General features: G+C 47.5%; 4 protein-coding genes and 1 long non-coding RNA gene across 7 annotated transcripts; 4 read left to right on the top strand and 1 right to left on the bottom strand.

Moving 5' to 3' along the window:
* The first annotated feature begins 8,357 nt into the window (after nt 1-8,357).
* CAPRIN1 (cell cycle associated protein 1) lies at nt 8,358-43,350 on the top strand. Its single transcript, XM_082627288.1, has 19 exons — nt 8,358-8,547; nt 9,128-9,337; nt 21,072-21,134; nt 21,249-21,335; nt 23,681-23,919; nt 24,012-24,094; nt 27,542-27,679; nt 29,289-29,341; nt 29,419-29,505; nt 30,620-30,775; nt 30,866-30,974; nt 32,952-33,013; nt 33,492-33,602; nt 33,820-33,969; nt 34,914-35,064; nt 39,364-39,558; nt 40,045-40,145; nt 40,536-40,599; nt 42,144-43,350. The coding sequence occupies exons 2-19, from the start codon at nt 9,128-9,130 to the stop codon at nt 42,206-42,208; spliced, it is 2,124 nt and encodes a 707-aa protein (XP_082483414.1). The 5' UTR covers nt 8,358-8,547; the 3' UTR covers nt 42,209-43,350.
* Nucleotides 43,351-48,416: 5,066 nt separating this feature from the next.
* On the top strand, nt 48,417-88,106 carry NAT10 (N-acetyltransferase 10). 2 transcript variants are annotated; one of them, XM_082628446.1, is made up of 29 exons: nt 48,417-48,602; nt 50,537-50,659; nt 51,006-51,097; nt 53,242-53,413; nt 54,649-54,771; nt 56,447-56,508; nt 57,920-58,034; nt 58,135-58,242; nt 61,814-61,947; nt 63,153-63,246; nt 63,390-63,488; nt 66,867-67,003; nt 70,008-70,132; nt 70,582-70,732; nt 71,016-71,112; nt 72,203-72,319; nt 73,194-73,295; nt 73,392-73,466; nt 74,040-74,156; nt 75,237-75,370; nt 75,583-75,631; nt 79,179-79,275; nt 79,360-79,470; nt 80,384-80,556; nt 81,073-81,192; nt 81,555-81,653; nt 82,038-82,111; nt 83,137-83,220; nt 87,370-88,106. In XM_082628446.1, the coding sequence occupies exons 2-29, from the start codon at nt 50,552-50,554 to the stop codon at nt 87,479-87,481; spliced, it is 3,081 nt and encodes a 1,026-aa protein (XP_082484572.1). In that variant the 5' UTR covers nt 48,417-48,602; nt 50,537-50,551; the 3' UTR covers nt 87,482-88,106. The 2 variants fall into 2 exon arrangements, with proteins under 2 accessions (XP_082484572.1, XP_082484573.1); XM_082628447.1 differs by lacking the exon at nt 48,417-48,602 and adding an exon at nt 48,880-48,983.
* A 5,634-nt stretch (nt 88,107-93,740) lies between these two features.
* Nucleotides 93,741-277,406, bottom strand: ABTB2 (ankyrin repeat and BTB domain containing 2). 2 transcript variants are annotated; one of them, XM_082626540.1, is made up of 17 exons: nt 276,096-277,406; nt 143,085-143,231; nt 136,202-136,415; nt 115,447-115,599; nt 113,691-113,856; nt 110,721-110,810; nt 110,040-110,156; nt 107,955-108,051; nt 107,559-107,694; nt 105,521-105,750; nt 103,896-104,074; nt 103,349-103,454; nt 102,499-102,601; nt 101,878-101,968; nt 97,544-97,612; nt 96,739-96,852; nt 93,741-95,368 (listed from the first exon to the last, which is right to left on the bottom strand). In XM_082626540.1, exons 1-17 carry the CDS (start codon nt 276,976-276,978, stop codon nt 95,171-95,173), a joined length of 3,093 nt encoding a protein of 1,030 aa, XP_082482666.1. In that variant the 5' UTR covers nt 276,979-277,406; the 3' UTR covers nt 93,741-95,170. The 2 variants fall into 2 exon arrangements, with proteins under 2 accessions (XP_082482666.1, XP_082482667.1); XM_082626541.1 differs by having other exon boundaries at nt 110,055-110,156.
* On the top strand, nt 253,535-254,411 carry LOC309807204 (ribulose-phosphate 3-epimerase). Its single transcript, XM_082626546.1, has one exon. It carries the CDS (start codon nt 253,548-253,550, stop codon nt 254,232-254,234), a length of 687 nt encoding a protein of 228 aa, XP_082482672.1. The 5' UTR covers nt 253,535-253,547; the 3' UTR covers nt 254,235-254,411.
* A 186-nt stretch (nt 277,407-277,592) lies between the features above and the next one.
* Nucleotides 277,593-279,629, top strand: LOC309808150. Its single transcript, XR_014294704.1, has 3 exons — nt 277,593-277,644; nt 278,859-279,044; nt 279,389-279,629. It is a non-coding gene; the product is annotated as an uncharacterized lncRNA (long non-coding RNA).
* The last annotated feature ends 7,405 nt before the right edge of the window (nt 279,630-287,034 follow it).

The following is a 287,034-nucleotide window of genomic DNA, read 5'->3' as shown; positions in this document are numbered from 1 at the left end:
CTTATGTATCCTTTTTCACTACTGACAGACATTTGAATTGTTTCCATTTTTAGTTACTAAGAACAAAGTTATTTTGAACATTCTTGGCTATGTCTTTCAGTTACCATGTATATGCATTTCTGTGAGGTATTATATGTCCCAAAGTGAAATTTCTCCCTTATAGGGTATGTGAATATTCAGCATTAGGAGACACTGCCAAATACTGTTCTAAAGCGGTTGGGTCACTTTATACTCCCATTAATAGTGTATGAGAGTTCCAGTTGCTCTATATTCTCACCATTACTCATCCATTTCGGTTTCCAAATTTTAGCTACTTTGGTGACAGTGTAGTAGTACCTCCCTGAGGTATATTACACCAAATTTTATTTCTGTCTACCCTTCTCAATACTGCTTTCCTTGAGGCCAGGAGATATGTCTCATTCAGCATCGTGTGTCAACATGGACAGTACCTGGCACACACAGGGTGCTAAGGAAATGTTTTTTCAGTGAACACACTGCTGGAGAAGTAATAAGGGGCTAAGAAGTCTTCCTAATGCCAAAATCAAGCTTTTTAGGTAAGTGACCATCTACATTGCCTAAGTTTAAGTCCTAATCATCAGGCATGTTTGAGTGTCCACCTACTGCCAGTATTATTCTTCTGGTATTTTCTCAAGGACTCACTAGCTAGATACTTCATAGCATTGACCAGGAATGTATACACCAGAGCTGTGACAATTCTAACCACAGAGTTAAAAGAGAGCTTGAAATACAATTGTATACCTCCTGCTTTCTGACAAAATCTAAGCCATCCAAAGCAGGGAAGAAGCTAATCCTTATTTAAAGATACCCAGTGATACAAATCAAACCCACAATGAGATACCATTTCTCACTGAGACACATTTACTAGGATGGCTATAATCAAAAAGATGGATAAAAACAAGTGTTGGTGAGGATGTGGAGAAAATGGAAATTTCATATATTGCTGGTAGGAACATAAAATAGTGTAGCTGCTTTGGAAATCAGTTTGGCAGTTGCTCAAAAAGTTAAAGGTTGAGTTACTGGAGCTTCCCTGGTGGCGCAGTGGTTAAGAATCTGCCTGCCAGCGCAGGGGACACAGGTTCGAGCCCTGGTCCGGGAAGATCCCACATGCCGTGAAGCAACTAGGCCTGTGCGCCACAACTACTGAGCCTGTGCTCTAGAGCCCGCATGCCACAACTACCGAACCCGCATGCCACAACTACTGAAGCCCACGTGACTGGAGCCCGTGCTCTGCAACAAGAGAAGCCACCGCAATGAGAAGCCCATGCACCACAACGAAGAGTAGCCCCGACTTGACACAACTAGAGAAAAGCTCAAGCACAGCAACAAAGATCCAGTGCAGCCAAAGATAAAATTAAAAAAAAATAAGGTAGAGTTACCAAAAGACCCAGAAATTCTACTCTAGGTATATACCTAGAGAATTGAAAATTTGTTCACCTAAAAACTTGTACATGAATGTTCACAGAAGCATTGTTCATGATAACCAAAAAGTAGAAATAAGCCACATGTCCATCAGCTGATGAGTGGATAAACTGTTATATATACATACAATGGAATATTATTCAGCCATAAAAAGGAGTGCTACAACATGGGTGAATCTTGAAAATATTATGCTAAGTGAAATAAGTGAGACAGACACAAAGTGAGACACATTCCATCTGTATAGAATGTCCAGAATAGGCAAATCCATAGAAACAGAAATTAGATTAGTAGTAGCCAGGGGCTGGAAGAAGGGATAAATGGGGAGTGATGGATGATGGGTGCATGTTATCTTTGGGGTGATAAAAATACACTAAAATTAGATAATGGCGATGATTGCATTACTCTGTGACTACTCTAAAAACCACGGAACCGTACACTTTTAAAGTGTGAATTTTATGGTCTGTAAATTATATCTCAGTAAAGCTGTTATACAACACTTTAAAGTGTCAAATTTTACTTTTTTTGCATACTTCTTATTTGAATTATTTGCAGTAAGCATGTATTACTCCTGCAATTTCAAAAAAAACTGAAATTGTTTTTTGGTTTTTTTTAGCCATGTGGCATGTGGGATCTTATTTCCCCTGACCAGGGATTGAACAGGCACCTCCTCCAGCGGAAGAGTGAAGTCTTAACCACTGGACCATCATGGAAGTCCCCCAAAACCAAAGTTTTTACTTTACTTTTATAAATTTATTTATTTATTTTTGACTACGTTGGGTCTTCGTTGCACTGCGCGGGCTTCTCATTGCAGTGGCTTCTCTTGTTGTGGAGCACAGGCTCTAGGCACGCGGGCTTCAGTGCTTGCGGCTCGTGGGCTCTAGAGCGCAGGCTCAGTAGTTGTAGCCCACGGGCTTAGTTGCTCTGCAGCATGTGGGATCTTCCCGGACCAGGGCTCGAACCCGTGTCCCCTGCATTGGCAGGCAGATTTTTAATCACTGCGTCACCAGGGAAGCCCAAAACCAAAGTTTTTAAAACTACGTTTATGATTTGTATTTTTTTTTCTTGTGAAGATGTTGCACAAACATATTTCTTGTCACATTAACACCTCTCCTTTTTCTCTCATCAACCCAGCCTGGTGTCCTAAAGAACTGGTGTCTTTCTTCTTTAGCTCAGCGTTCATGAAGGGAAGTGTAACCAGCTCTAACCAGAAGAATGCCAAGGAATATGATCTTGTAGTAGGACAGGGTTTCTAGGGGCATTTGGTTTATACAAGAAGAGCCTAGAGGAAAGGTGGCTGGTTCCTTCCCTCACTGTCCTCTGGAACAACCTCTTAATGAAGTTTGACTAGCCGGTGCAATATCCTTATGTTTTTTCTCTTCTGGCCTCTTGAAGAGGAAAATACAAAACAACAAATAGCAGCATAAACCATGATATTCTAGTATTACTACTGTCATCATTGATTACTTTTCAACGTTTCTTCTCCCCTTAGTTTTTTTCCTTGCTCCAATCGTTAAAAATAAATCCCTCTAATCCTGTGCTTCTCAAAACGTGGTTTCCAGACCAGCAGCATGAACATCACTTGAGGACTTGCTGGAAATGTAAAATATCGTCCCGTCCCGCATCTGCACGAGGCGTCTGACACTCTGGGGGTGGGGCCCCGCGAGCAGGGCGTTAACAAGCCCTCCAGGTGATTCTGAGGCACAGCCCCCGTTTTAACACCACTAAATAGTGCTTTTTCTTAGCCAGCAGCTTTTCAGTATAATATACAGTAGTAGGCGCTACAGATTTGCTGAGTCACCTTCCTTTCCCTTAACCCTAACCATCCATTCACCACTCTGGATTCTTTCCCCAGCCTGTAGCCTCAACATTTTCTCTCCCATCTTGGAATCCGGTTGCTCCTTTCTGAATAGCAACTCAAGTGTGCGGCTCTTTTCAATGTGTCTGGCGATTGCCAACAATACCCTTGTAAGAGATCCTCACAGCACTTCCTGGGAAGAAAGATAAGAGGAGATCATGAAAGGAGCTATTTTTGTTTAAACATTTATGGCACTTATTTTTGTGAAAATAAATGCCCCACTTCTGTTCACAAACTTGAATGTGCAAAGAGGAATTTGATTTTTAAAACACATATTCCTAGGTCTCAGATTCTGGTTTGTAGATGCAATATCTGGGGTGGAGTCTGGTTTTCCTCATTCTCACAAGCGCCCCAGGTGATTCTGAAAGTGGTGGGCTTGCTTCCTTTGAGAAACACTGCACAAAGCCAGAGAATTAGGGTGGGGCTTGCAGACCTCTCCCCTTTGCAAAGTCGACACTCTCTGGAAAATCTATACAATTAAAAAGAAAAAGTAACACGGGACCTACACCTTTCTGGAACATTTTTCATGTCTTTTAGTGGCTTAGTGCTTAGGAAGTCTTTAAATCAAGTTCTTAGACTCTCAAGATTAAAAAAAAATGTTATTAACACCTGAAGGGTAAACCATTAATGCAGGGGGAGTTGTTCTTTTAGATGTGAAAGTTATTCTTGAACAATACATATCCTAATCGTAGAAACAGTCCTGAATAAAGTACCTTTATAATATACTTATATTCTCCTAGTATGTAACTTTGAGATATATAAAGTTTTATTCCTTCTAAAGTTTGTGAGGCAGTTGTCACTTTGAAGGAAATTCTTTTTCTTCGATTATTGTTTGAAGTGGACTGTACGTATTAGTGGATGAAATGAATATATATACTATATATTGCCTGAAAGAGACCATGACTGTGCATCAGTTGCTAGGATGCAAGATGATTATCTATTCCCAGTTCAGTGTTACGTCCTGTCACACTTTCTAAGGATTGTTTTTCTGCCAGTGTCATCTCAATATTTTTACTTGTGAAGTACTGGAACAAATGACTGTAGTTTTGGTCTCATAAAATAAAACAGAGTTGCCCAACCTCAGCATTATTGGCATTTTGGCCTTAATAATTCTGTGTTGTCCTGTGTATTGCAGGATGTTTAGAAGCATCCTTGGCCTCCACCCACTAGATGTCAGTAGCACCTCCCCCTCAAGTTGTGACAATTTATAAATACCTCCAAACAAGTCAATGTCAACTTGGGAGATTTGTGTTATTCAAATATCAATATATTGGGTATAACTTTAATACCAAGGTTTTTGGAGAAAGTGTTTTCCACTTACATATTCTGCTCTCCCACTGGTTTGCTGGGAAAACCCTTTAATTTTCCTATTTCTTCAAGTGATACAGTGACCCCAAGTACCACATGGCTTTGTAGTGGGAAAAAAAGGCAAAAAGAGAAAGTATTAAAAATTCACATAAACATAGCTTTAGTCGCCTTTTTGTCAGATGGGAAATAGACAAATTTGGTTTGCTGGGACCATGGCACAGGGCTGGGCAGAAGTTAAAGACACTGCTTTGCCTTAAATTTGTTGTCTTCCTGGACCTGTTGACCTGAATAAACTACAATAATGTCAGAAAACCAAGGACGTGGGATTGGGATAACATGTTGTAGGAAGTGAGAGCACAACAGCTATGTATGTCCACCAAGTATTTCTGGTTCACCTGGTTCCCTTCCAGGCATCTGACAGGATAGCATCTCTTGGTTGGATGGGGTCATGTGACTCTTCCTGGCTAATGAGGTGCGAGCACACAAGACACAAGTCTATCTGTCTGGAGTATTTAATTGACTACTTGAGAAACCCTCGAGTTCTCTTTTCTCGTGGCATAGTAATCAGCAACACTTGAGATATGGTTTTTCCATCAGCCTGAATCTGAGTGAGCGCTGTGAGCAGAGCCCTCTGCTGAAACATGATGGATGTGTATCATTTGTTTTAAGCCAAGGATTGGCAAACTTCTTCTGTAAAGGGTGCGATAGTAGTTTAGGTTTTGCCCATCATAATGTCTCTATCACTACTACTCAACTTTGCTGTCCTGTGGCATGAAATCGGCCATGAAAAAATATGTACCTGAATGGATGTAGCTGTATCTCCCCCATCCCCAAACTATTTATAAAAGCAGACAGAGGGCCACTTGGCCCAGGGACTGTATTTTGCAGATCCCTATTTTAAGTCACAGAGGTTTCAGGATTGTTACTGCAGCATAACCTAGCCTATCTTGATATACTGTCAGCTGTGAGATGAACCCCCAAATGAGTCTTCATCATCTGTGTTGTCATCTATCCTGCTCCCTCTCAACAATGCACTTTCTCTTTTCTTCAAGCCTAATTTAACTGGCCAGAATCTTTGTTTCAGTAACTATTTCATAATGTGCTTAAGAAAGGCAGAAAAGGCCTTTCCTTCTTAACACCTAATCACAAGGCCTCTTCAGCTCAAACCTGAATCACCAAAGGTCGGCAAGTCATTGGTTCTCATATTTTAGCAGGCATCAGAATCACCCAGAGGGCACAGATTGCTGGGTTTTACCCTCAGAGTTTTTGATTCTATAGGTTTGGGAAGAATTTGTCTAGTAGTGTAGTTCATGTCTGATCTTAAAGACAGTGATCAAGTTCTAATAAAGCAGTAATTTTTTTCCCCCAAACTTCACCAGGCATACAAATTGGCTGAGGAGCTTGTTAAAATGCAGATATACCTCAGTAGATTTGAGATGGGGCCTGAGATTTTTTAAAAATTAATTAATTAATTAATTAATTAATTATTTTTGGCTACGTTGGGTCTTCATCGCTGTCCTCAGGCTTTTTGTAGTTGCGGCAAGCAGGGGCTACCCTTGGTTGTGATGTGCGAGCTTCTCATTGTGGTGGCTTCTCTTGTTGTGGAGCATGGGCTCTAGGCGCGTGTGGGCTTCAGTAGTTGTGGCACGTAGGCTCAGTAGTTGTGGCACATAGGCTCAGTAGTTGTGGCTTGCGGGCTCTAGAGCGCAGGCTCAATAGTTGTGGCACATGAACCTAGTTGTTCTGCGGCATGTGTGATCTTCCCCGACCAGGGATCGAACCCATGTCCCCTTCATTGGCAGGCGGATTCTTAACCACTGCGCCACCGGGGAAGCCCCGAGGCCTGAGATTTTGATAGTGATTAGTGGTCAGGCTGAGTACACTAATTGCTGCTAGGACCTGAAGGATTCTAATCTCCCTTTTTAGCCCTAGGCTTAGCATAGTGTTTAACTTAGTGCCAAGCACAGTTCATGTGCTTAAGTCTTGAATAACCTCAGGCCCACTTTGACTTCACTCACACCTAACTGGTTAGCAAATCCTTTTGGTTCTACTATCATAACGTATAAGGCATCCAACCACTTGTCACCACCTTTACTGTAACACTCTGACCTTGGCCACCACCATCTCTGGGCTGGATTATTTCACCAGCCTCCTAATTGGGCTCCCAGCTTCTGCGCTTGCTCCACCCTCCCTCTCACTTCTAATACACACTTGCTGTAAATTCTTTATATAGCAGCAAGAGGGTTTAAGACACAGGTTGATCACGTTACCCCTCTGCTTAAGACTATGCACGCAGTGACTCCCCATTTCACTCAGTAAAAGCCAAAGTCCTTACAATGGCCTATCAGCTTTTACCTGACTGGCCCTCTTTTATGTCTTTGACATCATCTCCTACTCTGCTCTAGCCACTGTGGCCTCCTTGCTGTCCCTTGAACCCACCAAGCACACTCCCATCTCAGATCCTGGGCACTTGGTTTTCCCTCTACCTGGAAAATTCTTCCTCCAAGATAAGTGCGTGACCTTCTTCCTCACTTCCTCCAGTGTTAGCTCAAATGTCACTCAGTAAGGCTCTTCCTGACCACCCTATTTTTTTTTCTCTACCTCTTCACTATTTACTTTTCTCCCCACTTACAATGTAAGCTCCAGGAATATAGAAATTTTTGTTTTGTTCCCAGTCCCTAGCATTACAGAGTTCCTAAGTCATAGTTAGGTACTCTATGAATATTTGAATGAATAGATAACAGACTGCAGTTAACTGGAATATCTTGAGTCTGCAGGCTGCTGCTATTTCTCTAGGCTCCCTCAGGATACACTGTGCTAACCAGTATTACTCATTTTATTCCCCAGGGAACAGCGGTTTGGTAGAATCCTTTTCTATCCCCTTTGCAGGAAATTTAAATTATAAATTGGCCATTTACTGTTGTCATACAACATTATGTTGCTGACTTTTCCACTGATTATATTCCTTTTAATACATTTTCTTCCAGCACTTGGCCTCTTTTTTGTTCACCGTCCACAGCCTTATTACAAGGCTGTAATAATTCTCTTGGAGAAAAAAAAAAAAAGATGTCTCGGTTTCATTTAACATTCTCTTAAAAGTTTTAGGTAAATCTAAAAGGAAAAAAGTCTGATTCGTAATACTCAGGCCTGTTAAGGGAGCTGAATATTATTTTTCACATGAGTCCAGAGTTTTAAGACTTTAAAAAAAAAATCCATCTTGCTCATTTCAAATGCGTTCTACAGAGACCTCCTAGGTTACCAGGTGGATTGTTTTGTGGGGGAAGTGGCAACTTGTCTTCAGACCTTTCGGGGTGCGGGAGTTTGCTTGCTCTGCATACAGAAGGAAATCTAGAAGGTGGGACTGCACCATCCACCCCCACGCACCCCTCACTTGCAGAAACCTTTGCCCCCCCGCCCCGACCCCTCCAACCCCCACCCAATAAGGGCTCTTCGCAGGGCAGTCGCCAGCTCCAGATCCAGCGGCTTGACACCTATTGTCCCCGTTTGGACGTCAAGCGACTTCGCCTGAAGGACCCTAGCTTCGATTTCACCCAAAACTGCAGGCACCGCTCTGGCAGCCTCCCGGGGGCCGTGCCGAGCTGCACCGGGCGGCCGCGCCCCAGGCCAGGGGCTTGGGCAGGCCGGGCGGGAGGCCGGGCGGGAGGCCGGGCGGGCCCTTCCCCGCAGGCGTTCGCGCCGGGCAGCTTGAGCGGCCGCGAAGGCCCCCGCCCGTGGCTTCTCCCGCCCCCTCCGCCCCAGAGGGCTGGCTGCCTAAGTCCCTCCCGCTCCCGGCTCTCCGCCTCACTAGCAGCGGCTCTCGGTGCAGCGGGGACCGGGCGCAGCGGCCTGTGCCCAAGGAGCGCACGACACTGCTCGGAACGCACCGCCACTCTTGCCCCCTCAGCCGCCCACTCGGGATCTCCAGCGGCCTCCGCGCGCGCACGGTGAGCGCCACCCCGGACCAAGGCGCTGAAGGGGAAGCGGGCCGCTGCCCGGAGTGTCCTTTACCTCCGGATCGGCTGGATCTTCGCGAGGGGCTCGCTCCTCAAGTCTCCCCCCAACCCCCACCCTGGTCATTTCCAGTGCCCTTCTTCACCCTTCTCCGCCCCTCAGCCCCGATCTCTCTCTTCCCTCCCTTCTTCCGGCCCTCCCCGGTGGGGACCGTTGCTTTGGCCGTTGGCGGCCGGCCCTGCGAGGCCCCGCCCCCGGCGCGAGCCTCGGTGCCCCGGGGCGGGTAGGCCGAGCCGGCAGCCCGCGCGGGGGAGGGGCGGGGGGAGGGGCGGGGGGCGGGGCGAGGCCCGTCCGGGCGCCCTGCTGGCGGGTCGCGCGCGCGTCCGCGGCCCCTTCCTGCCCCGGCAGCGCGCGCCGGCCCCGGTCCCGGCCCCGGCCCCGTCCCCGCCCCCACCCGCTAGCGCAAGCTCCCGCCCGCTGCGCGTTTTGTCCCGCGTCTCGCCCCGTCCGCCGCCTGACTCGCCGCTCTTGTCCTTCCTCCCGTTTTTTCTTCTCTCTCCTTACGGTCTCAAGATGCCCTCGGCCACCAGCCACAGCGGAAGCGGCAGCAAGTCGTCCGGACCGCCACCTCCTTCGGGTTCCACCGGGAGTGAGGCGGGGGCCGGGGCCGCCGCGCCGGCTTCTCAACACCCCACTACCGGTACCGGCGCTGTCCAGACCGAGGCCATGAAGCAGATTCTCGGGGTGATCGACAAGAAACTTCGGAATCTGGAGAAGAAAAAGGTGCCAGGAGTTGACGGGGAAGGGGGGGTTTGATGCTCCGACCCCGACTACCGCAGCCTTCACTCTCCCCGTCACGGACGCTTCCCCTCCACCCGGCCCCCAGCCCCCAAGCCCGTCCTCCCCAGTAAACCGGAGCTTCGTGCGCAGATAGCGGGCTCCGTGGGGAGGTGCTTGTCACCTGACCCTGACCCGGGCGCGGCGCTGGCCCCCAGGTCTCTTTATGACTCTCCTCGTGCTGGGGGCCGGGCCCTTGGCCTTTGGGACTGGGCTGTGTGAGGGTGAGGGCCTGTGCCGTCGCCGGGCGTAACTGTGCGATGGATGCCCCTCTCTCCGTGGCCGAGGCCCCATTTCTTCGAGGGGGTCAGCGGGGGAAAATGAAGAGGTCCCGGGGTGGGGGGCGTTCAGGGTCCACCCGACTGCCTCGTGGAGTTGGGGCGGCCTGCATCCTGTATCCTTGGGGCTTGTCCGCTCCGTTACCAGGTACTTGAGGCCTGCGCCGTGGCCCCTCTTCTCCATTGGGAGGAAAGTGGACGGAGGATGGCCTCTCCATCCGGCCCCTCTAGAGGAGGTCTTCGATTTGCTACTCCCGCCCCCATCTGACGGGCGGCCTTAACGTTGCCTTCTTTGTTTCAATTGTCTGGGTGCCTCCGCGAGCCTCACGCTCCACTCGATCCCGGGAAGATTTTTTGCAGCGGCTTTTTGTCCCTCTGGGACACTATAAAGAGGGATGGGAGGGAGACTACCGATCGGGACTCGGGGGAGGGGGGGTGGGTCCGGGTTAGACGGAGGGGCTCGCTGGGTCTCTGGGCACATGGAGAGCGCGTCTAACATGGCGGCGGCTGCGGGGAGAGGGAAGAGCTTTACAGGAGCTGCATTGTGAACACAAAGCGAAAGCAGAGGGGGAGGGCAGAGACCAGGCAGCCGCCCCAACTGGCCTCCCTCAACCCCCCACCAAAAAGAAAAATCGAGCCACACCCACAGTTTTTTGGATTCAGTCTTCAGCCAGTCTAGGTCACACAGTGAGGTTTGTCTTCAAGTTGGCCTTTTGTTTTATGCTTTCAGCGCAGTACTGTGCCAGCTCAGTTTAGAGGGACGTGTGTGTGTGTGTGTGTGTGTGTGTGTGTGTGTGTGTGTGTGTGTGTGTGTGTGTAGAGAAAGGGTCTTGGCAGAGTGGATAATTCAACCTTCAGTAAGGTTGGAGGTGGAAAAGGAAATCAGTAGTACAAAAATGGGGTAATTATATCTGTGACTATTAGGCAAACTTTTGCATTTTACCTTAAGAAAATAACTTTCATTTAATAGGTTCTGCTTGTCTGCCTCTAGTAAAACATTTATTATAGCATCTTGAATTTTGAAGAAGTCATTTTAAAATGTTTAATTAGCCAGACACCTAATAGTGTTACTTAAGATGTTGAGATAGTAACTACTTGGCTAAAATTTGGGCTCTGGGAAATAACTTGAAGAACACTGGTGATATTTAGTCCTTAATTATTTTAATTGCGTGTTTAATGATTCATTTTACATTTTGGGGGGAGTTTTAAAACATTTTTAGAGTTTTAAAATTCGTCTTTTGTGTGGTTTATTATAAATGAGTTAGATAATAGATTTATCAGTATTAACAAAGCAACAAAAGCATTTTAATTGTTAAGGAACTGCATTGAAATATGTAATAGGAAAAGCACGCCCAAGACCAGTGTCTTCTGAGTCTGCCATCTGATTTAGTTTTTGTAATCTGTATTTGAAATTGAGACTTAGGTACCTTTTAAAAACATCATAATGCAGCAAATAATCCTCTCAATCTGGTTGTTGCTTGAATGGTTTTTGTTTTCAGAATTCCTAAGAAATCTGTTCTTCTAGGATGGGAATCAGAAGATAAATATTAATGATGTAATATTTTAAGTGTGGACATCTTAATATAGACATTTATATTTTAATGGCTGAAAAATGAGTCTTGTAAGATGTTTATAATAAAAATCAAGCACTGATTAGCAGGTACCTTAGTTGTGAGGTGGCTGTTAGATTGTAGTATGCATCTGAAAAAATTAGAAATCTAGTTTCATAAGCCCTGTGAGGCCCTGAACCATGACAGGTCATTCACATGTATAGGTTTGTATTACTGTATATTGCCTACCCCCTCCCCCCCAATTATAGAGGAGAAAGTAATGTAATTATTATTGCAGAGATTATAGACTAGGCTAGTAAATACTGAAAAATTCCCTTGTAGTGATGGAGATTTAACGTACTACACAAAGTAAGAAATGAATTTCATATCTTTTTTTCTCAGTGTTTGGTTGCTAGATAGCGGAAATGTCAATAACTAATAGACTGAGCCACATACTTGTTAACTAGTTGAGTTGGCAGTACTGATGTTGTGGCTTAATTACTATTAAAACTATAGGTTTTACTTTTTGAGAAACTCAAGGCATTTGGGTTTTCCTCTAAGCACATCTAGTTCCTAGTTTAAATGGAATTTTTTCTATAGATGATTTACTGTATGAAAGGATTTAACTGTGCTTCATTTTTTAACAGTGAGCATTTCTAACACACCTAAAGTACGATTTACTTTACAAAGTAGTTTTGAACCTTTTTAGAAACGCTTGTGGAGTAAAGGAAGAGACTATTTATAACTGGATTCCTTTTTACTTCAGTTCCTTAAGCAAGTTATATTTGAGTTGTATTTTAGTTTTGACCTTTTGACCTAGGAGCCTTCTGGACAAAATGCCTTTTTCCAGGGATTCTAAAATCAAGTATTCTGATAAAAATTATTGCTTGATAAGTAACATCACAACGAGACATAGAGAATTGGAATAATTTTACTGTACTTCATTGAAAAAACAAAGTTATTTGTTAAGTTTTTAGTAAGTTGAGCCATTGGGGGAAAGCTAAGCATCTGTCCAGTGAGAATGCATGCTTAACTTTGATGAAATATGATCCTATTATGTAATGCAACTAAATGGCCTGGTGGTTTTTTGAAATTTGGGCTTATAAAGACTTCATGAGTGTTTAGCATAGAGAAGAAATGCAGCTATAAAAAGAGTCAAGTGTAAAACTCCATTCACCAATCTTTCAGCTGATTAAAGGACAAGTAATAATGAATTGAGTGATTGCCTAGTTTTCTTCATCAGTTTCTTGGCATAGAACTGGGCCCTAGGCTATGCAAGATGATATTTTGAAACCAAGTCTTAATTTTAACTCGAGAGAGCTCATTTATATGGTAAGATGTAATCAGTTTTGATGTAGAATAGAGGACGTTTTAATAGATGACATTTAAAATTGTTATACCCTTTGCAAATATATTAAGTTCAGACAGTGGTGACTTTGGTAGGTGAAAGATTAATCAGTGTTGTCTAACGGAATGGCCTGGCAGTTTTGTAACCAATAGGTGACCAGAAGCGATAGCCAAAGTGTACTGTTTTTCATACTTCCTGAAGTCTTTTTGCTCTTTATATCTTTGCAGTTAATTAACATTATTCTGAAAAAGGATGCTCTCCAGTGTTAGAAAGGATAACATTTCTTTCCAGAGCAATGCAGTATGCCTCTATTTAGAATTTTCAGTGCAGCTGTTGTACAGAATTCTTTTAAGTATTTTGAACAAAAAATTTCATAATTGTTTTATAAGCAAAATCTTTTCTTGGGGATAACATCTGAAGTTTTTGTTGACAGTTAAAATCTCTGATGTGTTGGTTTCTCCACTGGTTGCATGAACTATTCCTCTGCAATGCAGAGGGCAAGATTACTTTGTTTTGCATTCACCTTGTCACAGAGAAAAAAAGTATAATGCTTAATTTGTTTCTCTCTGCCTGTCTGGGTGTGCTCTGTGAGTGTGTGACATAGAGAAGTGTTTAAAATTTGAATTTGGAAAGGAAAAGGTGAATTCCGTCATGTGATAACATCACTACCTTTTCCTAGAATGAGAGTAGAATCCTAAGCATGATAATGAGAATGTATTGTCTTAACCTGGCCATATTCTTTTACTCTAGGATCATTCCCATGTGGCAGATATTTCTATCAGAATACATTTTGTGTGACTTAGAGATTAAGCATACAATTTGTCATAATTTTACGTAATTAATTTCTTAGTTTACATTTAGAACTAGATGAGGATTAGCCTAGTACTACTTCACCTTTAAAAAAAATTAATAAATACTTGCAAAAGTTTAAACTTGCAACAATATGGCCTTAATTTTATTATCATACTATTACAGAATCTAAGATATTTTAAGAGCTTAAAGCCATCTGAGAATTTATTCCAATTTATTTTACAGAAGAGGAAATTGAGATGCTCATGTAAAATGACCCAGGTTGAAATGGGTGAATTCCAAGGTCTCTTGTAATGTTTTAGAGGGATAATTAGAATTTGTAATGCTCTGCAATGTAAGTGTAATTTTTCATGTTTAAGCTGATCTTGTAGAACCAAGTAAAGCCTTTTTACTTCAGATAGTTTAGTGTTAAGAGTTCCTCTGTTTAAAAAAGCTGAAAGCAAAAGAAAAAAGCTTTTTATTTTTTCTTTGATAGACCTTTATTAACGTCTCATTGTTAAATTTGTGTTTGTAGGCTGTCTAGGTAATGGGCTCCAGCAACTAGCAGTACAGCTGAAGTCCCATTGTACCAGGTATCACTGGGACATCCCTACTGTAATGAAATGAACTCTTAAAGTTTAAACTCTGAAGTTTCTTTTTATGCTTAGGTAAGCCCCAAATGCACATTTGCCAGTCTACTCAAATTTGGTATGTTATAGACCAGAAGATTTGGGGATAGCATCACCAGTAGAGAAATCAGAGGTGTGTCAACCTTTACATCTTAATTCTTGTCTTCCAAGCTTCTGGATATTTTTTAATAATTGGTTTCTTTTGGGAGAGGAAATGAATAGTATGTATGCAGTAGAGAAGAATGAGAGGAGTAGCAGAAGAGAAGGTCAGCCAAAGTTGGAATTGTAAGGTACTTGACTTCTCATCTTTTTATTTCTCCCACTAGCTAAATACCAGTGCTTTTGTTGGATAGAGCATGAGTGTAAAAACGTAGATGAAAGAGACCTTATTGAGCAGAGTTCAGAATTGGTATTTCCTGGGGAAAGGGGAAGGTACGCTTCTCGACCATGCAGTCTGCTTCCTTTAACTTCTGTGCTACCCATTGTCTGTACACTTCCTTTACATTTTTATATTGCCTTATGTTCTTACCTTATGTATTTTTCTAAATAGGTGGTAAGCTTCTGGAGGGCAGAGACTATTACTAACATCACACCGTGCCTTGCATAGGGCATATGCTAAATCAGTATTTGCTAGTTTGGGTAAATCATTACATAGAAGTATTTGTAGCTTCATCAGTAAAACCCTGTTAAAATGGATTAATCCATGAGGGGGAAAATGCTTTTTGTACAGAGCTGTTTACTTGCACTGTTTTTTATTGAAATGGGATTTTTCCTGAAGGATTTTTTTTTTAAGTGAGTAGAGTTGATGAGTAGCCAAATAGAACACACTTATTTTAGAATGTAGGTAGTGTAAGCAAGGCCTTAGGAAGGAGGACAGATGATTGTTGGTTGGTATTTGAACCATTGTAAATTATTAGAAATTTCATTGCATTCCCCTTAATACTCTTATCCACACATAGAAATAGCTGAAATATACTTTAATCAGTGGGAAAAAATCTTTGGTCTTCATTTTAAATGAATTACAGTTCACATCTTTCTACATTTATATACTCCCAGCAGAGTATATAAACCAGTTGTACCGACTCATCCTAATGCGTAGTTTGATTAAAGCAACTAATAATTCAAAAGACATTGTTAAGATTATCTATGATCGTTTGTTTTTCTTTTCTTTTCTTTTTTGATCATTTGTTCTTCAAATGCACAAGCTTTATTTAGACTTTATAAGAATATAATTCAAAGTAGGTGATGCTGAAACTAAACTTTTTCATTTTCCTGCTAGGGTGCTTCCATTCATTCAGACTTAACTACGTATTTACTGCCATGGACAAGGAATGAAGGTTTTTACAGGATCTTTTTTTTTTTTCTCTTTTCAATTGGACAAAAATCTTGTCAAATTAAACTCCTGGTTAGCTATCTGCCTGAAAAATTATCTTACAGTGGGACCTTAGATAATATCTAGTTTAGCATCCTTTTTCTGTTCTTCAGTGTTCAGGAATCCTGCAGTCCTGACAGGTATTCATTGAACTTCTGCATTAATCATTCTTCTAGGGCCTGGTAGAATGCTCATTTCTCAGTGAAAGTCTATTTCATTTTTGGACAACTCTTTAAGTTCATGATGTTAGAGTTACATCCCTGCCACCACTGTTTAATACTTACTTTGTTTTCTGTAACAACTCAGACTTCTGCATGTGAAGGCTTCCAGCATTTGAAGAGAGCTGTTATGAATCATCAATGGATTGTACTGTATGTTCTCTCTACCTCCCTTTAAAAATTGAAGAAACTTGATTCTTACTACCTTTCCTGTCTTCTATGAATTTTACTAACAACTAAGTCTCAATTGAATTGGTGGAAGGTGAATTGGAGGCAGGGTCAGCTGCCTACCACTGTGTGGGCAAAGTCAGAACTGATGTTTCTAGGTGAAGAACAGGAATGCAGGGATTGGGGACTTGAAATAATGTGTAGAAGGGCCACTGAAGATTATGGAAAGATGAGAGGAAGAGAAATCTTTGTCTTTCTGTGTTTCCATTCGTCATTCTACAGGTTCTTTCAGTACTACAGACGTGATTTATTTGGCCTGGAGACGTAAAATAATTTAAGATATAGCTAGGCGTTCTTACCACTTTTGTTATTTTAGACTTCATTTTTAAGTATTCTGCCTCAGTTTGGAGATCCCCTTAATTGAGAACGAGTTACATAGTTTCCCAGATAGTGGAGCTAAAGATGTTCTCTCTCCTAATCTTTCTTGTTGTGACTGTTTACAGTTGTCTAGTTGAAGAATTTTTGTTTTTTTGGAGTCTATCATCTCTTTTGCCATTTCTTTTTAACTGTTTAATTTAAAAATGTTTTTAAAATTATTCATCTGTGTAATTTGTTGGTTATCACAGGAAGGAAGGAAATCTCTGGAGAACAGCTATTTTGGATATTTATCTTCTGGCACCCTCATGGCACTGCAGTGAATTTTTAAAAAACATTTCAATAAAGTAACTTTGGTGGTGATGAAAAAATCTTTGGGAAGAATGGAAGATCTGGGTGTACTGTGTTCTGGAGAAAGAAAAGGAGGAAAACAGCAGCAGGGGGGCAGAAATGAAATGTAGCGGTGGCTGGAATACAGAGTGGGCAAGTGTTGAGGCACACATAATTTTTCTGGGATATATGACCTTAGGCAAGTTATTTAATTGCCCTTTCTTTCAGTTTCCATTTAGATGAAATATGATTGATAATAGTGCCTCCCTGATACTTTAAATTTGAATGTGGTCTGTCACATAACAAATACTGTCAACTCTTATAGGCAACAGGGAAACAGGAGAGTAGGACTGGACAGCACTTGTTGGGATAATTATTTCTTAGGATTACATGACTATATAGTCTTTTGACATTTACTGGGTAATGTCTGTCCCACTGCTTTCCCATGGTTCTGCTTTAGAGACTCTGAGTAATCTGGAAAATGGCCTGATTTTTCATCTTGCTCATATGTGGTGCTATAAATGAATTTTTAATACATTTAGGCTGCTCAGTAGTTGAAAAAGGAACCCTAAATTGAATTTTCACTATAGATATTTCAAGATAGAATCTAAGAGGGGAGGTTTCAGTTATATCAATATTGTGGTAGGCTTTCTGATTAAGATACCCGATGCTAGAAAAATGACTACATTCTCCTGAAAAAAAAAAAACTTAATATTCATTTTATGTGGATGATATGGGTAGTTAACAAATTTGTCTTTATCACTTTATAAGTTAGGAACCATGTTCTAGCTTAGGGAAGAAAAAAAGCTGTGTTTGTCTGGAGTCCTTTACTCCTGTCTTTGCTTCTCTGTTTTTGTTGGGGTTAATGCTGGATCTGTCAGTTTGACAAGCAAGTCCTTATTTATGTAGTGACTAAGTTCATACTACCAATTTTAACCCCAAATGAACAATTCTTCTACTTGTATTTAATGCATAGATCTTTATTTTGGCTGCACAGAGGTCTTCTTGCATCCCTTTTTGATGACAGTATTCCATGAAGATGTGTACTATGAAGCTGAGTTTCACAAAGTAGCTGCTTTCTCTGTTTATTTACCTCTTAACCTTCCAGTTATTGCTGTGTGACAGATTACTCTAACACTTACCTCATCGCATCATGAGCACAGAAGATGCCTGTCAGGGATCCAGACAGGGCATGCAGTGGGGTTGACCTGTACTATGATGCCTGGGGCCTCAGCTGGGAAGACTCAGCCTTGTTTACTCACATGTCTGATGCCTGGGCTAGGATGACTTAACACTAGGATTGCTGACCAGAATTCTTATATGAGACCTGTCTTCATGGCTTAGCTTCCTCATAGCATGGAAGCCTCGGGGTTATTGAACTTATTATATGATGGCTCAGGGTTCCAAACATGATTGGTTTTAGTGACCAGCAAACAGGGTAGAGATGCAGTGCTGTTAATGACTCAACCCTGGAAGTCATACGGGATTACTTCCACTGTACACTGTTGGTTGGCGTCCACTCAATAAAATGGCAGAGGAATTGGATTAGTTCTTAATGGGGAAGTGCCAAGGTCACATTGTAGAACAGTATGTGGGAGCCATCTTTAGAAAATGTAATCTGCCGTAGATCTCTGGGTTAGATGAATAGTAAATTTCCTATTGTGTGGAAAATTGGAGCTTTTCTGCTATAGGATATCTTGTCTTAGGATAATATAGATTCATACTCAAGGATTATTATAGGTGAAAGTCCTGACAATATCCTGAAATCTAACAATCTTAACATCTTTTATATAGCCCAAGATTTTAATTTTTTATTATATGTCTATTGCAGAATATCTAAGTGTACAAAAAAAGGAAAAAGATTCCACCTATAATTGTACCACTCAGGTACCACTCTTTTTTCAGGTCCCATTCTTAACATTTAAAAAAATCTGTATTTTTCATACATATATGTGTGTGTATATATATATATATATATATATATATATATATATATATATATGAGCATTTTTCAGGAGTTTTAAGTTCTCAAGACATTAAATGACAAAGTTAAAGCTAGGTATAGGGCTTGCCTGGTGGTGCAGTGGTTAAGAATCGGCCTGCCAATGCAGGGGAGGGACATGGGTTTGAGCCCTGGTCCGGAAAGATCCCACATGCCACGGAGTAACTAAGCCTGGGCACCACAACTACTGAGCCTGCGCTCTAGAGCCGGCAAGCCACAGCTACTGAAGCCCGTGCGCCTAGAGCCCATGCTCCGCAACAAGAGAAGCCACCGCAATGAGAAGCCCGCGCACCGCAACGAAAAGTCCGCTCGCCACAGCTAGAGAAAGCCTGCGTGCAGCAATGAAGACCCAATACAGCAATAAATAAATAAATAAATAAATAAATTTATTATTATTTTTTAAAAGCTAGGTATATAAAACTATCCCTTGGGCTTCCCTGGTGGCGCAGTGGTTGAGAGTCCACCTGCCGATGCAGGGGACACGGGTTCGTGCCCTGGTCCGGGAAGATCCCACATGCTGTGGAGCGGCTGGGTCCGTGAGCCATGGCCGCTGAGCCTGCGCTTCTGGAGCCTGTGTTCCGCAACGGGAGAGGCCACAGCAGTGAGAGGCCCGCGTACCGCAAAAACAAACAAACGAACAAAAACAACTATCCCTTGTGGGATATGTAGGACATTCACTGTGTATTAATGTCCTGGTCTAACAACAGTTTCCTTGAAAAATGTATAATACCATAAAAAGGGAAGATAATAAATGCAAGGTATAAGCTAATAGTTTTTCTTTTGCCTAGTTGCTAGAATTTTAACTGTGTACTGACACTAAATTTCAGGCCCCCCTTCTGTTTGAATATCTTCTTTTTTAAATTTTTTTTTATTTTTTATTTATTTTTTATTAGTCTCTGCTTTACAACAAAGTGAATCAGTCATACATATACATCTGTTCCCACATCCCCTCCCTCCTGCGTCTCCCTCCCTCCCACCCTCCCTTGAATATCTTCTATTTGTATATTTCTAAATAGCGGAATGCAGATTATAATGCTGTTATTACATCCTAAATCATAATTAAAAACATCTTATTTTTTATTTCTTAAAGAAAAAGTAGCCAACCCTTTAAAAAAAATGAATGAACTGTCTTTGTTCCATCCTCAGAGTGTTTGAGGCAATTGAGCTTGTCTTTTGCACATGGGGTTAGGCCTGTCATACCAGTGTAAAAATCTTGATTTTCATCTGGTAGACTTGAATTTTATATGTGTTTAGTTGGAAGCTTGTTGATTGTGTAAATAGTTCACCTAAATAAAATTGGATAGTTTCATCATCCTTTAATGTTTTAATGATTGTATTGATTTACTTTCAGTATAACTAAGGAATTTTGATAGGCTGTTTCATTTAGGGTAGAATGGCTATGAAAGTTGACTACTGTCTTTTTCTGCTATAAAGAAAATGGATCATTTGACCTAAAACACCTTTCTGGCATTGCTTTTAAACTTGTTTCTGTGCCTCTGAATTTTATCAGACCATTACTTTGTATTTGGTTTCTTCATTATTTTATTATTGCTAAGGGTAAAGTATTATATATGTTTGTAATTTATTGTGATTGTTTAAAAATTTTTTTAATTTTTTTTTAATTTTTAAATTATATTTTTTAAAATAATATTTATTTATTTGGCTGTGCTGGTTCTTAGTTGTGGCACGTGAGATCTTTGTTGTTGTGTGCAGGATCTAGGTCCCTTGCCAGGGATGGCACCCCGGGCCCCTGCATTGGGATCATGGAGTCTTAACCACTGGACCACCAGGGAATTCCGCCTGCCCCCCTCACCCCCCCAATTTAGATTTCAACTTATTAAAACAATATCTGAATTTTTAACTGTGCTTCAGTACCTGAGTATCTCCGCGGGGGGTGGGCAGGGGGTGCTTATCTAATAGTAGTAGCCTAGGAAACCTCCAAAGTTTTCAGCTTAGGGGTGGGCGGGGAGGGAGATGACCTTGAACCAGAGGCTTAACTTCTTCCCCCCACTCTTGCACATTAATTACATCTGTGAGGAAATAACAAAAGCAAAGCTGTTGACTAGTGTACTGTGCCTGTAGGTGATATGATAGCTTGAAATTATTTCAGTTCAAGGGAAATGAATGAGGCATATCAAAGACAATATGCATGTGTGTTTATTCAGGAAAAATAAACTCTTTTATGTCACTTACATGAATTCTTTGGCAGGGGGAGGGAGGGACAAAAATTTAACACTTAATAAAATGTCTGATATGCTCACTTCGGTGTAACTGGGATTTTCACCAAATTGTGGCCCTCACTCATGTGGATGAGTATTATATGCCTGGGCCATCTGATGCATATCTTTTTTGAGAAACCTGAAAAATAAGCAGCGTTTTTTCATTGGCTTATAATAACAGTATTTGGTATCATTCAGCATGGCTGGGGTATTTAAATTCATGTTTTAACTCACAGTTAAAGCTATTTTATATACTAACTTAAACTGTAGTATATCTAAAAAGTACATTTATGGCAAGATTTGAGACAAACTTAGAGAGTTATGTGGGTTTGTTATTTTAGCATGGTTAAGCTGGTATATACTTTCAGTATGGAATATAATTTTTTTTTTCTTTTAATATAGGGCAAGCTTGATGATTATCAGGAACGAATGAACAAAGGGGAAAGGCTTAATCAAGATCAGCTGGTAAAGATGTTATATTTTTTATTAAGATTTTATGCTCATTAATTTTAATAAGAAAATTAATTTTGTGTTTCTTTGTGTTTCCAGTAAAGTCGGGTTCTTTCTTTGTTATTTTAGGATGCTGTATCTAAGTACCAGGAAGTCACAAATAACTTGGAGTTTGCAAAAGAACTACAGAGGAGTTTCATGGCATTAAGCCAAGATGTAAGTAAAAAATAGCATATATGTTTATGAAATATTAAAAATGAGGAGGGCAGAAAATTTTATTTGTCTCTTCGAGTTAATTGCATTACTGTTGATAAGCTGTCTGCAAGGGGGAGAGGATTGGATCCAATTATATCTAAGATGCTTTTCAATTCTGTAAAGTTTAGTGTAACACCTGAAAGATGCCTTTTAAAAGGACTGAGTTTCATATATGACAGACATGTATCGTTGGTTTAAAAAATTATCTATGCAAATATAACAGCCTTCTGTATATGCGGGATCTTCATCCAAGGTTCGAAATCCTAGGTTGGTTGAATCTGCAGATACAGAGTGCGGACTGTAAGGGACTTGGAACATCCATGGATTTTGGTATCCACGGTGGGTGGGGTGGGGGGTGGTCCTGGAATTGATTCCCCTTGGCTACGGAGAGATAACTGTATAAACGTGATAGACATTTATCTTCCATGTATTCCTTTATGCCTCATGACTATATTACAATCCCATGAACTATCAGAAAATAAAGAGACCTGTTGATATAATGGGTAACTACTTTCTCCATAGAGATCTTAAGGGGTGTGGCCGACTAATATATTGCGCTTGTATCAACTCTTGATCCAACGAAGTGGTGTGTTTTTCGCCAAACATCTTTTGATGTGACAGAAGCCTTTGGGAGCAGGATAAAACTAAATATGAGCAAAGTCAAATAATTTGTTGAAAGTTGAGACCAGAAAATTAATATCCTTCTGAATTAGTGTTAGCTTATTTGGAGAAAGGCTTATAACAACGTTGAAATTTAAAGTTGCCTCTGATTTGGTGAAATGAATAAACAAAACAGTTTATTATGTGATGAGAGACAATGCAGTACAGAGGTGAAGAGTTCTGATTGGAACCAAACTGCCTGATTTGAATCCTGATTCTGCCACTTTTACTTAATAGCTGTATGACTTTGAAAGAGTATACCTGTATCGGTCAGGGTTTTCCAGAGAAACAGAGCCAGTAGGGTAGAAAGGAAAGGATGGGCGAAGAAGAGAGAGGGGAGAGGCAGTAATAGTGCCTCATTATAGGGTTGTGCTTGTAACAGTAAAAATGACGGTAATAGTGCCTACCTCATTATAGGGTCATGCTTATAACAGTATTTGATGCATAACTAATCTATTTCATGCACTTAATATTATTGTTACTTATTAAATTTGATTAAAGGTGGAAAATATTGATACCCCTCAAAACAGAGTAAGGGAAATTTAATTTACACCCAAATAGGGATTTGTTCCACTTAGCTTAGATCAGAGCCTCAGGCTTGATGAACCCTGCCCAATTTCTTGTTTCTGATTTAAAAAAAAAATATGGGTCACAGAAGTAGAATTGCTATGTACAATTTAATATAGAATCTATTTTGAACCTACTGTCACTATGTAAATGAAAATACTTGTATCCTCCTTTGCTTCTTTTTTTAACACTGGTGTTTTCAGGAACTTTTCACTGGGCCTTTAACTTCATGGCAGTCCTTTTATTGAACTCTGATCCTTTGTTGCACTTTCCACAGTTATTAAACACTTTTTTTTGTTTTGCATTCAAGAGCTTCTTTAACCTAGTTCCAGCCTACCTTTTCTAGTCTTCATAGTCTTCCCTACTTGAACTCCTCATTTCATCCGAAGTGGCTTTCTTTATTATCTTACTTCTTTTGCGTTCCTGACTTATTTTCTCATTCCTGCCTTTCTTCCTAGAATGGAAGCGGTGGATTGTTGGGATGAGAAGGTAGTAGTGGGTTTGACATCTTCTTGCGAGTCAATAGTAGGCAATTGAAACTAGTATTTTGAACCATTTTTTCATAGAGATAGACATAGATAAGATTTTTTTTTTTATTGTGGCTGTGGTTCGGTTTTTTTTAATTGTCTCAGAACCTTAATTAAAATTTTTAGTTTTTATACTTTTTATTATGGAAAATTTTAAAACTAAAGAAAAGACTATAATGAACTCACATTTACCTATACCTAGCTTTTACAATTACCATGATTTCATGGGCAGTTATATTTCGTCTATACTCACACCTACTCCCTTGCTCCCTGCCTGCTAGATTATTCTGAAGCAAATCCCCAATATATTGTTTCATTGATACCATTTCCATAGTGTAATACCTTCTAGGAAAAGATGTATTTTGAATTTCTAACAGCTACTTAAAACAGATTATTTATTAAATTGTTTTTAAGTTGGGAGTCATTCTTTTGTATATCAGGGTCACATTTAACTCAATGAATGAAATATGTCTTATTTACATTGGACCTGAAATTGATGTAAAGGAGTTTCGTAAAACTTATTTCTACGTCTATGTTTATATTCTTATGCAGATTCAGAAAACAATAAAGAAGACAGCACGTCGGGAGCAGCTTATGAGAGAAGAAGCTGAACAGAAACGTTTAAAAACTGTGCTTGAGCTGCAGTATGTTTTGGACAAATTGGGAGATGACGAAGTGAGAACTGACCTGAAGCAAGGTTTGAATGGAGTGCCAATATTGTCTGAAGAGGAATTGTCGTTGCTGGATGAGTTCTACAAATTAGCAGACCCTGAACGGGACATGAGCTTGAGGTATAGTGGTATTTGATAATAAAAATTTCTAAATGTTGTGTTGAGTAGACAACCAAAAGGTAATTAACTAGCTGTTTTATTATTATTATAAGGTTGAATGAGCAGTATGAACATGCCTCCATTCACCTGTGGGACTTGCTGGAAGGGAAGGAAAAACCTGTATGTGGAACAACCTGTGAGTATCACTGACAACTTTTGATTTTGTGACTAAGAATCTTTAAAATTTAATGTAAAATAGATAGCTAGTGGGAAGCAGCTGCATAGCACAGGGAGATCAGCTCCATGCTTTGTGACCACCTAGAGGGGTGGGATAAGGGAGGGTGGGAGAGAGAGGCAGGAGGGAGGGGATATGGGGATATATGTATACGTATAGCTGATTCACTTTGTTATAAAGCAGAAACTAACACACCATTGTAAAGCAATTATACTCCAATAAAGATGGTTTTTTTTAAAAAAAAAAAGTCAAATTCATAGAATCAAAGAAGGAAATGGTATTTTCCAGGGGCTGGGGGGAGGGGGAATGGGGACTTACTAATCACTGGGCATAAAGTTTCATTCAAGCAAGATGAATAAATTCTAGAGGTCTGCTGTACAACATTGCACCTGTAGTCAACAATAATATATGGTACACTTAAATTTTGTTGAAAAAAAAATTTGTTAAAAGGTAGATCTCATGCTAAGTGTTCTTTCCACAATAAAATAAAATAAAAATAAATATTAAATTTTAGAACTGTGTAAATAACGTTAATCCACTGTTTACTTTTTGGTTTATTTCCTTTTTGTATCTTTTCATTTGTTTATTTTTTGCAATTTTTTTTGTGTAAGTCAAAACACCAGCATCAACCAATCAAAAATCTATAAAGATGGGAGTCCTAAATTAACATGGTTTTGTTCATAACTTATTCTGCTTGAGGTGGACAGATTAATACCAAATTGACTTTCAGTGTTTTTGGTATTAGATGGGGACTGGTTTTCCCTTACAGATGAAATTTTGTGAAAAACATTTACTGCACCCCATACATTCTACTCATGGTCATTGCCTTAGTCTATCTTTAGTTTTTCTTAAACTTCTGCCAATTTGGGACATTCATTTTTTTCTGTGTTTTTAAAAAAGCTAATATCTAGGCCAGTATTCTATATGTGAACTCCTTAACTGTAAATACGCAGTTGTATGTTGATTTTTTTTTTAAAAAAATATTTTTAAGTTACACTACCTCAGTAAATTAGGAATCTTAGATTTTAACCCCTTAGTAAATCAGGGAATAGATTCTTAGCTATTTTTAATGTCGATTTAGGTAAGTAGAGTTTTGAACCCATTAAGGCAAAAATACCCGTTTATACTCTGTTTTTAGCTATTTGGTTGAAAAGAGCTTATACTTTTTTTGGAAAAACTGTATGATGTAATTTGGAGTGTATTTGCTTTAAGGAGATGGGTAAATCAAATATGAGGAACCAATGCTTTTGTGTCTTTTCATGTAAGAAATCATTTTCTTGGTTTGTTAACTTGTGTTGTCTGTATTTCTTCATTAAAAAAAAAGTTTTTGGCTTCTTGATTTTAGTTCTGCTACAAATATGTACTGAATTCCCCACTTGAAGTTTGATTAGAAAGCAGTTGACATGTGTATAAACTTGTTAGCTTCAAAAAGTAGCTTTAGGTCAAGCCTGATAAAATTTTCATGAGCACTATTGAGGAGTAACAAGGGTTAAAGTGTAAGCCGTAGCTTGTTTTGGTGTATTTTCTACCTGGCCTCATCCCTGCATCTGAGGAATGTAACATCTTTATAGTTAATGGAAAGATATAATTTACTCATATTAGTGTTTTTATGTGCATTCAGTTTTCCTAAGTTTTTAAAAAATAGTTCTGAGGCAGGAGATTCTGAAGCGGGAGAAGGAAAACATGTGAAGTGTTCAGCATTCAAAAGTTAATAGTTATTGGGACTGCCCTGGTGGTCCAGTGGTTAAGAATCTGCCTTCCAATGCAGGGGGCGCAAGTTTGGTCCCTGGTAGGGGAACTAAGATGCCACATGCTGCTGGGCAACAGAGCCCGCGCACCACAACTAGAGAGAAGCCTGCGTGCTACAACTAGAGAAGAGTGAAAGATCCCGCATGCCACAATGAAGATCCTGTGTGCTGCAACTAAGACCCGACACAGCCAAATAAATAAATAAACGTGTGTGTGTGTGTGTGTGTGTCTGTGTGTGTGTGTGTGTGTGTGTGTATAACGTTAATATTTATTTACTTACTTATTTATTTGGCTGTGCCGTGCGGCTTGTGGGGTTTTAGTTCCCTGACCAGGGCTTGAACTGGGCCCTCAGCAGTGAGAGCGCAGTCCTAACTACTGGACTGCCAGGGAATTACCAATAGCTTTACTTGTTTGTTTGTTTTTTTAAATATTTACTTATTTGGTTGCATCGGGTCTTAGTTGCAGCTCTCGGGCTCCTTAGTTGTGGCTCGTGAACTCTTAGTTGCGGCATGCGTGTGGGATCTAGTTCCCGGACAAGGGATCAAATCTGGGCCCCCTGCACTGGGAGCGTGGAGTCTTAAACACTGTGACACTAGGGAAATCCCCCTATAGTTTTACTTTTAATAGTATTAATTTTATAATACTTTGATATAACGTCCCTGAAGTTTCATTTTTCTGTATAGTGGCCTATTAATAGTCTTGCTGTACATCTGCTATACAAGACCAGGAAGTGGAGATTAACTCCTGACACAAACCTTCCCCTACCGCCCTGTCCCCTTTACGTACCAAATTCTGACAATTTTATTTGCCTTTTAAATATCTTTTGAATCTACTTCTCTTTCTCTACTTCTCTGCCTTTCAGTTGTCTAATGCAGCCTCTTAACTGAATTCACCATCCATTCCTCTTTAAAATCTTTTAATGGTTTTATTTTAATCACATTTTATATTCGTTTGCCCTTAGTTTGTAAGACCTTGCATATTCTGTCTCTTACCAGTCTCTCCAGACTCATCTTTCCTTATGCTTTTCCTTACTCCCTATGCTCCAGCCACAACGCAGACTTTAATTTTCTTGTATCTGGCACCCTGTGTTCAGGGATTCGTAAATGCTGTTGCCTCTGCCTTGAAACACTTGTTTCCTCTCTACTGCTCATCTTTCAGATCCCAGCTTTTGCAGCCCTTACACCAGAAAAGCCTCTCATGGTCTCTCCCTGATTAGGTCCAGTCCATTGTACTTCTGTGTAGTACTTTTCACAGATGTAATTTTACTGTTTTTGTGAGTATTTGATAACTCTTCTCTATTGGACTGTTTGCTTAGTGAGGGCAGATACTGTATCTTTTACATACCTCTCTGTAGCCCCAGTGCCTAGTTCATTGCTTAACATACAGTTAGGTGCTAAATAAATGCTTATTGAATGAATAAATGATAATTGTTAGCGTTTTTTTGGACTAACTTATTTAAAATACTTAAAAATTTAATACAAGTAATTGCTTGTTCCCTATCATTCTGTAATAAATTTCTGTTGGAATTTAATGGTTTTATGTTTTTAAGTAACAGTTGATGGGGTTTTTTTTCTTGCCACTATATTTTGTAGAACATTGAATCTTTTAAATCAGGCTTCCTCAGATAGTCCAAGACTATAATTAATATTCTGTTTTTAGATAAAGCTCTAAAGGAAATTGTTGAGCGTGTTTTCCAGTCAAACTACTTTGACAGCACTCACAACCACCAGAATGGGCTGTGTGAGGAAGAAGAGGCAGCCTCAGCACCTGCAGTTGAAGACCAGGTAGCTGAAGCTGGTGAGTACTCAGGTGGATATGAGCTTTAGTTTAGGGTCCTGGTTTTACTTTCCTTTGCCACAAGTTCAAGCTATACATTTATTTAGTTATATTTGTACACTTAGATTTTTAAAGAAACTTTAAGCATGACCAAATATCAAGACAAAGCATGTTAAGCATAATTCCCAGAGGCATTAAATATCAGTTGTTTATCTTGTTTTTTAGTTTTATTTTTAAAATTATTTTATTTTTGGCTGTGTTGGGTCCTTGTTGCTGTGCGCGGGCTCTTCTCTAGTTGCGGCGAGCGGGGGCTACTCTTTGTTGCGGTGCGCAGGCTTCTCATTGTGGTGGCTTCTCTTGTTGCGGAGCACGGGCTCTAGGCGTGTGGGCTTCAGTAGTTCTGGCACATGGGCTCAGTAGTTGTGGCTCGCGGGCTCTAGAGCACAGGCTCAGTAGTTGTGGCACACAGGCTTAGTTGCTCCATGGCATGTGTGATCTTCCCGGACCAGGGCTCGAACCTTTGTCTCCTGCATCAGCAGGTGGATTCTTAACCACTGTGCCACCAGGGAAGCCCCTATCTTATTTATGTTGATGACTGTTACAGACTGGTATTTCTGTTGCTGCAGTATTGCTAGGCTGGAGTATGGATAAGGGAGCAACTGTTGTAAGGTTTTTCAAATAGATTTTTGGCTGATGTACGCAAATTTATTGCTGCTTACAATGCCAGTGTATGAGGTGAATGGTATGAGGTTTTGTTCTGTTTTTTTTATGATGGAGTGATTATAACTCCATGATCTTGAACTATAAATTCCTCAGTCACCAGAGATCTATTCTGGCACCTAGCACATCGCTAATAGGTAGGTAAGCATTTACTGTGAGGACTTTTATGATAACGTAAGATGATGAATAAAATTTTGAGTACTATAGGGAGCATTGTTGGAGCATAAATTTTATAATGGGTAAAAGCATGGATTCCAGAATCAGACTGCCTGGATAAAATCTTGGCTACAACACGTATTAGCTGTGTAACTTTGGGCAACTTACTGAACTTCTCTGTACCTCAGGTTCTTCATTTAGGAAGTAATTTGTAAAGTATGTATACAGTGCCTGGCACATGGTAAGCATTAGGTTGAAACTAGAAGGGAACGTTGCACATCAATGGAATTTATGGTTGCAGATCAATATAAGGCAGTAAGGCAGTTTGGGGCTGTGCTGTGAGGCTTGTGGGATCTTAGTTCCCCAAGTAGGGATCGAACCCAGGCCCAGGCAGTGAAAGTGCCGAGTCCTAATCACTGGACTGCCAGGGAATTCCCAAGACATTTTTTTCCCTGCTTACCACTTTTACCAAGTAGATTAAAATGGAGACTAGGATGCTGCTTTATTGGCATTACACTTGATCCAGAATAATTACTATTGAAACTAAAATAATTGTGGAATAAATGGTAAAGAAAACACTTTTTGAATATATTGTTGTAAGAATAATAAAATACAGAAACGTACTGTTAACTATAACTTTGTAAATAAATTCAGACTATGTGATGGTGAACTGTTTACTTATTTGGATTTAAATGAATTGTTAACTTAAAAAAAGTTTTCTTACACTCTTTTGTATCATTTTTTAACCTCTTAGAACCTGAGCCTGCAGAAGAATACACTGAACAAAGTGAAGTTGAATCAACAGAGGTATGATTTTTATTTAATGCTAGCTTTCCCTTTCTGCCTTTCAAACAGAGGTCTCAAACATTTACTTTGCTTTGCAGTATGTAAATAGACAATTTATGGCAGAAACACAGTTCAGCAGTGGTGAAAAGGAGCAGGTAGATGAGTGGACAGTTGAAACAGTTGAGGTAAGAGTTCTCTGTTACAAGGTTGATGTCTTTTGTCTTAAATTAGTAATTCTTATCTCTCCTAAGAACAATTTTAGATTGTTAAGTCTTTTGCATTCTTAGTACCTTTATTAGAATAACAAACTCATTATGTAAGACTGTTCTGTTTAAAAGGTGATTTGTTTGTCTTTGTGGATATTTAATATAATCACTGCTTTGCTGATCCAATTACAAAAAAATATACAAATATCCATTTATAATTTATGGGGTTAATCTGTCTATTAAAGTACATGATTTGTCTGTTATCAGGTTGCTCTATAAAAATCTGGGCTCCCACATGGATAGCCTTCAGAAAGACTACCTTACAGGGGTACGTTGGAGTGTCATCTTAGACTTCTCCTTCACCCTAGTGCTGTTTGGTTACCAGGCTCTGTTAGCTCAGTATTGCTTACAAAGGAAATAGGTTGTGACTTGCCCAGGCTTAACAGATATGACTTGCCCAGGCTTAAAAGCCAGACAGAGGAATATAAATTTGATGTCATAAAAATTAGTGATATTTCTCAGCAGAGCAGGGAATTACTAAAAACAATAATCAGGAGAAATTATTAGAGCTAGAAAAATGACAGTTAGAATGAGCTTTGGCTTTTGTAGCAGTTTTGATGAGGTGATAGAGCTTGATCCTATGGTATTGCCAGAGAGAATGAAATGATAGGAACTCAAAGCTTGATGATAATAATAGCTAACATTTCTTGAATGCTCATTATATATCAGGTACTGAGATAGATATATATTTGATATAGATATATAGGTTTGCTTAATATAGAAGGCTTAACTAACAGTTTAAGCAAAACACATGATTTTAGGAAGTTATCACAGGTAGTCTTTCTTGAAAGCAGTTTACAAGGTAAATCTGAAATGCTACATGGTGACCCTGTGGAATTGGGAACACTGTAGAAATGATAGCATTGATCAGAATGTTAAATTTGGCATAATTTGGTCAGGTTGAATACATTCCAGTCTGCTATTCTGTTTACAGTGTAGGTGGCGTATGTAATTTGGGGACCAGTCATGATGATAATGAGTGGAGCTCTGTCATTCTACCAACCCAGTCTCCTCTCCTTCTCTCCCATTTTAGGTGGTAAATTCACTCCAGCAGCAACCTCAGGCTGCATCTCCTTCAGTACCAGAGCCCCACTCTTTGACCCCAGTGGCTCAGGCAGATCCCCTCGTGAGAAGACAGCGAGTACAGGACCTTATGGCGCAAATGCAGGGGCCCTATAATTTCATACAGGTAGGTGCAGTTTAGTCAAGCACTATGACAGAAGGGTTAAATGTTTACATTATTTAACTTAATTCCATTACATTCTACCTAAACTTGTAGGATTCAATGCTGGATTTTGAAAACCAGACCCTTGATCCTGCCATTGTATCTGCACAGCCTATGAATCCAGCACAGAACATGGACATACCCCAGCTGGTTTGCCCTCCAGGTTAGTAATGATACATGTTTATGTGAGAAATAAAGTATAGAGCCAGTGCTTTCAGGTTTTGTAAAGTTTATGAAAATTAATTTTTTTCTTTTTTAATGCTTAACTTTTAGTTCTTGTATCTTTTATTTTTGTTTATTTATTTTAAAATATTTATTTGTTTGTTTGTTTGTTTACTTTGGCTGCACCGGGTCTTAGTTGTGGCATGCGGGATCTTTGCTGTGGCATGCGGGATCCTTTTTTTTTTTTTAGTTGTGGCATGCGGGCTTCTTAGTTGCGGCATGCGGACTCCCAGTTGCGGCATGTGTGCGGGATCCAGCTCCCCGACCAGGGACCGAACCTGGGCCCCCTGCATTGGGAGCGTGGAGTCCTACCCACTGGACCACCAGGGAAGTCTCTGTATCTTTTAATTCGATGAGAAATGTTACTGTTTTTTCCTGTAATATGAATAATTTCTGTAGTTCCATCGTTGGTGGTGGTGGATTTTTTTTTTTTTGGTAACTTTATTGGCATACAGATATACAGAAAAGTACATATAAATTTATAGCACAGTGAGTTTTCACAAACTTGAACATGCCAGCACCCAAAAGTGGAACTTTACCAGTACCCCCAGAAGCCTACTTGTGTTCCCTTTTAGTCAGTAGTTACCTCTCTCCTTGCCCCATTAGTAACCACTTCCTGACTTGTAAAACTGTAGACCTGTTTTGCTTGTTTTTGTGTATAAATGAAATTTTGCTTGGCTATTTAAATTTCAAAATTAATCTAAGAATAAATCTAGTATTAACAGGTGTCTTTCTCTGAAGGATGATTGCAGCTTTTTAGGAGAATCTCTGAACATTTTATTACTTAAGTAAAAAATGAGATGGAGTGGGTAAAAAATAGTGGAGTGGGTAAGGGAATGCTCAAGAGGAAAGTGGAAGAGAGAGTAAGTTTCAAACTCTTACTAGTCTTACACCATTATTTGAAACAGCAGCATACTAAATATGGTTGGTGCCTTTGTATCAGCTTAAGTGGAGCATCTCTTTAGGACCATTAGTAATTTTGAGTCTTGTTTTTTTCCTGCAGCATGTCAGCATTAAGGGCATAAAAGTGGAACCATGTAAAGTAACACATTTAATGTTGTTAATCTTAAGTGACATAAAAGGAGTTGCTGGTAATAGCATGTTTAATGAACACAGTTAATATGGTTAAGGTAGTTAGGATTTCTCTAAAGTAAAGGGAGCTCATATCTCTACCAAGAGTTAGAAAACAGATCAGTGTTCATTTTTTGAGCTCTACCAGAGGAAGAAAATGCATAGTTTTCTTAGCTGCGCCAGTCAACACATTCAGCACTGATGTAACCTGTAAAGCTGTTTAGATGTTCAGGTAAGGCTGAGTTCACTAGACTCTCCCGTGAAAACGGATGATTTCCAAATGGCTAACGAAAGATACTGTATTTTTGATTATCTGTCTAACGGTGATTTGGGAGAGTAGTGGAAGGATGGTGAGAGTTGGCAATAATACGCACATTGAATTGAATATAGGCTTTTTAAAGGTATGTTTTTATTTTTTCCAGTGGAAACATTTGAAATTATATTGAAAGTTGATAATGTTAAAATGTTACTGAATATTATCTAAAAGTTTTGAATAAGAGTAATGCTACTTTATGGTTACTGCTTTAAAAGGCTCTTTGTGGGTAACATTAGCATTGATTCTTACCATTCTACTCTATACCTCTTCATTAGTACTGTCTCACTAACACTTTGCAAAACAAAGTGAAGGCCATTGTGACAGTTGACTTACAATGACTATCAATTAATCGAAAATGCTCACTTGAAAGCTAAAATCCTGCCTATACTTCCCCATTTATTTTCATGATTGCTGAAAAGTTTATATAGGATTTGGCTATAGAAAATTGACTTTAAAGAGCAAGTAAAGGTATTTAGACATCTCTGAAGAAATTTGATTTTGTATGACAGTATTTTTTGATCAATTTTGCAGTTCATTCTGAATCTAGACTTGCTCAACCTAATCAAGTTTCTGTACAACCAGAAGCTACACAGGTAAGAGTGATATAAATATTTTTGCAGGTTTTTGTTTTTAATCACTTCTTGGGTCTCTTTCTTAGTTAGCTTATGAAAACCAGGTAGGAATTTGATAAGTGTCCAAGTCTGGCATGGGTAGCTAGGTATCAGCCTTTATTTCCATCTTTACATTTATTTTTCTTTTGATGAACTAAAAAAGTTTTTTTGTTAATTCTTGTGTTTTATAATTATAATGAAGGAAGAAGGTTTTTAATTTTGAACTGAGAATTTGAGAAGACATTTTAGATTTCATAATTTTAAAACTTAGTGTAGATGTTATCTACATTTGTGGGGAGCTTCATAACTGGACTAGGGTTTATTTAACTTTGAGCTTTAATAATATATTTTTGCAGTTGTTAGGTTTTATAGTCTCTTTATCATATCTATTTCTTAGCCCTGTATGTATTAAAGGTGGTTTATAACAGAATGAAGCTTTGATTTCTTTACTTCTTTGTAGGTTCCTTTGGTTTCATCCACAAGTGAGGGATATACAGCATCTCAACCCTTGTACCAGCCTTCTCATGCTACCGAGCAACGACCACAAAAGGAACCAATTGACCAGATTCAGGCAAGTTCTGTTACCAGGGCATGTAAACTTGATGAGGCAATTATACATGAATTGGGTGGAGGTAAATAACTGTTAATATAGTGTCTCTTTGTTTTGGACCCAGTGCACGCACTGTAGTATTTTTGTTTCATAAAATAGTTGAGCTTGTTAACATATGTATGGGTAGTAGACTTGGCTTAGTTTACCACTAAAGTGCGATTATTCACTTTGTGTTTAGGCAACAATCTCTTTAAATACAGACCAGACTACAGCAGCATCATCCCTTCCTGCTGCTTCTCAGCCTCAGGTGTTCCAGGCTGGTACAAGCAAACCTTTACATAGCAGTGGAATCAATGTAAATGCAGCTCCATTCCAATCCATGCAAACGGTAAGCAAATTAATTCAGCTAACATTAAGTGCCTGCTGTGTACTGTCTTCATGCTAGGGCCTCAACAGAAAGTCTTTATTTAACTTTGTGCTTGAGTCTGCATCTACCCTAACTGTAGGGTATATTTAATTGAACACAAACTCTCATTTTTTTCTGGTCCCAGAGATAAATTTGAGTCTTAGGAGTTATGTGCCCATGTCTTCTTGTTTTGTAGTTTCACCGTTTTGATTTGATTAACAAAATTTTAAACATGGAGAAAAGTAGACTAGTATAACATCTATTATATATATATAGATCATTACCTAGATTTAGCAACTGTTTACACTTTGCCATATTGGCTTAATCTTTTATTTTACTGAAGTATATCTCAAAGTAAAGTAATGGACATTATGATACTTCACCCTGGTTCTTCAGGAAGCATCTCTAAATTGCAGAATTTCTAGAAAATAATGCTAATGAAGATACTGTGATTGACGGGATACAGCCAAAACAGTGCTCACAGGAAAATTCAGAGTTAAATGCTTAAGATATAATTTTTGATTAAAATATCAATAAAGATAAAATAATTAAAGTTCTTAGATTTAATTCCTGTAAGTGATATTTTATCAGGGGCTTGCATCTTTTAGAAAGATGTCTCACTTATAATAGCATTTCCAAGGCTTCTGATTATATGTCTTTTTAGATTTTTAGTCCCCATTTATACTCTGCTTTAAGTGCTGTATGGTATATATGTATCTTCGACATTGAAGTGCATGAACTGAGGGGTGTGTGTGTGTGTGTGTGTGTGAGAGAGAGAGAGAGAGAGAGAGATGTCTGAGACTTCTGTAATGGTCTTTGTTATGTTTCAGGTAAAACCAGAATTGAGATCTGCCATGGCCATGTTAAAAGCAGGGAAATGATTAGCATGAAGGGAAGAACTAATCATTTACTTTATTTACTTATAGGTGTTCAATATGAATGCCCCAGTTCCTCCTGTTAATGAACCAGAAACTTTAAAACAGCAAAGTCAGTACCAGACCAGTTATAACCAGAGCTTTTCCAGTCAGCCTCACCAAGTAGAACAAACAGAGCTTCAGCAAGAACAGCTTCAAACAGGTAGGCAAACCAGTGTCACCTCCTTGACTACTTGCTTTGCAGTGCAGTTATTGACAGTGTTAGGAGAGAGTTTGGACTTCTGAGTGGCAGTGTCCAAGAGTTTTTGTTTTGGTAGTAGATCATATGAATTTTTCATTGCTGATCCTGAGTAAAATCAAGCCCATATTTGCTGTATGTGAATTATTGCAGCTTTTGGAGGCTTTATGCCCATTTTCCCTTGGTTAGTGAGTTTTCATAATATCCTATCCTATTTCATTATGTGATTTTAGCAGAATTAAACTTGTTATTCAAATTGTGATCAACTTTGCTCTTAATTGCTAATTATTTGAAGCCTGTTGGCATGATACCTGGCAGGAAGTTGGTTATACAAAATTAAGCAGTAAAGGAGTTGGTGTGGCTGCATTTGGTGGACTAGGTTGAAACAAGGTCCTTGTTGGCAAGTAAGGTCATAATTTGGCCAGTTGTCATACCTATCACAGTTATAATGTGGATATAGATATTTTAGATTTCTTACATTTGTAAGACATAAATAGCTTTTTTAGGTCTTTGGTTATTTAATTCTTAAGATATTTAATTGGAATCCCACAACAAGCTAGCAAACCCTACTAAGAACCATAGGAGTTAATACTTTAACTTTACTGGACTGACTGATGTGAGTAACTGGACTGACTGATGTGAGTAACTATCTCTAATTGTCTAATTTCTTGACAGACCTGGGTCAACATTGATTTTTCTTATATATCACCGTAGTATTCAGCATCACTAATCAGGGAGGTTGAATCAACCACAGTCTGACAGAAATTTGGCAGTTATGCTATCTGTGTTTTTGAATGATAAAACTGGACTTCTTGTTCTCAGGCTCCTTTAATTATTCATTGCCATGTACAGGCGTACCTTGAGGATATTGCAGGTTCGGTTCCAGACCACTGCAATAAAGCAAATATCTCAAAGTGAGTCACGTGAAATTTTTGGTTTCCTAGTGCATATAAAAATTCTGTTCACACTATACTATAGCCTATTAAGTGCGCAATAATAGCATTATGTCTAAAAAAACAGTGTACATGACTTAATTAAAAAATACTTTATTGTCAAAAAATGCTAACCATCCTCTGAGACCTCACTGAGTCATAGTAGTAACATCAAAGATCGCTGATTACAGATCACCATAACAAATATAATAATGAAACAGTTTGAAATATTGCAAGAAATACCAAAATGTGACCCAGAGACATGAAATGAGCAAGTGCTGTTGGAAAAATGGTACTAATAGACTTGCTCCACACAAGGTTGCCACAAACCTTCAATTTGTAAAAACAAAACAAAACAACAAAAAAAAACGCAGTGTCTGTGAAGAGCAATAAAGAGAAACACAATAAAACGAGGCATGCTTGTATTCATAAGTTGGTTGTGGAGTGGATATATTTGGTGCCTTTAGACATTATGCTAACATGCTAGCTGTTTTATCTTTTTTTCAGATGGTGTAATGAAATTAAAAATTACTATATATCATTTGATTTGGTTAGTTTGGCCCTTTGTGCCAGTTGATTTCAAGCTATCTTGTTCTTATATTCTACTTGACATTACTAATTGACTGTGAAGCACTGGACTAGATAACCTTTTGTTACCATTTCAAAATACACATTATTTATGAAACTTAACTTCATAACATTTACAGATATTTTCAGTAAAAAATCAAATCGGCCCGTCTGCTTTGCTCAAACACCTCCACCCTACCACTCTGATCTGGGCAGCCGTCAGCTCTTATCTGGAATATTGCCGTTGTCTCCCTTGACTCTTATTTTAGTCCAGTCTGTTCTCCACACAGTAGCCAGAGTGATTATTTTAAAATGTAAATCAGATGTCTGTCTCCTGTTCAGAACCTCCCAGTGACTGTCAATTACATTTAGAAAAGAAATCCAAAGTCTTTACCTTGGTTTACAAGATCCATGATCTGGCCTCTGCCTTGATTCTGTTGTATATCCTATTTTCTTCCTTATGTGCCCATACCAGCCACAAACACAAATTCTTTCCTTTCTCATGGCCTTTACACTTCCTTTCCTTTCTTCCACTGATGTTTGCATGGCTTGCTTCTTGACTTGTAGGTCTATGCTCAGATATCACCTCACAGAGACCTTCCTTCATGTCTTGTCCAAATGTAATGTGCTCACTTGGTCACTCATTTATCCTACTTGGTGTTTTTCTTCATCACTTATTACCTGATACAGTATAGATGTTTTTACTTGTATGTATATTTTGTTTACTTATTTCCCATTATTAAAACTTCCTTATGGGCAAAGATTATGTGTTGGCAGCTAACTCATCCCTTGTGTCTAGGACCAGGCCTGGCAGGTTGAGGGCATTCTGATATTTGTTGAACAAGGCAGTGTATCCCATCATTCCAGAAATTTTGTTTTAATCTGAATTAGTATCTAGTCAGGAACAACATAAAAAAAGCATCTGGCAAGGATCTTTGGCTATTTTTTATGGACTAGTGTTTATGCTTTACACGCACTCAAATAGGAATTCTGGTATTTTTAAATAAAGATCACCCCTTAATTGTTCTACTTTGAGTATCTTGCAGTGAGATTTGACCAAAAAGCGTAATAGAATTCTTATTGATAAAAAGTGAGTCGAAAATTCAGTTCTTCTACTTTTTACTTGTATATGAATGAATCTTTTTATTTAAAAAAAATTTTATTATGTTTTGGCCATGGCGCATGGCATGTGGGATCTTAGTTCCCCCACCAGGGATTGAATCCATGCCCACTGCAGTGAAAGTATGGAGTCCTAACCACTGGACCACCAGGGAATTCCCTGAATGAATCTTTTTAGATAGAAAATGTTACTGGTACTTGTGATATTTGCTTATAAATTTAAATTTTGGGAATGTAGTAAAAGGTAATTTACGTAGAAAGAGCACACTGTGAATAGTATATCTGGTCCATTACATAGTTCAAAAAGGAGCCATGACCCCTTCTGTTCCTAGGCATTCTCTAGCTTTTTCATTGCAAAATATCATTCGAAGAACTAATAAATGTGGGTTTCTTGAGGTTATAAAATAGCTCAGCTAAATATTTTCAAGACTCACATCACCTTTTCTCTCTGCCCAAACACGGGAGATTTGGGCTGACTAAAGGCTGCTGACTGTTTTTGTTCCTGGGGTGTGGGCCTTCCTTTGGTCTATACCTTCCTCACCTCCCAAAGATACTGTTAGCACTGTTTTTTCTCCCCTGTAAATTATGAACATTGGGGTGATACCTGAAATGTACCTTGGTATTTCATTTTTGAAGGTTTCTAGATTTTAGACTTCTCCCCATTGTGGAAGGAGGAGGGGGTATAAGATAGTGTGGACCTTCTAGAACCTTCCCTTCACTCCAGGGGGTTGAGTGCCAGTGTGAGTACCATTTAACTGTCTTCTAAATTGGCTGTGCTTTAAAAGTACTTGAAATGTACTCAAGTATTAGGGTGGGGTGTAAGTTGAAGGCCTCTCTCTGCTAATTTATCTTTGTAATTGAGTATTCTAGCATATAGCTGCTTAGCTATGGGAGAGTATGTTTTTGTATGTTTTAATAAGTATCAAGGAAAATTTAAAAGAATAAGAAAACTACCAGTAGGAACTTTATAATGAAATAATTAAATGGTACAAAAGTGTTTCAGTACGTAAGATCTTTTGACTGTTGCGGGTCTCTTGTGCTATAAGCAGATGCCTCTCAGAAGATGTTTAATAATATAGCCTTTCGGACTTCCCTCGTGGCGCAGTGGTTGAGAGTCTGCCTGCCGATGCAGGGGACACGGGTTCGTGCCCCGGTCTGGGGAGATCCCACATGCCGCGGAGCGGCTGGGCCCGTGAGCCATGGCCGCTGAGCTTGCGCGTCCAGAGCCTGTGCTCCGCAACGGGAGAGGCCACAACAGTGAGAGGCCCGCATACCGCAAAAAAAAAAAAAAAATAATAATAATAACAATAATAATAATATAGCCTTTCAAGTCATTTGGAAGGATAGAATTGTGTGCTCTCACTCAATGTGTGCTTTCAAAGGTTTGGAATTTGTTGGAGAATTTTATTCCCTTTAGCTTAATACAGGAGAAAGACAGGGACTTCACTGATGTGTAGTTTTCCCTATTGTTAATATGAAAATTTAAAGACAGAATTAAACTTTGAGGAAACTGTGTAAGACATTTCTTAAACCAGAAAGCATGTAGGAAATCAGACAAATTGTAATGAGCTGTGTGTGTGTGTATATATCTGTGTGTGTGTGTGTGTACATATGTATGTATGTTTTTTTTTTTTTTCTTTTATAGTGGTTGGCACTTACCATGGTTCCCAGGACCAGACCCATCAAGTGACTGGTAACCACCAGCAGCCTCCCCAGCAGAACACTGGATTTCCACGTAGCAGTCAGCCCTATTACAACAGTCGTGGTGTGTCTCGTGGAGGCTCCCGTGGTGCTAGAGGCTTGATGAATGGATACAGGGGACCTGCTAATGGATTCAGAGGTAAAAACAAAAACAAAAAAAACCCAGAAAGCAAGTTCATGTTCTTTTCTGACTTGCACAATATATAGAAATACGTCATATGATTTTTAGGAAAAATATGTCTCTCTCTGCATTAGCTTCTTACGTACAACATAAACATTTTTAGTATGTGTTGATACCGTCATTTAAATTGGCAAAATTGGGACTGAGTTTTTTTGTATGTATAAAACCCATGTCTACCACTGTCCTGTAGGGGATATTGCTTTCTATAAATTTTCAAACCTTATGGAGATTTTTTGTTATTTTTTTGTGTGTATGTGCATGGATGGGTGAAAATTTTATCATCTAAGGCAGTTAATGTATAAACAGATTGGATCAGGATAAGAGATTAGTTTGAATAACTAGCATAGTTTACAATTTTTCAGTTTTTCCCTTGGTCAGTAATGAGAAAGTAAAAATTCCCTTTGAAGATAAGAAAGTTGTTTTTTTTCTTGTCCTAAATTTTAGGAGGATATGATGGTTACCGCCCTTCATTCTCTAACACTCCAAACAGTGGATATACACAGTCTCAGTTCAGTGCTCCCCGGGACTACTCTGGCTATCAGCGGGTAGGTAAAATTGTTATAAAATATAAATCTGACTTAAATACCCCAGTGAAAGGGACTAATGTAGTTGCTTGATGCACTTGAGCAACTAAGTAATTTGGGGCTAATTTTGTACCTTGTACAAGGTACTTCCTTATGGAGAATGATGACTTTTGCTTTTCTTAGCACTCAGTATAGGTATTCATTTAATAGAGGCTGGTAAAAACAGTGATTTTTAAGAGCTGAGAAATACAAGTACGATTAAATAATAACTTGTAGTAATGTTATATTTAAATGTCTAAAAGAATAAGAAAGAATTCTGTATTCTACAAGTGTTAGACTGTAAGAATAGAGATAGATGGGTAAGCATTAAAAAATTGCCTTTTCTTCAGTACTAACTAGCTTGTCTTTTAGGATGGATATCAGCAGAATTTCAAGCGAGGCTCTGGGCAGAGTGGACCACGGGGAGCCCCACGAGGTAATATTTTGTGGTGGTGATCCTAGCTCCTAAGTGGAGCTTCTGTTCTGGCCTTGGAAGAGCTGTTCATAGTCTGCATGTAGGTTACATGTTAGGAATACATTTATCATTTCCAGACTTGTTGCTAGGGATTAAATGAAATGCTCTGTTTCTAAAACTTATCTTGAACCCAAATTTAATTTTTTGAATGACTTTCCCTGTTACTATATAAACTGTCTTGAAAACTAGAACATTTCTCCTCCTCAGAAAAAGTGTTTTTCCAACTGCAAATTATTTTTCAGGTCCTAAAACCTGCTAAATGTTTTTAGGAAGTACTTACCAAAACATTTTTGTAAGACATTTTTGGAATGAGATTAAACATTTATATAAATTTATTATTCCTCTTTCATTTTTCAAACATGCATATTATATTTTAGGGCCAGAAACCCTTTAATGGCCGGATAAGCCATAGTTACATTTAGAGAACCATTTAGAAGTAATAGAACTAATTGAAATTTCAATGCCTTTTGGACCATTATTAGTGATATAAATGTCAAATTATTTCTGACTTTGAAACAAAACCTCCAAATTCCTAACTTACAGAACTATACTTAAAAATTATAGGTTTTAAGAGTTTTTGGCTTTTGTCTATTACCATAGGAAAACGACTTACTATTTGGGCAGGAAGTCAATCTATGTAACAATTAGAGGTATCGTTTCATATGGTCTGAAGTTCTAAATGGTTCTCTGATTGGAGGGAAGTAAACTTGAATAGATTTCCTCTAGATATTGGCCATAACATGTATAAATTGTATGTTAAGGAGGAATTACAAAGTACTTTGATTTCAATGCTAGTAGCAACTGGCCAGCAAAAAGGGTGCATTTTTTTTTTAAATTATGGATCACTTGAGAATTACTGACTTGAAGTATCAAAGGATATTTGCATGTGAATGTGGGTTATGTTCTTCTTTCTCACCTTGTAGCATATTCTATGAAAGTTGAGTTGACTGGTAGCTAAAAATCTGTTTTAACAGCATGTAAAAAGTTACTTTATCTGTTACAAGTCATTATACAATTTTGAATGTTATGTAGTTTCTTTTTAACAGTTTAGGTAATAAGGTCTGTTTTTCATTCTGGTGCTTTTATTAATTTTGATAGTATGATGTTACTTACTTCCTGAAATGTAAGCTAGAGTGTACACTAGAATGTAAGCTCCATGAGAGCAGGTACCTTGTCTGTCTTCACTGCTGTATCTATTTCCAACGCCTGATGACAGTGCCTGGCACATAGTAGGCACTCAATAAATACTTGTTGAATGAATGAATGAATGAGTACTGGTGGAATACTCCATTAGCTCTACTCTTCTTTTAGCTAGAGAACGTGAGCAAATTTGCGCATGACAACTTCCAGGACAGGTGAAACTTGAACACTGAAGAATTGACCTCTTAAACCTAATAATGTGGTGACAAGCTGCCCACATGCTTCTTGACTTCAGATGAAAATCTGCTTGAAGGCAAAATAAATAATATTTGAAAGAAAAACCAAATGCCATTTTTGTCTTCTAGGTCGTGGAGGGCCCCCAAGACCCAACAGAGGGATGCCGCAAATGAACACTCAGCAAGTGAATTAATCTGATTCACAGGATTATGTTTAATCGCCAAAAACACACTGGCCAGTGTACCATAATATGTTACCAGAAGAGTTATTATCTATTTGTTCTCCCTTTCAGGAAACTTATTGTAAAGGGACTGTTTTCATCCCATAAAGACAGGACTACAATTGTCAGCTTTATATTACCTGGATATGGAAGGAAACTATTTTTACTCTGCATGTTCTGTCCTAAACGTCATCTTGAGTCTTGCACATGATACTCAGATTCCTCACCCTTGCTTAGGAGTAAAACATCATATACTTTAACGGGGTGGTATCTCCATAGTTATTTTAAGTGGCTTGGAAAAAGCAAGATGGACTTGACTTTGGATAAAATCTACAAATCAGCCCTATTATTCAGTGGTAATTGACAAAACTATTTCCCTTGAAAGGAAGATGGAAGGAGTGGAGTGTGGTTTGGCATAACGACTGCATTTCACAGCATTTCCAGTTAAATTGGAGCACTGAACATTTAGATGCATACCAAATGATGCATGGGTCCTTAATCACATATAAGGCTGGCTACCAGCCTTAGGGTTTGACACAGCACTGTTCATTCTCTGGCCAGACGACTGTGGTTAAAAACACATGTAAATTGCTTTTTAACAGCTGATACTGTATAAGACAAAGCCAAAATGCAAAATTAGGCTTTGATTGGCACTTTTTGAAAAATACGCAACAAATAAGGGATATAATCTGGATGGCCGCTTCTGTACTTACTGTGAAATATTTAGATACCTTTTTGAACACTTAACAGTTTCTTTGACAATGACTTTTGTAAGGATTGGTACTATATATCATTCCTTATGATGTACATTGTCTGTCACTAATCCTTGGATCTTGCTGTATTGTCACCTAAATTGGTACAGGTACTGATGAAAAATCTCTAATGGATAATCATAACAACCTTGGTCACATGTTTTTCCTGCAGCCTGAAAGTTTTTAAAAGAAAAAGAGATGAAATGCCTGCTGCTACCACCCTTTTAAATTGCTATCTTTTGAAAAGCACCAGTATGTGTTTTAGATTGATTTCCCTATTTTAGGGAAATGACAGTCAGTAGTTTCAGTTCTGATGGTATAAGCAAACAAATAAAACGTGTTTATAAAAGTTGTATCTTGAAACACTGGTGTTCAACAGCTAGCAGCTTATGTGGTTCACCCCATGCCATTAGTGTTCCAAATTTTATGGTTATCTCCAGCAGCTATTTCTGTAGTACTTGCACTTATCTTTTGTCTAACCCTAACTGAATTATCCATTTCTCATGGAGGTCTTTATATTCAAAGTGGTGATTCCTTCCCATAGATGTATAGGGAGAGTCCCAAGTTTGATGAAGAGGACAGTTTAGTAATTTATGTACTGTGTTGAAATTTGTACTAGCAGTTGGAGCACTAGTTCTGTGTGCCTATGAACTTAATGCTGCTTGTTGTATCCCACTTGGACTTCGTGGAGAATTAATCCCACCTGTTAAGCAAAGGCTACTAAGTTAATGGTATTTTCTGTGCAGAAATTGAATTTAGTCTTCAGCCTTTAGCTAAGGAATTTTTCCAGTAGGTGCTCAGCTACTTTAAAAAAAGAAAAACAAAAAACCCCACAAAACCATTCTCAAATGTTCATCGTTAGACAACTGGAGTTTTTGCTGGTTCTGTAACCTACTAAAATGGTTAGGCTATTGAACATTCCACATTCAGAAGTTTTGTAGGGTGGTGGGGAAGCGGGGGGGGGAATCTTCAATGTTTATTTTAAAATAAAAAGTTCTTTTCTCATGTGTGGTTGTGGTACATCATATTGGAAGGGTTATCTGTTTACTTTTGCAAATAAGTATTTCTTCTGCTAGCACCTCCCCTTGTGTGCTTTAAATGACATCTGCCTGGGATGTACCACAACCATATGTTTGCTGTATTTTAGGGGGATAGATAAAATATTTGTGATTCACTGGGTAGTCCCTATAGATGATGTATGCTTACAGTCCTTCTATATATAAAACTAAATTTGCTATCTGTGTAGAAAATAATTTCATGAGATTTAAAATCGAAGTAAGCAAGTTATTTATACAGTGATCTCTATGAATCAGTTCAGAGATGGGATGGAGGAGAAATGCTTTTTAGGTTTCAGACTTCTATGCATTAGTGCAGATGCTGTGAATATGTAAAGGTGTTAGTAGTTTGATTATTTCTATGTATGTTTTTAAAAGAATCGTTTGTTCCTTTTGAGATACTATGCTTTTTTTTTTGGCATTCTACCATTGTAGTCTAAATCTAAAGCTTTTATGCCTCAATTTTATGCCTCAATTCAGACTATATTTTTTAAAGCAGTGCCTCATTATGGGGCAGAGAACTTTTTAAAAAGTCCCATTAAGATCTGAGTCTTGGTACTAGGTGTTCTGTATAATATGTGAATACTTGTCCTACCTGCAGAAGGCCTTGTTTGGTCAAATGCATATTCTAGCAGAGTTGAAAGAAAATGATTGTCACACGTGGCACTGTAGCTTCTTGGTATAGCAAGACTCCATATATAAAGTACTTTCAAGTAAATGCACAGTATCAGTCATCTCGTGGACAATGAGACTTTCTGTTTTGAAGCTTTAAGGTAGAGTGTCATTGATTACCTTGGTTAAGGCATTTTTTTTTTCAGATCCTAATATCCCTATAGAATATGAAAGTTTTTCTGATCATCGTATCTTGATATTAAAATGAAATCCGTTAAATATTTTTAATCAGTTAGCTTCTGCAGTTCTTTTGTCTCCTATGTATATGACTCTGTTATGTGGGAGACTTCACTTAAGAGACATGAGAATGTGTGTTTATTCTCAGAAGGCTAATGAACTGAGATGCTCTTGTCGACAAGCAGTTCATAAAATGTAGAAGGTAGTTGAGTAGTCAGCCTCCTAAGTGTCTTAGGAAATTTGTATTGTTCATTATATTTTCAGTAATATATCTTATTAGGGGAAATGGGATACAGGTAAGCACAGAGTTAAAACCCTTCAGTTCATCTTTAAGCTTCTGAATCCCCATCCCACTTGAGTTCTTATTAAGAACTCTGAAGTTTTATTGACTAAGTTATATCAAAAGAATCAGTATTGCCCTTGAGCTTATCCCTTCTAAAGAGTTAATAGGGAGGGAGACCCCTCAGGAATATTAAAGTAATTTGTTAAGCCTCATCTCTATACCCTTTCCCATTTTGAATTCTACAAAACTACTGGTAAAGACTAGTGAATGTTTTAAATTACATTAGATTAAATTATATTAAAACCTGATACCTTATTGTCCTTGAGTGAAGTTTGCTTTAGTAGTTTATACCATCAAGCAAAGCTCTAAGTGAAGAAGTTCTACTTGTGAGAGGAGAGGAATAAATTTAAATCTCTGGTAGCCTTGCCTTAGTTACTTGTTAGACTACTACATTCTTCTCAATTGGGATTTCAGTACCTTACTTTAACAGCTGTTCTGAAGCCTAATCCAGTCCCATGCAGAAGACTGGCTCCTTAAGTTTGTGAGTAGTGAAAGACGACCTGATTTAGTAAAGACAATTTTTAGTGTTGTGTTCTTAACTTGTAATATTGGTTTTCTTTAAGTACGGTGTGTTTATTAGGGAGCCACTGTATTAAGTCAGTAAACTAACGCTTCATTCAGCAAATATGGGTACTCTTTGCCAGGCCACCATTCCAAGCACTAAGCATTCAGTGGTGACAGAATCACTGTGGTTCCTGCTTTCATTGAACAGTCTGATCAAAGATATTGACATGATGACACTGAAGTATAGCAAAAGCCATGATGGAGCAACATGGTTGATGATAGATATTAAGGCCATGATAGGATATGACCCAGTTAAAATGATCAGGAAAGACTTTTTTGAGAGGAGTAATTAAGACTTGAAGGATGAGGAGTAAACTAGTAAAGAAGGGGAGAGAACCGCATGTCCCAAGTCCAGTCTCCAGTGACTGAGAAAGGCTCTCTGGCTCAAGTGAAAAGAGTACAGATTTAGTAGAGCTAGAAAGAGGCTGAAGCAACAGTAAGGGCTACTAAGAATAGCTTTGTAAATTCTATTCCATGTTAAGTTTTGTCTCTAACAGTTGGAAACAAGATTTCTAAGCTCTGTGTATAGGGGGTGGGGTTGGGGGGGAGAGGATGGTGGGTCACCTAATAAAATTGCCATTTAAGAACACTCAGTGCATGGAATTCCACTGCGGTCCAGTGGTTAGGACTCTGTGCTTTCACTGCTGTGGGCCCGGGTTCAGTCCCTGGTTGGGGAACTAAGGTCTTGCAAGCCTCGTGGAGCAGCAAAAACAAAGCAACAACAACAAAACAAAACCCCCAAAACAGTGCAGTGTTGAGAACAAAATAATATGGTGCAAGAGATGGCTATTGGAGTAGCCCATGTAAGAAACGATTACAACATAAAGTGGAGGGTGGTAGTAAATGGGATTCTACATATTTCCTATCTAACTGGCCACTGCTCAGTATCCTTTGCTGAGTTTTCCAGGCCTTGGTTGCAGACTTCATCCCTAGCTAACATTCTTCCCTAGGTGATCTTATCCAATCCCAGGACTTTGACTACAATCAGCATTTTAGTCACTCATAAGTATTTCTAGGTCCCAGACTCCCCCAAACAAACTCCTACTTTAATATCTTGCTTTGAATGTTACGAGTATTCGAAATTGATTTATTGATGAACCTACATCCAGTTGTTCGTATCTTTAATTTCCTTTCATACCTTGTATCTATATAGTCCTTAAGCAAATCTACATGTGGTTCTACCTTGAAAATATATCCTGAGTCTACTAGCACTTGTGACCACCACATCGGAACAGTCAGCTACAGTAGCTTATAACGGTTCTCTGTGTTTCTACTCTTGCTCTCCTGTAGTATAGTTTTTTGCATAGCAGCCAGATTGAGCCTTTTAAGAGGGCAAGTCAGATTTTGTCACTTCCCTGTTACTCAGACCCCAGTGGTTTCCCATCACACGTAGAATTCAAATCTGTGGCCCGTGTGCCCTTCAATTATCTGGTTAGTTTCGTACCATTTTTCCTTTTGCTCACTGTACTCTGGTCACACTGGCTGCTTTGCTGAGACTTTTTCCATCTTGGAGTCTTCATGTGTTACACTTAATGCATGGGAAAGCTTTTCACTCCACTGTTCTTAAGGCTCATTCTTTCTAAATTCAGGTCTTACTCCAAGTCACCACTTCAGAGTCCTTCCAAGTCCACCTCTAAAGCAGTGCCTTATTTTTTACTCACTGGATACTTTTTTCTTACGTAGACTGTAAGTTTCACAGGAGATAGGACTGTTTTGGTCACTATCTCTTGTGTCTAGCATATTGACATTTTGTTGAGGGAATTACAAAAAAATACTATGGGTGGTGCTGCTGATTACATTAGATTTGGAGGTAGAGAGTTAAATTCTGCTTTGAGGAAGGAGTTTAGGGAAGAAAGGCAAATGAATTCAGCTTCAACTTTCTGATTGAGGCATCAAGAAATGTTGAGCAAGCAGTTGGATTTGTTAAATTCAACGATCTGGCCCCCAAAACCATGACTACGTAGGTGGCCCTTCAAGTCAACCGCTTGACCGAGTTCGTCCGAGAATGGGGGGGAGGGGAAGTAACGAAAGCAGAGCCTCAGAGCTGGTTTTCAGAAGAACGCCAGCATTTGACAGCCAGATACAGCCTAAAGGGAGCCTGCCAAAGTACAGGAGCAGCAGTAGTGGGTAGAAAATCTACGGAATGCCAGAGACGTCTACAAGGTCATTACTGAGGATGGGGAGGGTCAAGTGAGACAGGTCTGCTGATCGAGTTTCCCCATCTTATCACATTAAAATAGTTATTTAAAGTAAGAGGACTGTCAAAATTAGACACAGATCCCCGGAGCCAGTCATCTCGCATAACCAGGCTAACACTGAAAACCCCAGACCACTTACCGTGTGCTGCCCCGGGCCTGTCTGGGCACCCGAGCTAGCCCCAGCGCGCTGACAGGCCCTGCGGGAGCGGGTATCTGCTTATTCTGCCCTCCGTACTCACGGTCTCTTAATTTTGATACGAAGAGGCAACTTACAACAGGTACCACAGCTACGGCGGGCAGAGACTAAACCGCGCAGCCGCAGTTGCTGCAGCCCCGCCTCCCGGGCCCATGACGTCATCACACAGGGACAGGGGTGAAAAAGGTCCCCTCTCGCTCGCCGTCGCCGCTCCGTTAGTTCGCCAGCGCACGCACCGCCTACCGGCGACTGAGCTGGACGCGCGTTGCCGAGGGAGGCAAACTGTGAGAGTCGGCGACCAGGCATCCGCTAGGGGCAGCCCGTTGCGCCCGCTTCTCCCGCGGAAGTTCGGTGTCCCCCACGTGCTTCCGCTTCGCTCCTGGCTGGAGTCCGCCCGGCTCGGGGCGCAGGTACTCATCACGGGATGGCTGGGGATGCGTGCCGCGGTCGGTGTCCGTGTCCTTCTTGGGCCCGGAGGAGACTGGCTCCAGGACGAAGGCTCTGCATCCGTGCTGATGCCCGGCCCATGCCGACTGCCGCCCCACCCGGGCGCTCCTAGATTACAGGACCCTCTTCCCCAGTAGGCGGCCACTCTCGGGAGTGCTTCTTGAGAGCTCTGGCGGGTTGCGTGGCTTGATCTCCATCCTCTAGGGGCTCTGGGGGTGGGGTGGGGTGAGTGGGTGGGTGACAACACGTTTGCTTTCTGCGGAGCTTGCCCACAGTTCCTGATTGCAGCACCTGGCACTGAACTGAGGCAGTCTGATTTCATCTAGATCCTCCCACGCTCTTAGGTACTTCACTCTGCTCATTCGTTTATACTCCATATTCAGCAGGCACATTCAGGACTTTGTTTTGTTTGCCAGTGCACCTGGAATGGTGCCTGGCAGATAGGTGCTATGTATACTTGTTAGACTAATAGATGAATGAAATAATCCTCTTTCTCTTCTTTCAAGGCCCTCCTCATCCATTAAGCCTTCCATGGCAACTCCAGCCCACAGTAATCTCAGACTTTAATCAGACCACTGTAGCAATTAGTTTTACATTTAATTTGTCTGTCTTTAGACAGATTATCCCTCATTTCTTTCTCTTAAATATTTTCTTTAAGGAAAATGAAAGCTACTCGAAGTCAAGGCTTTATCTGGTACTACTTCTGGGGCTCCCACAGTAACTAGAACAAAAAGCAATAATTAGTTAATTAGTTGTTGATTGGTTGTGGGGTCTTTGTGTGGCTTGCAACTCAGCTGACAAGCTGGTCAGGTTGGTGAACTGGAAAGGGTTCAGGCTTTGGAATCAGGGGAGGCCTGAATGTGAATCCTGTCTCCCTCACTTTTCTTCCTTGGGGTACTTGAGTATTTATACTTGGTCCTTTCTTTATAAAATAGGAGCCATTGATTATCAAGTAGTGTTTTACAGTAAGATTGAACTGCTAAAATCCATGTTTGGATTGAGAGGTTAGAAAACCAATTAAGGCAGGGTTAAGGTTCAGTTAATGAGCTTTAGGTGTAGAATTAGAATGCAGCAAGCACTGGAGTTTCTAAGTAACATGCCATTTTTACTTTTACATTGTAGAAGCATAATTGATATTTTTGATGTTTCTTTGGTGTATTTATTATAATGATGCAATGCTCTATCATATGTAATCACAATAACTTGAAATCTCTCTGTACAGGCTTCAGTATAGTTTTCCCTCCTTTGAGGAAACAGATGGCCACATTCCATCATAGTAATAGTCAATTGATTTCTTTTCCTGACTTTGTTAGTAATGTATGTGAATTAAAAAAAACAAAACACAAAACTCCAAAAAAACAAAAGAACAAAATAAGAATCATCTGTTATCTCACCATTCATAAATAACTACTTTACATTTTGGTGTTTTCTTCCAATCTTTTTTTTTCTATATATATATTATGTACATGCATATCCTGCCATGTTATCCTCTAATAAGCATCTGTGTCCATATCCTTAGATAATATTTGAAAATGATTTTGAACAAAGTTTTTTGAAAACCACTTTATTTTCCCATAGATATATCATATATTTTAATCATTCTGTTTTTGAACATTGTTTCCGATTTTTGAAAAACTCCTCCATAGGGGGGTGAATTACAGCTTTCCTGTTGACTTCCCATGCCAAGGGAACATTTTCTTCACCTTTCAAGCCTAAGTTTCGTAATTTAAAAAATGAGGCCGATGTCTTCCCTAGGGAGCTGTTTGAGGGTTCAATAAGATGATACTTATAAATGTGCCTAGCTCAGCCTCCCAGCCCCACAGGAGGCAGCCAGCTAATGTTCCTCACCCAGAACCTGGATGTTTATGTCCAGTTGTGTCTTTTCCTTCTGTTTTAGTGATAGTTTTTCACCATGCATCGGAAGAAAGTGGATAACCGAATCCGGATTCTCATTGAGAATGGGGTAGCTGAGCGGCAGAGGTCTCTCTTTGTTGTGGTCGGAGATCGAGGAAAGGATCAGGTAAGACCTGGTAAATGCTTCCTGTCTTACTTTGTATCCTGTCCCAAAGAGTCAGCATGTTACAGACACTCTGGGGTTTCACACATAATAACTGGTTTTCTTTAAGTGAAATGCCTAGTGGGAACATTCCTTTACTTACTGGAAGTGATAAATACTCAATATTTAGAATTATTAACAGACAGGTTAACAGCTTTTGATCTGTGGGGTGGTGGACTGAGTGCAAGGGTAAGTGTATGTGCGCTGGCTTCTAGTCCCCGCCTGGGCACTGCTTGCCTTGTGGTCTCGGTCCTGGCTGTCCTGGAGGTCTCTTTTGGTCCTGAGTTGCTATGGCTTTTTTCTTTGGCAGGTGGTCATACTCCATCACATGTTGTCCAGAGCAACTGTGAAGGCTCGGCCTTCTGTGCTGTGGTGTTATAAGAAAGAGCTGGGGTTTAGCAGGTAAGCCGTGCCCTTTGAGTGTCCCATCCCACTTCCCATCCCTGCTCGTTAGTTAAATGCTAGGAAATGATTCTTTGACATGGTTTTTCAGGGATTCTTAGTGAAGGTGCTATCTCTGAGGACACTTCTAGTAGAGAAAAATAATAGAGCTGATGGCCTTTCTTCATTCCTGACAATAAATTTCAGATCCTTTTCATGCTCTTTTAAGTCCCCAGCCCAATTCCTTGCTTTCTGCACACGAGTTTTCTTCTGAGTTTTCTCAGTTGATCCAGCCCCTCTAATAATGCAGCTTCCTTCAGTTGCTCTTGGAAGTTACCAACGACCTGATGCCTAATGCAACAACTTTTCCCCCTCTTTCTCCTTTTTTTCAGAGCTCTTCTTCTAGTAGTTCACTGCTGTTTTTGACAATTGGCTGTTCTTATCTTTTGAAGTTGTGGACTTAAGACTTCTTATATAGTAAAGAGCAGACCTCCAGCACAAACACACTTAGGCACAAGGGGAATTTATTGAAGTACAGTTGACCCTTGAACAATGTGGATTAGAACTGCAGGGCTCCACTTATACACGGATGTTTTTCAGTAGTAAATACTACAGTACCACGTGGTCCGTGGTTGGTTGAATCCTCTGATGTGGAGGAGCTGTGGTTACCGGGGGGCCGACTCTTAAGTTAGACGCAGGTTAACCCCCAGGTTTCTCAAGGGTCGGCAATATACGGGCTAGCTCCTGAAGCCTACGGGGATGAGATTTCAGCTCTTCCGTGGGCGTGGTGTACAGCCGCAGCGCTGACGCTCTGGTCCCTGCTCAGTCTCTCATCTCTGCGTGTCTGCTCTGTTCTTTTCCCACTTCAGGGCAGCTTTCTGCCTTCTGTGGTGCCCATCGCAGAAACACCACTTGAGTTTTACCTGCTTTGGGTCCAATGACACAGAAATCACTCTTTCTCCCAAGTTCTTTTGGAAAGACATCCACCCCTGGGCCAGAGGAGGTGGGGTGGGTCACCTACTAGGAACCTGGCAGTTCTGCCTACGACTGTGTGTGTGGAGGAGTTTGGGGTGTGGGGGTGCTGTTCCTTGGCAGATAAACCGTTATAAAGTCACCTGGGAAATGCTCTCCTTTCTTTGCTTCTGTGACACTCAGACCACCTTCCTGAGCTCTCTCTCTCCCCGAGCTCGTCTCCTTCCCTAAACCCAACTCACCTGTGGTTCTGTCCTTGGGCCTCTTCTCCCTCCTTTATCCCCCAGTATATGTGTCTCTGGGGCGGACTCTGCTGTGGGGAAACCCCCTGCCAAATTGGGCAGTTTACAATGTTTTGGGCAGGTTTGCCTTTCAAACTTAACCCACCTGCATTCACTTTTAAAAATCTCTTCTGTGCCTCTTATAGCTCTCCTGCCCCTGTTTGAGCATTAGATGAAGGCTGATGCTAAGTCATGGGCTGAGGAAGTGCAGCCCCAGGGGCAAGGCCTTGGCTCTACTATTCAGTTAGAGAACTATGATACAATTTTGGTTTGCTGTAACCCTTGATTCTGGAGTTTTCTCGTTCTCTCTTTTCTCTAAAAGAAACAATTAATTGACAGTTAGGTATTCAGAGTTTTTTAAGACAAAAGAAAAGTTCAGGGATTTCTGGGAGACGTCCAGATTCCGTTCCAACCCTTATATCCTCTATCAGTATTGTCTTAGATTAGAGCTGCTCTTGAGGACTTGATCCCACCATCTGGGAAGGAAGTGGATGAATTCATTTAGGAAAAATGAATAAAGTAACCCGCCATCACAGTGCCTCTCCCAGGTTCTCTGGGAAGCGGTGCTGTGTGGTTGAAGCATTGGCTTGAGACTGAGGTAATGAGGCCACTAAGGTTTGCTTTCAAGCTCTGGCTGAATGTGAGGTTTAGGGACTCCCATTCCCCTTTTTGTAAAGTGAAGTGTCAAAATGGCAGGGTCCTCACACAGACTTCCACTGTCTCCCTCCGAAGCCCATCTGCTCTAATGCCTCTTTCGTTTCCTTCAGCTTTAAAGTGAGGGGATGAGCACTACGATTTCCACGTTCCCTTCTATCTCTGAAGGTCTAAGTGGGTGATCGTTGAGCCTATCCCCTGCTCCCAACTCTAGCCTCTCTGGTTAACTGGCTTTCATGGGATGGGGGGTGATTGCAGTCATCGGAAGAAAAGAATGCGACAGCTGCAGAAAAAAATAAAGAGCGGGACGCTGAACATAAAGCAAGATGACCCCTTTGAACTCTTCGTAGCTGCCACAAACATTCGCTACTGCTACTACAATGAGACCCACAAGATCCTGGGCAATACGTTTGGCATGTGTGTTCTCCAGGTGGGTGACTTGCCCCAGCCCGTGACGAGTTAGAGTGCTAGGGAGTGCCTGGGCTGCCTGGTCACCCACAAGGCCAGGTGTACAGAGAGGAGAGGAGTCACGTGTACTCCCTCCCCCAAAGCTTCATCCGTGGAGGACTTGGCCACTTTCCACAGGAACTGGGTAACTCACCAACATAAAAAGAGCATTTCCTACCAAAAGCAGCACTTGTCTAGAGATACCCAAACTGGCAGTGACGCTCCATCACAACTGGGTCTAACCAGCTTGGTAAAGCACGGAACTATGAGTGACCCTAGGACCCTAGATCCCTATTAGAACTAACTGAAGACTTTCGTGACCAGAGAGCAGTGGGACTTGTTTTAGCTAACTAGGTACGGACCCGAGTACTCGGACGTCCTATCCAGAGTGCTTGACCGAATAACTACCCCTATCACCGCCCTTCTCGTCCTTAAAGTCTCCTAGCTTTCCCCCCTCAGAGAAGTAGCTGGTGAGTTTCTTCACTGGTATATATTTTCTCTTGCCTGGCAAGTTAATAGATTAAGTTTCACATTTTTCTTTGTTTTGAGCTCTGGTGGTCTTTGTTTTGTTCTTTGATTCTTTGGCACCTGTGACTCCGCCCCACCCACCAGAGAAAACATTTAAGCACAAATCCTCACATTTAAGCACAGGTTCCCACAGTTTGATATGTATTTATTATATGCATGCACTACTATGATTGTGTGCATCATAAAACATACCTTTTAAAATATAAATTAAGAAATGAGGTGGGAAATTTTGAATAGGAGTTCTGGTTTTTCCTTTGCACATTCCAGTGGGCTGTCCATACACTGCTGGCTTACATCCCGCCTTGGAGGTTGAAAAGAGCGTTTTGCCAGTTCTCACCCCATCACTGACCGGTAGGGAGCTGCTTCTGCTCACCTGTTACCAGGTGAAGTGATGGTGGCTCCCTTAGGCAGAGGCTCCCCCATGTGGTGCAGTTGAGTTCTGTCAGTTTCCATCTATGAACAGAGCAGAAAATGAGTGTGAGGTATTTCTGAAATTCAAGTGTGAATCAGTGAGAGAGAGAGAGAGAGAGTGTGTGTGTGTGTGTGTGTGTGTGTGTCCTGGTGAGTCAGGTACGGGGTATGGTCTTGAGTTTGTACTCTGAAGCCCTCCTTGTACCTTATCGCCTGGCCCCTGGTTAAGCTTCCCAGCGGGTGTTCTTTGCAGCCAGTTCTAAGGCTTCCTTTTTCCAGGATTTTGAAGCTTTGACTCCAAACTTGCTGGCCAGGACTGTAGAAACAGTGGAAGGTGGTGGGTTGGTGGTTATCCTCCTACGGACCATGAACTCACTGAAGCAGTTGTACACGATGACCATGGTAAGTGTCCATTTTTTTTCTTTAACTTGATTGTGGTGGTTCAAATCAATCTGTGTTTTTGCTGCTTTCTTTTAAGCATGCCTACTGAGCAACTCCAGTGAGCGGTCAGTATAATTTCTAGGCTGGGAGCTCTTTGACTGGAGCTAATGAGGAATTTTCTGCAGAGAAGCCCCAGTGGCCCTGGGTGTGCTTAGGAATCTGTGCATTTTGCCTTTGCTTTCAGGCATTTGCAGATTCTACACCAGTGAGATTCAGACATGGTGCAGCTGTTGTGTAGTTCAATTTCTAAAAGAGTATTCCACAGAGGGCCATGCCAGTGCCTACATTTGTGTACTACAAAAAGGGGACCACGCACAAGCGTCCTCACCTGCCCTCACCCTAATGGGTAGTGGAGGAGCATTGCCATCCCGCTCCCGGACTGGCAGAAACTTTGACTCCAGGGTGAGGTGGGGTATTTTTTTCTGCCCCAGCTGAGGGAGTGGCTGGAAGTGTTTCCCTGGATGCAGAGCTGGTTCTGCCACATGGGTGTGTTGAGCCACAGGTTTGGAGTCATTGTCCATTGCCAGCTGCTCGGGAACTGTTAGGCTTGGCCTCAGGGTTTCATGAGCTGCGTTCGCCCGGTGAAGTGGACTTCCGTCAGATCTCAGTGCCTGCTTCCTGCCGCCTCATCGCCCCCAGCCCCTTCGCCTCACCCCAGCCCCTCCGGCCTCCTCGGAGGTCTTCAGGTGCGCCCTCTCCCCTCAGCAGACTCTCACCTGAGGGCCTTCGCGCCGTCTCCACGGAGTGTCTGCTGGCTCACTTCCTCACTGCGTCCCAGTCCCAGCCAAGATACCACTTCCTCGGTGTGGCCTCTCTCACACCCTGTGTAGAATATGTGGTTGGCCTGTCACTCCTCAACCTGTTTTATTTTGCTTCAAAGCATGGCACAGCCACCTAAAGTTAGACATTTATTTGTTTATTGTCTGGCTTCCTGTGCCAGTCTCCAAACTTTATGGGAGCAGGGACTTCGTTTTCCTCCCTGGTATATTCCCTGATCCTGGAAGGGTGCCTGGCCTTTAGTAAGCCCTCCTGAAATACCTGTGAACGAGCGAATGTCTGTGCCCACGTCACTTTGTTTGTTCTTCCTCCCTCTCTTACTTGGCTGCCTGCTTACCAGCTCAGAGGGCCTTCCCTCTCTACCCTATATAAGTGGTCCCCCTCCCCACCCCGCCATTGGCTGCCACTGCACCCTGTTTCTCATTCATAGCATTTCCCAAAATTTGTATCTATTTACTTGTTTGTCTCCATCCAACCATTTGACTGTAAGCTTCAGGAGAATAGGTTTCATGCTTTACTAAACACCGGTGTGTGCCCAGCTTGTCTGGTGTTGGCATGTGCATTTTATTGAACGAGTGAATATGTCTTGTGCTGCTGGATAAAATGTGGGAACAGTCAAAGGTGAGGTGAGGGGACATTTGTTGTGATAAGAAACATTGCATTTAGTGTCTGGGTCCTGCTGCAGCAGATCGCATCTGGCCAGTTTCGCATGGCAGGTTAGGTAGGAGTAGATTTTGCTTCTAGCAGCATCTCTGGTGCCTCTTTTACCCCAGGGTTGTTTGTTGGAACTTCTTCACACTTGGACGCTGAACCTCAGTGCAATTTGGGTACCTCTGTTAATGGACGTTGTCTCTTTTAGGACGTGCATTCAAGATACAGGACGGAGGCCCATCAGGATGTGGTGGGAAGATTTAATGAGAGGTAGGTCTGGAGCACATTTCTCACTTCCTCAGCTGTGGGGAGCCACAGCGGGGGGAACATTTTCACCTTGGACCCAACTGAAAGCTGTGCTCTATCTCAGGGAAGGTAGTGCAGGAGCCCCAAATGGTCCCCATAGCAGCGGTAGCTGTGCAGCTAACTGGAGGCAATAAGAGTGAGTGGAAGGCTGGGGCCTGGATTCTCTCTTGCTTCTGGCCCTTACCGAGTCTCTCTCCCGCTCTGGCTTTTAGCCTACGCATCTGTCAAAGGGGTGATTTGTCTGGACCACTCTTTTCCCAAATGTGTTTCACGGAACACTGATGTTTAAGAGGGACCTTATGACAAAAGGGTTCTCTGGTCCAATATATCTGGGAAACGCTGATACGGTTTTTCCTTTCTGAGGATTCACGTGAGCCTGTTTTAGCCTCTGAAAAGTCTCACAGCACCAGGGACCCCAATTTATTTGACCACAGACCCCTTTTTAAGGAACGCCAGTTAGCAACACGTGAAACGCCTTAAGAAGAAAGAAGCCATATCCTAGGTCAGTGGTTCTCAGCCGGAGCACTTTTGCCCCTGGGGAGACTTGGCCGTGTCTGGAGATGCTCTGATGGTCGTGACCTGCGGTGAGGGCGGGAGGCTGGTGTCAGTAGAGGCCAAGGGTGCCACTGAACAGCTTAAAAGGCACCGAAGAGCCCTTCCAACAAAGAATTATCTGGTCCAGAATCTCAGTAGTGCTGAGGTTTAGGAATCCTGGCCTGGGTGAACTGTGCAACCTAATTTCAATCGCCTCTGAAGCTGCTCAGTAGGAGTGGGCCTGGAGGTCGCCCAGCGCTACTGGCTGGAAGGGAAGCCTGTGAAAGTAGTGCGGGAGGCCCTTTGCTTGCAGTTGTGGGAGAAGCTTGGATTTTATAGCCAAACACATGTTTTGCTACACGCAAAAATGTTTGTATTATAGTGCTAGAGGGAGCTTTCCCCTCCACCCTTTCCTTTATTTTCTCCTCCTTGTGGCAGAAGGTCAGTCCATTTGTGTATGCGTTTGTTTCCCTGTGTGGCTGGTGAGCACATGTGGGGTGGCTTTGGCGGTCCCCATTCAAGGAGACACGTAGTGCTAAAGGGTGAACCTGGCAGGATGGGGGAAGGGCCGGGGCACCCTGGAGCAGCGGGCTTCTGCACAGTAGGGGCCCTTGTAATCAGTCGCTTAAGGGAGTTCCCCGTTTGCTTGTTTGCTCTATAAAGCATGTTCGGGCCTCGTAAAGGAGGCTGGGAATCATCCGGCACTGCCCTCCAGATGATGGTGTTGGCTTTCTCCAGCTTTCTTAGAGACGTGGGGCTAGATGATTTTCCTGGAGAAAAGCCCTTCCCTTGTTGTGCAGACACTGCCCTCAGCACCTCACGACTGCGGTTTGTTCCTCAGGTTTATTCTTTCTCTGGCCTCGTGTAAGAGGTGTCTCGCCATCGATGACCAGCTCAACATCCTGCCCATCTCCTCCCATGCCGCCAGTGTTGAGGCCCTCCCTCCCCAGACCCCGGTGAGCTGCCAGGGGCCGGGAACGTGGGGCAGGCTGCATTTTTTCTGTGCTGGCCCTCCCGGGGTGGCGGCAAAGCTTCTCCTCCTCCCCTCTCTGGTAGGAGGAGAGTCTTGGGCCTTCTGGTCTGGAGCTGAAGGAGCTGAAGGAGAGCTTGCAGGACACCCAGCCTGTGGGCGTGTTGGTGGAGTGCTGCAAGACCGTAGACCAGGTGAGCGTGCGTTCGGAACGTCCCCAGCCCAGTCTGCACGGCGCTGAGGGGAGAGACAGCGGGCGGAGAGTGACAGATGCCAAGTTAGAACAAGGCTTGCCTCCTCCGAGGGCGAGGGCCCTTTTCTGTTGCTCACACTCAGGCATGCAGCAGCAGCATGTGTTCATGACAGTGGTCCAGGATTAGCTCCCCCTTCTCCACGTTAACAGTTCAGGGAGCTGGGGGTCGGGGGGGAGATGGGTTACATTTATGGAGGAACGCCACAGGCGCAGGGTGATGGACCTGTGTCCTTTCATTTTCATTAAGTTTTTTTTTTTAATTTATTTAATTTATTTATTTTTGGCTGCGTTGGGTCTTCGCTGTTGTGCGTGGGCTTTCTCTAGTTGCGGCGAGCTGGGGCTACTCTTCGTTGTGGTGCGCGGGCTTCTCACTGCGGTGGCTTCTCTTGTGGAGCACAGGCTCTAGGCTCGCGGGCTTCAGTACTTACGGCTTGCGGGCTCTAGAGCGCAGGCTCAGGAGTTGTGGCGCACGGGCTTAGTTGCTCCACGGCATGTGGGATCTTCCCGGACCAGGGCTCGAACCCGTGTCCTCTGCATTGGCAGGTGGATTCTTAACCACTGCGCCACCAGGGAAGCCCCCATTTTCATTAAGTTTTGATGACATAAAGGTTTTCGCTTATGCCTTGTTCGTAAGTGAGGAGAGCTGGAGGCTCCAGTGTGAGGGCTGATGAGGGCCCTGTGGTGAGGGTCCTCTGTGTACCTGATCTCTAGGTACAGACAGCAGGCTGGGTGGGAGCTGCCAGGATGCATTTCTGTGCTCCCTGAAGTGGCCAGGGCTGATAAACTTGGCTTCTCCGGTGGTTCCTGGGCGGTGATGGGAGCTGAATGGATGTGGCCCAGAGGCCTGCAAGCTGTCGGGTGTGTTCAGGGTTCTGGTCCAGCCTGAGCCAACCAAGCAGCACAGGCCTCTCTCAGCACTGGGCTTTTCCCTCATGATGGAAAACAGCTGCAATGATGCCGCCCACTTGGGTCTGAGTCCCAGTAGGGTGGTTTCCCTTTCCATGCTGGAAGTAGAATCACCAAACACGCAGCTCTCTCTCTGCAGCCCAGGCTGCAGGCTCTGGGTTGCTTTCAACCGCTTCCTGGTAGCTTTATCACCAGAGAGAGGGAATGAGAGAGAGGATGGGGAAAGGGCAGAAGAGAGAAAAACTATAGTACAGTAGTATTTGTTATAAGAAAATAAATGACCCACGGCAAAAAAATTTTAAAAATCAGTAAGTAGGAAAGTGTGCATTAAAAATAGAAAGTGATGTTTCTCCTTGGCTGTCCTGCTCCGCAGAGACAGCTACTGTTAACGGTTTATTGTGTGTCCTTTTGGACCTTTTTCTGTGCATATAAATGGGTATTTTTAAAGTGTGCAAAGGGAAGGTGGTCCCCATTAGACATTTGCCGTGATTCCAGCTTTTTTGCTATTATAGGTAATGCTATTAGGACATTCTTACAGATACATATGTGGGCACTGTCTCTAGGATAATTTAACAGGAGAATTGCTGGGGTAGAGTATGTGTGCACTAAAGCGGGTGTCGTGCCAGGTTATGGAACCCGCACCATGTATGAAAAGGCCTTTTTCTCTGCAGTCTTGCCAACACTGGGTACTGTTAAACTTGTATGTCTTTACGAATCTGATATGGGAACATAGGATCGTTGTTTCAATTTGTTGTTACTTTAGTTATGAGAGAAGCAGGCACTGTTTTCATATAATTACTGGTTATTTTGTTTGTTTTTATAAACCACTCTGCTTTTTTGTATTGGTTTTTCATTTTAGAATATTATTTTAGAGTGCATTTTTAGTCCAGATTTCATACCCTTTTATTATGTTTGTAGATTTTGCCACTTATGTTTTATCAGGGTTCTTCACTTTTCTACTCTAAAGCAAACAACAAGAGGATAAAATACAGTGTTCAGCCAAGGCCAAGTTAAGGCGAGTAGGACCTGGATCCCCTCTGAGTGTTTCCACCTGGAGAGACTCTGGCTTCCTGAAGCCCCTCCCTGTCCTTCCCTTCCTTCTGCCTGGGACTGCGTCTTATCAGTATCTTCTGAGTGTCCGTGCCCAGTCATGTAAGGCAGCTTCTTCAGGACCAGACAGGCCAGGCTGGACCATCCGGCCTTCCTCCCAGTCTCAATGGCCTGTTCCCAGGGCAGATTCCCCGTGGGGAGCAGCGTCTGGCCCCTGAGTAGAGCTATGGTCCCTGTTCTCATTAAGCGCCACTGACACTCCTCTAGGCAGGGGCTCAGCAGCAAACAAGAGGGACGCACCTGCTTTATGGGGCTTACATTCTGGTGGGATGAGGAAGACGGGGAATCAAGGAAGTAAGCAAACCACGTATTGTAGTAGAAGGTGCTGTGTAGGTGGGGAAACATGAAGAGCAGCGAGGAGGGATGGGGAGTGCCGGGGGAGGGAGGGGTGCTGCGGGTCTCCGTATCGTGGTCAGAGAGGGCCTGGTGAGCAGCTGCCCTTTGAGTGGGCTTGAAGGAGTTGAGAAAACGAGCCACGTGGCTCTCTGCAGGGAGAGGGCTCCCGGCGGAGGGGTCTCCTGGTACACAGGCCTCAGGTAGTTTCTCCTGGTGTGCTCAAGGACTCACAAGGAGGATGACTGGGCTGAAGCAGAGCGAGTGGGCGAGGGTAGGAGGAAACGACGGAGGTCAGACCGCGCAGGCCATGCAGGCCGCTGGGAGGGCGTGGCACTTACTCTGTGAGCAGTGGGGGCCAGCAGAGAGTTTTACACTTATGGTCTCCGCACAGCTGTCAGAGGGATCCCCAGGCTGGCTTTATTTATTTAATCCCAGTTATCATGTTTTTTCTTTTTAAACAAATACACAAATTATCCAATTGAAGGAATTCTTGTGCTTCTGGAAGCCAGCCTTAATTTTAACAGGATCGCCTTGTGCTGTGTTGAGTCTAGGTTGTAGGGGAACGAAGGTGGGAGCAGGACTGATTAGGAGGCTCCTGTAATAATGGCGGCGGTACAAGGTGGTGGCTTTGACCGGCGTGGTGGAGGAGGAGGATGGTGAGGAATGTAGAATTTTTATGTTTTGAAGGAAGTATGGACAGGATTTGCTGATGAATCAGGTATGGGAGAAAATGGAGAAGACTTTTGGCCTAAACAGTTGGACAGTTAGCTGAGCTGGGGAAGATCGTAGGTGGGGGAGGATTGGAGGGGATGTTAGGTGTTCAGTGTGAGATGTCTATTAGATGTACAGGTGGAGGGCAGGTCAGGGGCAATTGCGTGTATAGAAGAGTCTGGTGTGCGGGGAAGAGGTCTGGATGGAGGTGTGAACTTGGGGGTTATCAGCACCTAGTTGGTGTTTAAAGCCTTGAGACCCAGAGGAGACGATTAAGGGAGTGAGAGTCCAGGTGCTGGGCCTTGCTTTCTGGCCAGTAAGAACTCCCCTGCAGCCCCTCCGCCCCCGAGTTAGCCTAGGCATCAGCCTGAATTCTCCACGGCGATGGTGGTGGATGGCTGGACCTTGGCCTTTCTCAAAGCTCACCTCATATGTTTCTCTTTCCACAGGCCAAAGCTGTCTTGAAATTCATTGAGGGGATCTCGGAAAAGACCCTGAGGAGTACTGTTGTGCTCACAGCTGCCCGAGGAAGGGGAAAATCTGCAGCCCTGGGATTGGCTATTGCTGGGGCAGTGGCTTTTGGGTAAGGGGGTCCCCATCTTTAGGCACTTTGAGCTCTGAGGGAGCAGTGTGCAGGAGTAGGGGGTCAGGGGACAGGGAAGCTGCTCCGGGGTCTGAGCAGGCTCCTGTGTGATTTCTCTAGGTCTTGGGTTCCTGTCTAGAAAGAGCAATGCTGTTTCCCCCAAACCCCCAAAGGTGCACATATATGTGTGCATGCACACATAGACATACACCAGGGCCAACTCACTGTTTAGAGTTGAACAAACACACAAGAGCAAAGAAATGGGGGTAGGAAACTTAAAACCTCTCAGGAGATGAGCATGTATAATGACCAGCTTTGCTGACTTAGAAAAGTACAAGTTTGGCATTTTAATGATTTTGATCAGTAGAAGATCTTGTTTGCTTCTGAGGAGCTGCTTTTGAGTGTGATGCTCCTTTCCATTCTTTTGTCCTGGGCGGAAGACTTTTGCAACTGCCAGGAGATCGTGTCCTTCCAGCTTCACAGACATAAATAAAGGACCTAGAATTCACCATGTCCTGTATGCGTTCTCTTCCTCGGTGCTCCTACCTCACAATGTCAGCGTTTCACAGGTGGATGAACCCAGGCTTAGGGAGTTCCAGTGACACACCCAAGACCCCCCCGAGTCAGTGCTGGTAATGCTGGGGCTGAACTCGGCTCCTGACTCCCAGTCCTTTGTTTCTCTCGCTGCTCCGGCAGGACCACTCAGCCCCGCCACCGTCAGCATCCTTTACACTGAACAACAAGGATCCCTCAGAGGTTAACTGTGGCCTTAGCCTGAGCACAGTTGAGTACTTTGGCTTCACGGTTTGAAACCCTCGCAGCACAGCTAGTGATGAGAGTGAAGCCCTCTCTCGTCCCAGGGCGCAGGACTGGGGAGCCACGTGCCGGCCCTGGCACTGAGGGAGCGGTCCCCACAGTGCCCTCAGCAGGGCGCTTTCACAGATGCTGGTAGCTAATTGCTGGGGTGTGCTACCTTCAAACTGGTAATGCGTTTTCATTAGGTTGGGAGGAAGAATACCCTCAGGTCTGCAGTGGCTTTACTTCTCCTCCCCAAAACGTGTGTCCTGATTTGTTTGTCTGCCACTGTCTCTGGTTATCCCCTGTGTAACAGGGGCAAACAAAAATGTTTTCTTTTTTTAAGTTTTCTAAACATTTCTTAGATTTCCTGATTACTTAAAAAAAAAAATACTCCTTTTGTTCAACAGGTACTCCAATATCTTTGTTACCTCTCCGAGCCCGGATAACCTCCACACTCTGTTTGAATTTGTGTTTAAAGGATTTGATGCTCTGCAGTATCAGGTAGGAAATTAGGATAAGAGCTTATTTTGATTCCATGCTGAGTATAAATCCAGGTGAAGTCTTTAGAATGCAAACTTCCTTAATATTTAGTTTTTATAGCCTGTTTCTGACGTTTGGCACTGGTTTGGCTCTTTCCCTATTAGGAGCATCTGGATTATGAGATCGTTCAGTCTCTAAATCCTGAATTTAACAAAGCCGTGATCAGAGTGAACATATTCCGGGAACACAGGCAGACCATTCAGGTGAGGCTTGTTCTAAAACCCTGCCACGTGGGGCCAGTGTCCTGCTGTATATAAATGCTCTAAGACGTCTCCTTTTATAGTTGTTTTATGTGCTGTGTAGTTGCGTATCTTTTAGACAGCGTTGTTGTTTTACGGTAAACGTGTTCCAGATTTTCAGCCTCTTCTAAAGAAAAGCATTCAAGCAGACTACCAAATGTACGTAGCCAGATGGGAAAGTTGTACTTTTGTCCCTTGAAAATTGAGTGAGTAGCATTGTAAGTATGCTAATGAGCTAAGAGAAAGAAGATCATTTTTTCCGACATCATTTCTAATTTTGCTTAGTTACAGCAGGTTTTGAAATGATGCATCTGTAGCGAGGGCAATAAATAACCTCACCATTTAAAAGAAGAAGAGTTCTTTGTAAAATGTACTCTGAATCTTTGTGGTTTAGCCGGTGGCCTGTTTTCCTTTTCAAACGGTGTTTCCCCGAAAGCTCTGTGAACCTCCAGTCCTCTGTAAGCCTGAATGGTCTGTACTTGTCCAAAGGCTACAACTTTGTTAAATCATGACAGGCTTGCAGAAGGGATGGAGGCCCGTGGGCTCCTAATGGAGCAGGTTATCGATCCCTTTTGGAGTTGGGTTGGGTGGGGGGGAGTGGGCGTCAATTTGGCACTTCACGCCCTTGACCTCTGTGCCTGCGAGGCCTTTGTATATGTCTGTCAGGGAGGTATGCCTTTTATCACGGATCCAGGTTATAAATAAGGTTCAGTGTTTGTGCCTTTTTCCCTCAAGGACCTTAATTTTTTTCTTGCTGGGTCTCTTTCTAGACTCTCTTCTTGCTGTGCGTTTCTTCCTACTTTGGCCTGGTCCTCTCAGCTGAGGGGAAGAGAGTCCAGTGTTGGCGTAGGGCGGGGTGAGGGGCAGGCTGCAGGCCGTGAGAATACAGAGATCTGTTAAAACTCAAGAAAAACACACAGACCAAAGAGGGAGAACCTTTCCGTGAAATGCCTGGCTCAGCCCTCGCTGCTCCTTGGATCTGTCATCAGAGACCTTCTCGTATTACCAGAGTCCTTTTGTCTCCAGACTGGAGTTGAAGTGTAGAAGAGGTGACCTGACTTTATGAGGCTACATTTGTGTCCCTTTGAGACCTTTTCTTTCTTGCTGGAAATTGCGATATAGAAGAATATTAAATTAAAGTCGGCTGTGCCTCTCCAGGGGCCTGCTTTCTGCTGCTTTTATGAGGTGCTTGTTTAGTTTTTCTCTGTAATGATCCAAGATGTGGGGCCCTACTGAGGACATGTATCTGCTGTCGGAAACGAGTGGAGTCTCTGCCCCTTCGACCCATCAGCTTCCAGCAAAGCAGTTAAAAAATCTCACCTGTAATGGAATACTTGAAAACTACAGGAAAGCACAGAGACCAATATAAGATAACACTCAAGTGCCCAGCACTCAGGCTTAAGAAATGCTGATGCTTTGCTGTTTGCTGTGTTTGTTTCACGTTTAAAAAGCCACTCATGGGCTTCCCTGGTGGCGCAGTGGTTGAGAGTCCGCCTGCTGATGCAGGGGACACGGGTTCGTGCCCCAGTACGGGAAGATCCCACATGCCCCGGAGCGGCTGGGCCCGTGAGCCATGGCCACTGGGCCTGCGCGTCTGGAGCCTGTGCTCCGCAGCGGGAGAGGCCACAACAGGGAGAGGCCCGCGCACCGCGCAAAAAAAAAAAAAAAAAGCCACTCATATTTTTGTTTTAAAGATCTGAATCCTCACAGACACGGTTGAAGTCCCTCTTGTACCCTTCCCCATCCATTCCCTTCCGTCACTCCCCATACTGTGCTCTTGAGATTGGTGTGTTTCCTTTCTTTTTCTTCTCTTTTTAAATAAATTTATTTATTTATTTTTGGCTGGGCTGGGTCTTCATCGCTGCATGCAGGCTTTCTCTAGTTGCGGCGAGCGGGCTTCCCATTGCGGTGGCTTCTCTTGTGGCGGAGCACGGACTCTAGGCACGCGAGCTTCAGTAGTTGTGGCTCACAGCCTCTAGGGCGCAGGCTCAGTAGTTGTGGCGCATGGGTTTAGTTGCTCCGCGGCATGTGGGATCTTCCCAGGCGAGGGCTCGAACCCGTGTCCCCTGCATTGGCAGGCGGATTCTTAACCACTGCGCCACCAGGGAAGTCCCTGGTGTGTTTCCTTTCAATTCATTTGTTTATATTTCACTACATAATTATGTAACCATAAATGGTAACATACTATACTTGTCTTTTTTCAGCTTGCCTTTTTTTCACTCAACATTTGTTTTCAAGTTGGTCCAGATTGAAGCTTGTAGATCTGGTTGATTCATTTTTAGGCACTATATGAGCACATTACAGTTTATTTATATGTTTCTAGAATTGGAATTGTTGGGTCTTAGGGTATGCATAGATTTCCATCTTTCTTGGATTTTGCCAAATTCTCCTTTAAAGTGTTTGTACATATTTAGCTTCACCCCAGCACTCTCTTGAGTTTTTGTTTCCCCACGTCCTCAGGAACACTGGGTGTTTTACTGCTATTTAAGTTTTGCCCGTCTGCGTGTGAAGTGGGGTCTCCTTGTTGTCTTCAGCATTGCGCTGATTACTAGTGAGGCTGAGTACCTTTGTTTATGGTAGTTGGCTATTCAGGTTTCCTCTCCTGTAAAAATACCTCTTCATGGACTTTTGCAAACTTTAAAAAGAGCAGGAACCCCTGTAGGAACTGAAAGGGTTGTTTATACGCATAAGGGTGCCAAGCTCATGGCAAGTTTGTGACATTAGATGGCCCAGCTAATAATATAAATAAGGATGTGTGAGCACTAAGAAGGTTATAAGTCTTAGAAGTGTCCCCACCAGTGCAGGGGGACCTGGGCTTTATATTGATGGTGTCAAAGCAGGACACACAGTACCCAGAGTGTAGGAGATGCTTCAGAAACCTGACATCCTCCCCTTTAGCCATTGCTGGGGCCAAGCTTGCCTCTGGCCCACTGGCCAGAGTGAGGCTGGGGAGAAGCCTGAGAAGGGAGAGAGGAGAGAAAGGGAGGCACCACCTATCACTCAGCCAGGTCCCAGGTAGGGCATTTTTACAGATTTACCTATTTTTCTTCTCAGGCAACCATCAGGTATTTCCTCCATTTTCTGGAGAGGAATCTGAGGTGCTGAGATGAAGTGACCTGCCCAGGGCCACACAGTCAGTGGTCGACCTGTTTGGACCCAGGCATCTGACTCTAAGCCCATCCCAGCTTTGCCCTGCCAGGGAAAAGCGAGAAGGAGGAACGAGAGAAGAAGAAATGGGACAGGGGAGAGAGAGTAAAGAGAGGCCTTTATGGTGACTCACCAGTGATCACAGCCATGGTATCAGGTGGCCAAGCTAATAATACAAATTTTTCTTTCTGGCAGTATATACATCCTGCAGATGCTGTGAAACTGGGCCAGGCTGAACTCGTTGTGATCGATGAAGCTGCTGCCATCCCCCTCCCCCTGGTGAAGAGCCTTCTGGGCCCCTACCTTGTGTTCATGGCATCCACCATCAACGGGTGAGGCACCTCGGGCAGGAGCCGTTGCTCCCATTGTAGGTTGTTGCCAGTTAGATAGCATTTAACGAATGTGACCTGGGCCTGGGTGGGTAGGGCTGATTCCTGAAGTCTGAGTCTTTGGGGCTCTGCTGCACTCTCTCCTCGGCCTTCTCCTTGGCAGCTGGCCCCTTCATAGTAAACTATAGCTCACTCTGGTCTGCGCTACGGCCCACCAGAACAGGCAGCACCAGACTGAAAAACTTCATAACCCAGCTGATGAGTGTCTCCTTCTGTCCGTAGGCCTGATGAAGTTCTAAAGGGCACATGGATGGCAATACCAGTGTCTTTTATCTCTGAGGATTATGTGAAAATATAGTATTAAAGTAACTGTATAGTTATCATAAGAAAGCAGGCTCAAGAGCTTTTTTAAAATTTTGGAATATTTCGTTCTTGTTTGCTATAGAAAAGCTAGAAAGGTAAGGTAAGCAAAAAGAAAAATCACCGGTGATCTGACCATATAGAGACAGCTTCTGTTAGAATTTTGGTGTACATTTTCTGTGCATTTATTTAACTTTTTCATTTTGAATAAGAACATAAACATAGTTTTCATAATGTTTTGAATTTGCTTTTTTATGTAAAGAATATACTGGGAATTCCCTGGCGGTCCAGGGGTCAGGACTCCGAGCTTCCACTTCTGGGGGCCTGGGTTTGATCCTTGGTTGGGGAACTAAGATCCCACAAGCCGTGCAGCATGGCCAAAAAAAAAGAAAAAAAAAAGAGTATACTGGGACATCTTTCCTGGTCAGTGTATACATATCTTCAATATTGAAAAGATTTCTATATGGAAGTCACATCTTGAAGAGAGAATTCTATATTATAGATTTATTATTTGATTGCTTTGCTTATACTGAAAACAGTTAAATAAAATGGGTTTTACTCTTTTTTGATAACTGCTTTATTGAGATATATTTACAGTGTATAATTCAGTGATTTTTAGTATATTCATAGAGTTGTGAAACCATCACCACAGTCAATCTTAAAACATTTTCATTACCCCAGAAAGAAACCCCATATCCTTTCATTATCATCCTCCAATTCCTTCCTACCCCCCAGTTCTAGGCAACCACTAATCAACTTTCTGTATCTATGGATTTGCCTATTCTGGACACTTGATGTAAGTGGAATCTTAGAATATGTGGTCTTTTGTGACTGGCTTCTTTCACTGACCATAATGTTTTCAAGGTTCATCCGTGTAGCTTATGTCAGTACTTCATTCCTTCTTATGGCCGAATACTATTCCACTGTATGTTTATGCACATTTTGTTTTTCCATTCATCTTTTTGATGGTCATTTGGGTTGTTTCTCTCTTTTGGCTAGTTACAGTAATGCTGCTGTCAGCATTCATGTACAGGTTTTTGTTCAGACATGTTTTCTGTTCTGTCGGGTGTGTAACCTAGAAGTGGAATTAGTGGGTCCAATGATAACTTTCTGTTTAACTGTTAGCGAACTGCCAGATTGTTTTCCTAAGCAGCTGTACCATTTTACATTCCTATTGCAGTGTCTGAGGGTTCCAGTTTTTCCATATCCTTGCTAGCATTTCTATGTCTTTTTGATTGTAGCCATCCTAATGAGTATGAAATGGTACCTCATGTGGTCTTCATTTGCATTTCCCTGATGGCTGATGATGTGGGGCATCTTATATGCTTATTGGCCATTATTTATCTTCTTTGGAGAAGTATCTATTCAGATCCTCTGCTTATTTTTCTAATTGAGTTGTCTTACTTATTGTTGAGTTGTATGGAAGGGTTCCTTATATGGTCTAGATACAAGTCTCATATACATGATTTACAGAAATTTTCTCCCACTCAAAAACTTTCTCCCACTCAAGAAATTCCACTTTCTTGATAATGTTCTTTGAAACACATTTTTTTTTAGCTTTGTTGCTTGTGCTTACTCTTTTTTTTTTTTTAAATAAGTAAATGGAATTCCTTTGAGAATGCTTTGTTATATGGGGCAGGCAGGAGTAATAAAAGCACTTCAAAATTTAATTTTTTGATCATTCTTTAAAAGTAGTATTTGAGTTAGAGGAAGTATTTATACAGTATCCTCATTTATGATAATGAATGCTATGAAACAGTGTAAAACTGAAAATTAAAAAAACCCACTGAGCAGTCTGCACCCTGTGGTCACGTGTGCTTGTGACCAAAAGACAAGGAGGAAATAACAATTGAAAAGAGCTGGTTCAGTGATCAGATTATAGATGATTTCTTTTCCCCAAATTTTTTGTTACTTCTTTATGTCATCTTTTAAATGAAAGTAGTAATGAGAAAAGTTACTTGGGTGGTGGATTTGTTTAATCTTAATTTTTCCAAACTGGAAATACTCTCTGTTCATTTTTTCAAGCATGGAACTTCTAATAGCAGCTCTTATTAATTGGCCATTTACCTGCGTTCCAGTTCCATTATGCTAAATGCTTTATTCACATCTTCTTCTCAGTCTTTTTTTTTTTTTTTTGCGGTACGCGGGCCTTTCACTGTCGTGGCCTCTCCCGTTGTGGAGCACAGGCTCCGGACGCGCAGGCTCAATGGCCATGGCTCACGGGCCCAGCCGCTCCGCGGCATGTGGGATCTTCCCGGACCAGGGCACGAACCCAGGTCCCCTGCATTGGCAGGCGGACTGTCAACCACTGAGCCACCAGGGAAGCCCTCAGTCCTTATTTTTTAGTTCACAGTACAGTCCTGTGGGATGTGTGGAATAGTCCCCTTTTGAGGAGGAGGCTAAAAGGGGTTGAGTTCTTTGTCCAGAGGTACTAAATGGACATGCCAGGACTTGAGCCCAGGCCCAGATGGCTCCGAGGTGAGCCACCATGCAGCCCTGCCTCCTTTGGGCATGGAAGTTCAGGGGTGACAGGGTTGTCCTCAGCGAACAGAAGTCTGGTGTTTCATCAGGACGAGGAAAGTCGTTCTCTGTCCCCTCCTAGAGAGTTTGGGACCTCATGCCTGATTGCCTTTGCTTTTGCTCCTAGCTACGAGGGCACTGGCCGGTCTCTGTCCCTCAAGCTAATTCAGCAGCTCCGTCAACAGAGTGCCCAGAGCCAGGTCAGCACCACCGCTGAGAACAAGACCACGACGACCGCCAGACTGGCATCAGGTACCCCTGGAGCTCTGAATGCGCCTGCGTGCACAGCAAGTCACTTCACACCCTCCTGCGGGATCCTTCCCCTCATAACCTCATGGGCGGTAACACCGTCTGACCATCAGGCAGAGAGGTTGAGTCCCCAAGAGGTGAAGTTGCTTTTCCCTGAGGAACAGCAAACCAGTGACCAGATGGGAGGCTGACCTGGGCCTTCTGGTGGCTAGATTCCTGTTTGTCACCATCTCAGGGCATTGGTTGCATTGACTTAGAGAGATCCCCTTGGGATTGGTGTCGAGGCAAGTTGAACATCCACCAGAACAATTTAAAACCACTCGCTTTAAATTCTTGAGCCATATTTTGTGAGCGCCATGTGACAGATAAAGTAGAATATTTGCCTTGCTCTTCTGGACAAAAAGTATTTACTAGTTGTTCCTCACTGTGTGTGTGTGTTTTGTGGGGAACAGCGCGAACCCTGCATGAGGTTTCCCTGCACGAGTCGATCCGATACGCCCCTGGGGACGCAGTAGAGAAGTGGCTGAACGACCTGCTGTGCCTGGATTGCCTCAACATCACTCGGATCATCTCTGGCTGCCCCTTGCCTGAAGCCTGTGAGCTGTATCCTCCTGGGTTCCATTTGCCCTGTGAAAGGGAGAGGGGGCAATGGAAGAGTTGAACAAAGGGTTTTGGCCCTTTGCTTCATAGGCTGCTGCTCTAGGGAGAGGGGAGAGTTGAATGTTGTTCATTTCCCTTCTTTTCCTCCCTGATATGTTTCTGCTCGGAACCAGGGGCTCCTCCTCCCAGGTTGAGGGAAACCCACATATCCAGGTGACCCTTGGAAGTAGTGGGTCCTATTTTGGGTTCTCTTTGATTTGCTTTGGTTGCTTAACTCCAGATCCAGCTACTATGTTAATAGAGATACCCTCTTTTGCTACCATAAAGCCTCTGAGGTTTTCCTCCAACGGCTTATGGCCCTCTACGTGGCTTCTCATTACAAGGTAACTGCAGCTAGCCCTCGGGTGAACTTTAGCAGTGAATTCCAGCCCTGGGCAGTGCCTTCTGACTCGGCTTTTTGCATGTTTTGTTACCCAGTGGCTCAGGTGACCATTCCACTGGGACTTGAACGTCCTGATGTTGGCAAGGTCCAGGGATCCTGCTGGAGGGGTTGCATTTCCCATTGTTGTTCAGGCTTGTCGTGGGCTCCAGCTTTGCATACAAAGTGTGAGATTTCTGCATGTAGCTCCATGTGTGGTAGCTGGAGAGGGTGGAAAGTTTTGCCCATCTTAAAAGGGGTACTTAGATTTCTTGCCTGTTGGCTAAATGGATGGGCTGAGATGACATAGCAGTTGTAATCTGGGGGCTGCTGTTTGACCTGAGACCAGCCTTATACCCCTGGGCTGTTTTTAAGGAGCAGTGAATGAGAATTTGGAATATTTGTAAGTCTTAAAAAGGCACACTGGAAAGGACACTTTTTGAGTGTCTAGGTAGCTTTTTTTTTTTTTGCGGTACGCGGGCCTCTCACTGCTGTGGCCTCTCCTGCTGTGGAGCACAGGCTCCGGATGCGCAGGCCCAGTGGCCATGGCTCACGGGCCTAGCCGCTCCGCGGCATGTGAGATCTTCCCGGACCAGGGCACAAACCCGTGTCCCCTGCATCGGCAGGCGGACTCTCAACCACTGCGCCACCAGGGAAACCCTAGGTAGCTTTTTTATGAACACCCTTTAAACAGAAAGCCGAAGGTTGGTGTTAGAAGTGGTGAGAGGTTTTCTTGAAATAGCAGCCTCTCATCAGGAAGAAGTTCGCTTCCCAGCTGTGAAGTATGTAGCACTAACTAAGCAGGTCTCTGCGCCGGCTCTGCAGCCTAAGCGCTCGTGGTGAGGTGACAGCAAACACTGGAGGTTTAAGTCCCACTTAAGCCCTTATGGAGGGTCTCAGGCTGGCTGGCTATGATGCTGGAAAGGCGCTTTGACAGGTTTCAGCACATCACTCGGCTCTGGGGAAGGCAGTTCTCCAGTCATGACTGTGGAGTAGCCTGTCGAGTGAGGACAGGATGAGGAGTGCTTCTCACTGACCATGTTGGTGCCCCACAGAACTCTCCCAGCGATCTCCAGATGCTTTCTGATGCGCCTGCTCACCATCTCTTCTGCCTCCTGCCTCCCGTGCCCCCCACCCAGAATGCCCTTCCTGAAGTGCTTGCTGTCATCCAGGTACAGAAGCTGAGGTGTCCTTGTGGCATTGATTTTGGGACCCACTTAGGCATCAGGGATTAGTGGCTCGGTAACCGCAGCGCAGAAGGGGAAGCTGTTGATTCCTGGTCACAAGCCTAGTGACTGGACGTATCCAGGCAGGCGATTAGGGTGCATCAAAGGAAACTACCCCCCAGACAGAAACCCAAAGCCCCACTGTTCATGGATGGGTGAAAATCAGAACTGGCCACTCATATTTCGACTTGCAGCTCCTAAAACAGAACTTTGTTTTCCTCCTTTATTACTAAAGCAATACATGCTACTTGTAAAATTAGAAGACACAGATTGGGAAGATGTTTTTAATGCCTAGCCTGTATTTATGCATTTCTTTATCATTTTTCCTATTCATAAACATGCGATCATAGTATTTGGTAATCTTTTTTTTTTTCAATGTGTCAGATATTCATAATCTGCATAATTTTTAAGGCTGCATTGTATTTCATGACATGCACGTACGGTACTGTGTTTAACCATCCTCCTGTTAGACCCTGGAGTCACTGACACGGTTGTGATGAGAGCCGTGTGAGCATCCTGAGCCTTAACTGATGAGCTCACATGTACACCACGTGTGGAGACCCTCTTCTAGTGTGGTTTTGCTCTCTGGGCCAGGAGGATGTCAGTATTCTGCCTTCTTAGTGACGGTGTCAGGATGCCCACGGGACACAGTAATGAAACTTCTCTTGGAAACGGATGGGTTGGTTACAGGGTTAAGCGTGCTCTGGAGTGGAAACAGCCGGCCTAGTCAGAGCAAGGGCACAGTGCTGGTGAGGTTCTGGGGCTGGGCTCTGAACCTGGAGCCGGCCTTTCTGTCTGCACTGTCCTGCTTCCCCAACAGGTGTGCCTCGAGGGCGAGATTTCTCGCCAGTCCATCTTGAACAGCCTGTCTCGAGGCAAGAAGGCTTCGGGGGACCTGATTCCATGGACAGTGTCGGAACAGGTGACATGCTTTCCCTGGTGTGTCTGAGTGAGTGAAGCTGGCAGTGCTGGAGGCTGTCTTTTGCTGCTTAGTTACCGGCTTGTGTCTCCCCCACAGTTCCAAGACCCAGACTTTGGCGGCCTTTCGGGTGGAAGAGTGGTTCGCATTGCTGTTCACCCGGATTACCAAGCGGTAACGTGTCCTCGTGTGTGCTGTTATTTAAACCTGGTGTGCTGTAATTAGCTGCAGCCGTGTTGCTGGCCGCTCGTTAGGGCAGGTGTACGTGGTTGTTTAAATAGGAAGCTGGTCAAGGAGTAGCAGATCCAGGTCCCCCTCTGCTGTGGACGGTTTGCCCGGGGCTGGGGGTGGGCAGGCAGGATGATTGTATGTGCTCACTCTTTGTGAGGACAGGGGACTTGTGAACCAGATCTGCTTCCTGTAGTTACCTCCCGTCTTAGAAGTCCTCACCAAGGAGTTAGCTGTAGAGTCATCAGTTCCGAGCTCGCTGATCTGTGGGCCAGAAAGCATGCTCAGCCATCCTCACGTTCTTGAAGGGCTGGACAGTGCGAGAGTGAGGGTCATGCCACGCTAGGTCTTAAGGGTCTCTGCTTTGACCTTGTTGAGGGGTTTCATTGGTTCTCTTTGCGAAGTGCAGTTTGACCTGGAGTGAAGGCTTTCTAGAAGCAATACAGGGGCGTACGAGTGGTGTAGACACTGAGGACATCGCTCTTCCCTTTGCCTGTTTCCCTCCGTGTTTGCTTACAGATGGGCTATGGCAGCCGAGCCCTGCAGCTGCTGCAGATGTACTATGAGGGCAGGTTCCCTTGTCTCGAGGAAAAGGTCCTGGAGCCCTCACAAGAAATTCACACTGTCAGCAGTGAGGTAAGCGTCTTCTGGCCGAGCTCCTGGTTCCGGGGAGGGCCATCCTCTGGGTCTTCAGGAGTATCATCAAGAGCTGTCCTGTGGTCTGGGCTCTCTGAGCAGTAGCAGCAGAGTTCCTCTCTGGTTTTGGAGAAGCTTCTCTTTCTTCAGCTGACACTGAGACTGAGGCCCTCGGATCAGCATCATCTGCCTCACCTGGAGACTTGTTAAGAGTGTCAGCTCTTGACCCCTGCCCCAGACCTCCTGAATCCGAGGCTCTGGGTGGGGCCCGGTAATCTGTCTGAAGCTCCCAGGTGATGCCGATCCACATGCCAGCTTAAAGCCGCCGCTGTGCAGGCTCCTCCTCTTAGTACTGAACCCAGACTTAGGGACGCTCTGTCTTTCTGGGTAAGAATGCTTAACGCTAGGAGCTGGGACAGCTTTTCACACGGGTTCATTTGATTTTTCACAGTGTGCCTGTTCAGGAGCTGGGAAGGGGCTTATACTTAAGGTCGGGCTCAGAGGTTTGTCACTTCCCAAGACACACAGCCATCCGGAGACAGACCTGCATCTTCAGCCCTCATCTTCAGAACCTTACCTCTGTCTCCTTGTAAATGCGTTTGGCATTTCTAAACCATGTGGCTGTTTCCCGAATTCTGGGGGGTTTTTTTGTTTTTTTTTGCGGTACGCGGGCCTCTCACTGTTGTGGCCTCTGCCGTTGCGGAGCACAGGCTCCGGACGTGCAGGCTCAGCGGCCATGGCTCACGGGCCCAGCCGCTCCACAGCATGTGGGATCTTCACGGACCGGGGCACGAACCCACGTCCCCTGCATCGGCAGGTGGACTCTCAACCACTGCACCACCAGGGAAGCCCCGAATTCTGGGTTTTGAGCAGTGTGAGTCCGTGCTTGTCTAGGGGTTTGGTATCCTTAGGAATGATGACTGGACTTAGTGGTGATTTTACATTTTAAAAACCAAGACACCTGTCCCGGTTTTTGCTGTGTTCATCCAGAGCTTGGTGTGGCCAGGGGTGCTTGGGAATGTCACTAACCTTCCTCTCTCTCCGCTGGGTGGACGTGCTCTCCCCTCTGGCATCCTCCAGGCTGTCAGCTTGCTGGAAGAGGTCGTCACTCCCCGGAAGGACCTGCCTCCCTTACTTCTCAAACTGAACGAGAGGCCTGCCGAGCACCTGGACTACCTGGGGGTGTGCTACGGCTTGACCCCCAGGCTCCTCAGGTAAACGTTCGCCTGCCCTTCCTCCCGCAGCATCCCTTTGGCCTTGGTGTCCTGAGAATGAGAGTCCTGTGGGCTGCGTGTCTGCCTTTGCAGTAGTGTCAGCTGTTCTGACGCCCCCACACCGCTGTCCTCACCCCCCGCCCTTCCCAGCTCTGTGTGTGAGCCGCTCCCAGAAGGCACACGTGGTGACCTGCTCTCTGTATCCTTTGCAGGTTCTGGAAACGAGCTGGCTTTGTCCCTGTTTATCTGAGACAGACCCCGGTGAGTGAGGCGTCGGCAGAGGAGGGTGGTAACAGGTGTGTCCTTGCAGAGCCCTGTTGCCTCCCGCTTGCCCTGAGCGGTGTGCCTGTGCTGCCAGGAGGCTGCTCTGAATGCCCCCGGAGCAGCTGCCCTTACTGAGGGCCACACGGTCACTCTCCCCACTGCGTACTCTTGTGGCTTTGTGCTCCACGCTGAGATGGCGGAAGTGCACGTGGGCTTGTTCACCACGTTCTGGAATCCTGTCACTGGGGGCCTCCTCGAATTTGTATTTTTTAAAAACAGGAAGAAAAGTGGTTTTAGGGGAGGAGTGCATACTATAAGCTGGTATCTGAAGGAGGGATGCGCTTGTGTGGACAACAGAGCCATAGAGGATAAAATGGAAGAGGAGAGAGTGGCTGTCAGTTCATTAAAAAAATTTATTTAGTGCGTGCACTGAGTCAAGCAGTGAGCAAGACAAGCTGTGAAGCTTCTTTTTTTTTAAATTTATTTATTTTTGGCTGCGTTGGGTCTTTGTTGCGGTGCGCAGGCTTCTCATTGCGGTGGCTTCTCTTGTTGCGGAGCACGGGCTCTAGGCGTGTGGGTTTCAGTAGTTGTGGCTCGCAGGCTCTAGAGCGCAGGTTCAGTAGTTGTGGCCCACGGGCTTAGTTGCTCTGCGGCATGTGGGATCTTCCGTGACCGGGGCTTCAACCTGTGTCCCCTGCACTGGCAGGTGGATTCTTATCCACTGCATCACCAGGGAAGCCCGCTTATTTTCTAATGAGTAGAAATAGGCAGCGAAAAAGTGAGCAAACGAGAAGTATTCAGATAGTGACAGTGTAATGAGTGGTCAGGCTTCTGAGGGGTGACCTTTCAAACTGCAACCTGAGTGATCAGAATGGACCAGCCACGTGACAGTCCTGCCTGCAGAAAAGTGAGCGTATTCAAGTAGGGGGCACAGCAAATGTGAGGACCTGAGGCAGAAAGGAAGTTGGTGATTTGAAGGAAACAAAAGGCCAGTGTGGCTGGAGGGACCTTGAAAGGAAAGGGTGGTGGGTCTGGGCAGGGACTCTGCACACCCTCCCCGTTCAGATGGAGGGAGGGGTTAGAGGGAAGGTGCTGGGGCTGCTGTGTAGACGATGGACGGTGGCCCATGAGTAGAGGCAGGGAGATGAGCGGCTTGGCTGGGGAGGACATGGTGAGGGGAGAGAAGGGCCAGATGCCAGGGGTGTTTGGGAGGTGAACTGAGAAGAGTTGAAGGACGGGGGTGTGGAAGGTAAGTGAACAGAAGTATCAAGGGTAGTTCTTTGGTTTTTGGCTGGAGAGACTGGCCGAGAAACTGGGTGTTGGAGGTGCTGTTTCCTGAGATAAGACTCAATGGGGGGCTTCCTTGGTGGCGCAGCAGTTAAGAACCCACCTGCCAGTGCAGGGGACACGGGTTCGAGCCCTGGTCCGGGAAGATCCCACATGCCGCGGAGCAGCTAAGCCCGTGCGCCACAGCTGCTGAGCCTGTGCTCTAGAGCCCATGTGCCACAGCTACTGAGCCTGCACTCTAGCGCCCGCGAGCCACAACTACTGGAGCCCGTGCACCTAGAGCCTGTGCTCCGCAGCAAGAGACGCCACCGCAATGAGAAGCCTGCGCACCACAACAAAGAGTGGCCCCCGCTCACCGCAACTAGAGAAAGCCCGCACACAGCAACGAAGACCCAACGCAGCCAAAAAAAAAAAAGGACTGAATGGGGTAGGACCAGATTTGGAGGTGGAAATGGGAATTGTTTTTGGCATAGTAAGTGTGTGATGCCTATTAGACAGCCAAGTGTGGAAGTATGGAATAGGCAGTTGACCACAGGAGTGTGGAGGTCAAGGAAGAGGTCGGGGCTGGAGACAGATTTGAGAGTCATCAGCATACTCTTAAGAGAATATACTCTCGGGGTCAAGGATTTTTTTGGTGTGGGGTTTGCAGGGGGGGGGGGCCTGTTTTCTTCACAGCTGTAACCCCAGCACTTAATAGCATCTGCTATGTATAGTACATGTTCAGTAAATGCTTTTGTTCAGTGAATAAGTATTTAAAGCTGTAGAAAGTAGGGGCTGAGACTAAAGAGGGTGAGTCCTTAGACTCTGCAGCATTTAGAGGAATGAGTCAGGAAACACAGCAAGGGAGGCTGAGGAGTAGCCACGATCTATAGGAGAAGGGCAGGGGCTGTGGTGTCTGAATCCAAGAATAACGAGCGTTTCAGGAAGGGGAGTCATGGCTGTCAGAGAACAAGTAAGGTTATGACAGTTGACCATTGAATTTGTCGGCGCTGGTGATCTGAATAAAGGCGGCTTCAGTGGAGGGGCGGGATCAACCTGACCGGAGAGAATGGGAGGTGAGGAAATAGACTGAATACACGATTCCTACACGAGGCAGAGGGAGCAGAGGAATAAGGTAGCTGGGGGGAGATTGGAGTCAGGGCGGGTTTGTCAGCCGGGAGGTTCCACAACATGTTTGTTTGCTGCAGGGTATGACCCTGTAGAGATCATGCAGATGCAGGTGAGGGGGGCTGATTGCAGGACTACAGGCCTGGAAGAGGCAGGAGGGTAGGACCTGGAGTGCAGGGGGAGAGGTGGCCACCGCATCCCTCACAACAGGAGGGAAGCAAAGAGTGGGCACAGAAGGTATTGGTCAGCTGGTGGAGTTGGTGCTGGGAGGAGGAAGAAGTTCTCCTGATTGCTTCTGTTTTTCCAGAGAGGGGAGGCCAGCAGCTGAGGGAGTGTTGGAGGTTTGGTTTTGGAGAGCTCAAGGTCAATATCCAAGGGTGGCACCCATCTGAGAGTTCAAAGCTGGACTGATGAGGACCACTGGGTGTGTGGCTGCTTCCACGTGGGCAGGAGCAGCTGTAGAGGGGCTGGGTCCTTGTCAATGACCCTGGTCGAGGCTGGAATGTAAGTTTGGTGGTCGACTGCAAGGAACACACAACCAGTGAGTTCAGCGTAGACCACGGTATGTCCCTGTGGTCTTGTACTGTGCACTGCTTGTTTGTGACTTGGTGGTGGCGTTTTGTTACTTGAATGCCCTTCAGTTGAAATCCATTAGCTATTTTTATGGTGTTGGGCTTTGTGGTTGTTGTGTAGTAGAAATTTTAAAACCTGTGGTTACTGCTTTAGTACCTAAAGGAGCCTGCACTTGCAAACCTGTTGCCAGCAGGGGAACTCTTGCCGTGCTTTTTTTTGGCCATGCAGTTTTTGCTGCCAGCACCCAAAACACGTTGATTGGATCATGTGGAGTTTAAGCTATAATGCCTCTCGGTTCAGAATCTGACCTGATGTGAGCAAGGGGCTCACAGCAGAAGACATGCTCCGAAGGTCTGAGCAGCTTTGCGCCATTGCTGGGGCACCTGCTTAGAACTTGCAGGGCAAAGTGGTCTCTGGGAGCTGTCGTGTAGGCGGTGGGCCCTGCGAGAATGAAGGCGAGGCCACCTCTCCTGCTGGGGAGGAAGCAAGGGCCCGTGTAAGCGTGCTCGCCCTTCAGCAGTGGCAGGTCCTTCATAAAAGGGGGTCTTGGTGCCAGTTAGGGATTTGTGTTTCCCAGAACGACCTGACCGGAGAGCACTCGTGCATCATGCTGAAGACGTTGATGGACGAGGATGAGGCCGACCAGGGCGCCTGGCTCTCTGCCTTTTGGAAAGGTGAGTGGGAGTGGAGGTGGAGGGTGGCCAGGCGCAGGCACAGGGGCCTGCAGACCTCTGACACTGTGTGCTTGAACCCCGCAGATTTCCGAAGGCGATTCCTAGCCCTGCTGTCCTACCAGTTCAGCACCTTCTCTCCTTCCCTGGCCCTGAACATCCTTCAGAACAGGAACATCGGGAAACCCGTGCAGCCGGGTGAGCTGGTGGGGCGGCCGGAGGGCTGGTGGGGCTTGGTTGTGTGGAACAGGCGGTGGGCATGTGGCCCAGGAAGAGGGCTGGACTAGGAGTGGAGGGACTGGTTCCAGGCCTGCGTCTCCCCCACCCGCCTCTGCTCAGCAGGCCCTGCTCCGCCTCAGGGCCGCTGTCACACACTGTGCCTTCATGGGGGGTAGGACTTGGCTTTAGAGATGTAAGTAAGGCCTACAGCTGGTCAGTTATGGAACCTGATCTAAATCCTATGAGCTAGGGTAACTAGCTCAATTCTGAGGCTCAGTTTCCTCATTCATGAAATTGTAATAAGAGTATGCTGTCCACCTTCTGTGGCCAACACATAGAAGTGCTTTGGGCATGTAGATTCTGTTTGAATATTTAAAATACAAAAAAAGGTGTAAGGGATCATTAGTGTTAACAGCCGTGGGGTATTTTTTCCCTCTTGCTAGTTACATGTATGTATACCCTTTTTTTGGGCCAATTATATTTTGGTGTAAAAATCTGTCGAGCTGGGTGGAGCATGCCTGTTTTCTGTGAAGCTGCGTCCTGAGGAGAAGTGACGAAGTGAGGAAAGTGTTGCATTCCTCTAACCCCAGGGCACGGGAGCCTTTTTTGGTCTGATGTGTTGGCGTGGAACTCCGAGCAAGGGTCACACACCATCCGTCCCCCTCCCTGCGTGGACCAAGCTGCCTCCCCTTTGCAGGAGGAGGGTCAGGGCGGCCCAGGGTGGGCAGGCACTTTCAGGTGGCTCCTGCCCGGCTCCTGCTGAAGGCCCGGTGGAGGAGCAGCTGTTGGGTGCCACCTGGGGACTGTTGTTGTGAGTGCCTTCTGGGAATCTCGTCAGACCCTGCAAGGGCGTTGGGCTCACCTGACCCGTCTGGCTCTGTCGCATGTCCAGCCCTGTGCCGGGAGGAGCTGGAAGCACTCTTCCTCCCCTATGACCTGAAGAGGCTGGAGATGTATTCACGGAACATGGTTGACTATCACCTCATCATGGACATGATCCCGGCCATCTCCCGGATGTATTTCCTGAACCAGCTGGGGGACCTGGCCCTGTCTGCTGCCCAGTCGGTAGGTTACCTGCTGCTCGTGTGCTGGTTTCGTGGAGCAGTTTATATGCTGGGTGTTGGTCGGATGCTTTGACGTAACTTTGTGCATTTAATTCTTCGTGGTGCTGATGCGGGGGTTAGTGGTCTCCGCTTTTACACGTGGGGACTCCTGGGCTTTCCAGCCGAGCTGTGTGCCCAGCAGCAGTACAGTAAGTAAGTAGAAGTGCTGCAGTCCGGACCCACGTTCTTCCACCCCACCACGTTGCCTTGATTCTTACTCTGCTTCATCAGAGGTCCAGGAGCACCTTGTACTTGTAACGTAGCCGTAAAGCAGCTATTTGCCGGGATAAGAAGTTAGTTTGGAGATTTCAGGAGGAGGGAGTTTTCCTGGTGGTTTCAGTAACAGGATGAATGGGAAGATTCCACAATAGTGTCAGTCAGTGTTTTGGTCAAGAGAGTGTAACTCTGGTTCTTGGTGTCGTTTTAATGGGCAAAAGCCTGTCCTGGCAGCCACTCCAACAGATTCTCCGTCCCCCAGGCTCTTCTCTTGGGGATTGGCCTACAGCACAAGTCTGTGGACCAGCTGGAAAAGGAGATTGAGCTGCCCTCAGGCCAGTTGATGGGACTTTTCAACCGGATCATCCGCAAGGTTGTGAAGGTAACCTCAGCTCGGGGCAGGGCTTTGGCCTGTGTTGAAAATGTGTCAAGCCCACTCCTTGCCCCAGGATGCAGAAATGTTAACATTTGGCTGTGTTTGCTGCAGATCTTCTCACACACACACGCACACGCACACGCACACACACAGGTATGGGGAACTTCAGCTGGATCTGTGACGTTCCGCGTTCTCTCCCAGAGGCACCCCTGACGGGAGTGTGATATCTCTAGTCGGGGATTCCCTGTGGCCCCCGTGAGCGTGTGTTCTCCTAAACCGTGCAGGGCGCGTGTGGAACGACCTGCTACCGAGTGACTGGGCCTCTGCTGCTCCTTCACCTTCTGCTTCTTGGCCTTGGTCTTTTGTAGCTGTTTAATGAGGTGCAGGAGAAGGCCATCGAGGAGCAAATGGTGGCAGTGAAGGCCGTGGTTATGGAGCCCACGATGAAGACGCTGAGTGACGACCTGGTACGAACACCGAACATCCGCCCTCTCCCCTGTAGGAGAGTCCCCGATGCTAGTGTTCTGGGGGTGTGAGGGGCACGCTCCCCGAGTCTCCCTGCCCCTCGCGTGCCCACCCGGCCCTTGACGAGGCCCCCCGCTGAGCGCGTGTGCGAGCTGGCAGTACGGCGGCTGCTGTTGTGAACTACTTGTTTGATCGTTTAGGTTCTCAGAAGGCACGTTTTATGTTAATACACACTGAGTAAGAGCTGCCTCTAACGCTGTGGGAGGGAAACGTGCAGAAGGAGAGGCCTGCTGGTCGTCGTGGTCATGTTCTGCCCCCTGGCCTTTCCCTGCCATTTGTCCCCTGCCTGACTCTGACCTACTCTCTGTATGGGACTTCGACCACAGGACGAAGCAGCAAAGGAGTTCGAGGAGAAACACAAGAAAGAAGTGGGGAAGCTGAAGAACCTGGACCTCGCTCAGTAAGGCCCCTCGTGGGAAGCACGGAACCTCTGCTGGTTGCTTCTGATTCGCTTCCTGTGTGCCCTGGAAGCTGTGTTTCATGGGATTATTTTTAGAAGCACGAGCAGCTAAAAACCTACTAATTGACTAACTGCATAATTTTGAAGGATTTGTTTTCCCTAGATCAGCTCTGCCACTTTGTAAGTCATGACTTGCAGGTCGTGTTCCTGAGATCCCGTGGGTCCCATGTCATGCCCCGGGCCCCTTAGGGCGGGGGGATGCTGACCCATGAGCATCCACTTTCAGTGGCCACTTTTTAATATTTGGCTTTTGATGTGAATTTGTTTGAAGAAAAGATCCTACTGCCAACGAACCAACAAAACCCCTTGTTCTAGAACCCTCCATGCCCTGGAGATTGCAGTCCTCTTTGAGCTGCAGCTATAATGGTGGTACCCGCCTGGTAGATTGATGTGAATAACCGCTCCAGACTTGGTGGCCTCTGAGCCTCTTTGACCTGTAGTCCCGTTGCTGGGTCATTAGTGATGGTGGTTGTTGGATGTGAGATGGAGGTGGCCGGGAGGTCTGTGGGCAAAGTATTGGGCTCTGCCCACCGCTTTGCAGCATCAAAGCCTTGACTTGTCAGGACTGCCAGATCCCAGAGAGGTGGGGCGAGGTGGGGCAGACAGGGCCCAGTCCAAGGGCGTGTGGGCTGTGGAGGTGGCAGTGAGCAAGGAGATGCTGGGGGTGACAGGAGGCTCCTCTGGTGGGCAGTTGCTGAGAGTCAGGTAGGAGAAGCCGGGCAGCTGCCTTCTGTGCGGATCGACCCCTGCTGGCAGGCCTGACCGTGCTTGTTCCGGTGAAGTTCCTGTCCCCTGGAGCTCAGCTGCACGCCTGTCCCCTGCTGTCAGCCGTTCAAAGGCTGGTGCAGCTCGGCCTGGCTTTCGTGGTAGGACGTGTGTGATGAAAACGTTGTCACTCTCTTACTTTCTTTTAAGCGGGCTTCTCTTCTTTTGAGCAGGCTTTGATATTTCCTTTTATTTTTTAGATACATAATCCGTGGGGACGATGAAGAATGGAATGAAGTTTTGAACAAAGCCGGGCAGAATGCCTCAGTTGTCAGCCTGAAAAGGTGAGGGGCTAGCATACATCAGGCAGGGGAGGCATTCTGGCCTCTCTGCTTCGCTGGTAACTTTCTCTGGGAAATAGGAGGTTGGAGCAAAAGCTTTGAGGAAAGTCACTGTTCTTTCCTTTGAGGGATGCTATTTTTGTATCATAGCTCCCACTGATCAGGCAGGGCCATTGCTTAGGCCTGGATCTCTGCATCCCCCGTATTCTCAGACATGCCAGGGAGACAGGCTTGAGAACAACGGCCTTAGAGTTGCCGCTACCTGAGCACTTACTAGGGGCTTTAATGCAGCATCCCCTTCATGCTCAAAACTGAGGTGGGCTTTTTTCGTACATCACTGCTTTATTTATTTATTTTTATTGAAGTATGATTGATTTATAATGTGTTAATTACTGCTGTACAGCAAAGTGACTCAGTTATACATATGTGTACATTCTTTTTCATATTCTTTCCTATTACGGTTTATCACAGGACCTTGTTGTTTATCCATTCTGTATATACCGGTTTGCATCTGCTAATCGCAAACTCCCAATCCGTTCCTCTCCCACCCCCCTCCCCCTTGGCAACCCCCAGTCTATTCTCTATCTCTGAGGTTCTGTTTCTGTTGTTTTGGGTTTTTTTTCAGGCTTATTAAGCTTGATCTCTCTAAACTCACCCTTGCACTATACCCCCTCAAACCTGGTTATTATTTTGCTTTTTTAATAGGGTTTTATGTGTGTTATACACATATATAGTTCAATTTGTGTATGTCGTTTTTGAAACCTTCCTTGATAAAACACACAGCTTCTTCGTTATTTGTGCTTTTTTAAATTGCTGTGACCCTGTCTTTTCCCCAGATTTGCTCTATTGATCTCTATTTTTTCCCCTTAATATTTATTTATTTATTTATTTATTTATTTAGGCTGTGCTGGGTCTTAGTTGCGGCACGCGGGATCTTCCTTGCAGCATGCGGGATCTTTTAGTTGCGGCATGCGGACCTCTTAGTTGTGGCACGCAGGACTCTTAGTGCGGCACGCACGCTGGATCTAGTTCCCTGACCAGGGATCGAACCTGGGCCCCCTACACTGGGGGTGTGGAGCCTTACCCACGGGACCACCGGGGAAGTCCCTGTTTCTGTTTCATAGATAGGTTCAATTTGTGTCATTTTTAGATTCCACACATAAGTGGTCTCATACAGTATTTGTCTTTCTGACTTACTTCACTTAGTATGATAAACTCTAGTTGCATCCATGTTGCTGCAAATGGCATTATTTCGTTCTTTTTTACAGCTGAGTAGTATCCGATTGTATATCTGTACCATATCTTCTTTATCCATTATTCCTCTGTTGATGGACATGTAGGTTGTTTCCATGTCTTGGCTATTGTGGATAGTGCTGCTGTGAACATAGGGGTGCATGTATCTTTTTGAATTATAGTTTTGTCCGGATATATGCCCAGGAGTGGGATTGCTGGATCATATGGTAATTCTATTTTTAGTTTTCTGAGGAACCTCCATACTGTTTTTCACAGTGGGTGAACCAACTTTACATTCCCACTAGCAGTGTAGGAAGGTTCCCTTTTCTCCACACCCTCTCCAGCATTTGTTATTTGTAGACTTTTTAATGATGGCCATTCTGAGCGGCGTGAGATGGTACCTCACTGTAGTTTTGATTTGCATTTCTCTGATAATGAGCAATGATGAGCATCTTTTCATGTGCCTATTGGCCATCTGTATGTCTTTGGAGAAATGTCTCTTCAGGTCTTCTACCCATTTTTCGATTGGGTTGTTTTTTTTGTTTTTAAGTTGTACGAGCTGTTCGTATATTTTGGAAATTAAGCCCTTGTCTGTCGCATCATTTGCGGATATTTTCTCCCATTCTGTAGGTTGTCTTTTCATTTTGTTTATGGTTTCCTTTGCTGTGCAAAAGCTCGTAAGTTTGATTAGGTCCCATTTGTTATTTTTGTTTTTATTTCTTTCTATTGCCTTGGGAGCCTGACCTAAGAAAACATTGGTATGATTTATGTCAGAGAATGTTTTGCCTATGTTCTCTTCTAGGAGTTTTATGGGTATATCACTTCTTTAAAGATGAAGTAACTGAGGCTCTCAGGTGTTAAGTGACTTCCCAAGAAGCATATAGCTAGTAAGACGCAGAGCCAGAATCAGGACCAGGTTTGTCCACTGCAAAGCCCAGAGTTTTACCTGTTATACTCTCCTTCCTCTAAGCCAGTGGTTCTCAAAGTTTTGGATCTCAAGAGTTCCTTTATATCATAAAAATTATTGAGGACCCCAAAGGGCTTTTGTGCATGTGGGTTTTATCTATCACTATTTCCCATTTTTTAGAGGCACAGTTGTAGAGAACAAATGTATGGACACCAAGGGGGGAAAGCGGGGGTGGGGGGGAGGTGGTGGTGGTGGTAGGAGGAACTGGGAGATCGGGACTGACATGTATACACTAATATGTATGAAATACATAACGAATAAGAACCTGCTGTATAAAAAAAATTAAATTAAAAAAATTTCCCATTTTAGAAATGAAAAACAGAAATTAAAAAAAATGTTTATTCATTCAGAATTAACAGTCATGGACTCATTATGGGTTTTTTGTTTTTAAAAATACCTTTCTCATAAAAATTTTAGATGAGTGGCATTGTTTTGCATTTACATTTTTGCGAATCTTTTAACTATCTGGCATACTAGAAAGCAGCTGGATTCTCCTGTCTGCTTCTGCATTCAATCTGTTGTGCTTTCACACATCTTGTAGCCTCTGGAAAACAAAACAATTGGGAGAGAATGAAAGTGGAAGAGGCAAATAATGTATTAGGATTATTACGAAAACAGTTTTGACTTTGGGGCCCACCAGGAGGGGTCTTGGGGGACTCCAGGACTCCCTGGACTACTCTTCGAAAACCTTTGCCCTCAGCTGCTTTTCTGCAGAGCGGTGTGTTTGTAGATGACAGTGGTTCCGTGGGGTGGCACTTTCACTGGAGTTTCCCTTGGGAAGACAGTGAGGCCTCCCCTGCCCTGGGCCTCTGGAGATGAGGCTTCCACAGCTGGTTTGGGGGTTTGTGGGTTTGTGGGAGGGTGAGTTCTTGGCATTGCCATAAACAGGGTCCCCTGAAGAGTTTATTTGGAAAGAGGAAATCTTGTGACTCTAGGAACCGTAGTTCCCAGAAATCAGATATTCTCTTCTCCTGTCTCCATAAATCACTGTGCTACCTGGAAGATTCCAGCATCGGTGCTAGCCTCATTTTCCTGATGGTCTCTGATGTGGCATGAAAGCCCGCTGTCAGTGTGTCCTAATTTCTGGTTTGGACAATATGGCAGATGCGGCCCAGGGCCCGCGATAGCTGCGTATTGAGTGTGGTGGCTTTGAACAAGGCCGGCTCTGGGCCTGGTGTGGAGATGGCCTGGTTCTGTAAAAATACTGATAACTGTCATTCCGAATTCTTTGAGGCCTTCTGTTTTCTGATCAGTCACTTCACTGAGGTGATGTTAGGTCTCAGGACAGAATTGCTCACCCTCCCCTTATAGGGAGGTGTTTGTTTCCAGGGCAAAATGACACTGGAGAGAATCTTTAACCTATAAGGGGAAAGGAAGGTGGCCATTTGCCAAGCTATTCTCACGTTAATCTATCTGTGAGGAACCTACCAGCCAGCTGAAATGTGTACCCGAGTTACTATTCCTTTGGGTTTTCTTCTCATTTAGGAAAAATAAAATAACACATCAAAAAGTATGGTTTTCCTGGGAGTTTCATGCTGTGTATTATGGACTATCTTCATCACTGGGATAATATGTCTGGTTTCCAGGGTAATCCTTAGTGGTAAGTGGTGGGAAGGAATTTTCCTTGTAACGCCTTAGATTTTTCTTAAAGTCTTGGGAGGGGGGAACGTACAGATTTCAGGAGTTAAGGCGTAGATTTGTTCCTCCACAGACTGAGAGCTTGGTCAGGGCAGGAGCTGGGCTGGTGTGGTGTACCCCCAGACCCCAGCACAATGCCCTGTAGGCCTGCGGAGGACATTGCTGTGTGACTGCACGTTCTTACATCACGTTTCAGATGGCGGAAACCCTTTTTCAGACAGAGCAAAGCAAGCTTAAAGCAAAGCAGTCTGAAAGGTTACAGAGCCAGGCATGCTTCATTCTTTCTCTTTCTATTCCTGTTTTTTCTTCTCCAGTGACAAGAAAAGGAAGTTGGAAGCCAAACAAGAACCCAAACAGAACAAAAAGTTCAAGAAAAACAGAGATGTCAAGAACAAAAAAGATGCAAAACTGAAGTGGAAGAAATAGTGGAGAGTAACTTGGGTGTCGGTGGCTGACTCGTAAGGAGATACCCTGACTTTCTGAACTGTCTCTGGCTGGACTGAGTGGCAGCTGACTAGACTATTAAAAGCAGTCACTTCTGAATGGGTCAGCTTAGAACTCGATGGTTGGCAAACCTCTGGCACCGTCTCTCCTCCCCACCGTCCAGGCCTGTCTTTCCCATTCGTTCATATTTTGCTTTGGGCCCAGGTTTTTCGGTTCCTTCTCGCACGTGTAGAAGCCACGCTGGCTGTTGTTCCTTCTCGGGCGTCAAGTACACAGTCTTCTGGGGATGTTCAGGAGGCTGCTGGGGGAGCACCAGGGCCCCTTGTTATGAACTTGTCCAAACTCCCTGGGGCCTGGAGCCGCAGAGGCTCTAGTCCAGCCAGGACTGGTGTCCTGGGACCCACACTGCCGTGTGCCTTTCCTCTCCTGGCCCTGCCAGTGGCCCAGAAAAGCCTGAGTTATTAGGATAGGAAGGATATGACATCTGAGTCCCCAATACCTGTTATTCCATCCATTTGGGAAAAAATGTTGGCAAAGACCCTTTTGCTAGCAGGGGTTGAGGGGGTTAGAGAATCTATTTTTAATAAATTACATCCTAGAAAGATCAGCTGCCTGTGTGCTCATCAACTGAATGTAGGTGGAAGTTGCACTTTGCTCATTTCTTTTGGTGGATCCTGGCTGCCGGTACACTTGGGAGGGTGCTGGCATCAAGGCGGAGGGTGGGCAGCGTGGCCAGGGCTTACTGGCCCAGGAGCCCATGGGAGAAGTGGCCGTGCTGACCGGTGCTCACTGTGGTGGTTCCGAGGGACTTGGGATGGCACCTGGAAGCCAGCAGCTGGGCCTCTTCTGCCAAGCCCCCGTCAGGTCATTTGGTCTCCACAGAGATTATGTGGTGGCTTCGTGTGTGTTTTGGAATGTTTGATGGTGTCTGCTTTCCAGTCCCGAATCTGATACCATTGTTATTGAAACCTTGACCCTGCATCCCCAACCTGGGATCGAACCAGGGCCCCCTGCGGTGGAAGCGTAGAGTCCTAGGCACTGGACGGCCAGGGAATTTCCCCTCTGCTGGTTCTATAGGATTGTTCCTCATCCACTTCACCAGGTGCAAGGAGAGCTCAGAGTGGAAGTCAGTTCTGTCATGCTCTGGTTCTGATCCGCCTTTCTCCCCGCCTCCGCATGTGGGTTAATGGCGATCCTTTGGAGCTCGCTGACCGTGTCGGATTTCAGCTTCTGTATTTTTCCTTATTTTTAAAAAATTCATGTGGTGGCCTTGGTTACTGATCTTCCTTGGTTTTTCATAGACTTTAAAAGGACTGGTCCTCAGTGAGTCCAAATAGATCCTTTCGTCAGCCCTGATAGGTAATCTGGTTCCTAGAAGTCTAGTGTGTGGACAGGGAAGAAAAGGGAGCTTCTGGACCAAAGAGGATTAAACGTGCAACTCCCAGGACAGATGGCCACGGGGAGACAAGCAGATTCTGACTGTGTACCTGGGACCGCCGTGCCTTGTCCCCGTAGGCGTAGGGCCTTTTGTCTCCTGGAGCTGCAGACCCCCTGTTAAGTCTGAAGGAAAGTTTAATGAGATGAAAAAAATTTTTGATCCATTTTTCTCAGGTGAGTGCCTGAGCCTGCCTTTCAAAGAGGATTTTCTTAAGGAGAGTGGCTAAAAAGCAAAGTCACAGCCCCAAATGGTCTGAGCCGAATGGCATCTTAAAGCTCTCTAGCCACATCGTCCCACAGGTGCAGGACCCAGATCGGCCGAGCCCTTGCTCGGCCCCTCTAGCCCCAACGCCCGCCCTCTGATCTGCTCCAGGGAGCCTTCCTGGCCTTGACACTGGCTCTGCCTGGCCCTTGCTGTGACCTGGGGCACACCTCGTAACCCAGGTCCACATCTTTGTAAACCGCAGGTGGTAATGACAGCACCTCCCTCACGGGCCGGCCTGAGGAGCTGAGAACGGTGCCTGGCGTGCAGCAGGCACTCACCAAGCCTCTCTGGGTTCTGTGGCATGTGCCAGTGTAACCCGGGGAGCTGCTCCGTTACCCACGAGCGCTTAGATGGACTGAATGAGGCCTGGCTGGCTTTGTTCTAAACCACAGCCTGTGCTAGAAGAGGCCCACCAGGGCAGCTAGGAGCGTGCGCTTTGTAGTCAGAGCAGTCCAGCTCTGTGTTCTCTGACGAGCCTCTTGACTGACAGCCTTTCCCTTTGTGCATGAAAAGGAAGTGAGCATTTCGCCTACTATGTACAGCCTTGGCCTTTTTATTTGCAAAGCGTGTGTCCCTAAACAGGTCTCTGCACTTGGTGGTGTGATCTTGGGTTCTCCTCCAAACCTGAAAAGGCACGCCTCCCCCAGACCTCACCATCTGGCCTCCAGACAGAGTGACATCTGTAAAGCTCGCTGTCTCGGGAAATCTCACTTGCAAAATGCATTCAGATAGGCGGCCTATGAATGCTGTCACCAGCCTGGGGAAGGGGCTGCAGAAGCGGAACAAAGAAGAGTCCTCAATGGTCTCCACCCCCCCACCCCGCCCGCCGCCCGCCCGCCCGAGCTGGGAGGGGGCCAGTACTGGCCAGCTTCAGCGCTTCCAGTGCTCATCTGTCCCCCACGTCCCGGAGGACTCCGGGGTGACCAGGACACAAAGGGGGCTGCTGAGGCTGGGGGAGGGGAGGAAATCAGTGACCGTCACCTTGGACAAATGTAGACTCATTATCAGAGGCCATTACACTAGCCCCGGGTCCGAAAGCCTGGAGGGGGCGGGGTTGGCATCCCCAGGGCCTGAATAGGCAGTTCAGACTCCAGGTGGCTGCCCTCCACTCTGTAAACAACTGGTGAAAGTTGAAAGGTGGTGTGGATTCTGCAGAAGGGTGGGGCGGCAGGAAAGGGAGGTGCTGAAGCTTTTCTTGCGTTGCTTGCAGTGGTTCTCCTGAGGAGAAAGCTGTGATAATCTGGCATCTGGATGCTATCGGGCAACCAACCAGCAGGAGCAGAAAGGAAAGGGAAGTATGGGGAGGAGGAAAGCAGGGGCCAGACGCTGCTGAGGAGGGCAGGCTCGGGGTCGGCCTTGGTGGCCCGGGCTGGACTCGGGCTCCCTCTGCTCTGGATGGCTTTCCTGTGGAGATGCTGGCTGAGTTAGCCCAGCTTCTCACTGCCTGCAGGGCAGCTAGAGCGGAACCAAGTCCCCCTTGCTTTGCAGGGACTCCTGCTACAGAGAAGTTCACCGTCTTCTTCCTGGCCTGCCTTTGGCTGCCGACAGCCTGGAGCAGGCAGCGGATGAGAGGTGCCCCCATGCTCTGGAGCAGTGTCCCGACGAGGAGGCCCGGCCGCCGGGGCAAGTGAGGTGACCAGACACACCCCCATTTCTGTTCTAGTCCTCCTGGCCCCTTGGAGAATGTCCGATTTTTTTCTAATTATTTAAGTGCTTGCTTTAGAGCGTGTTTCTGCTACACGCAGGCTCAAAAGCGTCCCACCCCTCCCTTATCTCACCTTCCCTTCAACCGTCTGCCCCCCAAAAAGAGAAAATATGGCTGAGCTCCCGTCTGGAGCCAGGTGCTGACTAGATCTTGCGTCTTAGGCTGCGTGCTTGACTGAGGCACGTCCTGCGGGGCTGGGGGACTTGTGGGGAGGGTGGACATGGACCTCCGCGGGGGATCCCCTGCAGGTGGCGAGTGCTGGGGACGGACCACACCCCAAGCTCCCTCAGGGGCCTTCGGACCAGGAGGATGGTGCTGAGGGGCGCGCCTCCTCCCCAAGGCCCCCAGAGGGCGCCATGGTCCGTGCTGAGCCCTCTCCCCACGGAGGCCAGGGCCCCAGGCTGCCCTGCCTGGGCTCCACCAAGCAAAGCCCACAGCAGGCCTTTCCTGGGACTGACCACGTGCGGTCTTCACGTTGTCCCCCAGCTCCGGAGTCCTGGCCTGTCGGTCACCAAACCACAGCCACTCCAGTCAGTGTTCCCAGCGGCCTTAGGAATTTCTCTGCCTGCTTCAGGCAGGAAACATTTTTCAAAGCCTTTATTTCTGCCTGGACTTCGCACCTAAGACAAACTACAGCTGACCCCAGAAAACCCTTGGGCCTGAGTCACCGGCTTCCGGTCCTCCCTGCATTAACAGGTGACACAGCCAGCTTGGGCTCAGCAGGGTCTGAAGGCAGCAGCCACCAAAGGGCGGGGGTCCCTCCTCAGGCCCCCCTCTTCCTGTGCTGAGCCACACAGATTTTGACTGTGTGAGGGAAGGTTTGCAAACAACTATCCCAGCAGCCCCCTGCATCAGGGGTGTGGGGAACCTGGCCTCGGGGCAGATCAGCAAAGCCCCTGGCGGCTGTCTTTCTAAACACTTTTAAGTATAGTTGATTTACAATGTTAATTTCTGCTCTACAGCAAAGTGATTGTTATATATATATATATAATCTCCTTTTTTGTATTTTCCATTATGGTTTATCATAGGATATTGAATCTAGTTCCTGTGCTATACAGTAGGACCTAGTTGTTGATGCCTTCTGTATATAATGCTTTGTGTCTGCTAATCCCAAACTCCCAGTTTACCCCTCCCCCACTGCCCTCCCCCTTGGCAGCCACAGGTCTGTGCTCTGAGTCTGTTTCTGTTTCATAGATATGCTCATTTGTGTCGTATTTTAGATTCCACATATAAGTGATATCATATGGTATTTGTCCTTCTGTGTCTGACTTCACTTAGTACGATAATCTCTAGGTCCATCTGTGTTGCTGAGTTCTTTTTCACGGCTGAGTAATATTCCATTGTATGTATGTTCCACATGTTCTTTATCCATCTGTCCATGGACGTTTAGGTTGTTTCCATGTCTTGGCTATTGTACATAGTGCTGCTGTGAACATAGGGGTGCATGTATCTTTTTGAATTATGGTTTTGTTTGGATATATACCCAGGAATGGGATTGCTGGGTCATATGGCAACTCTATTTTTAATTTTTGAGGAACCTCCATACTGTTCTCCACAGTGACTGTACCAATTTACATTCCCACCAACAGTGTAGGAGGCTTCCCTTTTCTCCACACCCTCTGCAGCATTTATTGTTTGTAGACTTTTTGATGATGGCCATTCTGACGGGGTGAGGTGGTACCTCATTGTAGTTTTGATTTGCATTTCTCTAATTATTAGCATCTTTTCATGTGCCTATTGGCCATTTGTATGTCTTTGGAGAAATGTCTCTTTATGTCTTCTGCCCATTTTTCGATTGGGTTGTTTGTTTGTTTTTTGATATTGAGCTGTATGAGCTGTTTGTATATTTTGGAAATTAAGCCCTTGTTGGTCACATCATTTGTGAATATTTTCTTCCAGTCTGTAGGTTGTTTGTTTCATCGATGGTTTCCTTTGCTTTGCAAAAGCTTATTAAGTTTGATTAGGTCCCATTTGTTTATTTTTGCTTTTATTTCTGTTGCCTTGGGAGACAGACCTAAGAAAACATTGGTATGATTTATGTCAGAGAATGTTTTGCCCATGTTCTCTTTTAGGAGTTGTATGGTGTCATGTCTTATATTTAAGTAAGTTTTTAAGCCATTTTGAGTTTATTTTTGGGTATGGTGTGAGGGTGTGTTCTAACTTCATTGATTTGCATGCAGCTGTCCAGCTTTCCCAACACCACTTGCTGAAGAGATTGTCTTTTTTCCACTGTATATTCTTGCCTCCTTTGTTGAAGATTAATTGACCATAGGTGAGTAGGTTTATTTCTGGGCTGTCTGTTCTGTTCCACTGATCCATATGTCTGTTTCTGTGCCAATACCATGTTGTTTTAATTACTGTAGCTTTGTAGTATTGTCTGAAGTCTGGGAGGGTTAGGCCTCCTGCTTTCTTTTTCCTCAGGATTGCTTTGGCAATTTTGGGTCTTTTGTGGTTCCATATGAATTTTAGGATTATTTGTTCCAGTTCTGTGAAAAATCTGACAGCTGTCCTATTCCTGGCATTGTGTTCCCGTCCTTCCAGTCCAGCTCAGTGGCACGTAAGTGCTTAACGAATGGGAACACACCTACCCCATTTGACAGAACAGGAAAACTAAGGCCCAGCGAGGGCTGGACCCAGGCTCAGGTACTAAGTGGGGTAGGGCAGGGGTTGGCAGGTGGCCACAGCACAGCTTCCAGCAGGGGTTCTTTCGCTCTGAGACATGGGTGCCCCAAGTAACCAGGGAATCAGCTCTGGGTTCTCTTCCTGGTCCTAAATGGGCTCCTCCCCAGCTCAGAACTTTGGGTAACCCTCTAGCAGGAGCCATGAGGCCAAGGTCATTGTTAACAAGTGTTTATTGTTAATAAAACCATAGTACATTTACAATAAGTGACAACATTAATGTATAGTTACAGTATCGTACAATATTACAGCAATAAAATAACGCCTATTCCTTTGTACATCCAGCTCAAGCAGCTAGTTGAAAATATTTTCCAGGGTTGCAAGCCCCCAGGGGTTTTTCAAGGTGACCGAAGTGACACCTCCTAAAGTGCCTGGGGCTTCTGGTGAATAAATAGTTTCTAAGGTACGGCCAGACAGCTGAAGGTGACATCCAGCACAAGCTGTCCAGAAGGTGCCCCCAGTGTCTGGCCCATAAATACGACAAGGGTCTAGGCCCAACGATGTGTGTCCACCCCAGGAGAGCCTGGAGCCTGCAGAATGTCAGGGGCAGGTAGTGGGGAAGAAGTAGAAGGGCCTCCTCTCCCAGTCCTTCCCTTCCACCCATGCCCCGTCCTTTAAATCCCCAAGACCCGCAGTTCCCAATGGGAAGTGTGGGCCCTGCTCTCCAATCCAAATTAAAGGACTTTTTCACTGGAGAAACTGGACCAGGGGGGGCCGTTTAGGGCTCTGCCTCCAGAGCCCACAGAGGCAGCCTAATTCTAGGCTTGGGATTTCAGCATCGACCCTGAAAACAGCAGCAACAAAAGCTGAGGCCACCAGGCTCCTCCATTGTACCCCATGCCACTCTTGGCTCAGACCAAAAGCTTTAAAGGCATTCAGGGGAACTAACTGCCTTCTACCACTCACTGAGCAGGATGGCGATTCCACCCCCGTCCCAAAGGAGGGCCTCTGTGAGGCCAGACACCAAGAGAATGGACTGAAAATGGACTCAAAGTGACCCTCTGTGCACGATCCCCAGCCCCCTGGAGGCCCACATCAAGTCTTTCAAAGGCACAGCCCTGAATAAGTTCAGGGTTTGGGCAGCCTTTCTGACGTGACATTGAGGGAAAATACCAAGTTTTGACTGAAATGGCCTGGGGCCCAAACAGAACATACATTCTGTACATTCATAAGGATGCCCACACCCCTGAAGAGCCCCAGTTAGGACAGTCTGAGCTGCCTGAGGCCCCGGGGGGAGGGCACCATCTGAAGCTGTGTTGAGCAGAGCTGAATCAGGATCACACGAGGGTGAGTGCATGGCGGCCCTCAAGGTGCGAGCGGTAGATGTTGGGGAGGGGTGGGGGGAAGGGCTACCTTTTGGCCACACCTGCCCTTGGCCCATCACTGGTTGAGCCCGTGGTTAGCTCTGGGCCCGCTCAGGTCTGGCTCCAAGAGGGCCAGCCTCCACCCAGCAGGGCGCCAGCGTGTCCACAGGCCCTGGCTACGTGCTGGCCCAGACACCCCGGGAAGCACTTGTTCCCGGCCCTTCTCACCCGCTAGGATGCCTGGTGACAGAGCCCGGCCCAGAGCCAGCCATCCCCCAACCTCACACACGTGAGGTGACGTAGAGAGAGTGCACGCGCTCGGCCAGGGTGCTCTGCAGGTCCTGCAGTGGGTCCAGGCCCTGCACTTTGCTGCTGCGGCCGTAGATGAGCTGCCGGAAGGAGTCCTGCTCGAGCAGGGCCTTCATGTGCTTGAGGAAGAAGCCCTCGCAGAACAGGGCCAGTTCGGGGGCGCTGTGGATCTGTGGGGCAGGGAGAGGGAGGGGGTGAGACCCACTGTGTCAGCACAGCCCTGCCTGAAACCTCCCCCTACCCTCACCTCCAAATAGTACCCATGGGCTAAGGCCCAGCTTCAAGCCTCAACCTGGGGGAGGCATGTCCTATCTCTTGGGGTGACTGGCCCCTTATCTGAATTCCTTCCATAAGCCTCTCCTTGGGGTTAGACTGATCGGGGTTCAAATCCCAGCTGTGCCACCAGGAACATCCCTGAAATCTTGTTCTTGGCCTAGGTCCCGCTGGTGACGGCCTGTTGAATGCCAGTCATCCCTATTGGATTGGCAGCTCCCTCACTAAGGGCAGGGACTGCCCACTGTGGGATGTCCAGCACAAGGCCCAGCACACGAGTGTTCACCTGGTAAACGCCAGTAACTATTTTAGGTCAACAAATATGGAGTGCCTGCTCTGGGCCAGGCGCTGGGCGCAGGCCTCGAGGCCCAGGTCTGCGATGCTGTCTTAGAGCTGATGTTCCAGTTCAGGAAGACAGGGAAGCCAAGGAACCAACCAGGTCAGGAAGCCACAGACTGTGGTCAGTGCTGTGAGGACGTGAGAGTGGGTGAAGGAGCAGAGAGGTGTGTGACTCGGGGGAGGCCTGGGGAAATCAACAGGGCTTGGGAAGAGCTTTACCGGAGGGGAGGGGACAGTGATGGCAGGAGTTCTGCGGTGGGAGTGAGTTGAGAAAGAGAAGTGGGCCGCGTGGCTGGGTGAAGGCAGAGGGGAGGCATCGGAAGGGGAGATGTGGACGGGGTCCTGGGGCCCTCGTAATGGGCGACAGATAAGGGCTGGGTTTTATTTAGTTTGCAGTGGAAAACCTTTGGAGGGTTTAAGTAGGGGAGTGACACGGTCTTTACACTTTTCCAAGGGTCTTGTGGATTGCAGGTTGAAAGCCAGGAAGTGTGGAGGCCAGGGCAGCAATTGTCCAGGAGAGGGGACAATGGAGATGGAGGGAGGGGGAGGGAGTGCTGATGTGTTTCGGGAGTGTGTCTAGATGTGGCAGAGGACCATAGCGTTTGCTGAGAGGAGGAAGACTAGAGAGGGCCATGCCGGGAAGAAAATCAAGTAGTGCCTGGGGAACTGATCTGACTCAGAGAGGCTCAGCTCCTTGGCCCAGGTCTCACAGCCTGGCACGGCGCGGCTGGGATGGGAACTGGGACCCACCCGGCTCACGGCTCAGCTCCCAAGCTGCGATGCTGCCCCACGGGGCGGCAGTGACGCCAGGCTCCAGAGGGACTTAGAGTGCCCTTCAAAGCTGCCTGGCCACCTGCATTTTCTAGCCAGGCCACAGTGGAGCGGAGTGTGTGTTGGGAGGCAGCCGGCAGGCATCAGGGGTCCTCACCTTGGCATACTTGTAGGTGTTCACGGCGCTCTCCACGCTCAGGGTCTGGGAGCACAGGATCTCGCAGTGCCGCTGCAGGGCGTCCAGCTGGAACAAGCTGGCAGCTGACAGCAGCTGGCAGGAGGCAAAGGAGGCCGTGGGTACGCGTGGCCAGGTCTGTGGCCCAGGCATCAGGGACAGACGGCTGCTCTGTGCTGTGTGCCCTGCTTCCTCCCGACCTCCAGGGCCCTTGCCCGCTGCCAGTCAAGTCTGCCGGCCGAGATTTATTTCTACTCTAGGCTCTCTACGTATTGGCTGGGACACCTCGGGAGGCACCGGATGGGTGACAGACGGTGGTTGGGATTTCTGACGTCAGGAGGCCTTCAACTATAAGCTGCCTGCTCATCTACGTGACCTTCTAGCCAGGTGCCCGGCCAGCAGCGGGTCCATTCTCTGAGCAGTGACCTGGTGAGGGGGAGGCCTCGCTGCCTTGTGATCCTCCTGGGCCTTCCATCCTCAGGGGTGGCCCTTTCTAACCCCGAGGTGTGGCCCGGGAGGCCGGGCTCCGTGGGTGCACAATTTCCCACACTCTATTGGAACGGCGCTTCCCGTCGCCAGAAGAGCAAGGACCAGCAGGGAACCAGGAGGTCCTTGCAGTGGCCACCTTCCTTCCCTCCTCATCTCTCCAAGTGCTGTGTTTCTGAGAGCAGGGTTGAGACCTGGAAGATGTTGCAGGCCAGGGACACAGGCATGGCGGGACTGGGGGCCAGGCTCATGGCCTCCCTGCTCCTCCCCCTGGGGCCGGGCAGGCCGGCCAGGTCCTCACCTCCAGGATGTCGCCCGTGGGGATGTCCATGGATTCTGTTCCCCCGTAGTACAGATACTGCATCATCATCTGTAGGGAGGAGAGGCCCCGTGTGAGCGCCAGATGGACCCACAGCACCACAGTCCTCACCCGGCACCCCCGGAGTGCCACTCCAGGCGCTGCCGGCCTCCTGGTGCCCCCTGACCTCTGTGTGCTGACGTCTGCACCTCCCCCAACTCTCGTCAGACATTTTTGTGTTTTCCCTGGAATGCGTGTGGCAAGCTTCCTTCCACAGAGTGGTTTCACTTCAATCCTCATGACAGACCTATGAGCCCAGGAGGGCAGATACTACTCACAGCTGGGGAAACTGAGGCCAGGGAGGGGGGCTGCCCTCCCTCCCCAGAACCCTTCCAGCTCACCACCAGGCACCGTGCCGCTCGTTTCTCCTTTTACCGAAATTCTAAATCAGGCTGGGAGAGGGGGAGGTGGGGCTCTGAGGGGGCGACTCTGACAGGCCACCCTCAGGATCCCAACTCCTGACCTTCCTGTCGGCGCTAGGCCTCCACATGGAGGTGACAGCCAGATCCCGACTCCCTCCTGGAAAGTTAAGTTGCAGAGCTGGGACAGGGATCTGGTCCAGAGGTCACCTTGCTGACCAGCCCAGGACCTTCAGTATTCTTGGGGGCAGAGGGCCCTGGGACACCACATGAGGTGGCCTGTGGGGAGGGAGGCTACATTTAGTTACGCTGAGGTCTGAGTTACAAGCTCTGCCATCACGCTGGAGACTGGGGAGTTTCCCAGTTGGAAAAAGAAAAATGATTCTCCCTGGTTGGCTGAAGAAGCGGCCCCAGCAAGGAGCTGGCAGGTGTGTAAGTAAACATGGCTCCAGCCAGCACAGTCAGGCTCTGTTAGGACTGGCCCCCAGGCTGGAAGCGGCACCAGAGGGAAGAAGCCCAACCTGGGGGAGCGGGGGGAGTGGGGAGGGCCCACCAGCCTCATCCAGGCCCAAGGCCTGTCCAGGAGACATCAGTCTCTCCCCCTCAGAGGAGCGGGGGCCCCCGAAGGCCTTCCGCGGCCCCTGCTGGAGCTCACATGGCGATCCTACAGTCACACATATGTGTCCATGTGTCGCATGGCTCCAGGTGGTACCGGGCCCACGCCTGGCTTCCTCTGCCATCCCCGTGCTGGGAGCTGAGTGGGTGTTGAGCACAGCGCCAGCAGGACATCCCTGAACGCCCAGGGCTGGGAGCGGGGTAGGTCACATCTGCAGGGATGTGACCTGCTAAGGGATGGCCTCAGGGCAGCCCCCAGGTGAGAGGAGGCCCAGGGACAGAGGCTCGGAGCCAGGCGACAGCCTGCAGCTCCCCTTCCTGGCCTGGAAGGCAGCCTCCTGCTGCATTTGGTAGCTGGTTTTGGCCAGGCCCAGCCATCTGTGGCACGTGCATCTCCCTGAGGTCACTTGAATGCATACGCGTCCACAGAAGTCAGAGCAGAACTGCCCTTTTGGAGGCTGGCTGAGGGAGCTGGGCTGCTGGCAGGCAGCCTGCGGGGCTGGACTGGCTGCCCAAAGGGCTGCTGCCTGTGAGCAGCTGTCAGGACTGGCCCCAGGGGCTGCCGGGCTTCCTCCTGCCTAGAGTGGGCCACCAGGAATGCGACCACAGGGAGGCCACTGATGCTGCAGGGACAGGCCTGGGGTCAAGAGCCACGTCACAATGGCAGGGCTCTCCCCCAGAGGCCTGAGTTTAGTCGGCAGTGACCTTGGCAAGTGTCTAGACCTGTGCTGTCTAATGCAGCAGCCACCGGCCATGTGTGGCTTTTGAGCATTTGAAACGTGGCTGCTCTGAATTAACACGTGTTGTGTCGAAACTGGATTTTGAACACTTAGTGTGAAAAAAAGAATGTAAAACATTTCATTAATTTTTTTATATGTTGAAATGATACTATCTTGGCTACATTAAGTTAAATAATATTATTAAAATTCATTTCACCTGTTTCTTTTTGTTTCTGTGGCTACTAAGCGATTTTAAATCACCTATGTGACCTGCATTATCTTTCTATTGGACAATAGTACTGCTTAGATCCCCTTGGGCCTCTGTTTCCTGTTCTAGAAAACAAATAGTGACCGCCATTTCTCTTCGTGCTGTGAGAGCCAATGAGATGTTTGGGGGCTGCTCTGAAACTTTTAGGCTTTCTTAGGGAGGACTGGCCCTGGATTGATGGCTTCGGGCTCCCCCCAGTGATGGCAGAGCTCTGTCCCTAGAGGACCCTGTGGGCGAGGCCAGTGGCTAACATGCCCAGGCTCACGTGTGCCCCGACGTTAGACCTGTTGTCCCCATCTACCCTCATGACAACTCCAAGAAGTCATCAAGGGCTGCCCGGCCTGTCCTGGAACAGGCATCCTCCCCTGCTGCGTGAATGCAGCCTTGATGGCAGTGGTCACCCGAGCCACACGTGTGCCCTTGCCCCCCCCACTCCCGCCCAATCCCTGCTGCCTTTCTCAGACCCACCTCCTGTGTCAGAGCCTGACCCCACCTCATGCTCCAACTCACCTGGACTTTGGGCTTCTTAGCCAAGTAAGTTTCTAGAGCTGCTCCCCTCCCCAGTGAGTTTGGCTCAAGGGACGGGAAAAGGGGGGAGGGGAGACACCCTACGCCAGACCCTGGGTCTCCACCCCGTTGAGTCGCCGAGTTCCATCCACTCTCCCCTCGCCCACTTCCCTCCATCCTGCTGCCACTACCTGGTCACCATCATCACTTAGCTGGATTTCTCAACAGCCTCCTAACTGGTCCCCTGGCTGCAGTCATGGCCCCTCCAGTCCCTTCCTCACCCTCCAGAGTGAGCGAGGTAATGCAGACGACCATTCCACACATCCTAAGATTGAATCCTGGCTCACTCCTCAGCTCTGTGACCTTGGACAAGTTACTAAACTTCTCTGTGCCTGTGACCCCTCATCTACCAAGAGAGGATAACAAACCTGTACCTCCTAGGCCTGTGCTGTGAAGCTTAACTGAAGAACAGGGGCAAGGCACTTGGAACCATGCCTGGCTAAGTGTCTGTGATGATGGTGACCTCCTAGTAGCTTCCATCTGTCCTTGGGTTAAAGCTCAGGCCCTTCATGCTATGGCTCCTGGGGGCAGCTTCAGCCTCATTTCTGGATGTTCTTCTGAATCGCTGCCAGGACTAGGCCAGAGGGCATTTCCTGGACAGGTCGTGGTCTCTGGCTTTCGGACCCTGTGTGCACTTCTTCCTCTACCTGGAGCTCCCGAAACCTGGCTGGCTGCCCTCGTCCTCCAAGAAACGTCCTCCTCCGCAGCTTTGGGTTAGATGCCCCGTCCTGCTCTCCCAGTGCCTTCCCCACCACACCTAGACCATTACTTCATAACCCTGCCTCGTGGAAGGCAGGGTCCCCGTCCCGTGTACTGCCGTCTCCGCAGTACCCGTCAGTGACTAAATGCTAAATAAATGACTATAGGGAACATGAGAGAGGGACCAAACCCTTGTAGATGGTGGCTCCTCATGCTTCTGTGAGGCTGTGAGCTCTCCCGTTAAGTCACAAGCCTGTCCTGTGCAAGGCCAGGTCCTGGACCCACCCACCAGCTGCCTCTTGGCCTCAGTCTCAGCCCCTGAGGGTCATGCCTGCAGTCTGGAGATCACTTTCTAGAAAGGAGCTCCCCACCGGGGCTCAGCGTAGACCCCAGCCAGCCTCCTCCTCCAGACCCCGCCTGCCACCCCTGGTGGCCAGCCTGTGGAGTTTCCATTACGCAGCCTCTGAGGTTCTCCGAAGCTTAGAGCTCGAAAGCCCCGACCTTGATCTTCCACACCCAGGATGGGCTCACCATAGCTTTTCCTGCTTGGCCGGCATGGCTGGGGTCTGATGCTCGGGAGGAGTGATGTGACTTACACCAGCGCACGCGCACGTCACCCTCCACCCACCAGGGTCTTGTTAAAATGTGGGGTGTCTGGGCTGGGGCCTGAGGTTCTGCATTCCCAACAAGCACGCGGGCAACGTCTGTACGCTGGGAGCTCACTCCGGGGAACGAGGACTCACATGCTGCACGCGTGGTGTGCGCCTGTCCTTACACGTCCACCAGTCTGCCCAGACCCCTCACCCAGTGGTTAGAGCTCAGGGCCCACGAGACAGGCTCTGAAGCTACAAAATCACAATGGAACGGCTACCTGTGCCTGGGAAAAACCTAGATGCTCCAACCTGACCAACAGAACACAGAAGGCACTGGGGACGGAGGGGAAGATTATGACCGACTCACGGCTGCTCCTGCCCAGACGGACGAGCCAGGGTGGGGCTCCTGGGGGGAGGGGCCTCCCTTGAGAAGCGTGCAGCGCTGCGGCCCACATACCTGAAAAATGTGGTACTTCACGTCGCTGATCTCAATGGTTTTGCTGCTGTCGCCATCGTGCTCTGACTTATTGGTCATCAGTGTCTTGAACCTGGAGCCAAGGAGATGAGACGGGTCGGGGCTGGAGCGTGACTGTCACTCCATGGCCGCGTGGCAATGGCACCATCCGCCACCTGACTGGCCACCAGGGCACGGGAGCGTTTTAAAAGTTACTGCCGTGCTCTCAAAATGATGCTCAGCGAGGCGAGTGACGTTTTACATGGTCCAGGCGGCTGGGCTGAGCCCCGTCCTGTCCCTACTGCCCCCAGACGAGTGACTGTGACGCCTGCAGCTGGAAAACGGACTTTTGTGCCAGAACATTTATGTTTTCTAATAATCAAAGGCAGCAAGTTGGCCAGAAAGAATACAGCCTCAGAGCTCCTCTTGGAGAACTCTGGGTCCCATCTCGACTGTCCCTCTGTCAACTTGTCCCGTGCCCGCCGTGGGGCGGATGGGGCCTCCGCGCTCCGTGACCTCCCTGTGGGGGGGCAGAGGCTGTTCTCCAGCCTGTCCATCACCTTGTATCCACATGAAGCTGCCCAGCCTCCCGGCAGCTGAGACTTCATTATCCAGGTTGCCTACCTGTTAGAAGCTGTCACCAGCAGGACTTTATGTGCATAAAACAGCTTTCCTTCCACAAGGAAGGTCACGTCCGACATCTCCTTGTTGTTCAAAAAGTGAGGATCTGCCAGTAGGGAAGGAGAGGGGGTGACTGAGGAGCCTGCCTCTGGGGGTTTCTTACATGTGTGTTGGGGGCGGATGGGGTGGGGAATGTGGAGAGTAGAGAAACTGAGGCCAGGCCATGGCACTTGGGAAGGGGAAGAAGGACAAAGAGGAGAGGGAGAGGAAAAGGGGAGGGGAGGAGGGGAGGGGAAGGGAGAGAGGGGAGGGGAGAGAGGGGAGAGGAGGGAGGGGAGAGGAGGGAGGGGAGGGGAGAGGAAAAGGGGAGGGGGGAGAGGAAAAGGGGAGGGGGAGGGGAGGGGAAGGGAGAGAGGGGAGGGGAGGGGAGAAGAGGGAGGGGAGAGGAGGGAGGGGTGAGGAGGGAGGGGAGGGGAGAGGAAAAGGGGAGGGGGGAGAGGAAAAGGGGAGGGGGAGGGGAGAGGAAAAGGGGAGGGAAGGGAAGGGAGAGAGGGGAGGGGAGGGGAGGGGAGAGGGGGAGGGGGAGGGGAGGGGAGGGGGAGGGGAGGGGAGGGGAGGGGGGAGGGGGAGGGGAGAGGAAAAGGGGAGGGAAGGGAAGGGAGAGAAGGGAGGGGAAGGGAGAGAGGGGAGGGGAGAGGAAAAGGGGAGGGGAGGGGAGAGGAAAAGGGGAGGGAAGGGAAGGGAGAGAAGGGAGGAGAAGGGAGAGAGGGGAGGGGAGAGGGGGGAGGGGAGGGGAGAAGAGGGAGGGGAGGGAGGCCTGGCAAGCGCGGGTGGCCAGCGGGGAAGGCCTCACCTAGCCTGGCCGGCAGGGTCTTGCGGAGCTCGGGGATGCTGGGGATAGGACTGCTGCCGTAGCAGTGCATGAAGATGGCAGCCAGCTGCTGGATGACAGAGTCGTTCTGTGGGGGGAGAGTCAGGGAGGGGCCATGAGCTCAACCCCCCATCCTATGGCCGTCTGTTTACAGCTCCTGCTACGTCAGGCCAACTTCAGAAGTCCAGGCCAGGATCAGGGCAGCCGCTGCCTTCTGCTCCTCCTGGAGGAGGCCTGGTGAGGGGGGCCTGTCCCTTCAACACTGAGTCCCCAAATCGCTCTTTTGGCTGGGCTCCAGCCCAGACAAATCCATGGCCTCTGCAGCCAGGAGGTATGCGTTTGCGTGTGGGGTGGGCGTCCACCCGCGTGCGTGAAGGTGCCTGTGTCCATCTGTCCGTGGGAGGGGTTGTCCCTGTGTCTGTCTGCCTATGCGTCAGTCTCCGTGTCCGTCCCATGGTCTGCTGGGGCCGCGGGCTCTGGAGCCTGGGTTCTCTGAGCCTGGGGCAGGGACCTGCCCGGAGACACTCACCTTGCTGGTCTTGAGGATGTCGAACATGAGCTGCAAGCCCTCGGTCACCAGCTCCTCATTGTATTCCTCCTCCTTGATGGAGCCGAAATCCCGCAGGAGGCTCTGCACCACCGAGTACCGAGACTGGGAGAAGGATGTCCTCAGAGACTCGATCCAGACGTGCAGCTTCCAGGGGACGCCTGGGCCCGGGCAGGGGAAAGGCAGCAGTCACCCCTGGGCAGAGCGCTCCCTGCGGGGGCCACCGAGCCCGCCTCCCAACGAACCCCTTCCTGGCAGGCTCTCTTGCGATGCGCCCAGTGTCTGCAGAGCAGGGGGCAGCCCCCAGCCCCCTCGGTGTAGCCAGTAAGCAAAGCTTCCGTTCACCCTGACGGGCCTCCCTGAGACATCAGAGGGCTCCCCAGGTTCGTGTCAGATGAGGTGGAGGAATGCCTCCGGACCAAGTGCAGGGGAGCCCGAGCTCTGAAAATCCACAGCTCAGCCTGGGGACGTTCAAGCGCCATCCCAGCACACACTGGCCCCACTCCTTGTTGGGCCCCGGACTTACTTACTGGGGGAGGCCCCATTATAATTACGAGGGGTAGCCCGGGAGACTCGGATACCCGGAGGATATGCAGGGTGCTTGGGGACCCAGGGGCTCCCTGCCTGTCTAGAAGCCTGAAATCAACCCCGTCCTATCGCAGAGGGCTTTTCCTAGCGCCCAGCTCACTGGTCTGTTTGTGCACATCCAGTGTCACGTAATTACTGGTTACCAGCTCCCTGGAGTGTGTTGGCGGGGCCGCAGAGCAACTTACAACTACTGTGTAAAGATCACGACAAAAACTAGTGATGTTTCTGATAATTAGAGGGGTTGCTTCTTACTCCCCCACCTCACCATGGGTTAAAAAAGGACTGCTGGCATTCCCTGCCCCCCATGATGACGTGCGTAACGTTAGCATCCCTGGTTGACTGACTGTATGTAGGAGCCCATTTCACAGAGAAGATCACTGAGGCTGGCTTGCCACAGAAGGGCCATGTGGCCTCCTGCTGCCTTGGCCCAGCACCGGGCGTTCGTGTGTCACGGCCCCCGGGAGAGTAACGATGCTGTCATCGTGCACTGAGTGCTGATGGTGAGCTGGCACTGGGCTCTGAGCTGCATGTGACGACACCACATTCATAGAGGAGGATCATCAGCACCAGCGAACGTGGCAGGGCCAGGCTCTCACCCAAGTCTGTCTGTCTGACCAGCCTCCTGGGAGGTAAGGAGGAGTCGGCAGGCTTGCAGCTCCAAGGAGGTGGGGAGGTTGGCTGGGGGACTGGAGAGCATCTAGCTGACCAGAAATGTAGACCCCTAATGCTACAGATGCTCCCAGAGCTACACATCCCAGGACTTGAGCAGGGAGGTTGGGGGACCTGAGGGCACAGGGCTGGGGTGAGGCTCTTGAGACACATCCCCACGGAGGACTGTCCGAGGCTCAGGGCAGCTCCTGTCCTGGCTGTCAGTCACCAGGCCCGGGGGAACTGAGCCCCACCGCATGCTCAGCTACCTGGCCCGCTCCTGGCCTGAGGAGCAGCAGAGCGTGTGTGTGTGTGAGTGTGTGTGTGTGTGTGTGTGTGCGTGTGTGTACCTGTACGCTGCAAGGTCTCACCTAGTGCCCGCAGCTCCATGGTGATGTCCACGTAGCCGTGCTCCGCGCTGTAGTACATGGCCTCCTGGAGGGCCTTGGTGCGCGTCCGGCTCAGCCTCACGGGCCCCTCGCTGCCACTGCCCTGGCTCGACGCATCGCTTTCCTCCACGCCCTCAGCCAGGATCTCCTCCAGGGACAGCACGTCTGCCTTGGCCTGCTGCGGCTGTGTCAGGAGCTTCCTCAGGACGTTCCTGTGGGTAAAGGGACAGAGGGTGATGCCTGAGGCTTCCGCCACGGACGGCACCCGCCGAGCTGCCTTCTGGCGCCCCGTGGTCTAGATGGGCAGCTATGGGGCATGTGCGGGCACAAAGGGCTCACGGTCTTCCCCTCCCAGGCAGGCTGGGTCAGGGCTCCCAGCGACCCCCATCCCTGGCCACCTGGCTGAGTAAAGGGGAAGGTGCAGGAGGCCTCTCCCTTCTGCCATCCAGGTAGTGCCGAGAGGTCGTGGGCTTTGAGACCAAGCAGGTTCTGCCATCCTGTGTGATCTCGGATAGGTTGTTCTACCTCTCTGAGCCCTGACGGCTTTGTCATCTGTAGGACAGGGCACCTCCCAGTTAACGTGAGGCCAGTGTGATGACATCAGATGCAGAGCCTGATACCTAGCAGTCGTCCTAATAGCAGTCAACTTTACACATGTAAACGTGTCCGAAACATAGGACATGCTTATACTCATTTCTCCCTTTCCCTCCATTAATAAGAATGAAGTGGAGCTGCATTTTATACTGAATTCATTAACATACACAGATGTGTAGCACACTGGATGCCCGATGGAGCACGTTCCCATGTACCGCTGCATTTAACCTGAGCCATCCCAGGTACCTCGCCATTCGTGGGCGATGACTACACCCTGCTGGCGGTCACTCTGAGCAGGATGAAGACTCAGACCCAGAGCTTCAAGCCCCAGGCTCGTTCTGTCACAGCCTGTGGGTGGGGCTCTGGGCAGGCTGCAGCAGGGCCAGGCCCACAGGTCACCTGGGGCTGAGCCTCCTCCCAGTGGCCCTGCACACCCCTCCCCCACCCCCTTCCCACCCCTCCCCCGCCACCTTCCCCTACTGTGTGATGGAGGCCTGGCGGGGACCCCCTCGAGGGACCTGGGTCATCCCGCTGTAGCTCTGCCAGTTCAGCAATTTAACAGAGCACCCAGTCTGGCGTGAGCTGGCACGGGACAGTGAGCACCCACCGCGCCCACCCAAGGGAGCCCGTGTTCCAGAGAGAGAGTGGGAAGCCGATGAGCAGAGGGGCAACTCCACGCGGGGTGAAGAGGCCACAGCGGGGGGAAAACGCGGGCACTGGGCGGGGTAGAGAGGCCTGGAGGCCGTGCCCTGCGAGGTGGTGCCTGAGGGCAGGGCTGGTGGAGATGGGTGAGAGCGGGGGCCGGGCGCAGAAGGCGGGGAGAAGCCCGCTAGGGAACGGGCCACAGCGAGGGCACAGTCTGGGCTTGAGAACGGGAAGCAGGTGTCCCGCCTGCCCTCTCTGCCTTCTACTCACCTCTTCCCTGTCTCCCTCTGCCCCCTGAGCTGCCTAACGGCTCTGCTCTCAGCCCTGCCCTCTCGCAGCCCCGGCCCCCGCAAAGCAAGGTCCACCATCTGCTCCTGGAGCGAGACGCGATCTCCTGAAGAACCACCAGCGGCGTCTTCGGCCTGCTGTGTGGAAGCCCCTAGCACCCCAGGCCACTGCAGGCACCGGAGAAGCACCCCAGGCACGGGAAGGGATGGGGTCCTGGGTGGCTGCAGGGTGGAGAGCCTTACGGGGCAATGGGAGGGCCTGCTGCAGTCCCACGTCTGCCAGGAACTGGCTGTAGGACCTCTAAGCAACCCAGCGTCTCCGGGCCTCCAACATCTGGGGCCCCCGTGCTGCCTGAAGCCCTGTCTTCTTTCCGGCTGGTGTGCGTGCAGCCATCCCCAGCCCCCACCTCTGGAAGGACCTCCAGGCCTAGTTCTTCTGCTGAGAGCCTGCTTCAGGCCCCACAGCACACAGGGCAGGAACCCCGGGCGGGTACCTGTGGCCATGGGCGGCTGAGTGGCTGAAGCAGTTCATATCCTCGTGGAGGGAGGAGGCCATGCCGTTGGTTTCAAGCATGCTGAGGAGGGGGTCGGCGCCCCGGCTGAGCAGCAAGCTGACCAGCTCGTAGTTCCCTGAAAGACAAGGTGGACCAAGGATGCTTCCACCGCCCGTGTCACTGCCCCTCTGCTGGGCCTGCCTGGGCAGTGAGTGTGGCAGAAACACGGACGATGGGGTGAAGGGGAGCCCCTGGGACCCAGAAGGAGGGGCTTCAAGGCTCGCCACAGGGATCTGCGTGCACAGCTCAGCCAGGCTGGGTGACACCGTGGGGAGGGGCAGGCGGACTCGTGGGGCAGTAGGGGACCCTCACTGGGCAGGGCCGCGGTGTACCTACCGGCTGCAGAAGCCAGTTGCAGGGGTGTCTCCGCGTAGCTGTCCTCGCCACCGGTCACTGCCGAGCCCTCCACGTGGGCACCGGCGTCCAGCAGCAACTTCCAGGGCACAGGGAGGACACTTCAGTGTGGTAGGGAGTGTCTGGGGCATGTTCAGGGGAGGCTTTGGGGAGGGGCCTGTAGTTCCCTCCTGGGGCATGTGACCAAGGACCGGCTCACCCAGGCATCCAGGCAACCAGAATTTTAGAACTCCTGGTTACCTTCAGGGCTCTAAGTGTCTAGAATCTTCACCTCCACTCCTGTGGCCTTGGACCAAGCCCCTAAGCTATAGGGACCTCTGAGCTATTTCTCCCGTTCAAACAGTTTCCTACAAACTGGTTGCAGTGATCTTTGTAAGAACTCACACAGATGAGCAGAAAAGAAGGCACCACCCCCCAATCAACCGGGGGAAACGGGGGCTCTGGAGGCAGCAGAGGTAGTGGGAACGGCAGAGGTGTTAGAGCTGAGTGCCAGTGCTGGCCACACACCAGTGGGTGACCTGGGGCAGGTACCTCAACTCCCCAAACCTCAGTCTTCCTCATCTGGAAAATGCAAAAGAGGCCCGCCTTGCAGCCTTGCTGGGGATGAAGTGAAACGGTGCTCACCTCTCCATAGGGGCTCAATGACTAGTGGCTTTTAGGGTTCTCATCAGAGAGGTTCGGTGAGCTACCCAAGGCTGGGAAGTGCGGGGCTGGGGAGGGGCCTCCCTGTCTGGGACACCAGGTGGCCTCTCCCCATTCTAGCAAGGGCACGTCTTGCAGGGGACAGAGGGAGCAGGGCTAACAGATACCAAGCACTTCCAGCTGAGCCGGCTGGCTTTGCCTTGGGGCAGGGGTGGGTGACTTCAGCTCCATCTCACCTTTCCTGACCGGCTGCTCTGGAGGGAGCCGCCTTCCAACCCTCCCAGGTTTCCGGACACCAAAGCCCCCTCAGAGCCCGTGCTTGGCCGGCTAAGGCAACGCCGCGGCCCCGTCACCTGGAGACCAGGTCCGAGGGGCCCAGGCTGACCTCTCAGCCTCCCCACAGCATGGAGCATGGGGGTGGCTGTTGGTGGGAGGCTCCCGTCAGGCAGAAAGGGCACCTCTACCTGAGCCAGTGCGCCAAGGTAGAAGAGGAAGAGGCCTGCCCGTCAGGGTGAAAATGGGCACCAGTCCAGGTGAGTCCAGGGCACAGCCCTGCAGGCCAGTCTGGGCTAGCGTGGAACTCTGCTCAGGGCCTTAGGAGGACGCGCACCAAAAAGCAGGCAGGATGTGGCAGTCAGCCCACTGACCACCATTTACTGCATCCCTCCTATAGGCCAGGCCTGGGTGCACAGCGATGAATAGGCCAGACATGACCCCTGCCCTCAAAGGCCCGGCAATCTAGCAGACAGCAAGGGTGGAATACGAACTCCCAGGAAGGAGTCTGGAATCCTGTGGGCCTGTGGCCTAAGGAGTGAAGGAGTCTGGGAGCCGAGTGGCAGTGTCACCATGCCCCATCCACAGCTTCCACTTCTAGGCCTGAACCCCCTCCTCACGCCAGCCACAGCTACTGGGACCAAGGTGGGCACAGTGTGGCTTGGCTTGACAGGCGAGCTGTGCCAATCTGAGTCCTCTTTCAGGAACTGGGGAGCTGAGAGACTACGCCTGCTACCGGGGAGGGGCTACCGGGGAGGGGCAGTACCGGAAGGACTGCATGATGTTTAGAACCGGCAGAACTCATGAGGGAGTAAAAACAGCTACGGTTGGAAAGATTACTGGAGGAGAGAAACGGAGCACACCTGCACAGATTCCAGATTCCAGCACGCCCCAGGACCCACCCACAGATGCAGAGACGCCAGGCAGGCCTGGTGCTACTTGGGCCTGCATCTTGCTCCCTAAAATTCTCACATGTATCCTCACACTGAAGCCTGCTCCTGGAGGCAGACCAGGTGGGTGTTTGCTGACCAAGTGAGCTACCGTTAACGAGCGCCTCTGGTGTCTCTGACTCCAGGCTGCTGCTCACACAGGTAAGACTGGGGCTACGCCTGGGACTCAACCCACTCAGCAAGCTGGGGGCATGTTGCATACCTGGCAGGAGCTCACCTGGACCACAGAGATGTGTCCATGCAGCACAGCAAATGTCAGTGAGGTCCAGTGCCGGCTGTCAGGGTGGATGGAGGGGTGCCTGGGAGAGTTGCTTGGAACCTGGAAAAATACCACAAATGATCAGTGTTTCCTAGGTCAGTGACATTCCTGGGCAGGTGACACAGGTGCCTGAGCTAAGGGGAGCCCTGCAGGGATGGTGACTAGGAGTCAACTCAAGAGCTTTCTACGTTCGATTGGCAATGTCTGCCTGGAGTACCCTGTGGGAAAGGCTCAAAAGGATGTTCAATTAGTGATGTCTGCCCTGGGCAGAGAGATGGCAGAGAGGGAACACTATGCCTCAGAGGAAGGTAGAGCTAGAAGTATCTGGGGATGGTGGGGATGGCTGGGGATTAAGTTGATAAAATGGGAAAGGTGCTACAGTAACAGAATTACAGCCATTCTCTCTGCTCGACTCCCCTCTGAGCTCACTTCCTCTCTGACAGAAAGTTCAAATCTTGAGGAAAAACCCTCTTTGCTAACTGTGATCTCTGTGCATCTTGCGTCTTCAGTCCTCTGAGACACGTCTAGTTGTCCAAAACATCACAGCTAGCATGGATGATGAAGACCCTGGGGTGTTCTCTTGCTGGGTTAGGAGCCCGGTGCAGCCCTTGGGGGCTTTCTCACCTGGATGTCCAAGTTTGCTCCAGCATCAATTAACATCTGGACCATCGCTTCATCCCCAGCAGCACAGGCATACATCAGCGGCGTCATACCCTACATGAACCAAAGGCAGATGCTAAACTGTCTGCAAACAGAACATGAGGACACGTGTTCCATAGGTGTCTGACCCAGAAACCAGATCCAGGTCTTCCTGCTTGACCAGCTGCTCATCCTGAACAATCCTGTGTCTTGTGCTGAGCAAGACAACCTGCCCCTCCTAGGCCCACTGGACGTATGACACCTGAAGGATGAGGAGGGGACATTTCCATGAGCACTACAGGTGGCCAGAAGGGCAAAGGGCACAGGCCCTAGGGCCAGACTCCGGTGCAAAGGCTACTTCTGCTGTAAACTTTGTACAAGTTACTTGTACTCCTCTGTGCCTCAGTTTCTTTATCTTTAAAATGGGAATAACAACAGTATCTACCTCATTGGGTTGTTGTAAAGAGTGTGAGTTACTATGTATAAAGTGCTTAGTACAGCTAACTAAGGATGAGCTAACTAATTACAACAACACAACACCTCTATCACTGCTACTGTGTTACACTGCCACATCCAAACCCACCCCAGGCCCCGTGCTGGTGAGTCACCGTGTGAAGTGGCTTACATGCATGTCTCATTTAATGGCCATACCATCCTTTAATAAGGATGGTTCTGTTGTTGTGCCCACTTCACAGGTGAGGAGCAGAGAAGGGGATTAACTTGCCCAACAGTCACACAGTAAGTAAGAGGATGAACTCAGCTGGAACCCGGGCCTGCCTCAGCTGCGAAGCTCTCCCCTGAGGCATCTCACGGAGGGTGGAGAGGTTGACTTTAACATCTCGTGCTGTGAGCAGTTCCGAGCTTTTCTGAAAGCTGAGGCCCAATCCCTCCCTGAGTTTAGGTGGGCGATTAACAGAGCTGCCTCCCTGGCGGGGAATCTCCTCTGTGGCCAGTAATAGCAAAGGCAGTGGTGGAAAGTGTTATTCCACAGCTGGATGCTGGCAAGCGATTGTCTGGAGCCCCGCGATGTTACTTATGAGGTTATCTGTGTGTAGACAAGATCTCCTTACCTCATAAATCCTTGCCTAGTGCCCAGAGATAAAGAAATGGCCCGAGATTAATCATGGGTGAGAGGCCTTTTTACCCACAGATCATTCTGCAGACACTGAGGCTGAGGGAACAAACAGGACCGAACATTTAGAGAAAAGCCCATGGCCACCGAGTGAGAATCTGACTTTGTTTTATTCCCCTTGGCACATGCTTGACTTCTTTTTTCTCCACACATCTGTACATGATTTGGAGTGTAAACCAGGCTACAAGCCTTCTAAGGAGAAACTACTTTTTTTGTGTTGGCCCCTCCCCACTGCAGGTACCTAAAGAGGCTAAATCAAAAGAGGCTGATTAACAGATTTCAGGGATGATCATCATCGTATCAACAACAAAAAACTGAACGAACATTTATTGAGCATTTACTATGTGCCTGATGTGAAAGCCTCACGATAACCCTACGGGCCGGGTACTTTATTCCCACATCTTAGAGGTGAGGGGACAGGCTCAGAGGGGTGCTTGTCCAAGCTGTCACAGCTATGACAGGAGGACTAAACTCCAGGTCCGTCTGAGGCTTCCCCACCGCACTGCTGGAGGAAGATGATGACCCCCAGGATGAAAGCCCCATAGCCTGCATTGACAGAGGCACCTCGGGGAGATCCCAGGACCCAGCCTGTCGCCTCCCTGAGCTCAGCTGCAGCATCCCTGTCTTAGCACGTGCCCGACTGTCCCTCCCCGATGCTCCTGCCCCCAGCATCTCCTTTCCCTGGAATGCCTTCCCCACTCCTCTCCATTGCATCCGACCACCCCTCACTCCAGCTTGGCTCAGATCCCCCAGGAGGAAGCCTTCCCTGGCTGCTCAAGCCCGACCTGTCGAAGTCCACTTTGGCTCGGGTTCGCCGGGTGCCTCATCATGCTCTCTACCATGCTGTCATCTCATCCGAGAGGGCTATGTGACCCTTCAGCTGGCATTTAACTTCCCTCATGCTTCTGTGTGGGTTTCTAAACCCATATAGGAAATCCATCACCTATACATTGCAGAGCTCACAAAACTACATCAAATACACAAACTGCATCTTCCACAGCGGTGAAGAGCCTGGGGCTGGACCACTTGGGTTCTTCTAATCCCAGCTCTGCTCCTTACTAGTTGTGTGACCTCTGTACCTCAGTTTCCTCATCTATAAAATGGGGATGATACCTGCATCATAGGGCTGTGGTCAAGATTAAATGAGTTACTCCGTGCAAAGTGCTTAGAACAATGCCTGGAACACAGTGAGAGCTATATAAATGTTAGCTATTCACAGAAGCAACAAAAAACAAAGCGAGCCAAAAAACTCAAGTTAAATTCTACCTAAAATTGTTAATTGCCTCCAACACTTCCTATCCCCTTTTCTGGCTTCATTTAACGCCTTAGCACTTTTCACTAACATACTCTGTATTTGTATTTGTGTGTGTGTGTGTGTGTATGTGTGTGTGTGTGTGTATGTGTGTGTGTGTGTTTCTTAGTATCTGTCTCCTCTAATGTTAACCCGTGAAGGCAAGGATTTCTACAGGCCTGGAACGTGGCAGGCACACAGGATGCTCCAAATACAAGTCTCAGTGATTATGATCTAGAGCTCGCTATCAAGCTGACTCCTCTGGACTCTTTCCCAGCCCTGCACCCTATGGGGCAGCCTCCAGCCTTCCAGTGAGGGGAAGCAGAATCCCCGTTACAAAGGATTTCCAAGGGGTGTTAGGGAAGTCTCTGAGTTGACATTCTACCTGGATGGCAGCCCATATCTTAGAGCACAGAGCTGAGTGGGCGGGTCTCAGGTTTGGGACAGAAGGGACTGTGCCACCGGCTCCAGTGGTCACGAACCCCTGTGGACTCTGGTCCTGAGCCTGGCTGGCGGAGCGCTCAGAACGCACCTGGTCGTCCATGGTGTTCACCCCGTCAGGACCTAGGGCCTCGATCGCCTGGCTGATGAGGTCCGTCCTCCCACAGTTGAGCATGCGGAAACCCAGGTCCTGGTTGAATTTTTCAGTAGCCGCTCGGGCATCCAGCCTCCGGAAGGAACTGAAACAGCATTCGGGTCTGCGCAGAAGAGACCGGGGTGTGTGAGCACGGCTCTTCCTGCTAGGACATGGCCTCCCTATGACAGGTGACACAACTCTGCTGGGCTGATGTGTGGTGTGAGGATGAGGCTGGCGGGGGAGGACTGGGAATTATTATCTAATCGGCAGTGACTGGCCTTGTCACGCTCGGTGACAGGAAGAGCACGTACGTCGGCTGTTCTACAAACACATTAAAGACGTGCTCTGAGCTCTTGGGACCTGTCAGTTGTCGGAGACAAAGTTCCCATCTAACATAATCTCTCAGGGGACTGTTCTGAGGAGGAAGAAGCTCCAGCTTTCTGGACTTGGGCCACAGCTCTCGGCCGTACAGTTTCTGCACAGAGAAGGCGCACTCTCACTCCTCAGTCGTCGAGGCCGAGCTCCAGTTCTTGCCTCTCCACCCTCTCCCCTCGGCGCTTCCTGGTGAGGCCCCGAAGCACCAAAGAGACGGCAGAGAGTGGCCCAGACTCCCATTGCAGCCAAGCCATCCTACCAAGGAGAGTCACAGATAAAACCTGCGTCTGCAGAGGGCACACCGCAAGCTTCCAATAGGTGGCTTCAGCCTGGAGTCGTGATTAGGCCAAAGAGTAAAAAGTACATGCCACAGAACAAGGTCCTGGCATTTGCAATGGAGACAGAAGAAGACAAAAAAAAAAAAAAAGCAAGCCTCTTCCAGGTCAAGCATGGCCAGAGGAACGCTTCTCTGAAACAACTTCAGGAGGCCAGTCCAATACAAGAGAGGCACATTGGGAAGGTAACTAGGAGCCCAGGCTTGGGGCCATATGGGCCTGGGTTCAAATTCGGGCATGGTCACGTTGCTAGCTGAGTATCTCTGGGCAAGTTACTGTTCCTCCTGACCCTCAGCTTCTCCATCTGAAACATGAGCATTAAAGCCCCTTCTTCTCTGAGGTTGTCACAAGGACTGAGAAAATGCACGTAAAAAGGAAGGGCTCAGGGCTTCCCTGGTGGCGCAGTGGTTGAGAGTCCGCCTGCCGGTGCAGGGGACACGGGTTTGTGCCTGGGTCCGGGAAGATCCCACATGCCGCGGAGTGGCTGGGCCCGTGAGCCATGGCCGCTGAGCCTGCGCGTCCGGAGCCTGTGCTCCGCAACGGGAGAGGCCACAACAATGAGAGGCCCGCGTACGGCAAAAAAAAAAAAAAAAGAAAAAAAAAGAAAAAGAAAAAAGGAAGGGCTCAGAACCGGCCTGCACCTAGGAAGTGCTCCAGAAAACGGTGGCAACCGCAGGAAGGGGGGCCCACTTCTGCTGCATACCCCCAAATGGCCCGAAGAGTCAGACTGCGAAAGCTCTCCCACCCAAATCCGAATGGGAGTCTGCTCTGCGGGCCCGACCCGTGGCTGCCGAGGATGCATCCGAGGGCAGCCAAGGTCCAGAACACATCAGTTCTAACAGGTGGGCTTGTGCAGAGAGCACCTCAGCGCAGCTCGAACGAACCGAACCGGCTGCAGCCCCTGCCTGCTGCCCGCTCCCGACCCAGGAGGAGGAGGGAGCAGCGACCGGGGGCTGGGCATGGAGACGCTCCCCCCACCCCCCGCCTCCCTGGTTCCGTACTTGAGCTGCCGGGGCTCACAGTCCAGGCCGGGCAGCAGCAGCCGGGCCGCCTGCCGGATGTCGCCGCTGTCCACGGTGAGGCCGCGGCGGTGCTCCGCGTAGGTGATGGCCACGCGCATCCACTCCATCAGCGGCGGCAGCAGCATGAAGGGCCTGGGAGGCAGCAGAGGGAGGGGTCAGGCCTGGGCGGGCTGCTCCCCGAAGCACAGAAGGGGACCCCCTTGAGCACCCACTCTCGGGACGGCCGCGGAGGCTGGTCCCCTGTAGCCTTCCGGCTGCGGGCGGTGGAGGGGGCCTGACTCTTCTCCCCACGGAGAGCGCGACCTGCCCCATTCTACAGGAACGCTGTCAGGACCCGGAAGGAATCCCTGTCATGGGCCACGAGCAGAGCCTGAGGGCCTTAGGTGGCCCATCAAGGAAGGGGCTTGCCAGCATGTGGAGCTGGGGACTCCTGTGCCCTCCACAGAATTCAGACGGGGTCTCCCTCCCTGCAGAGGGGAGAGGATGCCTGCCTTCTGGGTGCTGGGGTGCAGAGGGAAGAGTCGAGCAGACCCAGGCTCCAAACCCAGCTGTGCCCCTGCATCACCACAGACAACACCCCGAGGCTGTTTTCTTCTTCACCTGTGAGACGGGGCAGTCCCCACTTCTCAGGATCATCGTGAGGCCACGGGAGACGACACATGGCACACTCCCTGTGTGTGGTGGACAGCCACTCCCTCCTCCACTGACCCCCGGGCTGAGGTGGGCCTATGTCGCTGCCTGTGGCAGGCAGGGTGGCCCCAGGCTGGTGCCCGAGGTCCTCCAGGGAGGACCTGTCCCAGGACCTATGTCACACCCAGAACCCATGGCCACGGTGTGGGGCAGCTAGGAGGAGGCAGGGAGAGACGGTTGGTTCAGCAAGGCCTCTGAGCTACAAACTCAGGGGGCACCAGCGTTCTGGGTGCCAGCAGGAGGCACCATTCACAGGACAGCGACTAGTGCTCCCTGGTGCTGAGCAATACCGTGGTCCTGCCACTCAGGGCCGGTCCCTCCCGGCCCCAGGCCCTGCCGTCCCCACCCCACCAAGCTTGACTCCTGTCCTCCGCCCATTCTGGCCCATCTCCCATGGTGAAGACCTTGGAAGACCACTCCACAGCCCAGCAGACCCCATGCTGTGGAGCGGCCCCGACAGCCGGTCTTGGCTTCATGCCTACCGCCCCCCATGCCCCCTCCACACCCCACTTCACCTGATACCCTGGGATCCTTGTGTGTTAGGCCCTTGCTGTCACCATCTTTCCCCTAGACATACAGAGAGGTACTCTGGCCAGGAAGATGACCTCCATCCTCTCCCCTCAGCTCCTGAGTAAATCAACTGCAGGGAATCACCTAAAGATGCCCTCACATGACTGATCTCAGATCTCAATAGCTTAGGTCATCTTTGAGGTTTGCAAAGTTTCTCTTCTTGAGGGCAAAGGATGCTTTCATTTATTTATTTATTTATTTAAAAAGAGAATCACATGGGATTCTTGAAAGTGGTTCATTTGGAAATTCTTTTGATGTCCCGGTTCTGTCATTTCTGAAAATATTTCTAGGTTTGAGCCATTTCACTGGTGCACTGAGTGTACCGATCGCTATGGTGACAAGGCGGCCACAGGCTGGGAAAGCCTCGTAGCCTTGGCCTTCAAGGATGCCCAGAACCTCACTCAACTTACTTTCCAAGCCTGGCTCACACCTTTCATCAGGACACACCTGACCATCAGGCATTCGTGGTTCTCAAGCCCACCCTTCCCGTTCCCACCTCCTCACAAGAACGAACCAGCTCTCACCTCTGCCCATCCAGATCCTGTTTATCCTTCAAGGCTTAGTTCCAATGCCACATCTTTCTAGAAGCCTTCCCACATCCCTTTTCCAAAGAAAATAATCTCTTCCTTCTCCAAGATCCCTTAGAATTCTATTCCAGAATGAATGCGTCTTATCTTCCTGACTAGATTGTTCCTCTTCAGAACAAGAACGATGCTTTCATCATCTCTGGTTCTCTAAAATATACCCAGCACAGGGCTTCCTGTGGCGCAGTGGTTGAAAGTCCACCTGCCGATGCAGCGGACGCAGGTTCGTGCCCCAGTCCAGGAAGATCCCACATGCCGCCGAGTGGCTGGGCCCGTGAGCCATGGCCGCTGAGCCTGCGCGTCCGGAGCCTGTGCTCCGCAAGCCTGCGCGTTCGGAGCCTGTGCTCCGCAGCGGGAGAGGCCACAACAGTGAGAGGCCCGCGTACCGCACAAAAAAAAAAAAAAAAAAAAAAAAAAAAATATATATATATATATATATATATATATACACACACACACATACCCAGCACAGGTCCTAGACACAACAGATCCTCAATAAACCGAATGACTGCAAGGATGGCTAAGCATCAGGAACGTGGCATAATGCATCCAAGTTATCAGTTCTGGACCAAGTCCTGTTTCTGCCCAGAAAAGAATGGCATATACTTTTCAGAGTCACAACGTGGACTCGTTAGAGTGGGAAGCCAGGACCCTGTTGGGGGGAGCTTGTAGAATCCAGGAAGGAACAACAATCCCTTTGTGAATTACTCCTGTTTCCAAGATCTTCTTTAATTGTGAACGCCCATTTGAATTCCCCCCAAATGTTATTTTGGAATTTTACAATTCTTACACTCCAATGCTACAAGTCAAGCTCAGAGACATACTTCTACATGTCAGTCCTTCTGATCCAAGGGGAAGGTTTTATCTAAACCACCAGCATTGGAGATTGAAGGGTAAACAAAAAGGCAGTTCCTGGATTTGCCAACCATTCTTCCCTATTGTGGCCAACGGCCAAGACAAAGAGCCAAGTGTGGCCACGAACGCTCTAAGCAGCATCTCCCAGCTGCACTACGGGAAATCCAAGAGGGAACTCAGGAAACCATGAAGTCTAATCAGATGGTGTCATGATTCATTCTCCTGCCTTGTGCCTCTTATAACTCGGCACATGAAAAGACGCAGTGTTGATAACAGGTGGGTGGATACTGGGAATTGGTTCATTCAGCCTCCATTTTACCATCCTAGCTGAAGACATGGAAAATTGAAAACTACATTTCCCAGACTTCTTTGCAAATTAGGCTTCACCACTAAGACATAGCTGCATGAGATCTGGTCAGTGGATGTGAGGCAGAGGCCACCTTTGTGTCCCCTTTGCTTGTTTCTGCTAGCAAGCCAACTCGTAAAACATGAGGGATTTTTTTTCCCCCCTACAGAGCATTCCGGTGTCCATTTCCCAACTTCCTGAGTGCTCCAGAGGCAGCCGTACTGCTCTTGAAGGCAAGGGCAGAAACTTCTTGACTCCAGCTTCAATCCTGAATTGCAGTTTCCAGGGTTATCTCAGAGGGAGTAGCCCCCCTGAGAGCAAGTTTTGTATTGTCCTTGGGGTCATTCCTGGAGGTTCAGCCTTGAACCTGCTCCTTGAGTCCTTCCAATGATTCTTTTGGCACCTAATTCCCCGCATTAAATCCCTTCCTGTTTAAAACACCTAAGGTGTTTTCTGTTTCCTGAATTGCACACTGATTAATATTCTCAACATACAAAAATCCTTCAGGGTTAAAATTGTCACTCTGCCTCTGGGGTGGTGGCCGGTGCCCACCTGTCCACAAACAAGGCCATTGCAGCCCCCAAATGACCCCTTCAGGCCTTTCTCCTTGGTCTACCCACCTCCCTGACCTGCGGCCCATAGGAAGGTAAAATGACAAGCAATTCGTGGACTTTCTCAGTAACATCCTTCCCTTGGCCTGTGGGTTCCAGGCTACTATTTCCTTTCTGGTAATTTCACCTAGCCCACTGGGCATGCTGAGAAACTGGCCTGCATTCCTGGACATTCTGGAAAATCCCTATAAAAACTCCCATCTGTACCGGCCATGGCTGCATCCTAACTGTGGAGTGAAAAGGCTCTAGAGGAGCAAAGCTGGGAATGACTGAGTATGCGTCATCCCCAGGGTCTCTCTGCTTGGTTCCCTCCCAGAGAAAAAAGCCTGCTTCCCTCTTCTTGCCTTTTCCCTAGGCTGAGTGTGGCTGCAAGCCACTGACTTTCCCCTTTGCTGGGTCTGGCACCACGGAATAGCGGTTCTCAAGCACTTTGGCCTCAGAATCCCCTTTGTACTCTTACACATTACTGAGGCCCCCAAAGAGCTTTTATTTATGTGTATTGTTCTAGCGCTAATTATTGTATCAGAAATTAAAACAGAGAACTTCAAACATCTCAGAGAACTTCAAACTTCAAACACAAACTCATATCCGGTCAGCCATCAGAGTGATACTATGCTCACATGTCACATAGCTTCTGGAAAACTCCCTGGAAACTTGTGAGAAAATGAGTGAAAAGGCAAATAACACCTTATTATTGTGAGTATAATTTTGACCCTGTGGACTCCTGAGAAGTCTCATTGAGAACCACTGCCTTAGACAAATGTAGTCGATCCCTAAGGCAAGGCCGCTCTCAGGCGTGGGGCTGGGATTCTGTCCCAGTCCAGCCAATTCTAGAATGGTGTGTGCTTTATATGCATGCTCCCGGCCTAAGGATCTGAGGATCCCACACTGGATCCTCACTGGGAGACAGCCCTAGTTTTAGGAAGCAACCAAACTGGCTCTGTAACCTTGGGCAGATCATTACCTTCTTTGGGCCTGTTTTTCTTTTAAAGATGGTGTTAAGTCAGTGGTTTCTAGACAGTTTCCATCATGAGAAACCCTTTTGCTGTTATTTCACAGTCTCCACATGACAACAGCTGTATCTACTATACAGAGGTCAAGAGCATAGGCTCTGGTGGCCGACTGCCCTAGGCTGCAATCCATTGCACTCTCAATGAATTAAATTGTGATCGGGTGCAAGTTATTTTATCTCCCTTAGCCTCAGTTGCCCCATCAGCAAAATGGGTATAAATAACAGGACCACCTCACAAGATGGTCAGAAGTTATGTACATAAAGGGCTTAGCACAGCATTTGGCATATGGTAAGTTCTTGGTAAAGGTTAACTATTACTACCATTTTAGTGTCTGTCGATAGAGAAAATACATAATAGCAGAAAAGGCTATAGGAATCTGGTCCTATTAAATGCCTCAGCTCCAGCCTTCTTCAAGTCCAGCCAATTCCCTCTCCACACACTCCAACCCTCCAGCAAGTATAAACATGTAAAGCTTGCAGAAGCCTGCCAGCGAGCTGCCCACCACCCACTCATAAAACAGAGCAACAAACACAACCACTGTGTGGAGTGTGATCTGGAGACCGTTTCTGGCAGTGCAGGCCCTGGGCCTTGGCTGTCAAGAACCTTGAAGAGGGGAAGGGACAACGACAACACAGACCCAGGGGCCACGGGGTCAGAAACATGCGAGGTGGTGACGGGGTGCGCACGGGATGACTGTGAGGGACCTGCCGCCCCTAAATGCCGCTGGCGGCCTAACCAACCTCAGAAACACCACACACGTGTGCATGCACACACACACACACACACACACACGCATGCAAGCGCATCCGCATCCGGTCAGGCTGCTACCGTGACAAACAAAGCCACTTAAAAGGGTCACCGACTGGGAGCATTTGTCTTTGTGTGCATAAAATAGCAACTAATGTCACGTGGGGGAGGTGTAAAATACACCAAAGAAAACGGGTCTTTAACAGGAAGGGGGGTGAAGAGGAGGAAATAGAGACCCGGGGAGGCCGAGCATCTCACCCAAGGTCACAGAGCCCTTCAGCAGCAACAGGGGGCCCAGCCCCATGTGTCATGACTCAGTTTCTCTTCCTCTCTCTTTAATCATACAGATGAGCCTGAGAATATCAAGCCAATGGGCTCACAAGGCCCTTCAATAGGACCAGGCCTGCAAAAGCCATTTTTCCCCGTTAAAAAAATGAAAGAGAATAAACTTCTTAAGGCCTTGGTTTTAAGAGGTCCCTGCAGCTTGGGGAAAAACAAAAACCTCTGCCCCACTCAGCAAGCATATGATTTATTGGGATTACAGTCCTATAAGCAGTGTCTTAACAACATGAAACAGGAAACGCCTCCAATTTCCAGCTCAAAGCAGGCTCTGTTCTTCCTTGAGGTGGGCAGGGGCCTTGGGGAGAGAGTCAGGTTGGTAGCTGGGGCACAAGCCTGGAACTGGAGGCCCAGGCGTGAGAAGGCCTTGTGCCTCTGTCCCCAGCTGGCAGGCCAAGTCTGGGGCCAGCAGGTATGTCCCCTCTGCGCCCACCCACAAGGACTGGGTTCAAATACTCAGGCAGGCAGATCTGGGAGGTGCCCACTGGCTGGGCAGGGCCTCGAGACCTGGCCTGAGCTCAGCCCTGGGAAACCGGGCTGTGGTTTCTTAACTTCCACCGTTGGCTGGGAGGACACAGGACTCTGGGGCGCGGGCCTGGCTGGGAGGGTCTGGGGAGGCCCATGATGCCTTAGAGCCTACCCTGCCTGTGAGCACCCTTAGTCTAGGAAAGGAATCTCACAGGGACCAGCTACACAGCTGCAGGTGATGGTCAAGGGAGGGGGTAGCCAGAATGTCTCCCACCTTCAGCCCTAAATTCTTGCACCGACTCTGCCCCACCTTCAGTGGGAACCACTGCTGAGCACTGGCGTTGAATGGGGTGACCTTTCCCCCGAATCCATCCTTCTCACGGACCTTGCTGAGAAGCACGCCGCTTCCACGCCCTAACCTGCTGTGCCGCCTGGGCTGGGAGCTGGCAAGTTGGCACCGTCAGGAACCTGAGAAGATGCCAAGCTTTTCCCAATCAAGTGACAGCTCTTCAAGCAGAGACTGCTCTAGGAAGGTCAAGGTCGGCTCTGCGCTGCCAGCTCTGAGGCCCTCACCACAGGTCCCCCAAGATTTCTGGAGGGCCACGGTGGCCGAACACCAAGCCAAGACATCCATGGAGAATGAAGCCAACATCGTCCCAAATGAAGTCAGATTCCACTCCCAGTACACAGGAAGCAATTCTAGTCTGGTTCACATCTTGGACTAATTCCTTTTCTAGAATTGCTTGGTAAACCAGAATGGTTTGGCTCAGCTTGGAGTCAGAGCCCGGCAGGCACCCCTCTTCTGACCCCGGGGCCTATCTCCTCTGGCAGCCCGGCTGCCTCAGACCCTGTAGCTGACCCCTGGCAGAACCTCCACGTGGGGTCAGGTGACTTCTGTTAGAGGCAGGACTTAGGACTTCCTTCTGGGAAATACACTTTTCTTATTAAAACCCATCTGGTACAGATTAGAGGCACTAGAAAAACCCCCAGTTGCTCAGATATGCATATGGATATAAATTTAGATTACAACCAAGTCATGATTAGCTGTGAACGATTTCCCTGCCTCTTCCCATTGGTTGCCCGTCAGGGAACCTAAACATGAGCTGTGGGATGGGAGGCCAATTGGGTAACAATCGGGGCATCCTGGCCTGGCTCCGAGGCATCCAGGAATAACTGGGAAACACAAACAACTAACGTGTACAGAGCATCTGCTAAACACGTGGCACTGTTTTAAGCCCTTTATATCTATTGACTTCTTTCATCCTCATATCTACTTTATGAAACAGGTACTATTATTATCCCCATTGTACGCATGGAGAAACTGAGGGCTGGAGAGGTAAAGTAACTTGCTCCAGGTCACGCACCTAGTAAGTGGCAGAGCTGGGATGTGGTCCCAGGCGGGGTGCACCCCGTGTCCAATCTCTCAAAGAGCATACTCCACTGCCACTTAGCTTAGTAAGTTGGCCCTGGCTTTCCATTTTTCTGGACCTGGACATCTTGGGGATGATGAGCATTAGGCATAGTTAACCATGTAGTCTGTCATCCAAGCTGGATCACTTTTGAGAGGGAAAAGGAGTGCTATTGCCAACAACACTGGGACAGCAGGCATACATGAGAAGTGTCTCAGGCAAACACAAACACCTGGTCACCCTGGCATTAGGCACTGGGGTCAGGCACCTTGCCTGGCTCATGGGTCTCCTCCAGGCAGTGGGAGGTCCTCTCTGCCCACCTGCCCTGAGCCTGGTCCCCATTCTGCCCTCAGCACTGCACCCTCACAGCACTTAGCCCATTTGGTATCATTTTGTTTGTTCTCATTCTTTTTGTCTGCTTTCCCCTCAGGCTATAATTTCTCTGAAGGCAGAGACTGTTCTACTTACTGATGCTGCCCAGCCCCCAGCACAGAAGCCCATGTTAGAAACTCAACCTTTGAATTCAGAAATGCATAGCCCAGGGAATTCCCTGGCGGTCCAGTGGTTAGGGCTCCATGCTCTCACTGCCAAGGGCCTGGGTTCAATCCCTGGTTGGGGAAATAAGATCCTGCAAGCTGCGCGGTATGGCCAAAAAAAAAAAAAAAAAAGAACAGAAAACAGAAATGCATAGAACGTTTCTCACTCCTAGAGGTAAAGCCCTCTGGCTGCTAACATGTTCTCAGGGGTCCGCTCTTACTCCAGAACTCTCTGCAGGTCTCCCGAGCTCTAAGTCAGGTAGATGAGCTCCTGAAATGGGGAAGTGCTTCGTCTTCCATTCTTGGAGGCTTGGGCTGGCTTGGGTATTAACAAGTGGTTCTCTTCAGAAAAAAAGGAAATATTTCCCTGATAAAAAGATAAGCATTCCACAGGAGAATTATCTACCCAGGAACAGCTTCCTGGGGGAGCTTGGCTGACTGGGGCTAAGGTGGTTTCTGGGAGGGCAGCTAGGATGGCACGTGGAGCCGTCTCAGGGAGGGGACGGCAGGTGTGGTTCGGCAGATGTCCATGTGGCCTTGAGCCGTGATGGAGGGGACACGGCCATCTGTCTTTGGTAACTGGGCCTGACTCCAGGGTGGCCTCTTATGTGGGTGGGATGGTACAGATTTCACTGGAGACTGCATGCGGGCACCACCCCTCCACCCTCTCCCCTACAGCAGGGAGGGCTCTGAGTGCTGCAAGGGCCAGGGCATCTATCTGGCCCATTTCTCAGGCCAAGGCTTCCTTGTGTGGGGGCCTGGCCGGCAGGCGGCCTAACTGGCAGGTGGCTGGCAAAACAGGCCAGAGTATCGCTGTTTCCCACACAAGTGGAATGGAGCCGGGTGAGAAAGCAGGCCTCCCTCTCTCCGCTTGGCTGGGGTGTGGCTCCCTTGGCCTCCCGGCTGCACCTTACCTTCGGGGCTCACTGCTGCATGGAGATGCAAGAGACTCAGAATCACCCAGGCTCGGCGTCTGTGATGGCTGACAAGAGACCACAGCTCTTTCACCCTGTGGAAGCCAGACAGTCAAGGGCCTCCAACCTGTTCAAACACACGCCCCTTCTTTTGAACACACGCTTTCAGAATCATGGTGAGGGCACTGCCACCAGCGATTGGCCTCTGCCAGCAAGTCAGCTTGGGAGGACCCTACGGCTTAGCTCTCCTGCTTCACTGACCCAACAGGCAGCTGCTGGGCAGTGGGCCAGGGGTGGGGTCATTTATTTAGAGTCTCTGAATAGGTGTTCCTGTCCGGATTCAGCTGAGTATTCTCACACAGCACCCGCCTTCCCTACCCACCCCACAGTCTAAGGCAGAAAGGTGACCCATTCACACCGTCAGGTAAAGAGTTTCCAGAAACTTCCAGAAGGAGGTAGAGGCACGGGGCTCTTGAGGCCTGGCAGAGATGCACGTGTGCAAGGTGGAGATTCCCGACTGGCAGCTAGTGGCTTTGACCTGAGCTGGAGACGGCGGTGCACTCTAACCCAGCCAGAGGAAAAGGCTCCCAGCACTTGACCCTGCTTTCTGCACCCACGGCCCAACTGCAGCCTCAGGGGAGATGCTGGCACTGGCTTCTGAGCAGCAAAACCACATTGCTAAGATTTGCTGAGAGCCTACTACGTGCCAGGTAAGCAAGAGGCCATTCTGAAAACATTACCCTCTAACACAGCCATCCTGCAACGGTGTTTTACAAATGTGGAAAACAAGGCTTTGAGAGGTTTGGACACACGTCTGAGGTCACATAGCTAGCCAATGGCAATCTGTCTGGCTCTAAAAAGAGAGATTCCGAGGTCCTTCCTGAGACCAAACTGCCATACGCAAAGTGCTCTGAGCCTGCTGGCTGGTGGAGAACTGGAAGGCAGGGCATGAAGGAGAAAAGAGTCGCCCCATTGCGCCCACTGCCCCATTCTGACCAACTCCAGCCTCCGTGCCCACAGCCTCCTCAGTCCTGAAGGCAGCAGGGAACGGGGTGCTGGGCTGGGCCCCAAAGGGACACTCCGGACCCCTTGAGAGCTTTCTTCCCCCAAATCTCAAATATTAAAGCAGCAAAGGAAGCGGCTGTCAGAGGCAGTTGGTCTTGAGGGAGGAGGGAAATCTGGGGAGCCGGCTGGCAGGCAAGTAGGAGCAGGCCAGAAACCAGCCCAGCTGGACTCCAGACATTGCCCGAACGCCTATCCTGGCCCATCCTCGGCGTCTGCAAAGTCCACAGCTCAGCCTAGGAAGCCGCCTTCTGTAAGAAAGCAAACTCCATTCCCTTGACTTGGGACTTCCCAGCACCCCGGCGCCCTCTGGGAGACAAAGGGCATTGTGGCGGCCCGTGACGAAAACACCCCTGGGGCTGGCAGTTCCCAGTCTTCTTCTTCTCTTTGGGGACCGGGAGGGCGCAACAATGGGACAGGAAATCACACGCAACAGGCAGCCCCGGGGGCATTTGTCAACAGCTGGGTCGGGATCCTGTTCTTTCTCCAGCCCCTGTTATCTGGCACTGCCACTTCGTCTGTCCCCCATCCCTGGCTCACTCCTTCTCGGATGCTGGACAGATTCCCACCCTCTCTGGCCACCCAGAGCCAGCGAACTCAAGCCTGTGGGGGAAGAGGCCCTGAGTGGTTGAGAGCGAGCAGCCCAAGTCACACTGGGCAGGAGGTGCTGATGGAGACCGATTCCCAGGGTCTTCCTCTCTCCCCCAGGAGGCGGGGGGGGAGGTCTCACCCCCCTCCGCTGACACTGTGAATTCACTGCCTTCTTATGGTTGGACCTCCCTGCCTGAGCTCAGATTTGTCTGTTCCTAGCTGTGACCTTGGGTGCCCCTCTTACCCTGTCAAGGCCTCAGTCTGCTCTTCTGTAAATGGGAGTGGAAACGGCTTCCTCTGAGAGCTTGTGAAGATGTGCTAGAGAGTTGTGTGTTTAAAGTGCTTTATAAACTGTAAAGATTTGTCCAGATGCTTCTAACCCATGTAAACATAAATCAGGTCATATCACTCCCATGCTTAACACTCAGCGATGGCAGCCTGTCTTGTGCAGGCACTGTGGCCAAACCAGCAAGTGAGGGGCCAGGGGCACGACTGCACTTCAGAGTGCTTGACTTGCTGCTCGGTCTTTGAACCAATGGGTGGATGAAATCCAGTTTTTAGCGTTCTTTGAGATTCTCGGGTGGTGGGTTGCGATAAATCCAAAGTCTGTACATATCTCTGTTCAAAACTGTCTTCACTGAATTAAACCTTTGGACCATCTGGTCTACCTCATCTTCTCTGTCATTTGCCTGGTTCCCTGGCTACAGTCAGGGGTGGGTTAAGAGGGAATTAAGGGCAGCGATTGAAGGAGGTATATATGAGGGGGAAAGAAAACATGCACTCTGAGTAGATGTGATTTTTAAATTCACCATTGTTTTGGGTTATTTATGCATTAAACATGATTTAGTTATTTGAGTCCCTTCACAGGTTTATGAAAACAGTAATTATACTGATAATCGCAGCCATCACATATGAAGAGCTTACTCTGTGCTAAGTCCTTTCAATGGATTACCTCATTTGATCCCTGTAAAAACCTATGTAAGTAGATCAAGCCATTTTCCATTAAAAGCTGGGGAAACTGAGGCCTGAGAAATTAACTTGCCCGTAGTTACACAGCTAGTAAGCGAGAGAGCAGAGACCCCACAGATGGTCTTTCTGACTCCAAAAGTCCAACCTTTAGGCTCTATAGCCTATTTCACTAACCAAACAAAATATTTAACTGCCTACTCTGCACCAGGGAATGTTCTATGTGCTGGAGTCACAGTGGTAACCCCGGACCCACAGTGCCTGCCTTCTAGAGGGGTGAGGAGGAGGCAGAAAGGGAAGTCAACAAATTCACAGACAAGGTAACTTCAGACAGAGGAGGGTGCTCGGAAGGAAATAAAAAGCAGATAAGAGGATGGAGAATGACTGGGGGTGGGGGGGACAGCTCTCTCGGTTTACGGCAGACCACAGACGAGTCACTTCAGAGGTCACTGGATGCACCAGCCTGGGAAACACATGGAAACAAGTACTTAATTCACCCGATAGCTATTTTTATTTCTTTTGCTTCCATTTTGGGTAAGCAGATGGAAATTCAATGCACAAAAGGGGGGAGTGGAAAGAGAGAAAAGAGCTTAACATTGCAAATCTGCTTGAAATGGTATTTAAGGGAACCACAAGTCAGGAGCATAAAGCCACCAGTGCCATCATCTCTATTATTTGATAAGAAAACACTTTCGCAAGCCGAGCAAAAGATTAACGAGCCCACTTCTTCAGACTGAACGCACAGCCTATCCGCGGGCCCCTCCCTTTTATGTAAAGTGCTCATCTGAGGGGAAACATCCGCCTCCTGCATCTGGACTGGAACAAAGAGAGGCCTCTCTCTGCTGTGTACTTCATGTGTGTTGGGGGCCCTGCCCCAGAACTTGGGGGGCCCCCAGGAAGTAGGCACTGCTTAGATTTTCACTCTACACAGGAGGAAACTGTGGCTTGGAAGGTAGGGAGACGTGTTCAGATCACACAGCTGGAGGAGGCGGCGCTGGTTTGACCCTCACGCACGGGCACCTCTAAGGATGCAGGTCTCCACAGGAAAACCACTCAGGCGCCACCTAGGAGCATTTGCCTAGATAAACAACAACCACTGATGATTTAAAAAAAAAAAAACCACAACCTATTCTGTGTTTTAAAAATGTACATGAAATGTAGATTTCATGACATATTTCATATGTCATGAAATATGCACTTTGAAGCAACAAAATCCCTCTGCGACTTCTGTTGCCAATGTCACCCCACCTGTCCCAGTGTCTTGTGGCTGTTCTTTAAGGCCCAGTTAAAACCCCAGTCTGTTCTGACACTACCTCCCCAAAGACTCCAGTCTTCTCCAAGATCCTCTGGGCTATGAGGATGAGGATGAGGATGAAGATGAAGAAGATGATGACTGACACATACTGTGTGCCAGGCACTGTGCTTTGCATATATTAACTCAATCCCCATGACACCCCTACGAGGTTGGCACTGTTAGTCCTGTGTTAAGAAGAAACTGAGGCATACAGGCTAAACGACGGAGGCCACCAGCTTGTACATGGCAGAGCTGGGATTGAATCCCGGCCAGTGTCAGGGCCTGAGGGCTGACCTCATGCAGTATCATACAACCAAGCTTCTTCTTACATTGCCTGGTGCTTTGTGCTCATTTTTTCCCTCTATCTTGTTTTTGCCTCTCGTATTAGTCAGGAGACTCAATCACATAAGGCATTCCATAATTCCCTTATATCCCTTCCCTGCTGATCAACAGAAGTACAGTGAGAAATGTGAGTTAATTAGTGAAGCACTTAAGATGGTATCTGTCACTTAATATGTGCTCTATAATGCTAGCTGTAATTAGCAGGAGTGTTTGTAAGTAGGAATAATATTAGGAGTTGCATTATTAACTATTATTATTGGTAGTGGCACTGGTTATATTGGTAATATCAATAGTAGTAGTGGTAATTGTATTAGCTGTAGTCATATTACTAACCCACATGCTGCTTGAGAACCCAGTCAGAATGGCCATCATCAAAAAATCTAGAAACAATAAATGCGGGAGAGGGTGTGGAGAAAAGGGAACACTCTTGCACTGTTGGTGGGAATGTGAATTGATGCAGCCACTATGGAGAACAGTATGGAGGTTCCTTAAAAAACTAAAAATAGAACTACCATATGACCCAGCAATCCCACTACTGGGCATATACCCTGAGAAAACCATAATTCAGAAAATGTCATGTACCAAAATGTTCACTGTAGCTCTATTTACAATAGCCAGGAGATGGAAACAACCTAAGTGTCCATCATCGGATGAATGGATAAAGAAGATGTGGCACATATATACAATGGAATATTACCATAAAAAGAAACGAAATTGAGCTATTTGTAATGAGGTGGATGGACCTAGAATCTGTCATACAGAGTGAAGTAAGTCAGAAAGAGAAAGACAAATACCGTATGCTAACACATATATATGGAATTTAAGAAAAAAAAAATGTCATGAAGAACCTAGGGGTAAGACAGGAATAAAGACACAGACCTACTAGAGAATGGACTTGAGGATATGGGGAGGGGAAAGGGTAAGCTGTGACAAAGTGAGAGAGAGGCATGGACATATATACACTACCAAACGTAAGGTAGATAGATAGTGGGAAGCAGCCGCATAGCACAGGGAGATCAGCTTGGTGCTTTGTGACCGCCTAGAGGGGTGGGATAGGGAGGGTGGGAGGGAGGGAGACGCAAGAGGGAAGAGATATGGGAACATATGTATATGTATAATTGATTCACTTTGTTATAAGCAGAAACTAACACACCATTGTAAAGCAATTATACTCCAATAAAGATGTGAAAAAAAAAAACCATCATCCTACGTCAATGAAGAAAGACTTCTCGGCGCCAACCGTCACCTAAGCATGTTTATGATCATTTTAGTAACGAGGGGAGCGGGGGGTGGGGCTGGGGGATAACAGCCACCATTTATGAGCACTTTTAGGTGCCAGGCACTGAGCTAAGTGTTTGACCGCATTATCTCATTTAACCCGAGTAGCATCTTATTATCTTCACTGTTTTACCGCTGAGGAAACTGAGGCCTAGAAAGATGGGCTGATGTGTCACACTGCTAGGTGGCAGAGAGGGCACCTCCGGGATGACCCAAGAGGCTGGTGGAACCCTCTGACCCTTGGGCAGTACCTGAGGTCGTGGTATGGACTTCAGGTGGAGTGGGTAAGACCCCTACGGGCTGGCACCTTTGCCAACTCCAGTTTTTCTGAGTTCTGTCCACATGCTTGCAGGAACCCTCTTGGCCAGCATGACACGGATCAGGGCAGCCAAGAGATGGGCTGGACACACAGCACCTTCTTCCGGGATCTCACCTGGAAAAGGGCTTTGATCTCAGAGCAAAAATAGCTCCATGGGAACTGGGGACTGATAGGTATCAAAGCAGCACTCTGGGCCACCTGTCTCTCCTGAACCTGCCCAGGGTGCAGGACCACGTACCAGACAGCTCCAGGGCGGATCCTGGTAGAAGTGCCTCTCCTCGCAGCAGCACGGGAAGGGCTTCCTAGCGCCTTCATTCTCAGAGTGGTCCGGGTGCTGAGAGGGGATGTGTGGGGAAAGGGCAAGTGAAAATCAGCCAGTCACAGAAACCCTGAGCAGGCCAGCAGTCCCCAACCTGTTTGGCATCAGGGACCGGTTTCGTGGAAGACAATTTTTTTCCACGGATGGGGGGGCGGGGCGGGGGATGGTTCAGGTGGTAACGCGAGTGGTGGGAAGAGACGGGGAACAGCAGATGAAGCTTTGCTCGCTTGCCCGCCACTCACCTCCTGCTGTGCGGCCAGGTTCCTAACAGGCAGTGGAGCGGCACCAGTCCGCGGCCTGGGGGTTGGGGACCCCTGTCCTGGGCCGCAAGCTCAGCCCTCCCCTAGTCTTGGCCCTGGAGGTCCCAGCTCCCCCGGGCATCGTTCTGGACCGTTTTTCCTTATTCTCCCATTGCTCCTTGCTCTCTCCCCCAGGTCCCACACTCTCTTGCCACGTGGTCTCAGCAAATGCTATTCCTTCTGCCTGATACTAATCATCATAGTAGCTAATACTGAGCACTTACTGTGTCCAGGTACCATTCTAAAAGTGCTACCTACGTTAACTCATCAGCGCTCGCCTTACGGGTGGCTGTGAAGACTAAATGTCAGTTGTCCACAGAACCTGGGCTCTGGAGAGACTAAGTGACAGGTCCAAGGATCTGAGAGTGATAAGTTTGATCTCAAATGCGTGTCCTTGAATCGCAGTGTTCCCCTCAGATCGTGCTCTGCTGGCTGAGAAACAGAACACCAGATGTTTCTAGGTTCCATCCCAAGTCAGACGTTCTTCCTGGCTTAGTGTCCTGAACACCAGCAGGCCCCCAGCCCTTGGACCGAGCTTCCCTCCATGATGGGGCACTGTGCAGGGCTGGGGAGAGGGAAGCAAGGGGGCCAGGGCTTGAAGCTTAAGCAGATGGGCTGGTCTGTGGACAAGGAGCCCACCTTCGTTTCCAGTATTCCCAGATATTCCTCAGGGATCTGGCTTCTCTGCTACTGCTGGCAGCACCGTTCGGTGAGTCTGAGCACCCCAGCTCCCGAGGTTCTGAGGCAGAAAATCAGATTACCCTCTGTCTATCTCAGCCCCCTCTGCATCTCTAGCTGCATCTGTCTCCTTCCGTGTGCTCTGCTGGATGATGTTCTCCTCCAGCAATTTGCTGGCAAGCCGGCAGACCTCCCTCTGCTCCGGCATGTCTACACAGCCTTCCTCCCCACTTCCCCAAACCCCTCATTCCCAGGAGGACGATGTCCTCTGCCCGGATGCTATTTCAGCTACCCATCCCTCTGCCTCCAGGCATGACGAGCAAGGACCACATTTAGCCAGATGTGGCTGTCCATTCTCCTCCAGACCATGGGGGAAGAGGCTCCCCCCATCTCCCTGGGTAACCCTGGATCTCTGACAGCAAGTTCTTTCACTTTCTGAGCTCAGTCCTGGGTGATGACATGCCCTGCAGGGGGGCAGCTGTGACTAATTCTGTGTTTGAGATCCTGCTGGTGCCTGTGATGCAAAGCTGCCGGCAAGAAAGGGATCCTGGGAGGGTGCAGGGAGGCTCCAGCTGCGGGGCTCTCCCAGGGCAGAGGAGAGGCAGGTGGGGCTGGAATGGCCCCAGAGAAAGTGGCCCCAAGGGCCATCACCCACCCAGATTATCTCAGAGCTTTAGGACTGGGTCTCAGCAGCTGGGTGGGAAAGCTGTAGCCTGGCATGGTGAAGGGCGAGGGCTTTCAGGTCAGAGAGACCTGATTCGAATCCTTGCCCAGATACTCAGCAGCTAGGTCCCCCCTGGCCTCGTGCCCTCGTCTGTAAAATGCAGGTAATGCTAACACGCACCTTGCTGATTCGCTGTGGAGCACAAAAGAAACAGAAGTCGGGAGAGCTGCCCTTTAAAAGGAAAAGCTGGGTCTTTTCACATGTGGCATCTCACTCGCCCTCCCTGATGGGTCATCAGCCCTGTTTAACAGATGAGGAGCCTGAGGCGTGGAGGGGCCTGTGTGGGAGGCTGGATCGGAGCCCAGGCCCCTGCTCGAAGCCTGTGCTCTTTTCCCTGCTGCTGCCCGGCTCACTGCAGAAGCACGTTCGACTGCCTTCTCGTGCCTCGCAAAGCTCCCGCTGCTTCTTCAACTCCCTTCTCCCTCCAAACCCAGAGCAGGAGGCCCTGGGGAGAACGGTCCTCACGGAGAGATACTGAGGCCCCACTGACCAGCGCAGACGCAGCTCACGGCGTAGCGGGATGAGCTTCACACAGAGGGTTGAAGGCATGTCCCGCCTGCCCTTTGTCAGCACACTTGTGGTCACACACAACCCCTGTGGCGGGAAAGAAGGGTACTTTCTTCAAAGCGGAAATCTATAAGCACAGACTGGAGTGGCACCGTCAGTGGTGCCACGGGCCAAACCCAAGCCGCCAAACTGAGCTCCTTAGCCCAGGGAGCCGAGGCCGTGGAAGAGGTCCCTTAATCCCCACGGGCCCAGACCTCCCCAAACCATCGAATCCCCAAGCGGAAAGCCTCCAGGCTACAAACCCACCATCATATCTGCAATCACAGGTTCTGTCCAATTCTGGTTGAGGGACCTGACCCCCATGTCCCAGACATGGGACAGAGGGAGGAACGTCAAGGGAATGAAGCGGGGGAGGGGAGAGAAAGAGACAGACAGACATCCCCAGACTCACCAAAGCAAAGCTTTCTCACCCTGGAGCCCTAGCAAACGCCGGCTCCTTGGTGCACAGGAGAGGTTTTCCCCAGGGCTCTGCTGAGGGTATCGGAGTGGCAGTGCCTCGTGAGGACATGCGTCCCAGCCCGCAATGGAAAGGCCAGCCAGGCTCTCCAAGGCCTGCAGGGCCTGCCCTGTCAGAGTGCATCCAAGCACGGGAGGACCCACTCTGCAGCCAGGAACCAGGCCACCAGAGAGCTGCCGGGCTGTCTGTCCCCCTGGGTATTTTTAAGGTGTCCTCCTTTCAGTCCCTCCTTTTTGGGATTCTTTTTTCCTGATGGTGGTTCCAATTTTCCACATGTCTGACACTCTCTTGAAACGATTCGCGGAAAAATGCTTTTGCAACCGACTTCTTTGTGCCACAGACAGTGTGGTTTGTAAATAAGCAGATATCTAAACACGTACTCGTGTATATGTTGTCACTCAAGCTCAGCCATCGCAATCACACAGAGAAAAGCAGCTCGTGTAGCACAGAAACCCTGATGTCATGTTTTAGAGTGTCAGGGGCTGGGAATCTCCCCAGAAGGAAAGCCAGAGGGTGGCCACAAAGACATCCAAGGGGTTTTGGGCACAGCATCCAGAGAAGAGCACCTCCCCGGCCAGCACCACAGCCCGTAGCCACGGTCACAGCCGGAGGGCCAAGCAGCCCAGCCTGGGGCAGCAGGTCCCAGGAAGGCTCCCTGTCCTCCTCTCCCAGCCACCATTGCTTGGGTGACCCAGCCTCAGGCTCAGTCTAGCACCCTTGGGGACCTCACCACTAACAAGCAAACCTCCCCTCCCCATCCCCACCCCTTCCAGATGTTTTCTTGGCCCTTTCTCCCTCCCAGCCAGCTCTGGCAACCACAACAATTTCTCCGCAAAGCAGAAACAGCTGGGGCGTAGAGCCTGTGCTCTGGCCCCAGCTCGCTGCTGGATGCTTCCTTCAGGAAACCCGGGGCCTCCACCTGCTGCCTTCTTGCTCTGTGTCAGGCCCCACCTGCATTCACTGTCCAGCTCCCCAAGAAATGAGACAACGATGGTCTAATAATGATACCGGTGATAATAAAAGCAGTGGTAGCATGTACGGGGAATCTACCGTGTGTGTGTACTGGGCCACTGTTGCTTCACGTCTCTCGTAATGACAGAGGGCATGGCACAGAGGTTATGAGCAGAGCCTATGTGGCCTTGGCAAGTTACTGAATCTCTCTGTGCCTCCACTTACCCATCTGTAAAATGGGGCTGCGAAGAGTACCTATTTCCTGGAAGTATGGGCCCACATGTAAAGTGCTCAGCACGGTGCCTGTCACATGGCAAAGGCCCTATAAACATCGCTGATCATCATCGAATCCTTAAAACTGCTTCATGACTGCCCCATGTTTATAGCTGAGGAAGCTGAGGCTCAGGGAGATTTGGAACCTTGCACAAAGGTTCATGAATGTCAGAGTTGCTGTGCGTGCCCAGGCCACCTGACTCCTGAGTCTCTGAATCCTCTGCTCCCAGCATTTGCCATATGTCCACAGGATTGCCAGTGTTTTCACGACGGCTATTTTTTAATGAGCTGGTATGGGGATCTACCCTTGCATCTTTATCTTTTGTGACTGTGGAGGCCCTGGAGAAGTGGGCCTGGCTGTGAGGACCACACCACTGAGGAGACCCAATGCCTCCCAAAGACAACGGGTGGTGGGGGTGCTGGGAAAGCAGTGGCACTCTCTGGATCAAGGTCTCAGATCTCCCTCCTCTGTGATGGGGCACAGAGACCCCCGGGCTGCTCTCCCCCTCTCCTGGGCCCTGCTGTGAGGTGGAATGTATGCACCCAGGGCTTCCTAAACTGAAGGCGAGTCTCTCCCACTCCCTGGACCTTCAATTACACAACCCTTGACCCCTGTCCATGAGTCGAGCCCATGGACAGACCCTGCCGTGGGTGGCCATGTGGTGGCCTCCAGGTGAAGCTCCTGTTAGCGTATCTACTGGACAAATTATAGAAAACCATCTTCTCTGGGCAGAAAATTGAAAAAAGGTGGCCCTCTGAGTAGACCAATTAGAATGCGCACCCTGTCCTCAGGCTGACATGGCTCCATGTGTGTCCCCCACTCATGCCCCTCACTGCGTCCCCTTGTGCAGTGTACAACCTGTATATCTGTTCTTAGCAGCCCTTTCCCCAGTTGGGAAAGAGCTGCGACCCCGTGGACAGCACTAGACTGGGGGCCAGCAGGCCTGGACCCTGGGGCTATTTACCCACTAACCTGCTGGAGATCAAATAATCTGCCAGAGCCATGACGTTCCCATCTATAAAATGAGTGAACAGGGCAAAATGTGCCTAAGAATTCCTAACAAGAATGATGATAACGGTGATACCATCATCATCAAAAGAGGTGACAGCCACCATTGATGGAGGGCCAGTCACCACCCAGACATTGTCCTAGGTGCTTTTTCTGAGAGCACAAGTTCACTCGATTCTTACTACCACCTTTCTAGGTAGGTGCAAATACCTCATTTTATAAACGAGGCAACTGAATTCCCAAGAGCCCAGGTAGTAAATGCTAGAGCTGTGAGACAGAGGCCAAAGCCCACCTTCTGAGACTCAACGACCCCACACTACAACAGCCCAGGGTGAACACATCCTGCTGCACCCCAGGGACAGGCCTTCATCCGTCTGAATTCGCAGCTGTCGCCCGTGTCAGGCCGCCTCCTCGCAGGCACACAGGCCGGGGCCAGGGCTCTTTTTCCACCTCATCGGTCACTCGGTCAACACACATTGGGTCGCACGGTCCACCGGGTGTGCAGCCCAAGGCAGATCCCTACCGTTCGTTGTTCAGGGCCATCCTCGGGGGGTCCAGGTTGGGGTTCTCCATGGACTCCATCTGTGGACACCGCAGGAAGTAGTAGAGCGTGTGGAGGGCGTCAGGGGACCAAGTGATGGGCTGGGGTGGCTGGCGGGCCTGGCGGGCGGGGCTGGAGCCAGGACCCAGCGGGCGGCGCCCCTGCATGTGGTGCATGGCGCGGGAGACCAGGTCGCCTGGTGGAGGGCAGGCGAGAGGGAGAGAAAAAGGAAAAGTCTGAGTTCAGAGCCCACATTCTCCCAAGGATCCTGCTAGCTAGAGGAGCAGCTAAGCCGGCATGCCTAATTACTATTTACCCAGAGGCAGCAGGTGGAGGTGGACACTGTCACCCAGACACATGATAGCAATTTACATTCCCTTTCACTTCCAGTCCTGCCTTAACAGTTGAACGAAACACTTGGTAGGGGCCCGGCCCCACCAGAACTTACGCTAATACGGTTTCTTTTCCAACATCCCCACTCCTTCCATCACCCCATGGCCCTTCCCCCAGCTCTGACCACAGGAATCTCCCTAGGCCTCTTTTCCCAACCCCCAATTCCTGTGCTAGGCTGCGTGGTGATTCTCCCCCGTGCTGTCTGGTGCAAAGTCCAGGCACTTCTGCAGAAAAGGGACCTCCCTCTCCACGGCCTCAAGGAGAACTCCCACCACCATCCATTATGCTTATTATGTGCTGAGTGTTCAATTTTCTAGAAATAGAATTTAATTTGATCCTTACAAGGCTGGGACCCGAGTAGGATCCCCATTTTGCAGACGAAGAAACTGAGGCTTATCCAGTAAGCAAACATTTACTGACACCATGCATTTCCCTGGTCACAGGGATGTCGCGGTGCCCAGTAAACGGTAGAGTCTAGATTTGAATCCAGGCCTATGTGACTCCAAAGTCCATGAACTGAACTGGGATCCAGGCTGTGGCCTGCACTAATGAAGTCTGCAGGGTCCTCAGGTCCCCGTATCCTGTGCTGTGTTTCTTCCCCAGTTGAGTCTTTTCAATTTCCCACCAGCCCAGGACAGGAAACGTCCCATCATTGTGTGAGGCCACAATGCTGAGAAAGGATGGGTAAAATGGCCCCAGGCACCTGCGGGCCCCTCTTTCTAGGAAAAGTGGCGCCTTCCATTCTTCTCAGGCCTGAGAACTCAGGGGGGCGTCCCCTGTGGGTCAGCTTGCCCCTTACAGATAACCCCTTGGAGAGAAAGCCTCTGGATGAGGCTGAGCTCAAGGAGGGAGAAACGAGCAGGTTTTTAATATGGCAGGTGAAGTGTTGTTCAACGTTCGACAGGACCAATTCATTCACTTATTCTGTTAACCTCCCCTACAGAGCCCGTGGGTCTGGGACTCTATACCACGTGTCCCCGGAGCCCTGCACAGCTTCTACGGCACAACGGGTGCTCGGCAAACATTTGGAGAATGAAAAAGTAGCCTTACACATTCATTTCACTTAAGATACAACTTCTGGTGGGGCTTGACTTGAGCTCGTTAGCTGCCAAGTTCTCCCATGACAGCCACAGCGGCAACGCTTGTTTCCAAGCAGGGACAATGACAGCCCTGGAATTGGAGATCTCCCCCGGGAAAGAGCCCTCCATGCCACCCCCAGGTCCTCACTCCTCTCTACAAAGTGGACTCTGCTCATCCCGCAGTTGTAGCTCAGCTGCCTGGGTGCCTCCTGCCAGACCCCAGGGCCAAGAGGGCTGAGGGCACTGGGTTCCTGATGCCTGGTTCCCATCCCCCAAACTCTAATTTAATTGGTCCGGGGCAGGACCCAGGCGTCCGTATTTTGTGAAAGTTCCCTCAGTGAATCTAATCTCCAGTCAGGTTTGAGAATCACCAGGTAAGCGGATGAGCGCATAGATTCTGGATTCAGACTTGCCTGGCTTCCAATCAGGGCTCTGCTATTTCTATCCCGTGTGTCTTACGTAGTAAGTTACTTATCAAAGCCTTGGTTTCCTTATCTGTAAAATGGAAATAGTCGTTTCTAACCTAAAAATCCTGAGGATTCAAATAAATAACAAACGTAAAGCACTTAACATCATGCTTGGCACAGAGTAAGTGCTTGGTAAAGTTAAATATATCACCATTATTGTTACTGTCTTTTGTTGTTAATCCTCTATCCTACAGGCCACCTCGTGGTACTCTTCCTTCCAGGACCTCTGCCTGCAGTCAAGCACTGCCCCGCATTTCCCAGGACAGGAGGAGTCCAGCCCTGCCCTCGGGCTCCTGGGTAGTAGAAACTGGCATCAACAAGCCCAGGCCAAGCCGTCTCCCAGAAGCTAGTTGTACAGCTAAGTTGGCTGCAATAAGTTGAAATCTGGCTCCTGTTCCTCCAGGTCTAAATGTCATAACTGTTGGCATGACCACAGGACCACAAGGAGGAGAATTCAAAGAGTCCCCGATAGCGTCGAAGAAATCTTGTTGAAATATCATTTCAAAGACTCGACAAGGTAGAAGTCATTACCATTAATTATGTTTAAGATGGTTTCGTTGTTCCTGGTGTAGAACCCTTGGCAGCACATTTCCAGCCAGGATGCAGGCAAGAAAATCGAGGAAGGAATAGGAATACCTCCTAACAGCTCCCTAAAAGGGAAGCCAGGAGCAGAGAGGCCTTCCGAAGGTTCGGGAAACCATGAAGGCAGCAGAATGGTGACTGGAGATGGAGTCCCCGGACACTTTGCTCCAGGCCCAGCTTTGGGCTTCAGTGTCTCTCAAAGACCAAAGAGACAGATGCCTGCAGACAACTCTGATCAGGCATCTAAAAAACTTAAGCTGTGCTGCAAGTCCAGGTTATGGGCAAAGACAGCCAGTTGTTTTGGATGTTCTCCCAGAGGGGTTTTCCTCCCTGCCACCTTCTATTTTCTAGGCTTCAAGATAGACATGAAAAGATAAGACAAAATCTCTAAAAAAAATCTCTTTACAGCCACCCCATAAGGGAGGCATTTCCATTTTACAGACGAGGACACAGGCTACACAAGTTAAGTGATTTGTCCAGTGGCACAAGCAAGACTTGAACTGGGGTCCCTGTGTCCCAAACGAATGTTCTCGACCATTGCGACACTGCTGCTTGAAGTGTGGTCTGCAAACTGGGACAGGTCTGTGAACTGGGACAGGTGTGCAAACTGGTTACTGGTTCAGAAGTTCATTTCAGAAACTGAGAGTGAGCTTGAAAAAACTTCCAGAGCAATCTGACAGAGTGATTTTATGCCTATTTAATCTAATTAATAAAATAAAATGGCTTGCATCTTACCTGTGCTTTATTTCATATTTCTAAACGTTCCTTTTTATTGTATTTTATAAAAGTTTCAGTTTGCAACAAAGCTGGGGGGATACCATCCCTGACCTGCTACCACAGTGAGTTTCAGAAGCTGTGGCCCAACGGGGCTGTGCTCTTGGTTTGGTACAGCTGGGCACTCAGAGCTGCTTCTGAGACATCCTTGTACTTGAGAATCAATTGACCCTAAGCTTGATGAGACCTCAGTCTGAAGCCCGGAAACACCCACAAGTATGGAGAAACAAGCCCTCCCTGCTTGTTAATCATGAGAGCCCTGAGCAGAGGTGCTCCGGCTTCCCTCTGGTCTGTCCAACCTGCATCAGGAGCCATCGGATAAAAAGAGAGTGGGAGGGCCTGGGATTAAGCACTGTCTCCAAAATGAGGCCCATACCATCTGGCTGCCTTTGAAAAGAAGTGTTTTGTTTATTTCTTATTCCCTTCCATTTACCTTCTCATAGGTAGAGAGGGACAGAGGAAAATACAAGTGCCTGAGCTCCCTATGCAGATGGACCTGATACAAGAATGAGACTTCTTGACCTACCTGGCAGGCTGGTCCTGGCCAGGTGCAGGGAGAGAGTGGGTGCTAAAGCCGGGCTAAACTCTAAGGTACGAGGTGCTCAGCACCAAGTATCACTAGCCTCATTAAGCTCTTTAGTCTTGAAGAGAAAAACTGCAATATCTGCCTCCACCTTCACCTCCTCCTTCCTTCACAATGATTAGCAAAAACCCTGGTTTCAGAGCGAGGGAGCTCGGGCATCTTGGCGCATGACACAGCCTGCTGGGTTGTCAGTGAAAGATGCTCTGGGGATCCTTCTTCCCTTTGGTCTGAGGAGTGGTGAGCCAGGATGGGGACCAATCCTAGGTGGGTTTTAGGAGGCAAAAACTGGACGATAGAGAACTTATTCTTACTTACACACACACACACACACACACACACACACACACACACACACAATACACAGCTCAGGTTCTGTTCTCCTCTCTAGCGATACGTACACCAGGGGATACAACAGAGAAAGTCTCCATTCTCATGAAGCTGAAGTTCTAATCACATGAGAAAGATGATCAACTATTCACAAGTAAATATATAATAAATGCCAAGTATCCATTAGTGCTTTGAATAAACCAAAGCCATAGATGGGAGACAGAGAACGAGGGTGGGACCCTTAATCTCTGCAGGGTGCTCAGGGAAGGCCTGTCTAGTAAGTGTTATTGGGCAGAGACCTTAAGAACGTGCCATATTTGGACAACTGGAGGAAAAGGTCACAGGCAGAGGAACAACTAGTTCGAAGGCCCTGGGGTGGGAGGATCTTAGCCAGGAGGCCAGGGTGGCTGGAGCACAGTCAACAAGAGAAGAATAGAAGACGAGGAAGGCAGATCATATGTTCAATCCCGGACTTCACTGAGTGGGTTGGGAAGCCGTGGGGGTAACTGAGAGGATATTGAGCAGATGAGTGACATAATACAATTTGGGTTTTAAATATCCCTGGTTTGGCCCGAGTTGGTAGCCCTGGAAGTGGTGAGAGGGGCAAACTTATACTTGGGATAGTCTTAGAAGGTAGAACTGATTGGACTTGGTCCCTGGGCTGAATGGTAAGGACAAGCCCTTCCCCTGAGGGAAGTTTCTGAATGCTCGCCTTGTGCCTGACTGTGGATTGTAATGGGCACAGAGACCACTACGACAAAAGGCTCTATGATAAAAGTCAAGATCAGATTCCGATCTTGTTTATGTATGTATGTATGTATGTATGTATGTATGTATGTATGTATGTATGTATGGCTGCAATGGGTCTTTGTTGCTGCACACGGGCTTTCTCTAGCTGCTGCAAGTGGGGGCTACTCTTCGTTGCAGTGCACGGGCTTCTCATTGCGGGGGCTTCTCTTGTCGCGGAGCACGGGCTCTAGGTGCACGGGCTTCAGTAGTTGTGGCACATGGGCTCAACAGTTGTGGCTCGCGGGCTCTAGAGCACAGGCTCAGTAGCTGTGGTGCACGGGCTTAGTTGCTCCGCGGCATGTGGGATCTTCCTGGACCAGGGCTCGAACCTGTGTCCCCTGCATTGGTAGGTGGATTCTTAACCACTGTGCCAGCAGCGAAGTCCCCAGATTCCGATCTTGACCTCAGCTGCCCTGAGATGCTGGTGGCTGGGCTGCTAGTCACGTCTATGAAGCCCACAGCCCTAAGTAATTTAGAGCTTTGCTAAAGTCAGACACAGCAGGAGTCAAGCCCCCTTTCTGATTCTTATTTGCAACCTGACTTGGGGAAAATGACTTTTCTTCTCTAAGCTTCGGTTCCCTCATCAGGACATACTTGCTGAGTTGTTATGCACAGTAAATGAGATCATGTGATGAAGGCACTTCATACAGTGTCTTGCACACAGTAAGTGCTCACTTAATGTTCAAAATGCAAAACAAAATCGAGGTGTTCTCCAGTGGACTGAGGCCTAAGTGTGGCCCTCACTGTCCTCAGGCCAGGAGAGTTTACCAAACAGACTGTGCATAGCCCCAGAGACAGCCCACTGTCCAGGAGATACTCCTCAGGGGTGGGGATCAAGCCATACACCCAAGACCACTTCCTGCAGGGTCCTCAAGAGGCAGGGGACCCAGGTGGCCATGCTGGAATGCCCCTAGGAGACAGAGAGCTCAAAGTCCTGCTTTCTGTCCCAGCCTTATTACCAATCTGCTCTGTGACCTTGAACCAGGCACCTTCACTTCCTGTCCTGGGAAGGGAAGGAAGACGGGGCGGGGTGGGGGGTGGGGGAGGGGACTGTGTCCTAAAGAAACAGAACGGCTTGCCATTCACTATTCAGGGGCCAGAAACCTTAAAGAAATCACAAGCGGAAAAGTCTGGAGCAGAGTGAAACTCCATCTGTTTCCACACTGTGTGCTATACGACCCTTGGCACGTGTCCCCGCCCTCCGCTGGGTGGTCTCATGACCCCGGGAGGAGCATGCAGTTTGATTTCTCAAATAATTGGGATAATGAGAGGGAGAAATCGGGAGACACGGGGATCTCATGCCTCCTAACACGATCTTCTGAAACAGCTGTCAAACAGTAATGACCTAGACCCAGGGGTTTCCCACTGTGTTCCAGAGAGCCCTGAGGTCCTGGGAGATGCCCAGGGCACCACAGGGCTGAGGCCACTCACTGATCAGCTCCTCCTTCAGCCAGAGAAGCTCAGCTTTTTTCTTTCTTTCAAATACTGGTTGTAAATTCAGAGCCCTTGGGGCAGGCAGGTAACATAAATAAATGAGACAGGCCAGCTACGAGAGACCGAGGCACGCGGCAATGTAGGGAATGCTTTCTGTCCCCTTAGCTGCCACTCAGCTGCCCCTGATCGCTGCCATGCAGGAATGGGGCGCAGCAGTGCCAGATCGTCTGATTTCTCGAGAGAAACGAGAGATCCAAATTTGGATGTGATTAAATGCACCTGCCAACTAAAGCACACGTCTGTGGGCCACCAATTTACAACCTCTGGCTTTCAAAGAAGGCAAGAAGCGTGGAGGAGAAGGAGGAAGCCAGGACCCAGAAGGTGGGCTCCTCCCTGCCTCTCCCTTGGAGCCAGCGGACAGTGGGTGCCCCACTTACTCAGCTCCGAGATGCTCCCCACGCAGGTGGCCAGGAGGGACTGCTCCAGGGTCCGGAGTTCCAGCTGCGCGTAGGCATCGGCGCGCTCGTCGTGGCCCAGGGACCCACCGTTGTAGGGACTGAAGTACGCAGGGAGGGAGAGGACACCTGTGGGGAAAGACGGTGGACAGTGTCAACGAAAATAATCAATAAACAATCAATAGTAAGAATAGAAAAGAGTTTTATTTGAGCCAAACTGAGGACTAGCCCAGAAGCCCACTGTCTAGGTTACTCTGAGAAACCTCTCTGGAGAAGCAGGGTTTTCAGCACAGTTTTATATCTTGTCAGAACAAAGAATATTAAACAAGTCTGGGTTACATTTCTTCAAGGTTAGAAAAAAAAAAAAAAAGAACAGACCAGCACGTACATAGCAAGTCGGTATGCCTTAGCACCTGGGAAGGGAGTCTTTTTTTTTTTTTTTTTAAACATCTTTATTGGAGTATAATTGCTTTACAATGGTGTGTTAGTTTCTGCTTTATAACGAAGTGTGGGAAGGGAGTCTTATCATCCAAAGAGGACCAGCATCGACATCCCAGGAAGGGGGGGCATTTAATCTTTATTTTTAACCTAGATGTTATTTACTTCTGGTCCATGTGCCCTTTTCTTTAATAATTAAAGCCGACGTACAATGTATGTTTGATAGGCCACAAACAGGCTATTTTAGTTCGCATAAAATTAAAGTTAACTCATGTATAAGCCAGAATGACTTCCCTATATGTCAATATGTGAAAATGTCTTTTATCAACAAGTCACCTGAGGATGGAAGCAAAGCTCAAAGGCCACAGTTCTGCTCCCTGTCTGGTCGAGTGCGGGTGGTGGGCAAATTGCAAGGCTCCACTTGGGACAGCTGACTTTTCACTGTGGACGGTGCTGCAAGAGCCAGGATGAGGGCGGCCCACCTGTAGACGTGGTTTAAAGCAGGTGGAGACCATCCTTTCTTGGAGCTGCACAAGGAACTGGCCTCCAGAGGCTGGTGGGCCATATACGCATTCATTCCTTCCTTCCTTCCCTGCTTCACTTGCTGAATATCCAGAGTGCCTCACTCGGCCCAGGTATTCTGCTGCCTTTAGGATTCCAGGGTGACAAAGAGACCTGGCTTTGTCTTCACGGAGCTCAGTGGATGGGGCGTCCGAGGTAAACGTTCACCCTGCCCACCCAGAGGGCGGCATCGCCCTTGGAGTCCTCCCACTTCCTCAGGCTGCCCCCCTTTCCTTCTTCAAGCCAAGAATAGGACTAGGAGAAACCACAGAGAAAAGGATGCTGCTTTCCCCACTCCAGGAAGGGGACTCATCCAGCCACTGGCCAAGGCCAATTAGCGTTTTTCATTAGCACTTCGACAATAGAAGAGCACAGCTGTCAGAATCAATCCCAGAGGGTGACAGCCTGTAAATTTCTCCAACTCACTGTGTGGCTTCTTAGAAAGCACCAGAAAAGCAAAATCAGACTGGCTTAAAATTACATGTTGGTTCTTAAGAGCACACGTTGGTCTTAAGTTGGTTCTTAAGGCCACAAAGATTCCCAATTTTTGGTAACTGCTTCTTCTTCTTTTTTTTTTTTTTTTAAAAAGAATTTTATTTTATTTATGTTTTATTTATTTTTATTTTTAAAATTAATTAATTTATTTTTGACTGCATTGGGTCTTCGTTGTTGTGTGCAGGCTTTTCTCTAGTTGTGGCAAGCGGGGGCTACGCTTCTCACTGTGGTGGCTTCTCTTGTTGCGGAGCATGGGCTCTAGGTGTGCGGGCTTCAGTAGTTGTGGCACACAGGCTCAGTAGTTGTGGCACACAGGCTCAGAACTGCTTCTTCTTTGATCAAGACATCTTTGTCCAACCCCCTTGAACTTTTTTTTTTTGAAAGCAAAATACCCACAGGAATTTATTTTAGTCACTTTTGGGAAAATCTCTTAAAATTCCTTGAGATAACAGAAGAGCCCCTGGGATGTGGCCAAATCCAGGCTAGACCTCCCTATCCTGTACCCAGAAACGTCACAAGGATGACAACAGCCATAGGTCCTGCAGCAGAGAAGTTAAGACAGGGCCTTGGAGCTGGAACATTAGCTCTGTCACTTAAACCAGTGGCGTGACCTTGGGCAAGTTACTTCACTTCTCTGTGCCTCAGATTCCTCACGTGTTAACTAGAGGAAACAGAAGTTACCTAGCTCATGGTGTGGCCGTGAGTTGGCAGATGTCCACGTGGGGACTGGTGCGTGGCTCAGAGTCAGTGCTCTTTGCATGCTCTTGCTATTGTTTTCCCTATGTGCGGGGAACGCAGGCTTCAGGTTCACTATCTCATTTATTCTTTCAACAAGGTGGGCACTGCTGTCTCCATTTTAGATAACGTGCAGAGAGTCTGAATAACTTGCTCTACCAATTGGCAGAGCTAGGATTCAAATCCAGGTCTGACTGGCTCTAGAATGTATACGCTTCACCCCTCTGTAAGCCCAGATTCAATGAACACACCATCAAGCTCACCTACGGCTGTCCCGATTCAGTGTTATTCCTGCTTGGTTCACCCACAGAAGCCCCAGTGCTGGGCCTCGTGTGCTCTTTTGTGGGGCAAACGCACATGGCAGCCTTCCTCCTGCCCAGATCCTGGCAGTGTTCTTTGGCCACGCTCTAGGTTCGGCGGCCGGTCAGTCCTGCCCTCCTAGCCTCTCCCTCCCCTGACCCAGCCTCCCTGCCCTCCCCAGCACTGCCTCACTGCCCTGCTATGTGGCTGGGACCTGCCGCTCTGAATCTCCCTCCGACCCCTCCAGGATGGCAGCGGCAACGGACTCCCTATCTGGGCGCTGGTTCGGCAAAGCAGGGCATCAAAGCACTTCCTCAAAGCTCTGTTTCCAGTGGAAGGAGGAGGGCATGACTAGGTTCCCCCTGCCCCCAGCCCTGTCCCCAAAGCAGAACCTCTCCCTGACAGCTGAGGACCCAAACGCATTAGGAAGACCTGGCTCTGAGCATTAAAACAAGTAGTGAAACAAAAGACAACCCTCCCATCCCCACCCCGAACTAAAAGCTCAAACCCACGGGCAGCCCAACTATTTGGGAGGGCTTCTACGCATCTACGGGTCTAACTCAGGCCCTGCTCTTCCTCCTCTCTTCATTATTAATCCACAGAAACAACGCTGGGGATGTGTGGATCAAATTTACAGCGCTTAGGGCAAGGGAACAGGAAATTCAGCTGATTTGTCAAAGGATTCCCAGAGAGAAATATTATGTCAATGGATCTAGTAACAAGAGCTTGCAGCTCCATTAATAATAGTTCCCATTTTCCCAGTCATCGCCCACCCAAAGGGGTTTTCATTTAATACTGTGGCAAAAGTAATTATGAGCCTATTATTAATAATAGTAATTGATAGCATCACAGCTTTTGCATAGTACCTTTTACTTTTAAGGGACTTCAAACACCGAGAAGTACATAATTTATTCTTCCAGCAAGGGAGGTAGGGAGGTCATTATCAGTAATAGACACTGCTGACTTTTAAAGAGTGCTCACTACGTGCCAGGACTGTGATAACTTTATATGCATGATCACATGCAATTCCCAAGGCTTCACGAAGTACTGTTTGCACCCATCTTATAGATGAGAAAACCAAGGGTCCTGCCCCCAAAGTTAAGTGACTCGCCCAAGGTTACTGAGGGTCTGAAACTGAACTGGGGCTAGAATCTCAACCTCTTGATTCTCAAGCTGTTGAAATGAAATGACGTCCTAACTTTGGCCCCCTTGTCCTTTAGTTAAAGAGCACAAGGATATTTGAGAGAAAAGGGGTTCTGTTCTGTTTGCGCCTGGGGTCTGATAGGAGGAAATATAAAGAAAGACCCAGAAATACAACTTTCTTTTAATGCGTCTCTAGGCACCGCCTGCCAAGGAACCCTGGAGGCCTCACGTAAAGCTCTACAGACTGAGGGCCATCTCTCTTATTCCCTCTGATCTTTCCAGAATGCAGTTCCACAGCTTGCCTTCTGAATCTGCCCCTTAAGAAGCCTTTCTTGGACTTCCCTGGTGGCGCAGTGGTTAAAAATCCACCTGCCAATGCAGGGGACACGGGTTTGAGCCCTGGCCCGGGAAGATCCCACAGGTTGCAAAGCAACTAAGCCCGTGTGCCACAACTACTGAGCCTGCACTCTAGAGCCTGCAAGCCACAACTACTGAGCCCGTGTGCCACAACTACTGAAGCCCACGCGCCTAGAGCCCGTGCTCCAGAACAAGAGAAGCCACTGCAATGAGAAGCCCGCGCACCGCAACGAAGACCCAACGCAGCTAAAAATAAATAAATTTATTTTTAAAAAAAGAAAGCCTTTTTAAAATGTCAGTGTGAAATTCTTCTCTCTCCCACATAAGCCTGTTCCTAAGCCATTCTCACTGGAGACGGAAAACACTTGCTTTACGTTCTCTCAACAGTTCAGTGCCTTCTTTGCCCCACAGAAATTCCCAGCTTCCAGGGCAAGGTCATTCTGCAAAAAGGGACTTCCAAAAAAAACAAACAAAAGAAAAGCAACCCCCCCTCCCGCCCTCTGTTTACTAAAATCTTTAGAAAAAAATCTGTTTATTTCAGTCGTGATGGAAAAAAAAGCATGCTGGAATGAAACCTGTATCCCTTTATTAATTAATAAGGACACCCCAAATCAATCCCTGCTGAACTCTGTAAAAGTTACACAGAAAACCCACATGCGTCACTCAGATCGTTGCTGTGAAATGAACTCCCGAGTGTGAGGCAGGGAAGCAGTAGGCATGACCCAGGCACCCTGTCTCCCTTGTCTACAAAATCAGCATTTCTGTGGAAACAAGGTTCCACCCCAGTGTCCTCTGACTGTATGGGAAGCCTCTACATTTCTCAATCTGCACACAGAACCACAATCTTCGGTCACTCAATTTTTCTCAAGCAGGTTGCCCAACCCTTGAATCTCGGAACTCATTACCTCATACCCCAAAGCTTCCAGTCTCTTCTCTGAGCACAGCACCACATCCACCCAGTTGCCCAAGAACAGATCCGGTGAGTCATCCTTATCAACTCTCTTCCTCCTCCCCCCACACATCCAATCCACCACCAAACCTTGCTGCTCTCATCACCTTCGTATCTCAAAAATCCAGTCACTGCCGGTTCAGGGTACCATCTTCCCTCACTGGATACTGCAATAGCCCCTCCCCGTCTCCTCCCTCCGTCTCACCCCATCCCTGACAATCCCTTACTCTGGTCACACACTCTTATTTACTCTGGCTTTAAACTCTTCAATGACTGCCCACTGCCCTCACAAAGAGGTTCAAACACCTTTCCACAGATAAGAATAGATAATATTCTTCTTTCTTTCTATGATACTTAGAGATGAAAATAATTCTGCCAGTAAATAGGGAAATTCCCAGCACCTCTCAAGAAATCAGCAGAGTTAAGAAGTCTACGCACTGAAGAAAAGGGAACACTCCTGCACTGTTGGTGGGAATGTAAATTGATACAGCCACTATGGAGAACAGTATGGAGGTTCCTTAAAAACTGAAAATAGAACTACCATACGACCCAGCAATCCCACTACTGGGCATATACCCTGAGAAAACCATATTTCAAAAACAGTCATGTACCACAATGTTCATTGCAGCTCTATTTACAATAGCCAGGACATGGAAGCAACCTAAGTGTCCAGCAACAGATGAATGGATAAAGAAGATGTGGTACATATATATAATGGAATATTACTCAGCCATAAAAAGAAACGAAATTGAGATATTTGTAGTGAGGTGGATGGACCTAGAGTCTGTCATACAGAGTGAAGTCAGAAAGAGAAAAACAAATGCCGTATGCTAACACATATATATGGAATCTAAAAAAAAAAAAAAAAGGGTTCTGAGGAACCTAGGGGCAGGACAGGAATAAAGACACAGACATAGAGAGTGGACTTAAGGACACGGGGAGGGGAAGGGTAAGCTGGGAGTAAGTGAGAGAGTGGCATGGACATATATACACTACCAAATGTAAAATAGATGGCTAGTGGGAAGCAGCCGCGTAGCAGAGGGAGATCAGCTCGGTGCTTTGTGACCACCTAGAGGGGTGGGATAGGAAGGGTGGGAAGGGATATGGGGATATATGTATATATATAGCTGATTCACTTTCTTATACAGCAGAAGCTAACACAACAATGTAAAGAACTTATATTCCAATAAAGATATTAAAAAAATAAATAGGAAACAAAACAAAACAAATAAATAAAACAACAACAAAAAAAGCCTATGCACACCTGATCCTGGTTTCCGCAGGCTGTTTCCCTAGTTTGGTCACTTGGCTCTGCTCCAGCCCTGGGCTCCTTCCCAGGTGATTCTCCACCAGTGCCCAGAGAGGGCGCCATTGAGTCAGCTGGGAAACCCAGTGCACAGAAGACTGGGAGTCCCGCCTTCTTGCTGGCTGCCAAGCAGGAATTCGACCTGGGTTTCAGCTGGCAGAGGTTGCCGGCTCCTCCAAGCAAGCAAGTAACAAGCCAGAAGCCAATGGACTGCACACTGGGTTGACAAACCAGATTTTCAGTGCTAAGGTTTTTCAGAAGCAGGGCTCAGCCCAAAGGCCAAGTCGATGGGGATTTCATTCTCTTCTCTGTAAGACACAGAGGTCAATTGGGTGGTCTCTCAAGTCTGCTCCAGCACTGGGATCTTGCACTCCAACTGGCCCTTCTGTGGACTCTGGCACTAAAGTGTACCCCTTAAAACCTTTCCCCCCACTTTCATTCCACTGTTTAACTTCTGAATTGTGGAAACAAATAGGTCCTGTTAGCATTATTTCCTGTGATTTAATTTCCCACAAGTTATAACAACAGCCCCCCAACAGACACAATACACACCAAATTGTAAATGTAAAGATGTCCTTTTTTTGTGTGAAAACTGGGTAGATTTACAGTTCAGTTTTTCTAACCAGTCATCAAAAGGCCATCAAGACTGTAACATAACTGTACCCCCCAACCTGACAACCCATTCCCATTACCAGGGCTGTCCACAGATTTGCAAATGTTCTTTTCAGGGCGCTGTGACTACAGTGGGCCCAGTGACCTGTGCAAGCCTGCGTGCCTAGCATCTTCTCCCGCCCCTGCCCCCCGACACGCCCCACCAGACTCACTAGCCCCCCAGCTCAGGGAAGCTCATTTGTGAAGACAGCAAAGGCCACTGCCTGTCGCCTGTTTCTTTAAAATGAAATCCAGCATGCAGAGGATTACTCTTTTACTGCCCTTGAGAGGAAACTTGGCAGGGCGTCTTCTGCCACTTTTCTTAGGAGCTGGAAGCTTGGGTGGGGTTCAATCCATAAGCTTCTGAAAATAAAAATTATATTGCCCCACTGAACGGTTTCCAAATAGCCCACATAATCCAAGCCTTTTTATTTTTTTTGAAAGTGTTTCCATTCTCTGATCTGGAATTTTATATATATAGTACGTTTAATGCCCGGTTGTTGCATATTAGTCATACTGAAACAAAGTGCTGAAGAGTTAAAGCTGGAATATTTTCCAGAGAGACCCAAATGGAGTATAAGGACAGTTGATTCTAAAAAAAAACCCCACTTCACTGAATGGTATTTCTCCTGATACTCGAAGTCCAACGAGATTGGGGGATGGGTGTTGAAGCAAGCGGAAGAGAAAGGAAATAAGGAGGAAGACCTAGAAGTGGAATGAAATCTGCTTGACTTGATGAATCGTCAATCATCCCTGTAAAAATGATTCATCGAGAGTAATTGAAAGCTCATGTAATTCTCAGCCAGAACCCACCTAAAGATGAGACCACCATATTGTGAGGCCCAAGAGTTCAAGTAAGGAGCAAAGGTTGGGAGACAGGAAGAGAGAAGAGTTGGGGTCTAAACTGAGTTTGGGAAGCAGGTTTTAACCGTGGGTTAGTAATGCACGGAGATGGGCGACCCCATACCGAGCAGTACTCTATGCCATGAGTGGGATGACCCAGCATTTGAACCCACACGAAGACCCTACCAGTGGCCTCATTACAATTAGCTAGTACTGTTACTAACCCCATTTACCAATGAGGGACACTGAGGTTTAAATGGGCTGGGTCACTTGGTGAAGGTCACAGAGCTAGAAAATGGCCGAGGTGGGATTCAGACCCAGCCCGTCCATCCCGGGAGTCCACACGGCCTCTCATATGGGGCTCTAGCCCATTCAAGCCCAGGGACAGAGAAGACTTCCATCACCACTCACCAGTCCAATTAGCACTGACCGTTCCCCTTCTTCTTCAAGGTCAGGAAATTGAAAGCAAACATAATCATGCTCTGGTTAACACCTCACTCTAAGTTATCAGAACTCCACCGGCTGAAGGTGGTCTTCCCGTTAAAAGAGGCCCAGAGGGCCAGGAGCTTACCCTTAAACTGTGAAATAAAAATGCACATTTATGACTATCCAGGGAGCCAGGGGCCAGAGAACCCAGGACTAGCGAGATCAAAGGCTGTTGGAGGACAACACGCTTGTTGCCAGCATCCCCAATTCTCTTAAAAAAAAAATATATGGTAAAAATATACGGTGAACACTGGGCTGAATTCATCTCTCTCTGGAGTCCTTGACAGTCTTGGGCCTTCTGGCGGGGGTGGGGGTGGGGGGGTCCTGCTAGGGGAGCTGGCCTTGGGCTGCCTCTGCTCCCTCCAGTTGGTAGCAGCACCTCTGACCTCAGGGCTGGCTCACTCAGTTCTCAGAGGGGCTCCAAGCAGGGTGAGGGTTTAGATGGGGAGAGGGGCCACCATAAAATAATAGCCCAACAAAGCAGTGCGGGTGAGCCCAGAAACTCCGCTAGGAATGCTGGCTAACTGGCATTTTGGTGATTTGTTTAATTAGGGTTCATATCATGTTTAATTAAGGTTCATATCAGAGACCCGGAGGATGAATATGCCCGTAAAAGAACTAGTAGAGATCATGGACTGCTGCTTAATTCTTTTGAAGTGAGAAAAGACCTAGCGAAACGCAGCCTGTTCATTGCCATTTCCCTCCCTTGCAAGAGAATAAAATAAAGCCACAGTAACCAAGCAGATCAATTTCAGGAAATTAAACCTAAAGGTGAACTCTGGAAAACCCAGCAACCGTCACAACATCAGGGGGTATGGAGCGGAGAACTCACACGTGGACCACTGAGATTTTTCCTGTGGAAAAAGATCTCTGTTGTGTTTGGAATACTTTTTAAGAGATTCTGGGTGGCCTCGCTCCAAAGTATTGATGTAACACATCAAGAACTTGAGCGACCCAGGAAGCATGAGTCTTGGAACTGCCACCTCTTAAAAAAAAAAAAAAAAAAATCCATCACATGACCATGGTCCTTTGTCAAATGCTGTCCTTGACCCATGGTGGCTGAGCACGCCAGTTCCTGTGAGCCAAGGACAACATCCAGCCACTTTTGTATAAAGGCAACAACACATTTAAAACGTAAACACACAAAGTCATCACCCTAAAACATCAGCCCTTCCCCCAACCCATGCACACAACCACCAAGGTGAGAGTGGTTCTCTCTGCGCTAGGGCTATAAAAATGTTTTGAACTACTATGCTTTTTAAACTTTTTACAAATATGATTTATTGGTGGTGTAAAAAGTGATTGTTATAAGAGAAACAGGGGACGTGGTGGGGGAGATGTACTTAGAGGGAGAAGAAGGTGATAGAATGTTTCTTCTGAGCATAGGAATAGCCATAATTTCAAATATGTTAGAAAGTTAGTTAACTGAAATTCAATTTTTATATAGGAAAACAAGAGAACGTTTAAAAAAATTACTATGATCTAATTACCTATAAAGAGCCCAGAATGGAGGTCATCTAACATAAAAGATAGTTATTTCTGCACGGGAGAACTTTAGATGATTTTTTTCTCCATTATTCTTCATGCTTTTTTCTACTGATTAACTAATGAACATATATATTTTAATAAAAACAAAACCATTGTTACAACTATTGTGAGCTCATGGAGGAAAAAAAGTAAATAGAAGGAAAACTTGATTGTTTTATATAAATATTAATTTTAAAAAAAGGGGGGGGCTTCCTAGGTGGCGCAGTGGTTGAGTGTCCGCCTGCCGATGCAGGGGACACGGGTTCATGCCCCGGTCTGGGAAGATCCCACATGCCATGGAGCAGGTGGGCCCGTGAGCCATGGCCGCGGGGCCTGCGCGTCCGGAGCCTGTGCTCCGCAATGGGAGAGGCCACAACAGTGAGAGGCCCGCGTACCGCAAAAAAAAAAAGAAAAAAATATAATAATAATTTAAAAAAAAAAGGTAAGGGAAAGAAACTCAGACAGAAACTGTTCTATATTCCTAAGCAGGAGGTGAGATTTTGTCTGCAAGTCTCATTCCGAGAATCGGCCTCTCTGAGAACCAGCCCCTTCACCTGGCCAGATGGTAGGGACTCTGGGCCACTCAGGGGCCACTCAGGGGCACTTCCTCTGGTCCAGCCATGTACCCACTGGGCTGAGCCTGTGTGATCATGATGCAGCCACGTGGCAGTCTGGACCGACAGTACTCTCAGTCGGTACAGGCTGCCACGGTACAGGCTGCCACTTGCTGGGATTGAGGACAGGGAGAGCTGGGGGAAATCCTCACGCTGCACCAAGTGTGAAAAGAGAGGCTTGCCACTACCAGTGTTGCTGAGGGTGGGGTGGGAGGTACCAGTGGGCCCGGGAATGGGAGAGAAGGCAAAGCACGTCCTGGGAGTGATCCCGGAGCTACATCTCCAGTGAGAGCACTGCTGCCGGCAGGAAAAAGAGGGGAGTGGGAGAAGTCTCCAAGTGTCAACTCAGAGGAAGCAGAGGGATAAATGAGCCTGAGCACCTGTAATACACACAAGTCATTCCTTAGGGGTTAAAAAAAAAAGGCAAATGTCACAAGGTCCAGGGCAGATGGCCAAGATATTTATTAATAGAACATGAATGCATCATTAGTCAGAAATGTACTGTGCTAGATTCCTTCTAACAAATATAACCTGCTTCAGTCGGCTTTGGTTCCCATTCCAAATGGCTCTAATAGACCCTCCAGATGATTTAAGAGCATGAGTCAAGGTTCAAAGCTCAGCTATGAATCTTATTAGCTATGTGACTTTGGACTAGTTAATTAACCTCTCTGAGCCTCAATTTGTTCATCTGTCTAATATGCCTAATAATAGCTCCAAATTCACTGATTATTTGAGAATTAAAAGAAGTTAAGTAAGTATTTAGTAAAATGCCTGACACATAGTAAGCATGTAATAAATGGTAATATCTTATAAATGGCCTCACGGATTCCCAGGGCCAATAGCTTTGGGATAAAGCCATCAGATACCATATAAAAGTATTTCTATTCGGCCGAAGTGATGGACCCTAGGCCAACCGATACCGTTATTTTCCTAAAGGCCTGTGCTGATACAGAATCATGCTTTATTCACTATGGATGGATCATTTATTCTGCATTCATCCACTAATTTCTTCAGCAACTGTTTACTGATGACCTAATAATCTGCTAGAAGTGGCTATGCTCTGGGGGTAGAAAAGTGAACAGGACATAGTCTCTACCCTCTTGATGTTTGCCATCTAGTGAAGGAGAGCAGACAGTATACCAGCCAAGTCCATAATGAAAAGGGCTACATGGAGTCGGATCAAAGAGCCCAGAGGAGGATCTCTAAGCAGACTACGTAGGCCTAGTAGTCAAGGAAGGCTTCCTGGAGGAAGAGACATAGAGTAGCTATCAGTCTAGTGAAGGGGTTGGATGGGTCTTCCAAGCAGAGGGAGGGCCTGTATAGGGAGGTTCTGGGGCAGTGATAGGTGGGGAGAGGCCCCCTGAGACTTGTCATGGAGCTGTGTTTGTAGAGCCAGCACATTATTCATACTTAGACTATGTGTTTATTTGGGGCAGCCTGGGAGGTGGCTAACGGAGATCACTGCCCTCTCTCCACCCACCCTTGGAGCCACTACGAAGCGGGGATCCGCGAAGTTTTCCCGCAAAGGGTCAGAGAGTAAATATTTTTGGCTTTGCGGGTCTGTCACAACTACTCAACTCCGCCAGCGTAATGTGCATATACATAAACAAATGGGCACAGATTTGTATTTTATATCACCTTCACGTGTCACAAACTAGTCTTCTTTTAGTACTTTTTCAACCATTTAAAAATGTAAAACTAATTTTTAGCTTGTAGGCCATATGAAAACAGGTGTCAGGTGGGACTTGGCCCCAGGGCCATGCTTGCTGACCTCTGTACTAATCCAGAGCCCCTCAGAGGGATGGAGAGGGGTAGCTCGGAGTGATGGGTAAGAGTGACAGGCCTCCGGGGGAGAGACCAGGGCAGACGGCACCAGTCACAGGAGTCTAAGGGGCTGAGACTCTGTCCTGAGAGTAAGGAGGACTCATTGAAGGGGTTTAAGCAATTGAATGACAGGGTCATATGCACATTCAGACAGATAAATCCGGTAGCTGTATGGGAAAGGGATGGGAGAGGAGATTAGAGATTAGAGAGCCCTACTGCTGGCTGAAGACATCTTCTTTGCCAAGGAATTCATAGTCTAAAAATCCACCTGGGCCACTGCTTGGGCTCTTATTTCAATAAAGCTGCTCATTCCTTTTAGCTTTTGCACTAAGCACTTAAACATCAAAGTCGGAGGTAGCAGATTACATTTTTTGGAACTAAAATTCATTAAGGGATCATTTTTAAGACCAAATAAATGAAAACCATGTTTGACTACTTTTAAAATTGGTGATGTTCCCGGATCAACTTAAAGCAGTTAGCAAATTTCAATCTCAATCTTTATGGCTCCAGCAAATTTCAATCTCAGTCTTTATGGCTCCAAAAGGCAATTCACAGAGAATGGGAGAATTCAACATATGCCTTGAAATCTGGGCTAAAAAAAAACCCCCAATGCTAAGTGTGCTGGGGACACCAGAGCCCAGAGTTTAAGTCACTCCCTTCATAACTCATATATGGCAAATATGGACATACCCATGTACCACCCCATCCCCATTCCCCTGCACAGAAAGGGTTGTTTGCAGGCAGTTAAATCCTATGGACAGAGAACACATTCTCTAAGGCCGTGGGACCTTCTGTCCCAAGGTTGACTGATGGCTTCAAATATGGAAGAAGTATCCAAGTAGGCTCGGGGAATTTTAGCACTGCGCTTTCTTGTCACTCACTCACTTACTCAAATATTCATCACAGGCCTATTAATCACACTGAGCTTGGTGCTAGGAATACAGAGGTAAGATCCAGTTCCCTGGCTCTAGAGGACAGGAAAAATATGTAGACAGATAATTAAAAGGTACCATAATATGGGCTTCCCTGGTGGCACAGTGGTTGAAGAGTCTGCCGGCTAAAGCAGGGGACATGCGTTCGAGCCCTGGTCTGGGAGGATCCCACATGCCACGGAGCAGCTGGGCCTGTGAGCCACAACTACTGAGCCTGCGCGTCTGGAGCCTGTGCTCCGCAACAAGAGAGGCCGCGACAGTGAGAGGCCCGCGCACCGAGATGAAGAGTGGCCCCTGCTCGCCGCAACTGGAGAAAGCCTTTGCACAGAAACGAAGACCCAACACAGCAAAAATAAATAAATTAATTAATTAACTCCTACCCCCAACATCTTAAAAAAAAAAAAAAAGGTACCATAATAAATGCTAGAGGTGGGCTTCCCTGGTGGCGCAGTGGTTGAGAGTCCGCCTGCCGATGCAGGGGACACGGGTTCGTGCCCCGGTCCGGGAAGATCCCACATACCGCGGAGCGGCTGGGCCCGTGAGCCATGGCCGCTGAGCCTGCGCGTCCGGAGCCTGTGCTCTGCAACGGGAGAGGCCACAACAGTGAGAGGCCCGCGTACCGCAAAATAAGTAAATAAATAAATAAAAAATAAATAAATGAATGCTAGAGAAGGGGTCTGCAGTAGGTACTAGAAGCTTGGAAGGAGGCTGAAGAGAGGGTTTTTGCTATGTGCTATTATCCAGCAAGGGAGGAAAAATAACAGATGTTTCACAAAGCCACCCCTCCTCACTCCAAGAACCCCAAAGGGACCGTACAGACCTTATGAGTGGCAAACACTCCCCGGTCATCTCACGGCTGAGCCACGTCACGCAACATGGGAGTAGGTTGAGAAGGTTCAGGGAAAGAAGCTCATTCATAGGAAGGAGGTCCCTGTAGAATGTTCATTCTCAGGAGGGGGACATCCCAAACCTCACTGTGTCACTTCCAGGACACCATGATCTTTCCCTGCAAAGGTGTATGAAAACATCCAGCCGCTGGATGCTTGAAACTGTGCCGCTCTTCCCAGCGACCTATCCAGTGCCGTCCTTCTCCTCCCTGGCTAACAGAACCCTGATTCTGCCTGGAATGACTTGCAGTATGAGCCCTGGGGGGCCCCTTCCCAGACTCCCGTACAGCTGTACAACATGGTTTTGGACATGAGATGTAAATTCAAGACTTCAGGGGTTTTGGAAAATGTGGCTTTTCCTGATCTAAAGGGACAAGCTGTCCAGCTGGCAGGGCCTCTGAGCTTCTTCCTGCCTCGAATGTGACACACTGTCTGAAGAGGTACAGCAGCAGCCACTATGCCAGCAGGAGACAGGCCGCCTGCTGCCAAAGCTGGAGCAGCACCCTGGGGCTGCTGTGCAGGGGGAGGAGCTGCTGGAGGGGACAAGGGCAAGATCAGAGCCAACATGCTGGGGATGGCAGAGCAGGAAGTAGAAAGAGCCTGGGTCTCTGACCGTCTCGCCGAGCAGCTAACCACCACCAGGAACTGCTGATCCCCGAACTTCTTGTTATAGGAAAAAATATCACAGGGAGGGCAGCTTAAACAACATAAATTTGTTTTCTTGCAATTCTGGAGGCTAGAAGTCTGAGATCAAGGTGTGGGCTGGGTTACTTTCTTCTTCTGAGGCCTCTCTCTTAGGCTTGTAGACAGCTGTCTTCTCCCTGGGTCTTCACATGGTCTTCCTTTATGTGTCTGTGTCCTGATCACTTCTTACAAGAACACCAGTCAGATTGGATTCGGGCCCACTCATGCGACTTCATTTTACCTTAGTTGCCTCTTAAAAGACTCTATTGCCAAATACAGTCACATTGTGATGTGCTGGGGGTTAGGACTTCAACCTATGAATTTTGGAGGCTCACAGTTCAGACCACCACAGGCAGGTTTTTTTGACTTGCAGATGAAGTGATTTCTCTAATACAAGATGGTTTCTGTAAATCATTAGTTTGCAAAAGTACTTTTAAACCATGGAACCCTTTGTTCAAATGAAATCATATGGAGTCTGATGATAAAGCCGTCTCCCCGCTCCTGGGGCCCTGCGTCTCTATGGATGCTAAAAATGCGTGCTCACAGGCTCCTCTGTGTGGCGCTGGCTGTGGACATGCTGGACTCAGACTCTGCTGAGAACAGGGCGGTTCTGGCCCACAAGGCCAAGTTCCCCAAGGGCGTGGGGTGGCCACAGCAACTCAAGCCCTCACTTTGCTCAACATAAGGGCTGGAAGCTCCCTTCACGGGGGAAATCTTCCGGGCAGACCATTGGGCTTCTGCTGGGTGAGTGTCTGCAGAACACCACTCACAGTTTATTTGCATTTAAAAAATGCAGATAGGCGAAAAGAAGAGAATAAAAACAGTAATTTTACTGCCCTGAGATAATCATCATTGACATTACAGTTTAATATCCTTTCAGACTTTTGAATATGCACTGCTTTGGAGTGTGCATGCGTACTTTCTTTTTTCTCACATGCATACTTTTAATTTTAAGAAATTAACACTTTAATGACCACCTTTTTCACTTAATATTTCACAGATAGCTTTCCATGGCCCCATATATTGTTTCTCATCATCACTTTCAATGGCTGCAGCACACGCCATTCTAAAGGCTCACAGTACCTAGCACTGTTATTTTGGGTGACTCAGGCGGGTCCCCCAATATGACTTCACAGTGGGCAGTGGCCTCTGAGTCACATCAAACCCCAGCGCTCTAGCGCCGAAGAGTTTGTTGTCCTAGCTCTGGAAGTGAGCCCTGAGAATCCACCAGGGAGGTGAGGCCCCTCCTCTCCCAACCAGGACCTGCTAGAGAGAGGTGACCCTAACAGGGCCTCATGACAGACGCCAGCACCTCCGTCTCATTCTGATTTTGGAAACCAGGTCTCAAAAAAATGAACTAAAGCCACAGGAAGATGGGGCATTTCCTCACAGGTGTCTTCGGGTTACAGATTCCCGCCCCTGGAGGCCTCAGAGGGCTGGCTGTGGGGCTGTCATCCAGCGAGGGAGCACCCAGGCCGTCTGATTCCCTGACAACCGGCCCTGGATTTGCACACAGGCCCGCTCCTTTCCTCCAACCAGGAAAGCCAGGACCCTCCTGTGCTTTCCATGCAGAACCAAAATGGGAAGGGCTCTTGCCAAGCCTCCAGGGGTTTCTGCAGCGCCTGCCTGGGAAGAGAGGCCTGTCCCTGGGGAGCAGCTTCTCCCGCTGCCCTGGGCACGCAGAGTCCTGGCCTGTCTGCAGAGCTGGATGTGACCCTGTGTGCTTCAACGGCGACTTTGGGCTTTGGCAGGAGTCCCTCCCTGTTTGTTTTACAGACTCCTACTTAGAGCCTCAAATTAGGCTCATTAAAAAGCCAGCTCCCTGTGGGACTATAAACGTCACATAGGCAAGTGGAGAGTGAGTTTACGAGGCTGGGGTGTGATCTGCCCACCAAGATGGCGCGGACCCGGTGGAAACAGTGAATCAGCCTGTTTGGGCAGGACCCCCTCCTCCAGCTCCCCCCTCGATTAAGGCTGTGTCAGCCACAGGCCAGAAAAGAGGCAGGCCGTGGACGTCCTCTCAAGCCAGCTGGGCTGGATCCCTGTTGGATTTGAGCGTCATAACTAACAGGGGGAATGAACTGCCTCTCCGACACCCTCTGCTGCTCTCAGCTTTTCCCCACTTCGTTTGCAGCACCCCTGCTCCGTGCGCATCCCCCATCATCATCCTTACAGGCAGAGGTTGCTGCCCACAACACAACTCCGACATTCTCACTCCTGCCTTCAGCAGATTAACCTTATCTTTCTGTGGGGTGTTTCTCCTGCCTGGGGGGCCCCCGGCGGCCCCCAGTTTAGCTCCGTCAGTTCTGCTTTGTAGCTCATGCACGTGTGAGGGGTCGTGCCTTGCAGGTGGGAGGCCGGGGTGAGTGGAGTGCAGAGAAAAGTGGTCTCCTGCCCCCCAGCAACAACCTCATTTATTTGAGTCACTGACCAGTCAGCATGCCCCAGATTACTCCAAGGCTGAAGCAATGCCACCTCAGAGATCTTACCGTCCACCTGAGGCTACCAGCCAGATGGTGAAGGAGAGAAAGCATCAAAATCTTTTAACCTCCTAGACCAAGTTTCAGGAGATCACTTCTGTGTCCCAGGTCTTTACTAAAACACATACAAACAGCATCTCCTTCCAAATCCAGAAGAACATGACTTGTATTTATACAACCAAGGCTGGAAAGGACTACAGAAACCACACAGACTCAAACCCTTTTTGCACTTCCCCAGGACCCATCTTTTTCTTTTCTTTTTTTTTTTTTTTTTTTTTTTTTTTGCAGTACGCGGGCCTCTCACTGTTGTGGCCTCTCCGGTTGTGGAGCACAGGCTCCGATGCACAGGCTCAGCAGCCATGGCTCACGGGCCCAGCCGCTCCGCGGCATGTGGGATCTTCCAGGACCGGGGCACGAACGCGTGTCCCCTGCATCGGCAGGCGGACTCTCAACCACTGCGCCACCAGGGAAGCCCAGGACCCATCTTTATTTAATACGCTGCCACTGTGTTGTCAATATTCACCACACCCCCAGTACATATATCAGCACTGTCTGATCAGTCCCTGATGTTTGACACTCCTGCACAATACCCTGAGTAGCTGCCTGAGGGCTCAGTCCCAGTGGCCAGGAACTCACTCTCCTTAAGAGAGCTCATGTGCAGCTCCAACTGCTAGAAAATTCTTATTTAATCCAATCTGTCTTGTTGCAGCTTCCAGCCCTGGTCCTGTGTCCACACCAGTAAACCTAGCTCCCTTCCCACGGTGGGGCCCCTACATCCAACACACGTCCTCACGTGTCGTGGCTCCACACCACTGAAATCTGGGATCTTAGGACTCATGCGCATCCCCGAGCTGTGTTGTGCGTGTGTGTGTCTATCCTGACCGGTTCAGAAGAGAGGAGGATGGTCCACACCCCTCTCCCCAGATTCTGAAATGCTTATGATTGTAGCCTCTGCATTGGTGGCGTCCCCCATCCTTGTCCATCCTCTTTCTATCCAGTGACTGGCCACCACCTTCTTCCCAGAGCCTCCCCTTGGTTGCGAGCACAAGCTCACAAGTTAGGCAGAGCCGACCTCAAATCTTGACTCTACCACTTACTCGCCATGTGGCCTTGGACATGTGATACCTTCTCTAAGCCTCAGTTTCCCCATCTGTAGAATGGGGATAACACCTACTCTCAGAGAGCAAGAGTGAGGGTCAACCAAGATGACAGAAATGCACAGTGCCGGGCACAGAGCAGGCACACGATAGAGGGACAGTGTCTTTGTGCCATCATCCCCATCAGGTGGGGATCTAATCACCACTGCACTTGGCCCTCTCCCAGGGTTCTCAGGCTCCAGGGAGGAGTTACCTGTGATATCAATAACCCTTTTACTAGAAGCTTATGAAGGGCAGAGGCTATGCTTTTCTCCTTACTCCTTCCCTCTCTCTGCCGTCTCTGCAGTTCCAAGAACATGGTAGATGCAAACCCCATGTTCAGAGAACACGAATTTACTTTAGCTTTAAGCCTTAGTAAAAACACTGGACACTCTCAATAGTAAAGCAAACCACGAGAATGGCTTTGGCTTCAGATGGTGTGACAAGTTAAAGAAGAAAACCGTCTCTGTGACAGCGTCTCCTCCAATCGTCTGGCCTGTGAGGAGACAGCCGTCGGGGGCAGATGTCAGAGGGAAGGGGCCTGCCAGGCGCTGACTGCTTGGGCCCAGGCACTCCAGCAGAATGGAAGGAGGGCAGGCACGTCAGTCTGGCCTCCACCCTCAGCCCCTCCAGCCCTGGTTCTGGTCCACAGATGGGCTTGAGCGGAGCACAGAGGTCTGGGCTGCGAGGCCCTGCCCGGTCATGGGGACGTTGCAGCTCTGACTCTACGCTCTGTGTGCAGACTGCAGAGCCCACCCTCAGCCCCTAGCTCTCCTACTCCCTTCCCTTAAAGAGAAAGAGAAGGAGAGAGAAAAGGAGGGAAGAGAGGGAAGAAAGTGTGTCTGAAAAACAAACAGGTGCCACATGAGTGCTTTGAGCTCGGAAGCCCCATGACGCTTGCATTAACGACATGTTTCAGAAGAAGCCACTGCCTCGTTGACTTTTACATCTTCAAACAAACACTGGAAATGCCTTGGCAGGATGAGCCATCACTCTGGCCCCCAACCCAGAAGCCCAGGCTCTTGGAAGGGGTGGTGTTAATGCAGGGGCTCTCCCGTGGGAATGGAAAGCAAAAAGCAAGATCCTCTTACATGAGTGACAAACCCGCCTCTTCAGGGAGCAGCTAACAGGCGCAGACGAGAGGAGGACGTGGAGGAGGGGTGTGGGGTCTGAACAAATGCCAGGGACCCTTGGTAATGTAACGGTGTCTCCGTTTTACCCTAAGAAAACCGACACTGTAAGAGGTTAAGCAACTTGCCCAAGATCACGCAGCCAGGAAGCAGCAGAGTCCATGCTCTACACTGTTCCATTGTAGGGAGTCTGGGCCCAGCACTTATAAATCAAAACTGGAGACTTAAAAAAAATTGAGATATAATTCACATATCCTTAAATCTACGCTTTTAATATGTAAATGCGGTGGTTTTTAGTACATTCACGGAACTGTAAAACCATAACCGCTATTTAATTCCAGAACAGTTTCAACAGTCCCCACAGAAACCCCCATTCTCTGTCTTCCCCACCCCTGCCCAGGCCCGGCAACCAGTAATTTACTTTCTGTCTCTATGATTTGCCTACTCTGGACATTTTATATTAATGGAATCGTACAATGTACAATACACAGTCTTTTGTGTCTGGCTTCTTTTACATATGTAGCACAATATTTTTAAGGGTCATCCATGTTGTACTGTATGAACACTTTATTCCTTTTTGTGGCTGAATGATCTTGCACCACAGTTTCTTTATCTCTTCATCAGCTGATGGGCATTTGGATTCTTTCCACTTTTTGGCTATTATAGATAATGCTACTGTGAACATCTACTTACAAGTTTTATGAGCACATACAGTTTCATTTCTCTTAGGTATACACTTAGCAGTGGAATTGCTGAGTCATGTGGTAATTCTATGTTTGACTTTCTGAGGAACTACCAGAATATTTTTCACAGTGCCTGCATCACTACATTTCCACCAACAAAGAGTACATGGAGGTTTCGATTTCTGTACATCCTGACCAACAATTGTTATTGCCTGTTTGGTTAAAACCATCCTAGTGCGTGTAAAGCAGTATCTCATTATGTGATAATCTTTTAAAAAATTATTTATTCTTTAGCAACGATTCTATGCTAGAATGGGTTTCCTTAGAAGGAGTGCCATCACAAAATACATGAAAGAAGCACATAGAATAATAAGATAACACAGCTAACAAAAAATCAGTCACAGGAGATTAGGATGACCCTAAGAATGAAACTCACTCACTGGCTTCACTTTAAATTACTTTTATCATTGCCAGAACAATTAATGTATGTTTACTTCAGGGTATAGAAAATATAGTCAAGTCCAAGGTAGAAAATAAAAATCACCCATAATCCCATCACTTAGAGAGAGGTACTGATATACTTTTTAAACATACAGTGTTGTATCATTTTACTTATTACACACTATTTTCTTATGATATTAAATATCTTTGAAACATATTTAATATGTCTTTAAATGTCTATGTAGTCATTGCCAACTGCTTCAGATTCTACTAGCTTGCTTGGCATTTGCTTTTTTTTTTTTTTTTTTTTTTTGGCTACACCACGTGGTTTGCAGGATCTTAGTTCCCCGACCAGGGATTGAACCCGGGCCCCCAGCAGTGAAAGCACCGAGTCCTAACCACTGGACCGCCAGGGAATTCCCTGGCCTTTGCTCTTCTACCTGTATCCACTTTCCTTCCTTCTAAAACTTCCCATCATTCAGTTCATGAAGCAGAGCCTCTGGCTGGGTACACCTACCTGCCAGGGAAGGGGTGGGAATCTGTGAAGCCCCTGGAGAGCCCTTGGGATGGACAGATACACACCTGTGCACGCCTACACACACACACACACACACACAGCCTTCCCATTTCCCTGTGATGACCATTCTGATCAGAGAAAGCAGAGAGTGTGGACCCATGGACTTGGGGACACCACAGTCCACTCCTGCAATTGAAGCTAATAGTTCACAAACTACACTAAGGGACAGCACAGCTCAGTGAAGGAGAACCTGAGGGCCACACGGAGGTTTGGCTGCCAGGTTTGTCACTTACCCAGGGACGCTGGGCAAGTCCTCTGTCTTTCAGCAGTAAAATGGGGCTGAATGGTGTCCACCTAAAGCTGTTGATTTGGCAAAAGGCTTAGGGACCACCTCTTCCAGCCCCTTCTCTCTTATTTTTATAATTAATTAATTAATTAATGGCTGCATTGGGTCTTTGTTGCTGTGCACAGGCTTTCTCTAGCTGTGGCGAGCGGGGGCTACCCTTCGTTGTGGAGCACGGACTCTAGGTGCACAGCCTTCAGTAGTTGTGGCATACGGGCTCATTAGTTGTGGCTCATGGGCTTAGTTGCTCCGTGGCATGTGGGATCTTCCCAGACCAGGGATGGAACCCGTGTCCCCTGCATTGGCAGGTGTATTCTTAACCACTGTGCCAACGGGGATGTCCTCTTCCCTCTTATTTTCATCACAAATCTTTTGTACAGCTTTGGCTCTTATTTCCCCGGTCTGAAAACCTTCTTCAAAAATGAATGTCCCAGCCTCCCCAGTAGCAACCAGCACATCCCACAGCCAGATTCTGGTTTCTAATACCGTTCTCCAGTGAAAAGACCCAGAGCTTCCTGGAGAAATGGTAGATTCTAGGAATGGGGCAGGAAATACACAAGATGAGCTTGGAGCATCTTGTAATGCCAGAAAGTAAGATAGTGCTCAAAAAACCAAAATGATGGGGCATGTGAAAGGGATGAAGGGGCCAAACAGAAGAGCTCTCAATGACCCAGGATGGAGCAATTTGAGCAATAAAGGATTAGAATCCAAAGTGTAAACTAAATATCCCTGTATTCATATGATTAACAATGATGGAATGTTTGAACAACTGATTGAATAAATAATTGAGAAAACAGACAAATCTTTCACACAAAATAATTCCAAGTAATGTATGTAGATTCATCCCCTTCAAGGTGCTGGAGCATAACTTCCTTTCCCTTAAGTGTGGAATGCACATAGTGACTTCATTCTAAGGAGTACAACATGGAAAGGTCCAGAAGGGAGGGGGAGTGGGGGAGGTACCCTCATAGTAGAGAAACCTGACAAACATCCCGGGGGGTCAAGGTGAACCTCATCATGGTAAGTCATGTTGATAGCATGTACCCTTGACATGATATGATGAGAAGGGCACTTTACCTCTGTGGTCTTCCTCCCCCAAAACCCACAATCCCAACCTAATCATGAGAAAAACCTCAGACAAACCCAAGTTGAAGGACATTCTACAAAACACCTAACAAGTCTTCTGATTAACTGTCAAGCTTACCAACAGCAAGGAAAGGCTTAGATGAAAAACTGTTACAGCTGAGAGGAATCTAAGATGTCTGGATGACTAAATGTAGTAACATGGGATCCTGGGACAGAAAAAGGGCATTAGGTAAAAACTAAGGAAATCCTAATTAAGTATGGACTTTAGTTAATAACATTGTGTTGGGACTTCCCTGGTGGCTCAGTGGTTAAGAATCCGCCTACCGATGCAGGGGACACGGGTTCGATCCCAGGTCCTGGAAGATCCCACATGCCGCGGAGCAACTAAGCCCGTGAGCCACAACTACTGAAGCCCGCACGCCCTAGAGCCCGTATTCCCCAGCAAGAGAAGCCACCGCAATGAGAAGGCCGCGCGCTGCAACGAAGAGTAGCCCCATTTCACCACAACTAGAGAAAGCCTATGCACAGCAACGAAAACCCAACACGGCCAAAACAAACAAACCAAAACAAAACCAAAAAAACCCATTGTATCAAAGTGAGTGATTCGTTGTGACAAATGTAAAATGTAGGGCAAACTGGGTTTGAGTCATCTAGGGACTTATTGTAATATTCTTGCAACTTTTCTCTAAATCTAAAATTATTCTCAAAAATTTACTGAATGTTAATAAAAAAGTATATCCTAAAAACAATAAAAAAAAAAAAGAATGTCCCAGAAAGAGCATCATATGGACTTCCCTTCCCTAATTCCTAGTGAGGGGATCTTTCCCTTAAGGCCCCCACCAAAACCTGCAGACACATATCTCAGACAGCACTTATACTACTTGAAAGCATTATATCTATTGCTGAAATAACTTTCTAAGCCTCAGATTGAGCCACTCCAGCCTGGGGTGCCACGTCAGCACACTGAAACTTTGATAACTTTTGTGTCCCTGTAAATGCTCTGCGTCACCAGAAAAGCAATGTATCCAATCAGCTGATTCCCAAACACCAAGCCAACTATGGGCCTTTTCACCCCAAACAAGGCTGACCGTGTGGCCCTGACCAATCAGATATTTCCTATTATTCTCCTCCTTGTTCTTTATTCTTTATTCCATAAAAGCTTCCTGCCTTCCATCCTATTTTGCAGTTCTCCAAAGGAGACTGTCTGCTTCATGAAGTGTTAAATAAAGTGTGTTTGTATCACCTAAATTGTCTTCTTTAATAATTTTTAAACACTATTCAAACTATTAGGATTTTTTCCTCCAAATCTTTTTTCTGATTATAATGGTAAATATGATTATTATTTAAAAATCAGATAAGGCAAATGACAAAGAAAAAGAAAGCCTCCTGTACTCTTACATTCCAAAGATAACTACTGTTTTATATATATATATACTAGTACAGTATATATTTTTTCTTCACATAGCCTTTTTTGTGCATACATTAACCGTATCAGTATTTTTTCCCTCACAGATAGGATTCTAATGACATGATTTTTCACCTAACACTGAATCCTATATTTTGTGGACATTTTTCAGATCACTACATTTTAAGATCTGCACAGTTTTCTGCTGTAACTGCCTCCCCAAATTTGAATTGTGCCCACAGCTGGCCCCCGTCTCTCAGGTATCTAGCGAAGCTGCCAGCTCCAGGGCACCTGAAGCAGAGCCAAGCTGGGACTGCAGGTATTTTCCATGGCAGGTGCCTCAGTGAGGGATTTTCCCCTTTTCCTGGCTCTTCCCCTGTGGGGGTGGGAGCAGGGGCAGGAGCCACTCCCCAAAGAGATGCCCAAAGCAGGCCAGGAGTCAGGCAGATGAGCTTCCTTAGTGAAATCACACTGGGGAGCTACGTGCAGACACCCAGCAGGCCAGCTGAGTGGTTACTCAGTGAGGCAGGAGGGAAGGGAGGGGGCTCCCATCTCAGGAGGGAGCAGGTATTGGCTGAGAATGAGAACTGTTGGGTTCTCCCCTCCCTGGCCTTCCTAGAGCAGAGGCGGTAATCAGAGCATCGGAACCGCAGTAAATTCCCCAGGGCTTCCCCATCTGGGGGATTCCTGGGTTACTTTCACTGATCACAAGATGACTACGTACATCCAGGGTGAGACTGGGCAAGGGTGGGGTTGGGGCTGGTCCTGCTTCGCAGAGGAGAGATGCAGTTCAGAGTGCCAGCATCGTGGGGGCACTTTCAATGCCAGCTCTGGCTCTGCCTAACGCAAACACACGGCTACCAGGCAGTGCTAAGCACTGGGGAAATTCAGGTCACTGACTCTGCCTGTGGAGGCCCCCAGGTTCCAAGGTGATGCTGCCTGCTCTTGCCAGCCTCAGAGCTCTGGGAATCCTGGCTCTGCCATGGAAGAGAGCCCTTTTCGTGACCCTGAAGCATTTATACAGATATCGCTGTGTCTATTTATTTGCTCAGCTGTTCAAAGTCTGGCACTCCCCTCCAAAATGCAAACTCGTTCTGGCAGGGGCTGCCTGAACAATGTCAGGCACATAGTAGATGTTCAATAAATACCTTTTGGGAAAAAAAAATGATTGCCATCAACTAGCTGTTTGACCATAACCCTGGGTAAGTTACTTGACCTCTAGATCCCAGTTTCTTCATCTGTAAAATGAATGTCGTTTCTTCTCTCTGGTGGTTATGGTGAGAATTAAAAAGGGCAAATGCACACGAAGCCCTAATGCCTGACACACGGCAAGAGTTCACCAATAAACGAATAAATGGGCCCTCTTTGTTATCACCATCAGAGGTGAGGGATCTGAGCCCCTTTAGTTAATGGCCACATTTCCAGTATTTAATGAATTGGCCTTTGTTCAACCAGCCCCACAGGAAGGGGATGGAAGAGGGGAAGATCAAAAGGACCTGGTGCCTATGATCCCACCTTCCTAAATGGATTTGCCAGGTCATCCAGGACCCTGTCTGAGGCGGGATCCCGCAGTTTGGCTGGTAAGCCACAAGCCCCGGGTCCTGCTGACAGACTCGCAGGAAGCAGCAACAAGCAATCCATCACTAATTGTCGTTTTGCGAAGCTTGTCCTGATCCAGGCTGCTCAGGCCAGCTAAAGGCACTAATTAGCTGCAGGAGGCCAGCTGTTAGCTAAGGGAACAGTCGTTGCATCCCAAGTAACAGACAAAGCCTAGAAGGCAGAGTGGAACCCGTCTCCCCTTGATAAAAACTTCCAGGCAGCAAAGCCCTAAATGGAGAGAGAGAGCTGTTTGGTCCAGGCAGGAGCAGCACCTGGTTTCTCCACTGCCCAGGCCCAGAGTAGGTCCATCTCCAGGAGGGGAAAGAAGAGCTGCCGGGAGAGGTGAGGGCTCGTGGGGACAGCTCTGCTGTGGAGAGAAGAGGTTCCGGTGGTAAATCCCTGGAGACTCTTCCTGGGCGAAAGAGATTAAAAATGGAAAAAGAGAGGCTGGAGAAAAAGGAGGAGGAAAAATAATCAAAATAGAGCAAGTTATTTCCCTTCAAAGAAGAGGTCCTTTGGAACAGTCTCTTCACCTAAATTCTTAAAAAATGCATTTTGAGGGGACTTCCCTGGTGGCGCAGTGGTTAAGAATCCGCCTGCCGATGCAGGGGATAAGGGTTTGATCCCTGGTCCAGGAAGATCCCACATGCCGAGGAGCGGCTAAGCCCGTGCACCACAACTACTGAGCCTGCGCTCTAGAGCCCGTGAGCCACAACTACTGAGCCCGTGTGCCACAACTACTGAAGCCTGCGCGCCTAGAGCCTGTGCTCCGCAACAAGAGAAGCCACCGCAATGAGAAGCCCACACACCGCAATGGAGAGTAGACCCCGCTCGCCGCAACTAGAAAGCATTTTGAAATAGCTGAGAAAATACAGAAATTTTCTTCTTCCTTTACTCCTGCAGTTGAAGTTTAGAGAATTCATGCTTGCCTTTCACCTCTGGCCTTGTGTGAATGGCAGAAAACACAGGATTCAGTTGAATATGCTTTTTAAGAATAAAATTCTTCCTGATTTGGGCTGGTTCATCTGATGGGTTTCAGAGACCTTATTTCTAGGGCTGAAGAAGGAACTTCTCCCTCCAGATTTCCCTGAGGGCAGCTCCTTGCAAGTGGGGAAGGGGAGATCCTTTTCCCCACCTTCAGGGTAAGCAGCAGATGATAGGTAGCCGGAAGCAGAGAGGACCCCATTCTCTTTTGATCCCTTCTCTGCACCCCTCCCCACAATTCACTGATTTACTCTGGGAGGCCTCAGGGCCCAAGGCCAGGCCTATGTGCAGGGCCGGGAGGGGGGAGGGAGGATAAAGAGACAACGAGGAGGAGGGGGGATAAACGAATTCTCATCAGTGGCAAAGCGCTTCTCCTGATGGATTAGCCCCTTCCTCTGCCCTAATCATTCTGGACAGCCTCTGCATCTTGGGCCCGTCAGAGCCATCTGGGAACCCTCAGGGATCCAGGCTCTGGGTTCCCTGGAAATGTTTGGGCAGTTATGAACTGAGATCCTCAAGTTTATGAGAAAGTTGAATGTAAACATGAAGACAAAATAAAATCATTTAAATTGTAAGAAGGAAGCAAGCTGTTTAGAGGTATCTTAAGGAGTTGTGGCCAAAAGCAGGGACTTTGGGGACAGATCATCTACCTCTGAATTATTCTGGGCAAGTTACCGAATCCCTGTGTGTGTGTGTGTGTGTGTGTGTGTGTGTCTGTGTGGTTTTCCCCATCTGTAAAACAGAGTCCACAACACCACCTCTATAGGGTTGTTATGATGATTAAATGTGCTAATGGATACAGAGTAAACACTCAGTATTGGCCGTTTTTATATCACTTATCCCAAATATGCCCTCTTGATATTTCTGCATGTTCTGATTTCAAATTGTTTTCCTGTTATCTCTAACACCCTTCTGCCAGATTATTTATAATTGTTATTTTGATCAGAATATGTTCTTTGTAAAGGATACTCTCACCTTCTGAACTATCACGTGTGTAAATGTGAACTTGCCCAGTTATGGCTGGCTGAAATGGGGACCCAACTCAAGAAGAGCCTGAGGCCACACAGTAAAGAAGCCAGGGATCCTCTTAGAGGTAATTCAGGATCTGCCATCTCCTTCCCTAAATTACAGCTACTTGTGGGGAAAGGATGTGACCGCAGGCATAAACAACTGTGAAGGCTCAAAGAAGCCCCAAGAGAAAACAAAGCCCCAGTCAAAGGAATGAAATCCTGGAAACACCCACTTTCCAAGGCCAGATCAGGTCCAACCCACCTGTATTTCTGTAGCTCTTTTCTTATTTGGGGAGAAAATGTCTGGTCTTGACTTTCTGAGCTACTCTGGCTTCCTCAAGGCGGACTGGCAGGGAGCCAGGTCACCCCAGGGTCAGGGCGCTGTGGTTACCATCAACTTCCTCTGGTATCTGAGAAGGAAGGTCAAGATGGGACAGGGCCGACCACTTCTACCCAGAAATGTACTCTCCTCCCCCATGAGGTCAATTTCCATCTTCCAACTTTCCTTGATACCACCTTGTCCAGGAGACCATCCTTGCTCACCTGGCTTCCTGTAGCAGCCTGTGAGGGGAGATCTGACCCCCTACTTTATAAATGATGAAACTGAGACGTGGAAGCTAAGTGATGTGCCTGAGCTGGGCTGCTCTCTTCCATTCTGCCTGATCTCATTAGTCACGTCCTATTGTGAACACAGGCGTCGATTTTCCCTGCTGGATTCGAAACTCCGTGAAAGGGCAGGGCTACGTTTGGCCTGTTCATCACTATGTCTCTGGCGCTCAGGATAGTGTGCCCTGTACCCAGGAGGTGCTCAGGTGAAATGAATCCATCTGATAAGGAGTGGGGGGGGATTCATTGCCTGGCCCTTTAGCCAGCTCCTGGGTTTGCCTTCCCACCTACAGTTTTTCAGAAGCATGTAAAGCAGTTTACCCTGAGGCTGAGCCAAGCCTAGAATTCACTCTCAGGCCTCTACCTCCTTCCTATCCCACCCACCCCAATCCTGGGCTTTCTGCCAGCAAAGAACTACCCAAACAGACTGTAAGACGGGCTGTAACTCTGCCTTTGCAGTAGTACAAGGTAAGTCTCTTGGACAAGAGTCTAAGGGGAGAACTGACCTTTGGGAGGCTGACTGCAGCTGTCATTCTCCTCCGGTCCTGGCTCCCCTCCCCGGGCAAGGATGCACCAGAGACCCACAGCCATGCAATTCTACTCTGAATTGACCACTTTCTCAGAGAAGCAAGCTCTCTCCCTCTATGGACACCCCACACCCCCAGTACTGGATAAAGAGTCAAGAGCTGGGGGACTGAGCTATCACTTAATAGTCAGGAGGAGTTTCTTATTCCAGTTATACAGTTTCCTCACCACAAAAGATGGTTAATGGTCACAGAAGATTTGACAATTCGTATGAAAATCAACATAACCTCAACTGCTACTCATTACAGACCTTTTTTTTTTTTGGTGGTGGGGCTTCTGAGAACAAATGAAAAAGGTTGTGTGTGTGACCCCCATCCCCCAACCTTAAAGCCAAGAGAGTTAGTTCTTAAAGGATGTCCTCCTTCCCACAGTTTCCAAAACTTCTCCATTTGATGAATTGACTCCATTAGCTGGCAGTAAAGCCAAGCTGCTGACAGCAACGGCTCAAAGCTGGAAGCCACGATTCTAGGGACTCTCTGATGATCCAACCTGGCCGAAGAATAAGGGATGACCTCACCACTGAGAGGGGTCACGAGAACAGGGCTTTGCTTCCTTCATTGTCAACCGCCCCCCAAAGAGGGTCCCCCCATCAGCACTGGATAATCAGAGACAGGGGAGATTTTCTCATAATGAACCAAGAATGCATCCATAGACGTTCTAGTCACGCATCTCCCATGCCCAGTCCCGTCAGAGGAGCCTGCCCTTCACTGCCTGGGCTGAAATCTTCAGAGAGGCCAAGTTCTCAAGGTTTTGGGGGCAAGAGAGAGAGGGACTTGGAGGCTTTTCAGTCAGAGTTGCCTTTTTTCTAGAAGAGGTGCATTATGGCACGGTGGTTAAAAGGATTTGAGAGCCAGCTGGTTTGAGCTCCAGTCTCAGCTCTACCAGTTACTGTGTGACTTTGGGCAAATTACTTAACCCCTCTATGTCTCAGTTTCCTCATCTGTATAGTGGGAACAACCGTTAGTAACCTCCTTCATGGGGCCTTATGAGGACTGAGTGAGTTAATACTTCTGCTTCTAAAGCCTAACAGAGGAGGAACAGAGAATGTAATTAAGCATTTCTGGGATAAGGTGGGAGGGTGGAGAGAGGAGGCAGTGTTCACCCAGGAACAGTTTGAGGGTGCCTAACTCATCCTCTGGATTTCCAGCCAGGTGACATCCCTGCTGCCCAAGAACCATGGAAGGGGTGAAGAAACGGGAGGGTGGAAGGTACTGGAAGGACACCATGAACCACAGAGGTGTGTCTCTGGGAGTCTAGGATTGAGACGGGAAAAGAACCACTGAAAGATGGCAAGCTTTTAGGATCCAAGGCTGAATTTCAATACAAAACAGGCCACGGCCCCCAGAAGGCTGCTGTGGGCGCTAAACCCTTCTGAGGGGTCTGGTGAAGGTTCCACAGGCTGATCTTACCTCCTGGCCCCTCATTCTCTTGAACAAGTGAGAGAATTAAAAATCAGAGTGTACTTCCCCGAGCTGGCATCTGAAATTTCTCTGCAGAGTTGCTATTTACCTTAACCGTGCTCCTGGGGCCCCCTGCCGCCCCCCACCCTACCCGACTTCCAAGACTGCACCATGACTGTGCACGGAAAGAGTGGGCTTTGCCTTTTATAAATGAAACCGGGATCCATTCGGGCTTGTGATGCTGCCTGCTCGTTAGGACTGCACGTCTGTGATGTGCCTCCGAGTCACTCATGAGTCAGACCTTGCCACACCCTCCTGGTCTAAGGTGTAATTACTGAACCAAGGGGGCCAAGAGGACACCATTTCCCATCGGTAGGAAGTCCTGGGCCTATGACTCTTGGAATTGTGTGGTCTGGTCTTTAAACGAGACGATGACTATCAGGTTCTTGGTACACAGGATCTGACACACGGTGGTGATGGTGGTGAGACAGACACCTGCATGGTGCAAACACCTCTGCACACAGTGCTCAGTGAGTGGGAGCTACTGCTGGACTGTGGCGTTCCTTTCCGGGGGGAGAGGTGGCAGGAGGGGTAGGGATGCTGTAAGAAGGCTCTGTTGCAGGTGTACCTGTATTAACTCTGAGGAAGGAGAGGGACTGGTGTCCTGGGGGAGGAGGGGTGTGGACTTGTGGGAAAAAATGACCAGCTGGGGTCTTCTGTCCTCAGGCGTGTGACGGAGCTAGCTAATCACCGCAGGCTTCTGAGCACTTCTGCACCGAGCTGAGCCGTTCACATTGCATCATCTCCTCGAACTCTCCACAGGAGGGGCACCACTGTGTCTCCATTTTCCAGAGGAGAGAACTGGAGCTTAGAGGTCAAACAACCTTCCCACTTCACAGCCCCTACGTGGAGGACTCCAGGTGCTGACTGAGAGCTTTACCTCGGGCGTGGGCCCAGGTGAACCAAGGCCTCTTCCCACCTCTCCTCAGCCCTCCCCTTTCGCCTCTCCTCATCTCCCCCTGCCCCACCCAGTTCACAGGTGACCTATGTCAGGGAGCCTGATGAGGAAGCAGAGGCCTAAGGAGGAGATGTGCCAGCTGGTGGAACTTTCCACCTTTTCTGTCACACCCAAGATAACCTCGGCTTCTCAAGAACACTCTGCAGCTATAGGTGGGGAGGCTGTTATCACCCCACCGAAGGGGGAAGAGAGGTGTGAGAGACAGCCCGCCCCCCCGTCAGATCCTGCCTCTGCTAAGGACAAATCACTTAACCCTTCCAAATCCCACTTGCCTCATCCATAACCGCCGCCCTCTCCCTCTGCTTCCAAAAGCAGAAATCACTAACTTCGATGAGCACTTAGTCCATTCTAGAACACTTGCTAAATACTTCCCATTCAGTATCTCATTTAATCCTCAAAAATAATCCCAGGAGATAGGTCCTAGCCTTGAACCTATTTTACAGATTGTTGTTATTTGTAAAAATGAGAACAACAACATTGATTCTCTTAGGAGGCATCTATGAAGACAAGATCTTGCATGGAATGTGCTTAGCACAGATTCAGTGTTTAAAAGGGGAAAACCTGAAGCCCAGGGACAGCCCTAAGGTCAAGCATCAGGTTGGATGGGAATGGAGCCCTGAGGTGTCCAAAGCAAGGCTCTTTCTTCAAGGACTCACCCCATCCCCAGGTACAGTGACTCAGCAGAGGACATTCCACTGGCTTATATGAACTGTCCGGAAAACCCCACCTGCCTGCGGCCAAGACCCTTCTGTACCCTAGGAGTGGAGTGGACGTGTCTGGAGAACGGAGGGAATTTGAAGCTTTGGATCCTGAGTCTAATGCTGCTATATGGGGGCATAATTCACAAACTACCTCTGTTCCTTTCCACGCCTGTCCCATGCCAGGCCCTGCACTAGCCCTGGAAATACGAAGAGAAACCAGATTGGCTACCCTCTGAGCAGCCATCCCAGGTACCGGCAGGCCACAGCAGGCCTGCCCTGGGGACCCAGATGCTGACCTCTGGAGATGTCACTGTTGGCCAAAAGAGGTGCTTTCTCTCTTTTTAAAAATCACTTCCAGTCGTTAAATGAATAAACAGCTCTAAAACACTTAGGAGATAAGACACTCTATCAGGACTCCCGTGATCTTTCAAAGCTCAAAGTGAAAATGCCAGCAGGCCTCGGCTCACTGGCTGTGGGAAAAGCAGATAACCACCAGTTTCACTGGCAACAAAGAGACTGAAAACCCTGCACATTTTTAGTATGTGACTAGAATAATCCACAGCTGGGCCCCCAGCACAAAATGCAGGGTAATAAAGCATGCAGGAAACAGGGGCAGCCAGTGCCTTCGTTAGGACTGAGTGGGGCTCGCTTTGTGCCTGTATTATTAAGCCTTTCATGCAGATCACCTCATTTAATTTCATCTAGTCCTCACCGCAGTGGCCAAGAGCTGGCTTTGGAGTCAGTCTGCCTGGGTTACTCTCAATATTCACTCCCACTCACCCTCTCAGCCCTTCCCTCCTGGCTGGGTGACCTTGGGCGCCTTGTTTAACCTCTTCAGGCCTCAATTTCCCTGTCCGTAACACTGGGATACTAGAACCTACCTTATAAGATCGTTTTAAACATTAAATAAATAAATCCAAAGGAAGAACTTAACTTAGGATCTGGGACACCGTCCTCAACAAGTGTTAGCTTTTGCTGTTGTTAACGCTGATCACAGACAGCCCCGTGCCTGGCTGTGTGTCCTCTCTTCGTTTTGCACTTGATACACCTGAAACCTCCCAAGGTCAGAACCAACCCACGCTTGTGCGGTTCCCTCTCGGTACAGATGCTCGCGCCCAGCTCACCACACCACCTCCCCACGAAGCCTGCCTCAAAGACAGAGGCCTGCTGATTCTTTGGGTCTTGCCATTAGGAAATCACCTCCTAGTGGGAACCCACCTGGGGGTCTTTCTGTGGAAGCAGACTGCAAGCCAACCACTGGCAATGCGTGCCGGGCAGACCCGAGGCCCGTGAGGTGCCAAGACACCTGAGGAACCAGCGGTGTCTGAGAGCGATTTGTCTCCAGCTGTCCTGGTTTCTGTCTGGTTCCTCCTCTGATCCAAAGGGGTCTGGGGGAGGGCAGGATGAGCAGGGGCTGACATCCGGGTTACTCACACGGAGGCCGTCTTCTGGCCGCAGGCCGCCCCCTCCCTGTGGCTTCTCGTGCACCTCTACACACCCGGGGCTCCTTTCCGACGCACGGTCTCATCACGGAGACAAACGGGAGCCTCGCGGTGGGCTGCCTCCTCTACCCGGAGCCCTGGGCCTCAGCTTATCTGCCACAGGTGGAACCCAGAGCCTCACCCTTAAGGGCGAAAGCTGCCCACGCCTCCCTCTGTTCCTGTCCCACCTGGGACCAAAGACCCCCCAGCACAGCTTTCCGTGACTCGTTCATGGAAAACAAATGACGGGCTGCCGGCGTTAGAGCAGCAGAACGAGACCACAGCCTGTGCCCACAGGGGGCCTACAATCTAAGAGGAAAGAGATACGGATCAAGAAATGCCACCGAGGTCATCCCACGTCTAGACTCAACACAGCACTCAGAATTATCCTTCCAATAAATACCTCAGATCACGTCCCCCAATCTCTCTCAGAGGCCAAGGCGAGACCTGAAGATGTCCTCTCAGGCCCTACAAGGCTGCCCCAGGACTCCTCAGATCTCACTGCTGTGTGTCCTCACAGGAACTCGTCAGGCCTGCGGGCTGTCATGCAGGCTGTCCCCTCTGCCTGGCATATTCTTCTCCCGTTTTTCCACAGGGCACAATCTCTCCCCTCCCTCCAGCCTGCGTGTAACAGCCGTAAGACCCACCCTGATTACCCGATTTCAAACTCCAACTTCACTCCCCACACCCCTGTGCCCCCAACCCACCTTACCTTGTTCATTCCCCCTTTCCACCTTCTGGTGTATACTTCCTGTGTTTACTGTGGACCATCTCCCCATCTCCCCCCAGCCCCACTAGGATGCAAAGGCGGACATCTGTATGTGTTTTATTTCCTGACATGTCCTGAGCACCCTAAACAGTGTCTGGTACGTCCCAGGCACTTGGTAAATATGTTTTGTTTTGTTTTAATAGATCTTCACTGGAGTATAATTGCTTTACAATACCGTGATAGTTTCATACCACAGGGAGATCAGCTCTGTGCTTTGCGATGACCTAGAGGGGTAAATATTTGCTGAATAAGTGAATAAATGAATGAGTGAGTGAGTGAATGAACAAATGAGTACTATGAGAGGGGAAGCAGAGGGTGCTGTGAGCACTCACAGCAGAAGAACTAATTCCATCTGGGGGTCAGGGAAAGCCTTCCCCCCGCCCACCCTCCCAGAGCCTCACGGGGTACAGGGGAAGGGGAAAAGAGAGGCACGGGGAGGCTTCCTGATGGCCAGTCCTACCTGAGCGAGGGTGAATGCATCGCTACTGACCCTTCCCCAGAGAGAGAATTCCACCTGCCGGGGGGTAACACCCAGGCCCGACACCGGCCATCCAAGGTACTTCTGGATGCCTTGGGCATCTCCACTTCAGAGCCTGACGATTCCTTCAGAGAGAGCTGCTCTCTGAAGCCTGGATCTCTAAAAGCTCTTATCAGCCAAATCCCCACTGAGGTTTCTCAAGTCAAGGAATAAACCAAGCCTAACCCTGGCTATGACGTAGAAGAGCAGAATGGAAGCATCCAACAGAAAATTAAAAATAAGTGACATTTATTGAGAGCGCATATGACCCAGGCACTATTATAAATCGTTAACCTGCTTAATTACCGATGAATCGTGTGCCTCCAGTATGGTGATAGGTAGATGCTAACAGGACCCGCCTCGTAGGGTGGGTTGTGAGGAAGGCAGGCATTAACGGTATGACACAGAACACACACAGAGCGCTCTTTGTTTGTTTGCTACTACGTCACCATCCTCAACTTACAGGGGAGAACACTGAGGCACAAAGGGGTGACAGAAATTGGACCACCTTCCCCCACTAACCAGAGGCCAAGCAGGATCCAGACGCACGCCGCCTGGGCTCAGGGCTGATTTTCTTTACCCTATATTACACCTTTCCCAGAAATCAGGCCCCTCACAAAACGCTTCTTCTTCAGGGACAGAGAGGCTCCTCCGAGCAGAGTTCTTTCTGAAAATTAAATTGTGCTTGGCCTTATTTGTAGAAAGGTGGCTAAAAGATCCAGCAGCCAGGTATGGCTGAAAAGCCCAGGACCCACCAGCTCCTCCCAAGGCTGTCCCCACCAAGTGTCTGGGGCCAGAGTGCTGTTCTGGACTATACTGTAACCTGGGGAAGAACCCTAGCCCTTGATGCTGCAGACACAGAAACACACAAACCCCAGGAGAGGAGAGAGGTCTTCCTCATCCTGGGACCACAAATGTCTGTCATTTACGGATTGGTCTTTGCTGTCGGTTCCCGGCAATGTGTGTCCACCAGCAGCCAGCCACCCCCCAACCACATACAAATGGCAGTGGAGGGGCTGAGGGGCCGGCTGGGAGCCCAGGCTTCTGGCTCCCCCAGCCCCAGCACGCTGAGTTGGATGCCCTCACTACTCCTGGAGCACCTCCTACCTAAGGCTGCTGCCTGGGTCATACCCACACCCTCGGGATCAGCCTTGGTGTGGCAGACTCCTCACCGACACACTGGAAGCCAGAAGCATGTAAGCCTTACTCACGGCCCAGTGCCCCAAGCAGGACTGGCACAAGCCCCGGGGAGGACTTGAGGGGTGTGGGCAGGGTGTGCTGGACCAGTCAGGACTTTGAGGGTCCAAGTGCAGGAGCCACCATCTGGTTCTCCATCCTTATCTCCTTTCCTAAAAGGAGAGGATTCTGTTTAAATGAAGACTCTTCAGCCAAACAAAAAAAGGAAGAAACCAGTCAGGGCATCAGGTGGGCTTCTTAAACAAGTTCAACGAGAGTGGCCAAGGTTAGGCAACCTCTTGTCCAGTCTGCGACAAAGGGGCCTTTGGTTTGTTTTTTGGAAGAAGAATCTGGTCTCCCTACATCTTCTTCTCAGTATTTGCATAGTGAGCCATCCCAACTTGCTTTGTACCCTCTTACAACAGAAAACCCCACTTATTTCTTTAGGTTGTGTTTTTTTTTTTATAAAGCTCCTATTGATATTACACAAATGATATTTCTTTGTATTCATACTCGGAAGGCTCAACAGATCACTTTTTTGCCAGAAGTTCGGTTTCTTAAAAAGTTGGGCCAGTGTCTCCTGTGTAAATCTGCCTTGGCCCGTTGACCAGTTGGGGCTGTGGCCGCTGACATCACAAGCTTCCGAGTGGGCTTCTCCCACCACCACTGCCTCTGCTGCCCTCAACAGCTCCGAAGAGAAGCGCTACAGATCCATCCACTGAGGAGCTAAGGCCCACACGGGGCTGCAGAGCAGCAGAAATCTTAGCAAGGCAGCAACTCTCAGCAAAGGTTGGCAGTGATTGTGTATTTACTGCAAACCAGATGCCCTGCTAAGCACTTCACATGCGTCATTTCATTTAACCTCCTAACAACTCTGTGAGAAAGGCTATTTTTGGTACTATTTTGTACATGAAGAAGTAGGTTCAGAGGTGTAGGGGAGAAAGAAACTTAAATTGGACCATCTCAGTGCTTCATGCTGGGCGAAAGGCACGTATGTGCTGATTGCATACCCAAGCACGGGGAAAAAGAGCCGCACCTGGGGCTGGGGTCCTGCACAGTTAGGAACCCGCTGTGGAAAAACCCACATTTATACAAAGGGAATGCCAAGGAGTAATGGTTCATTCTTTCAAAGGGTTAACTGCAAGTTTCCTATAAAAAAGAGACTTCCTCACTACCTTCAATTACAACTCCATTTTCATTCCACCTTCCACTCCAGGACACAGTGACCCAAAGCAGGAATGATTAAAAAGCAGAATGTGAAGCGGAATTGCAGCCCAGTCCACTTCAGAGGTGGCTTTACCTTCAGAGAAGAACCTGAAGGACCGCTCAGGCCCCTGATGTGATCACAACACCCTCCCCTCAGCTCAGTTAAGAATGTAGAACAAGTGAATTAAATCACAAGTGTGGTTTTCATAAATGAACACACATCTACAACTTCTAAAAAGATGGACATGGTGAGTTTGGGGGGTATTTTAACTGCAAAATTCACTGATGCAGTCATCATATGATGTTTACTTAAAACCCTAAAAACTCTGATGCATCATAGAGATACAAGATGCTTGCAACACGAATTCACTGCAAAGGTGGCCGTGACTTGCACGTAAGCAGATGTTGGCTGTGGGCTGGAGGTGGGACCCACAGACCAGTGCCAGCTCAGTGATGGTAGCTCAGCCGTCCGTGCCTGGCGCCTGTGAGGATTGTGCCTTTAGGGACGAGTCTGAGTCTGGCCCCTGAGCTATAGCAGTTGTACTATCACTAGGTATCAGTGAGCAACTGAAAATGCTGCAAGGAAGTGGTGAGATACTAGTTTTACACGGAAATAGCCACACGTGAGTGGAAATTTAAATCAGATTCTATAAAAGCAACCAGCTTAAACTGTCTTTGACCAGAATAACCCCTGAGGCATCTCAGGGAGTTAGAAGCACTTTGGGAATGTCCTCTAATATGACAGGGCCTTACCGCTGAGGCTCAGAACATTGGCAAGAGGGCAGGCCACCTGGGTAGGTCACTCCAACACCTTCTGAGAAAGGCAAGGCTGTTTGAGCCTGACCCCACCTGAACACCTAACTCCGAGCTTTGTCCCGGTCAGGGAAATAGTTCTTCAGCACCATCTCTGCACACCATCAGCAGAGCTGAAGAGGCCCAACTTTTCTCACAAAGCCAGCGGTGTGGCCGGTAAGACCTTGTCAGTGTCAAAGCATATGGGTGGCCCCAGCAGAATAACCTCGATGGCGCTCAGTGGCTGGGACGGCTTCATGGGGGACTTAGTGATGACTTGAGCTGGCCCTGGAAGAGGAGCTGGGGAGCTCAGGCAGACAGACGAGTAAAGGCAGAAAAGTGTCAGCTGCCCTGGAACAGAAAGGAGAGGGGTCTCGGGGGAGCAGAACGCTCGAGAGGCAAGCAGGAAATGCATACAAGGAAAGTGGAGGCAGAGGGTACCCAGGCGGCAAGGAGCCTGTATCTCATCCACAGGCAACGGGGAGACAATGAAGGTTCCAGGGCAAGAGAAGTCTCTGCAGATCTCCTGAGAGGGCCTTTCCAGGCTTTCGGCACTACCGGATGTGAGTTCCACAGGGGCGGGGGATTCAGTCCCAGCACCCACAAAAATGCCTGGCACGTGGTGCACATACAGTAAATACTTGCCGAATAAAGTAATGATAAATGTGAATCCAGAATCCCTTCCCTCCTGGCACAAGGAGGGAAAAAGGGGGCTTTATAGACACCAAATGACAAGCTTTTGGGCAACTGAAACAATTCTTCAAATGACCCCTAGGGGCAGCTCCCTGCTACATGAAGATGAGACTCAGCTCTGGGAGAGGAGGAATGGATGTGGAAAGTGAACAGTCATGGCACAAACACACTTCATCCTTCCAGTCTCCACACCAGCTCCTCCCAAACCCCAGTAGCCTTGACTGAGATTCCCCCTCAAGAGGGATGGCACCAACCCCCAGCTTCTTTCTGCAGCACGCAGATCAGGTGCCTCCCTTAATAAAACTGCAGCTACCGTTACTGTGATCCTACCATGTGTCAGGTACTGTGCAAATCACCCCCTGCTCATTCAATACTCAGAATGATGCAGAGAGGTGGAAACCATCACCCCCATTTTACAGATGAGAAAACTGAGGTTCAGAAAGATTAAGTAACTCATAAGGTCACACAGCTGACTGGGGCAGAACAGGGCTCGTATTGCTCTGACATCAAAGTACATATCCTCAGTCTCTATAGTCACCCCTCCTGAATCTCTGACGTTACACCGCGGAGGAAGGGAAGGAGGGCAGGTGCCTGTGCACTGGGAAAGAGAAGCTGGCAGCTAAGAGATGAACATTCCCCCCGGCTTAGGAGCAGAGGCCAGCCTGGCTGCGGGACAGGGAAGGTAGGAGGGGCCTCTCAGAGGCAAGGAGGGTGGCTCTGCCCTTCTTCCGTGACAACCACACCAAAATAGACGGGGTGAGGCTGCTGGGAGGTGTGGGAGCGCATCCCTCCCAGTGAATCAGGCCCTGTGAAGGGCGAGGTGCTGTTCAGACAACCTGAGACTATTTCTGCTCCGCCAGCGTGAGGGCTGACGGGTGAGGCGGGGCTCTTTGTCAACGGAGACAGACATGCTGAGAAATACAGCAACCCCCAAAACACACACCCTCCCCCAAGCACCAAGGGGATGCTGGGGTGACTGGCTTTGGGGAGGGCACTGTCCGCCTCCTTCCCCTCTTATTGGGGGTTTGATTCCAGGCTCTGTCAGTCACCAGCCACAGGCCGTGGGCGGTTACCTCACTTTCCTGAGCCTCAGCTTCCTCATCAGTAACACGGAAAACATAATAGTCCCTCCCTCCCAAGGTGCTTGTGAGGGTTTAAGGAAACCGGGTCTGCCCGGCAGTCAGCTCAGTACCTGGCATTTCATAAGCGCTCAAATGATTTCTTAAGTTACTTAAATCGTGACTTGTTATGCTTCCGGTGCTGCTATCACTCTGCTACCATAACATACGGGAAAATACGAGTTGGCGCGGTCACTGCCCTTATACCTTGCCCTGGGGAGGACGGCAGGCGTCAGCACGGGAGAGCGAAGGAGGGGGCGTGGTAGTTTTAAGCCCAAGGGGGTGACGGCCAGACAAGGCAGTTTTGTCTCAGGTGCCCTGAACCAGGGCATAGAAGAAGGCATTGAACTCCCTTCCAGTGGTGGAAGAGGGAGGAGGGCCCTGTTCCCAGGCAAGAAGAACCTGAGATAACCAGGGCGTTTGGCTTCCTCTGTGGGTCTCGCGGAGTGAGTAGTGGCAGCGCAGGAGGCGGCGGTGCAGAGAGGGGAGGGCTGTGTCATGAGCGGTGCCCCCAGTCTTTCTGAAGGAAGGAAGTGACGAATCCCAGGCACCTGCGTCTCGTGGCCCAGGTGAGGCCTCCAGGTACACAAGTGATCTGGGTGCAGGTGCTGAGAGGGGAGACGGTGGCAGTGATGCTCCCAGCCTGGACGGGGCCAGAAGGTTCTGACTTAGGGGCGGGCAAGCCCTGCTGTCATCTGGGAAGAAGGCTGTGGAGCTAACGGAGTTGGGTCTTCCCCAGGATGGACATGGGGATTAGCTGGGGTTGGGGGGTGCAGTGCTCAGGGTCAGCACTGATAGGAGGTATTTGTACTCCCGGCAGCTATGGAAGTGGCTCTTCCTCCTGTGGAAGGAGGGATGGAGTCGGGCCCTGAGCTGTGCCAGGGCCAGGTGACGGCCACCTGGGGCAAGGCAGGAGATGGCCAGATGTCCAGTCACCTTATGGCTCCCTGGAGACCACCCAACCTCCTCTGGCCCAGCTGGTAGTTTCACTGGCCCTGGCACTAGGTTAGGGAGGACTCTTGAGGTCACAATTTATAAAAGACATATTGGAGTGTAAGGAGGAAATAAAAAAAAAAAAAAAGCAGGTGGAGCCCAAAGGCAGGAGAGCTGAGCCTCAGGACAGTACTGGCACCGAGGATTGGGAGGATGACGCACACACCCCCTTTGTCCCCCCTTCCCCCTGTCTTCTCCTTTCTGCTCTCCTCTCTTCCAGAGCTTCTTTGTAAACAAGAGCACACTGGGGACTGGCTCTTAGGAGCTCAGTCACTCTCTCTAGGTGCCCATTCCATACTCTCTGGGAAGGGGCCAGTGGCCCCCCTGCGGTCCAGTGGGGCTGGGTTCCTGCTCTCCAGATGGTGCCTTCCCACTGTGACTAAGGAGGACCAGTTGAGCAGTGGTCACTGTGAGCTGCCCACACAGCCCTAAAGATGCTACTCCTAAGGGGAGTCAACCCAGTAAGGGCCCAGATGTGGCCACTTCAGGAAACAGACCAAAAAGAAGTGGGGAAACGTGAAGATTCAGGACAGGGCCCGTGTGCCTGGCCTCTCACTGTGGCCCCAGTCATCATCCTCCCAGGTGTGGCATCGTGGGGCTCCGGTGTGGGACCAGGCTGTGTCAGGTGGCTTACCTCCCTTGCTGAACCCTGGAGCCTGAACTCGGAACCGCCATCTGGGACTGACCATCAGTGTGCTTCTCTCAGGAAAGTCTCCTCTTCCCCAGCTGGGCTGTGAGCCCCCTGGGGGAAGGACCTGTTGGGGGGAGCGGGGACTCTGACCCCAGAATGAAGGGATGCTTCTACTACCACCCACTTCCTTATATTCTTATATGATGGTGCTAGTGAATGTGGCAGGCTACCAAATAAGGCCAGTGAGTATCAGGAACCACATTTTTACTTTAATTTTAAATAAATTTTCATAGCCACATGTGGCTAGTGGCTACCACACTAGACAACACAGGTAAAAAATCATATCTTGTACAAAGTACTTCCATATATACCATAACATTCAATTTTCAGGTGAGCAGGGCAAGCAATATTTACCCCATTTACAGATAACAAAACTGAAGCTCAGAGATTTGCTTGAGTTGAATTGGATTGAATACTCAAAGCTCCCAAACCATTTCCATTACATGACTTTTATACCTAAACTTGACTTCTGAGGGCCAGGGGAGATGGCCCTGATGGAGCCCATTCTGGCTCTACCATTAACTGGACATGTCACTTTCTCACCTTTCCCTAGTCTAAACTGAGAAGGAACATGGTGGAGGGTTCCAGAGAGCCTGGGGTATGGTCTCCTCAGACCAGAGTGACTAGGTGGTCAGGATTCAAGATCCTTCTAAGCTGCTGTGTGGTTTCAAGATACTTTTCTAAAAATGAGGAGAGGGAGGGAGAAATTAGATAAATTCTTTCCCTCCTCCACCAGTCTTGTCCCAGGAGCCATAATTAAAGGGGGTTAAAAATAGTGTGATCCCACGCTGGCCTCAAGGACATTCCAATGCCTCCTTAAATGAAACTGAATTCCTGATCATTTCCTTTAGGATCAATCCAATCCTCAACATATGGCCATTCCATCAGAAATGGTATAATGCGGGACTTCCCTGGTGGTGCAGTAGTTAAGACTCCACACTCCCAATGCAGGGGGCCCAGGATCCATCCCTGGTCGGGGAACTAGATCCCACACACATGCTGCAACTAAGAGTGTGCATGCCACAACTAAGGAGCCGGTGAGCCACAGCTAAGGAGCCCACCAGCCGCAATCAAGGAGCACACATGCAAGGAGCACGCATGCCACAGCTAAGGAGCAGGCGAGCCGCAACTAAGGAGCCTGCCTGCTGCAACTAAGACCTGGCGCAACCTAATTAATTAATTAATTTTTAAAAAATGGTATAATGCACTGGGTGGGCATTCGGTCCTTACCAAACACCCTGGCACAAACCCAACACTCATTCCCATTCCTGTTCCTTCGTGAAATCCAACTGATGAGTCTCAGCTAACTGTGATGCCCACACTACTGTCAGTTTATAATCTCCTGGGTGCGGGGATAGGCTGGGGGGACATGTAGAGGCAGAAATAAATCACACAAGGAAAAGTCAAGTGGAAAATGCAAATTTAATAAGACACAGACAGAAAATAAACCACCAGCCCAGCCACTAGTGACAAGTGCAATGTTATTTTTTTTCCCTCTGGTCCCTGCTGAATGCCCCCTAATTCTGGGAAAGGCTCCCTTTCGTCTTCTGAGTCAGGCTTGAAGGAATACTGCAGTATTTCAGCCTTGGGTTTCTAGCAGAGAAACAAACCTGGTTTTGTCATATAATTTTCGGCACCTCTACTATAATAACACATCATTCGTGGATCTATGCTAAAGCAAACACCATCTGGTGGCTGCGTAAAAAGCTGTCCGGGGTTCTGACCTTCGAGGTGTAAGGGGTTTGTTTGGGGAAAGGAGGCCGGGTGCAGGGAGAATCAAGTCGGTAATGAGAAGCGGTGTCGGCAACCTGCACAGTGTGACATCTGAAGGCTCAGTGGAGGAAAACGAGGCTGGTGTCAGGTTCCAAACACTCAAGGCAAAATGACCAACGCTTCTTTTCTTTCCCAAGTGAAAAATGTTTCAAGAAGTCCCTTTTCCCAGTCTCTGGCCACAAAACACACACACACACACACACTCTCTCACACTCACTCACTGGAGAGAGGATGGTCTGGGGGAGCCCCAGGCTACCCCAAAGGAAAATCACCTCCTGAAAAATCTAGCTAGTGAGTTCTCCATTTTGTGGACTGTACTAGCTATGCAGCTGCAAGAATGAGACAGAATTTGCCCTTTCCACAGCCCAGCGTTTCTTGGGTTGCTCTGAATCACTAGGACACCGTGGTTCACCCAGATACAGGGCACTCATAGGACTCAAATACCTTCTCTGGAGCTTAGGTGCTTAAACACAAACTTGTTTAAAAGTTCTAATTATACAGTAAAACTCCATTATTCCTCACACATGAAATGATTCCCAAGAGTTAGTATGAAGGGTGGCAAGTCCTGGTCCCGTAAGTTGGGTTTTCATGAAGATAGGTCTTGACACTGACCTCTGAGTTCTGACTTGTCCATTCGGACTTGAATAAGTCCGTTCCGAGCACACATGGAGAACAACTGTTCCAGAATAAACGAATATGCCTTGAACATGGGAGGGAGAAATTAAAAGAAAAAGAACCCAAGAGCCACGTGCGGCTCAGGAAGACCTGGTTCTATGGCGTCAAAGAAGAAAACACATGACTGAAACATTTAGAACTGGTCACAAGCAACTCAGAGCAACTAAGTCTCCAGGAGACCTCTGGGACTCTAAGATATGAAGAAGAGTTTTTAGTCTAGAAGGGGCCACAGAACCCAGCCTAAGAAAGAGCAAACTTGCTATCATATACCCAGAAGGATCAGGTAACCGCTAGAACTTTCTATAATGATGAAAATGTTCTACATCTGTGCTGCCCTACACAGTGGTCACTAGTCACATTTGGTTACGGGCACTTGAATATGACTCATATGACTGAAGAACTGAAATATTAATTTTATTTAATAGTAATTAAAATACAAATTTAAATAGTCACACAAGGGCTTCCCTGGTGGCGCAGTGGTTGAGATTCTGCCTGCTAATGCAGGGGACGTGGGTTCGAGCCCTGGTCTGGGAAGATCCCACATGCCGCGGAGCAACTAGGCCCGTGAGCCACAACTACTGAGCCTGCGTGTCTGGAGCCTGTGCTCTGCAACAAGAGAGGCCGCAATAGTGAGAGGCCTGTGCACCGCGATGAAGAGTGGCCCCCCCAGGGCTTCCCTGGTGGCGCAGTGGTTGAGAGTCCGCCTGCTGATGCAGGGGACGCGGGTTCGTGCCCCGGTCCGGGAAGATCCCACATGCCACGGAGCGGCTGGGCCCGTGAGCCATGGCCGCTGAGCCTGCGCGTCTGGAGCCTGTGCTCCGCAACAGGAGAGGCCACAACAGTGAGAAGCCCACGTACCGAAAAAAAAAAAAAAAAAAAGAGTGGCCCCCGCTTGCCACAACTAGAGAAAGCCCTCGCACAGAAACGAACACCCAACACAGCCAAAAGTAAATAAATAAATTAAAAATGAATGAATGAATGAATAAATAAATAAATAGTCTCACGAGTTGAGTGGCTACCACTTTGAGCAGTACAATAAGATCAAATGGCAAAGCACTACTTATGGAAAAGCCCAGGACGTCCATGGTGGCTCAGTGGTTAAGAATCCGCCTGCCAATGCAGGGGTCATGGGTTCGAGACCTGGTCCGGGAAGATCCCACATGCCGCAGAGCAACTAAGCCCATGTGCCACAGCTACTGAGCCTGTGCTCTAGAGCCGGCAACCCACAGCTACGGAAGCCTGCAGGCCACAACTACCGAAGTCCACGCACCTAGAGCCCGTGCTCCGCAGCAAGGGAAACCACCGCAATGAGAAGCCCGTGCACTGCAACGAAGAGTAGCCCCCACTCGCCACAACTAGAGAAAGCCCGCGTGCAGCAACAAAGACCCAGTGCAGCCAAAAATAAATAAATAAATGTATAAAAAAATAAAAAAAGAAGAAAGAAAAGCCCAAGAACAGCCTCCAGCAAAGCTATCTGACAGTTACTCTTTTTCTTTCCTTTTTAGCTCCGGGCCTTCAGGTCCTCTCAGTCGAAGTCATCCTCCAGTCCTGGAGGAGACCTTCTCCACCTGAGGGCTGTTATCAATCACTTGACGCCACCAAATCTCTCCAAAGCATATCCCAACCATGGGCCATGGTGCCTTGCTCTCCCCCACCCCCTGCCCCAGAGTCCGTGGGAGACAAGGAGGGAACAGAGGCAGCACCCGGGCTCCCTTTTGGGGCCTGCAGGCAGAGTGCTCTAATGACCCCAGAAACTCCACTGTCCCTCAGAACCCCCAGCCTGTTTTGTCCCATAAAAATCTCAAGTTTAAAGATGAAGTCCCATGGCCTACCTTATGGATTGTCACATTGGCCTGTAAGCTTCATGCCACTCATTCCAGAAGTAACAGATCATTACAGTATACCCCTCACATGCTTTCTCCACAGCTCATTTGAATAAGGGATAACTTACACACTTGGCTCACTTTATTTTTTTTATTTTTTATTTTTTTTGCGTTACGCGGGCCTCTCACTGTTGTGGCCTTTCCCGTTGCGGAGCACAGGCTCCGGACGCGCAGGCTCAGCGGCCATGGCTCATGGGCCCAGCTGCTCTGCAGCATGTGGGATCTTCGCGGACTGGGGCACGAACCTGTGTCCCCTGCATCGGCAAGTGGACTCTCAACCACTGCGCCACCAGGGAAGCCCTGGCTCACTATTATTTTTTTCCCTATTTAATCCTGACAATGAGAGAGAGGCAGAGGGAGGTAAGATCACACTTGTTTTAAACACACTTGTCAAGGGTTCACAGAGGTGGAGTTAATGACCCGGCAAAAGACTGAGGATGATCTTGGGTTGCTCTGGGCAAGTCACGTAACCCCTCAGTGCTTCAGGGTCATCTGTAAAATGGGAGGAACAATGGTGCCTGCTGCCCCTTAGGGTCGTTGTGAGTTAGAGTATATACAGTGCTCGGCACTGCGCCCAGCACAGGGAAAGCTCTACAGAAGCGTCTGCTCTTGGTGAGAAGGGTGTAGAGTGTACGTATGTGGCGGGGGGGGGGGGACATAACTATATGTTTATACACCTGGTTGTAGAAAGCCTCTGACGCTTCCCCAGAGACCCTGAGAGGTGAGGAGGAGAACCTGGTCCAGTGGACAGGGAGAAGCAAGCCGAATACAAAATGAGGATTTTCTGGATTCAATAACCCATCTGATCCCAACCGATAAAGTACCTGCCCTCGAAGGATGGCGTGCTGCCTCCTGAATAATACATGCACAAGGTCCCCACTGTGGATCTCGGTGTAATTCAATGAGGGGTCTCCGGAGAGGACACATCAGTGCGCACTGAGGTTCTGGGGCCTTGAGAAGGCAGAATTCCCAGATCAAGTTTCTCCCCAGACCTCTGTCCAGAAACATGTCTGTATCCTACCAAGGAGAAACCTGTACTGATAACCAGGGAGTAACACTTTTTCTAAAGGGATATTTGGCCCAGCATTGCCTCTTTGGGAGACTACCATAATAGTTACTTATTTCATGGGTTTTCTTAAATATTCGAATCCCTCATATTACGTATATAAAAGCTGATGCCCATGGAGACCAAGAGTTCTGCCCAAGGTCATACCAAAGGTAGGGCAGAGCTGAGGGGACACCAAGGCTCACAATTTCTACTCCAGGCTTCCTACCACCCTGCTTCACAGCCACACTTCCTCCAAATGCCCTTTTCTGTCCTGTCTGGGTTCACAGCATCCTTACATTTAAATGATAATTCAAAAGGCACATTCATACCTTCTGTCTCAGTTACCCTCACCTAGGTTTAATAACCTGAAAGATTTTTTTTAGAGAAAAGATGTAAGTTGATATGAAAACAGAAATACTGCTGGGAGGTTTCCCTGGTGGCGCAGTGGTTGAGAGTCCGCCTGCCGATGCAGGGGACGTGGGTTCGTGCCCCGGTCCGGGAAGATCCCACATGCCGTGGAGGGGCTGGGCCCGTGAGCCATGGCCGCTGAGCCTGCGCGTCCAGAGCCTGTGCTCCGCGACGGGAGAGGCCACAACAGTGAGAGGCCCGTGTACCGCAAAAAAAAAAAAAGAAAAAGAAATACTGCTGGAATGGATGACCTGTCTGCTTGAGTACACACTGTAGTAACTGTGGATGTGAAAAATCCAGATTTACCTAAAAGATAAATATACATATGCTTTTTTGCTTGACAAAACTATTGACCACAAGATTCTAACAAGTGGCCTGTTTTTCTCATATATTTGAAAGAGGATTTAACTTACAAAACCCGCCCTCCTCCAACATTTTTGGGTTTATACCAATTGTATTATATGGAAATGTACTTTTTTCTCCTTCCTGATTTTTATTTCTGAGAAACCAAGGTGGTGATAAAAGGACTAAGGAGGCGGAGGATGATTAGTGACGACAATGATTAGATTCCCGTCTTCCAGATTAATAGAGAAGTCAGAAGAGAATTATAAACCTCGGAAGAGAGAGGGCTCAGGGAAAGCTGTTGCCTACTTAGCTGTAGTGAGTTAGTCCACAGAGACCTCAAGCATAATGGGCATTATGATACATTTATAATTATCAGCATTTTCACTCTTTTAAAATGCTATCACCCATTCTCGTCTGGCTTCCTCCAACCCAAGGCACAGCCATTTTCATAGACTGGTGAATAAGCTGCATTCTTCTGGTTTTTAACAAACACCGCACAGTGCTGTCTGTACCACCCCCCAAATTAAATCAGACTTGTTGCCACACAGCTGCAGCAACCGGCTGCCAGCGTCTCTGGAGGACAGTGGGACTTCCGACTTGGCAGGGCGGGCTGCTGGTTTTCACAGAGCCCGTCCAGCCCTGAAGTGTCAACACACCCCTGGTACGGTGAGCCCGGCACCCAGCAAGAAAACAACACAGCCTCACATGCTCATGTGAACAGCATGAAGGCCATCATTCTCGCGACAGTCCTTTCACAGAGAGGTACATGAGGTCCAGAAATGCCAATAGGCTCTGTGCTTGGCACACGGCTCTCAATAAACGGTGGTGTTAGCTAGCACCCAGCATTGCACCTGGATCCTCCCTCTAAGGGGTGCAAGGCACTTCCAGCAAGTCCTCTTTCGTCACACTCTTGCCACCCGGTTTGGGCAGCTGTTATTCCGAGCAGCGCGAGGGGCTTATACTCCCATGATCTCCGATCTGGATGCTCCCCGGCAGGTGGGAATCAGACTCAGACAGAAAGGAACCTTCCCAAGGTCACAGTGCTGTGTCAGAGGCAAGATTTAGACCCGGGTCGGCCCGACCTTATCCTCTCTCTGTTCAGAACCTTGGAGGGGCTCAGATCTGGTGAAATAAACACAAAGGAGGAGCTGGAGACACTCTTGTGACAAAGTGACCGGGGTGCATAGTGAGGCGGGGGCATCTTTCGACTACACCTCCAGCAGCTATGGAATCTCCCCACAAGCTCCCCCCGGTGGACCTGCCTTCCTCCACCAGCCTTGATAAATTACAAGGCCCCACGACAGGGACTGTCTCTTCCTCTCAGCTCTGTTTGGACCATTGTCCTAGCAAGGCTCAAATAAAAGGCCATTATTAATAGTGACAATAACGCTATACTGTTTTCTCAAGGGCCTCTGCGAAGGCCTGCCAGACCAATGCCAGGCTGCTCCCCGCTGCCTCTCGCTGGCGGTTCTCACCTGTGAACCCTCAGCTGCCAGGGGCCTTGGTACCCAGCTCCACCCTCCATGTTGTGTTGCCTGAACTCTACCTTTTCAGCTTCTCCAGGGCCCTGAACAGGGGAGAAGGGCCCAGCGCAACGCATCCGAGGCCTAGCAGAGGACGGACAAGGCAGCCACGGGGGACAAAACCAGGCCTAGGAGATAATGGGCCCCAGGTTTGTTTTGAACTGAGCTCGCTTGCAGCCCCAGGCCTAGAGCTAAAGAGCTCCGGGACAGAGCTCTGGGATGGGGTGAGCGTCAGGAATGCTCGGGGCAGCGGGGGGGGGGGGGGCCTCTGGTTTTCATTATGCACTTGGGCCTGTGGCAGCTGTGAAAAGTTAAGCGTTCATCTCGTGAGAAACGTTGCCTGTGATGATGGAGAGGACACAGAGGGGAGCCACTGTGCAATAGGACTCATGCGTGGCGGTCCCCGTGTGCATGCGTGTGCATGAGAGCCAGGCTCATCCCTGGGGTTCGGGCTAGAAATTCATTAATAAAGGCTCGGTGGGGGAAATAAGAGGCTTTTACAGCCACAAAAGCAAGCAGCAGGATGAGGCAGGGTGAATGCGGAGGCGGGTGGGGTTTAAATGAAAGTTCCTTTGCAGGTTCTCAGCTTTTAATTAGTACACCTCTGGGGCCAGAGTACTCCCCTCCCCCTGCCAATGCGCACAAACATAAGGTCTCCTCAGGCGTTACTTTTACTGTCAGCTGGGACAGACCCAGGTAACCAAAGTTTATCTGGGTCAGGAGAGCTTGGCTCTTCCCTGAGGATCTCATAGGTAGGGTTGGCATGTTCTCTGAGCGGCTGGAAAGGCAGGCAGGTGCGGCACACACGTGCACGGGACGAACGCGCTCCCACTCGTTCCTCAGTAGGTCACGCACCCGCCGTGGACAAAGTTCAACTCCAGGCCCAGTGCGGAAACAAAGACATGTGAGCCCACATCTGACCCCGGGAGCCCTCTTCTCCAAGTCCAAAGGGCAAGACCACGCTCGGAAATTAGAGGTGCATCTGACACGCACAACAGGGCCGCCACCCTGCTCCACCCCAGCCCTCCTGGGGACATCTGTGAGGGAAGCTGTGATCTGGGGGCCTGGGAGGGAGACCTCAAAACCGCCTGCCAGGAAGGCTGGTGCAGGGGGGTGGTGCAGGTCCAGGCAGCTCTCCTTTCCACACTGATGTCTTTATGGAGACTGGTGGTAGACTGGCTTTGCTCTGTAAGATCAACAGTCTGTTAGAGGAAGTGTCCCAGCATCTTCTCTGAGGGAAGTGACCCAGGCCTCCCCTGGCTTCTCCAGCAGGACAAACAGGGTGGTAGTCCCAGCTCCATCAGGTGGGTCTCCAAGCCCAACTGATTTTTGAGCAGCAGCTCCTTGGAGGGGAGCACTGGATGGGGAGCCCAATGGGCAGGGCCCAAGGTGGGGAGCCCAAGGCTGGGATTCTAATCTCGACTCTCCCTTGGTACCACTCTCCCCAGCTCTCCCAGTCCTGACTTCTCCCTCTGTGAAAAGAGAGCTTCAATTTCTGCTGCCCGTACAATTAAACAGCAGCCCATCAAGAGCACACGGTGACACATGGACATGGCTCCTTCCCTGGAATTGTGGACAGGAAGAGGCACGATCATTTCTACAATATGCAGGGGAAGCAAGAGCATACTGACGTCCTTGGAAATTATGCTTAGTGGCCCGAATCTATGGGAATTTGCCCGACTACTCCAAGATCTTTCAGACTGGTTCAGAAAACCTGATTTTGTTTGACTTTCTACCACCAACATTCATCTGAGTTGGCTGGTTGCTCTATTTCTTTTTTTTCGGTTTTACCCCCCAAAGCTGACTCAGTTATACATACATATATATATATATATTCTTTTTCATATTCTTTTCCATTGTGGTTCATCCCAGGACACTGAATATAGTTCCCTGTGCTATACAGTAGGACCTTGTTGTCTATCCATTCTATATGTAATAATTTGCATCTACTAACCCCAAACTCCCAATCCATCCCTCCTCCATCCCCATCCTCCCCTCAGCAACCACAGGTCTGTTCTCTATGTCTTTAACTCTATTTCTGTTTTGTTAATAAGTTCATTTGTATCATTTTTTTAAGATTCCACATATAAGTGATATCATATGATACTTGTCTTTCTCTGACTTACTTCACTTAGTATGATAATCTCTAGGCCCACCATGTTGCTGCAAATGGCATTATTTCATTCTTTTTTTATGGCTAATATTCCATTGTGTATACTGTACATATGTACCACATCTTCTTAATCCATTCCTCTGTCAATGGACATTTAGGTTGCTTCCATGTCTTGGCTATTGTAAATAGTGCTGCCATGAACATTGGGATGCATGTATCGTTTTGAATTACAGTTTTGTCAGGATATAGGCCCAGGAGTGGGATTGTTGGATCATACGGCAACTCTATTTTTAGTTTTTTGAGGAACCTCCATACTGTTCTCCATAGTGGCTGCACCAATTTACATTCCCACCAACAGTGTAGGAGGGTTCCCTTTCCTCCACACCCTCTCCAGCATTTGTTAGGAAAATACCCTCTTTGAATGGGGGTGGGGCACACTGACCACGAGGTGCCAAGACCTGGGATCTAGTCCCACTCCCACCTCTGCCACTAATTCATCCTAGGACTGTGCAGAAGTCACATCCCCTGCTCAGGCCTCAGTTTCCCCATCTGGGAGCCGAGCTACTTGATCGGAACGATCCCTTCTCACTGACACTGCGTGCTCCTCTATGGAGCAGGAAAACAGTAGTGTGTCTTGTTGGTTCTGAGCAAAGGCCCTAATTGTTCTCTATAGCATGAGCTCCTCTATCTAAAAACCACAACCTCTCCCCTTCCTCCCTCCCCACGGCCACCCCCTTCCTCTGAGATCCACAAGACTGTTACAGAACATTTATTTTTCTTCGGTGCTTGGGCTGAAAACTCTGATGACTAAGCCATTGAATTTTAATATGCTACTGTGCTCCTTGGAGGATTCCTTCATTTCCCAGCTCCCCATCCCCGCCCCCTGCGCCCTCAGTGGACATGTGGTAGTCGTTAGGAACAGTTTGATGAAGTTTAGGTTTGCACAGTAAAGGAGGGATGGGGGAGGGCTGGGAGTAAGGCATGATAAATGGACACAACAGTCCAGAGAGCCACTCAAAAAATAAACAGAAAGCTCCTTTTGAGTGAGCCCACTAAAAACAAATTCCAAAAAAGCTTTCCCCCCGCTTTTTTTTGGTGGGGGGTTGCTGGTGGAGGTAGGAGAAGGAAGTTCTCTTGATGTAAAAAACCCCATTCAGAGAAAGAAACAATTCTCTTTCTGGGCAGCCACCAGAAGTGTACAGGGGTCGCTGCCAGCCACAGGTCTTGAACGCTAAGTCCTCCAAAGCTGAAGCTGGCATCTAACTCTTGGGTGTCCGAGAGGCAGCGGCCCTCAGGGGAGCCCTCCGGTGCTGGCAGAATTCCATGGAGAAACCTGGGTCACCACGGCAGAGGGGGAAACACCCAGTGGCCAGGAACGCCCCGCTTGGCCTCAGTCTTGCTGACTTTCTGAAAGCGCCTCGCTGCTGAGAGGACCTGCTCAAATTCTCTTTCCTGGACCCCAACCTCAGCCTCTTGCCCATCCGCATTGGCATCGCTCCCTGCCCCTCAGTCCACATTTTCATCCATGTAGTTTAAAAACTATAGACCTGAACTCTGAACATGAGCTGGGTAGCAGTGGCACCAAAGAGTCCCTGTTAGCGTGCTTAGGCACGATAATGACATTAGTTATAAAAACGATGACTTTTTTTTTAGAGATGCACACTCTAGTTAGTAGGAGGGCGTAAGATGACAAGAATAAGGGACATACTTTCAAACACTTCAGCAACAACAAGGACAAAGCAATAGGTGAAGTGGGGCAAAAATAGGTGAAGTGGGAATTCTGGGCAGTAGGCAGGTGGGACTTCTCCATACAACTCTTTACACTTGTCTGTATATTTGAAAACAGTCATAATAGAGACAAAGACCATCTTAAACAAAACCCTGGACTTTTAATGGTGAGATTTCCTTTGCAACCTGAGTTTCTTCACCAGTGTGTGAGCTGGGAGTTTTCAAGGAACTGCCCTTGTGGAGCATCTCAGGAGCTTTGAGGGCTGATTCCTTTTGTTTGCCACACAAATGAGCTTAGCCAACCAGAGGCTACCTAAGAAGGAAGTATCAGTGTTCTTATGCTTTCCAGGAAGCCACTGGAGGCTTCCCTTATTAAATCGTCTTCCACGTTGGAGTTTTATGTGGGGTATCTCCCCAAAGATCTCTTAAGTGCATTCTTCAGATGCACTGTAACCTGGCTCAGAAAATGATCGTTCACTCCTCTTCCAATTTTACAACTGTAAAAAGCACATAGATGTATGCAGAACATATCCCCACCTCCAATGTTTTTTTTAAAGTTAGTGATTAATTTTTCCTCTTACCCATTTGAGAGCCCAAGCGAGCAAGCTCAGATGACCACAGTAAAGAAATACTCTCTGCAGAGCTCCTGGAATGAGAAGTGCAAGGCAGGAGGCGCCATCACTCTGAGGACCCGCCCTTCCCCTCCACTAGGATGCTATGGATCAGCCAGAGGAAGGCCGTTCCCAGAAGCGCGGAATCAGAAGGCCTGGGTTTGTATCCTGCTCTGCCACTAGCCAAAACCTCCGGCAGGTCATTGAAACTTGCGGCACCTCTACAGCCTCGTCTGTAGAATGGGGATAGCGCCAAGTGCTTTGAACGGCATTAGAAGTTGGCACCGAGGGTGGGCGAGCTGCCTGCGTGAGTTTCCTAGGGCTGCTGTAACAAACTACCACACACTGGGTGGCTTTAAACAATAGAAAGGTATTCTCTTACACTTTTGGAGACTAGAGGTTGGAGATCACGCTGTCAGCTGGGCCATGCTTCCTCTGAGACTCTGGGGAGAATCCTTTCTTTCTTCCTAGCTTCTGGTGGTGGCCAGAAGCCACCCTGGCATTCCTTGGCAAACAGATGCGTCACTCCGGTCTCTGCCTTCACTGTTACTCAGCCTTCTCCCTGTGCGTCTCTGATTCCGTGTTCACATTTCCCTCTTCCCTCAACAAGATGCCAGTCATGTTGGATCCAGAGCCCACCCTACTTTAGCAGGACCCTGTCTTACTTAATCACATCTGCCACTACCCTATTTCCAAAAAAGGTCACATTCTGAGGTGTCGGGGTTAGGATTTCAACCTATCTTCTGGGGGACACAATTCGGCCCTAACACTGCCCTCACAAGCTTATCAGAGCCGTGGCCGCCCCGTGTGTGTCCTGTCAGTCCGAGGCTGAGGGAAGCTCTGTTGACCAGGCCCGCTGGATGGGTGACATGCTGGAGAAATGCCCACTGTGACAGGAACAGCCTCGCCTCCTTTTGCGGTTGTTGCTAAGAGGTGGATTGGTTTAAGAAAAATGCTGTGGTTTTCATCAGGAAGTGCCCCTGGCTGAAGCCAGAGGAAGGAAGCGTTGCTCCGTGGGAGTTAAATTGAGAGAAATTCTTGATTTTACACCTGAAAATATTTCTTGGGCTACCTATTTGCAACAGCACCTGAGTCTGGATGGTGGAAGAAGTGAGGGAAAGAGGTGGAGGGGCTGAGTCACCGGCGCTCCATGCTCTACCCTAGAGGTTGGCTGACTTTTTCTGTAAAGGGTCAGAGTGTAAATATTTTATGCTTTTAGGGCCATCTGGTATGTGTCACAACTTCCCAACTCTGCCACTGCATCCAGAAAGCAACCACAGACAACACCTGAACCCATGGGCATGGCTGTGTTCCAATGAAACTTTATATGGACACAGAAGTTGGAACGGCACAGAAACTCTACGCGCCATGAATCGCTTTGTCTTTTGATTGTTTTTCAACCTTTCCAAAATGTGAAAGAGGGCGGGATATGTCCTGTGGGCCACAGCTTGCTGATCCCTGATCTACAAATAGCACAGAGGTTGTGTGTTATGTGTTCATCCACAGCACGACATTCTGTCATATCACCCGACTTTTCAATACAGCTTTACACTTCATAACATTTTCATTGGATCGTGTAACCAGATCCTCTTATCTACCCTGTCGGGAGGCACACTTGACATTATCCCCATTTTACCAATGAGAAAACAGACTCCAAGAAGTCAAGTGCTCAGTTAGCAAGTGGTAAAGCTAGACTGAAACTTATGTCTTCCGACTCCGTGTTTGATACCCCAGTGAATATTTCACCTCACGTAACTATGCTCCAAGTCAGCTACTTCCCCACAGATGTACGCACATAACCACGACTCCCCAAGTCAGCATGTGTCATTCTCCAGATCCATTTTCCAGGAATTCTGCCACAACTGGGGTGTTGCTACAGAGCTGAGAATTCCCCTTGAGGATCTCAGCTTCCTACATACGATGGCCAGGCATAACACCGACCTAATGGAAGGATGGAGAATGAGCGGCTGCCCACTACTTCTGCTGCATACACACACAGTCTCAGGATCCACTGTGGACCAATTAGCTCCCGAAGCATTAATAGGCTGCACCTTGGGAGACAGAGTTCCTTCTTCATCTATGTCAGGAGTTGACAACTAGATGCTTGTGAGCGCCAGGCATGCAAGGTAAACGAGTGACCTTGGGGGATGGAGGCTTACAGCAAATTGGAGAACACTTGCTCCATCTAAAGGGGGCAGATGCCACTCAGCTTTAGCCAACTGTTGCTAGATCTGGAAATCTAATTTTATAATGATAGCATAAGAATTTTTTAAAGAGTATTAGGTCAAAAGATATCCATAGGCCACTGTGTGCAGCCTCTGCTCTGAGGCCTGTCTCTAGACTTTGGGCAACTGATACCACCTTGTAGTACATATAAGAAGTTGATTCTCTTTCCTGACAACACTCATTACTGGCAGCCAGACGTGAGTATGTGTGCGTTTTTGGAGAAACAAGCAACCATGTGACCCCGAATAAAGCAGTATGGAAGCTAGGGGGTGTGGAAGCTTGGTCTTTGGAAGTAGATAGACACTGAATTATTCAAGACAGGTTCAGCCCAGGGCAGAAATAGAAAATATATCCTTGCTGTGTCCTGATTCAGACTAAATTGAACTTGACGCTACCCTGTCACAAGACACCTTTGATGGAAATGAAGATGATAATCACTGATGCCATCCAACAGGGTGATTGATAATGTTCCCTCTTCCGAATTGTAGCAATGTCCTTGAATCCCAGGAAGGTGCCTGGCTTGGGTTCAAGACCCAGACTCTGTCTGGATCCAGAGGAAGGTGCCTTAGGCTGGGTGGGTACCCTTTTCCTGGCTCACACTCTGTCAATACTTATAACCTGTGTTTTGCACCATGACCCACTACATGCTCCTGGATGGTAGAAACACAATGTAGTTGCCCTTGTATCCCTGGCATCCTCTGTGCCAAACCTCAGCAGAGGCTGTGACTGGCTCATGCAATACTGTGCGCAGCACCTGGCAGGGCTCAGTGTTTGCTGAGCAAACATGTGGAAATCAACAATATGGAACATCCATGCACCAAGTGCTTTATCTCTGTAATAAAACAAGGAGGTAGGTACTGTTACTATTCCCGTTTTACAGTTTTTAAAAAAAGTTCTAGGAGTTTAAGTAACTTTCTCAAGGTAAAAAAAACTAGTGAGAAGTCAAGCTAGAATTTGAACCCAGGTCTGAGCCTAAAGTCTGCTCTTTCACTGAGATGTGAGGAACACTTGTGATTCAGCCCCCACAACATACCTCTAGGGTCTCTGAGCTTGTACGGCAAGCACATCTTTCATGGGAAGGAAAGGATGATGGGGCAAGAGAAAAGATGATGGCCACTGACGGGTCTGAGTCCTTCCAGGTCTGCCACAGACCAGACAAGGTCCTAGGGCTGCTGTTACCTGGGGAGCCTGGCCCACTCTCAGCTGAGCCTGACACAGAGCTAGGTCCCAACATCACACACCTTCTTAGTACTCTTACATCCAAAAAAGCATTATGAGTTTATGCTCTGAAGTCAGAAAGACCCAGGGGACTCACCACTTTCTACTGAATTTATACAACTTACTTAACCTTGCCAACCTTCAGCTTCCTTATCTGTACCTGAAGATAATAAAGCACCCATACCTCACCGGGCTGCTGGGAGGATTAAATAAAATAATGAGTGTAAAGTGCTTGACATAAAATCATAATTCAATACAGTGTTGGCCATGGTTTATTTGTTGGTTGGAACCTCTTAGTTTGCAATAATTATAGATTCAAGGGAAGCTGCAAAAATCGCATAGAAAGGTCCTGTGTACCCACCTAGACGGTACATGCTCCTAGATGGTTAAGTCTTACAGTACAATAGCGAAACTAGGAAACTGACACTGGACAATTGTGTATTATAATTCTATGCTATTTTATCACATGTGTATATGGTTTATTTTTATAATTGATAAGTACCATGAGGGGCAGTACAGGGATGTGGTTACGTGTGCAGCATCTAATTCCAGGCTGGGTTCCTAAACTGATTTGGCCTTTACTAGTTGTGTGACCTTCAGCAAGTTACTGCACTGCTCTGTGCCCTGGTCCCCTTATCTGTAAGAGGGGAAGAACAGTAACAGCACTTCTCTGACCGGGTTATTAGGAGAATTACATAATAATATATGTAGCGTGCTTAAACACCAGCAGGCAGGCACTTAAGTAAAACTCCATGATTTTTTAGCTGCTATTATGTTCACTATTTTCACCATTCCTGGGACCCGGAAGGGAGAGGGGAGAATAATTTTGGTCTAACTTCTGTCTGTCACAAGGCTCAGATCTTTCTTTCCTTTGGTTAATGGTCAGGATGCTTTACAGACGTGAGTCAAAGAAACACCAGGGGTCTGCTTTTGTTGTTTTGTTTTGGAATAAACCCATGTTGCAACTCGAAGAGAAAACTCAGGCAGTCTAGGCCTGAGGAGCCTGCCTTTGGAAGGCCTGAGGTCTCTGTTGGGGAGCCTCGGCTGGCTCCAGGTTCACTGCTTTGGAGAGTAAGCTGGCAGGGGACGTGGGAGGGGCAGAGCTGGCAAAGACCAGCACTTGACCCCAGATACCACCACCCCAGAATGCTCACGCTTTCTCTGAAAGACTCCTCCATCCATCTGAATGGTGGTCCACTAGATGGACTTCACGGCCGAGCAATACTCAGACTTCGGAGGAGAAGGATGAAACGGGACCCAGCCTGGACAATGGGTCCATAGGAGAAGAACTGCTGCTGGCCACAAGGTCCGGTTTCAAGGTCAAAGCTCCTAGGAACTTACATCCCCTTATGCGCTAGTATTGGAGCAACGAAGTAGAAAAGAGGAAGGAAATCAGACACACTGAGTTGCACAGAGGGCATCATCCCCAAACAGGCTGTTGCTATGGGAAAAAGGAGGACGATCATTATGCTAACACCTCCCATTTAGTAAGCACTTGTTTCCTGTTAGGTGCACTCAGTTCTCAGGCCAATTTATGGCATGGTACCATCTCCCCATCGTTTTTTTATTAAAAAAATTTTTTTTCAATGGAAGTATAGTTGCGATACAATGTTACAAAAGTTATAGATGTACAATATAGTGAGTTCACAGTTTTTAAAGGTTATACTCCATTTATAATTATTATAAAATATTGGCTATATTCCACATGCTGTACAATACATCCTTGTAGCTTATTTTTCTGCCTAACAGTCTGCACCTCTTACTTACCCCTGCCTCTATATTGCCCTTCCCCACCTCCCCATCTTATAGTAAGAGGACAGAAGGCTGGAGAGGCCAAGGTCACAGCTAACAGGCCACAGGGCCAGGATCCAAACCCAGGCTCAGGGACTCCCAAGTTACAGCTCTTAGCCACCAGGCTACGCTCCCCCCATCACAACCACAGCTCCTCTTGGCTGGGCTCTCATTTTGCCCTTTATTAATGCTATGGTTCAGTTCTGGTTATAGCCCTTCTAGTATGATCTTATGCATCCATCCTTGTATTAACTAGTGCATTGGAATGGTTATACTACATATTTAAAACAAACACACAACAACAAAGCAATGCACACCTCAGCTGGATAACCGGGAGGGGAAGGGAAGGGAAGGGAGGGGAGGGGAGGGAAGAAAAGAAGGGAATTCCCTGGTGGTCCAGTGCCTAGGACTCTCCGTTTCCACTGCAGGGGGCATGGGTTCGATCCCTGATTGAGGAATTAAGATCCTGCATGTTGCGTGGTATGGCCAAATAAGAAAAAGAAAAAATTTAAAAATTAAAACAAACCAAATAAAAGCATTAAGAAAAGAAAAGAAAAAAGGTCATTTCCTTTTCTGGCCAAGCAGGTCTCACTCCGTGCTAGTTGGGAGGTACAAAGTCAGACCAGTGGCTTTGCAGAACCCTATTTCAGCCTTGGGATCCCGTTAGACACAAGGGTCAGTCCACACCGGCTCAGCGTGGCTCAATACTGTGCAAATGTGCCTTAAAACCTGCCTTGAAACATTCCTGTCCCGGAAAGTTCCTGTTTCCCCACTTCCAGCCTGCTCTCGTGCTCCATCCTTCTACACTACGTGAGGTGATGATGTCAGCAGAGAGAACTGGACCAGCAGCCTTGACCATCTGCCTCCTGTCTGGGCCCCGGTCCCAGGCTGCAGAGCCTTTCAGAATAGACGGTGATGACTCACCTGCGTTCTGTGCCGGCCCCACCCCCTGCAGAGCCCCACGGAGGCCTGATCACATCACATCACAGGCTGACTCCCTTACCTCAAAACCCAACAGGAAAAATCAGATTCCATCATTTGGAATCTATTTGGCTTGGAGCCATGACAGCATTCCTTACTCAAGATCTGAGTTGAAACAGGGCTGTAGCCCACAGGCTGAGGCTCTGTTCAGGGGAGCCTGAGATGCAGGCATCGACCTCCTCACCCTCTTGGAATTAGGGCTATAAGTTATGACAAAAGAAAAGCTGGTACACCCAGTGGAGAACGTTCCACCCCTGCCGTGGAAACAGCACACCCTAGACTTTCTCCAGAGCCGTTTAGTTAAGCAGGAATGCCAGCATGCCACAGCCTCCCCCTGAATCCTGGACATCGTTTTCCCTTTATTCTACTCGCAGACGGGGCTAAAATATCAACCTGATCTTGGATCTCTTGCTTAGAAATAAGCACAGATGGCACCGGTACCAACTGCAGCCATGGGTTTCATGAACAGCCAGGTCCGCCAGAAGTCACCGCCACTCATGTGGATCCCAGCTCTCTGCTTCCTTTTCTGCATCATTGTCATCTGCTTTTACTAGCTGGCATGACCAGTTTTCCGTGGGCTTCCAGGTCTAGTTAAGGGTAGATGCTAATTATGCACAACAAGCTTAGGACTAACAATACTTTCCGCCACCCTTTCAGGTCAAGGACACCAAAACTTCCGACCCAAAACTCCCTGTCAGGTGAGCTACGTGAACTATTCCTGTCAGGTCAGCTGGATAAAATCCCGTGGTCATCTTCACAGGTGGGCAAGGCCATGAGCAGAGAAGATGACTGTCCTGCTGGGGTCGGCACAGGGGGCCACTGCTTGGGGGTGGAGAAGGGAGATGCCAGACAAGTGCTCCAAGGAAGGCCACCATCGGATACCTGAATGGAGGCCTTTCCACAGTTAATTCAGCTACTCAATAAGCTGCTGGAAAATAGAAATGGCACTTGGGCATTACCAATGTGGGGGGCTCAGAACTGACAACTCAGGGGTCAAAGCCCTTCTTTTTAAGCGGGGGCCTCCGAATGACACCAAAGGCCCTCCAGTGAGAAAAATGACATGTTGAAATAGAAAACGTTCGACACTAAAGAACCACGTCAAACATCCTGACTCAGTGTGACTAATAATTCTCAAGACTGCACTGCTGAAGGGACCTGACCGATTTAAGAGTTTTAAAAAGAACTTAAAAATAGATCGCCTTTCTGCTCCCCAAAACTTAATCAGTTATTCTTGGCTGCGAATAAAACCGATGCTGGTACTTACTTAAAGCTATACTTCATAATCTAGTTATTATTCTTAAGGGAAAATATTAACACATAAAATCCTTCTTGGCTATATACCATGTGGAAAAAATATAGGGCAACAGGATTCTTCCACACACACGCTCCCTCATCCCTCCCCCCGGCCCCCAGCCCAAGCCTGCCATTTCATCTCTCTGCTTTATTGGCATGCACATCTGGATCACATAAATTTCAAGTACAGTTTTCAATATTAGTACCGCTTAGGGTTACAATACTTGACAAATCTCGAATGCCAGGATGTCAGATCAAATTAGCTTGACCAGCCACAGGAGCGAGGGGGTGAGAGGGATGTACAATTAGAGGACTGTAATAAATAAACAAGAGCTTGCAGCGGCCCTTTCTCTCTGTTGAGCTGGCGCAGAGGTTTCAGAGGTGACCTAATGAACTCTCAGATCCAGGATAATGATGACCCGCAGATCCACACTTCCATTCCTTACCAGAACAGTCTGAGCAAGTGAGCAATGAGGCTCGGGGAGGGGGGTGGGGGAGTGGGGTCTGGTCATCCATCCCGATTTCCACAGTCCAGCATTATGAGGACACAAAATATATGAAAAATATTCTTCAGGATAAATCGATGACTCTGGATCTTTCATACTGCTCCAGTCTCATACTGCTTGATTCAGCTGGAACAGCTAGATCGGGGCAGGCTCAGGAGGTGCTCACTTGGCTGAGAATGTGTGTTTAAAAGTCCAAATGAAACTACTTGAATGAACAGCCCTAGTTAATCCAGTGTCTCATAAAGAGCATCTTTGAAATGCTCTTTAAATAAATACCTTTATCACTCAAGTTCAAGTCTTACCCCCATTGGGAGCACCTCCTAGCATATCATGACTCTGGTATTTCAAGAGGGCCATGGGTTGGTAAGACATTGAGTATTTTAAGATCAAATCTAAAAGTGACTGGCCACCAAAACAAAACAAAATACTTCTTTGCCAAGTACTTTTAATTCTACCATTTTCTAAATGTCTTATTAAAAACTAACAGATTCTCCTTTCTTAATGTTCACATAATCACTTGTTATAAACTCTTTTAGGATAATTAGATATCTTCAGTGTTTTTATTTAGCCCCTAGGGCTGAAAAAAAAAGTGTTCGTGTTCATGGTAAATTTGATTTGGGCACTTCTGGGTTAAACAATGTTAAGTTTGTTTCTTTACTGCAGGACTTCTCAGAGCCTTGAATATGCAAATATGTATTATAAAATGCCAAGAAGGAAAGACAGAGTAATGCATTTCCCAAACATAATTGGCCATGGAACCTTTTCCTGTGATGCATTCACATGAGCAGTGTTCTGAGAATTACTCTGGGGATTAGTTGATACTGAGGTAAGTTCTCTACTCAGTAATCATCACCCCAAACTCACAGATAAGGAAACTAAAGCTGTCCAGTGTGCTGGCTTCCGTTTTCATGTATTGAGGGAATGGCTGAGTGTCACCAGCCCCTGTGGGCACATGATGGACAAAATCATATCCTCTCTCTGACTCCCCACAGCACCCTGTAGGGTCTAAGCTTGTCAGGAACACAGCTTACTGCCTGCTAGGTCTGCCAAATGTCTGACACCCTGGTGGCCCAGGCACCTTCATAAGAAAACTAAATCACCGTACACACAAAGGTGTGTGTTGGCATTTCCAAGCAGGAGAGTCAGCACCGACTTGGAGACAAGCGATGTGCTCCAAGCCAGACCACCACCACACTGAGGTTGGGAAGATGCCCAATGATCTTGGCCACTATGGACACACAGTGGACTCCAAAGGCCACAGTGAACCTCCGGGGTGGTCTAATGTCTGACACTGGCTTGTGTGTGAAAAGTACATACAGAAGAGCAGCTCTAAGGGTATAGCTGTGGGAAAGGATGGCTTGTGCATAGGTGTCCTGTTTTCCTTCCTGTGTTCTGACAGTCACCGGGGAAAACTAAACAGAAACCAGAAATCATCCTCTAACTTCAAAATGAAACCTGAAAAAATGCAGGAATCACCTACTTAGTGTGGTAGAATGAGGCAATATTTATTTACTGAGGCAATATTTCACTCATCAGCATCAGCACGGCCATTTCCTGAAAGCTCGCTACTGTCTTGGGCTTTGCATGTGTTCTTCAATTTAATCCTTGCTACAACCCTAGGAGGAGTCTATTCTACTCCATTTTACAAAAGGTAATGAGGCCAGTGAAGTCAAAGGTCCACAGACAGGGGCAAAGTCAGAATCTGAACCCAGTTCTATCTGGTATCATAGGCTGAGCCTCCCCATCCATCCATCCAACAAATATTTAGGAATCCTTACTAAGTGGAGGTTAAATGGATCAGACAGGGATTCTGCTCTCAAGAAGAAATAAGAGGTTAAGATGAAAGGCCTGAGGCAGACAGAAGGCACTGGCCAACACTGATAAAGAAAATGCCTTCTATATCCAGTCTCTAAATGCTTTTTTATAAATAAACTCATTTGACCCTCATGAAGAACCTATGGGGTAGGTACTATTATCCCCATTGTACAGATGAGAACACCGAGTCCCAAAATGGTTAAGAACCTGCCCAAGATCACACAAATAGAAAGGATGGAGCCGGGATGGGACCCTGGCACATGGAGGCTTGATCACTGTACTACTCAGCATGGCAAAGGCAGGCCATGGGTGAGCCTGGAGCTGAGACGGTGAGGCCAGGCCAAGCTCCTGGGTAGTGGCTCTGCTGCCTGCCTGCTGGGCTGTGGCATCCAGGTCAGAGAGGAGACCATCACAGGGCCCTCCCTGTGCCAGGTCAGAAGGCCCTCCTCAAGCCTTCAGCAACCCAGCGCCTTCCTAGCTCCAACAGCTGCCCCAGGGCCCCCCCCCTCTCTCTCTCCCTCGCTGCCTGGTCAGAAAGGCACAGCTCAATAATTTGTTGGCAGTGCATGTTTTCCAAGCCGAGGTCTGGGAGGCGGGATGGCTGTTCCAAGCCTTCTGACCTCAGGGCCCCTATTACTAACCTAACAGTCATGTCTAGTGGGATCTGCCCACAGACAATGATCCATCAACCCTTAAGGACTACACTACATTAAGCCCTCAATAAAAATGGGTAATTTAAGCACTTACTATCCAGCCAGCTACTAGGGGAACACTTTCTATGTCATTACTTCTAATCCTTACAACCGCCCTATTTTATAAATGAGGACCCTTAGGCTCAGAGAAGTTAAGTAACTTACCCAAGGGTGACCCAGTAATTGGAGGAGGCAGAATGCTAACTGAAGAGCTTGGTGGACTCGTAATCCCTGGGTGCTCTCCCCACACTGTACTGCTTTTCCTGAGACACACATATAACTAACTATAGCATAACAAAGAAAATGCGAAAGGCCCTAGTTGGGACACATATAAAGCAACACTGGAGAGGCTGTTCCCAGCCAGGAGGAGGTGGTGGCATTTAAGTGGCTGTAGCTGCCTTTCATGGGGGAACATACTGGGCTGAGCAGCTACGTTCCCCAGGAATGAGAACCTCCACCCAAAACCACAGTCGCAGCAACAGCATGACACCCAGCAGACTCCCTCCCAGACCAGGAGTAGGCACCCAGCTTCCGACATCCTTTCTGTGTACATCTGGCAGGAGTTCTCCAATACCTGCTCTCCGAGGCAGCTGATCCTGGCTCTACCCTGGCTGCCTCGCAAATCCTATCTGCCCCTTGCTGTTGAGGCCACTCCCCTCTTGGATGCTGGCTCCCAGCTCCGCCCTGGCTAGAAACCACCTCTAGTTCCCCTTTTAGCACAGCTGCCCACACCCAAGCCTCGGATCTCTTCTGACTCCTGCCGAAATCCAGGGTGTGGCCCTGATACATACATACAGCGTCATGCTTCCCACTCACTTACAAGAGCCTCTGTACCTCCCCTGGGCCCTTCTGTAGAGACGATCCTGTAACTATCACCGAAGCTTTGCCAACCAGGCTTTGGAATTCTAGCACAGCCTTCTGTGGCTGCCTACTAGGTGGGCCACTGAGCTGCAGAACCCAAATAATTTGTTTCCTTCAGAAAACCCAGATGATTCCTAAGAGCCATTTGCCACAGTGAAGCTGCATCACCTCATTCCAGCATATTGATGGCTTATCACCTGAAGTTGCCATTAACAGACACAAAGCTACATCCCAGGATGGAGTCAAAACTCAGAGTCAACCTTCTTGTTTTTGGAAGGTTGTCTTTTTATATGTATTTGGAAAGTTATTCTAAATAAATCATTAAGACCATGTGCAAAAGTTTTGCTCCAGATTAAGTTCATGGCAATGCCAATATAATAGAAGACACTGTAAACCAAAATGCCCCAAAATAGGTGACAAATTATATAAATTCATTATATAGAACAGCTCATATAATGAAATACTTTGTAAGGCATTAAAAATGAATATGTAGAAGGGCTCTATTTACCGATTTGGAAAGATATTGATAGTATATTGAACCGAAAGTAGGTAATGAAACAGTGTGGAAAGTAACAAAAATCTCTGTATGTGAAACAAAACCAAAATCTCTATATATGAATCAACAACTTGAAGATACAATCTCCAAACAGTGAGATTATAGATGATTTTAGCTCCTTTTTTGATGACACATATTTTAAAATTGTGTCTACTTTAAACATATTAGTTGTACAATAAAAGTTATAAAAAAGTTTTCTTTTGATTCAAGAAGCAAGCAGTGTTATGTCCATTTAGCAACTGTAAAAATATACGCTGAGAAAAAAATACCGTCCTATAAATCCAAGCTTCAAAATTTCAAATTTAACAAAAGACAAGTAGCAGTAATTTAGGGCATGGATCAAGACAGAAAAATCATCACTAAGTACCAGTCAACCTAGAGGGTACCATCCAAGGTGGCCCTAGGGGACACTGTTTTTTAGGTGGTCTTGCAACACCAAAACATTTCCTCCAGAATAAGGAGAAGCTGCTGCTAAGAAACTTAGCCCCAGGGGCCTAAGACCCACCTTTGGTTCCTTAGCCTCATCAAACATGCTTCCAACTGGTTTTCCTGTCTCCTTAACAAGGTCCTCCCCAGGCCAGAAGGGAGAACTCTTCACCAGCCCATTTGATGGAAGTTGCTGAGTTCTCTTACTTCTTGGCAAATCCAAAGGAGGGTTTCCCTACCAGATTTATGCGCTGGTACAGAGTTTCTCAAACTGCACTGTACACATGATCCCTGGGATCTTATCAAAACGCAGACTCTGATTCAGGAGGTCTGGGGTGGGGCCTGAGATTCTGCATTTCTAACAAGCTCCCAGGTGATGCTGCAGGTGGTCCAGAGACCACACTTGGAGCAGTAAAGCCCTCCCCATGATTCTCAGATAGGAGAGCTCGGCTCAGCCCAGGGATGCAGAGGTTAAATGAGACAATGGGCCGAACCACATCACCCAAGAGGGCAGAAACGTCCTGGCTTTTGTTACGCTCTTACCTTCTCAGGCTACCAGTGATCCATTAGCAAATAGAACCCTGAAGGACCTCGATGATTCAGTGTTCCTATCAAAATGGGCCATTTCACCACAGTTACCAGAGAGAGCAGCCCCGATGCCTGGGGTGCCTTCCAGGAACTCTGTGTATAACCAGAAACACCCTTGGGCGCCTGAAAAAGATTGGCAACACCAAGGATTCCAGTCAGGAACAGAACATTATGACCCCAATAAATCAACCCCCAAACAGGGATTCTGACTGGCTGCTCTGAAAGCTGACACTAGAAGCAAGGTATGAGGGTGGAAGACAAAGGTGAGAGGCCACAGTTAGGATGGATTAGAGAAGGATGAACAGGAAGCGGAGAACCGGTGACTGGAACAGGAAAGGTGGAGAAAGCAGAGGACAATAAAAACGGTAAAAGATGGACCCAAGTAACACTGCTGCAGCTGGATACCTGTCCCTGTGGGCCCTGAACAGTGGCAGCAGGTGCTGTGCTTGCACACGCCCCGCTTGATGCTGTCTGGACCCCGAGGGGCGTTAACGAGGCTGGGTGGCGAGGCCGACTCCATTTTTCATCACTGACACTCAGACGGGCGGTCCTCAGCACAGGACCCTGGCCAGTCAATCAGCCCCCAGCTCGGCTGTGTATAAACACCTTCCATCCTCAATCAGCAAGGGAGGCAGGTGCTGGAGATCTGGTCACGGTCAGTTGGACAATCTGATAAAGCCTTCCTGGGGTCGCTGTGGCCCAAGAATAGACCCAGCATAATTAGACCAGGCAGAGAGGCTGTCAGGCAGCCCAGGCGGAAATAACAGGGTCTCTGCCAATCAAAAGGAAACCCGACCACGGTGGCGGGTGGAGAGGGACATTTGTTGTAGGAAGTGGACAGTGGGGGAGGGGAGGTTTCCCTGATGCTGGCTGGTGACTCTGGTGGGGCTGCACAGCTCATTATGCGAGCCCCGGAGCTAGGCGGGCGCTATCGATCACTATCGGGGGTCTCTGGGGACTCGTCATCACGCAGCAGGACCCGGTGCGCTTTGCTCTGGCGGTAACCAGAGAAACAGAGCAATGCACCCTTGCTAATGGAAAAACAGGTTGGCCTTTTTTCCACTCCCCGACTTTAATTATCTGGCAGGCCTCTTAACCATGAAGGTGCAGAAATGGACAGTAACAATGAAAAGACCGCGATCGGTTTGTAGTTTACAAAGTCCTTCTACACATGTGATCTCAGACAGGCCAGAGGAGGGTGGATGCTTGAGCAGCACAGCTGAGAAGGCAGGGGCTCGCCACCCCGCCCTTTGGTCTTGTTACATTCACTCCACCACACGTGTGCACAAACTGCTCCGTTTACTCAGGGATTCTGGCTTTGTCGAGAACTGGCCAGAGTGCACCAGCCCCTCTCCCAGCCTGAGACTAAAGCATCCGGGCAGCCAGCCTCTCACCGCTTTGCAGGAACGCAGACCCAGGGCACGGTGAGGCACCCACTCCCCTATCCTTTTATCCTGTTTAAGCCAGAAGTTGCCCCCCTGCAGCTTGTATTCTGGACAGACTGGAACCAGATGGGCAGCCTCTGTCCTCGACTCATGTGTACCCGGCAGGAGGCGGCCAAAAGGCCCTAAATAAATTCAACTCCATAACCCAACCTCCAGTACTGAAGGTTTATTGGGGAAAAAATCAAAGGAGATTTACACTGCACATTTACAGAAGACAGTTTGATACGATCTCCCTTTACAGACCAGGTTCATTCCCCAACCATCCTTGCTCAGTGCCCGCCTCTGTGTCCCCCACTCCTGTTTTTGGTTCTCACCATCCATTGCCATTTTTGTGCTGCTTCTTTCCCCCTTCCCTCACTCCCAGAAAAACAAAAGCCACTTGATTATTATTCTCAACATGTCCCCTTGGAAGCTTAAAAACATATTCATGGGCATTATGCTACATGAAAGAAGCCAGTCTGAAAAAGTTATGTACGGCAAGATTCCATGTGTATGATGTCCTCAAAAGACAGAACTATACTGATAGAGAACAGATCAGAGGTTGTCAGGGAGTGGGGGAAGGGGGATGCTGTGACTCAAGTATAGCAGGGGGGGAGCTTTTTGAGGTAGTGGAACTGTTCTGTATCTTGATTGTGGCAGTGGTTACCCAAATGTATACAAGAGAACTGCGTCATCATCCCCCAAAGCTGATTTTGCCGTACGATAATTACAAATATATATATTTGGTATATACACACACACACACACACACCCCCAACAGAACTGAGCTCCTGGGATGGGGGTGGGAAAATTCTGCAATTATGAATGATCAACTGATCCTAGTCACCAAATAGATCCACTTCTTCAAAACTCTTTCAATTTGTGAAGACAGCTTTTACACAACACACAGAGCCTCTCTGCCCAAGCCAGGGCCTCTACACGCATGACTTGACTTTGGGGACCCCGGTTCATCATATGCAATGTACAGTTCAGTACCCAGAGGTCTGCCCCACAGGATGCCCTCCCTCCAACCTTGAGTGCTTCCTTCAATCAGAGGAACATTCTAGGCCTACCATGTAAGCCTTTGCCTACCTCCCCACCCCCCAGCCCACCTGTCTCTCAGCCACTCCCTGATCACACGCACTGGCTTTCTTTCCTTTCCTCCAATCCATCAAGTATGTGCCCATTGCCAGGCCTCTGCAGCAGCTTCTCCCCACCTGTATTGCTCCTCCCTTCATCCTTGCATGGTTAGTGCCTTCTGTTCACTCAGGTCTCAGCTCAGATGGCTCCTTCCTGGAGAGGCCTTCCCTAAGCCCTCAATATACAGCAGCTCAGCCTCCTCCTCACTATGTGTTTCCATGGTTGTTTTTAATTATTTTTTCTTTCTTTTTTTTTTTTTTTTTGTGGTACGCGGACCTCTCACTGTTGTGGCCTCTCCCGTTGCGGAGCACAGGCTCCGGACGTGCAGGCTCAGCAGCCATGGCTCACGGGCCCAGCCGCTCCGCGGCATGTGGGATCTTCCTGGACCGGGGCACAAACCCGTGTCCCCTGCATCGGCAGGCGGACTCTCAACCACTGCGCCACCAGGGAAGCCCCAAATTTTTTCTTTTTATAGAACTTTCCACTATTGCTTGTCTGACCTCCCCCCAAAAGAATGAAAGGGTGTGTGTTCCGCAATCAGGGGGCCACCTTGCTCACTATTGTATCCACATCACCTAGAACAAGCCCCCAAGTGCCCCAAACGGAGTGAATAGGCCATGAAGACAGAGCTTGAAAAAAAATGGGGAAACAATTGCAGGGGGTGGGGGGAGAGGTGGGATCCCAAATCCATGAATTCTCTTTTGCCATTTTCCAAAGGTTTTACACTCAAATACTTCATCTCATTTCCTACAACATTTGATTATTAAAATCTTCAAACAAGACAGCAAAATTGAAAGCATTTTACAGTGAACACCTGTACAGCCACCATCTAGACTAGAGTCTATCACTAACATTTTGCTCTTCTTGTTTATCACCTATCTATCCAACTGTCTGTCCCACTCTCCATGCTTTAACCCATCTGACTTTTTCTCCACCAATTTGTATTCAATCATCTAAAAATGCCCATTGCATAAACAAAGCAAACGAACCAGAGATGAAGACATTCTTTGGGGCTTTCCTAAGTGCAAGAATCAAAGATTTCCAATAGCTGGTCCCCTAGAGGCCAAGCACCCCTTCCAAGTTTTAAGTGCTCTGAATCAGGCCTGAAAGAAGGGAACAGAAGGACAGAGCCCTAGATGAGTTATTTTGCCACTGACTCATTAGTCTTCCGAGTTGTGTTTTCACCCCGGGGTGGGGAGGGTGGGATGGGAGGGTGTGGTTCAGGACTCACAGGTCCACAAGAGGATGACAGTGAAGGATGACCCCCAGCCACGTGGCCAAGGCCACTGCCCTAGAAGCCGGGCTTCCGCACTGCTGCAGAAACCCCTCCATGGCTGCACGAGGAAGGTGGAGGGAGGGGTCGCAGCAGAATATACTGGGAAACACTCCACCTTATTGCCCTGACATGAAGCACAGCCTTCCTCCCCTGGACATTCCTGCATCTGGTCATAACATCAGCAGCGACCTTCACAGTCCCTCTGGGGTTATTCATCATGTACCCTTGCCCCTACCCCTGCCTTCACATGGAAACCCAGCAACACGGCCATTTTTACTGAGGTCACGTTGGCTGATTGAGAATCTGCTTTTCCAATTCTGATGTCGGCACTGCCTGGAAAACTGGCTCTGTCCTTGGAGAAAGTGGGTCAATGGAATAAATCTCTGATCAGTCAGGTTCTGACGGGGATGGAAAGAGTGAACGAAACTCGACCTTGTGTTTCCAGGTCCAGGAAGACCTGCGTGCCAGTTCTCCAACATCTGAGTCCTGTGACAGTTTCCTCAGCATCCCTGAACATTGGGGTCCCTTCTTTTTTTTTTTTTTTTTTTTTTGCGGTACGCGGGCCTCTCACTGTTGTGGCCTCTCCCGTTGCGGAGCACAGGCTCCGGACGCGCAGGCTCAGCGGCCATGGCTCATGGGCCCAGCCGCTCTGCGGCACGTGGGATCTTCCCGGACCGGGGCATGAACCCGCGTCCCCTGCATTGGCAGGCGGACTCTCAACAACTGTGCCACCAGGGAAGCCCGTGGGGTCCCTTCTTTATCATGGCTGATGCTTAGAATCTGATGAAAGGTAATGGATCTTCTCCCCAGGAAAAGTAAAGTGCCCATCAACACAACATTTTACAATTAATTTTAGGGATTCACGATGGCACATCTACAAGGCCTCTACACCCCAATAGCCATGGTTCATGCTAATGTAGGGCTGACCACGTGCTGGGCACTTTCCCTATATTGTCTTATTCAATCTCACGAAAACCCTTTATCATTCTACCACTCTCAGAGGTAGAACATGAGGCTTAGACAGGCAAAGCCATTTGCCTCCTAGAAACACACAACTGGTGAGCAGCAGAGTTGGAATCTACCCACGCCTGACTCCAGGACCACCAGAACACACGTGGCGTTCTTGAGAACCCCACAAACCAACTTTGCTCAGGCCATAACTTAAAGCTACCCCTGACCCCAAATCTTCATTCCCATCCGAATGGTTTATTAAAGTCAACAGATGAGATGGTCCTTCCTGGCAGGAGCCAGCGCAGGGCCCTGGGCATGAGCCAGGAGCACAATAACCTAGAGTCTAAACAAGGGAGATCTGGGGGCAGGTCACTAAAACCTGAGAGATGGTGAACCAACCACCAAGGCAAAGAATATCCCATAAAGAACCACAGCTCCACAGCAGATGTCAAATTGCACCCTTGAGCCCGATTCAAACCAGATGTGTGTTGTTTGGCCCATACAGCTTTGCTTTTGTTAAAGTTTGAGTTTGAATAGCCTTCGGGCAGGGCCAGCAGCTTACTATAGTCTGCACTATTCCCAACTGCCCCACCTCCAACATGTTCATTAAAACAAATTAACAAAGATGAATGGCCTAGCCCCTAAAGACATTTGAATGGAACTCCTAAATCACACCAAATCAGTTGTATTGACCCTACCATGGAAATCTGATACAAGCCCCTAAATGCTCCTCCTACCGCCTTGGATTTTACATGCCCCAAAGCCCCTACCCTGGAATTTCTCAGAACACCAAGTTCCATGTTTGCTCACAAGCTAACACTTCTCTAAGTAAACCAATAAGAGTCAGCAAATAAGCAGATATCAGCTCACTCCAATTTTTGTTCTCCTAAAGTCAGACAAAGAATGTGAATTAATAAAAACATTGGGGTATTAAATTTTTTTATTATAAAAATTTTCATAGACAAAAATAGAGTTAAAAGATGATTCCAAGTGGATTCATTGTAACAGTCGTTAAAAAAATACCTGGTCTAACAAAACAAAACAAAACCCAACCCAGTCTTCTGCTTTAGCTCGTTTTATTCCCTTGGCACTAAGAGTTAAAATATTTATGCAAGTTAATAGCTTTTTACAAAAACATAGCAGGAGAGAGAGGCCATTTTCCACAAAGAAAGCACATATAATATGATCACACTTATGTTTTAAAGGTGTGTCTACACAGACACGTAAAGACAGGAAGGATGCACAATGACATACCACCTCACACCCATTAAGATGGCTATGATCCAAAAATCAGAAAATAACAAGTGTTGGAGAGGATATAGGGAAACCGCAACCCTTGTACACTGTTGGTGTGATTGTATAATGATACAACCACGGAGGAAAACAGTATGGAGGTGTCTCAAAATATTAAAAACAGAGCTACCATGTGATCTAGCAAACCCTCTTCTGGGTATGTAAACAAAAGAAAGCAGTGTCTGGAAGAGACTATTTGCATATCCATATTCTTAGCAGCATTATTCTCAATAGCCAAGAGACGATGCAACCCAAATGTCCATTGATGGATGAATGGATAAATAAGCTATGGTCCATACATACCATGGAATATTACTCAGCCTTAAAAAGGAAGGAGATCCTGTCACAAGCTACAACATGGACAAACCTTGAGGACATCATGCTAAGTGAAATAAACCAGTCACAAAAAGACAAATACTGTATGACTCTACTTATATGAGCTATCTAAAGTAGTAAAATTCATAGAAACAGAAAGCAGAGTGATTACCAGGGGCTGGAGGGAGGGAGGGAGGGAGGGAGGGAGGAAGGGGTGGGGGGGTGTTTAAGGGGTATAGAGTTTCAGATTTGCAAGATGAAAAATTTTGGAGATCTGTTTTACGACAACGTGAATATATTTAACACTACTGAATTGCACACTAAAAAATGGTTAAGAGGGTAAATTTTGTGGGGTTTTTTTTAACCACAATTTAAAAAAATATTAAAAAATGGAAAAACAATGTAGAAGATAGAAGGATGAATACTGCTAATGTTTGGGTGTATCTTTGGGGGTAAGATCATGGAATCCATCTGCACCCTCTGGGTTGCTTTATTTTTTTTTACGATTGGATATTATCAGACAAATATAAGTAGAGATACCGCTTTTCAAAAAAAAAGAAGTCACGTTTAACAGGGTTCTAAGGATAGGATACGGGGTTATACATTAAGAAGGATTACCAGGGTGAGGTACTACTCTGTTTAGGGTAGCTGGCAAAAGAGGCTCCATCTGAGACATCTGGGCCAGAGTGCTGGCCACTGAAGTTATGCTTATTTGAAACAGAGGGAGAGCAAGAGAGATCCAAACACACTCATATACACGTGCATACATGTAAGTAGCCAGGGCACATGACAGATTGTTGGATTGAATGAAGCATTTTCTGAGCCTCTTTTTTCTTTCTTTTCTGTTTTTAATTAAACATCTTAAATGGTGTGGGGACCCTCATGATTCTATTCTAATCTTTATTTTGGTTCTGTCTTGAACAATGCTTCTAAAGGCTGTTTTTTATACTCAGAGAGGGCCCTGCAAATTCCTGACTTTTGTATAGAGCCATAAGGTGTTTATGCATAGCTCCTTGTCTTGAGTTTTTGCATCTGTGAAATCAGAATGGGGCTTATCATCTATGTATACTCTAAATACAGACCTTCTGACTTCCTCCAAATAATATCTAAATCATTATTTCAGATAAGCAGCACTTATACTAAAGAAATATTACTCTAAGTGCTGCACTGGGAAATTTATTGGTACTTGGATAAACATTTAAAAATATTTAATAGCAACGTGTATAATGTGTTAGGAAAAAACCAATAAGCCCATCCAAAACTCAATGTCGTGGACAGTATTACTCAGAACAAGGCTGAATTTTAAAAAACTGATTTCAAGAGAAATATTGAGTACAATGTAGTCAAATCAATGGACAAAATCGTAAAATGATTTTCAAATCATTAGCGGATTAAAGTATAGGAACAACTGGACGAGGGCATGTGTCTCTGCAGAGTGGAATTGGATTTGGGTGGAAGTAGCTACCCTCCCTTGCTCAGTCCCACTTGAGGTCAGAAATCTGTATTTTCAAGATGGCAGCTGCAGTTAGGGGTTACACTGCGGACTGGGAGCAGAGAAGGCCCAACTTTCTCTGGTCAAGATTATATCCAAGTCCTCCCTGACCTCAGCAGTCCATGCCAATACAAGTGACCCCAGGAAAACAATTTCTACACTTTTCCATTGTGGTTCTTCTCTGTAATAGTGGCAGCAATCAAAGAAAGATATTTTAAGCAGCTCATTAGCCACATATGGCAGATATGAACATCATCTATACACCATCATGGACAGGTGGCCTTCAGAAAAGCTTCAGAGGGGGAAATAAAAGTGGAACAAAAGAAAAGTGTGTGCCAGAGAGGACAGAATAATTGCGACTTGAACACAGATGGATAAGTGTCTCCGGGAATTCCACAGTTAGGACTAATGGCTAAAATTACCAGCTTAAACTATTTCCCATGTTCATTCTCTGAAGTGCCATAAATGGAAACAGTTATAAATTTTTTTCCCAATAAAGTGTTCATATTCTTCTTTCTAAGACACAAGAGACTAACACTCACTTAAGACCAACTGAGGAAAAACAGCATTTTACAGCCACTGTACACACCCTGAAAACCTTCATCTGCTGAGTGGAAAGGCAGCAAGTGGTGCCCGGGTTTCCCAGGCTCCCGGCACGTAGGAGAGACTGGGCTCTGTCGAGATATGTGCATATCAATGAGCTTCAGATCTAAGTCAATGCCACAGCGATCCCCAAGGAAACTGGCTAAGTGTTCATAACAGCCGGCTAACTTTGGGAATTCAGAGGACAATAGTATCTTTTTCTAATTGGATCAGAATCCTCTTTGATGTCTTTATCCCAAGTGGACCAGTTTCGGCTTCCCCACCAGCCTCTCCCACGCGGGTGAGGGGTCTGTAAGCACATTCCCAGCCTGGAAGGAGCAAGAGCTGGAGACCCCTTTGTCAGTTGACTGGCGGGTCTGCTCAGCCAGAGCACAGGCTAGGACAGAGACGGCTCCATGCTCTCTGGGGGTGGCACACAGAACAGAAAACTGTTCCTTTAGCTGATCTTGATTATATTTGCTTTGAAAATTTGTTTTTAATATTATTATGCAATGCAAATGGGCTTTTAGTTGGGCAAAATGATCTGCACAGAACCATCCCTACTAGTAACTAATTTGAGTTTTGGGTTTTTTTTTTCTTTTTAAAGGTTTTGAGTGGCTTACACAAATAATACAAAGGTACATTGAAATGAATGCACTAAGAATCTGAGCTCGATTGATTTACACGTCTCAAACACAGGCCATAAATACTAATTTGCTGAGTCCCAAACCCAGCCCATATTCTAATGAACCGGGGAAGGCGGGAGGCACATCTAAGTAGACCTTAAAGCAAACCAATATTTCATTTTGCATGAAGCCTGGTCTAAAGTCCACTGGATCAGCACCAAGGCTGAATTCCTTCTGTTCATCCAATAACCCCGCTCCCTTCCCAGTAATGAAGGAAGGAAAAGCCACAGTGTTCTAAGAGAGGACTGGGAACAATTTAGCAAAGACTTACTTGGAAACTTTTAAAACAGCTGCAAGAAGCTACATGCCTTGTGGCATAAAGATGATCTTTCCTACTTTGCAAATTGGTAAAACGTTGGCCTTGACCTGAAACCAGCCTGTTTCCTTGAGGATTCTTTTAGTCATGGTCTGTGAAGATGGCAGCCCAGCCAGGGTCGCTGGTCTCTACTCTTCTCAGAGACCAGCCGGTCATTTTGCCTTTGCCCTGCTGGAATATGGAATCCTGTATGGAATACTTCCTATGTGCCAGGGCATCTGCTAGTAAACAGACCCAATTCCTGCCTCAAGGGTCCGATAGACAATAAGCAAATATAAACTACAGACAGCAGTTGCTGATATGAAGAAAAATTAAACAAAGAGAGGATGGAGAGGGGTGGGAGAGTGGAGCTCTCTCCGAGGGAGGTCAGGGAAGGCCTCTGGAGGAGGTGGCAGGGGAGCCGAGACTTGCACCAAGTGAGGGAGCCTGGGACGGGGCCACCTGGGTGAAGGTAAGAGCATGTACAAAGCCCTGAGGGGTGGTAACAAAGGGGTCACCCAGGAAGGCAAGGGCCAGACCACAAAGGGCATGTAGGCCACTGGAGGACTTTGGATTTTATTCCAAGTGTGATGAGCGGCCTTTGGGCATGGCAGGGCCATGGTACGCTCTGGTTTTCAGGGAGCAAGAGCGGGGGCAGGGAGACAGGTTAGGAGGATGCAGGGGCGGAGGGAGAAGACATGGCTTAGATTAGAGAGAGATCAGTGGAAAGAGAGGGTTCTTTGAAGGCAGAGCCAACAGGCTGGCTAATGGACTGGGTGTGGGATGTGAGAGAGAAGAATGGGGGATGACTGCTGGGTTTTTGGCAGCGCTACCAGACTGTGCCATTTGCTGATGCTGGGAGGCCCTGGGCAAGAAGCAGGGTCTGGGAAGGTGATTCAGGACCCCAGTTTCGGGCATGGGGCGTTCGATATAGACTGAGAAGCAGGAGGAGTGGGGTGGGGGGGGGGCTAGTCCAGGCTGGAGGTATAAAGTGAGGTCTCAGAACCAAATGAGACTACCCAGAGGATTAGCACAGATGAAGAGGCCTCAGGGCTGGGCGCCAGGAAGCTCCCTCAGCCCTCAGGAGGAGGAAGAACCCACAAAAGGGACTGTGAGGCAGGAGCACGGGGCCCCAGAGGCCAAGTGAAGGAACTGTTCCAGGAAGGAACGAGCGACCAGCTGTGTCAGATGCTGCTGAGACCCCCTCAAAAGGTGGGGGAAGGAATCTGCGCGTGTGCGTGCAAACACACGCACTGCGAGGGACGGGTGGAAGTAAGGATACGGCAAACGTGGTAAAACGTTAATTAACAGTTGGAGATCTCGATGAAGGAGATATGGGGATTTTTTTGTTCTATTCTTGCAACTTTCTCTACGTGTGAAGTTTTGTCAAAATAAAAGCTAAAAGGGGGAATTCCCTGGTGGTCCAGTGGTTAGGACTTGGCGCTTCCACTGCAGGGGACCTGGGTGGGGAACTAAGATCCCACAAGCTGCGTGGCACAGCCAAAACAAAGAAACAAACAAACGAAGGAAAAAAATTAGAAGCTTTAAAAAAAAATTTAAAAGAAAAAAAATGATGTTTCTGAGAGATCCAGTAAGATGAGGACCAAGAATGGACCAGTGTCTGACAAGGCAGAAGTTGCTGTACCTTAACAAGAGCAACTTCATTGGGGGGCTACAGATGAAATCTTGATTGCTGATGGGTCCTTCAAAGAATGAGAAGTGAGAAACTGACAACACTAACTATAGACAATGCTTTCTTGAGGTTTCACTATACACTGGAACACAGAAATGGGAGGGGACCCTGAGCTCGGGATCAGTGAAAAAAATTGAAGACGGTACTTCTCTAAGATGGTATATTTGTCTGCTGATAGAATGATCCAGCAGAGATGGGAGGACTACAGAAGCAAAGCTCTTCCGTAGGCTGGAGGGGGTGGGATGCTGATGCACAAGAAGAAGGTTGGCCCTAGACAGGAGGAGAGACAGGTCAACCACTGGAGGGGTGGCAGAGTGTGGGAATTCAGATGCAGGGAGATCATTCAATTTGGCCGAGGAAATATAAGGAGATTCCCTTCTGATGGCTTCTATTTTCTCAGTGATGCATATAACAAAGTCAGCAGTTGAATGTGAAGGAGAGAGTAGGTGTTTAAGGTTTCAGAGAGAAGAGGTGTGGGGAAAAAAAGAGTGAACTGACTATGGAATGTAGAAGGTGTGCCAAGCAAAGCAGAAGGCTCAGTTGAGGTATGTGGCCATAAATTTAACGTGAATCCAATCAGCGTGCTTGTGAGCATGTCCTTCTCAGCCACACTGAGCTGCTTGGGTGATGGCATGGAGAAGGCAGACTTGGGTTCAACCAAGGTCAGAATTTTCCAGAGAGTGTAAGATAGAGTGAAAGGCAAGGCAGTGATTACAATGATGGGCCATGAAATCTAAGGTGAGTAAGGAGGGAAGAAAGGGATGAAGGGTATTCATGGGCAGTGGAGTCAATGGGTTGGAGGTCCCCCTGGAATGGAGGAACTACTTGAGTGTTAGGACCAAGAGAATTAAGCTGGAAAGACAGGAGGTGGTGGTCAGAGAGAAGGAAGCTTAAAAAGATGATTTCAGAGATGATGCAGTTATTATTGGTCATAACAAGGCCCAGAGTCTGACCCTGGGAGCAGGTGGCTGAAGTTAGATAAAGGACAAGACCACTGGAAGTGAGGGGGTGAAGGAACCAAAAGACCAGTGTCCTCTGAGGATGTTGATGCTGCCCAGAATGAGGCAGGAGTTATGCGGGAGAGAGAAGTGGTGAGGCAGGGGCCAACATCACCCAGGAAGCAGGTGCGGATGGGGCTCTGAAGATGTGCAGAGGACTGCAATGAGGGACAGCAGGTGACACAACCTGAAATTCTGTATGCTTCAAAGGAACGGGGTATTTTTTTTTTTTTCTTTTCCAGAAGAAAATAGGGGGAAATGGTCTGGAAATGACAGTAAGGAGGAAGAGAGAGTTCGGACCTGTATCAAAATCCTGTGTACGTAGGGTGTGGGAGAAGTAAACAGCCACGGCTTCAGAAGGCTGTAGGGACGGTAATGTCCTCCAGATTCAGGCAGATTTCAATTATAGCAAGATGGAGAAGGAAATGTTGGGGGAAAAGGAAAAAAAAGCCCTGGACTTCTGGATAACTTGCTCAAAGACCTTGAAAAATTTACCATTCATAATGAGTGAAGAAGACTTTCAGTGTTAGGCTTTTATTCACATATACAATTTAGCTATGCGTATACAGCTTACCATGCCAAAAAAACAAAACAAAAAACCCACCTTTTAAAAGTATTTCACTAAGGAAGCTAGATTTAGCTTTGGCCGTTTATGTACATGTTCATTTTATATCCTCACTTGTTAGCCTAGTACCTCGCACACAGTAGATGCTCTGTGAATTCAGAAATGAATTTGCTTTTCCTTAAAGGTCCCTGCCTCTCTGAGGCCTTTGAGTCTTGTGCTTATTCTCTCTCTCCAGTCTTTTCAACTACATATTTTTTAAGTAGTTAAAGAAATGCCAGCCAAATTCTGGTTAACTTTTTCTAACGTGCTGTAGAGTAGAAGGTCTTAATATGAAAACAAAACCACACTGGAGAATTTTCAAGCTGAGTGTAAACAGACAATTTATCCTATTTTTATTATCTCACTCAGCCTCAGAGAGGCTAAGTGACTTACCCAAGATCACACATGGCGTGTAAGAAACGGAACCAGAACCCAGGGCTCTTGGCTATCAACCACTCCAACATACATCACAAAACATATGCCCACATTTCACTGCAACATGATTGACCAGACTAAATCACTCACGGCATACCCTTGGCATAAAACTCAGGTCTTAATTTCTACCTTTAAAATACAGAAGATTACAGGAAAAAGAAAAAACAACCAAAACAACAACGAAAAAAACTTGGGAGGAAAATCTCATTTCTTTTCTCTTTCAAACCAACTACTTTAAAAAGCCATTTTACTTTCTCGTCTTCCCATAAGAAACAGCATTCGGCTTGGGTACAACAAAGCAAAAGAGTTTAGAGTTTCCTACGTACAACTGGGCCTGCATAAATGTTTAAGTTAATAAAGATCCCTGTTCTAATTTTATTCCTGGTGCTTCTTCACCCTCTTTCAAATTCTGGTCCTTGAATGGTCTGAGTGATTGAAGACGCAGCTTAAGGTTTCATAGGAGCTTCTCAGGGACGTTTGCATTAATCCTCTGCTCTGTGCAATGTAGAAAACATTAAGTAAAGTTGTCTGAAGTTAAAATATGTACTTAATTCCCACTACAGGGGATGAATCTTTTTAGCAGATGTTTTTCTGGAATGGCTGGTGATTGTAAAATAGGAAGAATTAAAAGAATCTAAATCAAAGCAGGTAAAGAGAACGGCTTGGGCAAGGGTTTGGACTGGGAGGCAGGAATGGCACATCAATTAAATTTCCAGACTATTGCTTATGAAAAAGAAGCTGTCTTTGGATTGTTTCTAGGACATGGCTATACACAGTGGCCATGGGCCAGAGAAAATGAACCCAAACTGATGTTAAAAAAAAAAAAATTTAAGCAAGACGTTTCTGTGATGTTTAAACCAAGATCTCTGAGGGTATTGGGCTCCCTGGTTAAGAAGGATTGCGTGTTTGTTTGGGAAGTCGTGACAGCGTAGTCCTCGCGGAAAACAATGAAGGCGGTTGTCGGCAAAGCCCAACGAGGCTTCGGCTCCACCAGGGCCCTGCCAGCCCGCCACTCCTGATGGGAGTTTTCGGCCAGCAAAGGAACCCTGCCTGAGCCTGAGGAAGGCGGGCCATTCCATTTGCAACTGGAATTTTTCCCAGGCTCAAACTGACAGCAGCTACTTTGGGCCCTCATGCCGAGAGACTGCTCATCTGGGGCTCCCACTCTGCATTGCTCTTACATGCGGAGGAAGAGAGAAGCGGGCCATCTGGGTGGGGCAGCAGAGTGTGGCCAAGGTTGGCATCCCGGCTCCACCACTGACCAGCTCCAAGAGCTGGGGTCAGCTAATTAGCTCCTCCGTGTTCCAGCTCTGTCTGTAAAATGGGAATAATATTACTACCTACTTCATAGAACCACTGGGAAGATTAAATGAGACAAGGGTAGAGTAGGTGGTACAGTGCCTGGCACCCAGTCAGCGCTCTCTGCCTCTTAGTCACGAGGGGCGGGCAGGGAGGGGCGGAGGTTGAAGGTGAGGGATGCAAGCACCTCCAAGGTAAGGAAGGGGCTTCCTGTATGGCTCTCAAACATATATTGTTTTCTTTTAGAGGAGCTATTATACAGCCCGCTGAATCTAACTGCCATGCTAGCTCAGCATGAATACCCCTACATTAAGAATCATGTCACACTCTTGTTTCACAAGTCGCGGAAACCCAAATCAGACTGCATTCAGCTTTGGGTGGTGGGAGACACACTGAAGGCCTTTCAATTTCCCAAGCCATGATCAGAATGAAATGTTCTCACATCAGGCGTTTCACATTTTAGAATTCAATTACAAAACCCTACCATTTAGCTTGTTAGGCTGACTGCCCCACCCCAGAAAGAGCGACAAAAGACGATCTTTATAGCCACGCTCCAAGTTCCAGTGCTATAAATCACTGGTTATCGGGTGGAGTGGAACTCATTAATATAAACGAGAAGGCTGAAAGGCACCCATTAGCATGCTATTAATTTGTTTGACGATCTACGGCAGGGCAAGAGCTAAAATCGTTAGGCTGGGCAATACGGCATCTCACGCAGAAGAATGAGCTGGTCCCACTAATTTTTGTCTTGGGCTTGCCAAATGTAATTGGGCATAATCAGAGCTCATACATCTCCTCATAGCGTTTTCAGCCTTTCTTTCAAAAGAAGATTGGGGGTGGGGATGGGCTCAAACTCTGGGTACTCAACAAAGGTAACCAACGAGAAGAGGTTTTAAGTTGCAACAACCCGCTTAAGGACTGGAAGTGCTTCTACCCTTCTGTTTCCCTTCCTTTGCTCTGCCTTTCTTGTGTGTTCCTTTCTCATGAAATGAACGTGAATCATAAACTCTTTTCCAGTTGGGTTAACTTTACTTAAACATCCAGCCATCCCAGTTGGGAAGGGAGGAGGGGAGAATCCATTCTATCCCAGCGGTAGAGATGATTGTGCCCAGTCTTTGTCAATAATGAGGGGGTAGGAGGGAAGGAGAGAGGGTGAAGCAACTTTATCTACTTTATCAACTTTATCTGTGGTCTCATGTCTTTGTGTCCAATTGCAGTGTATTTCTATAGCTGGTTAGCCTTCCAGCCCCCAGAGCTGTTACAGAAAAGCAACTCACAGACTTGAAGGCCTCTGACAGCATCTTGGCTCACCTGGGTCACTTGTGGGCAAAAAGAACATCAGAGTTAGAGGGAGCTGCCCACATGCTCCTAAACACACCTCCTTTCCCGTGGTTAGTGCTGTTCAAAGGACACCCCACCCCCCACCCCATCATGCCATCAAATAAACTGAAGACAAAAACTGTGTTTTCAGAGTTTTTCAGAGAATGGGATTACAAATAAAGGGTCTGTGGAACGGAACTGAATCTTCCAACGATCACCTTGACCACATCAATTATTTTTTTTTTAATCTAAGTCAATGAATGTGTACTTTTCCTGCTCATCAAAAAGCTAGAATAAAATAAGCTATGAGGATATATTTTACAATGCAGGGAATATAGCCAGTATTTTATAATAACTATAAATGGAGTATAAAATATAAAAATTGTGAATCATTACGTTGTACACCTGTAACTTATATAATATTGTGCATCAACTATCCTTCAAAAAAATCCAAAAAACCCCCCCACCCCTCAAAGAAACCTAGCATAAACAACAAGCTTGAGTAAATTGGTACATCACAACCAGCAGCAGAGCATGAAGGCCTAGCCTCAAAGCTGAAAGGGAGAGAAGCAAGAAAGGCCTGTGAGCTTTGCTATGTGTTAAACACATCTGTTTCAGCATCACCCTCTTCTAACAATCCAAAGAGGGAGCCACTTCTGAGGATTCAGAACTCTTCCGTTTCTCCTCACTATAGAACACTTAACGTTGGAAAACATTTCAACATGTTTTTATGCTCAGGGCATAAAATTTGGCAAAAAGTAGAAAGTATAGGGAAGAAATGAAAATCATGTGTGTTTCCACCGCCCTGAGATAATCACTAGTTAATACTCTGGCCTATTTTCACACATATGACATTTATGTATGTTATTCTAGAACTGGACCATGGCATATATAGTGTCCTGTCTCTGCCCTCTTGCCAGCCATGCCTGGACATTTGAGGAGCATTTTTCTATGCCATTACATTTCCTTCAAAAATGTATTCGTTTTCCCTCCCTCCCAGCACCTCGAGGTTTGCAGGATCTTAGTTCCCCAACCAAAGATTGAACCCGGGCCCCAGCAGTGAAAGCACCAAGTCCTAACCACTGGACCGCCAGGGAATTCACCAAAAATGTATTCTTTAATGGATGGTGGTAATGGCTGTACATCACTGTGAGTGTACCTAATGCCACCAAACTGTACACCTGAAAAAGTTTAGAATGGTAAATTTTATGTTATGTATATTTTACCACAATAACCAAAATACAAAAAAAGCAGTGTTTCTTGTGTGACGCCTATGCATTCCAAGTTATATAAATAAACACATGCAATTTTGTTTAAAAAAAAAGTATTTGATGGCTGGATAAATTTTACCATATCCAAGTGCTATGATTAATTTAACCATTCTCAGATGATAGATAGGATTTTAATCTCTCCCTGGCTTCTTTACTAAAATTAAACTCTCACCTTCCTATCTGAAACCCATGACCAGATAGATTCAAACCTATCAAGAGACATTCTACTGGGGAAACTTGACAGCAGGCATTCCTGCATAAAAGTCTCTGGCAAGAGAAGGTCTGCTGGTTCCCCAGGCCCCAGAGGGGCTCAAGCAACAGCCAGAAGTGTTACCAAGGCTTGAAATCAACTATTGGTCTGCCCGCTATTTCTGTCACCAACTTGTGCCAGTGTTTGTGTCCTTGTGAAAACCTGGGGGCAGCAGGCAAAGCAAGATGCTCTCTGTGACCAGCTAATGCTAAGGAGCCTCCAACCCTCAGAAACAGGACCTCTTGAACTCTGGTACCCAAAGCCCCCATCAGAAGGAGAGCTGGGACATTCCTGGCAGTTTGGTTCATTACCCAGAGGCGTTATAGATTCACCAGGGGGTTCTAAGCTACCCAGCAGGTCTGGAGCTGTCAAGCCTCCAGTCCTAAAAGGAACTTTATCTGTAGATCTGTATCTTGGGTGGGTGCTTCTCTGGGAGGGTTAAGATCAGCACCTGATAAGACACCTCCAATTCAATTTCCTGCCTCTGGCCCGGAATTATTCCTGATGAGTTTCATTCCCAACATTCCTGTCCCTTGATTTAAGGCAGAGGCCTCAGGATACTTTCTCAGGTGGGAGCCAGATAGAGAGACCACACAGTTAGCATCGCCCCCTCCCCACAATCCTATTGGATGTGTGGTATTTAGGAAGATGTCAGCAGTCAACTCACTTCACTGGTCAAGAGGGAGAGCCACGCGAAGAGGTGGAAAGGTCACTTCCTGTGCTGAGCACTTCCTCGGAGTGGCACCCAACCACAGTCAGCCAACCATCAACCGCTAATTGCTTACAAAGGTTTCCTTTCTAACTCCATCTACCATTTTTATCAACCAGTCAAGCACGTGTTACTTTACACCATGATAAGAGGATCAGAAACAGCCTCCTCACAGCTAAGGCGATCAGAATCAGTCGCAAGGAAGACATGGGTGGCACAGCGTGGAAGCTTCCTGTCTAGAGGAGGAAGAGATCAAATGTTTTCTTCTTAAGCTGCCAACGCTAATGCACACTCTATCTTGACAGTGGAGTTGTACTTTACATGCATTTAACATACATGAACAATGCAAATATACACACGTGAAAGAAAAAAACACTAGTAATAAATACTTGCATGAAACTAATTATGTGCCAGCACTGTCGTGAGCACTTCTTATAAATGAATTCATTTAATCTTCCTAATAACCTATGAGGTAGGCATGATTCCCATTTCACGGATAAAAAAAAATAGACATAGAGGTCAAGTAACTTGTCTATGGACACACAGCTAGGATATGGTAGGGCCAGGATTCGAACCCAGGCAATCCAACTGCAGAGGGCTCTTAACCAACCACATGGCCGCAGTGCCCCTGCCAACTGGCGTTTGTGCTGCCCTCCCCTCAAAGGGTGAGGGCCCCAGAGTGAATGTGGACAGGACCATGAACCTGTGCTCCCTGCTGGCTCAGTTCCCGGGTGCCTCTCATGGTGTACATTACGGGCCATTAAAGAGATTTTCGGCAGAAATGTTGGCCGTGTGCAGTTTCTGCTGTGTGCACCGACATCAGAGGCTCACCCCTGAGTAAGGTTAGGACTCCTCGGAGCAGAGTCTGGGATGACACATAAGTGCACAGCAACCACGTCAGAGCACACATCTCGGGCTCAAGAAAACGTGCACTCTGAATGAAGACCCCACATAGGTGCAGGTGATCTGGAAGAGGTCCTGCAATCTGCAGGTTGAAAATCAAAATGTTAAGCTGAGCCTCCACACTAAACTCAGCGACACAGCCGCGAGGCCTCTGGGGCCCATCCGTTCATTCCTGGCGGTGTTTTCCCAAGAGTTGTGAGTGGGGAAGCCCTTACCGGACAAGCTGCTGGCTCGTGCACACGTTCTCTCTCACACATGGGTGTTTTCTCTCCAAAAAATAAAACCTTGCAGTTTGAAACATTTGATACTCACGAAGGCATCACCAGGAAGGCAATAACACTGCACGCACCTCTTTTCCCGCAAACTGAAAAATTGAGTGACCAGAGCAGCTGAGATTTTTTTTTTTTTTGCCTTCCTGGCCAAAAATAATCTTGCACGTCATATAAATGAATATTCTACTGGTGGCTTTGAGGCTTGACCGGAAATAAGTGAAGTAAAGGAATAGGAGGTTTATGATAAAGACCTGCTATCTCAGTACATTTCATTCATGATGATTTCTGACTTCAGAGACAGTTAAAGGACAGGACCAAAGGACTAGAATTTTACTTTTTTCCCCTTCCAACTTTTCACTTTGAAAACGTTCAAACTTACAAAGAAATGGAAAAGATAGTACAATGAAAAGCACATACCCTTCACCTAGATTCACCAGTTGCTAACATGTTGCCACATTTATTTTTTCTTTTTTGCTGAACCATTTGAAAGGTGCAGATACGCAGCTTCCTCTATTGATAATTCAGCATGTATCGCCTAAGATGAGAGACATTCTTCTGTCTAAGACTGCCATTCTCAAGAAAATGCATATTGACACAATGTTATCTAATATTTATTTTTACATTATATTTACTTCTGATACAATTATAATTAATAATATATTAATGTTATAAGGTAAATATATGTACTTGGAATATAACTATATAATTACATTTACTTCTAAGAGTCAGTAAAACCTCATTTAAATAAAATGACACAACTTGGATTCAATTAAATTGTTAGAGGGAAAAATAGCTCTAAAATGTACCAGAGCACACTACGTACAACAATGCCATGAGTAAAATAACTTTCATACGATGATTAAATATTTGCATGATTCTAAACTAATTTTCTCATTATTCAACACTGTAGACCCCACAGGGGGATAAGCTCAAAGTGCCTGGATCCCATTACACATGTGGGAGGCTGTTTTTAAAAAGACATTCCATTATTTGCTTGTGTTCATGCTTTTTGCCATGCAGTTAAAAAGTACTTTTGCTTGAGGGAAAGAAAGATCGGAAGGTGAGCTGTTTTCTTTAGTTGTCGTCTTTTCCTTTTAATAAACAAATATTACTTTATAATATTTAGAAACTTCTGCTACATGAGAATTTGGATGAGCTCAACACATAGGAAGTACTCAAAAGTGCCTGATGGCTGAATCAAAGCTTGCTTGCTTAGTTTTCCAGCCACAGCAAGGAAGGACAGCTAACAAGCTAACAAGCTAACAGCATGAGAGGATGAGAAGGGACTTAAAAAAGGAAAAAGCAGAACAAAACTTCAAGCGAGACTCGAGGCTGACTTTCCTGCAGGCGTCCCTGAATGATTCACTCACTCAGAGCTTGGTATCCTAAGAACCCTTACAGTGACATCCCGAATCATCCAGACTTCCTCCTGGTGCTGCCAGAACTGTTCAACAGCATCCAGTGCTTGCCTGTGCTTCAAAAGTGTAACTGTCACTGGGTCACCAACAGGAGGAGTCTAGAACAGCTAGGTCACTTCTCTAAAATACTCACGAGGTCAGGACCAAGAAATGACTAACCCTTAGGTCTCCCCTGGTCTCCGTGTGTGCGTAACCTGCATCACCACTACATCCCGAAACTCTTGGATAACTCAACACCCCACGTACCCGAAACCTAGCCCTTCAGCAATCTACACCATCCAGCACTCAGCTGCGATCAGGAAATGATGTAAAAGAGTCTATGCCATCAACAGAAATGCCATGAACCCCATTCATGCCTCTCACAGGAAAGCTCTTCAGACTCAAGCCACAATTCTTTCCTTTCCCATATGTTGGAGAGTGCAATTTCCTTGGGGACACAGATCATGCTCTCTGGGTCTGATTTTTACATTATCAATGGTTATGAGTCTGGCCCCACAGTCGACAAATCTCTAAGAGTTACGATGCGGTGGAATAAAAAAGGTAGGTGTTTTGGAATCGGTGTCTTTGGGCAAGTTACTTTACTTCTCTGAGTTTTGATTTCCTTATGCTTAAAATACAGTCTAAAACATATTCTTTGAGGGTGTTGTGAGACAAGAGGTTACACACTGAGAAGCCCTGGGGCACAGTGGTTAAGACTGTGGTTCTGGAGCCAGACCACCGGGGACTGAATCCGAGCCCTTCACCTCTTGCTCTGTGACCTTGGACTGCAACTGCTTTACTTCTCTGTGCCTCAGCCTCCTCTCCTGCAAGATGGGGATAAGGACAGCACCTACCTCACAGATGATTGTGAGGATTACCTGAGTGGACACATGTGATGAGATCAGAACACCTGATGTAGAGCAGGCACTCAACGAATGCTCGTTATACTAGCCATTATTAGTAATGTACACTTCCCAGACCCTCACCACCGGACACATAACAGATACTCAGAAGAGTCTATTAATTGAAAGGAAGCTGGCTGGTTTTGTTTCTCAGACCACAGCTTGTTCAAAGCAGCAAGAAATGATAGCTAACAGCTTTCGAAGGGCTGAAAAATGTACAAAAAGAGAAAGCAGGTGTAAAAATGTAAAACAAGACTAAGTGTGGGGCTATTCAGTATTGGGACCAACTCCCGGTCACATCTTGGGGTTCCTGGTGAATCACTCCCTTACAGCAAGCACAGTGCTGTGCAAATACTCATACGACAACCCTGAGTCATCTAGAACACATTCACATCTGCTCTGCTCACTGTTTAAGAAAACAAAACTATGTGATATGCTTTAAAAATACTCCAGCACTGGGACTTCCCTGTTGGTCCAGTGGTTAAGACTACGCTTCCAATGCAGGGGGTGTGGGTTTGATCCTTGGTCAGGGAACTAGGATCCCACATGCAGCACAGCCAAAAAATAAAATAAAATAAAATGAGGGGCCTCCCTGGTGGCGCAGTGGTTGAGAGTCCGCCTGCCGATGCAGGGGATACGGGTTCGTGCCCCGGTCTGGGAGGATCCCATATGCCGCGGAGCGGCTGGGCCCGTGAGCCATGGCCGCTGGGCCTGCGCATCCGGAGCCTGTGCTCCGCAACGGGAAAGGCCACAACAGTGAGAGGCCCGCATACCGCAAAAAGAAAAAAAAAATAATAATAAAATAAAATAAAATAAAATAAAATAAAATAAAATAAAATGAGCCTTAAAAAAATACTCCAGGGGCTTGCTTCCCTGGTGGCGCAGTGGTTGAGAGTCCGCCTGCCGATGCAGGGGACATGGGTTCGTGCCCCGGTCCAGGAAGATCCCACATGCCGTGGAGCGGCTGGGCCCGTAAGCCATGGCCGCTGAGCCTGCGCGTCCGGAGCCTGTGCTCTGCAACGGGAGAGGCTGCGACAGTGAGAGGCCTGCGTACTACCAAAAAAAAAAAAAAAAAAAACTCCAGCCCTAAACAGTTAAGAAGTTTTACTGTAATGACAAAGCGTGGGCACTTACAGGACACGAATGTGCAGCTATCCTGGATGACTTGCGCCCCTGTGGTCTGATGGGTGGAGATTTCAAGCTGAGGCAGAGTTATCACAAAGCTAAGGAAGCTTCACCTCCTGGCAGCCCCCACTAGCAGATGTCCCTTCCAGAACCTTGGCGGGTCCAGCAATGTGTTCAGGTGAACATGAGTTTTCATAAAATTTGACCAACATAAGATGAACCACGTCAGTTAGGACCGCTGTCTCTCCCCACTCCAACGGACGCTCCTTTACATGTCCCCAGGCATCAGGAGGGCATTTCTGGGAGTCGGCTGAAGGGAAGCTGAGGTGGAGATACCAACCACAGGCAGTTAATAAAATGATTTTTCTGGATTTTGTGACATGAATCAGCTTTTGAAAATGTGTTGGACTATTTTTCTCATTCTAAATAAATATTTACTTTTATGCCTCCCTTTGCTTTTGTAAGTTTGGATTTTTTTTTTCTTAACTAGATAAACTTTAGATCTCACAAAATCTGAACTGCCCCTGACCGTGGAAGAGTGTGAGCCTGACCCTGAGACTAATTAACCATGTGGTTTGAGAGGCACCTCCCTCCACTGCACTGTGCCTCAACTCTCCTTCCTAAAAGAGGGATAAGCACAGTGTGTGTCCCACGCTCGTCAGTGAAATGAGGTAAGGCACAGAGAGGGCTGAGAGCCAGGACGCACCCCAGAAGTAGTACCTTTAAATGTGGCTCATCTAAATGCTGATGATTTTCAAGGCTTTATCTTCAGATCCAACTTGCTATTTACAACTAGATTTGGATATCTCACAGATACCCCATTCTGGGCATGTCCCAAACCTGGTCCTGTGTGCCACCCTCAACCCCAATCTCACCCCTCTGTTTTGTGAGAAGTACTGCTTCCTATGCCTCTGCCTGTCCAGCTTGCACTGGACCTCGTTCCAGAGGATCCTGGCAGGCCTCACGCACACCCTGGTTTGTCAGGTCCCGGAAGGGCTGCCTCGGGCCTCTGAGAGCTGCGACCAGTGAGGTGAGGTTAGACAGGAACACAGCACTTCCAGGCTACAGACCCAGACAGGCACACTGCAAGTGTTTCTAAATTTATCTGCCGCCAGGAGGTCTAAAATTACCAAAGGTGATGTTTAATCATGCAAGTCCCAGAGTGGCCTGGACAAGGCCTCAGTCCTCATGGTTCCCCTTAGCTCCAAACCAACCCAAACTGATTTACTGTAAAAGAAAACCTTAGACCCCCACGCACCCAAACTTCACACCAATCCCGCAATCATGCCCTACAACCAAATTAAGGCTGAGAACATCACCTAAGTAGAAATTCTGGAGCTGCTACTGATATTTTAATTGAGAAAGCAAGAGAACATTTCTCTCAGGGACTGTAGCTGAGGTTGCTCTCCAGGGCTATTTTTAAAATTAAAAAAAAATTTTTTTTTTTAAAAATAAGGTGTCCATTTTCAATGAGAGGCAATTATTTAAACATAACCCTAGTTACTGGCGTTCTGCCTCAGGGTAATTACGCCATTTCCCATTTGAGAGGAAGCGTAAAGAAGGGAGGAATCAACTCCTACCTTCTGCTGAGGCAGGATTTCTGTCAGTTCATTCAGAGAAAGTGACTCCAAAGGTGGTTCTGCCTGGAAAGGCATCTTCAAACGGACTGAACACATCCAGATGGGCCCCAAACGCGCCGGTTTGGTTCAACACTGGAATCCCAGGAGAACCCATACTGTCCACCCATTTCCAGAGGGTCTCTGAGGTGAGAAACACTAGCCCTGGGGTCAGAAGCTCCTGGGTCAAATCTGCAAAATGGGGCAAGCGTTCTCAACTCTAACTGGGGGTGGTAACTACCCTTAGCGGTTTGCCTTGAGGAAGACAGGCTGTGAGCTACAGACAGTGTACAGGGCTGGGCAAACATTTGCTGCATCAGAACCCAGTCTCTGGCTTTTGTTCCCAGTAGAGTGTTCAGTACTTTATTATTTCTAGATCAAAAAGACCACTCTAAGACGTTCCCTGTTCCCAGATGGTAAGCAGTTCTCGGAGTTCTCATTTTTTAAAATTTTCTCTCTCAACTGATCTAGAAAAATAAGCCTCCTCAAGAATATTCCCCTTCATCTCAGACCGTGCTTTGCAGCAGCAGCAACTAATGTTCACTGAGCACTTGCCAATCGCCATGAACTATGTAGGTGTGTTTCATGCATTATAACATTCAGTCCCCTCAACAGTCCTGTCTCATAGCTTCTATTATTTCCATTTTATGGGAGGAAACAGCCTCAGAGAGAGAAGTTGGGTTAGATTACAGAGCTAGTAAGGGGCAGAGTTCAGCTTCAAACACAAGCCTAAGTGATTCTAAAACCCACGTTCTTGGGACTTCCCTGGTGGTGCAGTGGTTAAGAATCCGCCTGCCAATGCAGGGGACACGGGTTCGATCCCTGGTCCAGGAAGATCTCACATGCCGCGGAGCAACTGAGCCCGTGTACCCTAGAGCCTGCGCACCGCAACTATTGAAGCCCGCGTGCTGCGACCACTGAAGCCTATGCTCCTAGAGCCCCTGCTTTGCAACAAGAGAAGCCACCGCAATGAGAAGCCCACACACCACAACGAAGACCCAACTCAGCCAAAATATAAATTTAAAATTTTTTTTAAAAAGGGGGCTTCCCTGGCGGCGCAGTGGTTGAGAATCAGCCTGCCGATGCAGGGGACACGGGTTCATGCCCCGGTCCGGGAAGATCCCACACGCTGCGGAGTGGCTGGGCCCATGAGCCATGGCCACTGAGTCTGCGTGTCCGGAGCCTGTGCTCTGCAACGGGAGAGGCCACAACAGTGAGAGGCACACGTACCGCAAAAAAAATAATAATAATAAATAAAAAATAAAGCCCATGTTCTTTTTTATTTTATAAATTTATTTATTTATTTATTTATTTATTTATTTATTTATTTATTTTTGGCTGCGTTGGGTCTTTGTTACTGCGTGTGGGCTTTCCCTAGTTGCAGCGAGTGGGGGCTACTCTTCGTCGTGGCGCACGGGCTTCTCATTGCAGTGGCTTCTCTTGTTGCGGAGCACGGTCTCTAGGCGCATGGGCTTCAGCAGTTGTGGCACATGGGCTCAGTAGTTGTGGCTCGTGGGCTCTAGAGTGCAGGCTCAGTAGTTGTGGCACATGGGCTTAGTTACTCTGTGGCATGTGGGACCTTCCTGGACCAGGGCTCGAACCTGTGTCCCCAGCATTGGCAGGTGGATTCTTAACCACCGCGCCACCAGGGACTCCCAAAGCCCATGTTCTTAAAAAAACAAATCTTTCTTAGTGAGATACACACATTAAAATTAAATCTATATCCTTGATTTGGAAATGGGCCAGGGACTGAAAGCATTAATATTAGCTCCTTGTCACTGGGGCAATGTATACAGGAGCCCATGTGCAATTTCTTGCTCAGGAGGTTCTGAAGCCTTCTGTGGAGTGAGGTCAGCATCTGGAGAGCAAGCGGCTGGCAGGGAAGGGGAGTGAGAAGATGACCAGACACTTGTTCTTCACAGGCGCTCTGGTGGAGGTCTGGCTCAAAGACAGACTGTCCTACTGAATGGCTCCTGTGCACTCCAGCTGTCTCCTGGGTAGGATGTGGTCTGACCACATTCTTTCAAGTGTCTAGTAGCTCCTTGCAAGCCACCTGGCTCAGAAGGCAAGCCAGCACCTGAGCGGCAGCCTGCGTCACTGTCAGACTCATCTCCTGCCCCAATGGGGCCAGCGCTTCCTGGTTAAGTCAAGGCCCTTCCATCCCCCTTAAACAAGCTTGTCAATGTAACCAGGAGCATCTGACTAGTAGATGTGTGGGGAAGTCCTCTCAAACACCCAGAGAGATAGGAGGAGCACGTGCACGCGCACACACGCACGCACACACACACACACACACACGATGATATCAGCCATCCCATGTAAGTGGTAGTGATGCCAGTGTGAGGACTCACCTGCCTCAGATTCTTCCTCTGTGAAATAGGGTTAACAGTAGGACTTCGTAACGCTATGGCAAAATGAGCTAATACACGTAAAAGCCCTGAGAACAGTGCCTGTGCTTTTTTAACATTCATCAAGTACTGCTAGCTGTCGTTACTACTATCACTACCCCTGGGACGAGCAGCAAGAATTCACAGATTCACGATGTAAAAACGCCGACCCCTGCCGCCTTTGGAGAGGGGCTTCCCCCAGCACCACCTACGGAAGTTCTCCTCCAAGCTGGGGGTGGATCACGAGGGCGTGACCAGTTGCCACACAGTGATGGGGTAAGGGGCACGGCCTGCGGTGCGGGGAATGACTAAACACACTTGGAAACAGAGAGAGGACCCCAAATTTACAACAGCAAAGGGGAGGGGCCGATGCAGTGACAGAGTGATGACGGAAAATACTGCCTGGGATAGTCCCATGCATGTGGCTTTGTTTAATTCTTTGATACGTAGCATCCCAGACGCAGCAAGGGCACCCTAGAGGGCCAGTGAAGGCTGGATTAACAGCTGTTCCACATGCCCTGAGGTCCCATGGACCAGCTGGTCCCACCAGACTTCAAAGCTGTTCTTCTTGGATAAATTGAGACAGAACAGAGACTTATGCAATCTGTTCAGGGAAGGAGGTGTGGGTCTGAGCTTATACTTCAACCTCGATGAAGGCAGGGATGTTTTCTTTAATGAAGTATCTATACTCCCAATTCTGATCCAGTACCTGGCACACAGTGTGTTGTATTAGTCAGCTGGGGTTGCTATAACAGAATACCACAGACCAAGTGGCTTAAACAACAGAAACTTATTTCCTCTCAGTTCTGGAGGCTGGAAAGTCCAATATCAAGGTCAAGCAGGGTTTGGTTTCTGACGAGGGCTCTCTTCCTGGCTTGTAGATAACTGCCTTCTTGCTGTGTCCTTACATGGCAGATCTCTCATCCTCTGTCGCGTTCTCTCTCTGTATCTGTCTCTCATTCTCTCTCTCTCTCTCTGTCTCTCATCCTCTCTGTCTCTCATATTCTCTCTCTCTTCCTCTTATAAGGCCACCAATCCTATTGGATGAGGGCCCTACCTTCAGGACCTCATTTAACCTTAATGACCTCCTCAAGACCGTATCTCCAGACACAGTCACATAGAGGGTTAGGCCTTCGACATATGAACTGGGGCTGAGAGGCTCACCATTCAGGCCACAGCATGTATGTTCAATAGTATTTGTTGCATGAAGAATGGAATGACTAGAAAGGTAAGCCAGATGTGTGTTTTCAGGGCCTACTAAGTGCCACACACCCTGCTAAGTGCTGCAGGGCATAATCTTTTCTTCTCTGCCCAGCAGCTCTAGGGGAGAGATGCCAGGTGTTTCTCATTTGAAAGGAGGGCACTGAGGCCAAGAGGTCAGTGTCTCCTTAGCCCCAAGACTCCTGGCTGGTGAGTGGCCGAGCCCAGCCTTCAGCCCAGATATTCACCCTCAATGTGTGAACCTCATTCAAAAATTATTATGAATTCAGACAGCAATGACAGATCACTGAGCTAAGCATGGGGCCCCTCTGAATGCAGGCCGCATGAGACCCCAAAGGCTGTATGCCCCTGTGGCTGGCCCTGCCTCTCGGGGCTGGCGCTGAGAAGCTGAGGGCGACACCGAGTTTACAAGGCCTAAGCAGCCCTGTAATGGTCCCAAGGTTCATTTTGCCAAGTTCCAGCCCATCTCTCCAAACTACTTCTCCAGAAAGGCCGCCACGTATTATCTTACCCTCCTTTCAAAAGGCAAAGACTGGAAAATTCCCTGCCAGAAGGCTTCAAAATTCCACATTAAAAGGAGGCCTGCACTTGGGCGAGTCTGTCTTCTGGACAGTCTGCGTTTGCAGGAGGCCACGTGAGTGGCAGACACCCTATCTGCAGAAACAAGCTTGCCTGGCATTTAGAAACCTAACTGGGACCAGATCCTTGGTTGAGGAGCCCCAGTTACCACAGAGCGAGTGTCCTGATTAAAACCAGTGGCCTGAGGTTCCTGGATTTCACTGAATAAACACACCCAGCTCAGGCTGACTGGTTTCTGCTGATGGAGAGAAGTGAGTATGTAAAATCACCTGCGTCCAGGGCCTTCCTGACCCCAGGCTCCAAGAGGTCTGGGATTTGGCTCACTGAGGTTCAAAAACCCATCTCCGGGAGGAAATTCTGAAATAAACTCCAAAACGCTTTGGGGGGGATACAGCTCCAATTTATTCACGAGGAGGAATGGAAACAATTAGGTTGATTCCAGAGACAAGTTCTGGGTTCCCATTCACCCCTTTCCCCCCCATCCAGCCCCCTCTGCTCTGTCCTCCTCCCTTTCCCTACAGACAGCTCTCCCACAGCCTCTGCAGACGCAGCAGAGGCCAGGGCTCCCTAGCTGGCCGTGGCCCTGAGGCTCTTCTTCACCGTGAATTCAGTTCTTAAGGGCACAGGTGTCCTCAAATTCAATTTCCCTTTTCAAATTAGAAACAACAAGAGCAGCTATCCTTCATGGTTTAGGCCATCTTTCATGGCAGGATCTCAGTGCTTCTGACACACAGACAGAATCCCAAACACCCATGGGGGTCAGTCTCTTTACAGAGAAGGGACCTGCAGTGGCATAGGATAATTTGTCCCAGACCAGCTTACACAGTAATTTCTAACCAACCGATGTCCAGCTGCTAATTAAACATGTGGAATTCAAGTTTAAAGGGAAGAAAAAAAAATCTTACTTTGTCCTACACTTGAAGTGACCAGAACCAACTTTGGGACCAAGCAGCCACATTTGTTAGAACAGGGCTACAAATGTTGATGTCACTCTGCTTTACCGACCCAGCAGGATGGAAACGACTGTTCCAGCCTCCGAAGGATGTTCCCTGGGGCAGGGCGTGAAATCAGCTCTCAGCCAAGGGCATGGAACACGAGGCTGTGTTCTGTGGTCAGCCCCAGACTCTGCCCACCACAGGAGCAACTTGTCACTTGGGTATTTGAAAAGCTGCAAACTGCTCCCTTTTACCCTTTTTGGGAAGCAAAGAGACTTTTTGGATTAACTCCTACAGTCTGCTCATTTGCTCCCCTAAAACCCACAGGCTTAAGTCAGTGACCAAGGGCAAATGTGTGTTTGCCACAAATATTTCATCAGCTACAAACACACCAGGTCAAGTGGTGAAACAGCAAGGCCAAGTTACTATTTCTACTGGTGCTGCTAAAACCCAACTTTACAGATAATCTGTGAGCTCCAGAATATAGATATTCTGTGTATATATATATATATATATATATATATATATATATATATATATAGTTTTTAAGTACAGTGTGTACTCGAATGTGACAAAACTATAACAATAAAAACCATACACAAAAAGTTTCCAAGAATAGAGGTGCGCTGGGCTTGCCTACTTGACTGCATGACAGGTACACTAAGGACCTCTGCACACCTATGGCAGCAGTGGGCCCAGCGATAGGTGAGCAGTTTGTGACACAGTTCCCACTCTCTACACACTAATGATCTCCTTGGAGGAAGCCCAGAAAGACACAAGGGATAGAAAGATCTGGGCAGAACGCTCGGGCCCAAACAGCATTAACTCCAGAATTCCTATGAAGGAGGTGCTTAGGGCAGGAGAGGCGTAAAGGGCTGTTTGATTCTCCGCCACTAGCAGGCAACTGCAGAATCAACCGAGCTAGAGCAGTTCCAATCAGAAATGTATGGAAGAACCCTCGGTACTGCAGAGTGGATTTTCAGGTGTTTCATGAAAGCACGACCCTTCTTGGGCAGGTTAAACGTGTCACGCATGAGCTCTGTTTCTACTCTAGATCGGCTTGATGCATCCTAGCTTTGGCGACCCTCTGTTTCTGCTGCCCTCGGCTCACATGGTCATCACAGTCACTAGTGCGTTGCTTACAGGTCCATCTACCCTGGAGACTACAGTCTTCCTGTGGGCAAGTGAGCTGGGACGTGTGTCCTCTCCTGCATACTGTTTTCTTACTTCCCAGGACAGCACATGGCCCACAGGCGGCTTGATGAGGAGGCGTTGACTGGGAGAACAAATGCAGCCAGGAACAGTAAGAAGAACTGCTCATTGACAAGATTTAAAATAGAATCACTGGGGCTTCCCTGGTGGCACAGTGGTTGAGAGTCCACCTGCCAATGCAGGGGACACGGGTTCATGCCCTGGTCCGGGAAGATCCCACATGCCGTGGAGCGGCTAGGCCCGTGAGCCATGGCCGCTGAACCTGCCTGTCCGGAGCCTGTGCTCCGCAACGGGAGAGGCCACAACAGTGAGAGGCCCGCGTACCGCAAAAAAAAAAAAAAAAAAAAAAAAAAAACAGAATCACTGATTTTAAAGGCAACCAGAGACCACCTAGAGAACTCACACCCTAACACGTCTCCGAGAAGGAAACACAGGCTCTGAGGGGTCAAGGGGCTGGCGGAGGTCACTCAGCCAGCTGGCGGCAGAGCCGGGATGTGATGCTGAGTCTCAGCCACTAACAACACAACAGAGCAGTCATCAAAATCCAACTTAGATCTCTGGGCAGTCCAAAAGAAAGTGGTTTTACTAGACTGTGACTTACCAAGTAAATACAGAGTCTAAGAGCCCAGGGGACTATTTTCCATTTGGTGCCAGCCGAGGATTCAGAACTCAGTGTTCTGAGTTGGGAGGTGACCCATAATGTGATAAGGATACAACATGTTGCTCTCAGGTCTTCCCAAGTAATCCATAAAACCCACTGTTTAGAGAAACAAGATGCTTTGATGAAGGAATACCAAGAAGTATCATCTCATGGCTAAGGAAAGAAGCTGGCATGTCTCTCAAAGAACTGCCCCAGTTACTAGCCTGCGTCAGCTCTACTGCCAAAGGCACCTGTTTCCCAGGCTCATATTCCAGAGCCAGACATCAGCAATGCCTTAGCAAGAGTGACAGCAAAGTCTCCCGCAGCTGGGGACATCTTGTCAGCCTTGCAGAATAACAGGATCAGCATTGGAGTAGAGACCACCCCAAACTCCAGGAGCACATGGCAGGGGGAAAGGCAGTGCAGTGAAGCTCTACTGCCTGGACCTGGCAGACAGGAAGCCTTGGTTCGAGCCTTCTTTCCCACAGTCCCACTGACTTCAGGTTGTCATTCCACAGCCAAGTGGAGAAGGTCACAGAGTCCTCAGCAAGGCTCATTTGAGCTTTCTTCCCACTTTGTTATAGAGGAGCAGGTCCAATCAGGACCAGCTGATGCCTGGGCTGGTCAGTGTCTAGGAGGCGGGGCAGGGAAAACCTAAATTCGAGACAGCTCCAAGCCAAAGAGGAGCTGTGGGCAACAAAGGAACAGCCAACACACACCAAGTAATTGCCATGCTGCCATCTTTGGGAAGTGGTTAACAAGGTGGGCTCTGGAGTTAGCCAGACCTGGGCGTGAATCCCCTCACCATCACTCATCACCTTATGATCAGTTAGTTAACCTCTCTGAGCCTCAGTTCTGTCATCTGGAAAATGAGACACCATCCCTTCTTAGAGAGCAAGCACATTACAATGAGTTAATAGGTATAACGCATTTAGCCCAGTACTTGGAACATAGTTATTCTTTAACATGTTACTTAATTTTATTTTTATCCTTAACACACAGCTTATTCCCTGAGATCTTTACCAGCAGAGCTGGACCTGATTCAGTGTCAATCTCCCCTATGTATGTGCATAGATGACCCAAACAGGAATTAGCTCTAGCTTTGGAAGGCACTGATGTTTTCATTTGAAGAAGGAGCAGAGTTTCTTCCTTTCTTCCTTCCTTCCTTCCTTTCTTTCCTTCTTTCCTTCCTTCCTTCCTTCAACAAATTTATTTATTTATTTTTGGCTGCGTTGGGTCTTCGTTGCTGCGTGCGGGCTTTGTTTAGTCGCGGTGCGCGGGGGCTACTCTTCGTTGTGGTGCATGGACTTTTCATTGCGGTGGCTTCTCTCGTTGTGGAGCATGGGCTCTAGGCACATGGGCTCAGTAGCTGCGGCTCGTCGGCTCTAGAGTGCAGGCTCAGTAGTTGTGGCGCACAGGCTTAGTTGCTCCATGGCGTGTGGAATCTTCCCAGACCAAGGCTTGAACCTGTGTCCCCGGCATTGGCAGGTGGAATCTTAACCACTGCACCACCAGGGAAGCCCAGATTTTCTTTCTTAACGATGTTAAACTTGGGCTAACATTTAGATATTTTACATTTCCTGGACAAGCTGTGTCAGAAGACAGGGTCCTAGAAATGTACTCAGTGACTGAAGCAGTTCTAGCAGATGATGAGAAATAAATTGTCCCTTGATGATTCCCCAACTGGAAAGGCCATGGGCCATTTCAACTCCCCATGGGTGTAGAGACTTATGACAACAGGTCACTTGAACGGACATGTCTCATTACAGCAGAATCTTTTCTCCAAAGCAGAGTACAACTTAGAAACCCAAGGGGTCATTTTTGGTAGATTGAGTTGACAGCCTTTCCCATTCATACACCTTACCTTCCACAAGCACCATGTGTCCACATTAGAGGGTTGCCAAATTCTAACTTTATTTCCTCTGGGCAAGCCCTGCTCACTGCCTGCCCTCTCCTGAGGACACCTCACTCCATCAGCAGGTAGCACACGCAAGCTTAACCAATCTCCAACACAGTTTTTATCTTTCTTGCAGCCATGTGTGCTAAAACCTTCCATAAAGTTTTACTTTGCACTGTTTAGAGATGTTTTACCTTGGGTTAAGTCTTTGCAAGGAGAGAAGGTACATACTTCCCATTCCACAGAAGTCAAACCTTCATAAATGTTTCTGGAGAAATCAGAGAGGGCAGTGTGCCAGGAGTTCGAAGGAAAAGGAGAAACACTAACCAATTTGAAAAAACACACAAAAATAAAGAGGTTTAAGCAGGAGGATAAGGATAGAGTGTGAAGGTCAGTTCCCCTATTCTGATCCAAAGAAAATTAAAACTTACTAGGGATGATATTTCTTTTTCTAGAAAGACGCCTGTGAATGGGATGCTTCTGATCTCAAAAAGTGGCATTTTTATCTCATAAAAAGATATCTCTGGCAGAGTGGCTTCAGGACGGTTAGTTCTGTGACTCAACATTGTCATCAAGGACTCATGCTACTTCCTTTTTTACCCTTGGTCTGCATCAGGATGGTGGGTTCTACCCAATGTTCCCTGCACAGTCATTAGATGGCTGCTGCCACAGCTCCAGACACCCCCATGCAACATCCAGAAGTCTGAAAAGATGACCCCAAATTTGGGTCATCCCTTGTAAGAGAGGAAAGCCCTCCCAGAATCCCCACCAAGCAAACTTCCCTCAATGGCCTGAGCTGGGACACAGGCCCATTCCTCAATCAGTCACTGTCAAGGGTACCAGAACCACATCTGTCAAAATAGTCAGGACTGGACTTCCCTGGTGGCACAGTGGTTAAGAGTCTGGCTTCCAATGCAGGGAACATGGGTTCAATCCCTGGTCCGGGAAGATCCCACACGCCGCGGAGCAACTAAGCCTGTGTGCCACAACCACTGAAGCCCGCGCACCCTAGAGCCCATGCTCCGCAACAAGAGAAGCCACTGCAATGAGAAGCCCGCGCACCGCAACAAAGAGCAGCCCCTGGCTCGTCACACTAGAGGAAGCCTGCCTGCAGCAACGAAGACCCAATGCAGCCAAAAAAAGAAAAAGAAAAAAAATTTCAGAACTCACATCTGGGCCAGAGGAGAAGTCCAGACTCATAACGCACATGTCTTCTGATGCCTAAGCAGAGCCACAGCTCTGTTAGCAAGAACAGAGGATGGAGCAGGGGGTTCTGATGTCAGTTTGGGAGATAATCCAACAACATATACAGTAGTTCACGGTCCGCTGGGGCTCCTTACAATTTAAACCACATATTGAACCAGTAAGACATGCAAAAACCATTCCACTAGTGCAGGTCTGATGTTAAGTACCTTTCTCCCAGTGCTCATGATGAAAACACATCTGGGTTAACAACAATTTACAACGTGTAGACCGTCTTTGGAATCTGATTCAAACTAACTAACTCATAAAAGATATTTCTGAGGCAAGCAGGTAAATGTGAATATGAATTAGGTCCTAGGTTATATGAAAGAATTACTATTATGATGACAATGGCACTGTGACAATTAAATGTGAGAAATTACATTAGCATATAAGCAAATCTTGATTTTTTAAAGGATGCATACTGAAGTATTTAGGGATAAAATATCATGATGTCTGGGATTTGCTTTAACCTATTTCAGACAAATAAAGAGAGGCATCAATGAAGAAAGCATCAAAATGGTGATAACTGTTGAATCTGAGTGATGGATATACAGTTGTTCATTACCCAAGTCTCTACTCTTTTTTTTTTTGCGGTACGCGGGCCTCTCACTGTTGTGGCCTGTCCCGTTGCGGAGCACAGGCTCCGGACGCGCAGGCTCAGCGGCCACGGCTCACGGGCCTAGCCGCTCCGTGGCATGTGGGATCTTCCCGGACCGGGGCACAAACCCGCGTCCCCTGCATCGGTAGGCGGACTCCCAACCACTGCACCACCAGGGAAGCCCTCTACTCTTTTTAATGTTTGAAAATTATTCATAATAAAATTTTTTAAAGTATTTCAAAAGTAAGGTATGATATCTCTGACCTTGCCTGCTGAAAGCTTACCAAGCCTTCAAGCTGTTCCACGTCAAGACCCTTTCCACCTTTTCTTCCATCTACCTGGAATGTTTGCCCAGATCTTTGCATTAGTCAGCCCTCAGTATCCATGGATCAAAAATATTAAAAAAAAAAAAAATTAAAATTCCAGAAAGTTCCCAAAGCAAAACTTGAATTTGCCACACTGGTAACTATTTACATAGCATTTACATTGTATTCACAACTATTTACACAGCATTTACACTGTATTAGGTATTACAGTCGTTTAGAGAAGATTTAAAGTATACTGGAAGATGTGCATAGGTTATATGCAAATACTGCACCACTATGTATAAAGGCCTTGAGCATCTCGGATTCTGGTATCAATGGGGAGACTGCACTGGCTCCTTCTCACTTTCAGGCCTCTGTCCACATGCCACCTTCTGACTTCACCTGTCCTGCAGTCCTTCTCTACCTTAGTCTGATTTTGTTGTTGTTGTGGTTCAACATTCTTACCACTACTTGAAGTTACCCCACTTGTCTATTTATCAGTTATTGTCTATTTCTTCCATATAGAACAATCTTCATGAGAAGAGTGACCTAATATATCTCGTATAATCTTTCCCCGGTGCCAAATCAGCACCAGGCATACAGAAGGTACTCAAATATTTGAAAGAATAAACTGGATTTTCTTCTTAAGCCCTTCCTAATTTGCTAAGCAGAATAATTACCATTTAATGAGCAATTTATATATATTCCTATTTAATCCTCACAATAATCCTATAAGGGCAGGTAATATTGTGCTACAATCAAAATCCAAGGCTTATGGAACCCCTACACCCAAGGTGACACACACCTGACAGATGTGCTTCCAGCCTGTTCCTGGGTGCATGACAGGCATCACCAATAGATCCCCAGATTCTTTCCACCGAGCCTGTATTCATCACACAGCTCCAGGCAGTGTTCATCATTTGATTAGGTTTGGTCCATGATGTGATATCTACTCGCCACTCGCACACTAGGTCTTGCTATTAAAAAGTAGGTGCCACTGTGACAGAGTTGCCCCTCCAATAGTTCTTTCTGGGGACCATTCCTGCCTCTTCAGGAAATGCAAAACCTAAGGCTCCAAATAAACCTCGGCCTTGGTGAGCAATAGTGCCATACCACTGGATCAGCCTCCAGAAGGTTATTAAATAGCATAGCCCGGCTGCCAAAGTCTTCTGAGGCTTGGCATACAAGGAAGGGCTCCCTGTGGGGACCGCTGGCTGTCCCTGTCAGTTACAGATCAGAATTTCCAGCTCTGCTACTCTTCAGTTTCCCACACCCTCCTGCCAAGAAAGTACATGCAGGCACAAAAACCAAAAGCAGGAGTCAGCAGGCCTATGTCCAGCCCAGGCTCTGCCTCTACTGGCGTGCCCGCGGGCAGCCTGCTTCACCACCTCGGATTCCATATCTGAAAAGTGCACTGGTTAGGCCACATTTAGAGTCCCTTTCAGTTCTAACCTCAGATTCAAGGTCCATTCTCAGAGCTTTGGTATTATGTGCATAACCTCTGGCATCGAGAAGGTCTCCTGTCGATGTTTACAGGAAGATGGGGAAGAGAATCAGTGTGGAAACAAAGGAGCCTCTGAAGTGGACCATCAGTGGGCTCTAGCAGAAGATCTGAAGATGGTGGAGAGTATAAGATCTTCAAGAAAGACTAGGAGCTTGTATACCTTCCAGTGTGTTCTTCCCCCATCGAGGCCTTCTGATAATAGGATAATCAATGGTCCAAAGTCTGCTGTTTACTGGCTAGTCTGCTGTAACTGGGCAACTCTCGATGCCCTAGTTTCCTCATTTATAAGATGCAAATAATTAGAGTACCTACAGTATACGGTTGTTGGGACAGTAACGTAATGCCTGTAAAGAACTTATTTAGAACAGTGAGTGACTCACAGTAAGTGCTCAAAGCTAGCTATTACTATTGATGAAATAAAATTCGTATTTTATGGCAAGACAAGAAAAACTTAAAATTTTTCTCTGCCCATTTGGGCCTTCCTTCCTCCCCTTTAGCGTGTATTGTGAGTCTGCATTAAACAGACCTCCTTAGAAGATAACCTGCCCTCTTAATCTCAGCCAGGGTCACCACTACTTGGGAGATAAACTCCCTGCTAAATCTTGTAAGGGGCCATGACCCACTACTCTTTGTAGTGTAGATCTGGATTGTGTAAATTGTCAATAATATGTCAGTTTAATGTACAGTCCCCTGTCTCAAAAACTTATATAACTGCTTTGACCTCTAATGGGCAGAACAGTTCTCGGAGCTTTCTGAAAGGCTGCTCCAGGGTTATAATCCTCATGTTGGCTTGAATAAAATTTTCCATTTCTGGGCTTCCCTGGTGGCGCAGTGGTTGAGAATCTGCCTACCAATGCAGGGGACAGGGGTTCGAGCCCAGGTCCAGGAAGATGCCACATGCCTCGGAGCAACTACTCCGTGCCTGTGTGCCACAACTACTGAGCCTGTGCTCTAGAGCCCGTGAGCCACAGCTACTGAGCCCGCATGCCGCAACTACTGAAGCCCACGCTCCTAGAGCCCTTGCTCCACAACGAGAGCAGCCACCGCAGTGAGAAGCCCGCGCACTACAACGAAGAGTAGCCCCCTCTCACCGCAACTAGAAAAAGCCCACACACAGCAACGAAGACCCAGCACAGCCAAAAATAAATAAATTAAATAAATTACAAAAAAAATTTTTCCATTTCTTTCTTAGATCCACTGAGTAATTTTTTCATCAATGCTATTACTAATACTAAATACTAGGCCAACTAGATACTAGGTTACCAAACCCAGAAGGGAGAAGATTCTACTGCCTGCTGGATAAATGTTACTAAGTGAATGAATGAATGGAGATAAAAACAAACTTCGTTTCTTCCAGGTCTGCCTCCTCTCTCTACACTGGGTTAGGATGGGTTTCCTCCAAAACTAGATTTTATATGGAACGACCCATATGGTGATGAGCATTCCACATTGCACTTGAAGTAGGAAAATATTAATTCCAAGTTGATGGTGAAAACATACGTTTTAAACCTAAGAGCACCTACTTAAAAAAAAAAAAAACCCACACAATAAGATATAGTCAAAAGAGGGCCTCCCTGGTGGCGCAGTGGTTGAGAGTCCGCCTGCCGATGCAGGGGATACGGGTTCGTGCCCCGGTCCGGGAGGATCCCATATGCCGCAGAGCGGCTGGGCCCGTGAGCCATGGCCGCTGAGCCTGCGCGTCCGGAGCCTGTGCTCCGCAACGGGAGAGACCACAGCAGTGGGAGGCCCGCATACCGCAAAAAAAAAAAAAAGATATAGTCAAAAGAGAAAAAACAGAACAAACAAAAAATGGTAGAAACTAGATCCAAATATATCAATAGTTACATTAAATGTAAATAGTCTAAATGCACCAATTAAGAAAGAGATGGAGAGTAGATAAAAAAGCAAAATGCAGCTCTATGCTGTTTACCAGAAACTCACTTGGTGTACTACATAAACCAGTAACATTAAATGTATGGAAAAATACATTAGGTGAACACGTATCAAGAGGAAACCAGAGTAGCTATAATTAGTATCAGATAAAGTTGACTACAGAGCAAAGACAATTATTAGAGACAAAGAGGGACATTACCAACACTAGCTTTTATATAAAGCATCAGAGAAGATGAAGGTTCTAGTAGAATGGGATAGGAGCCCTGCAGAAGGCCCTCTTCTCCCCATCGGAGACTCTGCTCTCCTGTCCACTCCCAGCTCCCTGAGGGCCCAGGGGCAGAAGAGACATTGGCTCTCCCTCCCGGGCCTCAGGCACATTTGCTTATCTTCACTCACCCCCAATTCCCTTCCAACCTCAATTCGCTTTAGAGGGAAGGCAACCCCCAAAGTGACAGGAGTCAGTGACCTTGTTGAAAAAGCCATCCCATCCCGAGGATTATACCCTCATTCCTAGCGGTAAATTCTCAACTCTGAAGCATCACACTGTTCAGGGAACTCTACATCTGTATGGATAACCACTGGGGGCAAAAAAATTCCCTCGCTTCCACTCCTGCCCCCTCCCAGATATATTTCTCCCAAGAGAAATTAGATAGGGGGAAAAAATCCTTCAAAATCCAACTTATCCTGCCCAGGAGAAAGGGTTTCTGGATTACGTTTTCTGCCTCCATGACCTTGGCAGGGTTGGTTGAAACAAGCCCCCCGGCGGCGTGTGGCATGGAGAGGATGCGTTCGGTCTGCCGTCTGGCCTGCCAGACCCGACTCCTCGCAGCCTGTTTAACACCTCCCATCCCCATGCTGCCTGCGATCTCACATGTGTCATCCAGTCCAGTGTGTGAAAACAGATTATGGGGAACTCCAAAGCTCTGGACAGCTCTGATTCTGCCCAATTCCAGAAAAAAAGATTTGGTTCACGCTCAGACTGGTCCTACTGTCCAGGCTGCAGACGGGCTGGACCAGCAGCTCAGAGTCAGAAGTCAGACAGATGGAAGAATCACGTGGGTCAGACAGGCTGGCAGGAGGCCCACCCAGCCTCCTCCTTCTGGAAAGGCACTGGCCTCAGCCGTGTGGCAATCTTCTTTCTTCCCAGGCCTGCAGTCTCACGAGTGATGAAACCTGCTATCAAGGGGGAACTCATTTTTTTGACTGTGAGAAATCCTGCAGTGACAGTCTCCATCCATAGCACTGGGGGGAGGGGCTTGAGTTTTGCAGCTGGAGAGAGCTGGGTGTGAGCCTGGCTTTGCCGCTCACTTGCTGTGTGACTTGGGGCTGGTTGCTTAACCTCTCCAAGCCTATGTTGCTTCCTCTGCAAACCAGGGACTTAGCATCTGCCCTCCTACTGGTGTTGTGAGGATTGAAAGAAATGACGTATGCAAAATCCATAGCGCTGCGCCTGCCCAGAGTAACTGCTGAATAAACAGTTCCTGTTATAACTGCAATAGGATCATTCATTCCTCCAGGACAGAAACCACTCCTTCTGTGTCCTCCATGATGCCTACAGGATGCCGGCCGCAGGGCAGGCCTTCAAGGAACCCTCGTTGGCTAAACATTCCCACTATCTGGACCTAGTTAGCTGCAGGTACTTCAAAAGGAATATTTAATAACACCCCCTCCTTGTCTGGTTTAGTTCTGAAATGGAAAGCAAATTAGCCACCAAGCCACCCAGGATTCTGAAAACATGTGGTCTCTAATATTATCACACCTTCCATTTGCATCTGCAGCCAATTAAAAACAAGGATCTGTGAGATGAACTTGTCTATAATACTTGACAACATGCAGCTCAGACCAAACGTTCTCACTAAAACTTGAAGCACATCAAGGTGGCATCAAATTGGAGACAGATTGAAGAAGAGAAGTGGCACTTCAATTCATCTGGCATGATTTAAGATAGCATTAAGACAGAAAGAAGCCCAGTCACCAGCTATTCAGGACCTAAATGGCTCTCTCCCTCAAACCTATAATCTGAATATTTAAGAAGTGCTTTTCTTCCAGAGAGGAAAGGTTACACTAGAACAAATACACACTGAAGTCAGTGGATATAATAAATAATAATTGCTCTAATAGCTGCAACAAAAAGATACTTGTAAGCTTCCTGTTCTCATTAATGGTCTGTTGAAACTCACTTCAAATAAAAAATTTACCCTTCCCAGCCTAATGTGGCAGATGTCTTTCTCTACAAGACTGGTTTTTCCATTCTACTTTTCCCTCCGGATCTCCCAGCCCATCTCCCCGCTACTTCACCCCCAGGTCTCCCAGTGTCTCATTTCCACAACATCCACTCTTCCCCTCTCTATAGCCCACTTATGGTTCTCAGACCAGGAGGGCTCCCAGCATGGGAGCAGCATATGGTCACAGGACTACAGTGATTGGTTCAACGGCGGGCACGTGACCCAAGTCAGGCCAATTAGAGCCAATGAGACTCACGCAGGAGTTTTGTTTGAGCTGTCAGGGAAGCTGCCTAGTCCCCTTTGCTATTAGGCCTTAAAGCTGAAACTGCTGCAGGCAGTTTATAATCACAAGAGAAAAGCTGCTGGATAATGGAGCCAACCCAGGGGCAGAATCCAGAGGAGCCAGCAAGCAAGAGGAGACAGGGTCCCAAAGACACCACTGAACCCCTGAATCAACACACCCCTGTAGCCAACCTTACCATTAGGACTTTTAAAAAAGCCAGTAGGGGCTTCCTTGGTGGCACAGTGGTTAAGAATCCGGCTGCTAATGCAGGGGACACAGGTTCGAGCCCTGGTTCGGGAAGATCCCACATGCCGCGGAGCAACTAAGCCCGTGTGCCACAACTACTGAGCCTGTGCTCTAGAGCTCAACTGCCACAACTACTGAGCCTGCAGTCCAGAGCCTACGAGCCACAACTACTGAAGCCCGCACGCCTAGAGCCTGTGCTCCGCAATGAGAAGCCACCGCAATGAGAAGCCCACTCACCTCAACAAGGAGTAGCCCTGCTCGCCACAACCAGAGAAAGCCCGCGTACAGCAACAAAGACCCAACGCAGCCAAAAATAAAAATAAATAAATTTACTTAAAAGAAAAGCCAAGGGCTTCCCTGGTGGCGCAGTGGTTGAGAGTCCGCCTGCCGATGCAGGGGACACGGGTTCGTGCCCCGATCCCGGAAGATCCCACATGCCGCGGAGCGGCTGGGCCCGCGAGCCATGGCCGCGGAGCCTGGGTGTCCGGAGCCTGTGCTCCGCAACGGGAGAGGCCACAGCAGTGAGAGGCCCGCGTACAGCAAAAAAAAAAAAAAAAGAAAAGCCAATAAATGTCCTTTTGCTTTAATTGGTTTGAAACGTGTCTGCAACATGCAGAGTCCTGACGTAGAAATTTTAAATGGAAGCGCACTTATAAGTAGCAAATTTATGGCTTCTTAGCATCGGTTAAATTACTTAGAATGTGAGAATAATGCACTGGATTATCCCAGAATTATTAATATTTATATTATTATTATTAATGCACTGGATTATCTCAGAATTCCTTCCCATCTGCCTGCCCTGAAGAATGACCACAGGACTGGCCGTTTCTGACCAAGTGTTAGCTGACTTGGAAATGCTGATGGCCTCACTTGGGTAATACTGTTCAGGTTAACAGGTCTTGGGTAATGACAAAGCACTGGTTCCTCAGGAAATCTGACTCTGGTTCCTGCTGTGTTGCTTTTGGCTCTGTGACCTCAAACAAACCCTTAGCCTTTTCTATAGGGACATGAAGCCACCTGCCTCTAACACCAGGAGAACGGGAGCCAGTGCAACATGGTACTTAACAACATGGGCTTGGAGTCAGGAAGACTAGGGTTCAAATCCCTAGTCCACCCTCAACTAAATAGGTGATCTCAGGTAAGATGCCTCCTTATCTGTAAAAGGGAAATAATCAGTATTATCACATAGGGTCATTCTAAGGATTAAATAAGATAAAGTTTGTGAAGAGTTTAGCAACGTACCTGGTATATAGTAAAGACTCAATAAATGTTAGCTATAATAGTGGTGAGACCAAATGAGAAAGAACGTGAAAGTACTTTGTAAAAACCATATTAGGGATTATCATCATCACCTCTCCTCACTCCTAAACTGGTTGTGGGTTATAATGTCACAGTGTGGGATAAAGGCAATAAACTCAATGAACTGAACTCAACTGATAAATTATACGCGACCCGGCAAAGAGGGGGAGAGAGAGAGAGAGAGAGTTGTCAGCGCAGCGTGAGGCTGCAAACTCCATACTATAACTGTCATTTTGTCAACAGTGTAGCACACTCCCCAAGAAATACATCAGGGCAGTTCATGGAAAATGCGATCAATAGCGACCTGTTAATTGTTCCTCTGGAGGCCTGGAACTGTGCCCAAGCTATGAACACTCTGGCCCGTTCTGAACTTTTCCAGAGCTCCATCTGCAAAGGTACAAGATCCCCTTCCTGATTTTTCAATTGCTTTGAACGACTTCACGGGCAGGATGAAAATGTGCTTCTTTATGAATGAGAAACTTCAGTTGCTGGACTTGGCAGCACTGATTGCCAAGAAGCCCAGCCGTGGGGAGTGCTGCCTTACGGCGGACCCCTCCTATTTTCCACTGGTACATCCCATAAAGTGAGTGAGGGCTGGGGTTCCAGTGGGCTGCACGCAGGAAAGAGATAGCCGTGGTAAAACCAAAAAGATATTCCTTCCAGGTGTTGGAGAAAAAGCACCCCCCCCCCCAGACCAAAAGGACACTGGTTCTTTTTCAGTTTGGGAGCTTTAAAAACCACACAACACAAGCCTAAGAAGTGCTCACCATGTACATACAGAAGGGTCACTTCGAAGAACCCAAGTATTGCTTAATTTGGAAAAAATTAAAGCTTGAAAATCAGGTCCATAAAATGTAAGGAGTCTTGGAAAAACAACCCCATTTGATTTGCAGTACTCGTTCAGGAAAATAGATTGATTGTTCTCTGGCTCTCTTTTCTAACTGCAGCCTGTATACCCGCCGTGTGTATTTTGGACTCTTTCCCATCCTGCCATGATTTCCTGTCTAAGTCTGGGTCCCATGGTAACTGGAAAAATTTGGCGTGCTGGCCCCATTCGCAAGGACTGGCCACTTGAGGGATGCCAAGTGGGTATCTTCTTCCATAACAAACACATCTCTCTTCTGGTTCTGTGGCAGGGTTACTCTCTTACTCATAAAATCTTACTAATAAAGTCCTCAGTTTATAAATGGATCTGCCCACCCAGCCTCTCTCACCCACCTCGCAGGAAAATGAAAATCTTTTGCAGAATCAGAAGACCTGTGGATTCAAAATTCCATTGCACAGGACAGAGGGGCTACAAGGTTGCTGGGGGAAAAAAAAATCAACAGTCTTGCCACTAGCAAAAGAGTCAGTTTAGGCTTCAGACAACTAGCACCATGGCGTCCGGCTGCAAGATTGGCCCGTCCATCCTCAACAGCGACCTGGCCAGTTTAGGGGCGGAGTGCGTTCGGATGCTGGACTCTGGGGCCGATTATCTGCACCTGGATGTAATGGACGGGCATTTTGTTCCCAACATCACCTTTGGTCACCCTGTGGTAGAAAGCCTCCGAAAGCAGCTAGGCCAGGACCCTTTCTTTGACATGCATATGATGGTGTCCAGGCCAGAACAGTGGGTAAAACCAATGGCTGTGGCAGGAGCCAATCAATATACTTTTCATCTCGAGGCTACCGAGAACCCGGGGGCTTTGATCAAAGACATTCGGGAGAATGGAATGAAGGTTGGCCTTGCTATCAAACCAGGAACTACAGTTGAGTATTTGGCACCATGGGCTCATCAGATAGATATGGCCTTGGTTATGACAGTGGAACCTGGGTTTGGAGGGCAGAAATTCATGGAAGATATGATGCCAAAGGTTCACTGGTTGAGGACCCAGTTCCCATCTTTGGACATTGAGGTTGATGGTGGAGTAGGTCCTGACACCATCCATAAATGTGCAGAGGCAGGAGCTAACATGATTGTGTCTGGCAGTGCCATTATGAGGAGTGAAGACCCCAGATCTGTGATCAACCTGTTAAGAAATGTTTGCTCAGAAGCTGCTCAGAAACGTTCTCTCGATCGATGAAACCACAAGGAGTCCAGTGTTTCTGCTTATGAGATCTCCTTTTTATTGGAAAACAAGAATATTGACTACCAAATCGTACCACAGTTGAGGCAGTGCTGCTTTTCCAAGCAATTATTCATTCCAGTGACTAAAATCCATTTTGCAGAATGTTCCAAGAGGTTAGAAATTGGTGTGTACTACGTTTTCAGTGAGGAATTTAAAGATTAGTGTGGCAAAATACCATTTTTACTGGGAGACTTGATTTTTATAAAGAGTAAAAAATATGGCTGTATCAAGGTTATGAACAGAAATGTGTCTTAATGACTAAGGAAGGCATATTAGCTACTATGAAAAAAATTTTTTTTCTGAATTTCTAAGAAGAGTTTTCTTCGCTTCTTGGCTTTTCTGAAAGCAAAGGAAGTCCTGTTTTTCCTGTTTCGTGTCATTTTTGATTTGTGTATTTGCATGATAACTAAGTTTGGATCTGGCTGGGATGGATGGCTCTTCTAGCTTTGAAAACATCTATTTTTTACTTTGCACCTTATATTTGATACATAAAAAAAACAGTGTATTATGAAGTCCAGGGATTTTCAGGTGGTCTGTTGTAAAAAGCAAGCACAAGTTTTATCAGGGTGTTTTCTTTGTTAACCTTGCTATAGCGGCAGGTTATTCAGTGGTGCTTCCCCCACCCCCTACCCACCCTCCACCAACCCCATTTCCCCTTTTTCTTAATCACACCTGCTGTTCTGAAGGACATAAAATGTTTTCCTAGCTCTATGCTAAAAGGAAAGGAAGGCCTCTATTTGGAAGTAATATTAAGTTGAATCCTGACTCTCTTCCCCTTTCTATTTGTTTGACCTTAGCAAACCAATCCAACCAACCTCTTTGAGCTGATTATTAACTGATTTATGTATTGAATGTAATCATAACAACAGTGGGGGGTTGTGTTGAGGATTAAGAGATACTATTAATTATATACGTAAATCTTCCACTACTATTCCTAGAATTGTAGGGTAGTAGAATTTGAGGATGCTCAATACAAAGTAGCTATCATTATATAAATGTATGCTTTGTAGATTATAAAGTATGTTGATGATATAATCTCATTAAACCCACAAATCAGTCCTATGAATGGTAAGACAGGTATGTTTGTCCCCATTTAAAAAATGAAGATACTAAATAAAGCTCAATAGGCTGGTACCATGGAAAGGATCCAGTAAAAAAAAAAAAAAAAAAAAAAAAGAGTCAGTTTAGTAAAAATAAAATCACATTTATCAGGTGGGCAGAAGTTATCCTTGAAAATGTATTTCCTGAAAGTCCTAAGGATACACTGATGTGGGTCACGAGTTTTAGATGTCTGAGGGCTGACTTCTATTTATCGTTCAGATCTCAACCCACGTGACACCATCTCCAGCACTGCAGCAACCCTGTGCCCCCCAGTCTGGTTGAGGGGCTGGGGTCTTCCAAGTACAGCACATAACAGACTGCGTTACAAACGCCTCTTTAATTTCTGCTCCCCAACTAGAAGCTGCTCCCTGAGGGCAGGGACTGTAACTTTTCACCCATCTTCTGCCACAACGCTTGACGTGGCTTATGTGTTCTGTAAATGTGTGTAGAGGGTCCTGTGGGCAGACTGACCTAGACCACGCCACAAATACAGGGAATTCGCCTTTGTAACCTCTCTTTGCCTCTTGTGTCGTCACTGCCCACCACCGAGGGCACAGTTTTACCCCTCCTCCTTCATAAAGACCTCCCCCCAGGAAATGACACAATAAAGCCATTCAGGTTAAGATCAAATGGAATCATACCTCATTAAAGCATGCCCCTCACCCCCCAGACCAGGACACCTGTGCGTCCCTCCATGCCCCCCAGCCTTGACCTAAGGAATTAAATTTTACTTGTAGAATTTCAGGCAATCACAGGGGTAGATTGTTTGGGGATTTTTGTTTTTGTTTTTGTTTTTTTAAGGACGAGCGGAAGAGGTAGCTCCCCCTCTTGTTCCTGACACCTCACAGATGACCGACTCCGGGCACTTGGGCAAGCCAGCGTCCGGGGACCCAGGGAAGTCCATCCAGCTCAGCCCTCACCAGCAACGCCTCTGTTGCTTTTGCTAATAGAGCAAACAGACCCTCTTAGAAAGAGGCAGAAGCAGCAGAACTCCGCTTTCCTGCCCATTTCCTCTGCCTTATTAAGCGAGAAGAACTGGTTTCAGTACGAAACCCTGAAAGCCACAGAGGGCACAATCTCAGAAGTGTGTTCTGGGGGCTCCCAGGGTGTGGATGGGTGCAGAGGGCACCAGAAGCATGGGAATTGCAGTGACCACCGAGGGAAGGGCCTGCGTCCCCGGGTAAGGAACAGATGAACACTTAAGTCAACCACGAAATAACCAACAATCACCAGCTCCACCTGACTTTTTTTTTTTTTTTAATATTTATTGGGCTGCGTTTGGTCTTAGTTGCAGCATGTGGAATCTTTAGTTGAGGCATGAGAACACTTAGTTGCGGCATGTGGGATCTAGTTCCCTGACCAGGGATTGAACCCAGGCCCCCTGTGTTAGGAGTGTGGAGTCTTAGCCACTGGACCACCAGGGAAGTCCCTCCACCTGACTATTGACTGCTTTACAAATGTTCTAATATTGGCTTTACACGTGTTGCTTCATTTGATTCTCTCAATTCAAAGCTATAACACAAGAACTACAATTTCACTTTTAAAAATAAAGAAACCAAGCTGGGGCTCAGAAAGGTTTGATAAGGTACCCACCCCCCAGAAGTTCAACAACAGGTAGAACTCATGGATGGTGACAAAAGTCAGAATAATGGTTACTTGGGGAAGGGAATGGAAACTGACAGGGAAGGGCCATGAGGCATCTCCTGGGGCGCGAGTGTTTTAAATCTTGGTCTTGACCTGGATGGGTTGCACAGGTATATGCCTGGCGAAGGTTTCATCAAGTTGTACACTTCAGATTCGGCCCTTCACGCACCTTAATTTAAAATTAGGAAAACAGGGCTTCCCTGGTGGCGCAGTGGTTGAGAGTCCGTCTGCCAATGCAGGGGACACGGGTTCGTGCCCTGGTGCGGGAGGATCCCACGTGCCGCGGAGCGGCTGGGCACATGAGCCATGGCCGCTGAGCTTACGCGTCCGGAGTCTGTGCTCCGCAACGGGAGAGGCCACAACAGTGAGAGGCCCGCGTACCGCAAAAAAAAAAAAAAAAAAAAAAATGAGGAAAACAAATAATGCTTCTACCTCAAATCACACAGTGAAGATCCCAAAAGTGAAACCAGGTCTCCTTACCTCCAAAATGCTCTTATCTCCTCAACTTTCTCAGATTCAGAGGAGAGGGGTAAGACATGAGGATCATTTATGCCCAGAGGCCAGGGACCTCTAAGCACACCTCTGGGGTGTCTCATGAGCACCCCCCACCCATGCTTCCCCTTTCCCTTAAGGGTAGGAGCATCAGGTAAAGAAAAGCCACCGGCAAAGGTCGTGATGCTTGGTGGTGGCAATGGAAGCAGAGAGGTCTCAGACCATACCAAGGCAAATACCATCAGGTCCAACCCAAACATCTCCTTCCCTCGGAAAGCAAAAACCCTGGCTAACGTGAGTGCTCAAGTGATTCCAGTGAAAGCCTCTATATCTAGCACAGCAAGGGCAGAAACAACCCTGTCTTTGTCCAGCTACTTTAGACACACACAGGAGCTCATGCCCAAGACCTGCATCAAACCTAAGAAATAAGGCAGCTTAAATATCCCCACTGTTCTGTGTTCTCATGTGGAAGCCGCTGTGGCTGGAGGTGGAAAAGCGTGGTTTTCAGGGTATTTTGACAGATGACAGGCAATCCCAGGAAGTATTAATGGTGGCCTATGGCCCCCTATTGAGAATCCACTAATTTTTTAGCCTCAGGCACACAAATTGAGTGTATCATAATCCTTGGTTCATGACCATTTTTGGTTAGGTATAATAATGTGAACTCGCCTCCAAAACAAAAGCTAGAGCCTCGAAAACCATCTCGGCCCCGCACACCGCAGTTCATCCCTTCCCTTCTTCCGACACAACGCGACCATCATCCCATCACCCGTGTTTACCAACCTTCACTTTCTCCTTTACACAGTATTTACTGTGGCTGTGATGAAGTGTTTCAGTACATTTTAAAAATTTAACTTTGTAAAAATTGTACCATGTGGTATCTAATCTTTTGAGACTGATTTTTATTTTCGTGTATTATATTGCTAAGGTTCATTCAGCTCCTATTTTTCCTCCTATCCATTCACTGCCAGCTGAAGTTTTGTTTACATTTTTGCATTTCACCTTTATAACAGCACAAGGCAGCTACTGTCATCCCTACTTTATACGTTAAAAAAAATAGAACAAACAGGGAGAGGGGCTTCACATTAAAAAAAAAAGTCAGCTTATCTGGGATTAAACCCAGGTTTGTCTCCAAAGCCCTTGATCTTTCCACTATAATACTCAAGACGTGTTCACGTACGAGTGGGCTCCCCCATCACACTATGCGAAGGGTCACCAAAGACCTCCCACCCCAAATAGTCATCATCATCATCATAATGGCTAACATAGTGAACACTTCTATGCCAGGCACTGTTTCAGGCATTTTAGAAGGTAAATTCCTTTAATCGCTACAACTACCACATGAGGTAGGTAGTATTATTTCCATTTTACAGACAAGTAAACTGAGGCACGGAGATGTGAAGCAATTTGTCAAGGGAGCAGTGGCTCCAGGATTTGAATCCAGACAGTCCAGCTGCACATCCAAACCCTCAATCACAAAGCTGTATGCCTCTCAGTCTACAGAGGAGGAAAACCATCTGAGTACAAGTGATTAGGACGGATGCTGGCTAAGAGGAGGCCTGTGCTGAGTTTGCATCTGGGTGGTGAGTATGGCACTCCTACAACCTGATCTGTTTATTTATTGAGGAAGGCCCTGACCCAAGGCCTCTGTCCCAGAAGAGCTGCATGCAAGGGCTGAGTAGAGAAGAAGGAAGCGAATGAGAAGGAGGAACAGCAGAGGAAAATACAGCCATCTCAACAAAGAGAAGCAAAACTGGCTGGCTGCTGGTCTCAGTCAGGGGCCTGGGCCTTGTGGGGAAATGACCAGGCTCTGAAAACCACGGCTGGAAATGCCAAAGGACAGTGTCTTAAAGAAAGGGCACAAAGGATCCTTCTGGGAAAACTCTGACATTCTACTTACAAGATTCTTATTTGATGCACTCCCAATAACCTAAGGATTGTGATTAAAACTCTAGCCACCTTCCAGAAATGTAAGTCATAGGCTTTGAAGTCTGATCACACTAACCTCAAATCCCAGTTCTGTCCCATGCTGTGTGTGACCTTGGACAAGTCATTTAAACTGTCTCCAGGCCTCAGTTTCCTTATCTGTAAAGTGGGAATAAATAATAGCACATACACCTCCGAGGCTGTTGTGGAGATCCCATAAGATAATCCAGGCAAATCACTTAGAATCTTGTCCTATCTCATAGTCTGCACTCAATAAATATCAGCCTGTGTTCTCATCTCCACCACCTCACAGTTTGGTTGAGAGGATCAAACAAGATAGTATCCAGCAAAGGTTGGCTACCTTTATCTTTTCCAAGGCAACACTCATCCTCACCTCCTCCTGCTCAGTGACCCTAGGCCGTCCCACCGCTCACAGAGGAGACCTTCACAGACCAGCCTCACATGCCACCTCTAAGGGGACCTTTGCCCAGTGCACACCCTCAAAGGAGCCCCGAAGGCAAAACCCAAATCCAAGTGATAGAGGATGGGATTCACAAATGTGAATCACCTGAGGAGCATTTTAAAAACAGACCTTTCTGGCCCCCCTTTTAGAGGTGTTTACTTGATACATCCAAGGTAGATCCCAGAGTACGATTTTTTTAAGTGTTTCAGCAATGAGCCAGGCCTGGAAATGACTGATTTAAGGTGTTCCTGTATTTTAGGAAGGAGGGGGAGATGTGTGGACTCGTGCTACACGGACACATGCACACCCCCCCACACACACAGGGTTCTTTAGAGGTTTGAGGGGCCCCAGTGCTAATGGAAGAGACCACAGCACAGTAACTAACAAGGCAACTATTTGCCAAGAGGAGTCCAAGTTACCCTTTAACCATGGGTGATCTGTCAGTGCCAGGGAAGCCACACAAAGGACAAGCGTTTGGTCAGCCTGGGAGGGCCCATGGTGGGGCCCACGCTACACAAATGTCAACACGATGATGTAATATCCTGGCCCTTGTCCTTCTTTTCTTGGAAGCATCTCATTGAGGGTCGTGCCTCCTTCAGTAGAACCATGAACAGAAGGAAAGCAGGGACATCACCATTGCTAAGTAGCATTTGGATTCCCCGGATTTAGACCCATCGCTTGTAACAATTGTGATGAAAATTACTCAAAATTCCCTACACATGCTTCCAAGCCATTGGGATTTCATTACAAGTGGCAGACTTAGCACATTCTGGATGTGGGCAAATGAGTGGCAATTGCATAACTACCTGGGCATTTCATGCCACAAGTTAATCCTACAGAAATAATCCGACTCTGTCTGATTATACTGTTTGACTGGTGGTGCTGGTTGCATAGCCCAAGCCAGCAGGAGGGAAGCAGGCTGGTGGTTACCAGGTGAGGTACTGAAATAACAACTGCACAGTCACGCTTTTCACCCCCACCATCGTCAAGAGAGAAAGAAGGAAGGAAGGAAAGGAAACAAGAAAAAAAGACCAAGTGGAGGCCCACGATATACAAATGTAACTTAGACATTCATTTAAAGAGTTAACATTCACTTAAAGACCACTTCTGACTAGACAGCTAACGTTGTACATCCTCAAGTAGAAAATGCAAACAGCACCTAAAAGTGAAAGTGTACCAAATGCCATTGCCTGGAAGCAACTGGCATACTCCTGGTGGTTGCCATGTGCCAGGCACTAGGCTAAGGGCTTTATTTTGCACTTAATCCTCACAAGCACCATACCCGGTAAGCTCTAATACTGTCCCCATTTTACAGATGGGAAAATTGAGGCACAGAAAGGTTAAATAACTAGCTGTATGATCTGGGCAAGTGAGTAGTGGAGTCAGGGTTTGAACCCAAGCCCCAGGTGTGAGCAAACATCCTCTCAGGCCCTTCTACCCATCACATCAGCGAGGCCTCTCTTGGTCCTACTCTTCGCAAGGGATACTCCTTTTAAAGCCATCCTCTGCCAGGATTCTACTGAGAGTACTCTTAGGCTCAGTCCTCCCAGCAAAGGACGCAAAAGGACCACAGAGCATGTGAAGCACTAAAAACCTTAATCTCTTGGGTAAATTTCAAGTTCCAAGGAGCCACAGATTCTGGCAGGAGCTCTCCTGGTGGCAGCTCTCCAAGTGGACGTGACAGGCTGGCTTTAGGCAAAACACCTCTGGAAAGAGTTCCCCTCAAATGGTGGGAGGAATAGGCAGTTCCTGAATGAAAGTGAGCTCAGAAGAGCTTCTAGTTCAAACAAACATCCTCTGACTTTATGACAAGGGGTCATCCAACCAGCCCAGGAGGAAAGAAGAGCCTTGGCGGAAAAAAGCAGAACTCAAGGTCAAGTCCTACTACCCTTAGTAGGAGCAGTAGCAGAGACAGTAGCAATAGCTTTTCCCCAAGCCTGTTTCATTGTCTTGAAAATGGCAACAGTACCTACCTCCGGAGGATTACTGCCTGGCTCAGATGAGAAAACCCATGAAAAACTCTGTAACACATGTAAGTTGTTACTATGTGTCAAGCATTCTGCTAAGCGTTTTATACATATTTTGTCATTTTGTTTAACCCTCACAAAATCCCTGTGAGGGATTTTAGATCACCATTTACTTTTAGATCACCATCTCACTGATAAGGGACAACTTCAGAGGCTGATTTGCTCCAGGCCATGCAGCTTGGAAATCATAAAACCTGACCTCGTGTCAAGGGTCCAGAGGTTAGAGCCACACAAATCAATGGCCTTAACCTCCACATCCATGAATCTTCTTGTTTCTGCACAGAGGGCTTCAGAGAGGCTAGAGAATGGTTAAAATTTTGAGACCTCTGAAAACCCAGAAAGCTGGCCCCAAGTGACCAACCGATGCCTCACTCTAGTGGCCAAGTGTCCCATGGAACTGTCTGCAATGATGGAGATGGTCCATATCTGCCTTGTCCAATCTGGTAGCCACCAGCCTCCCATGATGAGTGAGCACTAGAAACGTCACGTGTGCAACCCAGGAACTGATGTTTTAACCTTATTGAATTTTTATTAAATTTCAATAGCCTCACAAGGCTAGTGTCTGCTGTGTTGAATAGAGCAGTTTCTCTCACTCACAGTATGTCAGGGGTCCTGGGCTCCCACTCCAGGAAGGCTGTAAGAAAACGCATGCTTCCCAGGGCAGGCCTTAGTGTGAAGGAATAAAATAAATTCTTCCTACCCCAGAGCAAACACCATCGCTATGATTTTGGAACCTCGGCAGCTGGAAGAGAGAAATGACAGATTCCAAGACAAATAGCCTCGTCTTATTTTTTTTTTCCTTTTAAAAGAAAAAAAAATGAAATGCATAGAAAGTCCTTGATTAAATTACTTAGGAAAGGCTGTCACTTTTTCAGGTGACAAATTCCTTCAGCTTATGATGACACAAGGGCTAAAATATGGTGGAAAGAAAAAAACAGAAGGTAAACAAGAAGAAGCCCGGCATTCTCTAAGGTGTCATAAATCAGGAGGGAATAGACTCAAGAAGCTAACAGCTTCCAAACGCTCTTCCTCTGAAACTATTTTAAGCAACCCACACAATCTCTCAGAGGTTATTTCATTCACAGCAATAGGAGAGAAGCAACATGTTCGCAGAGTGTAGCTTTAAACTCGCAAAGAAACAAATACCTACACCACAGCCCTCAGGCCTGTCAGGTTGGCCACCCCTCTGAGAAATGTTACTATTTTAAGGCACCTAAATGGCTCGGTTGTTCAGAAGCTGTGAGGGATGCTTTTCCTCTCACCCTCTTGGACCAACCCATTCATTTCTTTGCTCAGGAAATCACTGCATGTGTTTCATCCCCACCCAGGCGACTGCTGAGGACAGAAGTAGTGGGGGACAGAGGCAGCATGGCTAGTGAGGAATGGTGCCCAACAGACCTTGGTTTGAATCTGCTGTGTCATTTACCAGCTATGCTACCTTGACCTCTCTGAGCCTCAGTCTCTTGAGTTGTCAAACGAGATTAAGAAGAATAGATACCTCATTGGGTAATTACAGAGATTACTCGATATTATACACATGAAGCACGTAGCACAGGGCTGGAACTTTGTAAAGGCTCAACACATGGCAGGTATGTACTGGGGATCAGAGCTGGCTTTTCTGGGTAGGGAGGGAACAGGATGTGGTTGAGTGGAGAATCCAAAGTAAGGTTGCTGGGTTTAATTATAATCTCCACCTCTCATTAGCTGTATGACCTTAAGCAAGTGACTGAACCTCTCTGAGCCTTGGTTTCCTCCTCTTTAAGATGGAATTCATATCCCTCAATTAGCAGCAGGATAAGTAACATTATTACATGGTGCCACTGCTATTCTAGATCTAACTTTGCTCTTTTCGTGCAAATCTAACAGTTCAAGCTTCTCTTGGTTGTTCTTTGGTAATCCCACCAGAGGAACAAGCATGGCTATGAAGTGAAGGAAAGTCGCCATCTTGGGTGGGGCAGACATGAATGCTCCAGAACAATGATTCTTTTACCACGAATAACAGCTAATGTCTCAGTGCTCACTGAGCACCAGACTCTCCTAAGAACTCTACCCACATGGTCTGCGCCCTACTCCAGATAATTTATATCAGAATTTCTGGAGGTGGGGACTTAAGACACACACACACACTTTTTTTTTTAATTTTTTTAAGCTCTCCAGGTGATTCTAATGTGAATCCAGGGTTCAGAGCCCCTGAAACAACTCTAAGTTCGGAACCATGGTATACCCATTAAACAGAAGAGGAAAACTGAGGTTCAGAGACCTCAGTCAGGCAGAGGCAACTCTCAAATTCCATCTCTTAGCCACCTGTGCTACCTGAGGAGCAGAGGTCAAACTATTTCACAGGCACTTGGAGTCTCCCAATGCCTTTCTGAGACTCCTCCAGTCCCCTGTGCCCTCTCAAAGCACCCAAGACGGTTCTCTTTCTGGCTAAATTTCTAACCCAGACTTGACTTCCAGGAATCCAAAGCTGCCTGGAAATGGAGACTCGCTTTCCCAGACCTGAAGGACACATGCATGAAGTCACAGCAATCCACAGAACAACTGGAACTAATTAAACAGACCCCACGCTAATGACGGGAAACTGTGGATTTGATGATCTTCATTAAAGGCTGCTGGTTGTCTACGAAGAAGCTAGAAGGCAAAATTTAGGGGGGGCTCTTAAGGCCATCAACCAAAGAATTATAAGACTGAAAATTAAATCTTCACTGCCTGAGGCCCTAACCAGCCCTGCTGCATGGCCCTACCATTGGGAAAGGCAAAGGAGGGCAATGTTTCAATCCATTATGTGATTAAGGAGGGAGGCCTTTCCTCCCAGTTAAGGAGATCTGGAGGCCACCTTCCCACTCAATCTCTCTCTAATAAAGTTTGAGACAAGTAACCAAAACCACACTCTGATCGCTGGCTCAGCCCTCCTTCTTCCATACATAGCTGTTCCCCTTTCAATCAATGGCCAATCCTTCCTTTCAGCTGCTCAGACCATAAACCTCAGCGTCACATGGATTCCTCTCTCATCCCTCACATGTAAGCTGTTGGCAAGTCCCGTTGGCTTGAACTTCAAAATACATCCATAACCTCCTCAACTGACACCCAAGCCACCATCCTCTCTCACCTGGATTACTGCAAAAGCGTCCTGAGCAGTCGTGCTGGTTCCTTCCATGCTTGATACTACTGTTCCATTTCCAACAGGGCAGAGAGGGTGATCTTGTTAAAATGCAAATCTGATCACATCATTCCTGGGCCTAGCCCCCTCCAATGGCTCCCAGCAGACTCAGAATTGAAAGCCAAGGTGCCACACAGTGGCCTACAAGGCCCTACTTGACTATCCACCCCCCCTTCCCTCTCCAACTGCATCTCCTACTACGCGCCCTGCACCCCCTCACTTGCCCCGCCAGCCTCCTTGGACCCAATGTGCACTTGCTCCCTCTGTCTGGAGCTGTCTTCTCCAGCCTGGCTGGCCTCACTGTGACTCCTCCAGCAGGTCTTACCCTTCCTCATGATCTACTGGGCCTACACCCTCCCGTCCTTTGTGTCTCTCATATTCATCTATTCTATCACCATGCACAGTAAGTCCTCAATAAATATATGCTGAATAAAAAAGTAGAGGTAGCCAAAACTTTTAGCCTCTCCCTGGATCCTAATCCCAGACCCTCCCACTGTAATCACCGTCTGTCTCCTCCAAGACCAACATGGTAGAAAACCCAGGATACTTTACAAGCATCCGCTGGACAGGTGGGGGTCCCTGTAATGCCTTTCCAGAGGCAGCTCTACCCCCAGAGGCCCTCTCACCTGCTACTGACTTGGGTCTCAGCATAGTCCTGGCCTGCCCCGCTCCTCCTGGAAAGATTACATCCAGAAGAACAGCTGCAAGCAACTGGCTTCCAAATGGTGTCCCCACATACAACGTGATTTACCCAGCTGCTGAGATGAGTTAAAGAAGCAGCACCAGGCCTCTGGTTTTCACAGAAGCCACTCTTTTTTGGCCACGTGTTCTGCCTTCTCCTGAACATTTTATAATCTTCAACTTGGGGATTTGTAGAGTGGACGGGCTGGTGGGGAAGAGGGACAAGCTGCCCCACTCACCCAGCTCTGGTGGGGACCGCCCCAAGCCCTGCTCAGACTCTGTGACTGAAGTAAATCGGGATTCAGAACCCGTACCCCTTGGGGTGCTGAGCTCCCTGTCTCAGCCTTGGAATTCCTGGCAGCCTGTCATTTTCACTTACTCTCACTTTCCCTGCCTTTGAAGAATCGGCCCTGCCAACTGCAACAAAGAGCATTTAAAAATATCTTGCTGGATTATACTGCCCTGCCTTCTAAATTCCTCACAATGTCTGTCTGTCCCACATAGTATAAAGAAGGGTGTAGCATATTTAATTTTTTTTTTCTAGCTGCTCCCTGCTATAAATATCCGAGGTCAGATAGGCGGGCTGCAAACACCGGCTGCATGAAGTCACCTCGGGGCCAGTCTCACCACCAAGCAGGCCTGCCAGGACCTGGACACGGCTGCTGAGTGCTGGTGGGGTGGGCTGGCCAAGAGTAGACAGAACTCATCCTTCTGAGGCAAGTGGGGGAAGAAAAAACTCTAAGTAGAGTAATCACAGTTAATCCCAATATAAAAAGGATGGCATTTAGTCCTACTACCTGGACCATCTTCCAAGAGCGCGGCCAGCTCCATCCTGGGCTGCTTCTTTCCCAAGGATAATAATTACAGGGCTCGACCTTAGGAAAGTGATTTCACAGTGTCCATGTGGGGTCTGGAAACATTATCGGAGACAGAAGGGCTGTTGGAGAATCTAGTCCAACCTCTTCACACCACAGATAAAGTAAGAAAGAGCCAAGACGATGGAGTGATTCACTCCAGGTCATGGAAAGGCCAAGCTCCAACCCAGAATCTTCTGGATCCACATCCTTCGCTCTCTGAACTGGACTGTCCCAGACACTTGTGCACATATACTTGCTTGGTCCGTGAACCTCGGCTTGTGTTTATGAACAGCTCTCCTCACAGCAAATATTGCTTTTCATATCTTAAAAGGTACAGACTAAAAAAAAAAAGTTTTAGAATTTCAACAAAACTTGGCCTCAATTTTAGGGATGATTTTCATGCACTGAAAGACCTGCTTCACCCTCTTTGTGGTCCACTTTAATCTCTCCCCACCCTTAACCTTTTATCTCTGGTACTTCCAAGTTCAGCTTTCCTGTGTGATTTTTCCATCATGGGCCTGACCACCCCCCTCCCAAACCCCCACCCAGCTCACTTTTATTTTTTTATTTTTTTATTTTTATTTTTTTTATTTTTTAGCGGTACGCAGGCCTCTCACTGTTGTGGCCTCTCCCGTTGCGGAGCACAGGCTCCGGACGCGCAGGCCCAGCGGCCATGGCTCACGGGCCCAGCCGCTCCGCGGCACGTGGGATCCTCCCGGACCGGGGCACGAACCCGTGTCCCCTGCATCGGCAGGCGGACTCTCAACCACTGCGCCACCAGGGAAGCCCCCAGCTCACTTTTAGAAAGCGAATGATGGGTCCCAAACCATTAACCATAAATAACTATATATGTACTTTTGGAAAATGTTCATGAGATTTCTCTTTTCCAAGCGACAAATTCCTTTATAACACTGGGGTCAGGAAAAGGTCTAATACCTGAGTTATCGGCTAAGCCATTGATGACCTATCACATTTTATTACTGTCAGCGGAATTCAGCTGGACCCTAGGGAGTCCATTCCAGATGGCACTGAGCTATAAGGTGGCTCCACAATATCAAACATTTAACATGATGATTGAAATCTTTATTATCAATGCTCTGGAAACAACTTTAGCAAGAATTAGAAGGTGACTAAACCTCTTTGAGAATTGAGCTGTTATTTTCCAAAATGAAATTGAAGATTATCAAGCCAGACTCATAACCAAAGTTCTGGGACCCTCTTAGCCTGTTTTCTGTCCCTCTCTGCCTCTGTGTTTGAGAATCCTGCCTTGGCAAGAGTCATTTAACGGGTGTGCCAGCCTCGACCTTCATTCCATACTGGGATTGCTTTGGCCTGAAATGCTATGTTCAGAGCCCTGCAAGAAACACCGTGTCAGAAGCCAAATTGCATGGGAGAAGCAGGGGTGATGGCAGTCTTGCTCTTCAGGCCCTCTCAGCCCAGGTTTGCTCGGGTAAAGTCTTCTTTCATTACTTGTACTGCTAGGACAGAGGCCAGGGGCATTTTTGAGGTCAATCTTTCAATCAACAAGACGGGTAATGGGAGGTCTGGGGCTGTGGTTAAGATGCGCTGGGGAGCAGACACACTCCATTTCTGAATTATAAAAATGAGTTTTGGAAAACTCTCTTCCTGCACTCTGGCAGGCTTCTTAACATCTGGATAAAAGATGTGGGAAAGTTTTCCTCTTTACTGTGTTATCTGCCCTGCTCCTCATCATGCATCTGAGCCTTTCCAGCCAAACAGGGTCACTTGCCATTTTCCAACACACACACTCTGGCTTCCATGTCTCTGCTCACACCACTCCCTCTGCCTGCAAGCCTGCGTGCTCTCTGCACCACCTTCCCTTCTCTGTCCCAGCTCCACCTGCCCAAGTGCCCCTGGCTCACATGCCACACCCTCCACAAAGCAGCCCCAACGCCCTCCCTCACACCCAGCCAGGGCTCACCTCTCCCCTTTGACCTCTCCAGTCACCAGAACTTCAAGGTCCCCATCTAAGGGGTGGACAGTATATCTACCTTACAGAGGGCCTTGGGAGGATTAAGTGAAATAGCTCATGAAAAGCACCCCTAAATGGGCAGTGGGAAAGATGAGGCTTCAGCATCATCCCTCTCATTTGAATGCAGGGACCCCAAGCTTCCTTGGAAGAATCCATGGACATGCTTTGCTTTCCCTACTAGATTCTAAACTCCTTGACAGGCAAGATCAATTCCCGTCCTCCTGCATGGCCTTGGATGTAGCTGGCGCTCGGCAAGTAGTCGATTAACGAGGCCAGCATGGCATTCCTCAGGCTTACTCGGGCTGTGTTTCTGAAGCTTCTCCTCCCAATTCGGCAAGCTGCTCCAAGCCTACTGCCAAAGCTGCAAAACCATTTAGGCCTTTTTTTAAAACAAGCAAGAAGATCACAAAGTATGTTTACATGACAGGCCAGCAAAACACAAAACACCTGCTGTCCTGTGGCTCAGGACTTGGCAGCTGCGATGGGCAGGGTCCCATAGCAGAATGACTTTGCAGGGCCTGGAGCATTGAGTTTGCACCATCACTGTCATCCTGGAAGGGTCAGCCTTGAGCTTGGAAGGAGGGTCAGATGTCAATGCCCAATGCTAGCCCGCTTCATCTTGAGGGCAACAGAGCCATAACTGAGCAAGGTGCAAAGGTGCTTTTTCCAGATTCCTAACTTCCTCCTACCTATTAGTCACCAAGGAAAGCCTTGTGACTAACACTCATCACTCTGGGATTTGGGTCACGATCCTCCCCTGCATTAGAAATGCCCACTTTGGCAAAAGTGAACATGACTGGCTGCAAACCAACACAAGTTTGCAAAAATATAGCAGTGATTAGAATTAATATTTTATGTGCCAGGCATAGTGCAAAGTCCCTTACAGAGACTTTTAGTAAATCCCACAAACATTCTATGAGTTGGGTACTCTTTTCAGTTCTATTACAGAGCAGTGTTTCTCAACCAGGGGTGATTTTGCCCCTCAAGGGACATCTGTCAATGTCTGGAGACATTTTTGATTGTCACCACTGGCAGCTGGAGGTGGGGGAGGGAGGGTGTTTACTGGCATCTAGTGGGTGAAGGCTGGGATGCTGCTAAGCATCCTACAGGGCATAGGACAGCCCTGCAACAAAAGTTATCCAGTCCAAAGTGCCACAGTGACAGGCTGAGAAGTCCTGTTATAGAGGAAGAAACTAAGGCACAGCACTGACCTTGCCCAGGATCACACAACTCAAAAGGGAGGGCACCAGGAGGGACACCCGGGCAGCCCTACCCTGTGCTCTGTTCTCAGCGCTCAACCCAGAGGCAGTTCTGACATCCTGGGAGCAATGAGTACGCCTGCAGGCACAACCACCCGTGTGTAAGAGCCGGCCCCTCACTTTATAGTTGGAGACTTGAAGCAACCTGCTCCAGGCCTTCGTAAGAAGCAAGGCAACTTGGGGCCCAACTCAGACTTCAAAGCCAGAGCATCTCAGTGCTCGCTACGCGGATTCCTTCTCTCCCTGTGCTCCTGGCACTGAGATCTCAGCCGAAACCGTAGTGGACTCTGAGGAAGTCAAAGGTCCCTTCATAAAGGCTTTTCCTCCAACTCCAGAGCAAGTGAGTTGAGTGCCCTGAGGCCAGTGGCCTAAACACGGGCTCCCTTTGGGTTCTTTCCTCCTGCGTGTCCTCTTTTTCCGGGCTGGCTCTCCCTGCCGTTAGAAGACAATCACGGTGGAGGTGGCAGCTCTGTCATTCAATTGAGCTTATTGATCACCCAGCAGCTGACACTTGTAAGGCCCTCCCTGGGCGGCAGAGTTCCCCGCCCCTCAGGAGCAGCAATAAAGGCTCCTTAAAATCGATGGCACCTGCAGGACACACACTGGGACCGTTAGCAAGCAGCATTTAAACAGCCTATCACAGCATCCTTCGGAGGAAGATCCACACCTGGGCCTTGATGCCTGGTCTTCAGCTTGGTCGTGAAGACTCTCTGGCCTAATGGATGTAAAGAACCCGGACGCAGCAGGCATTAACAAGCAAGATCTATAGCAGGTGCTGCTGTGAGTCTGACCCTTGCCTCCACTGGCAGGGGAAAAATACTGCCCCGGTCCTCATTACCTTTGTTTCCGTGATTCTTCACAGAAACAGCACAGGCCTAGGGCTTGAGTGATATGGGGCTTGGTCCTGGCCCAGCCATTACCAAGCTGTGAATCCTGGGCTCCCAGGGACCCTTCTGTGAAAGAGCATCCCATCGATGGATTTTTATGGGCACCGGGCGAGATCCTAGATAAAAAGGTTTAAGGACCTGTGCAAAGGTTACGCCTATTATTACAGCTGTAGAAGTGTGGAAACAGAGGCCAAAGCATTCACCCACTGCCCTACTTGGGGAAGGACAGGTAGTGATGGGGAAATGGGATAAGGACCAACCTGAGGATTCGCAGCCCAGGGTCTCTGGCTTATTTTATTATTTTATCTTCATTTATTTTATCTGCTTTACAATCTGGCTTATTTTAGAACTTTAGGTGTTGTCCGTGCGACCCAGGAATGTCTCGGTAGTTGATTGCCTTAGTGCCATCCTCAGATTGGCGGCAGATGGGGTGCAACACAGATGCACCCTCTTCTGAGCAATAGTCATCAACAAATTGCCCTCTAGGGCAGCTCTGCAGGCAAGGCGGGATTGGTATTGCTATTCTTAGGGGAACTGAGTGCCTCTGTCTTTCAACTCAATCTTCCTGTGGATCTATCTGTTGCCCATCAGACTTCTGCTGTGAAACGCCCACTATGGGCACTGCACACTGACGGAAGCCCCCCCCCGAACCTGAAATCCCTCCCATTGACCTTTACTTATCACAGGTGACCTTGGGAACCCTGCTCAAAATTAGGGGATCAAAAGTTTGAATGATGTCCCTGTGGTTTGGGTAAACTCCGCTGCCTCTATTCATCAAGAACTTGAAATTCTCTGCCATGGTAGAAACAGGGGAAGGTTCTTCTGAGGGGTTTGAAGGATTTCAAATGAAGTTTCTGGAACTGAACATTTTGTATTGTGGGATCAATCACTTGCCTGACTGCCATTCATGGAGCCTCTACTGTGTGCCAGACCCCATGCGAGGCACAGGGGAGACAGTGATGCCTGTGAGTCCACAGTGTGATGGGAGAGACACAAGCAGGAAACAGTTCAAGAATCTGCCCTGAGTGCTGTGGAAATTTACAGAGAGGTGGCCCGTCAGTGCGGCATGGAGGCAGGTAAAACCTCCTGGAGGAAACAGAACATCCCCGCCTTGTTCTTCTAACTACTTAAGGCTGGCTTACATTTCTCAGCCATTCAAGGAAAAAAAAAAAAGTTTGCATTTCCAAAGCTTGCTTTGTTTCAGTTTTACCAGCTCTCTGGGCTTCAATAAAACAGTCAAGGAGGAGGGAAGCTGCCACCTCAGCCCAGACTACCCAGGTGTGGAAACTGATTAAACAGCAACTAGCGGTTCAATTAACCCTTGCTCCTGGAGTTGATTATCTCAATGGAAATCCATCCTATAATCTCCCTGTTAAATGAATCCTACAACTAGAAGAGTTTTCAGCCCTGCTGAAGATGCAGCCCTTTCATTTCTCCGCTGCAAATGAGATTGTTGGGACTCTATCAGCTTCAGCTGATAAATAACTGAATAATTCAGAAAGGTCCTCAGTCACTTTTTTTTTTTCTTTGCTGAGTGATCCTTAGACATCAGCAGTATTGATATATTACCTACTACTTATGAAATTTCAGAGAGGCCCCCCTTGGCTGTCACTTAAATTAGCCCCAGTCACACTATCCTATTACTGTTTTCTGTTGTTGTTAGTAACACTTACTGCTAAAAGTAAATCCCTATTTGTTCATTTTCTCCTTGTCTCCTCCATTAGTTTGTAAACTTCATGAGAGGAGGAACCTCCCCCTCCCCCAACTTAATCCACAGCACTTTTAACTGTGGTGCAGGCAGGGTCAGTGCTCAATAAATATTTGTTGAATGAACTGCAACTATTTATTAAGCATTTACTATGTGCTACAATCTTTAAATCTATGATATCACCTAATCCTCGTCAACCTTAAGAATTAGGTGCTGTTATTAACCCCCATTTTACAGGTAACAAAATTGAGGCTTAGAATGGTTATGAAATATGCCCCACCCAGGTCACTCATATAAACAGCAGAGGTGCGCTTCAAATCCTCACTGTGATTCCAAAGTTTTTGCTCCTAACCATTATGATAGAGCTACCTTCATGTACATCCTGGTTACTGCTTTGGAGCAGGAATATTCTCACCAAAATCCTATCATTTAACCTAGAGTCTCCAAATGGAAGGGGATTTTCTCTAATGCCATGGACATTCATGAAAGCTTAGTAAGAAAAATGGCCAAGAAGAAACCCCGAAGTGATGCTCAGCATCAAACTGATGTACAACGATGAGAAAGAGAGAGAGAGAGAGAGAGAGAAAGTAGATGAGAGAAGTTTCTATTTTCTACCAGATTCATGTTTATAAATATTGCCCTATTAAATTGGTTTCTCTACCTCCCACAAGGAAGATATCATCACTTAATGACATTGCCCTGGGAACAGGGACACAGATACCAAATGAGCAAGCAATATATAACTCCTGCTGCTCTATGAAGCTGAGATCATGTTTTATAAACACCATAGAAATTTTATCATCCATCTTGGGCTGAGCGAAACCATATTTGCCCAGCACTCTGAGTAATGGATGGGATTAGATGGATTAGGGGTCTTAAATTCCTGGTTGGAAGACATTAAAAGTTTAAGAGTCCTATATAGCTGACTCAAATGCATGTGCCCATGCTGTATAATTAGCAGGCATATCAACAATAAATACATACTATAAAGGGAAGACCAACAGGACAAGACTTCGAACCAGCACACTCCCTCCCGTGCGTAGCCATTTCCCACTTAGACTTCAGCTGTATAGATGGTAACCTTGTCGGCCTCGGCTTATTTTAGTACTACAAAGGTTTAGGATCTCTCCATTTCTTTCCTAAGCAGTTTATGCTTCCTTCTGAAGTCAGCTTTGAGGCATAAGTAATTCATTGTGCCTCTACTAAACATTCATTTCACTTTGTCTAAAGAGAATAAATCAGCCTGGTTATTGTTTACTGGGGCCACCCTCAGGTTTTCATGTATAAAAAATGAGCATCCATGTAACTCAGGGGAAGCGAATGGTCACCTGTCTTGCAGGAGAGCTCCCTGGAGACCAAGGACTGTATGGAGGGACACGTTTGCTCGGAACATCCGGAGATGTGCTGCCTGTCACATAGAGTCCTGCTGTCTTGCATGGCTTAAGAAGAATTGTTTGGGGTGGAGGATGGGAGGGAAGAGGTAAAATTATAGGGTCAAAACCCCATCCGGTGAAGAAAATCCCAAGGAGTGATGACCCTAGATAAGAAATCTAGGGCCCTTTGGGATAGCCCTTTAGTGGAAGACACCTGTGTTCTAGCAATTTCTCACAACTGCATTTTCAGGGGACCCTGGAGAGGCAGCTGCTCTTAATTGCCTCAGTTTACAGTTAGAAAAACTGAGAAATTCCTCCACCTGAGGGACACCAGTTCTGCATGAAGGGCATGTTTTTGTTTTGCTTTGTTTCTCTGTCCCCCATTATCCTCCTTCATTCTAGTCTGGTTTGTAGGGTTACAGGCCTTTGTTTTTTCCCTCAGGAGTCTTCACTTCTCCGAGTTCAGTCTGGGCCTCCCCTCAGCCAAAAGTTCAGACACGCTTCCCCCTGGGCTATGACAACCACATGGAAATCCCCCTGCCCTCCACTTCCTCTCCTGGAGCTGTGTTCCCCATGCCGATGCCACAAACCTGGAGGGTAAACACAATTATCAGCTGTGACATCATCAGCTGAGATCCTGGACTGACCTCAACTCTGACCTAAGAGGAGGAAAATTAAAAGGTGAATGCTCTTCCTTCCATTCCAGGTCTCTCCTTTTGTCAGTGCTAGAATTAAAAACAAAACCCATGGACGTCAAAGTCAGCCACACTGGTAGATGCAGACTGTCTTCAAAATGAGGCCTTAGGATGTCAAGTACTCTCCTTGAAAATTGGACCAGTGAAAACAAAGTTGCTTCTTCTCCTCTAGTGGCTAAAAGCTTGAACTCTGGAGCCTGCCTGGGTTCAAATTCCACCTTGTCACTTAATATCTGTGTAATCTTGGGTTAATTATTTAACTGACGGGTACCTCGGTTTCCCCATCTGTATAATGGGGATAATACTATACCTACAGATTACTTAAGTTAACATATAAAGTGCTAAGAACAGTGACTGACACATTGTTAAGTGCTCATTTAAAATTTTAGCTATTATGATTATGTTAAACCACATTTAAGTATGACTCCCTTTATGGCATTCCAACACCCACACGGCCTCTTCCACTGACAACTTACTTGCCACTGAATGCTGCCCCCAAAATGGCCTTCCAATCAGATTGCAAGGATGTCTAGCCAAAGTACCATTCCAAATAACTGATGGTTTGCTGACTCTTGAAGTTGGAATCTGGTAGGCAGTTTACTGTTGAATGTATGTCACACCGTAACCTTTCAAGGGAAAAGGTCAAGTGCTTCCCTACCACCTTCTGCACTGAAGCTATGTCATCCTTCAGAGAAATGCAACTACCTAATGGTTTCTCTCCCGGACTTGACACCATGGCATTGCCCATCCCCCCACTCCTCTTCCCAATAGTGTGGTTTACTGACTGGGTCTTGGTTTGTTTCGGGAAAGTCCATAAGGTTGTGCATTTAATATAATACAACACAAGGGTTTTAATCAATTGCTCACTTGGTGACAGCTTTGAAAGTCAGGCCCTGGGAGCTAGGATGTGGTTCCCTTTCTGGGAATGGGATTCAGGAGTCACCAGGTTCCATCAGTCTGGGCACACAGAGTTAAGAACCCACCAGTACCACCCCACCTTCCAGGAGAGGGCCTGAAAGGCATGCTTCAATCCAGCAAAGCCCAAGGTGGCCGCACCAAGGTCCTGGGCTTCCAGCTCCCTTCCTCCCGTCCCACTTACCCAAGGTTCAGGTCTTAAGAGTTTGGGCCCTCTGGCTACTGCTACTGGACTGGAGAGAACTGGGACAGAACCACAGTCGATCTGCCCAGCTCTGGGGAGAGATGCCAACTATAGATCCGTCAAGCAAGGCAGAGAGCGACGGGGCAGTAAGCTTCGCGCCAAGAGAGATTCAGGGATGGCTTGGTCGAGAGGTTCAATCAGTGAACAGCCCCCAGTAGCAACAACACGACGCAGAACAGAAAGTAGAAAATCAACCACGACTTTGCCCTCCAAAAGTCAGTCGTTGAAAGAACAATCTCGGGAAAGACCCTTTAATGAATTCCTCCACCCGTAGACCGAAAGCTTTCTCTCAGGTCTTGAATTTCCTTCGTCCTAGGAAATTCACCCCCTGGGTAACCCATGTCCGACTTCTCCCCCACCCCGTCCATGGGTCGGGGGCCCGCGTGCTTACCATTGGCGTTTTTGCCGCAGATGAGATGCTCATAGGGCTGCAGGACGCCCCAGAGTTCGGCGTCATTGTTGATGACCATCTCCAGGGCCTCAGCGGACACCTCCCCGCCTCCGGCCCCTCCGCCGTCGGGGCTCTGGCTGGCCAGCACCCTGGCCCGGATCTCCTCCACCAGATTCTCCATGCAGGCGGTGAGCGAGATGGCCGCGTACTCGTGGATGCGCACGGAGATGCGGGTGTCCACCATCCAGCGGAAGAAGCGGCCAACCGAGAAGGTGAGGCCGCAGCGCGCCGACTTGCCCCGGCGCAGCCCGTCGCCCGCGCTCATGCTGTACAGGGACAGCGCCTTGACGGCGGCCAGCGAGCAGCTCTCGGCCAGCGCCCAGCTGTGCACCAGGCGCACAGCGCTCTGCACCTCGAAGCGGGTGCACTTGGCGTGCAGCACGCTCAGGCGCTGCGCCTCACGGGCCACACGGATGAGCGCCCGGCGGAGCAGCCCCGCCAGGCGCCTAACCGCCTCGGCGGAGAACAGGGGCTGCCGCCGGCCGCCGGCACCTTTGCGAAGCACCCGGGCCACGTCTCCCTCGGTCCAGGGGAACTCCTCCAGCTCGGGGAGGCGCGGGCAGCGTGAGAAGAGGTCGGCCACTTCGGGGTCCTCGGGCAGCACCGTGTTCACCGTGTCCCAGCTGTTGTGGCGGCTGTTTATGGAGCCGGAGTAGCACCACCAGGCCGCCCCGCGGTGCTGCTGCGCCGAAGAGTTGATCGCCTGCGAGTTGGACTTGGAGGACGAGAGGCTGAGCGAGCGGCACGAGTCCCCGGCCCCATACCCGGAGTCCAAGGTCAAGTCCTCCAGCGTCTTCAAGGTGGAGCTGTACGTCCCGGCCATGGGGAGCCTGGCCGGGGCGGCCTCGCCGAGCGAGGGGTGCTCACAACTCCATGCGTCCTTCCCCAAGTGGGCAGAAACAAGCTCTAGGCTCTCCGGGGCGCCCTCTTTCCTCTCGGCGCCGCGGGGCTCGGCGGCCGCATTGCCCGCCCGCCCGCCCGGCGGCCGCGGGAAGGTGGGCGAGATTCGCGGCGGCCGGAGCCCCACGCTCCCGGCGTCTGGACTCGAAGCCGTCACTGGAAAGGCCCCCCGCCGCTCCTCCTCGGCACTCCCCCTAGCCCACTTCAACTTCCCTCACGCAAAGCGTCTATCTTCCGCGGAGAAGGAATCCCGAGAGAACAGGGCGGCGGCAGCAGAAAGAGGCGGCTCCGAGAGCTGTGCGAGTACGGGACCGACCGCCGACGAAGCTCTCAGCAAACTTCTGCGCGGCGCCGGCCTCCCGCACGGGCTAGGTACTCGGCCGCCACCGGCATGCAAATAACGCGGGGCAGCCCACCAATCATCGGCTGCGACGGGCAGGGGCTGCACCAATGATCTCCCACAGAGGCGGTCACTATGCAGATTTCACTCCGCCGCGGGTAAAACCCCTCGGCGGCGGAGGCGGGGCTGGAGGCCGAGGGTCTGGTAGAGCTGACGGGAGGATGGAGGAGGAGGGGGAAGAGAAGGCGGGTGAGTGAGCTGGGAGGTGGGGAGCAGAGACTGGGAAAGGAGGGATCGAAACGTTAGGCTCGGGAGCTGACGACTTAAAGAAAAATGTGAAGGAAAAGCCACTGTGCGCTGCCCCTTCCCGTCGTCCAGGCTTTGGGCGTTCGCAGCTCCCTTTCGAGCCCTCTGCTGCCGAACGCCGACGCCAGCGAGTCGAGTGTGGGTAGGGAGCAAGGGAGGTGGGGCTGGGGGAGGGCACAGCGGCATGGGGGAGGGGACCCAAGCCAGTCGCTCCACCTCTCTACAAGACTTTCTGCCAAGGCCCTCCCTTCTTCCAGACGAAACTCCAGTGAAGTTGGGGAGGGAGGAGAGACGCCCCTGTTTGCTTTTCTTCCCCGATCCGTCTGGTTTTCTTTACGGTGCTCTCTAAGCTCCAATCAGAACAATCTCTCCCTAATCTGGCATCTGATAAATGGACGGGCTCCAGGAGGCCTGCGATTCCGCCCCCGTCCCCCACCCCCACCCCGCCACTTGCAATATTACACATGCAGTAGTCTGAGTATTACTCGGGGAGAGGGCTCTAACTGATCAGATTCTCAAGTGTCCATGTCTTCGCTGTTAACAACTGTACAATACCTTTTGCTGTGTTGGATCCTTCCTGTCCGAGGAGCCAGTGTCCGATTGTGTGCATGTGTACGGGGGGTGGGGGGTTGTTACACACGTGTGTAATGGGTGTGCGAAGGTGAGAAACGTCCCTAGCACTGGCCTGCGCTCGGAACACCTGGCTGAATGCACCTCTTCCTAACGGTGTGCCCTTGGGCGAGTTATCTGCCCCCCTCAGGACTCGCTTTCCTTCCCGGGTAAAATGAGAGCTGACCTCCAAGCAGCACCCTTGTAAACCTGTCTCAGGCGCGTGTTCAGAGGCGGTCAAAGTTCGATTGATTCCAGCAGATCCATGCGCGGTCCCACTCCGTCCCGCTGCTGTCCTGTAACTATTCACACGCACGTGCACGAATGTGCATATGCCTCCTCCAGTGGAACCGCAAAATCAAGGAGATTGTGAACGCGTTTCCCCCAAGTCAGCCTCCTCCCGCGCTCTTGAATAGCTCCTTTGTGCTGTATCTCACACGGTGCTGACCTTGAGCCGTGAGTTGGATACGAACTAGAAATGCCTGGTTTGTCTCTTTCCTTCTTAAATTAATGGCCCTTTCCCTGTGAAACTCCTTTTTCTTTGGCAGTTTGGCCTAATTTTGCCTTCCTGCGCATCTTTATTTATGCAATACCGCCCCCTCATGGTTAGGGTTGGGAACGGCGTCAAGGATGGACCTACTCATACGAACGACGCAAGTCCGCAGGGACCAAATCAAGAGAGGACACAAGGTGTGACTACATCTTATAGAACAAGAGATGAGAAGTCGAAGTAGGTAAGGAGGTTCAACCTGTCAAAAATGCGAAAATCGGATGCAATTTAATATTTATTAGGGGAAATATAAATACTAAGGCAAATGTCGCCCTCTAATGGACGTTTACAGGGAAAAAATCGGCAAAGTTTTTTTGTTTGGGTTTCTTTTCTTTCCTTTTTCTTTTCATTTTGTTGTGTGCATCCTTAAAAAGTAACGAAAATGACAACTGGAAATTTAGGACAGGGGACTTACTGAATGGAAAGGTTATCTATATTTCTTGGGGGAAAAGAGCAGATGGGATTTATCTTAATATATTCGAGTTACTTGATGACTTGAAGTGTAAAAATAATCAAACATGCCTACAGCCAAATTTCAGAATGCTGTGAATGTTAAATTGCACCACAAGGATTTGTTCAGCAAAATTCAGCGGCTGGAAACGCTACTGGACAAACAACTGAGTTCCGTTATTAAATTACATGGAAAGAAAGAGATGGAGAGGAAACCTATACACTGAAAAAGACTTAGAAGACATATCAGCCAATCACAATGTGTGGAATTTATTTGGAATTTGTAGGGGTTTTTAAAATCAATAAATATTTAACCTTATGAAACTATTGGAATATTTGCTATTATGAAATCATTGTTAGTTTTTTGATGTGGTAATGGTAGTGTGGTTATGTTTATTAAATGTTCTTATCTTTTAGAGACATACTGAAATGTGTCTTTTAATGTTCACCATTAAAAAAAAGAAAGAAAAATCTTTATGGAAACATCTGGTAAAGGGGCTAGAAAGTTAAGAAAGACAATTAAGACTGTAGATCTCTTGCCTTTGATATATTCCCCAAAGAGTTCTATAGTCTGCTTGAGGACTGGAGGTACAAAATAAACCCAGAGTGTGCTTGTGTTTGTGTTTTGTGTGATGGGGGAGAAAGAAAGGAAGAGAGATAGTGATAGAGGACAAGATACACCGAGCTGTTTTAAACATGAACCAGCTGATTTCAGTTAATCTTTTGGGAAGTTGGCAAGCCGGATGAAATACAAAACTTTGGATAAGGAAAGAACGGACATGGCTTCTTCTGGGGTTTTTTAATTAATTTATTTATTATTTGTTTTTGGCCGCGTTGGGTTTTTTTGCTGCGTGTGGGCTTTCTCTAGTTGCGGCAAGCGAGGGCTACTCTTCGTTGTGATGCACAGGTTTCTCACTGTGGCGGCTTCTCTTGTTGCAGAGCACAGGCTCTAGGCATGTGGGCTTCAGTAGTTGTGGCACGGGGGCTCCGTAGCTGTGGCTTGTGGGCTCTAGAGCACAGGCTCAGTAGTTGTGGCACACGGGCTTAGTTGCTCCACGGCATGTGGAATCTTCCCTGACCACGGCTGGAACCTGTGTCCCCTGCATTGGCAGGCAGATTCCCAACCACTGTGCAACCAGGGAAGTCCTGACATGGCTTCTTACATATACGTATGTGGTTAATTAAGGCAATCTGGTACTAATGTGTTTAACCTTAGGAATGCAAATTATATTAGAAGAAGAGAAAGCAGACCCACTTTCTCTACTCAGGCCTGGCCCAAACATAATCTTTGAAGAAAAACAACTGTCATGCGGCTGGACAAGTTAATAAGAACATGATGAAACCATAGCAAATATTGGGAGAATTCCCAGTGGAGTGAGAAATTAAAAACCAGATCTGGGATTGCCTATGCAGAAGTTTTGTAAGGCAGGAGCTTGAAATAAAATGTAGAAACTTTATCTTGGGCAAGGTCTCATATTTGTTATACAGTTTCTTACAAAATCAAAAACAATGTGAAGGTTAGAGAACAAAATGCTGTAGAATTTGTCTTGAAAGAGAAGGGGTTAATAATCCCAACTATTTAAGTACAGACAGAACTCTCTTATGAGAAAGGTAGATTATGACCTTGACTTTGGAGAGTGACCAAGTTTTAATTTAGTTTATGGATCATGTTTGGTACATCCTTTCAGCAACATTTATTGAACACCTACTGGGTCTAGAACTGGGCTAGGTACAGTAGAGGTGCATTAGACAAGGTCCCTGCCATAAATAAAAGCATGGCCAATGTGTAGAAATGGGCATATGAGACTAACTCTTTTGCAAAACATGCTTTGTGGAGCTTTTCAAAAACCACTGACCAAGGGCCATTGCCAGGTCATTGACTCACCACACAGATCGATGCATCTAGGGGAGGAATGGTAAAATTGCAAGGAAGGAACTACTGTGTGGAATGCCAGGAGAGCTGACAAATGTACTGGTAGGGAGACAAGTGTGCCATGGTTAGCAGAACAGCTTTGTAGCTGAATTTCAAGCAGAACACTCAGCTATTGAAAAAGCACCAATGGTGTGGAAACTGTGAGGTAATCCTTCTGTTCCATGTAACCTAAGGTAGCCCATTCCTGACAGAGGTATTGTTTTCTGGACCTCAAAACTAAAGAGACACACAGACAAAAAAGAAACAGACCCACAGACATAGAAAACAAACTTATGATTACCAAAGGGGAAAGTGGGGAAGGGATAAATTAGGCATTTGGAATTAGCATATACACACTACTATATATAAAATAGGTAACCAACAAAGACCTACTGTATAACACAGGGAACTATACTCAGTATTTTGTAATAAACTATAAAGGAAAGGAATCTGAAAAAGAGTACATCTATCTATCTATCTATCTATCTGTATACCTATATATATATATATGAATTACTTTGCTGTACACCCAAAACTAACATAACACTGTAAGTCAATGATACTTCAATTTAAAAAATTTTGCATTCCTGTACATGATAGTTCCAAAACTTTCCAAATAAAAAGTTCTACTTGTAAAAAATAAAATGAAATAAATAAAAAATAAAGGATTCAATAGTTAAGTTTGGGAAATTTTGCACTGTTTCTCCCTCTAGTATATTCATGATGCAATATTTTATTTAAGACTCTGTTTATATTTTTCTGACCTAGTATATCTCAGACTTAACTGGGCAGAGAACTCTCCCCATCCCCAGCAGAACTATTGTAAAGTGATTGGGATTTTTTAGTTAACCTGAAGCAGAAAAGACAACTCTATTGTTTCTGTGTCTCCTCAGGCAGTGGTGGTAGGGCAGGACCCTTGGAAGGAATCCAGATAAATCCCAGAACAGGGCAAGGTTCACCATCTGACCCCTGCACAAAGCTGGATTTTGGTGATTCTGTTGGACACAAATATGATTCCAAAGGTAAATATAAACCTAGGGCACTGGTCCACAGGAGAAAAGGAGGTGGAGTGCATAGGGGTGCAGGCACGAGTAAAAAGTTTCCCAAAGCAAACAAGTTGGGGAGGAAGGAGTCTCTCCAAGAGGGAGTTCTGCCTGTTAGGCAGTTGGTGTCATAGATTTGATAGCTGTTATTAGAGATGAAGCCTTCAAGAGCCTGGGGTTGGAATTCTAAGGGATATGGGCTGGAACTTAAAGCTGCAGAGCTGAATTAAAACTACAAGACAGAAAACCCAGGGACTATTGCCAAATCCCCACATCTGGATGTCCTATACACCAGTTATCAATTAACTGCAATTGTGCTCTTCTATCTTGGCATGGAAAATACCTAGAGTTAAACATGACATTTAACTCTGCAATATTTACTAAACATTCAACTTTTAAGATTCATTTGGCGTTCTTGTTACAAATTTAAAGTCCCAGTCCCCTTTCCTGGAGGTCCTGATTCAGTAAGCCTGGAATGTGATTCAGGTAAAAGTATTTTTAACAAGTATTCCCAGATGATTCCCACTCCCCATTATGTAGGTATGTATGTATGTATGTATTTGAATTGAAGTATAATTGACCTACAACAACACAACATTAGTCCTGAGTGCACAACCTAGTGATTCAATATTTCTATACATTACAAAATGATCACCATGATAAGTCTATTTGCCATCTGTCACCATACAAAGATATTACAATATTGACTATATTCCCCATGCTGTACATTTCATCCCTGTGACTCATTTATTTTAATTTATTTACTTTAAAAAATGTATTTATTTTATTTATTCATGTTTGGCTGCATTGGGTCTTAGCCACTGCATGTGGGCTTTCTCTAGTTGCGGCGAGCAGGGACCACTCTTCACTGCAGCGTGCGGGCTTCTCATTCTGGTGGCTTTTCTTGTTGCGGAGCACGGGCTCTAAGCACGTGGGCTCAGTAGTTGTGGCTCGCGGGCTCTAGAAGGCAGGCTCAGTAATTGTGGCTCAAGGGCCCGGTTGCTCCGCGGCATGTGGGATCTTCCCAGACCAGGGCTCGAACTCGTGTCCCCTGCATTGGCAGGCGGATTCTTAACCACTGCAGCCACCAGGGAAGTCCCGACTCATTCATTCATTCATTCATTTATTCATTTATTTAGCCGTACATGGCCCTCTTACTGTTGTGGCCTCTCCCGCTGCGGAGCACAGGCTCCGGACGCGCAGGCTCAGCGGCCATGGCTCACGGGCCCAGCCACTCCGCGGCATGTGGGATCTTCCCAGACCGGGGCACGAACCCGTGTCTCCTGCATCAGTAGGCGGACTCCCAACCACTGAGCCACCAGGGAAGCCCCCGACTCATTTATTTTTAATTGGATATTTGTACCTCTTAATCTCCCTCACCTATTGCGCTCATCCCCCCACCCCAGATGATTCTTATCAAGACCTTTCGTGAATGTCCTGATTCCATAAGCCTGGAGTGTGATCCAGGTAAAAGTATTTTAAACAAGCATTCCCAGATGATTCTTATCAGGCAAGTTTGAGAGCTAAGGCATTTGTCTCTTAAACTTCAAAGTCCATGAAGACTTGTATAAAATATAAATCTTTGAGCCCCACCTGCATGGATTCTAATACAGCAGGCCTAGAGCCTATAAACCTTCCATTTTAACCGGTGGCTCTCAGGTGATTCAAATGGGTGGGGCTGAGGAAACCAGCTCATCAGTATTCACGCTCAGAAGTTCACATGTTCCCAGCAGTTGGCGCTCTCATTCATTTTGCTAAAAACTTGCACCGAAGAAGACTAATTCTTTAATCATGAGCTGGGGGACTTCCCTGGTCGTCCAGTGGGTAACCCTCCACGCTCCCAATGCAGGGGGCCCAGGTTTGATCCTGGTCAGGAAACTAGATCCCGCATGCATGCACAACTAAAGATCACACATGCTGCAACTAAGACCTGGCACAGCCAAAATAAATTTTTTAAAAAAATCGTGAGCTGGATTTTTATTTATTTCTTTTTTTAAGTTTTAAATCTCCCTAGTGGATCGATCTGGGACCAAACAGCTATTTCTACTGATGAATTCCTTCCAAAGTTTGAAGATGTCTCTGTCTGCCCTTAAAAAAGGATGTTCGATATTAGGAATGATTGTAGACACCCCCAAGCAGAGGGATGGCTGATTTGCAGGTGAGACTGGTGTAAGTAATTTTCAGAGTTCAGACTGTGTTCTCCTTAGACTTTTTAATGCTGAATTCATCTGAAGACAATTAAGGCTACAAATATGATAGGAATATGTGTTAATTTAATACCAAAGGGTTAAAAATTGAACCCTATTTTAGTCTATTTTATTTTATTTTTTAATAAATAAAATTTATTTATTAAATTTTATTTAATAAATAAAGTTTAATAAGTAAAGATGAGCAGCTGCGCTCCTCAGCTTGCGGGATCTTAGTTCCCCAACCAGGGACTGAACCCAGGCCACAGCAGTGAAAGCACTGAGTCTTAACCACGGCCAGGGAATTCCCTATTTTAGGCCTTTTTAAAAGCATTTCAAATCAAAGTAAGAAATCAACTTGGAATTGAAGAGGTTACTGGGTGTTAGGGATGACCCCTGTATTACAGATAAACACTGGAGCACATCAAGTTTTCTTGCCTCAATTTGGTCGGCAAACCAGGATCAAACACGGGATGAATAATTAAGATTAATAACCGAGATTTGTGACTTCTAGTTGAATGATCTTATTTAAACACTTTTAAAAACCTTTTTTATTATTGAAAATTCCAAATACATACAAAAATAGACAAAATTTTATGATGAACCCCCATGTACCCTTTACCCAACTTTAATAATTATCAATTTGTGGTCCACCTTGTTTACACTGTCACCTACTTCCCCATCTCCAATATCTTTAAAGCAAATCTCAAATATTATGACACTGAGTAATGCTCATCTAAGTCTTTGCTGGGCTGACTCAGTGGTTTGGGACAGGGCTAACGGGACCACCTTAAGAGTCCTGCTAGTTTCACATTAAGAAATATCCCCCAGGGACTTCCCTGGTGGCACGGTGGGTTAAGAATCCGCCTGCCAATGCAGGGGACATGGATTCGATCCCTGGTCCGGGAAGATCCCACATGCCGCGGAGCAGCAAAGCCCATGCGCCACAACTACTGAACCTGCGCTCTAGAGCCTGCAAGCCACAACTACTGAAGCCCGTGTACCTAGAGCCCATGCTCTGCAAGAAGAGAAGCCACCTCAATGAGAAGCTCATGCACCGCAACAAAGAGTAACCCCCGCTCGCCGCAACTAAAGAAAGCCCGCACACAGCAACGAAGACCCAATGCAACCAAAAATAAATGAATAAATAATTTTTTTTAAAAAAAGAGATATCCCCCAGGGTCACAAAATACAGCCCCTGATACCAAGAAGACACTTGCAAATGTGGGCTCTACTTAGGTTATGGGGTTCAGGGTACACTTCACTGGGTATTAGTTTCCCCTCTGATTTGAAAATCACCGTGGTATAGGTATGAACAATTACTGTTACTCTGTTTTCTCAATTTCTGAATTGAAGCCAGTATACCCAAACTTTTATCAAGGGGCTGTCTATAGGATATTGAAGGTAGTAACTAATAATTATTTTTCCTGTGTATGGGTTTTGGTTTTTAAATCATCACCATCCCCAAGAAAAGCTAGAAGAAAGATGCTTTTAAGGTATATATTAGGAAGGGACTTCCCTGGTTGAGCAGTGGATAAGACTCCACACTCCCAGTGCAGGGGGTCCAGGTTTGACCCCTGGTCACGGAACTAGATCCCACCTGCATGCCACAACTAAGGACCCCGCCTGCCACAACTAAGGAGCCCAAGTGCTGCAACTAAGGAGTTGGCGAGCCACAACTAAGAAGCCCTGGAGCCGCAACTAAGGAGCCCACCTGCCACAACTAAGACCCAGTGCAACCAAATCAATAAATAAATATATTTTTTAAAAAGCTTATATTAGGAATCTAGAATAGCAACTTTTTAATATTAACATATTTTCTATATTTAAAATTTGTATTTGGAAAAATAAAATGAAAATAAGTAACAACCACAAAACTACCACTTAAAATATACAAAGTAGGAAGTGAAAGTCCTTTGTTTATTCCTTCAAGCTCATGCCTCTTAACTGTTGGGTGTTCTGAATTTTTCCTTAAGCTTAACAGACAAACATCTCTTTCTACACACATGCGTGCGCATGCACACACACACACACACGCTACTTTTTTTCTTTTCACAGAAATGCATTTATGTAATACGTAAGTTCTACAAGATATCATGTGGAAAGATATCATGGACATCTTTCCAAATTAGTAATATATTTTACTGCAGTCTTTTAAAATGACAGAATAACATTCCATCGCGTGGTGTACCTTACTTTCTTCAGCTAGCCTTTATTTTATTTATTTATTTATTTATTTTTTTGTGGTACGCGGGCCTCTCACTGTTGTGGCCTCTCCCGTTGCAGAGCACAGGCTCCGGATGTGCAGGCTCAGCGGCCATGGCTCACGGGCCCAGCCGCTCCGAGGCATGTGGGATCTTCCCAGACCGGGGCACGAACCCGTGTCCCCTGCATCGGCAGGCGGACTCTCAACCACTGCACCACCAGGGAAGCCCTCAGCTATCCTTTATTGAAGAACTTGTTCTTTCTTCCTTTCTCTTCCTTCCTCCATTCCTTCCCCTCCTTTCTTTCTTCCCTCCTTCCTGTCTTTCTTTCTTCCCATCCTTCCTTCCTTCTTTCTTTCTTTCCTTCTTTTCTGTGTTT

Source organism: Mesoplodon mirus (assembly GCF_964341445.2).
Source record: "Mesoplodon mirus genome assembly, chromosome: 7".
Classification (NCBI taxonomy): domain Eukaryota; kingdom Metazoa; phylum Chordata; class Mammalia; order Artiodactyla; family Ziphiidae; genus Mesoplodon; species Mesoplodon mirus.
This window is presented reverse-complemented; position numbering and strand designations above follow the sequence as displayed.

Bases quoted from the DNA above. Each gene is read 5' to 3' on its own strand.
- CAPRIN1 (XM_082627288.1), top strand. From the start codon at position 9,128: ATGCCCTCGGCCACCAGCCACAGCGGAAGCGGCAGCAAGTCGTCCGGA. The intron at 29,506-30,619 runs GTAAGAGTTCTC...CTCCCATTTTAG, and splicing joins GGACAGTTGAAACAGTTGAG to GTGGTAAATTCACTCCAGCA. The intron at 39,559-40,044 runs GTAAAAACAAAA...CCTAAATTTTAG, and splicing joins ACCTGCTAATGGATTCAGAG to GAGGATATGATGGTTACCGC.
- NAT10 (XM_082628446.1), top strand. From the start codon at position 50,552: ATGCATCGGAAGAAAGTGGATAACCGAATCCGGATTCTCATTGAGAAT. The intron at 70,733-71,015 runs GTATCCTCCTGG...CTCCAGATCCAG, and splicing joins TTGCCTGAAGCCTGTGAGCT to CTACTATGTTAATAGAGATA. The intron at 82,112-83,136 runs GTAAGGCCCCTC...TTTATTTTTTAG, and splicing joins AAGAACCTGGACCTCGCTCA to ATACATAATCCGTGGGGACG.
- LOC309807204 (XM_082626546.1), top strand. From the start codon at position 253,548: ATGGCGTCCGGCTGCAAGATTGGCCCGTCCATCCTCAACAGCGACCTG.
- ABTB2 (XM_082626540.1), bottom strand. From the start codon at position 276,978: ATGGCCGGGACGTACAGCTCCACCTTGAAGACGCTGGAGGACTTGACC. The intron at 110,811-113,690 runs GTGCGTTCTGAG...TGGTTCATGTAG, and splicing joins TGAACACCATGGACGACCAG to GGTATGACGCCGCTGATGTA. The intron at 107,695-107,954 runs GTAGGTACACCG...CTTGTCTTTCAG, and splicing joins GCAACTGGCTTCTGCAGCCG to GGAACTACGAGCTGGTCAGC.